The sequence below is a fragment of the Pezoporus wallicus genome, unplaced genomic scaffold, assembly GCF_028554395.1.
Source record: "Pezoporus wallicus isolate ANWC-B61680 ecotype Strahan unplaced genomic scaffold, APGP_CSIRO_Pwel_v1 scaffold_13239, whole genome shotgun sequence".
Lineage (NCBI taxonomy): Eukaryota > Metazoa > Chordata > Aves > Psittaciformes > Psittacidae > Pezoporus > Pezoporus wallicus.
The window spans coordinates 39768-314549 of NW_026642052.1; the positions used below are offsets into that span (position 1 = coordinate 39768).

General features: G+C 40.3%; 3 protein-coding genes and 1 long non-coding RNA gene across 13 annotated transcripts; 2 read left to right on the forward strand and 2 right to left on the reverse strand.

The window, feature by feature from the left end:
* Positions 1 to 1623: 1623 nt before the first annotated feature.
* LOC130608641 (uncharacterized) lies at positions 1624 to 4369 on the reverse strand. Its single transcript, XR_008974592.1, has 3 exons — positions 4272 to 4369; positions 2368 to 2467; positions 1624 to 1703 (listed from the first exon to the last, which is right to left on the reverse strand). It is a non-coding gene; the product is annotated as an uncharacterized LOC130608641 (long non-coding RNA).
* A 23212-nt stretch (positions 4370 to 27581) lies between these two features.
* On the reverse strand, positions 27582 to 175446 carry ZFYVE28 (zinc finger FYVE-type containing 28). 4 transcript variants are annotated; one of them, XM_057426829.1, is made up of 14 exons: positions 175399 to 175446; positions 102297 to 102437; positions 82077 to 82214; positions 80777 to 80979; positions 78979 to 79068; positions 77417 to 77506; positions 75146 to 75247; positions 68284 to 69645; positions 57816 to 57920; positions 42986 to 43137; positions 42298 to 42414; positions 41372 to 41476; positions 30849 to 30952; positions 27582 to 29900 (listed from the first exon to the last, which is right to left on the reverse strand). In XM_057426829.1, the coding sequence occupies exons 1-14, from the start codon at positions 175435 to 175437 to the stop codon at positions 29769 to 29771; spliced, it is 2880 nt and encodes a 959-aa protein (XP_057282812.1). In that variant the 5' UTR covers positions 175438 to 175446; the 3' UTR covers positions 27582 to 29768. The 4 variants fall into 4 exon arrangements, with proteins under 4 accessions (XP_057282812.1, XP_057282811.1, XP_057282814.1 ...); XM_057426828.1 differs by having other exon boundaries at positions 42986 to 43140; XM_057426831.1 differs by lacking the exon at positions 57816 to 57920.
* Positions 175447 to 175775: 329 nt separating this feature from the next.
* Positions 175776 to 229481, forward strand: CFAP99 (cilia and flagella associated protein 99). 6 transcript variants are annotated; one of them, XR_008974585.1, is made up of 17 exons: positions 175776 to 175916; positions 178637 to 178764; positions 187011 to 187155; positions 189998 to 190092; positions 195061 to 195173; positions 197311 to 197485; positions 201356 to 201436; positions 203533 to 203598; positions 204578 to 204637; positions 208580 to 208668; positions 210890 to 211094; positions 212789 to 212930; positions 214067 to 214218; positions 217737 to 217942; positions 225539 to 225701; positions 228096 to 228315; positions 229261 to 229481. XR_008974585.1 is itself a non-coding variant. In XM_057426681.1 (16 exons), the coding sequence occupies exons 2-16, from the start codon at positions 178645 to 178647 to the stop codon at positions 228261 to 228263; spliced, it is 1980 nt and encodes a 659-aa protein (XP_057282664.1). In that variant the 5' UTR covers positions 175776 to 175916; positions 178637 to 178644; the 3' UTR covers positions 228264 to 229223. The 6 variants fall into 6 exon arrangements, 5 of the variants coding, with proteins under 5 accessions (XP_057282664.1, XP_057282665.1, XP_057282668.1 ...); XM_057426681.1 differs by lacking the exon at positions 229261 to 229481 and having other exon boundaries at positions 228096 to 229223; XM_057426682.1 differs by lacking the exons at positions 175776 to 175916; positions 229261 to 229481 and adding an exon at positions 176007 to 176689 and having other exon boundaries at positions 228096 to 229223.
* A 3695-nt stretch (positions 229482 to 233176) lies between these two features.
* Positions 233177 to 244953, forward strand: RNF4 (ring finger protein 4). Of its 2 annotated transcripts, none has more exons than XM_057426688.1 (8): positions 233177 to 233552; positions 237745 to 237909; positions 238389 to 238509; positions 239594 to 239673; positions 240785 to 240794; positions 242237 to 242402; positions 244092 to 244140; positions 244481 to 244953. In XM_057426688.1, exons 2-8 carry the CDS (start codon positions 237901 to 237903, stop codon positions 244628 to 244630), a joined length of 585 nt encoding a protein of 194 aa, XP_057282671.1. In that variant the 5' UTR covers positions 233177 to 233552; positions 237745 to 237900; the 3' UTR covers positions 244631 to 244953. The 2 variants fall into 2 exon arrangements, with proteins under 2 accessions (XP_057282671.1, XP_057282672.1); XM_057426689.1 differs by lacking the exon at positions 233177 to 233552 and adding an exon at positions 236019 to 236380.
* Positions 244954 to 274782: the final 29829 nt, after the last annotated feature.

The window sequence follows — 274782 nt, forward strand, 5'->3', positions numbered from 1 at the left end:
TTTGGATGTGACACAAGAGTTATTTCCTAGGAAATGACAAGATTCGTGGAGCTGTCTGTGCTGAGGGGTTGTTTGCAGGAGCGCAGGTCTCTCTGTGGCCATGCCAGTGTTTGCAGTAATAAATCACTTGTTTGCTCGGATGCATTCCTTATTCCCCATGGTGCTAAGTCACACAATCATGTCACTGTGGAGCATCGATGATTTTCTGTAGTTTGTTGGGTGTTTTGGTCCCCAGCAGACCGTCTGGGTATGCAGGTTTCCTTAAGCCAATGTCTTAAATTTCCAGTTGGATGTTAGCTGGATTTTGATCATTGTCTCACCTGCAGCCTGGTTAGGCTGTGAAAACGTGCCAGCATATGGTTCTGCTGCTGGATTATAACATTGGTCACCTCCATCAGAGCTGTTTCCTCTCCTTTGTGGCACAGGAGGGAGGAGTGAGCTTTCTGCAGGGCTGCCATCCCTCCTGCATCTCCCAGCTCTTCACAGGTCTGAGGGCAGGAGGGCAAAGCCTCAGCCATAAGGGACAGTTCTGGAGAGATTTGCACAGAGCTCCAGGCAGCATGAGGGGGCTAAAAAGCAGGAAGAAATCTGCTGTCCTTTCTGTGCAAATAGTGCTAGGCCTGTGCTGAAATACTGTGCTAAATCAGAGATTTACCCCCCCTGCCAATTCTGCAAGAAGAGAACCAGGTCCTGGTTGCAGGTTGGCTTTAACATGCCAATCCTGTGCACAGGCAATTCAAAGATAAAATATGGCAGGTTTCAGTAGCACATTGGTTTCCAGCTATTCTGGATCAACATCATTCCAGTTCCTGATCAACATCGTGATGAATGGTAACAAAACAAGAATTAAACTTGGATTTAGCTTAGATTAACCAACAAGTCTCCTTCAGACCCTTAAGAAATCCATTAGAAAGCAATTTGCACAGTCTGCTTGCTTTCTGGTTTTCAGGACACAAGCTCTTGCCCTTATGGCCAATCTTGCTGTTTCTGTGATTACACTGTTTTAAACCCAGAGCCTAAAAAGCTCCACATGTATTTAAGTCTCTCCCTGTACATATAAAGGCTTTGTATTTTTGTTTCAATATTATTATTATTTAAATTCTGGTAGGGTATTTTCTTTGTAACTCCTGCTGCTACACACATTAAACCAGTTCTGAAGTTAAATAGCAATTAGAGCAAGCGTTAAGATCATCAGCTGCTCAGGTCTGTTAAAGCAGAAACTATTCTTGAAGCAATCCAAGAAACACATCCCAGCTGGCCAAAGACAACACACCTTCCTCGTGAAGGACAGGGTTTTGTGCAGTTACAAGCAGCTGCATCAGACCACTGAGCTCAAGGGGAGCCCCAGCGCCAGCTAATAACGCAGCTGCAATGTAGATGTGTTCTGGGAGCAAACTGCGCTCTGGTTTGCTTTCCCAAAACAGAGGAGTTGTGCGCAGTGTCCCGCTGTCCTGTGAGCATGTACACTCATCGGGGAGACTCAAGGCAAACCTGCTTACAAACAGCGCAATGATGCCAGACCCAAAACCGTGACAAGAGCTGGGATTCAGGAGTACATGGGCTTCTTTTGGAACCAGCCATCCTCACCCCCACCTGGCTTTGGCTGGGGTTTCCACGGAAAGGGAAGATCCTTTCTCTGTTGTGTACAGAAGACAGGGCACATCCCTCGCCAGGCTGCAGTACTTGCAGTGGAGAATGCATTCCTGATTAGAAATAACCACAAATTCCAAAGTAATTTACAGCTAAAAGGAAGTTTAAACCCTAAAAATGTCCTTTTCTTATCTTCCTTTAGTCCTCTGGAAATTTAATACAAGAAAATCTGAGTTGAAACTTCTCAGATGTTTTGATTCACCTTAATTCTTAAATTCATCTTAAGTCTAAGGGCAGTTGTGTGATGTTCATCCTATACCACCTTTCAGGCAGTACTGCAAACTGCAAGGACTGATTAAGGAGAAGCCTGCATGAACACCCCTTCCCCTGTACAGCTGCTCTCATGGACCTCCTTCAGCATGGTGGGAGCCTGTAGCCATGGTGAAAGGAAGGAGGGTTTCTGGTGTGAAAACCTAACTTTACAATTGCTGCTGGTATCATAGGCACTCACAAGATGCCTTTCTAGGAGGAAGGAGGGAGTAGGACGTGCACATGCATGCAGGGCACACCAGAAGGGATGAGTACTGAAGCTAATGTAAACACAGCCCTCCTGAACATACAGGTTTAACCATTTGTCTGCATTTCTTGAGCTTTTAAGCACCTGCATTTAAATAATTCACACCATATTCTTTCAACCCTATCTCTGTTTTAACATCTCTTAAATTAAGGAACACAAGGGTAACACAGCATGACATTTTAAGCTATTTAGCTATTTACCTGGGGCCCTGGGTTTGCCTCCTCCTGCCTTGGGCAGGTCCCTGCCACGCACCAGCTCCTCGGGGTTTAGTTCTGCGGTCTGCACCCATCTTCCCCTCTCCTGTTTAATTGACAATTCATAAAATGCTGATTCTGCAGTGATTTTGCCATTTTCCTCTGAAATGGAGCATAGAAAGAACTCATTGGCTATACTAATACATGAGATAAAATGGATGGAGACTGCAGAACAGTAAAATAATAAAAACCAAAGACACCAAAACCATCCTTAAAACAGAAGAGAGCAGTATTGGGTAGGGAAGAGATAAGCACCTTGCTCTATATACTTCTCAAGTGCATTTTCTTTGGGGAGAAAACTAAAAATAAGAGTTCTGTATCCTAATACTCTCACGGAGACATTAGAAGATCATTACACTTGTAGACTTTGTGTCTTCCCTAGTCCATTAACATCCCATTCCCACACCTCATGCAAGATTTCCCTGGAGACGCCACCTTCTTTCATCACATCTGATATCTAATAAAGACATAAGAGAATTTAATAACAGACTGCACAGGGGAGACTTCTGCTGGAACAGCCAAGGCTGCTGCTGATGTGTTGAGATGCTGAGGAAGGATAAGAGTGACCAGGAAGCTGTGGGGTGTTTAGTTTTGGAGGTCGTGATGGTGAAGCCACTGATATCACCCCAGCCAGCCTAGACTTTGCATGAAGTGAGTCACAAGACGTTTCTCCAGCTGTTTCAGCTTTGCCTGATCAGGTCTCATTCTCTGTCACTTGGCTCTACACATTTTGGAGGGGGGAATACCTGGTCTGAAGGACCTTGAGACAACACAGCAAGTGAAGGAGACCAAAGTGGTTAGAATGAATTTGCACCCAGTTTAAACACACTCGCTGTATTTAACAGAGTATTCCTGGGTTGCTTAAAGTATCTGCTGCCCTGCTAGAGAAAGCAGCCCCAAAAGGTAGTGTTCGGTCTCCTACTAGAACAAGTATTGCATGAAGAACACAGTGCTTTTATGGCCCTGCTCTCCCAGCCCTGCTATAGTTTCCACAGCCAGATATTTCAGGAATTACCATTGGTTTTATGTGCACAAAGTGAAGCACCTCATGTGCACGCTGACGTGGACAGTGGGATTCAGTGCACCCTCAGCAAGTTTGCCGATGACACCAAGCTGTGTGGTTCGGTTGATACCCTGGAGGGAAGGAATGCCATCCAGAGGGACCTTGACATGCTTGTGAGGTGGGCTGATGCCAGCCTCATGAAGTTTAATCATGCCAGGTGCAAGGTCCTACACCTGGGTCAGAGCAATCCCAGGCACAGCTACAGGTTGGGCAGAGGAGAGATTCAGAGCAGCCCTGCAGAGAAGGACTTGGGGTGGTGGTTGATGAGAAAATGAACATGAGCCGGCTTCAGTGTGTGCTTGCAGCCCAGAAAGCCAAGCTTATCCTGGGCTGCATCAAAAGGAGTGTGACCAGCAGGTCAAAGGAGGTGATCCTGCCCCTCTACTCTGCTCTTGTGAGACCTCACCTGGAGTATTGTGTGCAGTTCTGGTGTCCTCAACATAAAAAGGACATGGAACTGTTGGAACAAGTCCAGAGGAGGCCACGAGGATGATCAGGGGACTGGAGCACCTCCTGTGTGAAGACAGGCTGAGGAAGTTGGGGCTGTTCAGCCTGGAGAAGAGAAGGCTGCGTGGAGACCTCAGAGCAGCCTTCCAGTATCTGAAGGGGTCCTATAGGGATGCTGGAGAGGGAATCTTCTTTTTCTTCTCTTAATCTGGAGCTGAGCAAGCATTTTCAAAGCAGCCATCTTGAATAAAACCACCTCAAGTGTGAAAGTGAAAAACCAAGGCAGCAAAAATACCATGTCACTTGTGAAAACTGGCAAGCTACAACAAACCACACTGACCTGATGGCTGGGCCTTGAGGTTCTTGTGGGGCTTGTTCATGCAGTGTCTGCTAGGTCCTTTGTCAGTCAGTTCTAGTGCATCTTTTACAAATCCATGTTCACATATATTCGCCTTGCAGAGATGTGCTGGGACATCTTCTATAAAAGCTTTGATTGCTGGTGACAGGTGATTGGCTTCACTGCAGATTGTCCATGATTCCTCTCAGGTGCGTGTTTAAATAGAGAAGAGAATAAGTCAAGTACAGACAGATGCTTGGTTACAAATATATTAGATATATATATATACTATAAGGTAAATATAGATAAGAAATGGAAGATGTCTATTTGCTGAGAGCTGAACCAGGTACCCAAGGGTGATGTCAACTGTGCCCTTTAGAGCTCAGCTCTCAATTTTGGCACTATTTTGCTAAGAAGGAGAAACATTCAGGATACACTGGTAGCTGCATCAAGGTTATTGGTAAGTAAAGAACTTAGAACCCTTTCACTGCCTCTTTCTCACTAAAGCTGTGAGTTTGGGTTTTGCTACACTAAACGCATCTCAACTTCTTTTTAACTGTTCAACGTAAATTGCCAGATTTCTTACATGCTTAAGGAGATTCCCTCCAGGACGGAGTACAGTTGAGATTCATTTCCAAGCTGTTTTCTGTTTTCTTCCAGCAACATCACTATATTTTTCTTGTTCCTGCACAGGTTCGTTGCTTCCCTTGTTCTGGGCTCCCCACACTTGGTGTCCTCATTCTGCCTGTGCAGATGCATCCACATGGACCTGCTGCATCACCCACTTCTACAGCTCCCGATAGGCCCCACCACTTTGCTGTTGGAGCAGGGACCCACAAGGAAGAAGAGGTTTGCAAAGTCCAGAAATAATCTCAGGGAGAAACAAGGAAATGCTGAGTGTTGGTTACTTGGCAAAGGCTGCGCGTTTGCTGCCGCTGTGGAAAACGCCTGGGAGGCACCATTAACCCAAGTCTCATTGCTAGGGCTTGGCTTGTGTCCACACTGCTAAGGACCAGCACCCTCTGAAGGGCAATGGTTGCCCTCATGCTGTGAGCTCCCTGCAGAGCCTCACACACCCTGGGTCAATAATTATTGTATCAGGAACCTCTTTGCTTTAAAGTTTAAATTCCCCAAGTGATGGGAGGAGTGCAGCCTGCCAGCAGGATGCTTTTGCAGCAGGACGTGAAGGTGTTTGGGGTTTTGCAGCATGGCATGGAGGTTGGTGGAACATGATGCCTCCTGAGATGGTAGGAGGATTGTCCAGGGTAGAGTTTGATCCAGCTCATGACAAGCTCTTCTGTCTGTGCAGCCTTGGAAAAAACAATACTGACAGCCATGTCGAGGTTTCTCCTTGGGAGAAACCAGTTGGTTTGCTCCAGAACAGAGACAGGAGGGAGCTCATATGCATGCCATGGAGACAGCCGGTGAGCAGAGCCTGGGGGAACAGAGGCAGCCAAATTGGCTGTGTAGACAAAAGGTGCTTTCATACCCCTATCGTGGTCTCACCAAGCGAGATGCTAAATAGAGCAAGCAATGAAATTTATGCTCACCGTCAGCCGGGGCTGGTCCCTCACTGCTTGCTCACCACGGTCACAACTATCTGTCTGGAGGTGTTTATGGTCCATGGTTTTTCATCCGCTGGGAACTCCTAGAGCTTGGCCAGATGAGGACAAGCTTTGTGCACTGGCTCTGCAGCTTTTAAAAGTTAATGTGACTCAACAGCAGCTCTTCTTTGTCTCATTCAATTGCCCTAACCTTTGATTTTGGGCCTGTAGAGGGGTTTAGGCTGAGTTTTAACCTTAAGATATAAGATACATTAAGCACTCTCATAAAATCAAATTAAATAGCGCACAACTGACTGATTCCAACAGTTCCCCATCCCATTTATAGTCCACATTTTCACTAATGCAGCTGTGGCTGAAAAGCAGTATAAGACAACCTCATTCTCTATCATACATAGTCCATTCAGAGCAATACATGAAAATGTTTACTTTAAAATATAAATGTAATTATAAAGGTATAATTACAGATAAGACTGTGCCTCTTTGAGCCACCTCAAATTATAGCTTCAAATTATAACAATAAAATAGGGTCAAATAAATGACCTCAATTAATTTCATTACAGAGTGGAGCAAACACCACTCGGCACGGGATAAGCTTACACTGCCTGACCTCATTTCATCTGTCCTCATACCCTGCCACGGAAGAGTGCCTGACAGCACATCAGGTGAGCCCTCCTTCCCAAAGACGTTGCTAAGCAATCAGCTGCAGGGTTATAAATGTTGAGTGCTTAATATACGGTACATGGGAGTAGGGATTAACTTTAGGTTCTTTTCTTTCCAGGTACCGAGGGAACTAGGATGGCTCAACTGAACTGCCCTGAAACAGTTTGGAATCAGAAATCAACCAGATTTAAAGCTGTCATCAGTATCTGTGTACAGACTGAACTGATTTATCGTGCGTGCCATGTGCTGAGTTGCAAAACCTTACTGTATTAGTGATTTAACAGGAGGAACAATTTGATTTGTCATTACTAATAGGGATGTAACCAAATTAGTCTCCCACATACTTTATGCTGATGAGGTCATGCTTAGATTTCCCTTTGTAGATTTATATTCTCCCTAATCAAAGCTAAGAAACATATCGTCTGAGTAACACTGTTATGAAATACTGTAGAATTTTCAGAGGGGTTTAGAAAGCCAAGAAAATCATGGAAGTAAAAATCAAATATAAGCTTTAATATTCAGCCCTATGCTGTACATTTGATTAAATATTAATTCACAGCCATGTGTTGGGTACTTACAACCAAGCTCTCTTGACCCATTTGAAATGCACGGTCACGTTTGTAAACTTGGCATTTGAAAAAGGACAGGTCAATGCTGTAGATCCCGCTTAAATCTTTCCTGCAGTTCTTGCTTAATTAGTGGCCTAACTCTGCCCTTATAAATTGTTGACTTGATCGCATTTGTGGAGTTAGGAAAATATTGCCTTAAGACAGAGCCTTTGAAAAATGCATTCTGTCTGCAATACTTTGTTTGGTTGTTTCTTTTAGCAAAGCAACAAGGGATGAAAGGATGGCAGCTGAATTCTGGTTTATTCAAAGGATCTGACTATTACAGAACTGCCATCTGAATGAGAACATTGGGGTTGGGCTGCTTTGTAGTTGAAGAGAGGAAAAAAGAAATAGCCACTGGGTAGAGCAGCTTCCTGAACAACATAGTGGGATACGATGTGAGATAAGAAGCAAGAGGCTTGTAGTGTGAGCTGGGATTTGGGGAGAAAGATGGTTCAGAATGCTGCCTCTGCTTCTGCCCTGCAGCTTCCCAGATGGTACCTTGCATCCTTGACCATGGCCAATACCTCCATAAATATCAGTGAATGATTTGCTACCATCAGCCCCTGCTTTGATCATCAAATAAGGCCAGCTCCATCCCACGGAGCCAGATTTTCCCCATCCGCAGCCATTGGTTGGTTCCAGTATCTTGCACTGAAATGTCTTGAAGGTTTTTGCTTGTGCAAAACTCTTAGCATTTCATTCGGTACCAGGGCTTTGATCTCCCCACTTGAATACTGCATTAATTCAGAGCTCCCCTGGGTGCAGGAGTTCACAGCATTAGTTAACCTCTTCTGGAAGTCTCAAACATGATTTGGAGGTAATTCTGTGCATTGTGACAGAAACAAAACCTCATCTTTAATTAAAGATAGAATAAAAGGGACTTCTCTCCTTAGCCTAACCAGAATCCAGGCACCAACTATTTGCGCTGCTTTTTCACTGCATTGAAGAATAATTGCAAAGTCAGCCTGCAAGTCTCATTTGTGGTTGGAAAAGAGGACATGTTCCTGAATACCACCAAGCACCTGTGAGCAATGAGCTAGCTAGATCCTCTGCATTCAGATGCAGAGCTGGCTGAAGCCTGAGCTTTCCACTTCTCTTCCCAACAGCTATTAAGTGTGTCCCAACCACTAAGGGGGTAGATGGCGACTATCACCCAGTGCCAGAAGGCAGCTTTTTGCTGGTGGTGGTGGTCACTTCTGTGTAGGACTCCAGTCTATACTTGTTGGGGTTGGTTTGTTTGTTTGGTTTGTTGTTTTGGTTTTTAATCTAATTACTTTTTTGTGTTATGTTTCCAGGTTCTGATCTGTAACCATTCAATGGAACGCTGCAGTCACTAAGGTCTGTGCTTGGTTTCATGCTCATCCTTCCACCCCCATGATTCTTACCTGCCTGCTCCTGGGCAGAACTGAGGATTCTGTGGGGTCAGTCCTGCAACCCTCTGACCATGTCCATGGGTTGCCAGAGCCTAGAGCCCACATCATCTGGTCCGGGATGGGTCCTACCAGTGCTTTACCATTGTATGAAAGCAAGGCGCATCACCACTAGCACATACAGCTTTCTCCTACCACCGTGCTACTGAGGTGGCCTGAATCCTAAGTTAAAGCCACTACCAATGTCTCCTTATCATCTCAATGGAGAAACAAACCCCTCTTTTGAGTGGACAGGGCTGCCACCTGGAGGCACCCCAGTTTTCCTACATAGTCAGTGGAAACAAGGAAGTGCCAGTGCAAGACGGACTGCAGGCTCCAGAGATATCCGACTGGTCACATAGGACATCTGAGCATCCATTTATGCAGTCAGGAGATGGCAAATTTGGCACCTCAGTTAAGCAGATGTTCTGTGCTAGCGCCTCCCTGGGGTTAAGGATTTAATCGTGGAGCAGGGTGGTTATTTGCTCCCAAACCCTCAGGGGTTTTCTCCCCAAGGCCCAGGTTCAGGCAGGACCATCACTCCCACCTCCCCACTGATGTAACACTGTTAAATAAACCAAGACCTAATGCACTTCCATCTTCCCCTGTGACCACAGGCCCCTCACAAACCCCTTCATCATCAACTCTTCTCTGGTCAGTACCACACTCTGACTTGTTCTGCAGAAGTCTTGGTGTTACCCAACAGCACCAGCTTCCCACGGGGACCGGCAATACGTGCAGCAGGGTTGTGACAGGGCTTGTGGCACCACGGTGCTGCCAACGTCAGGAGCTTTGAGCAAGAGGAAACAGCCTCACAAACAGATTTCTTGAGAAGTCAGTGGTGAGGCAGAAACGAAAGACGAAACCAAGTACCCAGAAATTCACCCCATCAGCACACAGCTGCCTCCAACCCATCACCCCTCTCCTGCCTGGGCCAGGGGATGGTCAGCACAGCGCTGCTTGGGGCTTCTTCGTACAATGTTCTGGGCAGCAAAGTAGCAGAGCAAGGAGGTGGAGGGGAGTCGTGGTGGGGCATGTTGCCCCTAACACCTCACCTGGTGTGGTGGCCAGGGTGTTTCCTGCACCTCTGTGTCCTGGCCCTTTTGCAATACCTGGAGCAGTAAGTACCTGTTCAGCAGCAGTAAGGAGAGGGGTAAGGAGAGGAGGCAACCTCCCAGGAGAACACAGGAGATCTGTTATGGGAATTGGAAACCCTTCAAATGTTCACGTCCCATTAGAAAGCCACCACCAGCCTCCACCGTTCAGGGGCATCCCTGGGAGATGCAGCCAGTGCAGCCACTTCAGCAAAAGGCTGCTCCCACAGAAGTGTGGCTCTGAGGGTTGATTGCTTTTTTCCCTAAATAACTAATGTGGGGAAAAGGCAAATGCAACCACGGAATTTCCAGAATCCATGGAAACACCATCATTTTGGCACCCGTTTCTGTTTCATGTGCAACATGGGGCAAAGAGACCCTGATACCTTCACATGTTTTTAGGTTGTGTCTTACTCCACAGGCGACATTTCGTGCACTGTTAGGAGATGCTCCAAATGCAAGCCATCACCTGGCAAACAAATCAATGGCTGCTTCTTTGGTTGCCTAAAGAACAGATTTAGTTCCCCATTCCCAAAGTATTGGATGAGTAAAGGTTTTCCCTCAAACCTCACAGACTTGACAAGGACCTACGGGTCTGTTCCCAGGGGAGCGGCTGTTTTAACTCCTCCTAGCCTGGCAGTAGGAAGCCCTCCCAGCAGGAAGCCAGCCGTAGATCACCATGATGTTAACAAAAACAGAAGGGAAAAAAAAGAGCATTTTCCAAACCTGTCTCATTTTCAGTTTTCAGTAAAAATTATGAAGGGCATGAATTTTTAGGCAGCCATCAAGTAAATTCACTAAGCTGGTGACAGGATTCTGTTCTGACTGTTTTACTTGCATGACCTAGAGCAAATCTTACCTCTTGTCTTCCCTGCCCCTTGCCTTGCTCCTAAGTTTTTTGTCAGCACCAGTTTCACCATGGGAAATTTTCCCTCTTTCCCTGGGTGGGTTTCTTCAGTTTGCCAAGGATTCTGCTTCTTGTGCTAAAAAATCCACATGGAGATGGAGAGCTGAACTCAACCCAGCCAGCAGCGACGGGTGGTTGAGGACTCCAAACCCAAACCTTCATTTGAACATTCACCATCACATCTCTTCCTGCAGAAGCAAAAACCTTCTCAGCTAAAATTGCTTCTTGATGTCCCCACTTTGCCCCTTGTATGTGGAGGGTTGGAGCAGAGGTCAGTTTGACCCCCTCACTAAATGGGGGAACTTCAGCTGAAGCAGAGGATCTCAAATCATAACGTTAAACCAGATAACAGACTAACTCCATCTCAGTCTCAGCTCAAGGTGACAGCATTGTTGCATCCCTGGAAATGATAGGTAGCACCGTAGTGTACCACAGAACACCAAAGAGCACACTTTGCCCATCAAAACATCCTCTCTCCAGCTAGTATTTCACTACCCTCTTACAGTACTTTCCTACATGAATTGCTCTGCTGAGCAATAATCTTACATACAGCCATTAAGGCAAGGCTCTTCCTGTCTGCCCCAGGGTTTATGCAGCATTTCCACTGCTCGTGCTAATGCTGCAGCTCTCATTCAAACACCTCCCTCTTCTTCACTCACCTCAACGCCATCAAAGTCCTTCTCACACCAAACAGCTGCATCTCTGTACCCAACAGCAGAGTAAACCATTGCCAGCAGGATTTTACCCCATTACGTTCACACACTGCCAACGTGCAAACCCCGGCTTCTCCAGTTTGTTTGAAACCAGTCAGTGCCTTTTGAATTATTATTTCACATGGTTTGTGGATCACTCCTCTCAGCATCTTGCTGGGGCCGGTTCCTCTCTCTTCATTGGGAAGCATTGCCCTTGCAGCCAGGGTCTTGGTGCTAATGCTAAAGGAGAAGCAGTTTTAAATTCCCTTTCTATCTGTCCTGAAGACGGGATATTATGGAAACACGGAAACATAAAGGGAGTGTAATACAATCAGCATGCATGGATTTGGAGAGCAAGTATCGAAACAAACCTTATTCTGAGATACATTTACCGAGTCTTTCTTTTAAAAGGAGTGAAGATTTCCCACCCCATAAGAGTTTGCATTCTGGCAGCAGCCCTCCAGGGGAAAATCAGAACATAAGGAGCAAAATAAATAGCATTTTTCCACTCAAAACAGGCCAAAGATAAAAACTTTATCCTCTATTGCATCCATGCGATAAAGGCAGGTGCCCAGCCTTTACTTGCCTTACCTAGAACAAATCTTACCTTTTGTCTTCCCTGCCCCTTGCCTTGCTCCTAGTGTGTTCAAGGGACAGTTGTGCCATTTAACTTTGCTGGTCTGGAGGTTTAGTCATTCCTTAGCAAGAGCAGTGACTTCCATGAATTAAAATAAACCAGTAAAAGAAAAGGTGTCATTTTATTCCTGCCCCAGGTTGAGGGGTTGGCAATGTAATGCTGCCCATTGGCCCCATTGAGTTTTGTTGGGAGACAATGTCTTCATCCCTTCAGTGCACTGTGGGGTTCCCTGGGGCAACGTGGCCACATCAGGACAGTGCTATGAGATGAAAACCATAAGGCCATGCAGACATCCTGTCTGGGGATTTAACATTCAGTTTTCCATCATTTTTACCTTAGCCACATCCACAGGCGTTTGGAAAACCAGCATGGAACTGTCCTCCAAGGATGCTGGTGGACTTATTCCACAGAGAAATGAATCCAACCACATTCAGTGCCCTGGCTGTGGAGATGCCCCTCTTGCACTGTCCGAGGGTGGGCTCGCTGCTCCAGGCTTTGATGGGCAGGATGGAGAAGGGATGCTCTCCGGATGTGAGCTGATGTGCCTGAGCAACAGCAGCAGCACTGGCCTTAAAAGACTTTTCTCTTTTTTAAATAACACATCAAGATTACATTTTTTTCCCCAACTCTGTCCCATCCTAGAAAGAAGCCCCTGTGTAATTCCCATGCTAATCAGATGAAAGCTTGCAAAACACATCTCCTTCAAGATGTAGGGGCATGTATTCAGTTAACTCCGCGTGACCTGTGAATCTGACAGTGACACACGCCATTTAGATCCATGCAAATGAAAACCTTGCCCACGCCACAGGCACACTGTTAGCTTTTCCCATGCTGCTCACATGGAGCTGGAAATGTTCGATGAGTGAAATCTTAGCGATGCATTTCAGCAATAATTCATGTGCTATACATAATTTAGGACCTCGCTGCAGTCCCCCCCGTAACACACGTTGTACAGCGTGTACACAAAGGGCCAGACAGCAGCTCTAAGGAGGCTCTAGGCGTAATCCACAGTAAGAAGAGGTTTGATCCATCTCCAATTTGCACCTGCCAGATCATGAAGAGAGCTAATTGGATTAAAATATTGTAATTATCATTTCATTTATGTGCGCTAAAACCTTAGGGAAACGTTTTAAATGGCAGAAACTTTGAGGATGCAGTCTCTGAAGTCTGCTTCTTAAAAGCCTAATGCTCTCTCCCTCCTCCATTGCCTGAGACTGGAGTTTTATTCCTAGGAAGAAGTGAGCTTGATGGGTGATGTGTATGTAGCTGGTGTAGCACACAGACCACAAAACACTGCTTGATTTGACCACGGTCATATTTATCAAGGCTACTTGGATGCCTTTGATGGTATCAGTTCACAGTGATTGTGCCCAACTCTCCCTGCTGACCCTACCCAGGCAAAATCAGCTTTAGAACACTCATAAAGTGTGCTAAAGCTTTAGAACATGCATAAAGGACTTGGCTCTGGAGTCCAATGGATGCCAGTTGCAGGAGCAACTGTGAGTATGATATAGCATCACTCCCCGTGTCTCCACAGGGAGACAATCCAATGTTCTGGGGGCAAAAAGCTGCTCCTGGATGCCTCAACGAGGGTGAAACCAGGAGCAGCACCCAGCCCCACAGACCTATCTCATAAGTGGGACACACGTCTCCAGAAGGGGCTGGAAAACCACCTGCCTGGCACATCTTCCAGGAGGAATCCACCAGGTTCCCACAGCCCAGCACTGCCATGGCCTCTGAAACAGTGGGGAACAGGGACGATGTGTTGCCTCTGTGCTGATGGATGTCACCAAAGAGCAGGGAAACTACTCACACGTGGTGCTGTGCAATCAGTTTCAGGGAATAATGAAGCAGAATACAAGAAAGGCCAAAAATAACCCAAACCCGTGTCTCCTCACACCTCTTTTGAGGAGATAACTCTGTGTAGGGCAGCAGATTTGCTTGGCAGATTTACAAGCCAGACTTGGGCTTTCCCCACTCCTGCATCAGCCTGGATCACATCTGAAGTCACTCCTGTCAACTTGCTCAGTGGCAAGTTCTGTGTCATAAGATGTCTCATTAACTTCTGTATTTCTTCTGTGATGATGATTCAGGAATAAGCAGTCACAGCCATCATGAGAAATAACATGCAGTGTTGCAATGCTCATTTTCACAATAGCCTTAGGGTCTGCTCTGGTTTCCTGTGGAGCTGACACGGAGCTAATGATCAAGAGCAACTTTAAGCTTCACAGAATGGCCAGGCCTAAGTGTGCAGGAGTTTTATGTGTTCATCAACAGCAGAAAGGTGGCAAGAGAAGAACAAATAGCACCCTTATGAGGGGAAAACGACTGGAAGGAAACTCCATTTTAGAGAGTGTATTAGCCCTTTACATGAGGACACGAGGCTTTGACAAGTCTAGTTTGTACCCGAGGTCCGGCTCATGTCAATGGTGAAGCTGGGGAGCACATAAGGGCAGCTTTAGTAGCTGCGTCAGCACCTTGCATGACTATTGGCAGCCTGGAGCGTGCCGCTGACACATTTACCTGATCTCAAGGTTACGGTTTCGTTTCTGGGGCAGCCAACCCAATACACAATACAATGGATCTGATTTTCAAAGGGCAAGCACCCCACCCTGTCTGGAAACCGGAGACTTTGTAAGACAGATCCTATTAGACAGGCAGAAATCAATGCCTGCTCAGGCATTACTCATCTGGAAACTCTGTCCTGTGAGTCAGCCAAGGCGCCTGGTGTACCTGGCGAGCTGGAAGGGAATCCGGTTTTGGGATTGTTTTTCTTTCCATCACCCCAAAGTTTCCAACCGGAGCTGCACAGGCAGCAGTCAGCATCGCTGGGAAACTGCCCGGCCAGAAACACAGTATGAAACCCATTTCTGGTCTCACTGCACCACAGCTAATGTGTCTAAAGAACGTTTGGCTGAGGAGTTCCCTCTCCCCAGGAAAACAGCAAACAAGCAAACCTCACCAAAGCAAATTATTAATGATCTTCTGTTCAATCCATGAGCCCAAGGGAAAGGAGAAAAGCCCAAAAAGTAGAATTTGCCATTACCCATTTTTTGCTGGGATATCTCCAAGAAGGGCAGCACTCAGGATAGCTGTGTAGAGGCACCCCAAGCACAGTAGGTTCAGTCGCATCAGAATCAGCACTGCCATACAGTTCCTCCAAGCTTGAAGTCAGCAATGACAGGTCTAGACTGGATTTCTCTTCTCCAGCTGGCCATCCCAGAAAACCATCTGATCTGCCCATTTCCAACAGGCATAGCCCGCTGTGGACTGCAATGGAGAGCTGAGCAGCATAGTTCTTGTTAGTAGAACAATCACAACTGCCATAGACGCACGCAACTTGTAAAGGTATCTTACAACTATGAGTGCTTACTGCTGAATTTCCTTGCACTGGGTGGACACAGTGAAGGAATTTCACCCTTCACCAGGTTTAAGCCACCAGTACACCTCTGTACACAGTCAGTACAGCCTCGGGGGGCTGAAGCACACAGCAGCTCTTTCTCATCGCCGCTCAACAGGCGTTTGCCAGTTCTGTGTCCCACTTGTGCTATGAATATATGTTTGGTCTTTCAGGTCTCCACACTTGAACAGCCTTGATATAAAACTATCTTGGCTACAAAAGACAAAGCAGGTCAATGGAAATAAAACTTTCAATGTTTAGCTGTCAAATGCATGCTAATCATCATCTGTAACCCTTGTATTTCTATGAACCAAGGGATGTGACCTAGGTGCTTTGGAAAGGAAAGGATGGCAGCCCATCAGCACAACTGTTGTCTTAGTTTCCTTGAGACACAACAGCAAGTGTCCATTTCCAAAGCACAGAGGCTTCTGATGCCCAGCAGAGCTGCTTAGGTGAGCACCAAAGCATATGAGGAGGCTGACAAAACCCTGAAAGTCAGGGATCCAGCACAGCAGGACCCTCCCAGCTTGGTTCAGCATCACTGCCCTGGACCATCCAGTGGCAGAACTGTCAGGGAACCACAGTATGACTGACTCTCCCTGATAGTGGATGGCTGCAGAGCCAAAGGCTGTAAAACTTCAATGCTGTGCTATTCTAGAGATCCAGACCCAGTGGTGGTGATCTGAGTGCTGCACTCACAAGGATACAATTGCTATAAAGAATCATCTGAGATTTATGCCATGATAATGTTTCCATCACCGCTGGCTGCAGTGAGTTCCATCGCCTGGCCGCAGTCCCAGCCAGGATCAAGGGACCATTTATTCACAGATGCAATGATGCTGTGCAGGGCAGAGCTTCTGAGCACGTGCTGCTTTGCCTCACCAATGACACAGCTTGCCTGCTGTGCTGGCTGCTGAGGGATGCTTGAACAAATCTTTAAGCATCATTAAGTCTTTAGCACGGTTCGGAAGCAGCCCAATCTTTTCTTTGGGCTGTAATGTAGCTCTGTATTTTCTTACCATCCTTAGCATTTACTTAACAATGAGACTTCCCCACCTCCTGTCTTTCGAGGGTATCAGGCAGAGCCCCAGGAGATTGCTTCCCCAGCAGTGCGTTTATATACTCACCCATGAAATGTGGATTCTTCTTATGATGGGACAGGAAAAGGAGGCAGGATGCAACCAGGACCTGAAAATAATATTCTTTAGCATTGAAAGGAAAACATGACAGCTAGAACAAGACTTAGCCTCCATCTGGGGATATGGGATATGATAGGGCTATAATCCAGCTCCAAGCTGCATCAGACCACTCCTCCTTTTCGCAGGGAAAGGCCAAGCAGAAGGATGAAGAAGTCTGCTCAAAGAGACACAGACGGCCGACCCTGCTCCTCTGGGCTTCAGGAAGAGCACAGACACGATGAGGGAGCCATTTGTCTGCCACCCCACAGAAACATTTCTCTCATGGTGTGAACGAGCACCGCGGAGCGGATCGCTCAAGATTAAATTGGATCGAACTGTTACAGCTCCGCTTTCCCACGTGTGGTTTCAATTTAAACGCTATACATTTCATGGCAAGTTATTAAAACCATCTTGGCAAGGAGAACTCCTCTCTGGAAGGAAAAAACACTCACCAGGTTTGCAAGCCCACAGGGAAGCCTGAAGTGAAGTTATCGGTGAGGCTTCCGAGCAGAGGCGGGGGAAGAGCTGAGGTATTTAATCAGTGGATGTCAGAGCGGGAGCCCTGCGGAGCAGCCTGGCCCTGCTCTGCCGTATCAGCTGCTCACCAGGTTCACTGTGGTCAGTGCAGCGGTCCCACGTGTTGTGCCCAGCAGCACAGATGCTTCTGGAGCAGAAGCTGAGCGCTGCTCTGCATGGCGCATTTGGAGGCAGCAGGACCTTCTGGGCTGGATGCATGGAAACGTTTGTGAGTACTTGTCAGTGTAAATTAACAGATAAGCAGCATGAGAGGCCTGGAAATGTCACTGTTCTGTGAAGCCCCATCCTTCTTCTGTGAAGGCTCATCTGTCCAGTTTCTCCAGTAATCTTTGCATGAGGTAGATGTAGAATGTCACAAGGAGTTTTGGTATAGGTCACACAGAGATGATCACAACTCTCATGGACATGGATAGCCAGTTCGGTGTGGCTACTGCTCCCTGCTGGGAAAGGGAAGCCCTCCAAGAGGAACATCTTTCTCTATTGCTCGCTGAACCCACTAACCAAGAGCAAAGAACTGTAAGGAAAAAAGGCCTTGTCCAAGTGTTCGTGGCAGGGCAGCAGGGTAGCAGACCTTCCTCCTGCTCCCCAGTCCAGGAGGGAACACAAAATGCCAGCCGTGGCAAGGACAGCGCAGCAGACACTTGTTCTGTGCTCTCCAAGCTCTACATCAAGCCTCAGAGGACTGAGCTGCAAAATGTTCAAAGCTGGTTTCTGTTCCCAGCTGTCACAACCCAGCAGGAGCAGCACTGGCCCAGGCTGTCCTGCTCCATGCACTTCCCAAGCCTTGTGCATGCTGTTGGAGCAGATGTTCACAAGCCGCTTGGGTCTGCTCTGTGGCTGAGTGGTTTTCCAGCCTGAGGTCTGCATCAGCCCAGGTAGGCACAGGCATCATCTGTGAGAAAATGAAGCACAAAGCTCCTGCCCTCATCCTTATGCAGCCAGCATAAAACAGCCAGCACAGGGGACCGTGGGTCAAACAGTGCTGGAACCTCAGCTTACGGAGGGGCACTGCTAGTGGCTTTGTGGCTATATGGGATCAGAGACTGTTGGAAAGAGTGAGCTGAGGGCCAGGCTCTCAGATGCAGGCACTGGAGCCCTGTGCTCAGCCAGCAGTGATTAGCTGGGGAGCATCAATCCAGCCCCCGTGTCTGAATGCACCTATTATTATTATCATTATTATTATTAATAATAATAACCAACACGGCTGCAGGTTCCGGGGCTGCAAGGGCTGAACGCGGCGGTGTTTCGGACTCGTTAGCCTCTCTCGCAGCACTACACCGGGCGGCCGCACGGTGTCACACTGAGCCCGGCTCCCGGTATTTAGGGGGCCGAGCCATCCAGCTCCGGCCGCACGGTGATGCGGCTGGGCCGAGGGGTCAGACGAGAGCTGCGTTTTGTTCCAGAGGGGTTCGATGCTGCCTTCATCCTACCCGGGAGTGATGCTCCCAGCCCAAAAGGCTCGGTGGCTTCACGGCGCAGCTTGCGGTCTCCAATGGGTTCACGGAGCATTAGAGCTCACATGGAGTGTCTCACTTGAGCAGCAAGGCAGGAGCACGGGGGAGCCAGGGCTTCCTTCCGTGGCATCATCAGGGAGGAGAGGCTGCTGAGGTGCTGGTGCTTGTGCCAAACCCCACAGCCACAATGCTCCAGCACAAACAGCCCCACAACCGCACTAAGGACAAGGGCTGCCAGGAGCCTCGGGGGAGAAACGTTATCCCTGTTAATGTGCCAGGTGGGAAAGCTCTCAGGACTTGAACTGTCTGCGTTTGACTCGAATATTGTGCTTTATGTTCGAGTATGGAGGCTTTAGCACTCCCGTATGGAAGTTAAGCAGAGAGCGGAGGATGGGGTAAGGGGGTGGCTGGTCTGTTCTCCCAAGTAACAAGTGATAGGACAAGAGGTAACGGCCTCAAGCTGCACCAGGGGAGGTTTAGATTGGATATTAGGAACAATTCCTTCCCCAAAGGGTGCTCAGGCATTGGAACAGGCTGCCCAGGGCAGTGCTGGAATCACGGTCTTTGGAAGTGTTCAGAAATGCATAGATGAGGCACTTAGTGACACGGTTCAGTGGTGGACTGGCAGTGCTGGGGTAATGGTTGGCCTCAATAACATCAGGATCTTTTCCAGCCTGGTTGTTTCTATGATTCAGTGGCTCAGTACCCACTCCCCAATGCAAGCAGCTTCCACACAGCTCACACACTTGACCTAAAAGTACATCTGACTCAGTAGAGGCAAACCCTGGTGCTGTGAAGGCAGGTAAAGCAGGCTGGGTTATGGGAGCACTGCCTGCTCCCTGCCCTGAGCTGCTGGGCTGTTACAGGAGGAGAAGCTATGATTTGGCAGGAAGATTGGATAGGATAGCTTTGCTGCAACTTAAACATGAAACGTTTGCTTTGCTGGAAGATGCCAGACCCGGCTTTAAAAACCCTCAAAGGTCCCAAAGGAGAAATTACAAAAGAGAGAGAAATAAACCTGGTAGCTGTTGGATGCAATCAAGTCATGCCCCAGCAGAACAGGGGGTGATGGTGGAGGTGGGAAGAGGAGCAGTTTAGCACATGGCAGAGTTAAAAGGCTCACAGGGATCTGTAAGGGCAGTGCAAGGGAGCTCTGCACACCCAAAACACACTGGAACAGCGAGGAGCCGCGGTGGGAATGACACAGCGCAGCAGTAACGTGCTGACTCAGCAACACAACCTCCTGCTCCTGTGGGTATGGAGCCACAGGAGCGCGGAGCTGTGCTGGCAGCTCCAGTGCCCGGGCATCCCCCGGAGGAGCCCGTGCTGGCACAGGCACCTTCCACTCTGCAAACCGGTGCAGGCAACACTTAGCACAGAGGGCTAGTGAAACAAGGAGATAAAATACGTTTGGAAAGAACAAACCAAGCCAAGAAGGAAAACCGAGTGTCCTGGGAACCGAGGCAGCTTGGATGTGCTTACACAGCCTGCGATCCATGGGACAAGCAGCTCAGATGCTTCCCTGAGCAGCTGGGCAGAGCCAGCCACCACCACATGCAATTAACTGCTTCATTACCATCTGAGCAAAACAAGCCCATCAATCTCTGCTGCCTTTACCCAGAAAAGAGACTGACTTCGAGACAAACATCACCCTCCAGACTGCAGCCATGACCAGCAACCTCCAGCCTGGCTCTCTGCAGCAGTCCTGGGGAGCAGACTTCAGGTGTCCTCCCCTCTTTCACACCCCAGCAGTGAACCAGTGCTCAGCATCCCCATGAGCTGAGCCACCTTCAGTGTCAGCAAATATCTGCTGAGGTGGAGCTTAGACCCCGTGGGATGTGATGAAGATGAGAGCAGAAGTCGGCCTTCAGAGGTGCATCCTGACCACCAGTGCCTGTGCTTGCTGTATGCAGCAGGTCTGGGAAGCTTTAACCAGGCAAGTAAAGGTCAGAGAGTGCTTTTAGGATGAGAAAGCAGCCTGCCAAAGGGAAAGGGAGCCTACAGCACATCAGTTGCTTTCAGAGGACCAGGAGAAGCTGTGATTTTCAAGCTGCAGCTCAGAGGCACTACAGGCCTCAACTTACATGGCACAACACCCTTCTTTTACAGCTGCTTAGATGTTTCTCACAAGCTCTCTTCTTCCTCCCAGACACATCTCCAGATAAGGGTTCAGGTGGCAAGCAGAGAGCAAAAGCTCCCCTGGCATACAGGAGGAATGGGGAGGACTCCGACATCCAAGGTTAAGCTTCAAAGTGCCACTAAAAACAGACTCTGGAGACTTCAGCATCTAAGACTACTGAGAAGATTAAGTTCTGAGTACAGTGAAGAGAACTGCACTTACCTCTGTTATGAGGTACAAGTGAGTTATTAGAGGGATTATTCCTGGTTGTTTGAGATAACGAGATGGGACAATCCAGTCTTGCGTTTCCAAGTCTTTTAATAAACTCTTCTGTAGGACAGAGATAACATACCTACAGTGATGACTTCAACATTACCTGTGTGATGGCACGTTAGCCTGCTGGCATTGTGGTTAGCAGGGGAAGCTAAGGGGCACTGCATTGTGCGGGGTTGAGGGAGACATCGCTATACAATATCCTACAGACTCCACTACAGCACAGTATTGCAATGCCTGCTGTGGGGATGCCCAAACAAATGCTCACAACAGTGCCCTCAGCCTGAACATCTCTGGAGGAAAGAGAATTGCCCATAGGCTGAGACAGGGGCTTGGCAGAAGTGGTGCAGGTCCAGCAATCTGCTCCCTTGGGCAGGGGAAGGGCCCAGCTCCTCACTCCAGTCCCATTGGGCTGAGGTGCTCTGCTGGGTGAGAATATGAATAAATCCCTTTGGTGCAGGATGTTGACTTGCCTCTTCTGTTGTACCTCATGTAACGTCTGTGCAGGGTTGACTGCGGTGTTCTACGCCTGGTTCCTCAGGCAAAAGAGCTCCCTGCTCTGTGACAGGGGAAACTGAGGCACAGAAATGATTTTGGAGCCTGATGCAGTGCCCCTGGAAATGGCTGCAGAGGCTCTGCCTGAGTCCCAAAACTGACCTAATTCACATGGGGAACAGGGACATGACTCCCAGCTCCCCAAATCTCAGCTCGCTGCCTTCATCGCCCAGGGTGCAGCTCCAAGGGCTGTGAAGGCAATCAAAGCAGAAGGATCATTTCTTCTTTAGCTGCAGGCTGGGCTTGGGAAAGCAGTGCTTTTACAGCCCCAGTCCTGCTCAGCTCCCCATGTGGCACACTGATAGCACCCACAGACCTGCTCGGTTCTTTGCAGGAGTGATGCTTTCAGTGTGACACCAGTATTGCCAAGTGCTAAGGAAATCACAGCTAGCTCACAAGGATGGGAGAACTGCTGTTGGCAAGCTGGGAAGCAATTCCTTTAGCTGATTATTAATTGCACATAAGGAAATTTTTGCGATCAGGGAATCTTCCTTCCCCTTTAGACACTGGGCTCACAAGTCACAGCGTTACCTCCCCCTGCTTCCTTTCTCATAATGAGAATCAGAATGATTTAGTTGGAAAGGACCTTAAAGCTCATCCAGTTCCAACCCCCTGCCACAGGCAGAGGCACCTTCCACTAGACCAGATTGCTCAAAGCCCCGTCCAACCCGGCCTTGAACACTTCCATCTTCCTTGTGTTTGATCTGTTACCTTGTTGTAGATTCTAGTGATCTTAAGGAGAGAGTTCACACAACTGCGAGTTCAATCTTTCAGCAGCTGACCATCCACACAAGAATTAGCCTCTTCTTCCTCGTGTGTTCCAGTTGGCTCAGCTTTTAGCTGTTGGTTCCCATTAGACACTTGCCAGCCAGATGGAGGAGCCGTGCTTATCGGATTAGTGTACCCAGCACAGGCATTCACAGGGCAGTTGTGCTGTGTGTGCAATTAGTCTTCTCTGATACACTCATAGACTGCAAGCCTGAGGATTTCCAATCCCTTAGTCATTCCCGTGGCTTTCCCCTCACAGTGAAGCACTCCGGAAACGCTGTTTCTAGCAGCACGCCAGCTCAACACCTTCCCCTGTCCAGGCACATCTTCCTTTTTGGCAGGTGCTTAAACCAGTTTATAAATACCACAAATAAAGCGGCCCTGCAGAGGCTCTCAGAGCATCAGCGCTGAACCCCAGCAGCACACAGAGCACCAAAGGAGATATGATTTGGCAAGAAGCAATTTCCTCTGGCAGCTAAAGCCGTGACAACATCTGAGCCTTGGGAGGGCACTGGAAAGCCTCCAGGAGCAGCAGAGAGGGTTTCATCACACGGTGCTGGTGTGCTCCGTGGCTCCTGAGCTGTTTGTGTGCAGGGGAAGAGATTTGTAATGGCTTGGTTTAGAGTGAATGATTTTTCCGTTTAAAACCAAACTAATATGAATGATTGGTATTTATTTGCACTACGCAATTAGATCACATTATGAGAATTATTTGTTGCATGAATGGGAATTCGAGATTAAGAAATTAACACTGTTTTTTTTCTTTTCATTACTTACTGCAGCAAGCAAGGAGAAAAAGGATTAAAACTATGATCAAGCAGAAACCAGCAGCCTCTCTACATCCCCTGCTCCTGCCAGGGATGAGTGGATTTTCCCTGGAGCTGCTTGAAAATGCCCTCAATGCAATAGGTAAGACAACATCACTTTCCTCATGGGATTTGATTTTAGCAAAACAATGGGGAAAACAATCCCCTTGGGCTGTGTCCCTTGGGATGGCGGCTCCTTGCTTCTACTTCAGCCTGGCCAGGGTTCTGCTGCTGCTGCCCCACCAGCTCCCAAATCACAGCTCAGGGCTGCATCCCCTGCAGGCTTGTACCTCGGGGTGACTGGGTCCCGCTTTCTACTTGGGTGATTGTAGTAAGCACCACCAAGTCTCTGCCTAAGTAGCCCCTAAGCCTGCCTACTTTACACCAACTGATTTTTGGTTTCTTTACTGCAGTAACTACTATGCTCTTGTGCCAGCGTCAAAAGTTGTGTGGCGGCAGCATCTGAACGTAAATCTGCACCCAAAACTTCAGCTTTTCACAGTGGAAGTTTTTGAGACTGATGCTAGTCAGAAAAGGAGCCATGTTTCAAATGCTGTCTATGGGAAAGAAATAGGGAAGAATTTTCCCTGAGAGTTTAACTCCATTATTGTTCCTTTAATGAGAAAAAAAGTGAGAAAATAAAAGTAGGAAAAAGGCAGAAAGGAGAATGTGAGTAACAAACTGATGGAGAAAACACCTTCAGTACAGGTGGGCAAGGTTTTCCTACTTTGTTCTCCAGACAAAGCTGATGTCCTGTCCTGAAACAAACTCAAACCTGTGGCAATTAAGAGCTATAATATTGTCCCTGAATGAATCTGTGGCAGCTTTATGTTCTTTTTCAACACACCTGGGCCAAATTAGTTGAATTTCCATATTTGAAGAGAGCTTTACACAGGGAGCATAGCAATTTGTTTCATTAGTTTGTAAAATGAGGAAGACTCACTTGTAGGCAAAGATGAGCTACAAACACTGCCTTAAACTTTCAGTATTCGTTCCCTTCTAGAGAGGCCATTTCCCTCATTAGATCCACATTACCCTTTCCACTAACGACAAGAAGTCCTTCTAGACAAAAGCAGACATTTCAGAGACCGACATCTAGGACTTTTCCACCACTTGGGCTTCCATCTCCCAGCGTTTGAGAGTCAAGGGATCACAGGGTTGTTCCCTTCATAAATATAACTTGCAAAAGTGATTATTTTCCTGTTTATAGCAATTATTAATTTCCAGCTTTCTGCAGATAAGCCAAAGAAAGTGGAATGAATTTAAAGAAACAAGATCAAAATAACCCCCTACCAGCAGGCTTTACTGCTGCACAATAAACATTGTGTGCTAATGAAGCATCAGTCACAAATGGTCGTGGACAGAAAAAAACAGTTATCTGTCAAATGCCTCAAAACGTGATCTCAAATGCTCCCCAAACACCAAGGGAAACATTATGATACACATCCTTTGCTGATAAAGCCCAGACAGTCTTGCTGCTGTTCATGCTGTTGACAGGCAACTTCTCAGGACTGAGGATCTATGTCTGGGACAACCCATGGCGGAGCCACCATCCCAGCCCTGAGGGATGGCTTTCTCCAAACAGCTTTAAAAGGCTGAGGCACTTGAGCATCATTTTCAGACATCTTTTAAGACTGATGTTTTACAGGACATCAGAGAGAAGCCAGCACAAATGCTATTCAGGACTATTTCTTCTCAACATCTTCCCCCAGTACTGACCAGCCCATTGGTACTGCAGCCTAATTCCAGCTAAAAACCTGAAAGTTGGCCATTGCTCAGATATTCCCTAGAAAACACTTACCTCAGCACCCTCCCTGCTGCTGTTTTATTTCTTCTTCATTATTAACTCAGTGAATAAAAGTCATGGTGCTAATAATGTTTTACTGCTCTGTGAACAGCTACGTAGAAGTGCAAAAATAGATTAAGTCTTTCTAGAGTGAGACATGAGTTTAGTACCTGGCATAGGGCTGGTTGCAGAAAATAAATCTCTGCAATATCTAAGGTACTTAGAGCTAAATGCTGGCTGGTTCTGCCATTCCCAGGCACCATGATCCCTCACATCATGGGCTGTGTCAGGCATCTCATGTTCATGAGAAAGAGCAAATGGCAGCATCACTCAGCAACAGTCCCTTTGCAGCTACCCCATGCGTGGGATCATTGGAAGCAGCAGGCAGGAGGCCTGAAGGTCCCACTGTTGGCTGCATCAACTTTGGATGCATGAGAATTTCTCTTCTGCAGACAAGCTCAGTCACAGACTTAACAGGCTGGTGGTTCTTTGCAGAGAGAAACTGAGAAGACAAATCAACTTCATACCTTTGAGTGAAACATGTGGGAAGATCATACTTTACACTTCAGAGCCTTCATGTTTAGTGAAAACAAGAAATGAAATGAGTTCATGAAAGACTAATTGCCCAGTTTGTTTTATGCATGAGCCCCAGCATTCCTAACACATGCAGTTACAGCTTGTTTTCAAAGAGACCAATTACTTCATTAAAACATCAACTTCACACTCGCAGATTTGCTATAACAAGTCTTATCCTCATCATCCTTTTCGGCCTAATATTTTGCCATTTTTTTGGTTTAGGAGCAAAGAAAAGAGAGCCAAATAAACAAATGAGTCTTTGCAGTATCTGTAAGTTACTAACCGCTATTAAACCCCAGGATTTAGGATCCACCCTTTCTTCTCCATTAAGCAAAGGACTACTGCGGGACTTCTAACCCCTTGGTGCAAGACCCACGGCAGCTCAGGCAGCCAGGAAGGACCATTGTGGCAGGATGCTCTTGCAGGTACAAGGACACCAAATGAGGGTTTGAAAGGAACCTGTACCTGGGAATTCAAAGGGCAAGATCAGAAAGCAATAGGGATGAAAGCTCCTTGAACTGGCTAATATTTCACTATCTGGAAGATACCCAAGGAGGCCACGTAAAACATAAGGTTTATGCACAGCAGAAACTGAAAGCTGGGTAATGGGGTGGGGGTAAAGGGTGAAAGAGGAAATAGCTAAAGAACCCTCAAAAGGAAGCCTACAGAGATTTCTTCCAGACAAGCAATGTAATTAAAGCAGAATTCAGTAAAATTTTATCATCAGGAAACAGAGTTCACAGTAAGCACCTGACTGCGCAGCAAAAATCTTTGTGACAAAAAAGGACGTTTGAGTGATCACAATCCCTCTGACGAAGCAGAAAGCAGAACCCTGCACAGGGCTGGAGTACTGCAGTCTTGGCACTGGGGGAGTGATGCTGTCGGGGGTTGTCACGGAAACTGGAGGATGCAGACCCAGCAGCTCTGACTTTTCATGAACAACAGGAGTTCAGCGGGAGTCTGGTGGTTTCCCCTAGCGCCCAGGAGGATTGTGGTGGGGCTGTATCTGGAAGCTTTCCTACAGCCAGGCCTCCTGCTTCCACAGCCCACCCTTTCATATCCCCCCACCACTCACAGGCACAACCACACGCACCCACACAAAACCCTGTTTTGTAACCTCCTGGGTTAGGCAACACAAAGGTCATTTTCCTCACCCGTTGCTTCCTCCCAGGGTTCCTCCTCACAGAGCTGCTATGTGACAGCTTTTAAGTATTTTTGAGTTTTCTGGACAGGAATACAGCCTGGAAGCAGAGGGGATGTTTTTACTGGTGTTCCTTTCATTGCAGAGGGAGCCCATATATCCCATCTGCCTTTACCGACCTGGAGAGAGCAGGAAACGCTGTGTGACTTGTGCAGATCTAGAAGGCTCACTTCAGAGCTCACTGTGATTTTGTTTTTCCCTGAAGACAGCCTTGATTCAGAGGGGTCTCGCAGGAGCCTCCAATACCAGGTGAATTACTGCCACCTTTGGCAATGTTGATCTTACCTTATTATCCCATATTGCTCCTGTTGTCATATCCCAAACAGGACAACTGCTGCGGAAGGCACTGTTGTAGTTTGGAGAAAAGAAAACTCCTCCTTCCCCAACTCTGAAGTGATATAACTTTAATTTTAAAAGTCCCTTTAGGATAAATTTCTACTGTTCATTTATTTATGCACACCTATTTCCCTTAAACATTATGTATGTTACTTCAAATGCAACTTTAAACATGTGTGCAGGCTTCCCATACAATTTTCCTGTTGTTGCACCACCAAAGCTGAGACTCTAACCTCTCAGAGCTGTTAACGTGGTTTTTCTCCAGTGAAATGGCATCCCAAAGCCATGCATTAAGTCCTCTAGGAAATAAGGTTAATTGTAAAACCTGCAACAGTTGTATCTCACACAAGGAGCAGAAAAACTCAGCACTGGGCATCTATGCTTCATACAAATAACTGCGCAGCTATTTTAACTGCAGATTTGTATTCCCCACGGGAAAGATGATGCAGATGTGACAGGGGCAGATCAAATATGCCTCACATGTGAAGTGGCCACTGACACAAGTTATTTTGGGAAGGGAGATTTTCAGCCAGTGGCAACAGATAGCACGAGGCAGTAAATGACAGGCTAGTGCTCCAGCTCTGATTTACCACCCCCTCTCTATACAGGTGACTTCCGTTTTCAAATTCAAACTCATTGCTTTCATAGTACTTTGCAAAGTGAGAAGGACTTAAGGCCATCTTGTTTGACAGGATGGCAGCTGTCACTCCATGTAAACAGACCCCGAAATGAAAGAGCAATCCAGCACGTGGAAGTAGAAAGTCCTGACACTTTAATTATCTGAAGAGATTACAAGATGAAAGCCTTCCTTGAGGCAAATGTATATTAGTATCGATATAGTCGTTGTGCTTTTCAGTAAGAGAAATAGGAGTCTGTATTTACATAAGAAACTATAGTGTCTGAGATCTTTAAATATCATATTTATGGAAATGATTCTGAATTACAGCATTTACAAAATAAAAACAAGCTTGAATAAATATTTAGTCCATTAAATAAGATTTTCTTTTTTTCACAGAAGCAACTTTTTGTGCATATTTATTTCACAATTGAAGTTTGTTGTATTTTGTTTATCCTATAAAAGAAGCATTAAATTTGTTGTTTATTTTTTTCTTTATTTTTCTCTAAAAATAAACCTGCAATAATCATTGCAATGTGAAGCCTGAGATTTAAGCCTGAATAAGTATCATTGCTTGCACCACATGACCCACCTCCCACCAATCACCCAACTCCACACCTTTCCAAACTCTGGTGAATGCCGACACTCCCAATTCAAGGAACCCACGGGAAGGATTTCAGGGAAATAATAATAAAAATATAGCTAAGGTGAGGATAACACATCGTAGCTGACATTGTCTACAAACAGCATCATAAGGCTTGTGCATTACACATAAACTAAGTGAAGCTGTTTTATCTGGTTCAAAACAACAGTAGTGCCAAACTGTTGTACCCTTATATGGCTCATTAACACTGAATAATAAACCACTTAACAAAGGGAATATCCCCAGAAAAATAAATTAACAAAGAAAAATCAACACTGGCCAGTTTCGCTTTATCATTTTGAATGACAGCCCCACGGTTGGCGATACTGCCAACAATGTCCTCATCCTTTTTTGTGTTTATCACTTTGAAACACAGTGTGTACCACTGCGAGTCAGGAAAGGGGATACAGCAAAGAGCTCTTGATCTCATTTCCTCTGTAACCACAGCACACACTGTCTTGCTTTTCATGTGGCTAACTCAAAGCATGTCCAAACGCCTTTGAAACCTCAGTGCTCAGGGTGCTCTTACTGCAAATAGTTTGTGCAAGATCATAGCACGAATCCATGAGTCTTATTTCTTTCCCCTTCAAGTGGAGATGAAAACTAATGCCTGGTGTTTCAAATAAATACAAACATCTTCTGAGTTGTTAGCATGAGTGAAGTAACAGTATGCAATATTTTACACAGTTACTCTGCCAAATGTGGACAAGAAGTACCCTTCTCTGGCTGACTATTCTGTAAGACCTTTTGAATATATCACTACATATTTGTCTTTTAAGAACCATTTAAAAAAAAAACTGAATACAGGAGAAATAATTTGTCACATCTACTGAATTTTGCTGCTAAACTCTTTCAAAAATACGTATTTTAATATTTGGTAACCTGAATATTTGGTAACTGAAGTTTGTTAAGTTTTAAATACTGATATAGAAACCAAAGCTCTCTGTCAGGCTTTTATTCATGGGATTTAGTATAAATTATGCAGATTACAAATAACTTCCAAAAGCCCAAAATATGGAACTGGAAGTTGTAAAACTGAACTTCAGAAGACAACTTGGGAGTTATTGCTCTGCTCAGTACATGAAAGGCATCAGAAATATACTGCTTCAGGACCTTCAGTGCTTCCTATGTGATTCACAGAAGATTTTGCCTTTGTAAATATAGAATATGGACTTGAAATTGTTTTCTTTTAATTCTAGCATAGGTAGCAAAAATCTAGTAATGGGAAAGTTAAACCGCAGCAGGAGGGAGAGCGCTGACACCCACAGCCATGCTGGTATTCTGGTGAGCACAGAAGTGTCCGAGCTTTGGGACCGATTTGCTGGGATGGACTGGTTAACTGGCTACTTGTTCCTAGCGTGTAAGGTAAGCAGCAAGGCTTGTTCGATTCTTGGAGCCCTATTTCCTTCCACACAGTGCATTTGTTCTGCATATGGCATCGTAACATTAATGTTATAAATTCATGGAAGACTGTACTTTAGCCTTAGAGCTACAGTCGCTTCATACTTCCTTTTAGCAGCTTAGTAAAATGCAATAAAAACTGTCTGTACAAAATTTATAATAATGGATGTCAAAGCCTACATGCCCTCACGGGATCCCTCTTTCAAGTTAATTCTTGGCTTAGGTCAAATATATCAGTCCGTGTAAGACTCCATGACACACCAGTGGTTTAATACATCAGATACCAGCTTTGTCACTATAGAAAGGAGTGACATGGAACACATAACAGTGAGTGCAAACACGGACAGGCTTCATCTGACCATAACGAGGTAATGGAGCAGAGTGGGAGGAACAGCGGGAACAGAAGATCTGAAAAACAAAAGGGAGATTTCACTTTAGTTCCTTGTAAGGGCTGGATGGGACAAAACGGATTTCAAGAATGGGGAGAGAAGATGCTGCTGGACTTTTGTGTACTGGCAACACCACCCTCCTCAGCACAGCAGATGCAAGCCCTCTGCAGGCAATTCATAGCCCAATAACCAATTAATCTGACTGTGCTGAGCCTCTCTGACACAGGTACCCAAGCACTACCATTAGCCAAGGCAGGCTTGTCTGGCTCTGCAGGTCACAGGGGAAGGCAGCTCCACCAGAGATGAAAAGAAGCATCTCTCTCCCTTGGTTTTAAAGAAAGACTAGGAGAATCTTTGTGATGTGTGTGTAATCTCCAGAGTTCCCGCTCCTCCAAGCCAACTCCAAAGTTAACAAAAACAGCTTCTCCACCCTCTTCATTTTTAAGCTGTGCGGGAGCCAGCAAGCGGAACAGGACTGCAGATCTCTGGCTTCCTGAGGCACATGACTGCTGTTTAATTCCTCACTCCCTCTTCCTCCCCCACAAACTCACAAAGCAGCAGCTCTACACACCGCAGTCAGCCTGCAAAGGCTTAGGAAGAGAGCAAAGGGACACACCATCCCTGCAGCTGAGCTGTGTTCCACCCCTCGCAGTGGAGGCTGCTGCAGCTCATGAAAGCTTACAGCAGTAGCTCAGAGTGCCTTTGGATCTGGGGTGTTTGTTCCAGGGTCTCAACAGGGCGTTCTGATTTTTAGCAGACAAGTGCTTATTGCTGTATAGAAGTCAAAACCTCCTCCCCACTTTCTAAACATAACCTGAGCAGTTGACAGTCAAGACACATGAAACCACTTCTGACTGGAGGACCCTATGGAAGTGCACACATTTTGCTGTGCAGCCGAGTTTTGTTGTACACATGAATTTGCTGTTCTCTTTGGCAGACCTTCTCACTTGTTTGACTGAGTCATTACCTTGCCACAGCTCCGACAGTGGTGCTTCCTGCGAATGACTGTGAAAGGAGCCTTGCACGCAGTGCAGTAGCTGCAGACTTCATCTGGAACCCAGTCAGGAGGATCTGTCAAAAACACAGCAGCAAAAGGGAACATAAATCAAAAGGGAATAGAACCAAACACGCAATTACCAAATCCTCAAGGGACTAAGGAGAATAAAATGTAACAGCAGCTGCTTTCATTTGAGCTTCTCAACGTGCTTTGTGAACAGCTGGGCGAGATCAGGATACCCAGGAAGGCTCAACTCCCCCTTTTCTGCTAAGCTCTCACCTTTGGTCCAAGCACAGCAAGTACTGAAACAGAACACAGCAGCTTTGCAGTCAAAATGAAGTATATTCTATTCAAATGAAAGTGGCAGGGAAAAGGAGATAAGCAAAATGAAGTATGAAGACAAGAGACTATTAGAGCAGAGCTGGATCACAGGTGTTTTTGTCAATGCACCCAATGCATCAAAACAAGCTTAGAGCTGAGATCATTCCCAGCCTCTTCAGCCCTCCCTGCAGAAAGGCTGACTGCTTTTCTGCAATTATGCAAGCAACCCTACACATAATGAATCGAAGCCTGATTACTGTCTGCTAAACTATTAGGACTCTTACTGGAAGTCACCAGTAACTATAGCAAAACCACAAAATCAAGTGTACAAGACTTAGCAGAGAAAGAAGTCAACCATTATCCCAACCAGCATGTTTCAGTTGTTTATTTCTCCTGTGAGCTCTCTAACCTCTCATTAAAGCCAAGCAGGGAAATGATTTGGTTTTGGCAAAGCAGAAGGTATTAGGCTCGCTTCTGTTGAGATGCTTCTGCTAGCGACAGGCTGACCTGACCTCAGAGAGTCTAAAATTACAAGTGCAGAAATGACGTAGCCAATGGCCTAACGAAGTTGTTAAAAATCTAATGAAGGGCAAAGCAAGTTTTATCCAAGAGGAATCCAAGGACACAGCAAACACAACGGCTGGATGTTATTTACTCAAGTTCCCTATATGCATCTTCTCTCTGAGTGTTATTTACAGTATGCAACCCATGCAATTGCTGATTTATAAACCTGACAAGCAAAATCCCTGCCTCAGGGAGCATATTATCAAGCAACAAAATATATGGTGCAGTTAATGCAAAGGTCAACAGGGCTACAGCTACAGGCAGAGAGAAGATAATTAAATGAAAAACCCACTGCATTGTTCAAACACAACCACGACCAGTTTTCATGTGTTTGTCATATTGCAATGTTTGTCAAATTAAAAGTAAAAAGGAGCTAGCATTCAATGCAGAAAATGTTCAAAAAGCAGATTAATAAAAACAAAGAGAACCTGGAATCTTGACTCAGCTTTTACAGGCTCCTCTGAACTATTTTGGAAACTGAAGTATTTCAAAGAAGCAGTCTTTCATTTAATGAACAAACTGGTCTGATAAAGATCACAGCTGTAGGGACAGCAACCAAAACCAAAGTCTGTGTGCAAAGAGATAACCGATGTGGTGAAAAAAACCCAGAGATTGCATGAAGCAGCTTTTACCTCATCCCTGGGAGCAGTTCATGAGAAAAGGTTCTGTGGGGACACAAGGCTACAAATTCCTACTTCAAACGCAGGCTCCCTTCAGCAGCAGGGAGGAGCAGGACTGCCACATTAAGTCAAAGCATAAAGAGCAAAGAAACTAAGATGTTTTCCTTTCCAAGTCTTGCCCCTCTCTGTAAACTCACTAGCTAGTACATAGTAGGTGAAACTTATTCCTAATACTAGTTTAGGATGTTGATTTTGAAAGCTTTCCTGATTCACAGGAATCTGATCTGAAACCTTGGCAAATCTGATGGCCTTGAAGCATCTCCACCCAGGAAGTTCCTTGGGTTATCACATATAATCTAAACACAATAACTGAGCCAATAATGATATTCCTGTTTAAAACCTGCTGTTAGACTACTTAGTCATGATTAAGTTTTTCAGGAATTTAACTATCCCATTGATACTTACTAATTAAGACAGCAAAACCCAGGAAGTTATTCAAACTCTGTGCTCTCGGGTCTCCCTCCCAGATGAATGCAGAGCTGATGGAAGCAGGTTTGGTAAGATGCTTACTTTGCTACTGATGCTTTATCAACTGCATTATCATGTGGGCTACCATGTTCACCTTTACCTAGTTCCTGATTTTAATAGTCACAAAAAAAGACACAAAACACAGGCCCTGCAACACACCAATATGAACTGCAACTTCTGCAGCAGCCAGTACCTTAATCGCTCCTTCTCTTAGATTAGTCCAGACACATCATAAGCTAACACAACTCCATCACAAAGACACTGGAGCTCAGCAGAAAATATCTTTCTACTCAGGTATTTACCACTTGGGCTTTGGTTTATTTTTTCTTCTGTTATTGCCCTTGAAGTGCTATATCGAAAAAAATATTTGTTTAATTGACCTTGCACGGATTTATCTTCAGTGCTAAATAAAACTGCACCCCCCGTGAGAAACGGCAAATTTAGTTTGATAAATAATGACCTTATAAACTCATAATAATCCTACAGTATATAGTTCATAGTTCATGGTTACAGAATTACTTGACTGCCAGATGAATTAATCAGCAAACTGTATTTATAACTGCATTTAAAAAAATCACAACGTAGTGGTATTCAGTGTATAAAACCAGTATAACCCTCTCTACAGAATGCTCTCCCACATTAAAGGGACTCTTTCCACCTCCACGTTGCCGTCATGTCAGCTGATTCACTAAATGAATACATCAGTGGAGTGAGCTAAAGGGCACATGTCGCCCCAGACAGTGAGTCAACAACATAAGGCCCTTTGACAGGGCTACATGACCAGCCCCATACCCCGCTGGTTCTGGGGTTTAATGCCCTCCTAGCATTCCAATTGCTGTCACCAAGATCTGCTGCACTGCAGCACACCCCCAAATAGTAACACTTAGTTATATAACAGCTTTTAACATTCAAAACGCTGTACAAACGTTAATTGCTTTGCTCCTCATCACCCAGCTACAGTCACTAAGCGTGTCGGGAGAAATCGGGAGAGAAATGTGTTGCCCAAAAATCATTCAGCAGTGCAGCCTTGAAATAACATTCAAAATAAGGAACTTTGGGCCATTAGCCCTATGCCTTTGCTTCCAGTCATGACTGAAAATGTCCTTACACTGAATACAAACACAGAGACTTCAATTTGAGAGTATGCACTTGGAAATTAAACACAACCCTGGCTGAAGCCAGCGTGCTCGCATTGGCAAGAAGGATGAAGCCCTGAATGACTCAGTCTCTGAGCCAGTGCGAGCCTCAGTGGCAACAGAATCCCACCCTTTGGTCACCTTCATAAGCCTCATCTCACCCAATCTTGGGAGCAGCCCTTCTGACTTAACATATATTAATGATTGAGTCATCAGGCTTTTTATAGAGCAGGTTTTTGAAATACTCTCTGAAGAGCAGTCTCACGAGGGGATAAAGCTGCAACACAAGGAACAGAGTGAGTTAGCATGAGCCTGAAGACATGCTGGAGGCAGGGCAGCAGCATTGCACCCGTAGGCTTTTTATGTTATAGTCCTTCTCTGGGCTACGCTGCTCCATTAGCTCTGCATGCTGCAGCAAACGGAAAAACATTCAGTCTCTACAGCACTATCTGGCTGTGCTTCAGGGATTTGTACAAGGAATAGAGGGAAAACCTTGTTTGTGGGCTAACTGGCCCGCTGCTTTATCATGCAATGTGAGTTAAGAGAAGTCTGCTGGGAAAAGGATGAAGACCATTGCACAAACATCAAAGAGGAGGAGGGAGGGAGGGAAGGGATTAAGGAGACAGAAAGACTGCAGAAATAAATTTTAGGAAGAAACATTAAAAGCATGTACAGGAAAAAAAAAGTCAGGAAAAGAAACAAGTATTTAGAGAGACAAATTTAGAGGAAAGGAAAAGGCACAAGATAAAATTAAACAGGGCAAAGACTCAAAAACACATTTTAAAAGGAGAAACAGTATTCCCAACTCTTAACTATTAAAAAAGCCTGGCATTATGATCTCTCATAAAGCATGGATTTTTACGGTCTTTTTTATTCGTTTTACGCTGTATTTTTTACAATTCACCTTTACATGTCTATGCAACCTCATTAGCTGAAAAAGTTCTCTTTAAAAAGTTAAAAATCTCACATAAATCCAAGATGCTGGAGCCTTGAAACACCCATAATCATGATGAAAAACATCGCGAGACACTGTAAACTGTTAAAAAGCACATGTGAATTAATGTTGCTTAAGTATGTGCAACAGACCTACTGCTGTTTCACCTAATCCTACGAAAAACAAGGAGAACATCTCAGTGTCCCAGAACAAAAGAGGAAGAGAGACTGGACCCAGGTACATCAGTAGTGTTGACTGAAACAACATTAGACCAGAAAGCTTAAGTTTATTCAATGGTGCTGAGAAACAAACTCAGGTGAGGAGGAAACGATTTCCACAGCTGTTGGAGCTTGCAGAAAGTTTAATGTAGCAAATCTAGACTCTGGTACAAAACAAATCAGAAAGCATGCACACACCGATTGCTGACGAAGAGCAGCTATAAAGCCCTAAGCTTGCACATTGTCGCCAAACAACTGACAGAAAAGACCCTTTCTGCATCTTTTGTTTTGATCAAATATTCCTAATGCGGATAGTTCCTCCTGCATTGATGTGCATTAGATTTTAGTGCACTTCAATCATAACCCTGAGTATGTTTTTACCAAACTAACCTGAAGAGGGCTGTTCAGCAGCCTGTGGAACTTACACTGCTACAGCCGTCAAAGCGCATTACGCTCACAGCTGCAAAAAAGGTCAGATGGGCTTGCTGGAGCTCTTCTGGTGAAAGCAGGAATTCTCACAGTTTCAAGTATAGAAAGTAGAGAGCTCAGGTGGTGTGACTTTACCTCTCACTTCAGCTGCTACCGTAAGATGAACCTTTTTGTCCCTTATCACACAATTTTCCGCATGTCATTGTGGTTAATCTCTGACTTTCATATAAGATTTCTAGGAGGCAATTGCAGCAAAGTAATCTACCCCTCCTCAGTAGATTCACTGTTGAGTGCAGCTGGCTTCAAGTTTTTCAATAGAAATAAATTTTCTGCTTCAAAAATATTGTTTGATGAAAATTTCAAGGGTGAGGAAGAAAACAGGCACAGACTTAATAGCTTCAAGTATAGCTTTTACCAGGCAGCTTTCTTAGCATGGAGCTTCTGTGCAAATCTAGGCAGGTTTCACCGAAGTATGGAGCTCTGCAGACTCGAGCTCAAGTATCTGCTCTGATTCAATACAACCTTGAATGGCAACATCCTATGTCAGTTCTGTACAAATACATGATGAGCAGCTCATTCTTTGGCCAAAATAATTATTGATGTAAAATGGAACAACTGAGATAGAAAACACTGACTTCCACTGGGGTATGGTTGAAATCTTTACTTCAAATCAGACAGACTGGAGACTTGGATCTTCCACACAAACATTACTAGGGGTCTTTCTCTGTAAGAGCTACAAACCAGTATAAACTAGAAGCAAGTTGATAATGAAGGCCTACGTTCTATACACCAGAAGAACAGTCAATATATGTATTTTCAGGACAGACTAATTCAAATCTGATCAAAATCCCAGTTATGTCATTGTGGAGCTGAATAAATCTGTGCTTTACAGTAAAAGTACAGTACCCTGAGAAAGTTCTTAAAAAGTCAGATCAAATTAATGCAATACAACCTAAAACGTGATCAAAATTTGATAAGTTTACATGCACAATTCAGTACGTCCAGTTGATTGCAAAACATTGCCTCAATATGGAAAACTGAATGCTAGATTCTTCTCTTGCACAGAGTGAGCAGAGCTGCTGAATAAGGTAAGAGTAAAAACTTACGTGGACAGAATAGGTTTGGCCATTGAACTGCACAACAGTTTAACTTCTTTCATTGAGGAGGTTCTGCTGGTCATCATTATCAATAATAGATTAGCCACTGCATATAGAGGAGGAAAAAAACCCTGAAGTATTCAGCTAGAGTTGACAGCTAATTCTAGAGTCACCATGATTAGATTCTGCACATACAGTATCATGGGTGGGTTTTTTTGACCCTGTGACTTCTTACTGCAACAAGAGCTCAAGTCTTGTGAATATAAATTACTGAATTATGCTTGTGCTGCTGACTGGAGAGCAGAGAGGACTTGTGGCTAGACTAAAGTGGGTGGGCTGGAATATTATGAGATGGAAAGAGATCAAGGAGAAAGAGCATGCTGCTGTGCAGCAAACAGATCCTAACACCATTTGGCACAAACAGATATTTGTACTGGCAGCCACAGCAAATCCATTATGGCTGGAGTTATAACTCAGTGGTAGCAAGCAAGGCAGTTCTGTACGGATGCTAGAGGGATAAGGGGTGAAGATGAATGTATGGTTGCAGAGAGAGCCAAGTTGCTACAGCAAGTATTTTCATAGGGCACCAACAGCTTCATGATGCTTTCTGTTTTTCTTTCAAAAAATCTTCTGATGCTTATTCTTAGACAACAAACGTAAATCACTTTCTTAGCCCATCATGACATTGACCATTAAAAACATTCAGCTTCCCTTAATCGCAACAGATGAATCTTCCCGAGTAATAAATCACCCTAAACCACACGCATGGTCAAACCCCCAATTTGCCAAATTTCACTATTAAAAAATCATTGCACTCACAAAGATAAACATAATGTTCCCAAATATGGTGACAGGGACTTACGCTTGATCACATTTACAAATTGATAAAGAAACAAATACATAAAATCCCTTATCAAGACCAAAAAAAAAAAGCTACTCTGTGTGTGTGTGTGTGTGTGTGTGTATCTGTACACATATACAGGAACCTGTTGGCAAAGACAAAGCAAGTTTTGTGCTGGCGTTAGAGACATGATACCAGGCACATAAATGGCAGAAGTACAAATAATTATGCTTCCTCAAAAAAGTCCTAGAGCACTAGGACAGCACGGATGAACACACATCACAGGCTCATCTGTACTCTCAAAAATGCTTTTGTTTTGGAATGCCAATTAATCTGTAGTTTATTGTATTTCAACCTTCAGAAGGTCACGAGATTTAACTCTTACACCCTTGCCCATGTCAGCTGCCTCAAAGTAAACATTCATATTGGTTTTACAACCCAGACCAGCTGGTGGCTTTTATGTACAATATGAATGAGAAATCTGACAAAACCAAGTGATTCATCTTCATAATCTGAGTAGAGGCTGGAACCTTCTGTAGAATCTTAAAACCATTTATTTTTTCAGGTTGCTGGGCTTGCCTTTTTTAATTACCATTTATTGTACACACTCTAAACATTCAGCACTTTTGGTAAGAGATTTTTATTTGATAATTGGAAAATGCTTTCCTGGCAGGTTGCTTGTTGGACTTTCTCAGTTTGATACATGCTCCTGTGCTACCACAATGTCAGAGCAGAGGAGCTACTGATGCACTCATTTGCTTTAAATTGGTTTTCCTTACAGTTGAAATCATTGAGTGATGTGAAGTCTAGAAATGATGTACCAGAAATGATATAATTAATTTTGGTGCAACACTCAGACTTTGAGATGACTCCTTTAATGGTGATAACTCCCATTAGTGGCCTGTGCCCAGATTTGGTCTGAAGGACAAAGGTATCAGGCTTGCTGCAAGAAATAGGGCACAATGCTCATGCAGCAAATGTTGCCTTAACCACCAGACATCTTCCACCTGCATCCAAACATCACCCAATATCATGGGCTTTTGCTTCCACAGTTACTAGCAAAAATGAGGTAACTGGGGAGGTGATATAAGGGGGAAAAGATACATGGCTGCTGAGGTTAAAATACTGCTGTAAGTTTATGCCTCATACTGACTGCCTTAAGGACAGCAAAACCATGTATACCGTTAGCTTTCACTGCATACCTCAGTAGGAAAAGTCTGTACAGTGCTGCCAGCAATGACAACATGGGAACTAAAGGGACAGGGGCCTGGAACATGTGGGGCATGAGTGGACAGACTGGGTGTTTCTACAGATTCCACAAGTTCAAACTGACCCACTAGAGACACCCCTTTTTGTAGACCTTCCATGGTTTGTTTTGGTTTGGAGGGTGGAGCTCATCTCCACGGTCCCCAGCACCCTCTGCCTCTCTGTGATACAGAAAATTCCTACCCATCACCAAATTTTAGTGCCAAGTAAGAGTCTTACTAGTGTAGTAAGACTATACTAGTCAGTTTACATGGTCAGAGGAGCTGTACCGATTTGTCCAAGGAGGTAGTTACAGCATAACTACTTACACACAAGCCAAGTAAGACTCCTAGTGAAAGTCTGCAAGGAGATTGATTCAGACTTCCCAGTGATCAGGCACGGATATCAAAAGCAGAGGACCTGCAGGAGCACTGGCTAAATGGCTTTGTTTAGAGGCTGCGTTACAACATGGGAAAACATTGTGCCAAGGCAGGCAAGCTTGTTCTGGCACCCATGTCTACTTATTCAAAAGGGACTTGGTTGTGCCATAAGGCTCTGCTTTCCATCACGCAGGCGTACATGAAACACCTGCAGGCAGGGGGCTGGTTTTGCTGTAGTAACCTGCATATGCTATTAATACTGCAGGTTGGGTTTCACCATTTGCTTAGGGTCATAACTGATACAACACTGTCTGTGCACTGCAGGGACCCTTGTAAGTCTAAAGGATGCCCTTTACCACACTACTGTGTGGCCATAACACCATGTAACCACCCAGACTGTTGTACTCTATTTCAATAGACAACATCCTAAGCCATAGGCTACACTTCTCCAAACATAAAACCTTCCCCATGCCAATAGCAGATGACATGAAGAGCTGAATAAGATGTCAGGGAAGTGAAGACTGCCTTGACAAAATGCACATCCGCTGTGAGAAAGTTATTCAGCATCCTGCAGTTCAGAACACCTTGCTTTCAAGCTCTGCAAGTCAAATTCACTGACAGCATCAGGCATTGATCCAAACCAAAAGAATATGAACTGAAATGGTAGAGAATAATAATCTCTTGCATTCTTTTCCAATATAGTCTATACATGGTAAGGATTTTGCTTAAAGATTTGTTCTTTACCGTACCTTCTGTGACATTCTGAATTATGGCACAAGGGAAAAATCAATTAAAATGACTACTGAATAGCTCTTTATCTGCCACCAAATCATCTTCCTCCAGAAGAGAGGATATTTCTACACTGCATTATACATGAATTAGCCCTGCTGTTCAAAACAGATTAGAGAACCTTTGGCCTGCAGCTTCAGAAAAAGGGTGAGCAAGAAAACCATGGGGTTTATATAAGCACAAAATAAGTTATGTAGCATTACTCTAAAACCTAATCTTGAAGAGCTTCCCCTGCCCCATGATTTCTGATCTTTATTACAAATGACATGAACCAGCATTTCTGTGGGTCACACTCCCATCCTCTGCTTACAGGCAGAGACTGCTTACCACTTAGTTCTCAGTTATCATGCATTCAAAACCTCTTGCTGGAAGAACAATAGTGTTTGTGGACAAATAGACAACAGTAGATCAAAGTTTTAAAGCAGGAAAATTACTGCACACTTGAATTTCTGGGAAGCTCAGATACAGTTTCACAGTTGATGGTTTTCTTGTATTTCTCACTTGACCACAGAGATACCACAGCTCTGATAATTGGACTCCTGGTGTGCTGAAACCACCACTTAGCCCTGAAGATCCAAGCTGATTGCTTTTTTGTTTGCTCTATCTCATACATCTACTTCCTTGTTTCTTATTCTTTGGCTGCAAGTGATCCGATGCATTTTAATCCCGTTTTTTTTAATACATTTACCATACCAGGGCTATAGTCCATAACTGATTCCTAAGCACTCCTGCAACAGCTCAGATTAAAAACCAGAGAAACAAAACCTTTGAGCTCTCAGAATTGCTCGAATCTCAATCAAAACTTTGAGACTTACATATGGGCTTCACTTTTAACATGTATGCAGCGAGACTGGAGTAACCTCAGTTAACTTACCTAAAACTAACTTTTTCATTGAAGTAATACGGTGAAGAATATGAAAACAGTAGCCAAAATATTTTGATCAAACACAAAGTGAAGGAAAAACAAGAGGTACTTTTACCATGGGGGAAAAAAGAAATCCACATATAGCAAATGATACAAAGATCTCTTTAGATTTGGCTAAGAGGACCTTTCTTAAGGCTTTGCGTCTTACACAGACCTCAACCTTGTCAGATGTAATACCATACACTGCACTGAAACCTTTTCTACACAGAACTTTCCTCGACTGATATAAAGGAATTCATAGTGGATATGACAGTTTGTAGATCAGTTTCATGAGGCTGTTTGAAAAAACCTGAAACAAATATGCTCGAGTTTATCATTTGACTTTGTCTCTAAACCATACCATGACAACATTTTATAGTTACTTTCCAGAGCCAAACACTGAGAGTTTTCTTCTCATTTTAATGATTTTTTTTATATACGTATATACATCACTTGCCTCATTTTATTTGAGAAAAAAAAAACGTACCTTCAAAATCCCCATCTCTGGCTTTTGCTGCAAGTTCTGAGGATGAAATACTTTCTTGACATAAAGCACAATCTTCCAATGCGGCACTCCTTAAACCCTGATTAACTGTAAAACAAACCAAGAAGTACTTGAATTCTTCTTTTTCCAATTAGCACTCAAAGCATTCATGTTAGGACATCTGGATTAGATTATAGTAGCACCTATATGCACCTTCTCAGACATCTTGCCTTTTTTTTTCTTTACCCTGACAGAGAGTGATATAAAAGTCTCCGCTACTTTTCTTTGGAATGAAAACAGAAATGAAAGATGCTGTTATTACAGGACATGCAGTCCTCTTAATTCTAGCAGTTTAGCTGCATCCTGTATTTTATTTCCCAATTCTTAACTTGGATCCCTTATAAAGAATAGATTATGAGAACTAACTAGAGATTCTCTACGTGAATCACACACATGCGTATCCCAAAGAGAAACTTCATCCCCAGGTGAATGACAAGAGTCCCTGCCTTTTATTTATGCTGTCATTTTGTTTATGCTTACTTTTGTCAACACCTTTGATTTTAATGTAATAGTTCATCCATTAGAAATTAATCCAAGCAAGTACTATTGACTAACATATATCTCCTAGTGATAATTTTTTACAGCTCCAGGTTTTTTATTACTCTCATTTGAATGTTCAGGAGCTCTTTGATGCTCTCTTTAATAATTCTGTCTAACCCTATTTTTTTCCTGCCAATAAAAAACTCCAATCTCTTTTCACATTATGGCATCCTGCTACCATAAAAATGTGGAAGTTTCAACCACAAATAATAGAGGACTGTCATTCATGTTGTGTATTATTCGACTGCAGAGTTGGGTTGCATCAGAGGTTTGTCTGCTAACTTTAACCAAAAATTCACTACAGAAAACAAATGTTTATGTATCTTTACCTTTCTTTTGCTTTTCCTTGTCTTCTGTTTCAGGTTTGGTCGCCATAACTTCAAACAAGGTCTTTAAGATACTTCTCAGATCACTAGCATAGTTTGTCTGCAGCTGGTCAGCAACACCTTAGGAGTTTGAGAAAACAGATAAACCATTACTAGGCTATTACACCAGCCTTAAAAAAAGTATTTAAATTTGCCTGCTGCTATCAGTAATGGCCTTATATTTATTTTTGAGGGGATAATTTACTCATGTTATGAATAAAAATTAAGCATTTAAACTAATTTTTCCCAATGGCAAAGTCACATTCTGGCATTCATGCTAATTACAATTTGATACATATCTTCCTTGTATTTTGCTACGAAACCCTGAGAGATTCTTTTTGCATCAAAATACAACCGCTACATCAAATTTCTTCCCTTGAACACACAGGGCATCACCAAGAAAAAGAAAGCACTTCAAAGTCAACCCTGTTGCACACCCTAACTCTTCATCACTACAGGTTTAAGATGTCTGCATCTCGATTCTGCAAGTTCCCATCAGGCAACAGGTCCTTCTAGACCTGCAAGTAAGGGCCTAAAACAGTTTTCCTGCAAGGTAATGGATCTCTAGTGCATTCTATCATAACTTTACGTGCAGCAAAAAAAAAGAAAGATTAATAGTTTTCATATTCAGAACAAAAGGCAACTCTCATACCTGAGATACAGACAAAAAGGCGGTGAATAAGATCATTACTGCCATGAAATCTGGATCTGATCTTTTCTCGTGTGGCAATTTTAGCAGCCTGCAAAGCGAGCTGGATTTCTTCCTGATCGATGTCATCGGATGAACAAGAACTTGTCATTAAACTGCTGTCAGAGGGAAAAAAAAAAGGGAAGAAAAGTAATGTGAATCTTGGCGCAGTTGTTCAGGATGTTCAGCAAATCCTAAGAGGTTTATGACTCAGGAAAGGCTCTACAGCAAACTGGAACTAATTGCTGTAAATTCTTGTTGAAGTTAATCAACATGCAACTGATCACCATCAGGTTTGATTTTCACTCCGTGGCATAGCTGCAAAAAAAAACTTTCAAGCAGAAAATCACTTGTCTGTATTTTATTGCATTTTCCTCAGCTATCACAAAGTGCTGCACCATTCTTCACGTTAACTTCTAAAAGCTCAGCCCTGAAACCATAACTCCACCAAAAACCTGAAAGGGGAGAAATGACCTAAAAATGCGAAGGTCAGTTCTGAAGTCAACTTTGAAATTTATTAGCGTGGAAGCTAATTTGAAAAAAAACGGATTTCTGAATTACATTACCTTGAAAGAGTGAGAATAGAATCTAAATATAGCCTTACATAAAGAAAAATGGGAAGAACAGTGATAAAATATAATAGACACAGTAGAGAGGTAGATTAGTCTCCTTATATACCTAACCGTAGGAATTACTGAAATGTCAAACTATTGTAAAAGAGTGGCTCATCTGCTCCAAAGAGATGAAAATGTGTCGCCAACTGTCTCCTACAGATTTAAATTTTCTTTTAAAAACCAAATGCACAGTTAGCAGCAATTTCCACCCCTTGTTCCTCCTCCCCCTTGATGGAGAGAAAGCCTGAAAGAACCCAAGACCCCAGGGAAGCTTTGGTAGGAATCCAGTTGCTTCAAATATCAGGAATTACTTAAACCATTTGTAAATCAAGATTATTTTTATTTATTTAGTTTGTTATTTTTAGTTAACTTAGGAAAAAGTAGCACTTTGCTGATGGAAAAACCCTTAAGTGGGAGTAAAGCACAGGATGTAATTACACTGAAGCCCTAAGGATTCACTGCGTTGACCAAAGGAGATGTGCCTTTTTACTCTGCTACAGTCAGAAACTGAGGAACACTAAACCATTTTCCCCACATACTGGAAAAAATGAATCTCGCTAATAATTACAAAAAAAATTTAATTGCACTTTGGCTGGCCAAAACTCCAGGCTCCAGTCTACTATGCAGACAACTACTATGTTAAAAATAAGTTACTGACTGCATAAATAGCGTGCATAATGAAGGAAGTAGTTTCTAACACGTTCTGAGTTAAATCTGCTCTTATTAGGTGCCAAAACATTCAGTACCTTGCAGATCCCATCTCTACGGCAGCGTACATGAACAGTTACTGAAGGATAAAACACACAGGTAACACCTGTACTTATTTACGGGATACAGTTTTGGAGTTCAATGTGTAGTCTACACAGATAATCCTTTAGAATGTAAAAAGGAAATTATTAGACCACACAATCTGAAAAGCACTAGTAAAAACAGAACTGAAAAGAAATAAATACTGGAGATTAATAGAAATATCATGGAAGATGTGCAGCGTAAGTACATTAACTGGCTTCCAATTCTTTCAGAGACACAGTAAAGAGCAGGTCTGCAAGCAACTCATTTTGTTAATGTTACCTATTGCTAATAACAAAAGCAAAATCTTGTAAAAAGATGCTAGTTCTGTTTACAGTTCCTTCAGCACCATGACTGATGAGGTTTATTAAAGGTGCTGAGAAGCAAGTGAGAATTCTCTCTTTCAGCTTTTCCTTTGCTTTTCCGAAAGGGATATATAATATATATAATAGTAAGCCTGTCCGTGTAGAAAGGTCTGTGTTCAAGACAATGAAAAGGTCATGTAAGAACATGTCTTATGAAGGAGTAAAATGGAAGCCAGGAAGCAATTCCTGATTTGTGATGGTATGTAGTTAGATGATTGCCTATTCACCCAAACACTCACATATACAAATAAAAGTTTGCTTGCAACACAGCCAAATAAGGCTTACTTTTTTTCCCCCCTTGTATTTAAAATAACTGATCTTACAATGATATACACATTTGCACTACAAACTGCTCTCCAAAGCAAGCACGGACCTCACAGCAGAGACAAATTCAGTCTGTGTCTATAATTCTACATCCCCAACAGAACAGTCTCCTTCAAACTCCCAACAAGCACAAACCTTAGTTCAGGGGAAAGCTGGGGCACCGATTCAAAGATGACACTTCCCTCCAAATCACAGTTGAAGAAATATTTCAAAGTAAGGTGTTAAGTGGGCAGAGAGCTGTGAAAAGTGCTTCTTAAGTATCTAAACCACTTAGTCCTTTTCTGTTCTGCAGAAGAGGAGAAAGGCTCATTCCACAATTCTAAGCTCTGACCAGTTTTAATAATAGTGGTTGCCCTTCCAAGCCTCCTCCGAGTGGAAGGAATGCAGTTTTACCTACTTCCTACTGCCTCCAAAGAATGTGTTTCTATCTACTTCTGTTCCAGACTTTTCTGCATTAGATTTTGTGGTGTGTTGTTAGGACTGCTCATGTCACACAACACGACTAAATGGAACTTTTGGATGTAAAAATCCCTAGTATAGAGCACATACACAGTGCTTCAGCACTGTGGGATGGAAGGTCAGCAAGTAGGCACACTCACATTTACAACATACTTTCATATGCACAGTCATGTCCATATACAAGAGGTTCAAAAAGTGGATATTTTGTATTCAGGATTGCTTATGCCACTGCAGAGAAAAGTGAACGCTCCAGGATGATTTAAAACTGAACCTAAGAACCACTGCAGAGCTGGAATCAAGTACACTGCCTTTACCAACAGGACCAAGTCAGATTTAGACAAAAATTACTCTCAAAGAATGACTAATGACCATCTGTTCTTTACTTTAAAATACATCTTTAATGTTAAAGAATGTAGCCAGAAAATTATTGTAGAGGCAATTAGAAGCACTGTAAGAACAGAAGCTTTGCAATTGTTTCAAATAAGCAGCAAAAGAGACAGCTTTTCTTATACCAGGGCATCCCAAATGGCAGTGACTGCATCTATACAAATATTAAATATTCTTGTGATTTGAAATTGATATTATAGAAAATAAACCTGAGGTTTGATCTACAGAGTTCATCTGACCTTTTCTCCAAGTTACTCTTTCAAAGAAGTTCTTTTTTTAGTTCTACAAGGAATATCTTTCCTATTTTGCTTATCTAACATGCATAATTTGGTTCAAAATTCTCAGCTGATATGAGATGTATAGGGAGCACTTCATTAACATCAGATTACACTCATATCTGGAATGTTTCACTACCTGTATCGGCAGAATCAAGTATCACTGCAGAATACAAACAGCCTTAGTAACTAACTAGATGTAAGTCCTCAATTCTCTAAACTTCTGAGTTACCCAAGGAATTAGGTTAAGAGGAGATAAGACCAAAACAAGCACAAACATTGTCAAATGTTTATCACATAAAAAATGCTTACCGTGTATTTTTCTAAACATTGCAAGGTTAACACATCTGAAGGTGAATATCAAGAAACAAGTTACGTCAGATTCCAACAGTAAACCTGAAGGAACAGATACCCTTTGGCAGTTACAATGAATTAGCTTTTTACCTAACTCAGCCAGCATCTATCTAGCAATTTTAAAATTATTCTCTATTTGTCATATTAGAAGAATAGCAAGACTCTTTCAACACTTTAAAGATGTATCTCTAGATCCTTGCTTGGCTTGACTGTGAAATTTAGTCAAATATGTACAGGCAAACAAAAGCCAATAGGGTAATTGTACACAATACCATCTTTCACTTGTGAAACCCATCTGCTTTACAGCTTTTAAGTTCCAAAGGATAGTTGTGATCCAGGTCAAGCAGTAGTATCCATACCAATGGAAAACAGGACTGTGGAACAAGAAGGTTAAGGTTATCACTGACATTTTCAGAAGTGGCCAGTCACTTTAGGTGAAAATGCGTGATAACATAGGTTTGGTGCTGTATGCGTTGGTCATTGACACTCATGCAAAAATCAGTAAAAACAGCAAAGTCAAAACCAAACAACCAAGGTCAATTGATTCAAAGTTGGTCTCAATGTAAATATTTTGCACTTGTACCCAAAAATACTCGATAGCGACCACTCAAATATTTCTTTCCAAAGCATTTGGTTCATTAAACCTGAAATTTGCTCTGAACTGAATGCAGAATGCATGAGAGACTCTGAAAGAATTTCTCATTACTCACAAACAAATCCTCAGAGTATCGTAAGCATGCATTAAATATAAAGCAGTGGCAGATAAAAAGAATTTAAATGCTCACTGTATTGAATGAATACAAAGAAATAATGTTTCCAAAAGAGTTATAAACTTTTCAAAAAGTGGTTTGGTTTCGTTCCTTTGCCTTTAGAAATCTTAGATCAAAATCAACAGATAGTCACTACTTGCAAAGGAAAAAGCCCCAACATAACTATTCCAATGTATATGATGCAATCTTCTCACCAAATTTAAAAGGAAAGTAAAACCACTCTATAAGTCTCTGATTTCAGGAAAGGTCTTTGACTGCAACTAATTATCAGGTATAGATTTTAGAAGTGGTACTTTTAAACTGAGAGAGCTCAAGTTCCAGCAAGACGAAATCATCTCAACCAAGTCTAAGAGCCAACACTTAGAAGCTGTATGAATGATACTACAAATATATACTAGGAAAGTATTAACACATAATTCCGTGACTAACCTTACACCATTTGTTATACAAGTACCCGTGACATCAGTGATTGCTATTTACTTGCTCTGGAAATCCCCAGACTACACAAGTGTATGCATAAGTAAGACAACTATTTGCAACAAAACAGTTAACACCTTCCAGCTGTAGTGTGAATTCAAAGTTTGTGAATCCACTTCATAGTGAATTGAAATCCCATGTATTGAAAATGGTACTATTCTGATGCAGAGGTTTACCCATTTTGCAAAACTAGAAGGATACATTTTGAGACAGGAAAATTTCGTATATGCTATACGGTATCTGGTGAGAGCCCTTGGACAGTAGGGAAATGTGAAAACTTTGCAAAAGGTTTTCTAGGATTTCACACCTTCCTACTTACGTAGAACACCACTGGGATTATAAACCTGCTGAAAGTTCTTACAAATGGAGAGTTGGCCAAGTCTTAAATATCAACTATAGCTATTAGAAAGCTGATGAGAGACTGCCCACAAATTATAAACCAGTGCAGTTCCTTGGACTTCAGTGACATCAGCTCATTCACACTAGTTGGCTTTAATGTATTTGTCACATCCATTACTTAAAATGTCACACATTTTGAACAACAAAGATAAATACATGCATAGCCATATCACATACATGAACTTCCCTATACATATGTGTGTGCATTTGGAATATTCCAGTTCTTACAGTATTTCTCAAAAAACATAATCATGAGCTCCCTTGGCTTCCATCTCTGTTCATGAAGAATTTAGCACAATGGCCAACTTATGCTCAGTGTACAATAACATTTTTTATTCAATCTATGGTATTTCAGGTTTTCTCCCCCATTTGGATTTTTTTTCATACTTTAAAGTAAGTAACAAATAAGGCAAACCCAAAGCTTTTTCAAGCAAATCTACGTTATTGTCTGCCCAGAATTTCTAAAGCTGCTTTAGTAACTGATACATTCAACCCACTGTTGCTCATGCAGGCTGTAACTGGAAATCCCAGTGCTAACCTGTCAACCTGTCTTTCCTAAGCTATTAGTCTTATAGCTCACAAGGCTGTAGTCAATTCTGGGTTCCAATTTGCAAAAAAGAACAAAACTACTTCAAAGGTGATGTAAAGGATCAGCCATAATAGCTGGGGAAAGACAAAGACTGCATACATGAGCAATGGCAAGAGGAAAATTATAGGGGTTTGGGTAAGAGCAGTATAACTCCATGTCAATAAGAAAGAAAAAAAAGCCGAACAACAAACTACTTCCCATCCTGCTTTTTGCAGTACCTCTGGCGTTTTTTTTTGGATGCTCTACAAGAAACACGATGACAAACATGTTAACCCCCATTGGTTACTAACATGTACTAGTTCTGATATGGCTGGGAGGAAAACTATGAGAATAATGGCTTCTTACAATTATTTCAAGTGAAGGGGGTGGCTACACACTCAATTTTAGAGCAATTTAAACCAAATCCAGAACATGTCTTATTATATGGGTAATAGCACACAGTTATTTAGCTAAGGACTATATTTGAAGGAATGACCCCAGAAACTACATTTAAAGCAGACTAAAAAAAAAAAGCTTTAATTTAGAACTTTATTTCTTGTCTTTCTAACCCTAAAATTTTATTAAGTGGGTTTTAAACTACAATCCTTTAGATATTTTCTCCCTATTTTAAAAGAAAAGGCTAAAGAGGGAGAAAAATAACCAATAACCAATCAACCCTGAAAGCATTCCCAAGGCTTCAGAACTTTGTCTCAAGAAACAAATAATACAGCTCCATGGAAATCCCTCTACCAGGTACAATCTACCTAGGCACCACCAAAAGAAGTGGCCTTGATTGGACTACAGTAGTAGTAGTGCCCAGCTGGATACATGCCAAAACATGAGCTAGAAACCCTCATCTGCTGTCAACCTTTTGAATTCCTCAGTAGGGGGAGTTATCTTTCATATACCACATGGATTTGCAGAAGCCCCCTTCTTTTGTGCCAGAGGAGATGGGCAATCTGAGGCTGGCTGATTAACATAAGGAATTTGACTAGTAAGACTAGCCCTGTGTCCTAAATGATACCTTCAATCAGAAAAAAATCCTGAGCTTTGAAAACTACTGAATTTGAAATCAATGGCAACAACTTCCACTCTGCACCCTGGCAGCTTCTGCAGCTGTCCACTCCATTGGAAGACATCATCTTGAATCCTTCCTCAGCTTTTCAAAGCTCAAACTGCAGAGCAGTGCTGTGCTTTGCGCGTTGGACTTCTCAAAAAACCAGAATTTCTAAAGCTACTTCAATAACTGATACATTCATCCTACTGTTATTTGTGTAGGCTGTAACTGGAAATCCCAGTGCTGACCTGTCAACCTGTCTTTCCTAAGCTATTAGTCTTATAGTTCACAAGGCTGTAGTCAATTCTGGGTTCCAATTTGCAAAAAAGAACAAACAACTACTCCAAAGGCTATGTAAAGGATCAGATGCAATAGCTGGGGAAAGACAAAGACTGCATACATGAGCAATGGCAAGAGGAAAATTACAGGGCTTGGGTAAGAGAAATATAAAGATGCTGTTAAAGCAGCATCTTGCTAAAAAGATCCACTGTAAGAAACCCTACACAGAAAACTGGCTTATTCAAACTCATTACCACTTTGGCCTGGGTTTTCAGAAGAATGCAAAGATGCTGTACTTCAAACGGGAATTAAAATAAACAACACTGCCAGTGCAGGATTGATCATCTTTAACAGTGCTCTCTCCCAAACAGCTTTTTCAGCCATAGGTAAAACTTCTATAAGAGTGCTTATGAACAAATAACAAAAACATTAGTAATCAACAAGGCTCCTTTCAAACCATCAAATTTAAATGTCTGATACTTGCAAGCTACTACGTTTATTGTTTCTTTCAAAACCTAAACCAAAAAGGGATAAAAAGTGCAAGATAAAGCTACTGTAAAATTCAAGACAAAATAGAACAGAAAATATGTTAGAATATTTCTTAGGTTCTGCTAAGATTTTCTCAGCTCCACCATGACGTTTTTTCCCCTAATGCTTCCCTGTAATCAAACATTCATTTAAAGCTCTCAAATGTTCATTCCCACTGCAAAAGGGCAAATAATAAGATTAAAGCACAGAAATATTTGAACTTCAAAGAAAAAAAAAACCAACCAAAAAAACCCAACGCCTGAGCTGGAAAAACTGAAAGTGAAAAATTGAAAGAGCATAGCACTTCTGAAGGATGTAAGTAAGTAAGTAATATCAGCCCTGCTATCTGATACAGATAAAGAAATGCATCAGTCCCAGCTTTTACACCTTATCCAGAACTTGACACAGGAACAGACCTGGATACCTGATGCTGGATACAAATACTTCCAAGGGCAAAGAGTGATTTCATACAGCTCTTCAGCAATGTCCTCTGTGATATGCAAGCAAATATTCTGTATGGCATAGTAAAAAGTGAATTAATTGTGCATCCGATGCTCTTGAGTTACAACTCCAGTGTGTGGCAGAAATGAAGATGGAAAAGCAGCAGTGAAAAATGTTTTCCAGCAAAAGGAACTCTGAGGCATGGGGAAACTTATTAGCACAATGTTCACATATCGGATCCATCAATTCCCTCACAAAGGAATACAGAACAACCAACTGAAGAATTAAAGCATCCTAAGGTCTAGGAGGATCCCACAGGAATTTGGTATCCAGCCGTGGGAGTCAAAGCTGAGAAAAGCTAATTAAAGTATTAGGTGGAGCCTTCAAATTTTAATTAGAAAATAAAGCTTTTTCTATTTTTCACCTTCAATTGCTGCTTCAATGTATGAGGAAATCCTCTTTTTTTCCTCCAATATAATTGTGATTTTACAATACATATTCATTTTAGGCATTGACAAAAGCTCTGCAAAAAGTGCAGTTAGTATAGTGATTTTAGTTAATTATACATAATCTCAAAACTCCCAAACATGCTATTCTAAAGGTTTTTTTTGGCAAAAAAGAAATCTAAAATAAAATCTAATTTCTGAAAGCCAGTAATTTTTGTTCTATTTGGACCACAGGGAACACTAAGTGACATTCAGCAACAGATTTTTTCACATCATTGAAATGAACACTATTATAAATGTGGCCAAATTGCTAAAAATGAAAATTACAAGTGAGCTATGTAGAAGCAAGAACATAAACCCATTATGATCACTTTGTGTCAGTCTCCAGCCAGATGATACGCAAATTCGCGGATGTAACTACTGTTACTAGAACAGACTTATTACCTCTGCCACTGATGCTAATCAGCTTAAAATCCTGCCCTATCTCACTTGCTTTACACAACTGAATTTTCACCTTCCCACTGTAAGAAGCACTTGTTAACAAGTAGTTCACACAAACTGCCTGCGTTACTCCTTGAGAAAATAAAATCTGCATCAATTACTTGTTACAGAAGACAAAGATGTGCATATAATATAGCAAAAAGTTCCTTGTAGAACTTCCTAAAAGGGAACACTCTAGCTCAGAAAATGCTGCACCATTTGGAGCTTTGACTTTTTTTTTTTTTCTTACAGGAGAAAGAAAAAGATAGGCATGAAACACATCAAGAAGAGTCCTGGCGATGAAAAAACAGACATCTGCTTCAGTCAGATATGTCTCGCTAACTAAAGTCATAAGCAAAAGCTGACAGACCTCATCAATGCTGACTTTTTTGTTTTGCTGGTACTGCTCAGCTGGTTGCTGGGGCAAGGGGTTTAGCAGCAAAGCAAGAAGATTGTACATAGCAGCTTGTTTATGACTGTGTTAATAGTGCCCTCACACTGCTCGAGTGACAGTGCTGTACAAATCAGCACAGAGTCAGTGCCTAGAACATACACAGAGAGTCTGCAGTTCAAAATCATTAGGCAGGAATGGCATCTATAATGGAAATCATTCTGATATGCTCAAGGTATAAACCCCTTTTCCTCCAAACTGTTCTCACTGAGATCACAGTACTTGTAAAGGCATCACCATCAGCCTTCTGGTTCTGAGCAGTCTTTCTATAAAGAAAAGCTCTACAGAAGAGGGGAAAGAAAATCCACAGGAATTCACTGATCAAAACAAAAATGACAGTACCAAATATTAATGCAGAATTAATCTGTCATTTTGCATAGCTTAAACAACTATAATCTGACCAGGTTAACTGCAAAACAGAGATCTGGAGACACAGCTGATTAGGTAGACTCTGACACAGCAATTAAAGCACATTGTTATTGCATTTGTTGGCCTCCACACTATTCTCTACAAGATCCACAGAGTAGCTGTAACCTCTTTATTAAAACTTGTGGACATGTAATTTGTGCTTTAGCTTTGATCTTGGGACCATGGAAAGAACTGTATTCTAGTATAATTCACAGTCTTGGCAAATGAACAAGTTATTTTTCCTTCTTGCATCCCCTGTGAGGCACTGAGTTCTACTGATGAAAAAGCACAGTATAAAATCCGTGTTTTGTACAAGCACTTTGCTTGGCCTGTGAGAGGGGCAGGAAACCAGCTCACAGGTCACACTCAGGAGAGTGCTGATCAATGTCTTTTTTACTCAGGCTGGCAGCCTGTCGCAAGTCAGGGATCCCCACGATCATCAGCTGGACCCATCACACTGTTTGAAACCATCATAGATGGTCTGGATGATGGAGTTTAGACCACCATCACCAAGTTTAGTAATGACACCACACAGGGTGGCGAGGTGGATACATTAGAAAGGAAAGCCGTATTACAAATAGACCTGGACAGGCTGGCAGAGCGAGCTAACAACAACAGTATGGTTTAACAAAGACAAGTGCTAGGCCCTGTAGCTGGGATGACAACCAAAGACCTGGGACAAGCTGAGATCTGTGTGGAAGGGGCCCGTGGGTCCTGGTAGACAACAAGCTGAGCAGAAGTCAGCGCCACTGCAGCAATGAAGGCAAACTGAATCCTGGGCTGCATCTGCAGTCTACCAAGCACTACCACTCTACCATCTACCACTCTAGCAAGCCTTGCAGGCCACACCTGGAGCACTACTGTGTTCAGTTCTGGTCTCCAGAACTCAAGACAGACACAAACCGGACAGGGTCCAAAGGAGGGACCTAACCCTTCAAGAAAAAACTGAAGGAGTTAGTTCTTTCACCCCCTGGGGAGGAACCTCATCAGTGTTCTATTATGTAAAGAGTGGTTACCAAAAGGACAGAGGTTCTCTTGTTACAAGGAGAGGACAAGTTGCAGTGGGAGAGGTTTCATCTTAACATAAAAAAGGAATATTTTAAACTAAGAACAATCAATCACTAGAACAACCTCGCCAGGTATGTGGTAGAGACCTCATCACTGGTGGTCTTCAAAGTACGAGTGGACAAGATGCTAGAAAAATCTCATCTAGGCTCCCTTTCCCAGGACAGGTTGGCCCAGATGATCTTCTGAGGTCCCTTCCAACCTGGGCTATTCTATGGTTCTATGAACTGACTGGCAAGGTGGCTTCAGTCTCCTGCAAAACACACTATTTCTGAAGCAGGTATTAAAAATTTAATCTTACCTATATACTGAGATAACCTTCCCTGCCTTTTTTTCACGTGTGTGTTAACAGGGACATACTCAAAATATGTAACAAAATAATCTATATTCTCCAACTACATCCAGCAAGCCAAAGATCTTGGGCTCTGCCCACATGTACACAAATACAGATATCCTAACACAAATAGCCAGATAAATACTGCACTCTTATTACTGGCAGAGTCTTGTTTTGAGTCACAATATACTGCACATACCTCTTTTTACAGACTGTAAAAAACAGGCTAAAATTTCACCACCAATTTTTGTAAATGCCTAGAACTGTACAAAAAGATACCATAAACCCCCAATATTTAAGCCACAATGACATATCTAAGAAAAGAGTACCCACTGAACAGGGAAGGCATCTATTGTATCATTAAGGTTAGTTTTAAAAGTGTTTATATTTAGAGTTGTCATTTATTAGTTCATTATAACCTTACAATGAAGAAGTAGGCTTTTCTATGTACTCAAGCAGGCAAACCTGAACACAGATCCAACAGTATTTCTTCCTCCTTCTACTCTTACACCAAGAATTCCAGCAAGGCTACTGACTGTACTTCTTCCAACACTGAACTGGGTAAGATTCCAGCAGCCTGTATTACTAGCTGCCTACTTACAATTCAGTGAGTTCTATCAAAAATGGTTCTAAACATTATATTTATGAAAAGAAACCATTAAAAAAAGAAAATCTGGATGGACTGTTTCCTGAGACTAATCTAAACAATGGACCAACTGCCACTTCCCTGCTGTTACAAACATCACATTTTCACTGCAGTCAGCAGCATTACTGCAGTCACACTGATGTAACATAAGACTTCTGCATAGTACTGCAAGTCTGCATAAAACCAGCTTCTCTGAAACCTTCTGAAATACACGGAATCCATTTATCCTTGGCTGAGAAAGCTGACTACTGATCTGGGCATCTCAAGTGTGGATACTGCTTAATGAACATTTTGTAGAAAATCATCTTCTGAACTGGGCTGAGCTTCTTGATCATCAGACCTCTGAGACAAGAAGGTGGAACCTTCTACACAGATCAGGTACCGAGGAAATAATCAACCTTTCCTTCACAGAATTATTTGAGAAGTCCTCTGTACCTTGTTTTTCCCCGCAATTTGTGCTCTAAAAACCTTGAAAGTTTTAAAATGTGTTTCAAATTACTGTGTGAGCACAGTCAGTAATCAAAGTATGCAACCAAGGTTCTCATTTAACACTGAAAAATCTTTGGCCCAGACACATTTCAACAAATTACATGCTTAAGCAAGGCTGCTTCTGTTCTCCATTGACTAAACAGGGAACCTTCAGCAACATAACTCCTAAAATATACCTAAAGGTATATCCGTTTGGTGCCTAAAATCAGGTGGGATGATTATAGCTCTAAAAATTACACAGCAGTGGTTGGTGATGGAGAATGTCCAAGGCAGTAACTCACAGGCTGATGTGAAGCAGCCTCCTTTAATAGGTTCCAAATGTTTCCTACTGTCCGAACAGCTTTTTCCTCCCAGTTAAAACCAAAATGGCAAACCACGACCCATGGCTTGAATGGTGCTCTGGGATCCAAGGAGGGCAAATTTTCTCCCTGGTTCTGCATTAGGAAAACAGTAAGTGCATACATATACTGAATTCCATATGTACAATACCTTACTGCTTTAAATCCATTCTGTCTATGATATTTAATACATTCATTCAATGTTCCTTCAACACGCTGCTACTCTGGCTGAACTGTTTTGCTACCAGACCCCACCTGTTTGAAGACACTTGGGTATATGCAAAACATGCTGCAATCTGACAACACCACTGTCAGCCTCAGTATTGATTATTTAACAGCACAAAGGAATTACTTATGACTCAAGGGAGGTTGAAAGGCTACATAAATGTATTTCAGGAATTTTATGTTTAGCTAATTATTTTTCAGATAAAATTGCCAATGTCACATATAAATTTCTAATTGACTTAGTTATGTCACAAAAAAGCCCTTTAGAGAGATTGTCTTTGTAAGGAACGTGCCTGTTGTAGTAACCAAATGGACAGAATTGTAAAGTAGCTGTTTAATAGCCAAATAAAACTCTTTAGGTAATACACGATAAAAAACCACGGGAGCCACTTAAAAATAACATATTCCAAAATCGAATACAAACAGATGCACTGAATATTGTATTTCTATGCACATACATCTAGGAACATACTACTGTAAAGCAGTCAGACTTCTTAGCTTTTTTTAAACTAAGTATTTTGAAAAGGGAAATTCATCAGTGTAGTTAAGTGGGCACTTAGCTTTTTTTAAATTGGACTATAAAGTACAAGAGCTAGATATCAGATACAGAAAATACACAACAGACAGGAAATCTTGCATGGCACCCAGGGAAGATACAACTGCAATACTAACAAAAGCAGTATATGACGGCCTTGAAAAGAGGTGAACACCTAATGAAGACTTATTCTCCCTGCTCCAGTTACTCCTGAAGAATAACTGAGGTTACTTCTGTTGTCTGTTCAAACAGCCCTGTGTGAAACAGAATTTAATATACATAGTATTAGAAGAGGGCAACTTTTGCATGCAGGTGAATTACATTTTTTTTGAATAACAGTCAAAAAGAAATATTTCAAAATGAAAACCATGAAAAAATTGTAGTTGCATCTTGTTGCCCTGAAAAACATGAAACAAAAAATTGAACCTGAAGATGGGCACATCCTCCCCAAAATACGTATTATTGTATGTACTATTTTCTCTATCACTATTACAAAAAAACATTTTACCCCCTCTTTCTAGCCCTAAAACTAGACAACATTTGGAATTCCTGAAGTTCAAATGATGTGTTGGGTATAGGTAAACAGGTGAAAAAGGGAGGACAAGCAGCAGCGGAAGAAGATGTACATAGACTGAAACACTGGCATTTCAATCTGCCTGTACCAGAGTAAAAATGTTATTGCACACAATGCAATAATCACATACATGCATGTTATGCAAACACTATAAAACCCAAATAATTTGTAATTTTGCTTTATTGTGTTTTTCTGCCCTAAACATTATTCTTCTACTATTCACATTAAGTGCTCTGAACTCTCATGCAGTTTTGGAAGATACAAACATAAACTAATATTCTTACCAGTTTTGGCCAGCACCACTGTGGAAGTTAAAGGATTGTTAACTGGAAACTCCCCTCATTTTAACAGGCAAAACAAACCAGAAAAAAAACATGTTTCCTAAAAAGCCAGGACCTAATTAAGACAAGTATTTGGTACTTTTCAAGCTGAAACCTGAAGCCTCTCTTCAGAAACACCATACGGAGAAATAAATGGGAGTACATAGACACTGATAATTCATTGCTGTAAGCATTAGAACTTTTCTGTAAGTAATTGCCTCTCAATTGGCACAGCACTGAAGAAAACTGCTGGGGAAAAAAAGAAAAAAGCACCTGCTGTTCAAAAGGAAGAATTCTCAGAAGTGTTGCTGTCACTTCACTGTTAGTTCAATGTAAATTTTTAACCAAGCATAACCCAATACAATTTGTCAAATCTGACTGCAAGTGATGTTATTACCTCAGAGCATATATGCTGGAGAGACTACATGTAGTGACAGAAACACTCTCATAGTCACTGCTGGAGATGGAGCTGAGGGGGGAATCACGTAAGCCATCCTGAGAACTGAAAAAACACATGGAAACAAAATGAACTGCTGAAGCCAACAAAGGTAAAAACAGAGCATGGTGATAACGCATGGCTTGTCATGGCTTATACAGAAATAAGAGTAAAGCTGTATTTGTTTTTTGACTCTTCATAAAATGATACAAACCTATTCTGCCTTCTTCCCAAAAGGACAGACAATCTGGCAAAGTCAGCGGGGACACATCTTGTAAAAATCTTCACTTTAAATCATGTCATACAGTTAAAATATTCAGGAAAGAACCGAAGATCTTATATTTTCATGGGGTACAGCATGCTCATGCTGCTATGTGTGGTTTAACATTAGAGAAGACTTAACAAAACGGAAAGTTCACAAAGTTGCTGTGTGTTTCGGGCCAAAACACCTTAAACATTAAGCTTTAAGGACATCTGAAATATTGTGACAAGTCTGATCTACATTTTATTTCAATGGGAAGGAAAACACCTGAGAAAGCAGAAGGCTGATTCTTCAGTGAAGTAGATGAAGATAATACCCTAACCCTATATTTGCTCAGTCCCTATGACTGCCATATATGTAGCTCAGATTTGGGCTTTAAACCAATATATGATCAGGAAGAAGCAGTCCCATGGCAAACCACTGACAATTCACTAGAGGAAATCCACTAGCTGCTAAGTAAAAGGATATGAATAATTTACATGAACGGTACGCCAACTTGTCTCTGCCATCCCTGGTCTAATGAAAAGCCCTTAAATTACACATTATTTTAGATCTTGCATCATATTATCAACATAAACTGGGATTAGAAGATAAGAAGCAGTTTCATAAGCACTGCAGAACTAGATTGAAAAGACCATTTTTTTGTTTCAGTAACAATTTACTGTTCAGCTACTGGAAATTCCACAAGCTGAAAAATATTAAATTACACTAGATAAGAAAATATGTGACCTTGAGCAAAGGTATCAAAGCTGTATTGGCTCTAGGCAGTGTGGAAGAACTATATGAGCCTGCTGAACTCAAATGTTCAGTCAACAGAAATCTCTGGACAATGCAGAGAAATCTAAGAAATATCTTCAGTTACAAGAGAGGCAGTTATATAGGTCACGATTGTTTTACCTTACTTCACAATTACTGGTGGATCTTTTTATGCCCTTTTGATTTTTAGGCGTATGAGCGGTTCATATTCAAATCAGATATGTTCAAAATTCTTCTACCAAATTTACCATTGTAGCTATTTTTTGCAGCTAGGAGTCTGGAATAATGCTGAAGGGATATTCTTCAAAGCAGTGCACAGAAGGTATGTGCTCTAATCCCACTAAGAAATAATAGGATTTGTTTGCATACCTCCCACTAATTACTTGAGAAACATACCCCTTCATGTTCCTCATTTCTGATTGCCAATTTGAAAATAAATCCCACGTGTGCTGTGCTTTAGTTGAAAGGAGAGCCATCAGAACCGGAAAATAATTTTATCAGACTTGAACAAAAAACTATTTAACTTTCATTCGTTTTATGTAATTTCCCTTGCTAATTCTGCTCATTATAGAGAGATCTATGCATTTAAACAAAGCCTTACTCTTTTATAGCTCATCACCTTTACCCATCCAATCTTACAATATGGTCATGCTACTAAAATGTACTTTTACTATCTGTTTTATGGCAGCTAAATGATATTAAAAAACCCATTAGCATGTGATTTCACAGCATGATTGAGCAGGTGTGATGGTGTGCTTCCCCTCCTCCCCTTTTCTGCTTAAGCAATAGCCACCAGCAGCAGTTGCGACTGCTGCACCCGGATTAAGTTGTACTCTGGGGAGACAGACAACACAATAGCAAGGAACCATAAATCTTGCTCAGTGACTAAGGACTAGCTGAGCATGTGCCAACCAAAATACGGCTGCTCTGCAAATATGACTCTAAGTCAATCATCTTACTCCGTAAATACTGGCCAGCCCAGGGCCTGTTGAGCTCTTCTGCACAGCAGTGGGCTGCAAAACAGGATCTGCCCTTGAGTACGGATGGGTACTCCTCGGGGTTCAGAGATTTAGTAAGTGAATTGGGAATAAGTGTGTTAAAACACTGAAATCATAGCTAAGTGACATAAACGATTGATTGCACATACATAATCCTTAGACAAATTGTTGATCAAGCCACACCTAGACTCCTCTCTTGGAAGAGGTTTAGAATACAAGGGGGCCCCTTTCTGAACCCCATGACTCAATGGGAGGGTCTCCCTCACAGTTCTGACCTTGTTCTCAACGCAGTAAATACTCAAGTGCACCTTGCCATCAAACCCCATTAAACCACTGTTGCAATTACCATTGGGCTTTGACTGGTTTAAAATTCATTGTTGCTTCTCCCTGGAGGGTGAAGTGCATTATTCTTTCCATGACAGCAGAAGAAGATGTCTTGCAAAGATGGAATGTGTTGTTCAGAATAAAGTAATCTTTGAACAGCAGAACCAGGAAATAAGAGCAACTAGCAAACTCAGCATCTTCTCTTATTCTCACATCCCCACCATTTCCAGATTCTTGCAGTGTTACAATCCTGCCAGCTGATTTGGGCAGCGACACTTGTTCTGACACACGTCAGGTCTGCTGTCCTTCAGTGCTTTCTGTGAAGCTCTGTCTGATGTATTTGATATCAAGTCAAAATATCTGTTACCAATAAGACAAGAAAAATAATTATGAAACTATAACTCACCATTTTCTTAGGCTCTGGTTTTATAGATGTTTTGTTTTAAAGAGTTGGATGCTTTCAGCTCATGCATAATGTAAAGGAACTACATGAACTCAAAATTCTCATACATTTTTAGGGAGTTAAATGCTCCAAGTAAAAACAAAACCCAAACAAACCACCACCCTAAGTACTATCTCTCTATTAAGAGCAGATATTATTTATTGTCAACATTGTCCCAAGTCAGTCAGTCTCTCCTGAGCTAACTTTGTGAAGTGGACAGTCCAACACAAGAGAAACAATAAAGGCAGCACAAAGCACTGGACCTTGACGGCAAGTAAACCTGATAAGTAATCTCTGAACATGATGGCACACAAGCGGCTTACGTTATCAAGGATCTCAATGCTATCTTGATTTTCATCTTCACAGATGTTCTCTGACCAACTTACAAGCCTCACCTCATACCTTTTCTCCATATATCTTTTCCCCTCATTTGAATCCTGTCTGACCTCTAACCAGCCACTAGCTGTATAACTTCTCATCAGCTCCACTATCTTATCTTTTTTTTTTTTAAAGCCTTCTCTTAACACTGTTTGCCATTCTGAAGTGCTTCATAAGGCCTTAATTTTCCAGTACTCCATCTTTTACCTGGTGCACAAACCTGGCCATCCTGAGCCAACCACTGATTTCAGGATTAGATATCCATCTGGTCAGTCATCATTTGGCAATGTAAACTGCTTGGACACACTTGACAAAGCATGCTCACAGAGGTTAGTTTGTTGTTATAAGGGATGTCTAGTTTAGATAATTACAATGTGCAAATGCTTTTTTTCACTCCTGTGTACCAATACAGATGGAATTTTCGTACCAGAAATATTTATGATTTACAATGTTTATTTCTGGTTCCTATTCAGGCTGTAACTCTTCAGATAAGAAATTCTGTGTTTATTTAGTACCAATAAATAGGAATCCAATAATGGTAACTTAGGTTTATATCTTCTCAGTGCTATACTAAATAGCTTTAAAAACAAACAAACAAACCCTAGCCTCATCCCACCAAAAAAAAAACAACCAACCTCCAAAAAACCACTCCTTACTGCATTCCTTCTCCATACACACAGACTCAGGATTAGAATTTTCTTCTCCTTAGTGTCTGCCTGAAGATGGGCTGAGCTTTTCCGAAGATGCTGGTAGAGCCTGAGGTGAATCGACCTGCTTTTCGCAACTCATTGATTCCTGTTTTCAGCTGACGATTGCTCAAGCACGCACATTCACGAGCACAACAGCAAGAGAAGGTATGTGCATATGGACACATTCTGTAGCTGACAGCAGCTCACCCTTTCTTCCCATATCAGCCCATAGGTGACCTGACCTTCACATCTCATGCTCATTTGAAACTAATGCCACGTTGGATTGAGTGGGATTCATAGGAGTGTTTGAACTGTGTAAATTGGCAAAAGCTTGTTTCATTTGTGAGGTCTTCAAGGCCAACAGGACTATTTTAAAGATTATATTCTAGCACAGGATAAAGCCATCATCCATGTTCATCAAAACAGAATAAACAGAATAAAGACTTGAGGCGACAGATCAAAGTGACATGGGGTGATGTGGCTGCTTCTTAATGGAACACTGGCAGACTGAACTAATGAACCATTTAAATAAAGCTGTTAGCCATTTTTTGTAACTATTCTAAGTAAACCACCAATCTGTATGCCACCTTTATCCTGGTGTGTCTGCTCTTTTCTACCCTAATGTGTTTCCAGCCTCTTACATTTAATAAAACCTCGGGCTGTTTCAGGGGATAGTTTCTTCATGAATTCAACTACTTGAATTACGATTACATTCCACATTACATCAGTTAATTAGCACAGATCTCTGCTTATCTCACTACATGAGCTGACTTTAAAGCCTCATGTCACCTGCACCAAATCCACACAAGTAAGTGGCTTTTAAAGCTGTTTTACCTGCTACACTCATTTCTGGATTCTGTATGCTGAGAGTTAATGTACTTCACTGTTGCTCCATTTGATATGTAGACCTAGTGAAAGGGAAACTGGTATTATAAAACACTGACACCTTTTATTTGCATGCTAAGGCTTCATAACAGCAGTTACGAAACCGGATACAGCACAAAAATCACCGTTCAACAGGCAAGTTCAAACACTGCCACTTTTAATTTGAGACTTGTGTTGTTAAAAAGAAGGGGAGGAGGGATTGAATAAACTCATTTACACTGAATGTGAATTTTGCCAGTTGTACAAAGAAGAAACAGAATACCAGAAGGGGAACAGAGAAATTTCAGTCAACAGCAGATAAATGACTGCTTAAGGGAAGTTTTGCAGTTGAAAGGCTGATATTTTGTTCCCAATCAACTATTTCCTTCTTGCTGATGAGAAGTTTTTTTACTCCTGAATAGCTAGTTAAAAGACTAATCAGTACAAGACACTAAGCAGACATGGTTTTGTTAATGTGAACATGCACAGCTGTCCATTAATTTTTATAGAAAAGCCAACTTTGACAATTTTCCCAAGTCTTACTGTGATGGGAGTATTATAGGGAAAGCATGAATGTAAAACACTTAAGTTAATTTGCATTGTAATATCCATTAATCTAGTTTTGATAAAGAAGCACTTATAGTTTATAGCATTTGGTGCTAGCCATCCCCAAAATACAAATGCTTCTCTCATGCATTTTTAAAGGTGGAATGACTTAAAGTTACTGTACTGAAAATGTGCACACACATCACATGTTGCTAAGGAGCGAACAAAATAAAATACAGGCAGAAAAATCAAAATTAGAAGCCAACTGCATAAACCAGGGGTGTTCATCTTTTTACAAAGTCATCCTAAGATTCTGAGGAAATAAATTTTAAATGTAGTACAATATAAACTGTTCTAATATGTAAATATATTACAATACATACAAATTTTGACTACAGAATTGAAACACTAAGAAATGGGACAACTTGAATACCAAGCTGGAGAAGAATAAATTATTCATCTTATTCTAGAATTGCAATACCAATCAGCAAACAGCAAAACATGCTTTTCGAAGGGTGCTTCATTCCTCCTCCTTACACTGCAAAAGCACATGGCAAAAGATTCTATTTTTTAAGCCCCCACAAATAAATGCGAACAGTGCCAGCTTCTAACAGCTGATGGACGTAGCTAGAGCTTGCAGAAGTTCTCACTACCAATTTCAGCTCTGTTTGCCAATTCTCTTGTGCACTATAAAAGGCTTCATGTAGAGTACACTCACCAAACAGATCAAGGAAAATTACAAAAAACAAAGAAAAAGAGTGTAATTTAAGTTAGACATACTAGAACTGCAGTGGAAAGGAGAGCAACTACATTTAGCAATCCTTCTATCGGAACTGTTTTAAGGTCAGTATGTAGATAGACAAACACAATAGATCCAGGTATTTAAGACTAAACCCTGCAAAGAGTAGCATTACGTCACAATGTGGAATAAGCTGCTGAACTTCAAAAAACGTATGGAAGAGCTGGCAGTTTTACAAGGACTATTCGATTCTGGACAGAACAGAGAGCCAAGTATTTCCAACCAACCAGTACCCCACTACTCACTCTGCAATTTTCTTTGACCTGGCAGAAACTATGACAGAAGAAGCAATTTAAACATCTGTATAGCTTGCGTCCAGTTGAAAAAGAAGGAATACAGATACAGACCTAAAGATTGGTTTTGTTGTTGAACTTGCATCCTTTTCTACCCTAAACATACAAATACTGCTTTGTCATAGTTTTAACTTCTCTACTACTCTAATAATATTTCCCTGATTTAACAGTTTGTTTTGCTCCATGCAAAACTTATCTTTACTTATCCCATTGTCCCTTCAGTAAATCAGATACAGATTAGATCTTTGTTAATGCTTTTCTCATACTTCATCTCAGTAATGCTACTGCCGAAGACTCTGTGTGCCCTTAGTGTTTTATGCCTTGGATTCTTACAAGCAAGTAACAGAGAAAAACATAACATCAACTATGACTTAAAAACTAAAGTAAGGACACATCAATACCCAAATCTTAAGTGGAAGAGTATTTAAACTGTACTTTAGGCTCCAATGAATATTGAGGCTACATAGAGAAGCCTGAAATATTAGGTATTTCAGATTTAAGGATTAATTACGGTAAACCTGTCCAGATCATTGAAATTATACCTATAATGTCAAATTGCACAATGTAAGAACTGATTTACTAAAAGAAACCATTTGTGTCACAACATACACATTTGACAGCTGATTCAGACAAGGGATAGAAAATTTTCTTCTAGTCGGTGACTTAACAGTAACTAGAAAGTAAATACATTTATCAATTTGATGAATGAGCATACCCTGCAGCTATCCCACGTATATTAGATTGCTTATTGTTCTAGCTAATGGGTCCATCATACTGAAAATAATCTTCTGTCTCCAACATTTCCCCTATGGTTAAATTGGCATTCACAAGCATGTAACAAGGAGCAGTCGCAGAAGCCTAATGTGATCTTCCAATTTAAAAATATCACTGAAAGAAGCGATTAGTCACCGCCCAGGCAGCATGAGTAAGAAAAGGTCCACAAAGTTCTGTTTTGTAACTGAATTCTCTCTTTTACCGATAACATGACTAGTGATTCAGAGGCAAGAACTAAATCTATATATAGATATGAGAAAATAAGGATCTACACATACAACTTTTTAATGTAGCCCTCAGTAGATCCCCAGCATCTCCATCTTTCACAGAATATAGTAAAGGACTTAATATTAGAATGCTTCCAAATAAAGGAGCAACAATCTATTAACAAAATACCTCCATCCATATTTTTCCGCTTCTGCAAAGATGGACTATTTGCAATTAATAACAGGCATATTGCGGTCTCAATAACAAATAGAGAGAACGACATATAATCAACAAAGTAACTGGAACGGGCTATGATGGAAAAAGACAAAACCCACTAACTTGTTAACAAAACATTCAGAACTATTCACCCAGGAGTTTTAGGAGAACTCAAGAATGAATCAGATGAATTATTAACCTCTCATTTAAAACTTCCTTGATGCCTGGAGTTTCAAAGGTGGCAATCTCTAAAAATAAGGAGGACTCTAAGGGGATTCAAATACCTCTAGTTCTATGAGCCTGGTGTTCATACCAAGCAACTTAATGGAATATATCAAATGTTAAAATAGGTAGACAATAATGAGAAAGTCTGCCTGAAGTAACATGGCAAGGGAACCTCTTGGGAGCTCTCTGAAGGGGTCAAGAAGCTTGTGAAGAACGGTGATTCAACGGGTAGGCTCTGGAATTCCCACTAAGTTCTGTCAAAAGACTTCACTAAAGGCTTTTGAGAAAACCGAGGAGTTATATCATAAGAGGAAGGAACCCAAACGGAGAAATAATTCTTAACCATAAATAGGGAGGAGCCGCTAAACAACCACTTCTCAGAAGCTTGGGAGGTCACTGCTGAAGTTCTTTAGGACCTTATGGGTTTTGTTTTCACACTTAATCTGAAAAAATGGGAAGTGCAATGAAGTCTGAAAGGTTGCTACCGGTGCAAAATTATTCAGGGTAAAAATATCAAGAGCAGACTGAAGAACTGCACAGGATCCTAAAGTCTGAGTAACAGGTAATAAAATGGCAAGATGAGGATCAACTGGTAAAAACACGGAGAACAATATTAGCATCATGTAAAGAATGACAGCCCCTGAGCTCAAGTGGGGTCTTGGGGACCAAGCAGACAATTTCAATAAAACATAAGCTCACCACTTGACAGAAAATCCAAAGTCAAATATTGGGAGCTACTGAAAAAACAAGAGAAAATAATTACAGCACTATGCAAATCCATGGTTTCCTTAAATCTTTAGTAAGTGTAGTTCTGATCCATCTACCACCAAGAGGAAATAGCGCAACTGAAAAAGATTCAGAACAAAACAAGAATAATGACCAAAAGTACAGACAACTTCTGATCAAGCAGGCTGTGACTTTCCCAGCCTGAACAAGGACCCATGCAGGTGAACTGTGACTGAGTTCTACAAAATCACAGCTGGTGCGGAGAGGCCATGCTGCAACCAGTTTGATGAAGCTGTGAGAAGTCAGATCCAGAGCAAACAGAAAGACAGGGAGGAACACGAACCTACGGAACTCTGTAAAAGGACAATTCTCATGCACAATCTTTACACAATATTAACAGAGGATGGACAATTACATTGAGAGAAGAGGTTACTGCATCCACAAACCATTGCAGGCTGAAAAAGAAGCTTATGTATAGTTTTATTAATAATTTATAATTTACTTTGCAGACTTGTTCTCACAAATTTCACTTAAGACCCAACCAAGGCAAAAATCAGTAGACAGCCTGTCAGAGTCTTATAAATGCTATATGCGTTAGCAGGACACCAATTAAACATAAAGTAACTACTTCTAAGCAATATCCCACTTGAAGTGTTGCAGAAGCATGAAACATCAAAGGGATTTGAGAATGTAACTTTAAATGAAGTCCATTCAGAAACCCTGTTGTAAGGCCCTGAATATGATCATACTTGTAAACTTAAGTCTGCAAATACTTAGAATAAGAAGCTAAAGTTGCCTTCTCTAAAGCTGGGTTTTGTACATTCTAAGTTCTGTTTTACCTGTAAGAGGAATTGACTTCCATGCAGAGAACTCCTGATTCTATTTCCACTACCAGCAAATTGTTTCATAATACTACTGGCATGTTATTAAACAAATGTTTATTTCTGTAGCCTTTATATTGTGGCCATGCTTCATAGTTCAAGCTACCCCTACTGCATTATCCTGAACTCTACACACATGTAACAGACCGATCCTGCATCTCTCACACAAGCCCCACAATACCAACACAATAAGGCATGAAGGAAGAAAACTGACACAGAAATACAGCAAACAACAAAAACTTCTATTCAATTTCTTCCCTCTGCTCTATGATATTAATACTTCAGGGAAACTGAGGACATTACTCACTACAAAACAGGTTATTCTCTAAACAGTAAACGAAAATGAAGCCTGATTTCCTACTGATGTGTGTAGGATCCCTAATGTCTAATCAAAGTTGAGCTGAATCATGGCATTTTCTTTAACACAACTATTAGTAGTCTCTCCCTGCTATCCAGTTTCTTATTGTCATTAAATACACAGAACCTTAATCTATGACCTCTATTCTTCTAACAGCGTTGGCTGAAATGGTCCAATAGGTTTAAAAGTTCTTTCTGCACTCTATTAGACTCCTTCAGCACACAGACATTTACAAATACACTCATGCCCACAGGCAACATGATCGGATCAACCCCATGCTCTCAAAAGAAGATAAGGTAAGATGTGTTTAGATCCCAATTTAATTCTGTGCACTGATGCAGAAGTTAACTATTTAGTGTCTGCCAGACATACTTTTCCTGCAAAACAGCAGAGTACAACAGAAGTAATGACCCAGGTAATGTTTAGCAACTCTTTGTTACATTAAACTGGCAATGTAACATTGATTTCAATGACATAGTGGCATCATTCGATTAGAATTCAGGTATTCGCCAAATGTTTTCCCAAAAAGATGACGAAGTCCAATAAAAAGCTACTTGAATAAAAAAAAATTCAAAAATTCTTTAATCCTGCAACACATTTTCTTTAAAATCAATATTAATTATCCAGCAATCACTAAAGTACAAGGCTATAGGAATCTATTTATGTGCAAATTGCTACTAAAACAGCTCACCTTGAACTAGATCTTGACTTTACATCTTCTTTTGCCATTCGTTCACTGCTAGTATCTTCACTGTTGTCCGTTTTTTTCCCACACAATTGTTTTCTCTTCTCCCACTTCTTCTGCTGATTTGAGATGCTTTCTGCTTCTCCTTGTGAGTCACTTTCTGCTCCTACCTGTGAACCTGAGGAATGTGCCAGGCACTTAGAGGAGGTTGGCAGTTTTTGCTCTTCTCTGCCAAAGTCTCTTTCTGCTAACAAAGCAGAAGTTTCAGGACTTAATGTTTCCTGTGCAGGGACTGAGTTGTCCAAATTATCTACATGGTCCATTTCCTTAGACTTTACTAATGTGTATGAAGCATTTACAACACCTCCCGCAGAATGTTTAGTCTTTAAACCTTCAACACTGTCCTCCCTGCTGTCTTCACAGCTGCCACAACACACACAAGAATTAATTAGACAGTTTGTGGCAGCTATACTGAGTTTATGAGATTCATCCTCCTCATTTGCTAATAGATTAGCAGATCCAGGAACACAACTAATAGCTGCCTCTGGAGTTGTTACTGGGGATTCCGAGCTAGAAGGAGATTTAGGATTGAATATTACAGTAGCAGATATTTTCATTCCACCTGTCCTATGAGCTATCACTTCTGCCGTTTCCGCATCATCAGCATACGCATCCCAGCCATTGAGGTATAACTGTGAGTCTGGACCCTCTAGACAGCTGCATGAATTCTGAATTGAAATGCCAGACATCTGCTTGCTATCTTCAATATTGTTATTATTGCTTAAGTCACTTTCAGCATCTTTTAAAAGCAAAGTTTCCTCTGTCTGATGGCCGTTCTCATACAGCAAAGCATCTCTATATTGCAGGTTCTGCTTTGAATCATGGCAAGGGTTATTCACCCAGGCAAAAGTATCACTCACTGAATCCAACCCAGCAAGAGCTTCTCCTGCTCCATCGAGGTCATCCATAAAAAACACTCTATCCTCTTCATCAGTCAAATTGTCAAGATGGTGTCTTGTTGGTGAAGCTTCTGTGCTAGAACTATTTCTTAGGCTAGGTCTGTGAGCTGGAGACTGACAGATACTTGGAGGGGAAAGCAGAGAAGACATTTCATCTCCAACTCTGTGTACCATTCTATTCAGCTGTTCCAGCTCCTGTTCATCATACTGCATAGAACAAGCCAGTTCAGCCTCTGTGTTTTCAGCTTTTGCTGAAAGCTCCTTAGGAGGCAAAGTAGCAGCTATGACTGGTGCAATGACAGAGGGTACTTCAGGGTCTGCTCTGACAGGAAAATCCACATCTTGAGAGATGCAGAGGTTACGTTCCAGTGTATGCAGTTCATCCTCAGTTAATGTCTGAAGTAGATCCCTGAAAACACAAACACACACACATCACTTTGCATTTACAATCATAGGAAGCACTGATGTTACAGGTTTTGAAAAGCTTTTCCTGTTACTACAGAAATCCAGAATTTGAGGGCACAGAGGACTTTCAGCTGTGTAAGTCACAGTGTATTTGGCATTCGTATTCAGAACATGTGTGATTGCTGCTGCCTGAATTTGACATTACTTATGCAAATACGGGTACCAAACTATATACGCCCTTGTAATGAAGCCCAAAATGAATCAAAATACACCCAAATCGGACCTTTCCACCTCCCCATCTACTTACAGTGAGAATGCTATCTACAAATATATTTTATCATTTTAATATTTTAATTCAGAAATTGGACTTTGAATAGCAAACCAATTTGTCATCCTTCATACTAGATTCTGGAAATTACTGTACAAAAGAGTACCACAGAAGTTTCACACCGTTATATTGTCAGATAAAAAGAATTCATTAAAAATAGCAATATTGCTTGTGCAACACTGATGTTCTCAAGCCTGTTCACTGAAACAGGGATTGGAAATTAGCTCTCTCCTGCCTTAAACACAGCATTGTGCTGGTTTCGGCTGGGGAAGAGTTAATTTTCTTCACAGTAGCTAGTATGAGGCTATGCTTTGGATTTGTGTTCAAAACTGTTGATAATAGAGGGCTGGTTTCATTACTGCTGAACAGAAACAAAGTAATGGGGGATTTTAGAAACAGTTGTTTTTTTAACTAAAACAACCCCCAACAAACAACAGAGTAAGCACACAAATTCAACGGTCAAGGGTTTAAGCTTGTCCCTCTGTAAAGATATGAAAAGCATCAGATATTCCTGGGTCAGGCCAGAAAGCCTGACTACTCAGACCTATCCAATACTGGTTTCATACATTCACTGTAAAGAAGGCCTGGAAACACATACTTACTTAGGCTGCCTAGCTTCATTGACCTGAGCAATGAACTTTGTTTCTGCCAATAACAGCACCTCAAAACTTAAGAAACTTGAGAATAAGTAAATAAAGCTTTATTAAAGAAAATAAATCAATGAAATCAGCTGACAGTCCTCCTGTCTTTTTAGGCAAGTAGGATCCATGTTGCCTTGCAAGAGCTGCTATACACAGCCAGTGGACTACATGTGGTAGTCCACCAGCCCTATTATTTCAGCAGAGAAATAATCCTGCTTTAAAATCAAAGGAAATATGCTCATTTGCCCAATTTAAACACCAGAAATTTTGCTGTTAACAAATACAGATTGTGCTGAAAGAGGTTTGGACAATTATCTTTATTTCTCTGCATAAAGAACCTCACCGAACTGTTTCAAGCACAGGTTTCCTTGCAAGGTGACGAATGTTTGATCAACAATCATCTTTTTGATAGACTGTATATTACAGCCTACAGGATTCACTGCCAACATTAGGAACATGGCATGTTTTAAAATGCCTATGTATATATTGAGAATAAAATTAAAGTCAATGACTATACAGAGAGAAATGTTAAATCTCACTACTGAAAGTTTAAACATTAGGCATCATTATTAAACCATAAGGTTTAACTAAGCTGTAGCTACTTCCACAGCTCGTTTCCTTTCTGCTGAAACGTCTGTAACTCATCACTGGGTCCAAGCAAGTGCTGAGCTCGTACTGAAGAAAGCATTTCTCCCTCTCCTTTTATTATTCAGAAGCCACAGGTTAAGACAGCATCTGCAACCCACCCTGACAGCAGTGGTGAGCTTTGTTCCCACAGAGGCTTTATAAAACACTGAATTCAAAACCAGCACACACTGAAGTTTCACCTGCTTTTACTCTTTTTGGCACAGTATCACAGGAAGTTAATCTAGCCTTGAAAATACGAGGAACATTTTTCTTCCAGTGGCTACAGCCACTGGCAGAAAAACAAAGCAAGTTCTTAAGATATACCCTGCTTGTCATGAGCAGCAGCAGAAATTTACTCTGCCTACTGCAAAGCCAATAAACATATTTTACTCTACTGCCAATATCTGGGGTGCAGAAATTACTTCCTTAAAGATCTGAGGCCAGATGTCCATTTAAAGACAAACTTGGCTAAATGGAAGACAGGGCCACAAGCCCCAAGTGCACCGATCCTGCCCATTCCCCAAGCCTCCTCCATTAACTTTGCTCCTATTCTGACCAGAATTTTAAAGTGTTTTTAGAGAACAGCATTGCTGTTATTGCCAGCCTGTGCTTCAGTTCATGCTCTGAACAAAGCATAAACAGCTGATCTTATGGAGCTGCCACCAGAAGAACACTGTGCAGGTACAGAAATGCAACTCGTATCTTCCTGCTTCTGCAGTGCTGAGCTAAGTTCAGCACAAGCTCCACAGATCTGCTCTGACAGATCAACAATCAGAAACCCACAATGATATACAGCAAGTATCACTGGTATTCATTTACTGCAGAAGTTTTACATCAACTCAAAGTTTTAAACACAGTCATCTTGGAAAAACTAACCAGTCTTACCCCAGTCATTGTGTGCACTTTAAAAGCATATGAGTTTCATTAACTCCCCCCAAATTCTCTAACACATTGACACAGGTATCCTACATTTGGTTTCTAGTCAATGATACAGAAAGGTTTCAGTGTCTTTAGAATGCTATGATCCTCTGATTCTGCACTACTTGAACTGCAATCTGCTTGATTCTGCACCACCAAAATCCACAGGGACTCTGCCATGAATTGTAATGGTCCAGAAACAAGACCAGGCAAGCAGAGGGCTCCGAAAAAAGGGCAGAATTGAGGAGTAATGCAGAATCCCAAATTTGCTCACCTCTAAAGACCTGTGTAGCAGTCTCAAATGTATATATAGTACAGGTAATATTTTAATCACAAGAACATTCAGTGCCCCAGGTATCTAAATTAAATATCTATGCATATACCAGATGATATGCTTTGCATACTCACTAGGCAAATTACAGTAATTTAGCAGAAACGGCTTAAGGAGCCATGGTTAAAAGAAACAGAAATAACACTACTATGTAAGTATGCATTGATTCAATGGATAAAATACCAATGCTGATGTTTTCTATCTAAAATAAAAGTCAACGCAAGCACCTGGCTTAGGTAATAACTAAAACATTCAAAATCATCATTTGTTGTTTGACCTTATCAAAACCTAAACAAGACTCCTTATTTTGTTCAGAGAGTCTCCACAATATCTATTGCTTTCAAAGTTGCCAGCCACCAATGGGATACCAAATTTTTTCTCTGGTATTTCTGATAAGATTAAATGGACTCACACAATACATTATTCTGTAGAATTACAGGTCATTTTTAAACTGTATTGTCCTAAATAAATAACCAGCTCTGGCCTTTCTCCATGAGTTAAAATATTTAGGTGGCTAAACACTTACAGAACTTTAAAGAAAAGTTCACTAGGATGTGAACATATTCTGCCATAAGATGATGTTCTATATACTTACATCAGGCACAGAACTGGAATAGAGGATGCAACTATTTTAATAGAAGACTACTCAAATCTATTTTCCTGACTTAACTACTGGTGATGGGGACTGGAGAAACGCTCCTGGAAAAATGCTCCTTTTTTTGCTGTAGAAAAGAAATAGCAAATATCTCACTTCATCCTCCCTTATAAGGTTTCTGTGAACACGCTCACTAAGTAGCAATTGCAGCCTGATGAGCTAAAAAAGATCTGCGATACCAAGAAAACCCAACCTAGACAGCTTAAGTGTATTAAAAGTAATTACCTTACATGAAGTGTACAGCTATTTGTATGTTATTTTCATTCAATGTATTTTTCATTTAAGAATATTACTGAAGTATCTTTGAGCCCAGTTCTCTCAAGTATTTGAGTTCCTTGACATTCCTTCAATTCAGAAACTTCCAGAGAAAATTTCACATTATGTCTTAGCTTAAATTTTTCTCTGATAAATGATCCCAATAACACTTTGCAAACTTTGTCTCCCCGACAAGTGGCATCACATTTCTTAATGCTCTTTACAGAACAAACATGCCTTAAAGTCTATCAGAACTGTCTCCAAAAATTAATCTGAAAGAGTATTCTCATTTTTTACAGTTTATATTGAAATCTGTAGATACTGACCAAACAAGCATTTTACTAATGATGTTTTCAACCCAAGCATTAAGCTCAGAGGAACTGAAAATTAAATGGACTAATCAATAAACTGACTTCATTGATTTTCATTTTCTGTGTTGTGAAAAATAAGGAGTAAGCAGAAAGTACAGACTATGAGAAGTATATTAGCTTTTATACAGTATTTTGGCTTTAGCCAGCTGGTGAAAATTTCTGTCATAGTATTATATTGGGAATAAGGTATTTTAATGTGAACTTCATGGACTTTTTAAGCACCAGTACCATTAAAATTCCTCCCAGAACCCCCCAACTCCTCAAATAATGTAGTTTTTTACTCAGTGCTTTACAAAACCATATGACTCAAAAGACCCCATAAACACAAACATGTTGATTCGTAAATTTTAATTCTGAGATTTCAAAATGAACATCATTAATACTCCTAAAAATAAAACTGTATCACTTCTAGAGAGAAATACTACAAAGTCTTCAAGGGACACAAAAGATTTGGTGTGGTTATTTACACAAGCTAAGTTCAGAAATAGGCTCCTCTCCGAACCATCCCTGACAGAGCTTATATTATCTCCCAGAAGATGCCTCACCTCTAATGGGCGAGAGAAGATTAAACTGGATAAATGTATCCACATGAAAACTATTCTTACATCAAACTGTCATCATGGCATACCAGGAAAGTGATAAACAGGTGAAAATTCAACACAGGAAAGAAAAAAACTCTGCCAAATTATCTCTAGAGATTTCTAGGAACAAAATTTGCAGTTGGCATATAAATGTGAATTCTAAGAAAGAGAACATAAAGATCCTGCAAAGATACAGCTTAATTTCTCCAAAGTAACAGATCAGTCTTCTAAAGACATGAACTAAGAAAGAAATATTTTAATACCCTTTATAGCTGAGCCAAAGCCCACATCTTCAATAGTTATCAAGACTGAAGCAGCAGGAAGAGAGGTGTGTGCATATATATCCTGTAAAACCAGATCCACAATAGGAAGAACTGGTAGTCATTTCTATTAGATTTAAAATGATCTGAGTATTGCATCATAAACATAATGAGAAAAAGTAATAAGCCTACTTAAGCAGAAACAATGATCCTAATTAGAAACAGGATCTCCCAAAAATACTTTAGTATTTCAGGCATCATCCAACCATAATGAAAATCTGAAATGTACTAAAATGATATTCAGAAAAAAAAAAAAAACAACCCAAACCTATCAAAGAGATAAAAAGTTCTGAAAATTCCCATGAAATGAGAAACTACACTTGGTTACTTCGTGAGTATATCAGGCAGATGGGAGGGAAATGCAGTTTATGGTTAACACAGAAAATAAACACTTTTCTATGCATGTAAGAGTTCTTTTTTAGGCATCTGACTTTCACTTCAAAAGAGAAGCATCTGCAACCATCTTTGACTACTTGCCTTATTTTTCTTAGCAAAGTGTGGAAAGGTCTGAAGAGTTCAGACATATCTTCTGGTTTATGGTCCAAATTTAATGGTCCCTCAGAGTAGACAACAAGGCCACTGTAATACAAACACATGCATGAACACACACAAAAATGACAATTTCATTACCCAGAGCAACTACTGAATAAAGAGTCAGAAAAGCAGCTAGCATTAGAACTACACTCAAGTTACGTATTGTTATCTTATTTTTGTCTTGTTCACACATTGTTAGAATTAAATGCTATTTAAAACAATAGTAAAAAGATCCCATCCCCTCTGTCCATCCCCTTAATCATGAGAAAAAAAACAACGGAAGCATAAGGGGATGAACATACATTTATTTCATCACTGAAGCATAATGACCCATAAAAACAATAAAAACCTAAGAAACTGATTAAGTTGGGAAAGGCCGCTGACTTGAGCAACTGCAAATGGCTTTTTCTTTCCAGTCTAAATGAGTTCTAGGTAAGATAGTTTACTTTCTAACTCCTATTTTTCTACCTTTAGAATAAAGGCAACCTGATAGTAACATGTGGTAAAAAATGAAAACATTTGCTAAATCACATAAAACACATTTTGGTAATAGCATGCTTCTAAAACAATTCAACACTGGTAGATACTCCCCTGGAAAAAGGTTAGCTCAGGGTCCTGAAAGCGCCTCTGTCCTTCATTGTAGACATCTCAATAGCTCCTCCTGACCAAATCACTACTGCCCAAACCTCTCTGTGTCGGGGATTAAACAAAATTCACCTTCTTCACCATATCTGCTGCATCATATTGTAATGTGTCTGAGAGTGGATTCCACCCACACCAGGCACCATTGCTTAAAACTGTTTAATCCTCTGCCCACTGCAAAACCACTGTATTTTTATCAAAGGCAAACAGATCACACGCTCTCACTCTAGATTAGTTTACTACCCTCCCCCCCCATGCCATTTTCTCCTTGCTGCCCTTACAGTCAGTGCTCAGCTACTCAAGGTTCTTTTTCTTACACTCAAATCACATGTTGCTTCAGAGCGCTTCCTAGCTACTCTGCATCCAAATTATCCAGAGGAACGGGGACAACTTTGCATTGCATCTGTCTTGCACTTAAAAGCTTCTACTTTCACAGTCCTAGCAAAAGGCTGTCATTCCTTCCAGAAAACACTGTATCTGGATGGTGCGGTTTTTCTATGGAACTTCATATGGCGGTGATTTATTTTCAAATCACTGGATACTTAGGAGCAGTTAAACTTTTTCCTCTTCTCCCTCTCAGCCCTTCTTCGTAATTTGGAATTGACATGGTATATTTCCCAGACAGTACTCTGACTTCCAGTTAGTCATGATGTATTTGTCATCGTGTCTTCCAGCAGCTTCAAACTGAGTTCCCACATTCCTGTTGTCTTTTGATAATCAGATTATTACTGTTATTATTTTTAGAATGACAGTTACAGACAAGGTCCTATTTAACAGGAACAATGGGCCACAGGGATTTCCTGAGAAGAAGCGTATTGCGCTCGGGATTTGAGGTTTCTTATTTCCCTCAATTATACTGCATGCATTAGCTAACTTTAAAACATTCACCATGGTAAAATATTAAAAACACATGGGCTTTACTCCAGTTACTCCAGAGTAACTGCTACCTTATTAAGTCATGAAGGCTCATTAGGAAAACTACATCTGATTTGTTTGATATTGCAAGACCTGCATGAAGCAAACCCAGTGTTTTAATTTAGTTGTCTTGAGTGGTCAACAAACAAATCTACACATAAATTACACATGTCAATACTTAACCTTAAAAAAGCTTTAAGCCTAACTCTGGTCACAGTGCAGTTTGTCACAACAACTCCTTTTGAATGTAGAGTCGTTCAGAAAAATACATAATTCCTGTTGAAAATTTCTGGTTTTCAAGACTCCTATCCTTAGCTCATGCTCTTTTGAGTGACATAAAATGTGCTTTCAAAAAATACTTCTGCCCATATGACATTGCATAGACTGATGTTCTTAAATTCAAATTTCTTCCTAGAGGATGACTGATGATCCAGGTTCCTGCCTTCTATGTTTGAAATTCTACCTCCTTTTTCATCTCTTGATATTCTACATGAAACTGGTGAAGATTTAAAATAAAACATCACAATTTTGGGGTTTTTTTTTAAACAAAAGTACAAACTCAGGTAAAAAAAAATGCCAAAATTTGGAACAAAGTTTTTGAAACCTTCACTAAATCTTGAAATGAGGCAGAGTGGAAAATAGCTAAAAATTACTTACCATACAATGGCTAGTCTTGGAATTGTAAACATTAAAGCTGGTTCATAGTCATCTATCATATCTTGTGTGAGGTATCCAAGCCTTAAGGCTCTAAGCAGAAGAACAAAATTATTTAGTAAGAGATTAAACTTCTGAAGAATACATTTCAACAGGAAAAAATATTTAAAAAACCTGTTACAAGCCAAACAAAATTGACAGCATTTATGTCTTTGTCCTCTAAGGACTTTTCAAACACCTTAGATCCCTTTTAGATGAAACCCAACCTGTTTGGGCTTTTCATTTGGCTTTCCAGGTTTTCCAGATTTCTTCACAATTTCTCAATATTCTCATAAGTTTCATAAATCCTGATATTTCTTCTCCAATTTGTCTGTATCAGTGCATAAAGTAACACCCAGAACAGCACTCTAGTCTCACTGACGGGTCCATGAAAGTGCAAATAACTTCTGGTTATCCCTTCTCAGTACTTGTGTCGTCAATGCTGCTGGTGGTGGACAGCAAAGCAACCACAAAGCAAGCACTGCTTTGTACTAAAGGCAGACGGACTCATCAGTGTTTGGCCCACTCTCACTCCCTGTTCCTTCCTCCAGTCCGCTGTCAGATTATGCAAAGTGGCAAATGGGCTTTGAACAACCTGGTCTAGTGGAAAGTGTCCCTGACCATGGCAGCGGGGTTGGAAATAGATGATTTGTAAGGTCCCTTCCAACCCGAATTGTTCTACGGTTCTATTATTTTTCTTTTACTAGGCAAATACGTGTATATATAGTAGCTCTCTGATGGAAGGCAATTCCTCCAGCTTGCTGCAACCACTGAGCTGTAATCCTGTCTTTTAAAATGCCTGAAACACCTCTGGTCTTTGTGTCACCTACACATTGTGACAGTGTGCTCTGTACTCATTCATTCCTTAATGAAAGTACTGACCACACCAGTTCCAGGGTCCTACTTCAGAGGACATTAAAAACAACACTTACTTCAAGTGTGTTTGGAGCGTGTGGGTGTAAATAAAAATTATCCAGCACTGTCCATTCAAAACAAATTCACATTTTTCTTATCACCCTAAAGTCCCATAAGAACTTACAAACTGCTGGTTGGTTCTTTTTAACATTTTTTACTTCATACATAAAGAGTCAAGCACAAGTCCTCTTAAGATTTTTAAGAGGCTTTACAAGTTCTTTATGATCATCCCTAGAGGTTCAGAGATGATTTGAATCATCTCACCACATATTCTTGCATGAAATATCATTAAGTCTTGATGCCTTAAACAGATTTAGCTTATTTAAATGCTTTAAATTCACACACCTATAACTAGGCACACCAACAATATTGTTCTTACTGGATCAACAGCTTTTGAGTTTGGCTTTTTTTGTCTAAAACCCACAAAAGCATAGGCTTGCGCCTTGCATACATGCTTAATGCTTTTTAACACTATACTTGGATATTTACTAGAAAAGCAAAATACCTGGTGTTTTATGATGCTTGAAGACTACAGTTAAAGTATTTCTACAACAGTTCAGACTGAAGGTAAACACAGAAAAGAGAATCTAGCACATCAGTAAAACACTTACCTCTCTACAGTTTCACAGAAAAGAACAATCACCTCCTGCTGTACATAATATTCTTTTGGAGACTTCACAGGTACCATGGCCGACACATAACTATGAAGAGTATAAAAGAACATACTAGTGTTTTACATGCCTTAACAAACTGGATTATAAACAAAAAGCAAACCTGGGACAAATCATCTTGGAAACCTAACTTTTCCTGTGCCATTTTGTATTTATTTTGACAGCGCTCACTATGAAAACTGCAGTGTAAGAACATTTAAGAAATGAGCTGATTTACCTATTGCAAATTGAGGCAATGGAACTCCGTAGTAATTTTGAAATATAATCACAAAACACATTTAGCATTCAGAACTCCATACTGCGTGGCACAGAGAAGGAGGTCCTAGAAGGATCTTTATTACAACATCTTGAAGATTGTTTACTCTGCATCTCCTTAAGACAAAAAAACCCGCTAAAATGCACATTTTGTCTGGAAAAGTTTAACCTGAAATTATACTAATGAAATGCAATTATGCAGCAGAGACAATTCAGATTTAAAAGTTGGCCGCCTTTCTATGAGGAATTACATACAAAAGCACTAATTCACAAGGTAGAAAACATTGGCAAACGTGGTTTTGTGTTACTGTATTACTTAATCAGTCATTCACAGACTACAGGAAGCACAGGAAAGGAAAAAGTTGTTCACAAAACAATGGCAAAGAAAAATGCTGAACGTAGAGAGTTATTACAGACAGGCTAGAAACTGCACAGGCCCAGTGAAGAGCCAGTTACTGGCTGTCATCGGTGTCTGCATTCAAAGCCACATTTAAACCCCACATTTTTAGCCAATGTTTTTCAATTAAAATGTTTTTCAATGTAACAGTATAGTGATAGTTTTATGAATCAGAAAAAAAATGTTCACATGACTAAAATAATGCAGGAGAATATGAAAAACGAGGAAGGGCAAACAGTAATAGGAGACAAGTCAAGTCTATGAAAAACTCTAAACCACTACCCAATTCTAAGAAACCTGTTCTGCCGAGGGTAAGAAGGGCTGTATTATATTAGATCCATAGAGAATCTTGTTCTGCATCCTGTCTGTAACTATGTCCACACCACAAACATCTAACAGACATGCAGGAAGCTGGCTTGGATTCTGAACCACAATGCAGGACCTGGTCAATGTGACCTCTGATGCAATAAATAGTTAACTTCCTCACCCCCAAAGTAGTTATTTTTATTTGTGCTATAAACCTCCAAGCCATTTTTCAGTCACAATTTTTAAAATCCATGATTTCCTGTGGTTAATTATGGTTTGTGTAAAAGCACTTTCATCAGATTTCAATTTGCCTTCTTCAATTCACCGAGTGCATTTGCTTATACCTCTAAGCACAAGAGAACAAAACCTCACAATCTCTAGACTACGTTATCATATTTTTATTTAATGTCTTTTGTCGCCTTCTCTTCAACAAAGAAAACATTAGGGGAATCGATTTACGGCTTTCTTTTGTGTCCTGGAAAACCTCCCTCAAATGCCATATGCCGGTATACAAATGGCAGATTATAGTTCAGTTGAAGAGAGCAAGTGTTGATTGTTAAAAAGCTATTTAGTTTCCGTTTCATTATCGCTACACTGGAAGGAAAAAATCTAACAATACAAATTCCTGAAGAATTCAAATACAATGATAAAAAAATTATGTACTTTTTCCATACAAGAAAACAGGACAAAACAGCCAACTTCCAAGAAAACTGAACAAGCCCCAAAGCAGTAAAAGTAGCCAAGCCAAAGCTCACAACACATTTACTTTGGATCTTTTACCTTAATTCAAATTCAGCAAAAAGGACATCAAAATGCTTCAGTGAATCTTTCATTTTTTCTGTGTAGAAGTTCAAATCCCTTAAGGCCTGGTCACGAATGATATTTCTAACTTCCTCTAGGCTTCGGGTCAGATCCTTGGCCAATGGCTTCATAGCCATGCTCTCAATTTCACGATTCATAATAATTGAACCAGCAGCCAAACACTATGAAATACGCGGAGAGAAAATATTAATTTTTACAAAGTTACTTTTATGCTTTAAAAAAAAAAATCACAAAATGTGGTATTTCATATCTGAACAAGGGCAGTACTTAACCCCAATTTTCTGCAAATTATCAAAAAAGGGAAAGATTTAAGACTGACATGCCAAGAGTCATAAGCCTTCACACAAAAGGTTAGGGAGCAGCTCAGGCAGGGGGATATGAGAACAGAGAGAGGATCAAGTACAAGAACCACAGAGCTGACAACAGAACTTAAAAAAGCTCTTCTTCCATTAGTTAGACAGTAAGTATTGGTAGGAGATATACTCCATGTACACAAGCATTGCTTGCTTAAGAAGGATGTGAATCCAGCTAAAGTACGATCAATGGACTTTTGACTCGGGCTAGACTGTTACACTATTCTATTCTAAATAGAATATAGATTCTAAAAAAATCTATTCACAAAAAGAATAGAAATTCTGCAATGGTGATGCCTTTTTTCGGAAACACTGGTCACACTGGCCATCAGACCAGGAATCCAGCTAAATGAGTATCCTGCTTCACACAGAAGATGTGAGTCTATTTTCTAGGAAAGACCATAAGGAACTGGTCACAGATTCCCTTGCAGTTTCTGGAAAACAGCTATTTAAGACACTCCTTGCCCCAAGAGTAATATACTGACTCCCTCTGACCAGCTCACAAAGACATCCATTAAAAGTACATTTTTATTGTAACTCATGAATAAAACCTTTTAAAAATCACGCTATTAAACCCAACCTACTTAATAATCTCCACTGCTGGCTTTATTCCTTTATGACACATTGGAAGACAACAAGTATTGATAGAAATCATATTTATTGTATTAATGGAAATATTTTATTAACTGAAAATATATATAAAGGTTTTTCTAGTCTCAAAGTTCTCATATTTCTTCCCTAATTTTTTGAACTCCATCTACAGCTCTGTGTCCCCTCCCCTTTCCCCTGGACAGGAGGCATTTCTCAGCTCTGTGTGGGGGACCTGCAATCCCAGCCCTTTCTCAGCAGCCTGATGCCACAAAAAATTGCTCATTAACACCAAGTAACGCAAATAAGAGACTTACTTCTGCTCCAAACCAAAGCTGTCCTGCAAGGTTGTCATGGCGTATTTCCTCTGGAAACTTAACACAAAAGTCTCGGTTGGCCCGTTCGTGTGGAATGCACTCATCCATGATTTGATTTATGATGTTCAAAACATTATCCTAAAGCAAAATATAGGATAGCATATGTACTGTTCCCACAGAAATCCTACAATTACAGTATTTTTTCTTTTAATAGAATTTTAGTGCAAAAGACAGAAAATGCTGTATTTAACTCTTATGGTCATCACATACACAGAGAAAACAGAATACTCATAGAAAGAAGAGTGGTAAACTTGACTTTTCCTAGAGACTATTTCTCAGATTCACGGCACTTTGACTGCTTTGGTGAGACTTCAGATGAGGAGGTATAATTTAAAGAGCTCATTACCTCCAGCCATCTGTAAATTATCAGTAAATAAACTAGAAGTACAAGTAAATTGGACTCCTCTCATTTCCTCTCACCAACCCCAATGAGACTCACTTTATTCTTCCAAAAAGATCTCCTGAGAAAGTACCCTGGAGACTTCAGAAACTGAGTTATATTGGGAGTATTGGGGTTGAATAGAATTAATTTAGACTCATCCTGGGAGCCTAAAGCAGGTAGCTTCTACACTTGAGTCCCGAGGGGGCAGGGACTGGTACTACCTGCCATCTCACCCCTGGCCATCCAGGAGGATTAAGGGGCACCACAAAAGCTACAGAGAATTAATAACTGCTCTGATCTACGTCTGCACCAGAGTAAAGATCAAAGACCTATAACCAGTTTCTTGATCTGCAGAAAATAATCTGTATTCATTTATTTGAAAAGATAATTTTCACATACCCCTGCTGGGAACTGCATGGAATTTGATTAACATAATAAAGGTAGGTTCAGAGCATGAAAAAGGCTGAGTGCTTTCATTAAAGATGTTTAGTCTGTCTCGTGCTTCCTCCGCTATTTACGGAATTCATGTTTTATTTAAAATATCTTTGAAACAAATAAAAACAAACCTTTCTGTGCAGAGCTGTTTAACAGCCAGAACTGCTTTAAGCCTACACTTTACTGCTTTATTTTCCCCTACACTTAAAAAAATAATAGAAGACAGGTATTTTCAAGAAACCTGCCCCTTTAGCGTGTTCCACTGAGAAAGAACAGTGCCACACTTCTGGCACCAAGAAAGTTTCATGTTTTCTGTAACTTCAGTGCAAACTGCTGTAAATCCTGTTGCCACAAGATAACATTAACATTAATGCTGGAATCGCACTTGTCTTTACCCAAAACAAATTAACCTTGGACAATATTTGTATAAATAAAGTATAAAGTACTTTATGTGTTAACAGTTAAAACATTTTTACATAAATGTATTTTTTGCAAGTCTGTCATGAGGTAACACATTTCATTTCAATGAAGTCGTTAAAAACAAACAAGAAACCCCAAACAACATCCCATACATTTAAAGCACTCTGGCACACAATGTTCAACCACCTTCTCTAGAAAGAAATCTGGAAACCAAATGCTCTGTATTTCCTCCATGGCATTCCACGCACAGACCATGGCCAGCAGGTATGAGAGGAGACAGGACAAGAAAGCTAGGTTCACCCACAGAAAACAGAGACAATTTTAGAGATGCACCTCTCTCTCTCCTGGGTATAACACACTGCCAGGATCAGTGGGGCACTTGGATCCCTAGGAATCCACAGAGATGTCCGTTATAGAAAATGAGGGAAAAAACAACCTCACAATATTCTCTAGTGTAACTGCAAGGTGATCTTCAGTTCAAATCCTGGAAGAAGGCAGAGCAAAGATGCCCCTGTTTTGGCAGTGCCATTCTAGACCAGCGGCTGAAGAACATGGCAGCCAGCCACCACCTCTCCTCTCCAGCATAAAAAGGCAATAGTCAGGGAATCGTGCAAATTAGTATGATATTTTAGAGTTAGAAAAAGCAGGCTAATGGCAACTTTCCTATTTTCCTTCCTTCCATTGCTTAATTCCTGGTATTGAGCATATTTCTCTCATCATTATTTAGCTAGGGCTAGCTGGGGAGCAAAAGTATTTTGGAGTAGGTCCCATAAGATGATTAACTCCTGAATCACTTCTCACCCAAAGTTACAGAGCAAAGAGTAAAAGTGAGGATTAAAGCATTTAAATTGTAGAAGTGCACGAGTCACTCAATGTATTTTAAAGCTGTTATTAGTGGTCTATTTTGAGACAGGTGCTTTGCCTGTAGCTCCCACTTTATCACCAGAGCAATACAGGCTGGTACATCAGGTTGAAAAAGCCAGATTCCTGTTTTCAGGGAATTAATAGACGTTTGCAAAGATCTCTTAGTATTGGATAGAAACAGTGCTAACAAGTCATCCCACCAGTGAAATTTTACAAAAGCTGCAGGAAATACAAAGAAATATTAAAGCAGGGAACTCTGAGAAGAATTATACTTGAATCGGATTATATCAGATTCTAAATAATCCGATTCCATTTTATTTTAGGACATCTCCCAAATTATTTTACTTGCCACCAAACTCGAATATGGAAAAAAGCAATTTTCACTCTCTTGACTTTTTTTTGAACCCCACAGAATAGGATGAGATCCATATTGAAAAGCTTTCCTCTTTTTTATTTTTATGCACTATTTTCAAACACAAACTTATTCTACAGGAGCTACAAGAGGGATCAAATTCCCCTTTTACAATCACCCACATACCCAAAGTTCCTCATATATTGAAGAGTATTTTATGCAAATCAAGTAAAGCAACAGGATTCCAATTTTATGCAAATCAAGAAAGGAAATGCTCTGTATTTTTATTCTGTTTTTCTAACCATTATACCTTGTAAAAAAGTACTAAAATTCTGTCTAAATAATCTCAGGACATAATTATAAGAATCATGAAATTTTGTACCTCAATGCACTTAAATATTGCAACTGAAGGCAACAGGATATAATAAAGACAACTTGTCTTTTTACAAAGCAAATATAATACTATTTATTCAGTATAACATTTGTTTACCACCTAAATGACATTTAATATTCTTCCTCATTTCATCAATATTCCTATTATCTATAGATGTTTGTTTCAGAGCACTCAATAGCTACCAGCACATCTCCATGGCTGCCGAACTTCGAGTCAGTTTAAGAACAGTTATTTTTAAATTGTGCAGTCCTTAACCAGTATTTAAGTAAAACCAACAATTAACTTAAAACAATTGTCCAGTACTTAATTTAAACCATAGGAAATTAGAAGTTTAATATATATTTCCCAATGAAGATAAGTCACAATAGGTCAATCTCTGGACTAGTAGCAGCTATTTGTAAGGAGTTATCTGGCTTCGCACAGGCAGCTGGTCGTTCTGTCAAAAAGCTAATTAAAAAGATGAGTGTCTTTTCCTGCATACTCTAGTGGTGATACGGGAAGATTGAAGGAAGAATAGTTCTCACAACTTTGCCATTTAGTGTATAAATGCTGAAAGATTTCTACAGGGTGAATTCTTTGCTGCTTCAAGTTGTGCAGATCTTCTGATTTTCTACAAAGTTTATTTTATCCTACTACAGGAAAAACAACAACAAAAAAAATAATTCTCCCTCACTTTCCTTCCCTCTTCCATTCCTCTTCCTCGAGCCAGCCTGATCAGAGCAACCTAAACCGGAAATCTGGAATACTTGCTCCCATACTGATTTCAAATCTCAGCTGCTTTGAAACTGGAAGGATGCCAGACAATTTGGACAGACTATCCAATACACTGTAAGCAAATTAGTCTTTTCTTTAAAGGAGCTTCAAGAAGCATTCAATTTAGTTAATTACAGTATTCTGCTTCGTAAGCTGAGAAGGATTCGGTTTGGATACACGGTAGCATTGAGGTTTTGCTCTAATTTAAGCAACTGAAATCAATTAGTTGGAATTGAAGTACTAAATCTTTCACTTGATCAATTTTTCTACATAAAAGCCTTTTTTTTAGACATTAATGCATCCTTTGGTGGTTTTATCTGTTATCTTTTGGTTTATTTGCATAACGGAATGAGCACAGTTTTGTCTCAGCTGTTCTGTTTAGCCCTTCCAGCAGCACAACAGCCAGCCACTGCAGAGATTCTGCTTTGGGATTTACTCCAATTTCCTTGTTTCCTGGAAAACAGAGCTCAGGGTTTCACATAATGGAGAGCACTTACATTTTATCTTGGTAGGAAAGCTAATAGTGGTAGCAAGGCAATGAATGTAGTTAGCCACAGTAGAGGACAAAAAGTTGGTTTATTTTTGGTCGAGCAGTAATTGGCCATATACTCAATAATCAGAGCATAAAGCTAATAGCAACTGCTGCATTAGCTATTGCAATAGGTACAAAAAGAAAAGCAAGTAACTTCATTTTACTTATGCCCCTAAAACACGTGTTTAGACAAAAAAAGGCAGAAAATATCTACCCTTTTGTCCATGTCCTTGATAAAATCTATGCTGCTTTTTCACACTATTAAATACAACGTGACCTTCCTCAGGTCTTTTGCAAGATTACTTCAGAGGAAAGTAACTTCTCGTGTTGTTCAGTACCTCTTTAATATCCCTTTCTTGAATTACCAGTAAAATCTGGCCCAAGATAACACAATATGATAATATCACCGTGAGCTTAACTGATAGTATTTTAGCCTCTCCATTCAAACTTATCCTTCACATTTTTAATATCTTTCTAAGGCTTGACGTTAAGTTGCAAACCTCCTTCAACACCACACTTATGACAGAAACAACAGACGAACACAAATCAAGACCAAAGATAAAGCAAGATTTTGTTGCAATTAAAGCAATTAGCTAATATTCAGTTTTTTTATAAGTTACTTTCATGAACAGAAGAAACCAACAATAAGGTAACATATTCTTTCATTACTTTCATGTACGTAACAGGATTTCAAAGGACATCCAGAAGTCCTGGGTTCAGAAGCCAGTAGGGTCCCTACAGATGCCCCTTAAAGATCCAAAGTACCTCTTAAGACAGCAACAAGTTCCAATGCTCTCCCTCCAGCTCACCTTGTACAGAACCCAAAGGCTGTGCTTTCAGTTCCTTTTTTGCTTGAACAACTATTTTACTATTTCCCACTGCCAACACAGATTCACAAAATGGTTTAGGGGGGGAAAGACTTTAAGACCATCAAGTCCAATCATTAACCTAACACTGCCAAGTCCCTCACTAAACCATGTCCCTAAGTATGACATCTATATGCCCTTTAAAATAGCTCCAAGGGGTTTGGAACTACATGATCTTAAGGTCCTTTCCAATCCTAACTACTCTACGATTCTATGGCGACTCAACTACCTCCCTGGGCAGCCTGTTCCACACTTGATGACACTTTTAGCGAAGAAATTTTTCCTGATATCCAACCCAAGTCTCCCCTGGTGCAGCTTGAGGCCGTTTCTTCTCATCCTAGGTATTGCCACTAGTGCAAAGAGACCAACAACCACCTCACTACAGCCTCCTTTCAGGTAGCTGCAGACAGTAATACTGTCTTTTCTGACCCTCCTTTTCTCCAGGCTAAACAACCCGAGTTCCTTCAGCTGCTCCTCATAACATTTGTGTTCTAGACCCTTCACTGGCTTCACTGGACACACTCCATCACCTCAGTGTCTTTCTAGTAGTTGGAAGATCAAAACTGAACACCGTGTTCGAGGTGCAGCCTTACCAGATCCCTCTGCAGCCTGTTCCTACCCTCCAGCAGATCAACACTCCCACCCAGCTTGGTGTTGACTGCCAGCTTATTGAGGGCACACTTCTAAATGCTCCCTAATTCTAGTCCTTTCACTTCCTGAAAGAACTTAGGCTTTTATGTATGAACTTTTGGCAGTAGCTCCTAGTTTAACCTCACCAACTCCAGAGCAGTACCAAATTTCATCATGAATTAAACACAACATGCATCTCTAGCAATTCAAATGATGTATCACCCAATCCCATCAACAATAATGCAGTTTGTATTGAACTTCAAGTTCAAAGCTTCTTGTCCTGAACTGTCTTGCTAGTGTACCCTCATCAGGGTACTAAGCACTCCAAACAGCACAGGTTTATTAATGGAAATTTTGATCTAACCTCCTGTATATATTCAAAATTTATTATGCATACACTGAATAATCACATCTCCCCAAGTGGAGCAATTGCTACATCTTAAGTGGTGAGCGCTGGCACACCAATTTTCAAACAGAAGAGGTTATAAATATTTGAGCACAGCTTCCATTAAAAATGCTTTTTTAACAATGATGTACTATTTATTGGCTAAAACATTTTTCCGTAAGGCAGTATGCACTGTTTTGATAAATTACCTTTAAATTTAATATATATTTGTTCTGAGCATCTCTGTCTCTTGCACAAAGACCTAATCATAGAATTGATTTCCCTCTTTTCTTACTAACCAAACATAGTTATAAACAGACCTTCTGTAAATGGGGATTCCTTTTTTATTTGCTGAAAGCTAAGACCAACTTGAAAGACTACATTAAATACAGCATCATTAGAAGGCATCATCCTCTCTCTGCAGAAAAGAACATTTTCTGATCTCAAAAATCTACATGTTCCTGATGCTAAAAAATAATAAAAAAAAAAACCAAACTATTTTACTCCTCTGTGCCAAAAAGCCGATAACTAATATTAGATATGACTGTGTAATGAAATTAAGTATACCTAAACTTGTACTGCCTGTTCTCAGTACAGAGCTTTACAGCCAAATGTCCCTTTATCAGTAAGGGATATAACTTAAGAGCTTCGTTCACAGTGAATCAAAACATGACTGGATAAATATCCTGGATATAAGACATGTTCTTACAGCAGTGTATATGTACTGAGGCCTTTTCTCTAAAGATCCCCAAGATTTCCCAAGCACAAAAGAATTTCAGCCTGGCACAGAGCTGGCACCACCCTCACTGTACTGCTCCAAAGCTGCTCCACAGCTGAGGCCACGAGCAGAATGGAGGCAATGTAATCTCGACTTCCTGCCACCTTCGCTTTGCCTTCCCATACTGCTGAGTGAAAGCATCCTGCATCCTCAACACGTGCAGTGCTGAGCTGGTGTGGAGCCAGCTTTCCTCCCTATGGCTCTCTGCTGCAAATTAATTCCCTGACCTGCAGCACACAGCATTTTCAATCCACTCTGCCCACAGCCTTAGATAACAGGCGGTTTCTCAGAATGACCTATTTGATCCATATGAGCAAGCAGAAACACATGAAAAAGCTTGTTAACATGGGAAACTACAATTTAAGACTACAGCAGTCTTTTCAAAGAAAAAGGTATCTTACATTATTACCAAAGAAAAAAGTATCTTCCAATATTAACCTCTTCCTATGTAAGATCAAATATGAATCCAAAACACAGAAAGAAAATAAAATTCTTGTCGGTTGTAGTGTTGGTCCAGCTTATGGTCAAGCATTTTATATTTTCTAGCCATCATACTAATCATACTATAATGAAAAACAATAGAAGTGCCAAAAGTTTCCCAGCAACGATCAAAAGTTGCTAAACAGAAGAAGATTTAAAGAAATGTTATTAATTACTATTCTTATTTTAATTAGAAATGTTTATTGCTGCATATTTGTTTCAACCTAGCTGTATCATTCCACTGATCACTGAACACCTGTGGGGGGAAAAGTCATAAGATGGCCATTTTCAGCCCGAGTCCAACAGAAGAAAAATCAACTCTTCTAATACTTAAATGCTATTTAGTGTATTCAGCACAATTACACTCGAGTTCTTTTTCCTTCATTCGCAGTGGAGTACAGTAAAAGCACATGAAAGGGTTCACAAGCCTGTCTGTTCTCAGAAGACACATTACAAGCTTTCACTAGGTCGCACAACCCAATACCAAACAGATACCCGACACCGACTGCTTGAAGATGTCAGGCAGCACAGAAGACATCTGTTGGAGCAGTGCAGCTCAAACAAGTAATCATTACTAGGAGTAATGAGATGACAAATGTTGTAATCAATTATAAAACAGATGAACTGGAAACTCTATAGGCAAAACCTTACAAGCTTTATTATCACAGATAAACAGTACAACGGAAACGTGCACTGCCGGGAATCGAAGGTTAATCTTGACATCATCCCTTAAACAATGCTTTTCTTTCACTTCCTTTTCTAAACTGGCACTGTCCCTACTTAAATTACATTGGAAGAGATTATGTAAAAGAGAGCAATTTTCTTTGAACAAACCTTGGCTCACTCTCCCATCAGTCAACTGCCCAATCTTTCTGGCATGAATTTCTTGCTTTCCTACATCTGCATCAAGTCTCTTAAATACAGACCTTGTGACAATTCCTCTAGAGCCACTAGCTCTGTTATATTTTAGCACAGGCCTCACAAACAGGTACAACACAGAAAATGAGCATGATTCCCTCCTTACCACAGAGCAGTGAGCATTGCCCAGGTGTTCCTATACAACTGGATAGGCTGGACAGAATCTGCTTTTGGTTCCTATTTCTTCCCTCTACTATTCAAAAATACCTTTGTCACCTACAGTTTCTAAACTCTGGCAACAAAGATTTCTTTCACTCAACTTCTTTACTTGATCTCAATAATTACCCTGCTGTCTCCTTCACTGACTTCCACTAACATAACTAATACAGTGTCTCAAGGGTTGCAAATTAAACAGGCTAGAAAGACTTGACCATTACTTTAGCTAAAAGTACTCCTGGCTCAATCCACACCATTAAACCTTTATATCAATTAACAAGATAACATCAGGCATACATTCTTGCCAACTTCTAACCAATCACTAGGTTTCAGAATCCAGCAGGGAGTTTTTAACAGCTTTAGTCTAACTTGTCTCCTTTAATGAGATCTATTTCTGATTAATTCTATAAGAAAACATTCTTCGATGGACAGATGCAATCAAACATGAAAACCACGCACCTCTGAACTGCCTCATTGTTCACAGTGATTATGGTACATACTCCCAGTTTGCTCTTGTCAAGAATGTTAATGAACACAATATTTCTTAGATAACTCACTGCCAATCCACTATGGCACCAGCATTGTCCTATGAGTTATTTAACAGCTCTTCACAAATACCTTCTTCATCGAGGGATGCTCATTAATGCCGACTTTCTTTTTAAGAATTGCTTCTCTTCAGCATGGATACAATTCAGATAAAGCACAGAATAAAAGGACATTTCATCCCCCCTCCCCCAAGAGATTCCTTATTCTCATACCCCTTAAATTTATCTGATCACAGGAGACACCTTCAGATAAGCTGCACCTTCTTTTTCACCAGAAATAGAAAACCACTTTTCATCAGAGGCAGGCACCAAGCAGCATAAGGCCATTCTGCACTGTAAGCGTTAGGCAGCAAGGGCAACTTTCGAAGTCAGCACCTTATCTCAAATACTTTGCAGCTTTTGTTCTCACCTCCAGGCAGACACAGGCTGCCTCACTGAACTCTCAACTTATTTGCATAGAAGCACTGACTGCTTTCAGTGCACTGATCCACAGTAACCCAGGCAATTTCTCTGTGAAAGTTCACAGAATGACTCTGCAAATACAAGCACCATCAGACAGCTCAAGATGTGGTTTTCTAGAGTTCTAACACTAACCACAACTTATTTAAACTGGCTGTGGATAAGATCTATACACCCACTGCTCTCTTTCCCCCTCTGCAGACACTCCAACTTCATGTCAGCACTTTCATGCCAGGGTGCATCCCCACACATAGTGAATCAATATGATCATTTGGTTGATCAAAGCCTCCTCTACAACCAGGCTTCCAGGTGACCCCACCCGCTCCATGGCTGTTCACTCACTGCTGGAACACAAGCCAGGTTCCTGGAGCGCATGGACTGGTGCTGGAAGGAAGGACAGACAAGACTACCTACTTCTGAGGACAGCAGTTTCACATCAGTTTAAGCTGTGTTTTGATGGGGTACCAGGCTGAAGTGTGGGGATAGGAAAAAGAATCGAGTAAATTTGGAATAGAAAACCTTTCAACTGACACTGCCAATGGACCATGGAATTACACCTAAGGAACTAACACAGAAATACTTGTTTGTGAAGATTTTTTAAATAAAAATCAAAGTTTATTTACCTTGTTTGCCCATACTCAACCAAGCAATAAGGTAAGGGATTTACCGAAACTAAAATGTTTATAACATTTCTACTGAGTGCCCAAGGGCTGGCTTGAATCAAAGACTGGGCGATCCACATGCAAAGCTGCTGCAGTTATCACAGGACTCTAACCGAAACCACTGAAATTTATATAAAAATATTTTGTCCTGAAATCGCTCTATCCATTTCTGTTGATACAGTTATAAAACCTAGTAACGTTAGTCTATAGCACTGGTAGATTTAAAAGCCTTTACCTTCTAAGAAAGAACACACTTCAGATGAAAAAACAATGGAAAATCTGATTTCACCGAGTACAGAGTTAATTGAGAGAGTTATGCTGCAGTTCTGCAGCTGCAGATAACAGACAAAGGCCAATGTGGTATTATACCACTAACAGAGTTATAGAATCATAGAATAGTTAGGACTGGAAAGGACCTTAAGATCATCTAATTCCAACCTCCTGCAGGGGGGGACACAACACACTAAACCATGTCACCCAAGACTCCATCCAAACTGGCCTTAAACACTGCCAGGGATGGAGCACTCACTAGTTCGGTGGGCCCACAACAGTTCAATTCAAAACTGCAGAGCCCAGATCTTTAAATACCTCTATTCTAACACAGAATGTTCAGGCCTAGGATAATTTCCACTATCTGTATTTTTTAAATGAGTTGATAGAGGATCTCCTAAAAATTTACATAAAGATAATGCTGCCTTCTTTGTTAAGAGGGCCCTTAAAGTTTCCTTTTCTCAATTATAAAATATGATGTACTTTCAGACTTATCTGCATTGCAGAATAAGCCAAACAACCACAAATGTGTTAATTAGATCTACTGAGAGAACTCTTCACATTCCAGCTTCAGGGTTAAATTATTTTCCAGTCACATTTGCAAAACCCCTATGGAGGGCAAGAGTACAAATAATAAACAGGGCTGACACTGAGGCCAGAAGTTTGTAGCAATGTGTGAAAATGGATAATATTTTCTAATCCCAGTTACCACACAAGTCAAAAGTAGATATCGCTCTGCAAGCCCACTGGAATTCATCCTTATCTGTTTATGATGCCACATCGGACCTAGCCAGAGAAACAAAACAAAAAAAAATACAACAAAAAATAAGACCTTCTTACAATATGGGAACAATTCTAAAAGCAAAAATTACAACAGATTGTCATTGAAACTGTTTCTCTCCGTGCCTCAGTTGCACAAATCAATTCAACAAGCTTTCCAGCCTAAAGACCACTTACATTTCTATTTCTATTATTTCTACTAACTACTGATCCATTTTGAGTAAGTGGAACAGCAGCAAATTTAGCAGTAGTACAGATACCCTGGGGTAACTAAGAAATCAAAGAATACAAGTATCTGTTGCTTGTTATTTGCTCAAGTAATCTTCTTGCACAGAAACCTTGAGAACCAAAAATGTATTCTCAGGGTAAACCCAAGAAATTATATTGTGTACATCATATGGTAGTATCAAGAACACTACATTTTTCAATTAAATTTGAGGCTTTCTTCTGAACTGTGGAACAAGCAGTATCAGCATATAAGTTAGTTTTAATTGCTTTATAGTGGGAAGAACTGTGTACTTGGGGGTAATACTGCTGCTGTTCACTTCAACACTATTTTACACAGCATTGAAGGAATAGTACTATGCTTTAGAAACTGGAAATCCAGCAGGAGAGAGCAGATAGCATAAGGAAAAAGGTAAGCATGCTTAACCAACATAACACACTTCCTGCATAACTCATTTCACACAAGTCTTTATTTTCTGAAGCCTTCATACATGTGCTAAGTAATGGGAAGTTTTTGCATGCTCAGATAGGTCAAAAGCCTGTAGTAGCAAAGCTTACCATCCGATGCCTCCTCTCCAACATCAAAGACTTTCCTTTACCGCAAGCTGTTCTCATACCATTTCTCAAACCATTTCCAACTTTTTAAAGCAATATTAACTTCCTAATAGAGGTAATTCTTTCAAAAATCATTGGGTTTTTATATGACTGTCTTAAAGTCTGCATTTGTGACAGAAGACAGTCACAGTATTGTTACACCACAAATGGAACTTGGAGTTATGACTGAACGATTTAAACTTCTCCTCTCTGTCTAATCATAAAGTTACGATGACTGAACAAGCTACCTGCATGGGTAAGTTTATTTTCTTTCCAACACCTTGAACTCCAACCGCTCAGTTTAGCATTAAATTATATCCTAACAGTAACAGAGCAGTCTAAAATTCACCTATTCCCTCAAACTCCCAAGTATTTTGTAATCCCTCATTCCAATATGTAGAAGTCCTGGTTGAACTCAGTGCAGAATATATGTAGATGTAGCTATGTATCTACATGAACATCTAAATGCTTCATTTTATTTAAGGAAAACTTATCACAACCTGACACAAGAGAAAACAAGGTTGCACGACATTCCACAAAACACTTGTCATAATAATCCATTATTCATATTTTAAATATATACACAACAGTTATTATATTATTACAATGCTGTTATATCTCTTGAAAATAGATGAAATAGTTAATAATTCATGAATTATTTCATATAGAAAGAGCTAGCCTTTATTTTAACATTAAGGTCACAAGGAAAATTAAATTCCTCTCCTAAGAACTGTCTTAAAAAAAAAAATTATTTGCTACCTTGTCTGTCTTATCGTACTTCCCCAGCATTAAAGAAAAATGAAATGAAAAAGCTTCCAACAGAAAAAAACAGACTTAATCCCCAAGTACAGAAATATCACCAAATAAATAATTTGCAAGTATTGTTAAATTTGCTAATGTGGTGCTACCACGTGTATGTGGAGGAAAAGGCAATTTTTAGCAAATTTAAGTCATGAGACTACATAAACAATGCAGAGGCTGCTATTAGAATTTATCCTTCTTTGCAACAGTGAAAAGAAAATGTTAAAATGTAGCAAATTACAATACAAGAGAGCTGACATCAATCCTCTGACAGCCATGGTGAAGAACTATAAAGCCCCTAATAGTCAGGCATCGATTCCTATGGAACTGGATCTGGTAGAGGCTCATACTATACCAATGCTGAGAAAAGCCAGTTTTAAAATGACCTGGCTCCATTGTCCTCATTTAGCCTTTGAATGCTCTGGGAATTACACCACTGTGTCCCAGGTCTACTATGTCAATATTCAATCAAGATACCAACCTGTCAATTTTTTCTTAGTATAGTAAGTATGATCTAGGGCAGATAATCTTGCTCTAAGAAATGAAACCTCATCTTTTAAAATAGAATGTTACAGCAGTTCATAAACTCAGAAATTTAGAGCCTTTACAGCCGGGTTCTCTTTCAAAAGAAGAAAATACTGTACCTTTTTTTTTTAATTTGAATAAAACTTTTAACAATTAGACCAAAACCAAACAGCTAAAAAACCCCACTGTTTTTAATGAAGTATACATAAAATATTAATCTTGCTCTCCTGTTATTCCCTCATGTCCTAAATGGATGACTATCATCTTCCACCCAGGACAGTACTCTCTCATAGGAGTTTGCACACAATTAAATGCAGTCACTGGAACCAGATGATCTTGAAGGTCTCTTCCAACCCAAACCATTCTGTGATTCTATGATTTTAGCGTTCCACTCTGTGACAAAGGACATTTCCCAGGGGGCTCCCAGTAGCATTCTACCTTTTACTCATTGTTTCCCACAGCTCATTTTCACCCTATTTCCACACTCTACCATGAACTATTTCTGTCTGCAGGCTTGAACCACTCTTAACGCATATTCCTTTATAAGGGCAAAACTTTGGTTTTTTTTGACACTTGACTCTCAACTCATTTCATAGTGATGTTTTCAGTTGTTAAATTGAAGAAAAACTATGGAGATAAGTCTGGCTGAAACACAGCATTTTTGATAACATTCTCCACGTATTTTATATTGCTACAGAAATTGAGACAGACAAGTGATAACAACACAACACTGAAATATGCTTTAGCTTTCTCTAAGGGCTCCAATTCCTCAGCAACATTAAGTAACACTGTGATAGATAAGGAGGTTCAGATTCATAGGTGTCGGCTTCTCACCTACTATACGGAGGAGTGACCTATGCATGAAGCAACCCACTAAAAGCTACATTTGAAGCTTAATATTACAGCAAACAAACTGCTGACAGCTGACTTGAAAATGCAGGACTGCCAATTGCAGCAATTCAAGAGGTGCTTTCTGAGCAGGCAAATAGCAAGGAAAGAGTGAAGAGCCAGTATAATATACCATCAGTAACCACAGTGTCAATCACTGCTATCAGTGAGACAGAAACAGTCATGTTTCACAAATATCACAGATTCTCCATTTTACTGTGCTGTAGTACAGCGCCAGAGTAATACAGTCAGGCAAATCCATGGTTTACTTCAGGTCAGTCCCCTAACGGGGGAAAATTCCTTCCTAGTGCACATTTGCAGCTCAAATTACCCATTGCTAAGACAACAATCTGCAACTCAAGGAACAGTTTTGATAAAACCATGCTGGGAATTGACTTAGATGCTATTCTAAGACCTTGCTACTACACACAGAGAAGTAATTCTCAGTGTACTGAAACAGCAAGTACTACAATCCTGGTGCCACTTCCACAATGTCAAGTACTTATGCACAGGTTTGATATTCACCTGTCAAGTCCTAACCAAAACTTTGCTTTAGAGACAAACGTTTTTTTTTTCTCTTTCCTCTTAAAACCAATGAAGTTCTGTAATATGTAACAATAAACCTAGTTCCATTTAAGTAGCTTAAATAATGTTTTTAACCATTTTGTCAATTCAAGTATCTTGTAGACATTAATCTATGTGAAAATAGCAATTCATTTAAAGAAATATCACTAATTCATAGGTGATTAATTAAAAGGTGTACACAAACTACCATTACTTCAATACCCTGTGATGTTGGAAGCAACTTAGAAAATGACACCTCATTAACCACTAATATAAAAATACTTCAAACCAAAACTGAGCTGAACCAGCACTGCATATTTCTCAAGATTCCCTGATGCAAACATGCTTACGAAAAAATGTCCTTTCCCTCTACTACCATCAACCAATTTCAACAAACTGAAGTATGACATCCTACCTATCCTTTTTTTCATTTAAGATAAACTTACATAGCTTTTCACCTGCACACTTAAGTTACTGTTAATTTTAACTGAAACCAGTAGAGGAAGAAGTGTTTTATTCTGTGGTCTAGTATTAAATAGACAAATGCAAAATACTTTATTAGTAGTATGCTATGTTCTACCACTGGCATGCAAACACCAAGTCAAAAAAAGAGATGTCATTTTTATACTAGGCTATCATAACTGGGAAGAAGTGTTATATCACATTAACATGAAAATGAAAAAGCAAAGCATGTCATTACCTTGATTCTTACTCATAAATATATACTACACAGCATCATAATATACAGTTAACTCACAGGATTTGAAATCCAAATTGCAAGATCTCCGGAAGTTTTGAAAGGTTAATTTACTGTAAAAAGCTCAATTTTTATCATTGAGTAGTATTAAGGCAGAACAGCATAAGACAACATTCTGACTAGCAGTTCTTTACTAAAGAACTGTTAACAGTCTTCAAAACTGAAGTCCTCTGCGTATCACAGAATCACTTGTGTCGGAATGGACCTTAAAGATCATCTAGTTCTAACCCGCTGCCCCAGTGCACCATACCTTCAACTTGCCTTGAGTAATACTGCTGTATGTATGTATGTCTACTATAAAGCAGAATACTTTATTTAGGCACAGTCCTTTTGTTTTGTCTCAATCTGTTCATACACTACAGTAAACATGGAGCTCTAACAATAGTACCAAAAGTTGAAAGAATAGATAGAGACATAAAACTCAGCTCTTCAGATATGCTAAAGAGCCAATAGAATATAACCTCTCTCTAAAGAGAATCACAGTTTGTAAGAGTTGTTGGTCTCTCAGAAAAAAAAAAAAAATTACACCAATTTAAAGACATTAGTTAATAAAACTTTCAAATAAATGTTCTCTACTTCATAAAATTTTCCACAAAACAAAATGTCAAAACATCTGTCAATCAAACAAACTATCAGTAAATCTGAAATTAAGCAATTCAGGAACAATGAATTTCAAAATCAGACAAAAAGGCAGAAGGGACAGGGATTCCAGAAATCTTTGCCCATAGAAAACACTAAAATTTGATAGAAAGACTATGCCTATAAACTTCATGGAGGTAAAAACTGGCAATAATCTGGGAACTTTAGTAATACATAGAATCATACCACAGTATACCAGGTAGGAAGGGACCTCCAAGAACCATCTGGTCCATCTTTTCTAGCAAAAGCATGGTCTATACAACACGGCCCAGAACCTGAATCTTAGGTGTCCAACGCTGGAAAATCTACCACTTCCCTGGGGAGTTTATTCCAATGGCTGACTGTTCTCATTGTGAAAAGTTTCCTCTTGTGTTCAGTCAGAATCTCCCCAAGAGTAACTCGTGCCCATCACCCCTCATCTTTTCCATGTGACTCCTTGTAAAAGGCAAGTCTCCATCTTCTTTGTAGCCACACTTTAAATACTGCAACACAGCAGTAAGGCCTACCCTGAACCTTCTTTCCTGAAGGCTGAACCGACCCATTTCCCCCAGCCTTTCTTCACACAGCAGGCTTCCAGTGTTTTGATCATCTTTGTGGCCCTCCTTTGGACTCTCCCCAGCATGTCCACATCTTTTTTGTATAGTGGGGATCAAAACAGAATACAAAACAAGGACAAAAAAAAGAAAAAAGAAATCATGCAAAGACTAAGAGCCTGGTGAACTATGTCATGTGCTCACAAGTTTCTTTTTAAATGCATTGCCAGAAAAAAAAAAAATCAGAAAGAGCACATTTCTAACTAAAAAAAAGGTCTCAGAATTGTGTGACCGGGGTTGCAGGTGTCGCTAAAGTACTGCCCAAGTCAGCTGTTATTCCTAGCTTCAGAAGCATGACCTTCCATTAGAACCAGTTTAACCCTAGGACTAGCTGTTAGTTCTCAACCTACCTCAAACCTCACCGTACTTTGGTCTAAAACTGATTTTTCTGCCTTACTATGCAATATTAGTCAACACCTACATTCTGAATCCTTACTAAAATACTGCTGCTCCTCGTTTGGCATTTACATGACAAGTTCTTGAAAGGAAAAGCTAAAACCCATTGCTTTTACACAAAGTACTACAAAATAATTAAGTCCTAATTAGCAAAAAGCCATTTTTGACATGACATTTGACGATGATCTGACCTATTCTGCAGAAAATTAGGCATCTCAAAAATAGCTACATGAGAAAAATAAACCCATCTCCATCTTTTCTTTCAGTTCCAGCAGCAGATTGTTTTAGTAACAGCAATCTGCTTCACAAATGAAAAGAAGAAATTACTAGGCATCAGAAGATATTAAGTCACGGGGTGGTGAGTCACTATATAACAAGCCAAACAAACTGACCAAGGAGCTACTGAAGCCTGCATTTCTTGCATTCCTACAGGTGAAACATTCAGAGAAGCTATGTTTTAAAGAAAACAGCTCCTCAACTCTGCATATACTAAAAAAATAAACCAGAAAGGCTGTGCACCGGCAGAAATAAATTGCCATCCCTAAGGATAAGACAGCAAAGAAGGAGATTGTATCATGGTATTGTTCATCCACCACTATTGTTAAAAAAGCCTTTTCTAAGAAAACAGTTTGGAAAATATTTGCCTAGAAAATTTGTGGATGTGGAATGTCCATTACTGGAGGTTTATAAGAATAAGTCAGATAAGTCACTCTTCATAAATATTCGGGTAAAGCTGATCCATCACACTGAAGACTAAAGCCAATGACCTTTCAAGACGATTCTCACCTTTATTCCGCACCTCCCCCCCCCAAATCACTGAATATTGACTGATACTAAACTTGCAGTTTCTAGTGGTGAACCCTTAAACTCCATGTTTTTTTCTAGGGACAGTCTACAGAGATACTATAAGTAGGCAGAAGTATTAAAATTGTTTTTGACAAAAATGCATTGACTGTGAACTCTCTGCAAGTGCTCTTCAAAAAAACTGCACTTCTTAGTTTTCTTGCAAGCAAGCAATACCTGACTTTTTTTTTTCTTTCCAGACTCAGCTAACTTACTGTGAATACTTGCTATAGCGATGAAGGAACTGGCCTTCCAACTCATCTTAACTTGATTAGTGATGAAATTCTTCCCCGTAATGAAGTTGGGTACATTTGATTAATAGTAAGAAATTCTCGAAAGAGGCAAATCAAAATATATCCTTTACAGTTAACTGCCATTGTTTTACTTGGTGGAAATGTGAAAATGATTTCAATGAGAAAATGAACATGAGCCGGCAGTGTGTGTTCACAGCCCAGAAAGCCAACCCTATCCTGGGCTGCATCAAAAGGAGCATGACCATGAGACCTCACCTGGAGTATTGTGTGCAGTTCTGGTGTCCCCAACATAAAAAGGACATGGAACTGTTGGAACAAGTCCAGAGGAGGCCACGAGGATGATCAGGGGACTGGAGCACCTCCCATATGAAGACAGGCTGAGGAAGCTGGGGCTGTTCAGCCTGGAGAAGAGAAGGCTGCGTGGAGACCTCATAGCAGCCTTCCAGTATCTGAAGGGGGCCTATAGGGATGCTGGGGAGGGACTCTTCATTAGGGACTGTAGTGATAGCACAAGGGGTAATGGGTTAAAACTTAAACAGGGGAAGTTTAGATTGGATATAAGGAGGAAATTCTTTACTGTTAGGGTGGTGAGGCACTGGAATAGGTTGCCCAGGGAAGCTGTGAATGCTCCATCCCTGGCAGTGTTCAAGACCAGGTTGAACAGAGCCTTGGGTGACATGGTTTAGTGTGAGGTGTCCTTGACCATGGCAGGGGGTTGGAACTGTATGACCTCTCCTTTCCAACCCTAACTATTCCATCATTCTATGTAAGTGAATCTTTATTACTATGGTCTTTCCACTTCTAATTCTCCTGAGCTGAAAGCAAGAGTTTCGTTTTCACACAGAAATCCTCCTACCAGCTGAGCATATGGTGTATTCTGGACTTGAACCTACTTTGGTTTAAAGTGTTTTTCTTGGGTGTGCTGGAGAGGAAGTATCAAAGCATCTGTGCAAGTACCAAGCGTACCACAAAAATTTCTACCTCCAAAAATTTGGATTTTATTATTGAAAAACTTGGTGTCAAACAGCATACACTGTGAAGGGAAAGTTGTATTTTCCTCAAGGCTTTTGCAATTTCTGAATTGTTTTACTTATTAAATTATCCTGGTTTAATCCAGCAGGAAACCAAACACCACACAGCCATTCACTCACTCCCCTGTCCCTCAAATGGATGGGAGGGGGTAAAATTTGTGGGTTGACATAAAGACAGTTTAGTAAGAAAGAAGCTGAAGAGTCCTTGATCACTGCTTAGCAACAACTAAAAGAGTGTGTTATCAACATTATTCTTCCCCTAAATCCAAAATATAGCACTATACCTGCTACTGGGAAGAAAAGTATCTCTATCCCAGAGAAGACTAAGACATTAATGAAACTGCAAAACCATCCAAATTAGAGAGCTAGACTTGGCTGCATTGGTCTTTGCTCTAATTCTTCTCCCTTCAAGTCTCACTCAAAACATAGCCATGGTTTCAGCAAAGACTCTCAGCCATCTTTCTGGTTTAGGTGAACCGTACTACACAACAGGAACTTAAAGACAGATTCCTACTTTTCAAATAATCTACAGACAAAAGCCCTCTTTTGCTTGGTTCCTCAGTACTCCACTCATTTTCAAGACTATTCACAAGAAGCAGATAATACTCTTTTCCATAAGATCAGCACAGCTACCAGCTGTCTTCACATTGTTCATTTATTGAGGAAAAGCCATCAGATTCATGAAGTATGAAAGCTGAGCAGCTACAAAAGAAATGCCTACTTCATGCTGCCTGAAGTTTTGAAACAAGCAATTTGATGTTTGTTCTTATTTAAGGGAATGCATTAACACTCTTAAGTGAGATGTAGTAGATTTAATTTATGGATAGTGTTTTCAAAAACACATACTTTAAAATTAGGAAGGGCATATATCTACCAAAGATTCATTTTAAAGGGACTTGACAATAAAAACTAATACAATAAATGATTATGTAAGACATTTCATGTATGCAAAAATGTCAATGAAGTCAGAAAGGTGGCATTTTGATTACCTGACAAGAGCGAAACTGGTTGACTAGCAGCGTACATCTCTGTGGGTCTTTCCGTCCATCCAAACTGTCCAGCTCAGCTGCTACTTGATTTAATTCCTCATCAGCATAGTAGAACTGAGCAAGGAGCTGTGGGTCTGTTCTCTGTATTGAAGACAAAGAAATACACAATATTACATTATTTTTGCAAATAAAAGCACACTTCTTAGAATCACAGAATGGTTTGGGTTGGAAGGGATGTTATTGCTCATCCAGTTCCAAACCCAATGCCGCAGGCAGGGATACCTTCCAGTAAACCAGGTTGCTCCAAGCCTCATCCAACCTGGCCTCGAACACTGCCAGGGATGGGGCAGCCACAGCTTCTCTGGGCACCCTGTGCCAGCTAACTTTTTAATTGCTATTTTTTTTTTTACATATAAGTCAGAAAATTAGTGTGGCATCGTGGAAAAGAATTTCTTTATGCAGACTCTCACATAACAAAGTCAGGCATTACTCAGCTACCACATCTCCAAAACCATCCCGGCGTTCTCACTACTTCTGGCATAATTATCTGGTGGAACAAACAACTGAATCATGTTTTGTTTATTAAACAAAAGTATACTTCAGCTCTAGGCAAAACAAGAACAAAATGGCTTTCCAAGTTAAAAAACAACAAATGCAAACACCCAAATCTATTAAGCACTGTGGTAACCCCTACAATATGATGCACAGTTCTACCTGGACCACAAGAATCAACTCACAGAAAGGGAAGGTACTGAATCTACATTGCCAGGGATGAATAGATGTAAAGACTTCACAAAGCATATAACAGGATTACATAAGGGATTACAGAGAAAACTGTAATGCCTTCCAAAAACAAGTCTTCCAAATGGAAAGAACAGAATTATTACAATGGATTTGGAGCTACACTAAAGCAAAACAGAATAATAATAAGAGTAAAATAATAAAGAAAGCTGTCAATACTTTTGATGATGCATATCAATAATAGTTTACCCCATAAGATTTTTTTGTTATTAAATATTAATAAATGGAAGTTTTGAAGTCTATGAAAGCTTTCATCAAAATACAGGAAAAATAACCGATCAGTGTGCATGGAAGGAGGAAATATGAATTCTGACTGTTAAAGAGTGGAGGTACAAGTGGGAGGAGGGAGGGAGCAGATTTTGTAGGAGTCAGCAACCTGGTGAAAGATTCATGGGCTCAGATAAGCACAACATTATTCTTAAGTAGTAGTCAGTAAAACATACATGATATTTGTAGGAGATGTGTATAAAGTAAAACCAGTTTGTTTTAATCACAGTGTAAGAAACATTAACACTATACTAACTGTAGACTGGGAATTAGAACTGTCACTAGAAGACAACAAACCCACACTGATACTACAGAAAAGAGCTGCAAAGTATCTGAAATGTTTTTGTTCTTCAGTGCTTTAAGAATTAACAAAATACTTTTAGAAGGACGAGGTTATGTCTATAACCAGTAAAAATAAAGACCAAGTTGCATGGAAGCAAGTTAAGAGGCTTGGAAAAAAGAAAAATCCATTAACATAGGAAAAACCTTCCAGGTAAAGAAAGCTGTTAGATACAAAGAAACCATAGCTTTTGTAAACTAAAGAAGAAGTAGGAAATACCTAGAGATTATTATGATGCAACACATTTTAAATTACAACTAATGAAGATGTACAAGATAAGTACATCAGAGCAAAACATGTACCAACAGAAAAAAGTGTACTGCAGTGGAGAAATTAGTCAACAGCAAAACAGAAGATAACATCGCTTTAAAAAAACATCATCAAATGCAACACACAGCCAAAGACAGAAAACACTGAGTGTATAAGGAAGTATACATTGTGAACCTTAACATTTTCTATCTGAAACCCAAAATATTTCCACTACTGTAAAAGGATAAAAAAAACATTGCTTTTAAGGGATGGGGACACGGATACAGTGGGATCAGAAATGCTGCCATTAGCAAACTATGGGGCTTAAAGCACTAATAGAGGTGGCTAAAGGTATATTGGACAGCTGAATGTCACTCCTCACACACGCCCCATTCTGCAGCACCAGGCCAGAAGACACGAGCTGTCTGCGATCACACACAAAGATTAGTAGCAAACCTCTGCCAACAGCAACATGGGTTCAGAAGTGGTGAGAGCACAATAAATGCCAACAGGAATACTTAGGGGAAAAAAAAAAAAAACAAAACCAAACATTTATTTTTGCCTAAAAAAATTTTCAACAGAAGGCATCACAACATACTGTTAAACTCCCTATTTTAGTCTCCACGAGATACGTATCCTGCAGAAGAATCCTTCATAGTACAACAACATTAAAACCTGCACTAAACACTGTTTAGTCCCTGAAAAGGAACAAGAATATTAACACCTTTTGAGAACAGTATACATCCTCCACACTTGACAGAATCAAGGAGTTAACTACTGCAAATATTTTATTGCCGTAAGATTTAAGGAAAAAGATTCAGTCTTAGTAGTGATGCTAAATACGCCCTCAGTGTTATGTACTGAGGTTCTCAGTCAGCGATTTAATGAAACAACAATCCTCCCTGAGAACAGAGGCACTGACACCCGCTCATACATGCCCTGTTTGGGCAGGAACATAGTGAATTTAAGGCTACCTTTAACATTGCTGTGAGCCGTCACACTGCCCAGCAACTTCCCACATCATACTATTTCACACCACCCAAATTCTGAGGGAAGTCAGAAATAAAACATGTTTTCAGGCAGTTGAAATGTAGTAACGAAAGCGTTAGGGATTTCTTTTCTTCTTTAAACAGGCACTCGTTACAAAATAGAGAGCCTTTCTAACCATAAGCTTCCATCTCTTAATGCTTTTAATGTCATTTATTAAGCAAGCTCAGTAGCCTAAATACAAGCTGTCAAAAATTTAGTGTCTTGAATAATGTCTTCACTATAGCCTCGATAGTTCCAAGGGAGAAGGATAAAGCTTGTAATAGCTGACCAGGGAAACAAACAAAATTCAAATTGAATGATAATAAGAGGGACTTGAACTTTCAGCATTTCCCCTGCCCAGTTATTTTTATTACTTCTGATTTTTACATTTTCCTTCAGCATTTGCTCACATTCATTAAAACTTTCAAGACAAAGTTGTTAACCAAAAATGCAAGAGGTTATGTGTGGAATCATGGCAAAGCATGACTGCTGATTTATAAGCAGCTAAATTGCACTGCAGAAGCAAAACAAGGCAGCTGATTAAGGCTGGTCTCAAGCAAAACAAAAGTAACGCTGAGATACTTAGCTCCCATGTGGCTTATCTTTTAAATAGGAGGAAAAAAAGTTTTAGTGGAGTTCTCTACTGTATTATGCTTGGTGTGTATTAGTAGCATGATCTCTTGATTAACTGCATCGGTTGTATGTGGTCCCTGGCAAGCTGAAGCTGCATAAAACTCTAAATCTCTTAGCAGGGGACCATTTAAAGCAAATCACCACAACTTTCTAAATTCAATTTGTTATCAGATGAAAAGATGCTGTTCTCGCATCTTGTAAAAAAGCTGCTCTATGAAAACCAGAAGCTGTCACTAAAAAGTGTCAACTAACTGGGAAAAGAAGAAATTATAGCACAGACTTCTCAATGCAGGAGAGAAGTAAATAGCTAGACTGAAACTGAGGCTACCATGAGAAGCCAGGGTGCGCCAGATCAACCTCAAACCATACAGTAACTGGAGTTTAAGAATCACCATGAAAATCCCATTTCCAGAAAGAAGGGTGCTCCTTGGAAAGGATTTCCTCCTTTTGAAACAAAACTGCCATCATCTTTTCCATGAATTTTAACAGCAGCTTTCAAGTATCAGTACTGCTTTTCAAGTAACACAAACTATGCATCATCTTGTAAGGATAACTGAGAGCAGCCCATCATTTGAACACTAAAGGGAATGTTTCCCCCAGGTTTCCATGAGGGAAATATTTCAAAGAGAAGTACAGATATTGTTCAGGCTTTTTCTTCTACAGGAACAGAGCCCCTACCACCACAAAAAGAGAGAAAAAGACGTCGTCATCTCAAAGAAGCTAAAGAACAGACGGAAGCAAGGGAACCATGCAGATGAGCAAGATTCCAGCTACTGATACAACTGTCTTCTGATGCCTGTCAGTCACCCTCTGGAAAAATCATATTCATCATTTTTTAATTGCTGATGTACAGGCTTCAGAACAACAGTGAAACCCCAACCCTGCTTAAAATAAAATCCATGAACCTGAGATGGAAGGCTCCAGATCTTCCTTGTTCCCTGGCACGTTTCCAGCACTAAGCATTTATGTCTCTCCCACATGCTCAGAAAGCCTGTCTCGATCCCTATGGAAAGAAACTATACGGAAAAGCATTAATTATGTGCATTTTGCTGATGGTAAAGCCAGATTGCTTTTTGCCAATGGAACAAACCTACATCCATGGGGGTATCTTTTCATGTAGTACTTTGGTAATGGTGAAAGGTACATTTTAAATACATGTATTTTATTACACACTGCAGCAACTGCGTTCACAATCGCAGGACCATGTTGGGTGATTGTCCATGTTCAATACTTAACTGAAGGAGACATCATGCGACACTAACCTTCCTTAGCCAGGAAGGTTAACAACCAGCAACTGCCTGCTCAGCAATTTCTGTTCTGCTACAACTCTAACAGCTGAAGTGAAAAGTTGTAGAGAAAGGCCACGGCACTCACATCAGTGGAACTGTCTTTCATTTATGAAGCTTCCTTTATTCGCCCTTTGGGAAGGGAAAGGGTGGTATAAAAATCTCTATTACTGAGGGCCCAGTTGTTCTTAGTCTAAATCTGTTAGATTTTTGGGGAAAGGAGAGCACTGTCACATACTCAGATAAAGAGGGTCAACCACAAACTTTCTATTCCCTGAAATAAATGCTTGCCAGTAGACAGTGGCAAAAACAAACAGTTACTGCATAGCACAGAAATCAGAAAAGGGACTTCACATGTGAAAGCACACTCTGAGATGAGAATTCGGAAAGGCTATAGGTTAGGAACTTGACCCTACTCTGCAGAGTACAGAAACGCTGCCTAATGTTTTGTGAAACAATTCATTGTATGAACTGATGTGTTCTGTGCACAAGGCAGAATTAGATCCTGAGCATTTTAAATATGAGGCAACATAGCATTCTTAAACCTTACAATTGATATGCATGTAACTAGTTTTAAGCTAGTTAAACTTCAGTACGATTTACATTGCATTACCAGAAGGAAAAAGTGTTTTGTTTAAAAGTAATAGAATTTAGGCATGAAGTCCCAAGTTTATCCATTGCCAGTGGGAAAAACAACAGACAAACTGATAGACATCCAGCTGAAAACTAACTATACTAGTCACATTTACACTAATAGGTTTAACTGCCAGATGACAAGCTCAAACATTTAAGGCATTTCTTCAGAAAAGGATACCAGCAAGTTGTTCCATCAGTTCATTTTTCACCTCACATATAAACAAATGTACTCATACCCTTTCTTTGGACAGGGCCTTCGGATTTTTCACTGATTTCCAAATGCTAATAAGTAACAGTAAGAAACAATCGCTCTAACAGGCAGGTGATCCAAAATTTCTGATAGCTAAATTCTTATGTCAATATTTAGTAGCAAAACCATTTCTTCATATTAACTGAAAGAGGAACTCTGCTACTTCAAGTATGCCATTGTCTTGGGGGCTTTTTGATTTGGTTTGGTTTTTTTTTCCCCCTTTTAATCCACAGACTACCTGAAGTGCTGTCCATTCAGTTAAAAAGAAAAAAAAATCCCTCAACATTCATACTTTGTAGAATGTAATGAAGTCTTCACTGTGTTGCACATGCAAAAAAGGAGGACTCCGATGAATATGACAACTGGAAATTGGTCATGAGAATACACAAAAAACAAGCACTGGGAGAAAAGCTACAGCCCGGTTAAGGCTTTGCCAGCTGCTCTGTGTTTATCTACAGAGTATATCATTGCACAAGCAAGACAGACAGGCCAACAGCTTGCTAGCACAATAAAACCCTAGAAGGACCTTAAGGAAAAAAGTAGTGAGATCATGATTTATTGGGCAATAAAACTCAGGTGGAGGAATTTCTGCAATACTTGTACACTCTCCCCAAACACATTTCAGTTCTTCATTTTCCCTACAGAATAGTATAACACCACCCTTCCAAAAAGTAAAATCTGAGAGTGGTTAACACTAAACTGAGTAGCAAATATTTGAGACTGCCACACAGGCAGTTTTCACTTATGATGGATTAAGCCACTGTACAGAGTTTCTATTTTTGAGTGCTCATAATACTAATGATACTAATATATTTTCTAATATATAATACTAATTTATTATAATGATATAATACTAATGTTAATACTATAATACCAATGATATATACTAATACTATAATACCAAGTATATAATATAATACTAATGTTTTATAATATATAATACTAATAAATTTGGGTGACACGGTTTAGTGTGAGGTGTCCTTGCCCATGGCAGGGGGGTTGGAACTGGATGATCTTAAGGTCCTTTCCAACCGAAACCATTCAATGATTCTATGATTCCATTTTAATCTAGAAGAGCATAAACTCAAATTCACATTTTCTGGGGGTTGTACATAAGCATGTGCTGAACACATTACTTAAGGTTTTGGACACATACCCTGCTGAGTGCCCTGCACCTGAACCACAGCTTTGATTTCTAGGAAAGATGATAGACCTCAGGAATAGGAAGGGGTTTTGCTACAGGGAAGCCAGCATGCTAAGCAGGTGTGTGAAGTGACAGAGCAGCCACTTATTCCATGTGAAGAGTGGTTACCTTGCAATGCTACCTCCACACCCAGCCTATGGCAGGCTATTTTTGATTAGCAAGAAATTAATCTTCCCCAAATTCAGTCTGTTTTGCCCATGAAGGTAACTGGTGAGTGATCCTCCTGTCTTTATCTTGACCCATAAGTTTTCTCATCCTATTTGTCTTCACTGGCCTGTTGAGAAGGGGAGCGAGAGCAGCCAGCCAAGGTCAACCCACTCAAATGAACTTGTAAAACACTTTGCAAAAGCCCCCTCCTGCAGCTGTTATCTCAGAGTTTGACCTAAAGATAATCACATTTCATTCTCACCTGCTGCAAGAACATCAAGTTTAAAGAACAAACATTTACACAGAAACTTATTAGAATACATATTGACATGGAAAATCACTCTCAAAATGCTTTCCTGTAATTTATTTTACTTTGGATTTGTCTAGATTTTTGTATCTGAACTCAAGCATTACATAAAATATTTTTAGTGATTTGTTACATATCAAAAGGAAAACAGTCAATTTAGCTCCCTGAGCTTGTTGATCCACTACATTCAGCTCCAGATCTACAGCCCCCCACACACAGAGGAATGGTGTGGCATTTGGAAGAGGCACCCACTATTTTTCCTCCAATAAGGCAACCCCCCATGTTGCTACACTGCATGTCTTCATAACTTGTTAATTAGATGTCTTTTTAACCCTCTATAATTATGTTATAACATGCCTTATGGATGTATCTAAATATTTATCACAATATGACTAAATATTTATAACAATGTATCTAAATATTTATAGCAATTCTTAAACATTGAGGCAAACGATGACCTCTTCTTGGACATGTCCTCAATGTTAATGTCTTTCTACTTACTAGCTTGCTATACCCTTTCTTCCGTTCTGAATCAGGCTTCTATAAAAACCTAAACCCACAAACCCAACAAACGAACACAACAGGCAAAAACTCCCTCAAGACTCCCCCTTTTTGCAGCTGAGGGATTGCTTTGCAGCAGTCTTTTGCCTCTTTTCAGCTTCACCTTGTTTTACCCCAACAGGATTTTTCGTAGTTCCAGTATTATGCCCCTGCTTCGCACACCTGTTAGAACGCAAGTTCTGCTTCGCTCATCAGTACCAACCTGTTTTGAACTAACATATACAGCATTTTGCTTCTGGATCAGGAAATAAATGTTTTAGTTGATCAGAGCATACACAAAACTCTAGCAGAGGGAAACCTGACTCAATAACTAGTCCAAACTTGCTAACTGTAAGAGTTACTCCCTAGTTTTTCTCAGGTAATGACAGGCATAGCACATTCCTCAGGCTTCTTCATACTGAAAGAGCATCTTTATTTTTCTGTGCCTCAGCAAACTTGCTTATGATGAGTCTGAGGTGTTCTGTGTTGTAATAAAAGCACAGTCATCTGTGCAAAGTCGCTCATACATAATCTCATTTGCCTTGTAGGAGGCTTTCAATAAGCTTGGGTTGAACACCTTCCCAGATGTTCAGGATTTAACTACCCTGGCATCATCTCACTAGCACAATCAATCACTGCAACAAAAAGATTTCATCAGAACTTTGCTCCGAAATTCATCTGTTCAAGCCCAGGGATGAAAGAAACAGGCCTCAGCACAGAAACTTTTCCCAGCTTTTGCCTTCTGACAGTAACTTCAAATGAACATCTGTGTAAGTAAATCTTTTGATCTTCTTTCCACTATTCCAGCTAAGTCATCTAAACCAATTGTTTTCCGAGTGCCATCATCAGGCAAAGTGGGTTTCCTGTTCTGTTTTCCAGGTAACAGCAAGCTTAAATTCATGTTTGGCCTGTGGAGATCCATCCTTGTCTGATAATGAATACACTCAAGACAGTTCTCCAGTCAGAGCATTTAACATCATCCCTCTTCCAGAAAGTCTGCACCTCATTTTAGGCAGAGACCTACCTAAAATTTTAGGAACTTTTAGGAACTTTATTACTTTTAAAGACTTTATCCTGAGATAAGTATCCTTTCTCCAAGCATGCCTGAAAGTGAGTAGTAGCTTTGAAAATTACCAGAAGATGCAAAGAAGAGAGAGGAGAAAAGACCAGACAAACCAACAGCAGGACCACAGGGGACTTGAAACCATGCTGAAAACGTTGGAAACAGTCCAATAACAATAAAAAAATACATTCAAATACACAAAAAGCACATATTTGCTGGAAGATGGTAAACTACCCGGGTAACAGTGCACAGGAGAAGGCCCCCCTGTGTCCCTGCTCCCACTCCTACTGAACTCAATCTTTTTGCTCAATTAGGCATTCCAGGGTCTTTTCAGACAACACTCAAGGTCTGTCCTTGGTCTCCTGGTCACGCACAGAGAAAATCTCTCCTGGGAAACAAATGGGTTTGTAGAGCTATTCCTATTTTCTGCGCTAGCTCAGCATACAGGTTTAGTTTGACCATTTCTCCTCATCAGCATTCACATTGGATAAGCTGCACCAGTCTTCAGCTATCCCCCACCTCCACTGCCCACACCAGTTCCTTTTAAATCAAGACACAGAATGCACAAAAATGAAGCAGAATTTAAATATAAACATGACTGCTTTTCTGTTATATGCTTAAGATGGAGAGTTCTACATTCCTTAATTGAGAGGGAAAAATGGAACAAAATGAAAACACACCCACCATTATCCACTAGTCACTGCATATTAGTCATTCACAGGAGGATTTAGAAATCAGGTACTGTCTCTTCTGGCAAGATCAAGTTTGTCAGACCTGTTTGCTGCCTGGTTAGGGAAATTTGAAAAAACCTATAGGTACTACCTATTTAATGAAGAGGCCTTTCCTTCCCCACATTCCCAAAAAGAGCTTTCAGAAAATCTATAATATATGCAGCCTATTGCCTATTACTCTTTATTGATCCACAATATCACTTTCATATTGTAGCTATACATGCTTGGCTTCTCCCCAAATGCATCCTGCAAACTTCTGATTGTCAATTATTTTCTCTAGTATGCTAAATGATAAGAGGCAAATTAATTGCAGAACTGTTGTTAAAAGAGAAGAACTGCATTACCAGTAATGCTTACTGTAATATTTACAATGCTTTGGCAGGAATATGATTCAAAAGTTTTCCTTTGTTACATTTAATAATGGCACCAAACCCCAGCCCTACATTAGAGACACCAAAAAAGGGGAGAAATTGGATCTTTGAAAAATGAAGGACGCTGAAGTAATGCAAAATATATTAAGTTGTAAATGTACAATTCATTTCAATTTCATTGTAGACACATACTGCAGGCCTTCATCAGCAGATAGCTGTAACTATCTTCCACCACTGCTGAACTTCATGCTCTATCAGAAGTGCTCTACACCACAGCCAGACTCCAGAAATGAATACTAACTGGGGACCACACCAAAAACAGAGGTACACCCATGAATTGCCTCACATGTAATGGAGCAAAGAATTTCAGTGTTTCCAAAGCCTCAAGGAAGAACACTTTGGAGTAGCTGTAACTCACATTTCAATGGTATAATAGATTAAGAAGGTCAATTTGTTTTATGATGAATACTGCATTTGACGGAAGGTCAAAAATACATGCAGTCTTGGATCAGTTATTCATTGCTGAGGAGCAGTGAATATTTTCCTCTGAAGAAAATAATTCATAGCCATCCACTGCAGCACTCCAGCTGTGCAAGCCATCTCTCCATGCTTCTGGGATAAGTATGTCATGGCTTTCCTGCTGCACAATGGCTTCCAGCTCCTTCCAGCTCAGGCTTTAGTGTAGATGCACCTTATGATGGGCTACTGAGTGGTGATTCCACCACCTTTTTGGGGGGGAGAGGAAGGGGAAATGCCCTAATTCTTCCGTGACCATTCTCAAATGCCTCTGTGGTTTCTAACACATCAACAACCCTCGTGTCTTTGCTGCAGCAGGGATCTCCATTCCCTGCCTCCACTGAGATGGCAGACTGAAGGACCTTGCTAGCACGCTGTCCCTCAAACGCTGTTGTGCTGCCCCGGGCTTCTCTCCAGTGAGCCTGTTTTTACCACTTCAGACCTAGTTTAAAGCTCTTTCTGTGAGCCCTGCCAACTCCTGTGCAAGGATCCTTTTCCCCATTTGAGGCATGCGTACCCTGTCTGTACCAGCAAGCCTGGTGTTGTGTAAACCAACCCATGATCAAAAACCCCAAATTCAAAGGTTCAAAGATGAGAGCTGCAGGGAGACCCCTCTAGATCTGCCACGAGCATGGCAATACAATTTCTTTCTGAAGGAAAGGCATCTGAACTAAGAATCTGGTTTTTTACCCTTACTTGTTCCCTCAGAGACAAGCTGCCTTGCATCCGAATTTAGCTCCAGAGCTTCTAGCCTTTTCAGTTTTGCTCCAGCCAGCAGTGGTTACAGCTACAGCAGCCCTGAGCCACAGCTCTGCTTTAATCCTTAAAACCTACTATGTATGACATGGGCAAGACTGTGGGCTGCAAATGCCTGCAGAACTCCAGGGCCTACCAGTGATCTAAAAGAATCTCAAGGCATTATTAAACATAAACCCTCCACTTTTATATGACCAAGTGATTGCAAACACACTCAAAGCAATTAATCAACAAGTCTTACAGTAAAAGGCCTCAGGTTATTCCTCCAAGAAGCCAGCTTACTCAGTGAGGCAACAGTTTCCTCATGAACTGAGCATTTTACAACTTGAAAAGCTACATTGCTTTCCCCTGTTAAAATATATATGTGAAATAGAGCAGATTTAAAACTGAAAATATACACATCAATATAATGGAACTCAGATTTTTTTTATACCTATTTGTTTTCCTTGTTATAATTTTTATATTATTTGTAATTATCAATTATATACAAAGAAAATCATTACGAATTAGGTAAAAACCAGAATATATACAACTAAAAGCTCCATTCAGGAAGACACATAAACTTCAGTGGATGATGTTATCACATCCCCAAATTGCACTGGGAACACAAACACCATTCAAAATCATGACTAACATCTATAATTATAGTATGTGTTGAGAGATATTTTTTATTCATTTACTTTTTTTGTTTATTTATTTGTGAGAAAAAGGAAGTCCAGAATTTATCGACTGGAGATGACAGGCAGAAGAATATAGCCTGGAACGGATTAAATTTGGGGATATGCATTTATTTTGGAGGGGCATCAAAGATTATTTATATTCAGCAAAACACAATTATGTTTTTGAAATGGACTGAAAACACTGCAATGTAAATCAAGCTGGCATTACACTTCTCTCCAAGCAGCTACTGCAATTGCTCATGTTACTACACACAACAGTCTAAGGACAAGTCAGGTCCCAAACCAACCTACCATAAAGGAAAGGGTACTAATTACAGGGGAGGGGATGCACGTGTAATTACAATAAGGTGTTAAAAGTCCCAACTGATTACAACATGACACCGCATTTGGGGGATATGAATCTATATATTTATTCCACATATAGCAAAATAATCAGTCAAAGTTAGGGCAAAAATTAATTTCCAGGAGGTATGTGAACACAGATCGCTTCAGAAAGGCCAGTTTGAGAAAGGCAGTTTCTGCATTTAAATTACTCAAGATCCAGATGTGAAATATAGTAGTTTTTGTTTAATATGTCACTGATTGCATAAGTACTGTGATGAGGAAGGCAATAAAAATCTGAATAGAGGATACAAAAGAAAAAAAAGCACAAACAAAAGCACCCAGGCTAAGACAGAAGCTAAACCCAGTACTAGTGTTGAGAACAGGACAAATATAGGAAAGATAAATTAAACTGAAAAGATGGATTTAAGCCCAACGCAAACCTCATGTCTGAAAAGCATCCTCAAGTTCCGGGGTGGACCCAGCCCCTCTCCCCACTGGTAACTTGTGAGCACTAAATCCCAAAGCTAACTTCTAAAGCTGTGAGGAATGCAGGCCTCTTAAGATAAATCCAAGAGTAAATGAGGCAACTTAAATTATGAAAATTCTATTAACAGCTCTTGTATATATGCAATTGTCTTTGTAAAAAACAATTTCAAGGAAGCTAAGCAAGCTATTTTAGGAAAAACTACACTACCTGTTAAGTAAGACTTGCTAAATTACTAGAAGAGCCATTGCAAATACCTTCATTTCCCAGGATATAATTTCATGAAAGAGACAGGAGGCTGCTAGACTTCCTAATGATTGCATATGTGTGTGTATATGTATGTACCACGAAGATCTTGGCACTTGTGAAGAGCAGATGCTTACATAAAAAGCCTGACTTACTGAGAAAGAAGTCAGATTTTAGAGGGAAAAGTTCTTTTTCTTCATTCTGCCGAGGCCAACACCGATTCAACATTCCTCCTCATGTATCACCCTCGGCAGCAGATGGGAAAACTCTCTAGCAGAGCACCATTACACTGTAGAAATAAATTGTAGAAGACAACATGACTCTGGTACATTTCATTTCACATGCTGAGGAATTTATTTTGGCTTGCAATGGATGATGCTACAATAAAGCTTTGCCTCAGTGTACCTCACCACAGGCATCGCTCAACACAGGAGACTACAATTTGGAAAGAGACACTGCCCATACCAAACACACTCAATCATGTGAGCTTCAGGGCCAGTAACAGTTAACAGTAGGCTATAGCAATACAACTGAAACTATATAAAGCAAGTTTCTCACCCCTTCTCTGGAACACCCCAAAGTCTCTCTCAGGCTGTTGGAAGCCAGATGCAACTAGACTATATGCAGCCACAGCACACAAGAATTTGTTTTGGCAGACTGGTCTTCCTTGCTCACTGAGCCATCTCTCTCCATGTGCAAGAAGCACATCTGCCTGTATTGTACCTCCAAGCCTTTCCACAGCACTTGTCAATGTTCCAGCCGTCTTCCCACTTCCAATACAAAGCACATTGCTCTTCACCAAAGAACCACGGCATTCATGCTGTAAAGCACTTGACAAAGTAAAATAGGGAGGGATATTCCAGGGACTAGTTTTACTTGGAGGTAAGTTATTTTAAAACCACTTCTTAAACACAGTACTTACACTGAGAGCAACAGTGCATGAAAAGCAATATGAACATGCCAACTGAGGATGGGACCCAGAATGTCAGGTTTCTTTCAGAGGGAATAAGGCACCCAGACACTTACAGCACTTAACACAAGAATTCGTGTCAAACATGAAGTTTTGCCTGCGTCTGCTTTTAAAATCAGGCCAAACCCCAGAACTGTACTCAAGGCTGATGTTCTGTATTCTCAATTGTCTAGCCAAGTTTAGCATACTCACCCCAAAACCTGCTATTTTTCCTAATACTGTTTTGTTGCTAGCATGTCTAGAGAGAAATAAGTTACATTAATCTGAAGCAAAAGGAATAAAACCGTAATAAAACTCTACCTGATGAGATATGTGTAAACACATAAGATATTTACAAATTAAAGATCACTCCCTCTTTTTATCTGGAAATCCTACAGCAAACACACAAAGTTCAGCTCTCTTGTCATAATACAGGATCCTCTTCAGTAAAGACATCCAAGAGTGGTATCATGGTAAGACCTCAGCTACAAGAGCTTTTCTAAGGCCCTGGCAGCATTTTAGCTGGATGAAGCACAGTAATTTGCAGTTTTTAAAACAGACTAACAAAACAAAACCCAGTAAAGCACAGTTCTTTTCATTTTGCATCATGTCTCACTACATATGGTTTTATCACGCTTTGTACTATTCGCCCTATTTATCTCAAGATTACTTGAACTTGAAAATTACTCAAAACAAACAAGCCAGCAATGAATTGACTTAAGGAAGACACAACCCTAAACCAAGAGAGCAGCTTGCACAAGTCCATAAAATAAAGTCTAATCAGAAAGTTTCCTACTTAAAAATGTGGCCTTCCACTAAACACACCTTGTACAAGAACTGATAATTAAGATGTTTCTTTGGAAGATACCAATTCAAAGTGTCAGAGCATCACTGGAATACAGAGAATAGTTGACTTAAAATTTTAGTATCTATACTTCAGCTGTATAAAGAACATGGAGTGCCAAAAGAAAGGACTGAGCACTCTACAAACCTCTTATTTCTCTATCACAGATCGTCACAAGTTTACCATCCCAGTCACTAGTATTCTTTTGTATACTTTGAAGACATATGAATATACATGCTTGGTAGGAAGAAATTAAATCTGTCTGGGTTGCCCGACTAAGCTGTTAGTTTACTGCTTCATGTTTCCACCTGACATACTGAGTCCATATGGAGGTTTCTAGACCCTTATCCAGACAAGCCAGAAACACCACCTAGACTGGGATAACAGGCTTTGAGGATTTTTTCCCCCATTCATAAAACTAGCGCAGTTCCTAGCTGGGAAAAGAGTCAGAAGTAGCAGACTTTTCAGACTATTTCTTAGGTTTGTCTGTCAGCTTGTGCCAAGAAAAATCTCACTTCGGCATAACCAGCCACAGTACCCCAGGAAAAGAGAGGAAAGAGTGTAATGTATAGCAGTCCATAGGAAGAACAAAGTTTGGTACAGCCAAATCACACCACATTCCCCTAAGAACTAAGCATTAAGAATCTGGGTTTGCTTTCAAGTGTCATATCCAGAGACACTATTCTTCTTCAAGAGAAAGGCTGCTCAGCCCCATGCGAAACCATGAATGCAATGTAGAAAGATTCTGCAAGGGCAAAGTATAGCCAGGCACCAAATACGCAGACATCGCCTTCAGGACCTTTCAGTTCTGTACAGCAAATGTCTTAACTATGCCAAGATGTGTTCATTCAAGGAAGCTCTTACTACTTGATTCCCCCATTTGTCCCCTAGGATGAGGCTGCTGAGGCAGCTCTCTGCTGATGTGTCATTTCTCCTCAGAAAAAAATATTGATCAGACTGAAGTGGAAAAGTACACACTATACATTATAGTCCCAAACTCCACATGGATTAGCAGCCTTGGATTATCCCCCAAAATCTTACAGGAAAACAGGTAAGATGTAAAGAATGAAGGTTAATTTCAAGAAAAATTAGTTATCACTTCCTAGAGAGATGGATGTGCTGCTTTTGCTGGCCAAGACCATAAACTTGTTTGGATAGCTTTGCACCAAGTGTAAGATGTCTATGAATCAAGACAGTATCAATGAAGATTAAAACACTGGCAGGACAGTGATACAGAGAAAAGTGGCAGAACTAAAGAGAGAGAAGGATCTCCTGCAAACCGCATCTACAGCTGGGGTAAGGTAAGAATTCTCTTTTCCCTCCAACTCCATGACCGATTGAAAAGTTTGGGATTAAAACTCCATTCTGCCTGTAAGTATAGCTCCACTGAATATGCTAAATGCATTCTAAAAAACCTAATCCTTAATTATATGTCAGCAGCTCCTCATTCAAGACAATACTAATGTTCTTGCATCAAGAACAAACAAAACCAACTGGAACAAAACCACAACACTACAACAAAAACCCCTAGCAGGTCATGATTATTGCTATGGATTCATCAAGAAGCTGGCAAGAACAACAGACGTTGCTCTGATTATCAGAAAGTCAGAAGAGAGGAGTGAAAAGGACACTGTGAACATTAGAACGTACATGGCTATAAAACTCAGAAATATTTTAACATATAAACTTCAATTACGATTACTGCAAAATAAATTTAGAGAACACGATGACCCTCTAATCCCACACAGCAGAAGTTCAAATACCACTACTAGGGCTTCCAGAGACTTCCAAGAATCTTGACATCTGGTTTCTTTACCCACAAAGAGCTGTTCTGGTTATTTTTGGCTCCCTTTAAAAATCAACTACTGAACCACTGCAGCACACTGGGGGAAAAAAAATGTTTAAAGTTAGTTTATGTGTAAGATGATATTATAATGTTGAATTACAATAAGGCTCCCCAGTGACTGTTTGCCTTACAGGAAAGGTTAAATTGCTCAGAGGAACTGTCTTGTAAGCTGCTAGAAAATGAACCCCATCCCATTTTGTATCGTTAGCCATTGCCATTCAGACACCATACTACCTACTACAATAAATATGAACTCCTTTGCATATACCCAGGTGAAATGTTACACTAAGTAATGATAAACTACGAAGAAGCTTCCAAAAAATGCTAATTATCTTCTACATCCAACATTCCAGAGCATAGTAAAACATTTCAGCTTAAAAAATTGCTGCATTCCCGTTCTTTCAGCATTCTGCAGCATACGGATGAACAGCCAGGCTGAAGGCAGATTTTGACAGATTTAAAGATTTATTGGGGGGAGGGGGGGGGGGGAGATAATTTTTGCTGGTTGCCACTGGAAAAGTTCATGTAAAGCACTGAACTGACAGATTGAACTGGTTGCTGATACTGAACTGAAGAAACAGAATGCCTCTCCTTACAAAGCTGAAATACAGCTTTTTAACTCTGCTTGTTCATCTCACATACACAATACAATTATTTTGCAACACCTACCTTTTCGGTGGCATCTTGAGAGAGTGACAAAGTCACTGACATAGAAACAGCTCTCTCAACATGTTTAAGGTGGACCTGCCACGTTTAAAGTGGACATGCCAACAATTTCTTAATAGCAAGAGAGTGGACATTCACTGGTTTTATGCCACTCCTTATACTTCCCATCTTTCATCTTCTGGTTATTAGTAAAAGAAGATCTTGATTTCATTCTAGCTGGGCAATATGTTAAGTAATTGTACTTTTCAAAAAGCCTGTACTTTCAAAAAGCCCTTCTACAGTTTCATAATCAAACTTAATATAAATATTACCATAGCTCTAAGCAGGCTTCAGCATGATCTGGTTATGTTGCAGTGTTCCCAAATCATCCCGAGAAGCCATCTTTAGCCTCCAGGCTTCAACTTCTCAGCAAGCTTTAACAAAGCAAACAACAGAAGGAAGAAGCCCAACAAACAGCAAGTAAATAACAGATTGCCTGGACAGACCTCCACGTGGCATCAGCTCCATGCTGCTTTTCCTCCCTTGCCTTTCTATAATACTGGTTAAAGTCCTTGTCTACTTGCTCCCTCCTCAGTTTTGCGCTTACCTCCTTTTAAGAAATAGCTTTCTTTACCTTTATGACAAATAAAGGTAAGGTGTAAGAGCATATTTTGAGACCTAATAAGAGATTTGTTATCAGAAACTGGCTTCTGCTTGCATGAGTAATCTTCACAACAATTTGTTGCAGAGTAACAAGTAATTATTTGGATTTTTCTTTGAGGTTATGTGGCTACAGGCATGTTCTTTTAACATTTAATAGCAAAGCAGGAAAAGTCCCAAAAGACACCTCTGTTTTCAGCTTCTCCAGAAAACAAACAAAAGCAAAAAACCATTACCTTCCTGTTGCATTGAGCACATGCTTGATGTCACATTCCTAAGCTCAATGACAATAAGCAAGTCACAAGAAGCCAGCGTAAGTTGCTCCCTATTTTCTTTTAAATTAGAAAACATCTAGCATTTCACAAATTTAAGTAGTGCTAGGACTATTAGCACTACTATAACACTCACACATAAGTGCTGTAATATCAAATCTGAAGGTTATTCTTTAAATTCAAAGAAACTGATGTTTAGCTATAACTGCCAGCAAACCAGCCATACTTTTCCAGAGGCACCATACACACAGCATCTGAGCACAGGCATTAAACATGGCATTCAGCTCACACAACAAGGGGAGCTAACTGCTCTCTCTGCACTGTGGCTATCTACTCATCATGTGTAGCACCAATTGCAACTAACAGCTGAGAACTATAATAGTAAGAACTCTGCAAACAGACTGAGCATCTTCTCACAGGTTCTCTTAAACGTCTAAGTTGATAGACTGTTTTGGTTTTGGGTTTTTCTAAGCATTGTAAAGAAGAACCCAACTGTGTTTTCATTCCAAATGTTGTGGACAAGCCTTGATCCCATAAGGAACAGTGACGGAAGGCTGGAACAAGTGTCTGCCTAGCCCAGGGTCCCAATTTCAGCTGTGGATCACAGATACCCAAAGGCTACACGGATAGCTGGAGTTTAGTAAGTACTGCCTAAAGCTGAGTGGCGTCCATTTGTCCAGTTGCTTCCTGAAAATACTGCAAACAGTAGGCATCTGCAGCATCCCAGGGCAAGGTGCTGCACAGGTCAGTCATGCTGAATTAAAATGGTTCACCATTTGTTTGTTCTGACCCTGCTTCATACAATGTGTCTTACTTTTTGTACCATGAGAAGAAACATGAATCTCTTCACTACTTATCACAGTACTCTACATAAGCATTTATCATGTCTCTTCTTTCCGTGTTTTGTCTCGAATCTAGAGCTAATAATGAGCTAAACAGATGAACCTCATGTAGGTGTTCAAGTTGAGTTTGCCTGTTAACACACATGCCTACACAAAGGGACTCTTCAAACTGGAAGAGAGAGAACAAGCACTAGAGGGGACTGTAAGTAGGTACAGAAGCAGGGCTTCCTGAGGAAGGTGCATTGTCCTGTGGCTAATGATAACCAATAAGGCTGTCTATCATGCCTAGGATATCAGTGAGGATCCTTGAGCCTCAAGGTTTCCTCCAGAAGTTTATCACAAATATTCTGTAAACATGTCATATTGAAATACTCAAACAGTGGTTGGCTTTCTCCAGCAGATACTGAATAAGAAAACTAAGAGTGTTTGTTTTAGCAGCCAGTCTTTACCTATATCCTCTAAGAACACACTGAAAGGATGCTGTTGCACATTGTTTACATCAGAGGCAGATGTAAACAGAAATATCATTAAATACACACTGAGCCTTAGGTTGTTACCTGCAGACTGAAAAGCTGATAAAAACCCAAACAAACTAAAAAAAAACACAAAACCCCACAAGAAATCAAGACAGACTGTAAGACTTCAGAAGGAACAGGTCTAATGAGCACCTTAGCAGGGAAACAATACCCACCCAGCTTAAGTTCACTGGAGCCTTCAGAGCAGACACAACTGGACTGTCACCCCACAGAAAGACCTGGGCAAGGCCAGCATGAACCAGCAGAAAGCACCACTGTGACCCTAACACCTTGGACATTTTATCCCTGGAGCTCAGTAGCACTTACACAGTTTATTAATAATCAGACTGAGGGTTTTGCAGCAGCATTTGTTACATGCTTCAAAGCACAAAATAAAAACCATGACTCAGGAAAATGAAGTAAGAAGCAGACTTTCACAGCTAATGTGTGGTAATTTAATGCACCATAATCTTGGTTCATGATCACATATTTGAATTGAAATGAACCTTCAAGACAACTAATATTCTAAGAAATTTACATTTTTAGCACAGAAGCCAATAGAACTGAGAATCACCACCAACTGCAGAATTGGAAAATCCTATTTTCCTCACTGTAGGCTAAAACAGAAAAAACCTTGAACTTCTTTCTGAGTAGTATGACTATAAAGGAGGAATTAGAAGAAGAAAATACCCTGGGCAAAAAGGGTAAGAGAAATCTACATACACATTTGAAAAATAGGGTTTCAAGGCAGAAGAGGAGCCAAACCCCAGATCTGGAAGAAGAAAGTTATAATCCAAACTGGGTTTTGCTTATTTTCTTATTAAGTTGCTTTCTGGCATAGAATGGTTTGGGTTGGAAAGGACCTTAAGATCATCTAGTTCCAACATCTCCCCCATGGGCAGGGACACCTCACACTAAACCATATTACCCAAGGCTCTGTCCAACCTGGCCTTGAACACTGCCAGGGATGGAGCATTCACAGCTTCCCTGGGCAACCCATTCCAGTGCCTCACCACCCTTACGTAAAGAACTTCCTCCTTATATCCAATCTAAACTTCCCCTGTTTAAGTTTTAACCCATTACCCCTTGTGCTATCACTACAGTCCCTAATGAAGAGTCCCTCTCCAGCATCCCTATAGGCCCACTTCAGATACTGGAAGGCTGCTATGAGGTCTCCACGCAGCCTTCTCTTCTCCAGGCTGAACAGCCCCAACTTTCTCAGCCTGTCTTCATACAGGAGGTGCTCCAGTCCCCTGATCATCCTCATGGCCCTTCTCTGGACTTACTCCAACAGTTCCATGTCCTTTTTATGTTGAGGACACCAGAACTCCACACAATATTGCAAGTGAGGTCTCATGAGAGCAGAGTAGAGGGGCAGGATCACCTTCTTCAACCTGCTGGTCACACTGGTTTTGATGCAGCCCAGGAATGTTATAAAACTTTTCATATTCATTTAGAAGTGTCACTATCCAGCCAAAGTCAAAGTGTAGAAATAATCAAACTGACAATTCATCTTTACATGCTACATAAGTGTCCTCAATTATTTATTCATAAAAGCAAATAAAAAAATGGTATGCCAACTCTGTAAGTTATCTGGGTAAATTCAAGTTTCACAAGTAACTTTTTCTTCTTTGTAAAGTGAAAACAACCCAGGCTACCCAAGACTGCACCAGATCTCCATCAGAAAAAGATTTCTCATGTTTTGCAGCATTCTTGAATTCTTCACTATAGAGTCAGCTTTACAGGTGTTCACAAATACACAGTGTTGATGCAGCATGAAGACTAGAGAAAACACCACCAATACAACAAGATATCCAAACAAGAAGCCCTCATATTTTAGTGGTTTTCCCTATTTGTACAGAAGTGTTCATGTGCATCTAAGGAAAAACAGAACCTTTCAATCAAGAACATTTGATAGGAAGCTTTCTTATTCTTTCCCTTGTTCATAAAAGCTTGCTTATAAATTGCTGCATTTCAGTTTTCAGCTTTACTACACATGAGCTCCCCTTTTGTTGAAACCATGTCTCCAAGGAGCTTGCTCCAATGATTTGTCATTTAAATAAAATTGCCCTGGTTGGAGGAAAAAAAAAAAACCTCATTAAAATATAATAAATGTTTCCTTACCAAATTCTCTGCTTTTACAAATCCATCACTAAATGGCCATGTTGGGGAGGGACGAGCAAAACCCAAATAACTCCAGCTGCAGTTTTAGGCTGCTAATGTGATACAGATTGTAACCTGAAACATCACTAGGCCGGTGACATGACATAAAGCAGAAGTAAGTTGAAAGCTATATTGATTAAATAGGATGAGGGGGTGTGAAAATAGGGAGGTCCCCAAGGAAACAGCAGAACTTGTATTATCTTAACTCTTGTAGCTGAGATTTGTAGCCTCATTTAGCGTGTTTTCTCTTATGGTTTTTCTTCCAGTTGTCTAATTTCTATTCAAGTGATTAAACACTAGAGCTCTTAAAAAGCCATTTTATAACTTTTTCATTACTCAGAAGCTGTGTTATCAAAATAATAATAGAACAATCCAGATAAGATTGTTCTAATCTTATCAGAAAAAAACAATAAATGGATTAAATAAGGAATGGACCTCCCTGATCTTAATTCTATTTTAACATTCCTGCCTTGTAAATGATGAGAAAACTATCTGCTTTGGGGCTGGCAATGCTGCTGACTGTTTTGTGAATATCTGTTACCAGCATCAGCACTGGATCCCTCTCTGACCATGGAACAGCAGTAGGCCTACCTTCAACAAGTACGGTTACAGTCTTTAATTTCAGCCTGCAAGTGTATGACTAAGTTGAATAAAATTGTGGTCTACCCTGTGATTCAAACAAGTCATCATGAGCATTTGCTGCACTAGACCCATAACATGTCCTTCTCACATAGAAAATGAAGGTAATATTTCATACTCCCAGCATTTATTTACCACAATGCATTGCACTATGGAAGAACATTGTGAAAATGAAGCTATGAGTGTTTATAAAGCACTTGGAGATTCTTGGATAAGCAATATTACAATTAAAAATTACTCTAAACTAGTGGGAGGCATTTTCCATCCTTCCCTAAGAGAGCTTATACCCCCATGCACAGCACCACTGCTACAACACTCCATACTTCCAAGGAGCCTATGGGACAGAACCCAAATTAATTCCAAAGTTCAACCCTGCCTGACATTACAAATCCAAACCTACCACAGCTGAGGAAATTCAGCTTTATTGAACTACAGCTGAGACACACTAAATCTGATGCTCTCAGCCTCATTTAGCTCCGGAACCATATGTAACCCTTCAGTGAGCTTAAGAAGTATTGCTACCTTAACTTCTTACAATTTTAAACAACCAATACTTGAAAAATATCATGACTAGGCAGTAAGAAAGGTTACCAACACATACAAATAAACAATTGTGAACACCTGTTCACAGGATTTTTATTATCATCTGGCTTTTTTATTACTTGTGAGACAAGCTAAAAAAAGCCCAGCAAGCTTTGCTGAAACAATTCATGTATAAAGCAATCTTTTCATGCAACAGAAGGGCTATATTTCACATTTTAAAGCCCTCTACATCTGAAACTCTACAAACACATTGTAATGGTCTCCATACTGAAAGAAAAATGGCTATAAGAAGGTACTGACATCAAGAATTTACTCTCCAACTACCCAGATGTATAGTATCTTTTACCCTAAAAAGACTAAAACTCTGTTTAAAATAAGACTCTTCATATCAAATATGGGAGGACAGCGATAACCATAAAATTAACAGTCAAGCTCATCAGCTACTGCATAATTTGGTAGCATCAAAAGTTATCCCTAACTTGCCTTTATCATCAAACAAGGTGTCAGAAAAACAGTACCTTCAGTGATCATCTTGGTGAAGACATTACCAGCAACTGTGGAAATGAATGGGGACCTAAATTCATTTTCCACACTTTTACTAGAAGCCTGAAGCCAGAGCAGTAAGTTGGCAAAATTATAATACCTAGGAAGTGATGGTTACATATGCCAAACCACATTTATTCAACTGCATTGGATATCTCATATCATGAAGCATCCTTCAACAGCCATCTAAATAGAAAAGCCAAATAGCAAAAGTATAGCAATTGTTTTAGAATAAGTAAAAGCTTGAAGCTAGTGGATTTACAAATAACATGTTCCTTCTTTTCCATCTAAATAGAAAATGCAAGTTGCAAAGGTATAGCAATTGTTTTTAATAGGTAAAGCTTGAACATATTGTTTATATTAATAGTACACAGAATCACAGAACAGGTTGTGCTGGGAGAGACCTTTTGAGGACATCTTGTGCACCCCCCTTGCTGTGGGCAGAGGCATCTTTCACTAGATCAGATTGCTCAATAGATTTCCCTACTTAAAGCATTAAATTCTGTCCTAGCCTTGACTGGACCTCTCATGTTTTCAGAGCATATTATTGCTGCCAGTGGTTGCATAAGAGAATTACTGAGATTTTCAGAAATGCCACCAGAAGCAAAACACATCATCCTGGGAATAAAATCGAAATTCGATTATCTGCAACTTTTCCCAAATATATTATTTTTCACAATCTGGAATTATGCTTAATTTTAAGATGCTCCCTCTAAAGGGAAAATCCATATTAAAAAATCATTATGTGTTTGTACAATTTCAATTATCTACAAATACACAACTCACTTTCTACAATGTCTGGCAGATAAAAACCAGACACTATATAAGGGGCCTGATGCATTTGGGAAGTTCTTCCATCTTCAGCTAAAACGGAAAAGCTCAGTTAGGCTGCAAACACAGAGTTCTGCTGCGAATCGAATGCAGGCCCTCTAGCAGCGAGATTATGTGATTATTTCTGGATGCCGCAGTCATGTGGTTGCACAGCAAAGCTTTTGTCGGAAGCATGACACAATCCCATTGCACTCAAGCTGCTGGCAGCAACTTGCAGCTTTGCATTTTCCCAAAACACACCCACAGTGACGGTAAAGAAACACCAGCTTTTCAGTGCTCTGGTCTCAACCAGTCAGAGTTCATATTCCTTGTTGCAGTAAATCTAAAGGCTTGTTTCTCTCCTTTTTTTAAACCGTGTTTCACTGGGTCCCGTGAAATCACAGAGCATTGATATCCACCCCTCCAAGCCAGCCCTGCTTGAGGAAGCCTCCCTAAAGACTGCAGAGTAAGTAATTGTAAGTTTTGGTGGGTATTTACCCTTACAATATGTTTCCCTCAGGTACAAACAATTCACAACAGCCAAACTACATAACACTGTAGCAAAAAATACCCCGTACATGATTACCTACCTGTAAGGCATCTGTTTGGATACTGTACAAACTCAATGTTAACCCTTCAAAGACAGGTATGTTTCTCAAACATGACCATACATCCTTCACTGTAGCTCTCAGAAAAACACCAGACCTGCTAAAAATATTTCACTGTGTTACATCTTGAAGAACAATTTATTTGTTTAGTTTTATTTAACTACTTCTGCCTCTCAAACTGCCTTAAACCCAGAATATTTACACATTCAAGTCCTATGTGTACTTAGAAACAAGGAAACAAAGCACCTACAGAATCCTAAACACCAGGTCTGCAATTGACAACTTCTATACAAAGTGACTACAAAATTAAGCATGTGAGACTCTAAACGAAACAACGTATTTATAATAGAACTGCTGTGGAAATGCACATGACTCATCACTTGTTTTGTTTTACCTATAAATACTACATACTCACTGCTGGGCACATGGAGTACTAGGAAATACATGATTCCATTACCTGACTTTAGGATGTTTGGCATTTGGCCATGAAAACCAAACTGTGTATAATTCAGTACTCACATGATATATTTTTGCAGCACTTCATTTTCTTTCTGAAAGCTTATAGAAGAAATGCTTCACAAGTAAAACCAATTCTCATCTAGTAAAGTTTAGCAAAACGTTACCAAATACAAAAGCCTTCTTTAAAAGTCACAGAAACCTACAGCCACTGTAGAACTACTCCAGAATACCTGGAAAAAGATTCTATAATAAAGAAACTCCTATTCTCAGATTCAAATCAACTCATTTAATAACCTCAGGAGGAGCCAGTAAGGCTTTTTGCTGGAAGTCAGAAATAATTTACAAACAGCAATTCTAATATGGTCCGTATTTCAGCCTTTGCTAATTCCTGTAATAAAAATGCAAGTTATATTGGCTAAAAAAAAAGTTCTTTGCCCTGTTTCTGTAAGCAGTCTGAAGGCCATATGCCACACCAACACAACTTCCCCCAAAATCCACCCCACACTCCCTAGAAGATTTTTCTGATGCCTGTTTAAACAGCAAGGAGTGCCACTCTATCCCACCACAGCCAACATCCCCAGGACATTAAGGCTCTGCTGGTATACCTGGCTGAACTTGGCACATGCCTGCATGAAGCAGCTCAGAATAGCATACAGGGGGTGAGGCAGAGTTTAATGCACACTCATCTACAGCTGAATGCATGAGCAGCAATTTGTTTTTTTTTCCTTGGGAGCACGCTAAATGAGCCAGGCTGTAATGAGCTCTGATCTAACTGGTTATTGATTTTAAAAACCACTGAACTCCAAATGAAGAGCATCTGCATAATGAAAGCTTGAAAAAAAGTACTCTTGCACTTTAGGTATCTCCAGGTCTCAGTTGCAAGAAAAACTGGAGCTATCCAATGCACACAAATAACAGCACACAACCATTAAGCATCTTGCCTGTGGTCAGACAACACCATTACTAGCTACAACAGGGAACACAGAGAGCTCACAGCTTAGCTGAAGCTTCTAGGAGTTGTGTTAAAAATGAGTAGGTGGATAGATAAAACACAGCTCTAAGTCTCAAGCTGGACAGCCAGGACTAGTGCCTTCTTGTATCTTTGTACAGCATCTACAAAGCCTTCTGTAATTAGAAATTATTAGAAATTCAGCTGTATGGCACAGACACAGCCCACCGTTTAAAACATTTAAAGTTACAAATATGGTAAAAGAAGCATCTTATTTATAGAATCATAGAATAGCCAGGGTTGGAAAGGACCTTAAGATCATCCAGTTCTAACCCCCCCTGCCATGGGCAGGGACACCTCACACTAAACCAGGCACCCAAGGCTCTGCCCAACCTGGCCTTGAACACTGCCAGGGATGGAGCATTCACAACCTCCCTGGGCAACCCATTCCAGTGCCTCACCACCCTAACAGGAAAGAATTTCTTCCTTATATCCAATCTAAACTTCCCCTGTTCAAGTTTGAACCTGTTACCCCTTGTGCTATCACTACAGTCCCTAATGAAGGGTCCCTCCCCAGCATCCCTATAGGCCCCCTTCAGATACTGGAAGGCTGCTATGAGGTCTCCACGCAGCCTTCTCTTCTCCAGGCTGAACAGCTCCAACTTCCTCAGCCTGTTTTCATACAGGAGGTCCTCCAGTCCCCTGATCAGGCTCGTGGCCCTCCTCTGGACTTGTTTCAACAGTTCCATGTCCTTTTTAAGTTGAGGATTATGTAACATTTAACCTGTTTACAAAGAACCACAGAAACAAATAAGAATATTTTTAAGGCAAAAGCATGAAGTATAGAGAAATACTGTTATTCCAATAAGCTGAAACAATACTTCCGAGAAGAGGAACAGAAACTGGTAGAAGAAAAAAAAAAAGCAGCTACTGCTGCATTTCAAGAAACGTGACCATGTGTATCAATACATCATTAAATGCAAAGGTTCCCTTCCCATTTTCAGGAAGGATTGTTTTCTTAAGTCTAAAAAGGTTCAGATGCCTTGCAACTGATTCACACATTATCTTAATTCTTACACCTTTTGAGATTTTTCTCCCACAAGAATTCTATGAACTAAAGCTTCTTTACATCAGCTCCTGACTGTTGCTCTCTGTAAAAAACCTTTCTTGAGGTACCAAATAGAGTTTCAGTGTTTACTGCACATTACAAAGATTTTCAATTTAGAGTAAAACATCCAAACCTGTTGAAGTATTTTGCAACTAGTTCTGAACTGAAATACAAATCTGAAGGTACAGTCTCTCAAGCAGGTCACCATTCAGACTCAGGCAGAACCCTTTGAGATATGCAGAACTAATGCGACCGATGCCATAAATACCATTTTGAATGACCTAGAGAAGGTGGGACAATCTTCCTAATTCACAGTAAACATTTAAATTGTGTGCCCTATTAGGATCAGCAAAACAGTCCAAGTCTGAATGCAAGTGTCACAAGACTCATTTGGGACTATGCTGAAGTATTACCTGTGACTGAGGCACCTAATATGAATGTGGGGTTTCTGCTCCAAGAGTATTTGCCACTAAAAAAAAAATCCAATTCAGGATCAATGTCCATAAAACAAGCAGGATTTTGAATACTGCACTTCATGGTGGCTATTTTGTCAGGGCTGGCTATTAACATTATACCCACCATCCTAAGAAGCTCTCATTACACACATCCTTCATAAAAAAATAATTACAGCATTAATAAACTTGCCAGAAATTACAGATTGCAAAGTGACTTTTTCATCAATATGTAGAAGGTATTGACAGTAAACAGTAGAAACACAAGAAAAATGTTTATGGTATTGTTTAGCTATTATGGACTCATTCAATGAGCAGATTTGTTCACTGGAACTCTCACAGTTATTCAGAGCCTTTGAAACTGCCCTGTGTGCCAGTCAGTACCACCCTGCAGAGAACTAAAGCAATAAGGAAGGTGCACTTCAGACTTCCTTTTCTCACTTTCAATAATTTCTCTTGACTCTGCTTCTGCCCGATTCAGTTTTTTAATTCCTGGACTTTATGACTATAGAACCTGAGTTTACATCTTGTAAAGATGCAATTTTAACTTCAGTGTACATCTCTAATTATGCTGATATGGAGCAATATGGTACCATAACTCCCTCAAGTAAAAACTGATGAAGCTGCATCTGGTTCATTTTTAAGGGAACTTGAAGAGAGTACTAAAATGCATTGAGTATCCTATTTATCTCAGGAGGTGTTAAAATATGAGTGATGAAGATGATCTCCATTAAACATTTATCTGATGGTCTGGTAATATTATTAATGTAGAGTCTGCTCATCAACTTTAACTTTTAATTTTTCCCCATATTAAAGTAGAAGCTCTCATACATCTCTATTTATAGTTTAATGCATCTGCTTAGCCATGCAGAAAGACAGTTCCATAGTCAGATTATATCAACGTGCACACAAGAGATAGTCTGTAATTAATAATATCCTCCACTGACAAACTAACACTGAATTCTCCCATTCTGTAACTCTCACTCTGTAAATCTGGGTTACACAGACACGATATTCCAAAGATACAAATTTCCAAATCCTCAAACACAGTCTCTCCATTGGTTTATCCATTCAGCTGAGCACAAGAACAGTCTGACAGCCACAGTGGCATAGGCTCGTTACATAAACCCTTTCCAAAAAACAGCAGCAGATACCACTAGCATCAAGCAGCCCATTTTCATAGCTGCTCTAAAGAAACCACAGAGCTCCACTTTGTTTCTTTTCCAGAGAGGTTTGAACTTAGTTTAAAAGCCCTTCTTGCACCTCCAACACCACCAGCCTGATCAGGACTGAGGCTGGAGAGCACACAAGCTATCACATACTGGTTTCTATGATGTGCATCCTAACCAGCCACACCAACCCCTTAAAGATGCTTAAGCTTCCTTTACCTTAAAGTCTCTTGCCCATTTAAAACAGGCATTTTTAGACACTTAACACATTAATTGTGCATAACTTCCTTAGCTAAAAAGTCAGTAACAGCTTCTTAAAGTCATTTCACATCCTGCCTACCATGGACTAGAGAACCACAAATGGCAAGGGGAGGCTTGAGAGAAAAAGCAGACTCCCATACGATTTGCAATGTGCATGTTTTGTTTTGTTGGAGAAGTTGTTGTTTGGTTAGTTAAAACCAAAACAAACCAGAGAAAGAACCCCGAACCACAAACCCATAAAACAAATTCATCAGAAGACACATAGGCACTGCTAGGCAGAAAGCAAGAGCAATGCAACATACTCCTTAGTAAAGTTTTCATTATTCATTCCTTCCAGTCCCACTACTTTTGTGCAAGTCACTTGAGACAACTTTGGGGTTGTATTTTGGGTTTTAAACTATTTTCCTCTTGCTTCTAAAGTTATAAAGCTGAAGACACTTTATGTTAATCCTCATCCTCTGAGCAGCAAGGGTACCTCAGGTGTGTATTAATCTGGCTGCAGATTCAGGTACTTATTGGTGCTGTACTTAAAATGGCTCAAAGAGGCTCATAGTCAACAGTCTGATCCACACATTTGGTCTTCCTTGGTTAAGCAGAGGTTGCTCTCAAAACATCAGATTCAATTTCCCTACATGCAGTTACTGTCTTGAAGGACTTGTTCAGGAGAAGATACTCTAAACTTGCATTCAGCATAGAAGCCATGCATTAATGCTCGCTTCACAATAGGAGGAATGCGGAGACTCAACCATCTGTAACACTCAGATTCAGAGTTCTGTATGTATTTTAGACTCACCTTATTGTGACTACTTTTGTAAGTTAATGCAAGACAAACAAAACCTGGAAGACTTTATGCACCATCTGAGAACACATTACTATGAATCTGGGACAGATTCAATTTTGGAGTGAACCACACTGTATATTGCCAATATTGAAGTAAAAGCACAACAATTACATTAACAATTTTGCAATCAGTTGGCATATAGTTAATTCCCAGGATTTGTAATTAAAGTGGATTTGGAAGAGAAGTCTTTAATCAAATCAGTTTGCTGGACAAACTAAGCAATTTCAGGAAGGCTTCCTTATAATGGACGTTAAAGATTAAGTACAAGCTTTTACTTTTTTTAAATGCATCTTTGCACCTTTTTTTTCTTCCACAGAACTGTAAAACCCTAAAGATGACAAACTATAAGATGACAGGACATCTTTCTAAATAAACTTTGTCAGGATGCTTTTTCATTGTTAAATTCTGCTTAGCTAATGACAACCTATTCACTCCCATTTCTTCCTTGAGCTGTTACCATAATAAAACTTAGTGACGTTTGGAGCCAAGGAAACCTATCTGCTAGCACATGGACAGCTAGTATCTCTGACAGCCTAATTTTCATCAAGGACAGGAGAAGAAATGATCTCTTGCTAACACCACATATATCACAAATGAGATCAGCCTGTGTTATTCATCATTCTACATGGATTGCATTTGGAAAGGAAAACCTACTGCTGCATTAATACAGCTCATTCTGCATCAACATCATTCATAGTTGTATGAGTCTGAAAGCAGAAAGAAGCACATAAGGGAAAAGGATTTCTTAGGGGAAATCACAAAATGAGTGGAGGATAAGCCAAACTGATGAACTCAGATTTGTAACTTCTTCTCTTGCATGGGCAAGAGAAGCAATAAAAGCCTGCTAAAGCTGCTATGAGGATAAATGCATTTTTAAAAGCCCAAACACCTTTAAATCCCCCTAAGGAACCACAGAAAACAGAAAATCATATTGCTCAGTTTAGTTCAACATGAGGATCATCCTTCACACCTATTGTTGTGATTTAGACCCAGGACACCTATTCACATGCACAAAGCTAAATAAAGCACATTTGGGATCACTTCTATCATCTTTCCCTGAAGCGGACACTGAAGAACACACTGCACAAACACAAATTCCTTATGCCTCCTATCTGGGGAGGAAAGAGGGGCAATTGTAAGAGAAAAAGGGACAACTATAGAATATAAGATGTATTCAAGTAGCATACCAAGGGAAGAAAACCAACAACAAGCTGTAACTTCGAATAAACGTGTTTCCTGTTCTCTCAGAACCCCTGCATTTACATTAGCTTAAGTGGTCTGGTCTTTTCAATCTACAGCTTGACAAGAGCCTTGCTTTAGAGGCTGACATACAGCTAAATGCCACCCCCAGAAAAAAAACAAATGTACCAGGACGGTAAATGCCATTAAAGTAAAATAGAAGGATGAGACAGATGGAACAGGAAATGTTTCTAAACAATTTGGTACCAAAACTGGCTAAGTGAAATTTTCCGTTCTTTAAGCCACCGTTTTGAATTCTTCCTTATGCATCTCATCCCTTCTCTCACAACACAGCAGTTCTTCTAGAGGAGCAGAATACAACAGGTTAAGAAAAAAACTGAGTATCCAGCACACCTGTGCTCTACTTGGTATCCTGAGAAAGTTCTTGATACAAAGTTAATATACATATATATAAATACATACATTTGGTCCTATTTGGAATTTCTATTAGGCCAGTCGTAAGTTCATACTACTGGTCTGAAATTATCCTTATGCCAGTATGGCATGAGACTCAGTCAATTTCTTAAACAAATGCACTATAGCATTTCCAAAATTATAATTGCATGAAACACTGACAGCTTTTATGACAGACATGGCAGTCAGGTTTCATCTATAATCCCAATTTCTCCTAGGAGTTATGGACATGGAAATTGTTTTACTCTTTCAATTACGTACATGAACCTGGAATTACGTGAACTAGGCATAGTGAATCTGTGACAGCCACTTGCACATTCAAAATGTGAATATTCAAAGTTATATCTTACAGACACACTGCAAAGGAGAGCAACGTTCTCCTCTCACCGAGTTCTATGTTCTGCTGTTTAATAATCTTACATAATTACCAGACTTTTAGAATTTGTATTTTTTCCTAAAGTGTGTTTTTCAACTAGGAAAGGCTCACACTGATTTTTTTCCTGTGTGTGCTCCCACTGAATAGCATGTCAAATATGCCATTTGAGACTTTAAATTTTTAGCCTTACAGTTTAAATTATTAGCCTTCAAAAGCCTGCATGTGGATTTATAAGTGCTGTCTGAAGAATTCACTTGAGCAGCTTTAAAATACTCAGAAGGAGACAGCACAACATCTGTCCATGACAAGCTACTGAAAACCAGGCAGCAAGCCAAGCACTCCCTCAAGTTCCAGCCCAGTAAAATCAGACAATCTTAAACAGCTGTAAACAGTAAGGCAAGAACAGCTTTTAACATTAAATCAAAGAAATAAAAGCCTGCAATAAGCATACAGCAACTCTTTGAAGTTTACCAAAGAAATGAGGCACAACTTGTCTAGTCTATAACAACTTATATCAGCTTATTACTATTTTACTGATGAAGATATGTGTCTTTTAAAGCTGCATGAGACTTAAAATGTGGGCAGGGCTTCATTGCTTTGCAAAACAAAATTGATCGTCCTCTTGGGTGTTCACTAAGCAAATTCACAGGAGAACAAAACAGGCAGAGCAAACCTGTAGAATTAAAAAATGAACAACCCATATTAGACTTTAGGATGGGTTTGTCCATTAGGTTCATACCTTGAGCCTTTCCAGAAATTTCAACTGCCTTTTGGGGGTTTGTTTTACTCTTAAGTAAAAAAGAATAAAAATTATATTACAACAATGAAAGCTACAGAGCAAACAGAGTCAAAAAGCTTGGAGGGTCAGAGATAAGCAGAAGGGGACATGAAAAAGAAAGGCAAAGGAAATTCTGAAAGGGGTTTTCTAAATAGAAATTTTAAAAGATGTTTAACTCCTGGTGAGAGAGTATAAGGAAAGAAAAAAATATTAAAAAAAAGCTTGGTTTTATTACGTAAAATAAAGCCAGAGTGCTTCAAGAGGAGAATGAAAGCATCATTTCTTTCAATACCAAAATGACTCAAAAGGCTTTTTCTAACAATAGCAAGCAAATATTTTTAACATGTTGCATTAAAAATATCAAAACATGAATTGTTGCGCTTCAAAATATATCTTGAGAAAATTTTGCCTAAACATACGCAGTCCCTCAAAACAGCGTTCACTGATCAAACTTTTTTTTTATATAATAGATTTTAACTGCGTTTTAATGCCTTCTGCTAGAACACTGCCAATTCAAACAATATCAAACTCAAGGAAAAAAAACGAATTCACACAATCTTCAACTGCTTTCTTTAATGTGTGGTATCATATGTTAGGCTGCACAACAGTTGAAAGATGATACATGGGGAAAAAAATAAAATCAGAGTAAGCCTTTAGGCTACCTTGGGGGTGCCAAAGGGCAATTGACTCCCCCCTGCACTGCAGACCTGCACGTCAGATGCACTGGCTGGAGTCATGCAAGGTTTGAGAGGAACAGATATTGTAGCTCAGCCAAATGCAGAAGCCATCTGTGTGAGCCTGATATTCAAAGCTCCTGACACAGGAAGTCTGCAAAATATGCAAACCTGACTCTGTGTAAGAAGCTCAGTGCCATGAGATCTGGGAAGAAGTGATGATGGATCTGAAGGAGACCCCTGCAAGGCTGGGCTGTTGACAAGTGCAGCTGAACAGGTCTGGCAACATTAATTACAACCACTATGTAAAATAAAGCATTTCTCAGATACACATCTTGACTTCCTGTTTATTTCCTGGTGCTTTCAAAGCACTGACAGAGCCCTGTACCATTACTGCAGGAGGCTGCTACTGCTCTTGCACCATGCTGCAATAACAGGGTGAAGTGAGGTGGTTAAACCAGAGCTTCCAAAACACAAATGCCTGGTGACAGGCAACATGCTCAGGATGATCATACAGTGACTACCTTCTCTGTCATTCTAAAACAAGTCAAGCATAATCTTCCAAAAATTGTACAAGCCCACCAACTTTATTTGTTCTTTATGTTGTTGTTGTTACATTTATTTTTTAAGATTGGGTGGTATTTAAAAGGCTGCTCCATAGTTGTTCTGAATATCCTTCCTTGGCTTTATTTTGGCCATAAAGGGACAGTTTGTTATTGAAAACTTTATAATTTAACTAGTTTCCATTAAAAATACAACAGGAAAGGCTTATCCAAGCTGACTGACAACTTTGTAGGAAAGTGGAACTGCTAGTATCAGAGGGACATGGGAGTGTTGGGAGGAAGGAAACAGTGATTTCACCTTAAAAATAAGGATCATCTAATTTAACTCATGACTGCCATGGAGTGAAGTACTGGAGAATACTCTTCTGAACATCATTCACCTTCAAGACAAATTATTTTAGTTGGAGTGCCATGGGAAACAACAGTCCTGAAGTGCTACAGTAAAAATAAAACCAGCAGCCACAGCTTTCCTCCTAAGAGAGCAGATATTGACAAACTAATTGTTTTCTATTGATCTTCACAGGTTTGCACTACATCTATTGTGTATCTTCTATTGACCTGAGAACCAGGCCTATACCGATTCTAAGAATCATCATTTAAGTCACAATAGGCTGTGTTCAATCCTGCTCAGAGAAAACACACATCACAATCTTAAATCTTAAAGACTCAATGAAAATAAATCAGATTTCATACTACAAACTTCTTTGGCAAAATAATATTTAGGTGGCACATCTTCCCCTAATGGCAACTACAGAAAATGCGATATTTGAACTGTATTTATAATGTACAAGTGATGGTTTTCTTTTATAGAAGCACAGGATTGTTTAGATTGGAAAAAGACCTTTAAGATCATTGTGTCCAACTGTAGATAACTCAGACCTTGGACTGCATCTTCCAGTGGCTGATAGCAGGTTTAGATGAGAACACATCAAAGCATTTGTAGACTCAACATTCATGATGTAAATGCCTATTTACTTTCTGCCAGCCATCCCTATGTACACAGCATCAGCTGACAGCCATCATCATCACATGCAGTCACTTTCAACACGGCACAGCCGAACAGCTCAGTGGTTTTCTTTAAGCCAAGCACCTCTGCTAGCAAAAGACAATTCACAGTACTCTTACTTGATCCACTGCCTACTTGTCTTTTTACCCAGCTGAGACTCAGATGACACAGCTGATGCACTCAGATTAATTATCATACAACAGATCATTTATATTTCCATAAACTCAAGACATCTGGACTGCTACTCCTCATTCCCGTAACCTCAGGCTCCCCTGGGTCTCTGCCTGAGCTGCAGCACTTGTATACCTCTGCCTGCTCTTACACTTCCCTTTAGTGAAATGAGATAAAGGCTATTGTTTTCCAGCAGTAGTGAACAGACTCCTGAAGTTAAGAAACAGGAGACTTAAAGCTGCACCTAAGGCCACAAAACCAGCCTGGAGACAGCAGGATAGCAGCCTTGTGAGGTTTTGTGTGCTACTGTGATGCTCAACTGCTCAAGCATGTGTGAGGAGCACAGGAGAAGATGTATGCCCCACAAAAAAAAAAAAAAAGTCTTTTAATCAAAAAATGTAAAATCTGAAAATATCTAATATTCTTTACACATCTAAAATTACATTAAAGATGTTTTTATAGGATTAAATAATTTAATATCATCCCAAAGCAATAATTGAAAAACTCCACAAAACCAGTAATTATCACAAATACTAACTCATCCAAGATTAGAAAAGAAGACATTTCCTACAAACCATCGTGCAGCTGGTTTTAGTATTTATGTATTACATTGCAGGGACAGGTGTCAGGAGTGGCCAAAATATATCTGGAAGACAAATTTCTCAATTAAATGCATACAGGTGTGATACAGAATAAGTAGGGATAAGGATACTCAGAATAAGCAGTCTTCAAAGACCTTACCTTGCTATCCTTCTATGTGTTTAGCCATTATAAACAAAATACTGATGGTAACTTATGACTTGTATATTTATCAATTACAAGACTGAAATTCTTGTCTTGATCTGAAACATGATGATGAACAACTATCACCATCTACCATCATCTCCCAGCCTGCAAAACTTGGTACAAACCAACATATATTGGTAATGCTGCAAAGCAGTTAGTTTGTTTTAAATGGCATTGAACAATATCATTTGGACAATTGTGGCTTCTAGTTACTACCGTAATCGTTATATCTTAATGCTGGTATTACTAGTGTGATACAAGATGCTACGTAATCTTACTTTTTCAAAGAAAAAACAAAACCAAAACCAAACAAAAAAAAAAAACTCAACAGAACAAAACTTCTTAAATATTTGTAGCTACATCAGGGGCTACAGAAGGAGGGCTAAGATGACATTCCTACTCAGTCAGACATCTGAGTTTCACAAGGGATTTTGTGTTTATTTAAGGAAAAGGAAATATACAAAACAAGCACCGTCTCTTTTACTCAAAGGATCAGTCAGCAGCATCCACTTTGCCCTGGACATCACTCAGGTGATGTTTCATAACTCACAGTATGAAAACAGGGAATAAATCCCCTCTCCCAACTAACAGTACTTGTCTCACCTTTGCGCTTTTGCTCATCTCTCACCTCTCCAGGGTGTCCTTTTCTCTTCCAACCTACTGTCCACCTTGGGGCAGTTGTGTATTGCTCTGAACTCCCTGAATATTTGGAGAGAGAATGAGCTTTAGGATTTTCACTTGTAAATAAGAGACCAAGATGTGCCTGGCATGCTCATTAATCCCATAGGCAGGTTAGCTACAGCAAAGGTTTTGTATGACTACATAGCAGAAGAGAAAAACCCCACCAGGAGTTCCCATCAGGTAGCAGCAGGGAGGAAAGCAAATGGCACAGCCTGGGTATGACTGTCCAACTGCAAGCTTTGACCTTTCAATATTAAACAAAACCTCCTACATATGCTGGAATTAGGTATGGTGTGTGGCTCAGGAGGAAAACAAAGAAAAAGAAAATAGCTATGTCCACTACAATAGGGAAGAGGGAAGCAATGGAAAACAGTACCATATAAGTAGACATGCTCACAGTAACCAATTAGCGTATTGCTTTGAGCAACCATATGAATCTAAATGAAAAGGTTAAAGTCTTTTTGTATAGTCAATGGAAGTTCTGGATAAAGAGAAAAATATGACAGCAGTCTGAGCAAAGTGTTTTCTATCTGTAGATGTACAGGAAGGCCGTACCATACTGATGCTATGCCAAAAGCGTTCGCAAAAGAAGAGACAGATCACAGGTGAAGTCTACCCAGTCTGAAATGGCACAGTAGAGAGAACTAAGGGGAAAAATCAGGATGGTAGGACTATCCAAGGAAAAAAAATCAAGAAACACAGTAAGCAAGAGCTAAGGCAGAAAAACACTGCAAGGTACTAAACACATGTTGAAATTGAAATGCTCAAGAAACATTTGTCACTATAGTGAGTTTGTTTACTCATGCTCTTCCCAGGACAGAAAAAGCTACAGGCAACAGACAAATAAAGCAAGGACATCCTCTTCCTTTCTAGGTCATCTCCAGCATTGACATTCAGCACAGTATCCCCTTGTAGCTGCACAACACTTCCAGACTCATCTCAATCTGAGCTCCAGATCTTTCTCAAAGTGGCACACCTGCTTACATCACCTCTTTGTTCATGGTACTCACACCTGCAGAAAACCCACCAGCAGACAGCAGAGCTGGACCTTGCATTAACCTCCCTGGGCCAGCCAAACCCTGGATGGGAAGGGGCTGGCTGCCACCTCTGCTGCTTCTCCCAGCCGCTCAGAGCCTGGGGCAGGCACCATGCTCCCCTGCAGAGCAGGTTCTCTACAGTATTAAGAGGGTTTGGGGGGGGCAGGGGGGGGTGGTTTCTTGTTCTTGGGGTTTTTTTAGTATAGCGAAATTTCCTCCTTACAGGTGGGTGCAGTGTGCCAAGTTTATTTTTAAAATGCCTTTAGGGCTAAACCTCAGAAAATAGAGATTTGCAGATAAGAATACCACTAGTTCCTTTAAAGGTGCATATGAGAATTATAGAATCATAGAATAGTTAGGGTTGGAAAGGATCTTAAGATCATCTAGTTCCAACCCCCCTGCCATGGGCAGGGGCACCACACACTAAACTATGTCACCCAAGGCTCTGTCCAACCTGGTCTTGAACACTGCCAGGGATGGAGCATTCACAACCTCCCTGGGCAACCCATTCCAGTGCCTCACCACCCTAACAGGAAAGAATTTCCTTCTTACATCCAATCTAAACTTCCCCTGTTTAAGTTTTGACCCGTTACCCGTTGTCCTGTCACTGCGGTCCCTAATGAAGAGTCCCTCTCCAGCATCCCTACAGCCCCCCTTCAGATACTGGAAGGCTGCTATGAGGTCTCCACGCAGCCTTCTCTTCTCCAGCCTGAACAGCCCCAACTTTCTCAGCCTCTCTTCATACGAGAGGTGCTCCAGTCCCCTGATCATCCTCATGGTCCTTCTCTGGACTTGTTCCAACAGTTCCATGTCCTTTTTATGTTGAGGACACCAGAACTGCACACAATACTCCAGGTGAGGTCTCATGAGAGCAGAGTAGACGGGCAGGATCACCTCCTTCGACCTGCTGGTCACGCTCCTTTTGATGCAGCCCAGGATATGGTTGGCTTTCTGGGCTGCGAGCGCACACTGAAGCCGGCTCATGCTCATTTTCTCATTGACCAGCACCCTCAAGTCCTTCTCCGCAGGGCTGCTCTGAATCTCTCCTCTGCCCAACCTGTAGCTGTGCCTGGGATTGCTCCGACCCAGCTGTAGGACCTTGCACTTGGCATGGTTAAACTTCATGAGGCTGGCATCAGCCCACCTCACAAGCGTGTCAAGGTCCCTCTGGATGGCATTCCTTCCCTCCAGGGTATCAACCGAACCACACAGCTTGGTGTCATCGGCAAACTTGCTGAGGGCACACTCAATCCCGCTGTCCATGTCAACGACAAAGATGTTGAACAAGACCGGTCCCAACACCAATCCCTGAGGGACACCACTGGTTACTGGTCTCCAGCCGGACACTGAGCCATTGACCACAACTCTTTGTGTGCGGCCATCCAGCCAGTTCTTTATCCACCGAGTGGTCCATCCATCAAATTGATGTCTCTCCAATTTAGAGACAAGGATGTCACGTGGGACAGTGTCGAACGCTTTACACAAGTCCAGGTAGATGACATCAACTGCTCTACCCCTGTCCGTTGGTTCTGTAGCCCCATCATAGAAGGCCACCAAATTGGTCAGGCAGGATTTCCCCTTAGTGAAGCCATGCTGGCTGTCACCAAGCACCTTGTTGATTTTCATGTGCCTTAGCATGCCTTCCAGGAGAATCTGCTCCAAGATTTAGCCAGGCACAGAGGTGAGACTGACTGCTCTGTAATTCCCCGGGTCATCCATTTTCCCCTTCTTGAAAATGGGGGTTATATTTCCCTTTTTCCAGTCATCGGGAACTTCACCTGACTGCCATGATTTCTCAAATATGATGGACAGCGGCTTCGCAACTCCATTCACCAGCTCCTTCAGGACCCACGGATGGATCTCATCAGGACCCATGGACTTGTGCACATTCAGATTTTTAAGATGGTCTCGAACCAGCTCCTCTCCTACAGCGGGCGCAAGGTCTTCATTCTCACAGTCCCTGCATCTGCCTTCCAAGACTTGGGTGGTTTGGTCAGAGCCTTTGCCAGTGAAGACCGAGGCAAAGAAGTCATTCAGAACCTCAGCCTTCTCCAAATCCTGTGTAGCCAGTTCTCCCGAGAGCTTCCTGAGGGGGCCTACATTCTCCCTTGTCTGTTTTTTATTTGCTATGTACCTGTAGAATCCCTTCCTGTTATCTTTAATACCTCTAGCTAAGTTTAATTCTAACTGGGCCTTAGCTTTCCTAACCTGGTCCCTAGCTTCCCGGACAACATCCCTGTATTCTTCCCATGCCACCTGTCCTTGCTTCCACATTTTATAAGCCTCTTTTTTCCTTCGAATTTTCCTCAGCAGCTCCTTATCCATCCAAGGAGGTCTCCTGGCCCTCCTGCTGCACTTCCTTCTAGTTGGGATGCAACACTCCTGAGCTTGTAGCAGGTGATCCTTGAATATCAACCATCTTGGGCCCCTCTGCCCTCTAGGGCTGTATCCCATGGAACCTTCCTAAGCAGGTTGTGAAGAGGCCAAAGTCTGCTCTTTTGAAGTCCAGGGCAGTGAGCCACATAGCATTGGGATGCACAAACAGAAAATCACAGAAGATAACATTATCTTGGTAGAATAATTGGACTGCTCAAGAAGACTAACACTACAGAGCACCTACGACACTATCTGCTGGCATTAAGGGAGTTTCAGGAATATCTCCATTATGATACTTATGTATTCAATTTATCACAACACTCCAGAGCAGCTTGCAAATCAATACTTTGCAGGCAACATCTCTCAGGGTAAGCAATCTTACCCACTCCCCCAAAATAAAAGGTTTAAACAGAAGGAGTTCAGTTATGTTAAAGCAAGTGAAAGAAAAAAAAACAAACTTATTCTCACAAAGAAAACTAACTCTCAAAATGTAAAACAATTCCAAGCAGTTCTAGCAGTAATAACTCTGAACTCTGAGAGATGAAGTCTGGCACGTTAATATCCACATGCAGAAAGGCCAAGAGACAAGCAAATTGCTCCACAAACGTGTCTAGCTTATTGCTCACTATGATTTTATGACAGCTTATTGTAACTGTATGCTTTTAAAAAGCACAGAGCAGAAGCTACTGTGAAGCTGAGCTTTATTTTACAGAATAATCACATTATTTTGCAACTTTCACAGTCACATTGCACCTACAAGGGAAAACCTGCCTGGCATTTGGACTTCACCAAACCACATTTCAAGGTTCGCCTTTAGGGTACTGTTTCTGTTAAACATTCAAACATTCCAGTTTCCTTGCAGATATATTTCTATGAAATACAAGCTCTTTAAACAATAACACAGGCTTTGCCCCAATAAAGAAAAAAATCTACATGTATCAGAATGAGAATGAACTCCTGAATACTTTAGAGAACTACCTCTGATAAAGGAAAGAAGAGCAGAAGACTCAACACACTGAACAAAGGTTTTCAGAAGAGATGACTTGGGAAACTGCTAATTTCAGATGGACTGCTTCTGATGTCTTTAAAAGGACTTGATTTGAAATAAAGATGAACACTTACATCTACAAAATAGGATCTTTGAGAGAAAGTCAGGAGGGTAATATAATAATATACTGAATTTTCAGTCATTTGTTATCTCCTTGCTTATTCAATGGACCAAATGTTTCCTTTCCAGACCCTCTCACAGCTAGTTATAAGCAGCATAAAAGCAAGCATTCAGAAATCTTGTCATGTCCTGATAAAAGTGACCATTGCCAGGTTTCAGAAAGACAAGGACAAGGAAGAAAGACTTGCAAGCCATTCACTATATTGTCTTAGAATGATTCTAAACATTATTTTATTAAATACTTACAATGGAACCATAATTATATTTTTCTTTTTCCTTAGGTCATAATAATATCAGGGACTTTAAAAAGTGTGTTGAGTGCCAACTTTTACCAGCTGCTTCCTAAAATGAGGGTCAGGTTTTTTGTACATGCTTCTTATTCAATATGCAAAACACTGCACACATTAAAGGTAACTATAGAGCTCTCAGATATAATGGAAAAGATCATATGGTGCATCATTATTTCAATGAGATTTCGAGGAACAGTGAAATTAGTTATAGCAAAGCTTCATGTTGTTCACAGAATTCATAGTGAAATATGAAAAAGAAATTCCAAGGCAAAAAGCTTTTCTTATCAAAGACCTTTTCTTATCAAGTAACACACAAGACCTTAGAGAGAATTCTTCCATCAGTCAACCCACAGAGGAGGGTATTAGAGCAACTACTGAGCAAGACTGGTTAAGGGAAGCAGGTTACAGTTTCAGCTCAGCTTTGAGCAAGTCCTTTCTCCTCCATTTCAATTTTCCACTGCAGATTAGGTGTACCTTCACCTGTAGATATGAAAGCTCCTGAGAGAAGACATACTGCATAAGCTTTAATCAATAAGATGCAATTGAAAACTTAATTCCCCCAAAGTACATTAATAAAGCACAGAAAGGGGATTCAGTTCTTCAAATCTAATTGCTTGCATTTATACTCTAAACTCAAGTCTCAAGATACAAAAAAGAATTTTATAGGAAGACTGCTGACTTCTGTTTTACCTAACAAGCAAAGTCTACTAAATCAGACCACTAAGGAAAGAGAAGAATAAAGAACTACTTCATTCTTCCTTGAAGCACACACAAAACCAATTAAGCCAGCAGGCTAACATCAATCCTGAGAAAGGCCATTCAACTTCAGGTAGTTTGTGAACCTCCTTATTTCTACTGCAGACTCCCCTTTAGAAATGAGGTGGGTTATACAGTCATTTCTCTTGAAAGAGAAATTTTCCTTTAACAAAAAGATGATCAGTGAACATGGAAGGCAAAACCAGAATGAGATGCAGAGGAAGACATAACTGAACCGCACCTGACTTGCCCAAGACCTAAAGTGCAAATAAAAGCATGAGGTAACACCTTGCATGATCTTCTCCCAAGCATCTGAATTTAAATGCTTGTAAGAGTAATGGTGGAAGAGTAGAAAAATACTCAAACAAGCCAGAGTAAATACAGTATGTGATTTCTGATCAATCAGATCAAAGTTTAAATACCATTACAACTATAATGTGATCCATTTTTACTTCAGATGTTGCTCCTTGGAGTCTTTATTAATAATTACATTAACTGCAGATGAATGAAAGACAAGAAGAATACAGGTAAAAACATTATACCCCAGCATAAGAAATCCCTTTCAGGACATACAACTCCTGTGTCTGCTTGAGACTGGACAAGAGCTTCTTTATTAACTTTCTGAGCACATCCAACAGCTTCAAGATTCTAAAAGTGTTTTTTATTCTATCTGTTGTGTTGTACTTTTTCTGCAGCATTAAAATATTAGAAGTATTAGCCAACTTGGCAAATTTTTCCAGGGTGTTTTCTTCGTAGACTCTTTGGTTGGTTGTTTTGTGTGGTGTGTTTTGGGGTTTTGGGATTGTTTGGAGTTTGGGTTTTTATTTGGATGGGGGAGAAGGAAGGTGTTTGGGCTTGATTACTTCAGGTTTTTTTGGTCACAGATATGTTGTTTCTTAATATTAAAAAAATCCAAAGCATATGAAGAGCTGAAGCCAGAACAAGAGAAAAAAAACTTTCTGCTGATGCAGTTATGATATCCAAATCTGCAATATACATGGGACTATGTTAGTGCTTCACTAGAGGCAACACCACAATTAAAATATTTGTCTTCTGTGCATCAGTCTTACAGAGCACATTTTTCCCAGAACAGCTCCAGCCAGTGAAGCTTCATGCTATTCATGCTATACAGAAAGCCAAGAAAAAGGTGCTCACTGTAAGTCATGATAACTCCAATACAGAATCTGACATCATAAATCATCTCACAGACCATTGTTTTGTACTGAAACCATTCCAAAATTATAATAATCATGAAAGTACAAAGTGCTTATAATAGTCAAAGCTGGAATAAATGTATGTCATTCCCTTTCCTCTTGCTGCAAAGCTGTTTATTCAGTTACTTGTAACGTGCATCATTCAAACTTCCAACTTGGTGTTTCTTCAAACACCAAGTTCACTGTTTCTAAATGTAGTCTGCTTGTCTGAAATTTTTAACCAAGATACAAAAATCAATGTTACATAAAGCACTTCTTCCTGATACTGATGATGCATAATATGAGTCACCACTTCAAAGCCTCCAACACACCACACAAGCCACATTCTTTTAAGTCACGAATAAAGCCTAAAGTGGTTTCTCCTGTCTTGTTTCTAACGAAGCATCCTCAGTTCCCAAAAGTGAATTGTAACATTGTCAGTCAGGAGCAAATAAGCTCTACAAGCAGAAATGAAAGCCTATAAACAATACATACATCTCCTTTAACTCAAAATGCAAGTATTTCCCAGGCCTGTTATTTTTAAGTGTTTAAAAAAGGCTTAAAAAAAAGCCCCCCAAAACCAACAAAATCTCAAGTCACCAGTGAAATGCTAATATTGTATCTATGTAAATTCCCTTTTCAGGATTTTTACAGTGAATTTGTCGTGTGGTTCCATGAGCTGTAAGAGGGGAAAGAGAAAAAAATAAAGGGTTAGAGCATCTGAAAGGTTAGGCAAACAAACAAGTTAGTGCCTGTTGTCTGGTTTATGGTGACTGATGTGCACACCCATACCCAGGGGCAAATGCCAGGTAATCAGAAGTAAGAATTCACTTAGAATTAAAGACAGTTAAGCTAAATAGAATAACTTCACTGTTGCCAGAATTACTAGACATCTGATGATATGCAATAAGTTGTTGGTATTACTTAAGCCCCCCCCCCCAAAAAAAAATAAAATCAAAGAGTAGAAACCATCTTATGTGAACAGAACAAGAATTGCTCAGGAAATGATCATTCCTTCTGGGCTGGTGATGGGAGATACTCTCTGACCGAATTTCAAGCACTTATACACCCTACCCACATGAGCCACACTTGCACATGATGTTTACTAATGTCCAGTCAGACACATTCTGCATCCGAGGAAACAAACACTGCAGATGTGGGCAATGAAGAGGCCAGCCCTAAGAGGCCACTGTTGCAACAGTCCCAGGCACTCACCCAGGTTCGTATGACTTCCTGACTTTTCAAGTGATAAAATCTTTTTTTAAAAAATCAGGTGTTTCTTGGAAGCCATACTGCCCATCTCAAAAAAATTACCACTGAACAGTTTATATACCAAGGCCTTTAATTATCTTAGTAACTTCCCGACTTAGGCTTCCCCAAAAATACGGACTCAGGAAACATACACTGGAAGAGTGCAAGTACTTGTGGCATGGTGACATCTGACATTAAAGCACTTACAGCCCTACTTCTGAAGAAGTCAGAAGTTCCACAACTACATTTTATTACAGTACAGCTGTAAATTAAATAGCTTATTAGCTAACAACAAGTTTTGGGAAAATCTCCCAAGTAAACAGCCCACCTCAAGCAAACCTCAATTTCTAAGCGCTACTCTGTTACTACAGAACTGTAACGATGTAGCCAATATATGGGTATAGATAAACCTGTACACCTACACAGACGTTCATTAAGTCTATAAACAAACACACCCAAGGATGTCACAAGAGAAAGGCAACATGTTGAATGGTATTTGCAAACAACAAGAAAGTGAAAGGATGCCCAGAGCAACGGAAACAGCCATGCCAGTGGGAAAGCAGAAAGACACCACAGATCATCCCCAACTCACAACTAAGTGATTGAGGCCAAATGAGAGACAATGCTCCACTGGAAGAAGTAAATCTCAACAGAAAACAATGGAATTTCCTTTCCTAGGAAATCGTTTCCGTCATCTTTTGCCATGACAAGGACCAGCGTTCACAAAGCACATCTCTACATGTAAGGACCTAGAACAGAGAAGCAGCACTAGTGAGGTGCTTACAACTGTCTTAATTTATTTTTCCTCAGGAATCATTTTAGAAGAAAAAGCATGCAGTAAGAGTACAAACATTCAATCAAAAAGATGTTCTAACACATTTTCATCTTTTTCCTTCTTTAAGAGGAAGGAAATTGGAGCAAGATCACTATTCCTCTTTTGATTTCCAGTGTCACAGTCTACAAAGGTCTTGCCTTTTATCACTGAAGCAAAAGCTAAAAATATCATCTGTGTATATTGGAATATCTCTGACAACACTGATGGTGCTATATGCTGTAGAAGTAGTTTTATTCTTCTTTCTATTTAGTCCATTGTGAAAATTTAGCAATTACATTTCTCAGCTGTGTTCACATGATCTCTGGTAAGGCCATCCTGAAAGCCTTGTGAAATTCCAGGCTATGAAAAAAGAAGTACTGGTTTGTGATGAAATTAAATTAACAACACTTGTTAATTTAATTCACATTTTTCAAGTATAAAATTGAAGGGTGGCTTTTTGGTCAAATACTATAATCTCTCGTATCCAAGTTTCTATTGCAATTGAGCCAAACCAGTGAAAAATGAACAATGAGTTATGACCACAGTATTAGCACGTTGTGAATAAAGCTTCCATCCCCACCAAAAATAAGTTACAAATATACATAAATCTGCTGTGAATGGTAGTAATGGCAGTACCAAAGTACTTATCTTCAATATGTTGACTGAGATGAGTTTGATGAGATCCCCACATTTCTAGCCACAAAATGGGGGGGGGTGGGGGGGTGGTGTGTTTCTTCCCCCCTTTATTTTTCAAACTAAGAATTAAGCAGACATAATCTTTTAGTGCAACCAGAGCACAGGTGGAAAGCTACCTGAGGTGCCTAACTTGCCTTTTTGCATTATTTTAATGGAAATTTGTAATTTCACAATTAGTAACAGGTTAAGGAACAAGTCCTGCTCACTGTTTTCTTCCTTGATTTCTTCCTCAACCCCCACTCCCTTTTTGCTCTGCAACCTAATTTCCCATTCAATTGCAACATCATTAGAGATGCAAGGTGCATGGAAAATAAAAATACAAGCAGGCTAAACACTCCTTATTAATATGAGACCCTGATACTGCCTTAGGAACAGAAATTCTGATTATGTCTGAAAATATTACTATATTGGAACAAAAGACAAAACCAAATAGCCCAACCCGCAGAGTTTTTAACTCCCCACATAACAGAAAGACCAACTGAATTCCCCTATCCTAAACAGCTGGATGAGCATTAGCCAATGTAACATCCTAAACTCTAACTGGCAGATGCAAGAGTTCAGCTTCCTTCCACTAGGAAGCACTGTTAAACCAACGAATAAATGCTTGGGATAAAGTGACCTAGCTCTGGCCTACATTCACTGAACCAGGCAGTACTGGTTTCAGTACAGCCATCCAGAAAAAGTCATGCCACTTCTCACTGTATAAAATGATGTGCTATGCATAGCACTGAACTCAAGTTCCTTGGTATACAAGAAGAAATCTTAAAGACTGGTAACTAAAGGACCTGTATTAGTATTCACAAGCTCTACCCAGACAAGCTCTAGAAGGGGCAGATCTCACTCCATCAGCACATAGGATTTGGTGCCTCAGATCAAACTGAGAAAGCCAGCTGTAGATTTAAATCAACTACATGTAGCTGGCATATTATGGACATAAAATGCCAAATTACAGAATTTACCACTACTACACCTTTTAAAAAGTTAGACTGTATCAGAAAACCTACTCCAGAATTACACAACACTACTCATTTAACTTAGGTTAAAGAAAGGGAACAAGGCAATTGATTCCTATGAACATTACCTACTAGGTTTACTATCACAGTTCCTGGATGGATTACTTTCTAGGATAACTGACTAGTTGAGCAGAAAGTGCTGCCAGATTACATAGTTTAGGGGCACAGATACTCTGCCACTTCCAATCCCACTGAATACAAGAAATCTGCTGAGCAGGATACAGTGCCTGAAGTCAACAATCATTTTCCTAGTACAGTCACTCACCCACTGAGGAAGCCTCAATCAGCTCTGAATGACGTTCTCTTTTTTAACCAGAAATTATTAACATGGTATTGGCTAAATTAAAAATATTTCATCTTTAACTAAGCACATCAACAAATTCTGCTACACAACACACCTCATCCAAGTTATCTCACTGCAGAATGCACATCAGGTGAGAGTTACAGAGACAAAGTAGGTTAGAGTACACAAGCAATCAGAGGTTTCGACTAGCTGGTGAGATGACACCTCCTCCTCCTTCAGGAACAGGCCAGAATGCAAGCACATCTGTCTTGGTTTAAGCCCAGCCATAAATCCGAACCATGCAGTCACTCTCTCACTCCCCACCTTCTGCCCTGCCCCCCCCCCCCCCCCCAACTCCCAGAGGGATGGGGAGGAGAAACAAAATAATGTAACTCCCACAGGTTGAGATAAGAACAGTTTAGCAACTAAGGTGTAACACAAATCACTGCTGCTACCACCAATAATAATAATGATACGGGAAATAGCAAGGGAAGGAAATAAAACCGCTCACCACCAGCCGACCGATACCCAGCCTGACCCCAGCAGTGAACTCGCCCTTCCAGGTAACTGCCCTCAGTTTTACATCCTGGGCATGACGTGCTGTGGTATGGAATACCTCTTTGGCTAGTTTGGGTCAGATGTCCTGTCACTGCTTCCTCCCAGCTTCCCCTCCTTCCTGGCAGAGCATGAGCCTCACAAAGTCCTTGGTCAGACCAAACATTGCTAAGCAGCAACTAAAAACATTAGTGTTATCAGCGCTGTTCCCAGGTCAAAAGTCAAAAACACAGCACTGCACCAGCTACTAAGAAGGAGAAAAAAAATGACTGCTACTGCTAAACCCAGGACAACATCTCAAGCATTCCTGTCAGCACAAGCAGAGTTTCCCAAAGGCAGGGTCCCTCCCCAGAAAGCACAGCCTTCAGGAGGAGGAACTCATACCCCAGCTGCAATGGAGGTGGCTCTGAGGAAGAAGTTGCGTATCATCCTGGGCTCATGAGGTTTTGCAGAATGCAGCTAGTGGTCGGAATTGCAGAGTTGCATCTGCAAAGAGCTTCCTCCATCAAATGACAGCCTTGGCTGCAGATTCCTGGTTCAGGGAATAGTTTTTTACCACATTCACTTCTAATGAAAACCCACTTGTACAAATGTGAGGAAAAAAACCCCACAGATATTATAGTATAAATAACCAACATAAGGAAATATAACATCTTTCCCCACACTCCCTTCATGTTGAACAAAGCTGGAAGTGAGCAGAATAATGCAGAAACCTGTAAGAGCAGATGAAGAGGTCTCAAAAATAGTGCAACTTAAATAAAAGAAACATCTGATAACCAAGCAGTTCCATTCCTAAGTTTGGCCTTCAGAGGGCACGTCTAATGGGTCAAATAAACAGTGAGAGTCCAGAGAAAGACAACAATAGCCAAACGCATTACATCAGCACACAAATTAAAGCACATTAAATTCCTTTAAGGACATTCCCTCCAGGAAGATCAACCTGGTAAAAATAAAATAAAGGCCATCTCCTCTGCAAATCAGCATAATGCATTTTAACTTGCAGGCATTAATTTCTCGTCTCTAGTTAACTGTATCAACTCTCCTGCATAAGACTGGATAAGCAATCCCTTAGACATACTAAATGCATGAAAGAGCAAGCACAAACACCTCAACAAATCCCAACTTAATTGGTAACACTGTAGAAGACAAAAATACAAGATTTAAGTAGAAGCTTCAGCACTTTCACCTTCCAGGAAGAACAGTATTAAAACTCTCTGTAAGGGACTACACAGCAGCATCCTCCAGCATCTGCAAGCAGGGCACTGCCTGCTGGCAGCTACATGCAGGCTCTTCCCCTACTGGCTTTTGTTATACATTGTTCAAGAACTATAACTTCCCTTTGCCCCAGAAGTGCCCACCCCAGGCCCGTTTCAGTGGTACAAAGACACAAGTTTTCAGTGCACCACAAGGTGCAATTTCTAACAAAAACAATTTTACAAACAACTTTAACCACAGTCTCTTGGAATATTCATAAGATTTATAAAACTTCACTGAGCTCATTTATTTCCCTTTGGGCAGCAAAATTATGATTATATATTTTTAACTAGATAGAAGGCTTACCATCTCCTAGACTACTTGATTCAGTATTAATACAACAAAACTACCACTTGCCTAAGGATAACATGTCCTTGGTGTGCTCAGCCTTAATAAGCCAACTCACTTTGCTTTCAGAATCAGTTTATCGCTGACAGTTCTACACCGTCTTTAAGTAAAGACATTATAATTTCACTGAAATGTCATGCCCTTCCCTTCATACATTTGAAACATATCACACATTTTTATGTGGTTAAATTGTTATACAGCTGACCAAAACCAATCAAATGAAGGCCACAGAGGTGCTATTACCCTGACATTTGAAGTAGAGCTGAATAAACTAATGCACTTATAGCTTCAAATAACAGATTTCACTAAGTTGCAGGTATCACTAAAGCTGTTTTGTTTTATGCTTCAGTGTAGCTCAGAAATCACACCAAATTTTTTACATAAGCTCAGCTGGTGCTTTATCCACATGGTTTAATAAACAAGTTGACCAAAGTTAACGCAGTGACATTTTTAAGGATAAAAACTAGAATTCAAGTATTTATTAGTTACCTAGTCTACCTGTAATGAAGAAGTACACCCATCTCATGCTATTCTTTGCTCCATGTGATCGCTGTAGACAAAACTCAGAATGACAGGATTCCTTTGGGCACGATTCTTGAAAGGAAACACACATTTTATGTAAAACAGTACCTTAGACATTTCCCAAATAAAGATCTTATAAAGCCTTAAAGGTACCTGAAACTATTCTAGAAGTTGGTTGGTCACACATGATGCAGTTCTAAGCAAAGGCTCAAACAAGAGCTCCATCAGGTACTTTGAAATACAAATTCCCATAAGCTGTTTCATGCTGCATACACGGCTCCTATAAACTGTGTAAAAAATACAGCCCATTACTAAACTGCAGCGAATTACCAGGTTCTGAATGTGCTCCACAAAAAGACCACAGAAAGATCATCTGACTTTTAAACCAGAAGGAAATGGAACCATGAGTGAGAAAAAAGTAATAATTTTCTTTGCTGTCAAATACTCATGCCTTTGAGTAGGTTCCATGTGGGTTTGACCCCCCCCCAAAGCAAACGCCTAAGCTGAAATTCAACCAGTTCAAAGAATAACGGCTTTGATAATGCTGTGAAAGTTCTCAGTGGTTCTAATTTAAGAATATCAACTTTTTTGTGCAACATCAACAGCCAGAAACTTTAATTACTAATTACAGAGAGTACCAAAAAGCACAAAGTCAGAAAGCATCAGGTGAAACAAATTTGTGCCTGCATGGCTCAATTTTCTTTTCTCCTGTTGAAACTTACTCTGTAAAAATGTTTTGTATCAGTTTTACTCAGTGGTAGGATTCCTCCCCATTCATTAGTACGTATTTAAGAAAGGGAGATCTTGTTTCTGGGATTATGTTTCTCAAAAGAAACTTTTAGAATAAGGAGAGAAGTCCAAACAACTCTTCTGGATTGGGTTTTTAGTAAGCTATTTTCCCTAAAGCGCTTTATCATCATCCCCATAAAGGTGTTGGGAGATTTTGTGTGACTCGCCTAGAAATAGTGAAATCTGTTACAAAACCCAAGACCAGGGTTCAAGAATTTCTGGTTTCTACTCCATGTACAAATTCAGTAAACCACAGCACAGCAGTAGCTTTAGCTCTTTCCTAGAGAAAGCAAAAGAGCGTAAAAGACCCCACGTTGAAGAACACACTCTACCTTTAAAAAGAAGCTACAAATCCTTTCAAGCCCTCTAGTATTTACATAGTAATTGACTCTTAGTAAAGCATTTTTTCCTAATGTCTGATCTGACAGAAGGTATATTTCAATTAGACATGAGGAAAGACTTTACTAGGAGGGTGATGAGGCACAGGTTGCTCCAAGAAGCTGTGGCTGCCCCATCCCTGGGAGTGCTCAAGGCCAGGCTGGACGGGGCTTGGAGCAACCTCGTCTAGTGAAATGCATCCCTCACATTGCTGGGTTGGAACTGGATGAGCTTTGAGGTCCCTTCCAAAGCAAACTATTCTATGATTCTGTATTATACAGAAAAGCTGTTGATGCCAGAATCAATGTATGTAGCATTTCCAGCTAGATTTCAGAGGGATTGCCCACCTGTAGGTACCAACAGCAATACGAACCCATTCAGTAATTAACACAAACCAGTGCATATTTCAACAGTAGATGCAAACTGTCTAAATAGAAGATGAAATGTTTCTTCCAGCAAAAAAAACACTGGCATTCAGTGAACAGAACCATGTATTAGCAGCTTTTGCTTAATGCATGTATTTCACATGACAGACCTCACTGTGATCAAGTCACTTTTAAGTGGCAAGATGGATGCATCAACGGTCTATCACCACATTTGCTACAAATTACACAATGTCTGTATAGATCAAAATTCCAGGCATACTGAAGTCCCTCAAATATTGGAGGATAAAGTCCAATTTTAGTCATTTGTGATCACACATCTGTAGGAGCAACAAGTTTTTGGGCTTGGGGACCCAGTCATGTCTATAATGAAGCTTTGTAGAGCTTGGTTGGAAGACTCAGGAGCTAGCATCAAACTTAAATTTTATTTCTCCAAAGGAAAACAATGAGGGAGAAAAGACACTGCAATTGAAGGATTTGGGGCAGTGGAATGTTGATGCTTGGATTTCTTTACTTTGATTATACAAACCCAATCATGCAGGATAAGAAGGTAACATACAAAAATACATCCACATGGCCTGACCTTGTCAACAATTGGCCTTTAGCTCTGTACATGTATCAGAAGAGAGATTCTAACCGGCTATAAAAATGTACTGCTTATTTAAATAGACATGGGAAAAAAAACAGAAAAAAAGAAAAGACAATTTATGAGTACTCTTTATCTCCATCTGCTGCTCATCTAAACATTTCAGAGAAGAATAATAATTCTAGGAGATATTAGTAGAAATCAGTTTCATCCCAAGTTCATATATCTACAAACCTTAATTTACCCAATTCTTCTACACACTGTTTAAGCAATGCAGTATATATCGATTATAATTTGCTAGGTTATTCTGCTTATTCAGTTCTCACCCACAACCATCTCTATACCTGTGAATACATAGTATTAAAACAGGTAATACACACACCAAACCTGGTAAAGCCTCATAGGCAACAGAAGAATCTATACCCAGTTCCCTGCAGTCTTTGCTACCTTTACGAACTCCAGGCAAAACCAGCTTCGTGCAGATATCCAAGCTGCTGGAAACACTTCAAAGAACTCAAAACTGAGACACTCCCCCCCCCCCACGCGCACTTAAACTGATTCTCAGCAACGTTGTTCTAAAACTCTATGTTGGTTTACAGTGCCTAGTAACAGACTTCTGCTGCTACAATGCAAAAGTGACATTCAAGTTTCTACCCGTTGTATTATATCTGTATTAAAACAGTTAAAACACATTCCTAAAGCCTACTAAAATCTGTACTTAAAATGCTAAATAGTGAGACTGGGAAAAGTGGTTTAAGAGTTATATTTTCAGCTGTGTTTCCAAAAGTTACCCGGTTCCTTGGTGCATGTTTGGATGTATATAATTTCTTCCAGTATTTCTAGTAAGTGAAAATCTGTATGAAAATTGACATGTTGCAATTAGAAACTATTTTTTGTGGGTTTTTTATATGTTAAGAAACAGAACATGCTAATTATTAACTGTTGTTAGACATCCAAATGTTCCTGTTTTATAAATTATCACAGAATGGTTAGATTGGATAGGACCTTAAGACCATCTAGTTATGAAAGTTTCTTTGTGGAAAAAATTGTTCAGACAACTAGTGACAGGCAACAGTGCTTTTCAGCTAGCAATGACATACTACAGATAGTAAGGGAACAGTGAGAATATTTGATTTGAAGTATCATTCCCTGCTGAACTAGTTCAGAAGTATTTCATGTCTGGTTGTCAACACATACATGCAGAGTCACCTCCACTGAAAATGTGCATCCAGTTTGTGTACTAAGCACTTTTTTAAATTAATTACTATATTGGAGACTAATTACTTAAGGAGATTTACATGGGTAACTATTAGAAAATGCCTTTGAGAACACCTAAAGCTGTTCGACCTCACTGCTGGAGTTTAGAGAATCTGTTTCTGCACATCACAGCAACTCCAGCTGATGCTGCAGAATTGAAAATACTTCAATTAGCTGTACCAAAGCTAGGAGCTGCGTGAGGGATGCCATGTAAGGGATAGAAAAGCTACTGACAGCTCAGTCCCTGGGCAGGTCGAGCATACAATTGTATTATTTCTTTTAAAAGAAAGAAAACAATAACTAGGCATGCCTGTGGCCAAATAAAGGAAAAGATAAATAACTACAGTTCCAGGCATTGTGTCCCGTTACTGATCTTTTTCTAGTCATATTGGAGAAAGTTTGGTCAGAGGAAAAAACAGACATATATAGAATCATAGAATAGTTTGGGTTGCAAAGAACTTTAAGATTACCTGTTTCCAACCCACCTGCCATGGGCAGGGACACCTCACACTAAACCATGGCACCCAAAGTTCTGTCCAACCTGGCCTTGAACACCACCAGGGATGGAGCATTCACAACTGCCCTGGGCAACCCATTCCAGTGCCTCACCAGCCTTACAGTAAAGAACTTCTTCCTCATATCTAACCTGAACTTCCCCTGTTTAAGTTTTAACCAGTCACCCCTTGTCCTGTCACTGCAGTCCCTATATCTATCCCAAAGTCTTAGCGACCTCATATCCTCCAAAAGCTGGCCATGACGTTTTTTTTTTTACCACCAGTGAAGTAAAATACAGAGTTCCGGTTGACTTGGGAGAGGACTAAGATAACACTCTGACTGAATATGTATTTCTTCATTTGTTTAGAACAATTTAGTGCTGAATTATGGCACATCTAGTCTTGTTGGAAGAAAGGAATAAGCCATGATTCCTAAGAAATTTGATTTCTTGAAAAGGCTGATCTGATCATTTTAACATAGTTCAGAAGAAAACTAAACTTATGAAAAAAGTAGATAAAAAGGCATTCCTAAATTATAAACAAAACAAAAAAACAAACAAAAAAACCCCACCCAAATGGGAACTACATTTTACCCTAAATTGATTGAAGGGAAAAGTATAAGTGAAGTGGAACCCACAGGTATTCAAATTTGGGATTAGTACTCTGTAATCAGACCAGTTCAGATCTGAGAGACAAACCAGCATTTTTCATATGACAAACTGAGGTCTCTGCCATACCATGCTGTCAATTCAAGTTGTAACTTGAGTCGTGTCCCATTCTCAGAAGACTTTTTGCCTGAGTTCACCAATTCTTTAGAAAAAGCTGCTAGAAATATCAGTTAAAACTCAGATACTGCTGATGTTTTAGAAGAGTGAGGCAATGGAGATACAACAGGGGCTAATCCAGCCACCTTGCATAATGTGATTTACTCCCCACAGTGGTTACTTTACCTTCAATGTTTACAAGTTTATACATGAATGTAAAGTACTGTAAAACACTGAAATCAAAACAACTTCAGTACACTTTGTTTTTAGGAAAAGGCCTAAATCATACAGGAGTCTTGAGCTGGCCATGTATAAAAGGAACTTTTATGTGACATTCAACTACAGAGATGATGATCATAAAGATAAGTGCCGCAGATTGGTGGACCCTTGCTAGCTTTAGCCAAACTGACACAGGTAATGGAAATTAAGATATTGAGGAACAGAAACCCCAAGAGAAGCCAAACAAAACCCTGGAAACCATTTCCAGGCATATGAACACCAAGAAAAATCACCAGGAGTAATCAGCATGGATCCAACCAAGGGGAAGTAATCCTTGACCCTCTTAATGAACTCCTGCAGTTAAAGTGACCAGCCTGATTGTCAAGGGGACAGCAGTGGATGTTGTCTGCCTGGACTCCAGTAAGGCCTTTAACACTGTCCCCTAAGAGCCTCATAAGCTGTTGTTGAATGGCTTGGATGAGCAGACAGAGAGGTGGGTGGAAAGTTGACAGCAGCTGGGCCCAAAAGATGACGGTCAGTGGTGCATTCTAGTTGGAAGCCAGTGTTGTACCCCAGGGGTCAATAGCTGGTGCAGTCCTGTTTAACACAGGATGGTTTCTGTTGGAAGGGACTTCAAAGATGATCTAGTTCCACCTCTCCCTGCCATAAGCACCTTCTTATCAGGCACCAACAAAAACTCTATTTATAAAAGCTGTATGAAAGCACTCAAACATAAACCAAATCATGGCAAAATTTACTAAAAAATCTCTTCTAGCAAATCTTTTTATTGTTGAAAGCCAAAACACCTTTAAAACAAAGGTTAATGAGATAAAAGGACTAAGTCAGAAGAGAAAAACAGACTAAGATAACGAGATTAACAGTGAGACACTGGCACAGGGTGCCCAGAGTAGCTGTGGCTACCCCACCCCTGGCAGTGTTCAAGGCCAGGTTGGACGGGGCTTTGGAGCAACCTGGTCTAGTGGAAGGTGTCCGCAGGGGGTTGGAACTGGATGAGCTTTGAGGTCCCTTCCAATGCAAACCATTCTGTGATTTTACGATCAGCATTATGAATATTCTCTACTGTCAGGCGTATTGGAGTTTTCTTCTTACAGAACAACATGACTTTAGGAAAGGTCAGAAATTGGAAGAATCCCACATCACAAACACAAACTCTTAAAATTATTGCTATGATGCATATCCATTCTCTGTTGTCTCTACAACTTTAAATAAAACAATTATTTTATGTGCAAAACCCAAAAGTACCTCTTATGGAGAAAATAATACTACTTCAAATGCTGAGAGCCAGTTCCTCATCTCACTTCAGGAACTCCAAGAGGAGTATTCACAGAAACTAGACTTGCAGGAATGTGACTTGCCCTGCTTAGGAGTCAGCAGAGAATAGGAGACAAGAGCTCTTCTAGGTGGCAAGTCACACAAAAAAAACTAACTACAGATGCTACAGACTGTCTCCCACGGAAGTGTCTTTCACTTCCTTGATGTGGGAAGCAGACTAGCTTCACTAGGCTAAAGTTAGCTTTTGAGTAGCTTTGCAATACCTCTTCCCTTAGGAAAAGGAGGCAATGTTTCTCCTTCTCTGCAACTCTTGTAAAGCCTACATAAGTGCAAATACTCTCAGACTGTTTGCAAATGGAAAAGATAGAAAATGTCAATATAGTTTTGTTCTATAGCTTTATGGTTTTAGAAAATAAGGTGTGCTTTCTGACAGCAGCACACATTAAACAGGAGCCTGGCAGAGGCTGTAGCAACCCGGCCCCAGGCTCTTCTCACATGCAAATATCTCCAAACGAACTACCTACAAAAAAGGTAGAACACTTGAATTCCTTCTTCATTAACTTATGGGTACCTTCTGGAAACTTCTACTACCATACTACATATGAATAAATAGCTCCACTCTGGGCTTCAGCTACTTTCATTATAGAAAGCAAACCATAACCTTCTCTTCAGGGAAAACTTCCTCTTTAGAGACTCTTCTAAGAATAGCCTAAAGCCTGTCCAACTTCTCTTGAAAAGGAAACCTTTCAGTATGCCACAATAGGTATTTTAGAAGCCAAAGCAGACCACAAACTAGATCAGCAAACGTAACTATATTCAAAGTATCCAGAGTCACAGGTTCTGTGTAAAAAAGCCTAACCATTTTCCCAGAGGAATTTTCCTCACCAAAACTGACGATTCCTCATTTAAAAACCCTACACCATGTATGCACACAGAAATCTAGCAAGACTTAGAATGAAACAGAATTAAAGCTTTTGCAAGGTGTATGATCTAGTAATCAAGTATCAGCCACTGAAGATGAAACATTACCTGTCAAAACCTGTCCTTCCTCAAAGGATAAAAAAGAAAAATAAAAAAAAATGCTTCACCTTTTTATTTTGACATTTTTAAAAAGAAAAAATAAAAAACATTAATTTTATCAGCTCATTCAATAGCTTTGGTTACTTCATGTGTATTTAGGGTCTCTCTCAGGTCTCCATTCATCTGCTTTTGGCCTGAGGCAATCTCATTCAATATGGAAGAATGCAAGGGTTTTAGCTGTGCTTTATAAGAAGTTAATGAATCTATAAGCTTGGAAGCGTTCATTTAAAATGGACTCCATTTCACTGACAAGCTTTAATGATTTGCTGTTGCCAGAAGAGTAATCCTGTTTCTGAACCCTTGTCCTGCACCCTTGAATACCTAGCTGCAGTAGGTAGCATGTTTCCAGCAGGTCAAGGGAGGTGATCCTTTATTTCCAGTCAGCACTAGTGAGACATCTGGAGCGCTGGGTCCAGTTCTGGACTTCCTAGTAAAAGACAGGCGTGAACATACTGGCAAGAGTCCAGCAAAGGGCCACAGAGATGATTCAGGTCTCGGAATATTTGTCATATTGAGACAGAGAGAACCAGAACAGCTCAGCATGGAGAAGAGAAAACTCAGAGTAGATGTTATCAATGTGAATAAATAACTGAAGGGAGAATGCAAAGGAGACTGAGACAGGCTTGTCTTAGTGATACCCAGTCAGAGCAAAAGAGGTAATGTATACAAATTGAAATACAGGAAGTTTCATCTGAACATCAAGAAACACTTCTCTAATGTAAGCATGACTGAGCACTGGCAGAGGTTGCCCAGAGAGCCTGGGAGAGTCTCCATCCTTGGAGGCATTCAAAACGTGACTAGACATGGTCCTAAAAAGCTGAGGGGGATGGACTGGACAGTCTCCACAGGTCCCTTCCAACCTCCCATTCCTTCTACAATTCTGTGATTTTTGCACAGCTGCAAATCCATCTATGGTGTACATAAAGCTATAATATAATCAACAGCATCACCCAAAGCTACACACTTCTACAAGGACACAGCAGAGGAAACTCCCATGTGCTTTATTAGTGTCACTAGTTATCATTACAGTGTTTTGAACACACTGAAGAAACACAAAGAAGGCTTGACATATTAAAAAGAATTATCATTGTACATCAAGAATAAAAACAAATCACAAGTTGTTTATGGCTCGGTTGTGCAGTCTTGAGTGCCTGCAACACACTATTCCGCAACCTGCTGTGGCTCATAAATTAAGGAAGGTCAGACTTTATCAGCAGATGAGAAGTAACCCAAACGCTCCCAAACAGCCCACAGCATTGGAAATAAAACTGGCCACACGGTTTTCCAGCCTGACCTGAACCAATGTCCCAGCATGGCACCAGTAATTAGTCTGTGGCTGAAGATGAAGCCCCCAGATGACTCCTAAGTAACCAAATCCTGGAAACTTGTGATCATAAGGCAATGAACCGGCAGTTCCAAAGGGGAACAGGTCTTCAGCTTTTCTCCCCAGTTTATTAAATAGCATTATTATTTGCCTATCATACAGAACTAATTCTCACACAATTCCTAGTGGACGTGCTAGTCTTTACTTTTCAGCCTGAACTTCAGTGAAGTTACAGCAACTGCTGAGAGTTTCCTTTTCAGGAGAGGTACAATAGGATAATAGATAAAAAAGGTCTGACTGCTTTCCCTAAGGATCTACCATTCTATTTTGACGGGCCTGTAGAGCAGTATAAAGCACCTGGATACTTAAATTTTCCTTTTTGGATATTCATACCATTAATCTATCACCAGAAACATACAAAGCTCATTTAAATATTATTATGAGGCTGCAGAGGGTGCTCCAACACTGCTTATAGACAGTTTCTATTCAATCCCCACATTCCTCAACAAATCCATCACTGATTTTCCTGAAGTAATTAAAATTTGGAAATAACTTTGAAGGCAGGTTGGAGTTCACCCAACACCTTGTTTTATCCAGAAAGGTGACATGAATTGCACAAAAGTCTTTTCACCCCACCAACAGAAAGTGTTCTGAGTGGGAATAACATTTAGGAAGGCAGCATTTAGGAACACTGCCTTTTCCTGCACCCAAGACGTGAAATACCCAATTGCTTCACATGGATCCAGCGGGCTGGAAATGGGGAAGTAGGCACATACATATGGAAACATACTTAAGTATCATCATCCATGTTACTCCTAAGATGCTAAAGCAAATAGCCTCCCTAGAAGAAACTATAGTGCTTTAAGAGCAGCAATGCTTTTAGCTCTTTTTGTGACCACTCAACACCATGCTAAAGCTCTCCCAGCACAGAATGCAGTGACTTACAGAGACTTTTGCTGATGGTGCTTTACTCTGGATAGTGTGGGAAGAGGAATACACAAAATAAAAGTGCCTCTACTTGTGTATCCCAGATCTTACTTTTCTATTGAGCAGTGCAGAAGTTTTGTTTGCTGGCTTTCAAGTAATCAAAGTGTACATAAAAAAAAAAATAAAATGTAACTTCAGCTAAAACTAAATACCAGAATGTGTACTTCTCTCCTTACTTACAGTTCTTCAGTCGCATTCCAACAAGCACACAGTGAAAAATGTTATGCTATCTGACAATGTGCTGAGCTTGCATGGCAAGGTTTTGGTAGTGGGGGGCTATGGGGTGGGTTTTGTGAGAGCTGCCAAAGCTTCCTCTGTGTCCCATAGAGCCAGTGCCAGCCGGCTGCAAGACTCACCCACTGCTGGCCAAGGCTGAGCCCATCAGCAATGGGGGTAGCACCTCTGTGATAACATAGTTAAGAAGGGGGAAAATAAGTTGCTGCATGACAGCAATTGCAGCCAGAGAGAAGAGTGAGAATATGCAAGAGAAACAGCCCTGCAGACACCCAAGTCAGTGCAGGAGGGCAGGAGGTGCTTTCAGGCACCACATTCCCCTGGGAAGGCCTCATGCTGGAGCAGTGTGTGAAGGACGGTCTCCTGTGGGAGGGACCCCAGCTGGAGCAGGGGAAGAGTGCGAGGAGTCCTCCCCTGAGGAGGAAGGAGCAGCAGAAACAACATGGGATGAACTGACCACAACCCTCATTCCCAGTTCCCTGTGCTTCTAGGAAGGAGGTAATAAAGTTAAGCCTGGGAAGAGGGGGGGGTTAAGGCAGTAAGTGAACTCTCCCTGTCCTTATCTCAACTCACCAGGCTTTCACTGCATTTTCTTTCCCCTGTCCAGCTGAGGAGGGGGAGTGATAGAACAGCTTTGGTGGGCACCTGGCTTCTAGCCAGGGTCAACCCACCACAACTGCCATTTAAATATATTAATTCTGAGCCAGCTGATGAAAATTAAATAGAAAGAAGGCTTTAAAGGCTTTGAAATTAATACGTTCCAATAGCGTAATTAGCTGATCCTTCACTTTACTGGCTCCAAGCCCCAAGTTAGTAAGTTCTAGGTTTGACAATTTATATATATTGAACTTGAAACAGAGCACACAATAGTGCATTAACAAAATGCCTGCACAGTTCCTTCTGGAAAGAACAGCTAGCTCAAAGCATCAGGTAGTTCAAGAGTGAAACCCCTGCCCTTTACATAGCTCACTGCCTTGTCTCACTACTTCTGCAGAATTTTGCTTCCAGCAAATATTATCTGTGCCTTTGTCACTGCAAGATTACTTGCGTTAACATTTTATACAAGGTCTGCACCTTAACGTTACCTAAAAATACCTTTGGGTGAGCCTGTTTTATGGTAAAGAATTGAATCAAAAGTACAACTCTCAGTCCCACATGACTTCCCCTGGGTTTTCAACTGCTCTTTGCATTACAGGAACGAATATGTTTCATACAAAAGAAAGAGCAACAGAATAGGTGCAATTTGGATTAGGTTTTCATTTTACCAGTGTTGATATTATGAATACAACACAAAACAGAAGCTCTAGAAACACTGAAGATGCAACTCCATCATTGGTACAAGGCAATATACAGACCATACTGACACCAAAACAGGAGTACATGCAGCCCCTCTCCCCATTTAAGCTGAAAACTGCAAAATTACATGAACAAAGTAAGCAGGTTTCCACCTGTGTTTGAAAGCTGATGCAATGCAAAACATGGCCACACAACATCCAGTACTAACAGTGGTGATTTAAGACAGGAGCACATGGCTGTAAGTTGAGCATTTCTGCACTTTCTGTACTGTCTTGGTTGAGCTAAAATTCACAAGGAGAATGCACAAATATTCTTGGTAGGAGTCATGTGCTGTGACCAGAGGAGAAAAGTGAATACATCTCTCTCTGCTCTGAAGGTCTGAAGGGATCATTACTGCACTAATATATTTCACCATATCTTACTTTATAGAAGATTTAGATTTTTACAATTGTAAAGTTACCTAATAAGCGGCAAAAGACAGGAGCCATAAACAATATATGGTAACAGCTAGTTACCACAGTTGTGATATGGAGTAACTAAAACATATTCTATCAGAAGAGCTTGCAGCAAACAGGTTCAAAGGTTAAGTGTAGTAATTACTGATAAAACTTTTATCCACCACTGTAAACATTACATACATCATAGATGCCACTGTGATTTAAGAGACGCATTTAAAAGAAACTTCTAATTCCTCTTTTTATTATGTGGCATTTATCACATCATCAATTTCAATTTACGCAAACCGAATATGCTGCAAGCAAAATACTCCACCTCAATAAAATGGATTTTCTGTACTTTGCACTTGGGACTCGTGGACAGCTATTGACCTGGAGGACATTCCCCACCCTCCCAATCACAACAGCCTTTCAGTAGGGGAAAACCTTCCCCCCCCCCCCCCCCCCCCGGAAGCTTTGCGCATCAGTATAAACCAGTGAAGGCACCACAAGGGGGAGATGAGACAGACAGACCTGACTGGAGGCATGGTTAGTGCGGCATTGGTTAAACATGACTAATAGTTGAAAAATCACCATTACCTATCTCCCATATGTTCTCATTTGTAAGCAAGAGCTGGACAGTGAATCTTAACATATGGCAACAGTAAGTTTCACTCCAATATTCGAATAGCAAAGTACATACAATCTGGTTCACTGCTTCATCTGAAAATGTTATTGCACAATAACCTAAACTGAAAAATAATATCATATAAAATAGGGGACAGGGAGAAGCTGTGAATAAGAAATAAAATGGTTAATAAACTCCCAAATTAACCTCTTCCAGCTAGTTTAGCTATTGCCTTACATTTAAGGGCACTGAATAATCTCATCTCATCTTCATGCCTCAGTCCCCCGTTTGAAAGCTAGGAAGAATAAGTATTTGAAAGATGCACAGATGATACACACATTTTGGACCACACACAACACACAGGCATACAGATACATATATATATATATATATATACACACAATAAGAGAGAAAGGAAGAGAAATAACTATAAAAAGAGCTAGAACCACGCTCACAGCATTTCATTGCTTGACCTGACTGATAACAAATGACTCCAGGCTTAAGCAAAAATGACGCTTAGCTTTCTTATGTCACAACTAATGTTTCCAGTAAAAAGGCTGCCACCTATTAACTCTTCAGGAGCACTCATGAAGTATTATTTATGACAGTCTTACACAGTTCATATTTTTTCAAAAAGCATTAGCCTCTATCAGATACATATTTTTTCTAAACTAATCAAAAAGCTTATAAAGCACAGATGGAGTCAGGTCAATTTAAACAACGGACTATGTCTGTTACATGTAGGAAACAAAAGCAACTAGGAACCTTCAATTCACCTATATTTATTTCTTCATACATAGCATATAATTTGTTAATACACTATGTACTACATCGGAACCGTAGGTTATATATGTGGGTGTATATCTGTACATATAGATTGCTATACACATAAGTACATTAGAAGTTAACAGAACACTTGTAATGTAAAATAATAATTCTTTTGAGTGTTTTATGCTCAGAAGTATGTCAAGACTTTTTAAAGATGCATTTATTTTTCCAAAAGATGCATCTTGATTCCATATCTAAAACCAGAGGTATGGTTATTTTAATATTAACTTACAGGTTTCTTGTTATCAACTATACCCATCACTGTCTACTATGAAAGTGCCCTAACAGTAATTCTCAAAGTTCAGTGGCAAAAGAAAAAATCAACTGAAAAAAAAAAAAAAAAGACACAGCTGAAGACTAAGGCTTTTTTAAAAACTGTCAAAGGAAACACTGTGGCTGATTAATCGAGAAAATAGACCTTTAAAAATAACCAGACAAAAAGCGTCAAGGAATATATGCTCCGAAATAAAGACAAATGCCCAATAACAAGCCTTGCCTCCTTGCCTCTTCTAGTGAGAGAATTGGAGACAAAAAAAAGCCTACTGCCTTTCTATTTCAGTACCTGTCTTCCTACTGTCACCACTACTGTCAGGTATAATATTTGTCAAGTATTCTGACTGAAATCAAGATGGCAAAAAAAAAAATAAATTGTAGCAAGTCTGCAATGATGTACAAAACACCCCCCCAAAAAAAAAATCCAGGGGGAAGTAATGTTTTTCTTGGGGAAACAAACTACTGCAAACAACGAACAAAACTGTTGCACACAGAGAGGCATAATATAGCCTAATTTTAAAAAAAAGTAAAAATCAATCATTAAAAATCCCAACAATACAAAATCCACAAATGAAACCCCACAAAAATCAAAAGCCAGTCTTATTGAAACCTATTTGCTCTGGATAGAATTTATCATCTTCAAATACACTCAGTTCACTGCTTAGACAAAGCGATTAGCAAAAAAAAAGATCAAAATACAGTTAAACTCCAAAAATGCCCTTCCATAAAATGCCTCCAACACCCCCCATCTGAAATCCAAAACCAGATTCTCCAACAAACACATCGGTTTTGAAGAAAATGCTCAATAATTACTTCAATATCAAGAAAATATTAACCAATCAACAGTTGCACCAGTGAACACCTGCCAGTAAACAGTACACACTTTTTAACATAAGGTACATCAAATAAGCTGCTCTCTTCCAATGACTTGCTGCTGATAATGACATAACATGCTTATGCTCACTTTTATACAAAAATTTTAAGACAGCTATGAAATGAAAGAACCCTCTGCTACTTATTGTCTTCAAAAGAGACTTCCAGAACTGGCCACACTCACCAGCAGAAGCATACATGTCAAATAGAAACACACACTAAAAAACCCAAACAACACAACACTTTTCAATCCTCTTTACAATCACTCAATGGAACCTATGTACACACTTGCAAAGATGCAATGCATTTCACTCATGGCACTACATATCCTTACAGGTTCTACTCATGTAAACATGCAACCAACCATTTTTAAGGTTGAACATCCACCAGTCATTACCAAGGGACACTGGAAAACCTAGTTTCCATTTCCACTTCATCTCACACTCCTCAGTGAGGACATGCAAGATTATTAAAAATACAAAGCAAAATAAATCATGGGTTCAAGATGAGATTTGTTTGGTGACCCTTTGCATTTTTTTTTCCTGCTCCTTGCGTATCAACCTTTCTTTATTCTACAAGATTCTTCCATCCATTTTGCACCATAAAATGATATCATGTTAACTGCATCAAGGTATTTTCGTATGGCTGTCAACTAGATTGGGTGTACTTGTCCAGCTTTACAAAAGAATACTTTAAAAAGACATTAAATACTATGTTCAGTAGTGCAGGCACTCTATATATATGACTCTTGAAGATAAAGTAAAAGCAAATAGTGCTTTGAGAGGATTTGGAGGGTTTTACGGGAAGCATGCTGATACATTATCATTCATATGGTAAGAGCACACAAAGTCCAGTAACTGGACTAAGACAGTGAGGTGAAATTTCCATCAGGAAATTGGTGCTTACAGAAGTAGAGAAAGAGGCACTGATATGAGAGCCCACACCATTCCTAGGAAACATTCCTAGCTGACAAACATCCAGAAGCCTCTTAGAGTCAAACATACAAGACTCCTCATGCTCAGTTCCTTTCACGGAAGGAAACAGTAACATGGATAAAGTGGGGGTTTGAACAACTGATGAACTTCAGAATGTCAGGAAATATTTCCTACGTTGAAAGGTTTACAAGGAAGGTGAGAATTAGAAGAATGCAATGCAGAAATGCAGAATGCCCTGAGCATCCGGTTAGTTCAGCTTCAACCACCCATAATTCTCAGAGATCAAAGTGCCAGTCAATGGCAGGAATTAACACATTCCAGCATAAATACCACCAAATTTAAACTGACCTGTGTCCCATTTGAAAATAAAGAGCACATGTTTTTAAATAGTAAGAGAGTAATACCCTCAAACTATTTTTTTCTTGCATTTTTATGTAAGGCATTTCCTTCCATCTCGCCCCTTCAGTGTTCTCTTGCCCCATTTGCTTTCCTTTCACTCATTCACCCAGGGAGGACAGGGTGGTGAATGCAGAAGAATCACAATAAGAACTGCCACTGATGCGATCAAAAAGATCAAGATTTGCCAGGCTAGAGGCTGGAGGAAGTAAGACAAAAAAGTCACTGACTACTAGAGAGAAGGCAAGCCCTACAGCCTGCAGGGCAGAACAGAAACAGACAGGATGTAGTAAGTGAGCCTGACCCTCATCACCAAATAAGTAAATAAGAGCAAAACCTTTCAGTTATGGCAGCAAGGCATACTGAGACAGAAAGGCTGTACCTTTATGTTGTTTATGTCCCCAAAACTCTTTCCCATATCCTAAACCTAGACTTCTATGAAATGCATTACATCTTATATATCACTCACCTGTTTTCAAATAGCAGGCAGCTGATACTGCGTTAAACCATATCCTATTACACTGAGCTATCCACAGCCCTCGGTTAAGTGCTTCGCTTTAGCTGACTTAGGGATAGCTAAGTTTATAGGAGTCAACAGCTTCAGCTAGCATGGAACACAGCAATTCACTTCCTGAGTGCAAGCAGGGAACATCATGGCCGTTATACCAAGATGACCAGCTTGGAATTTTAGATACAATGAAGAGTTGTGATACTTTGTACTTTCATGATGAAAACAGTCTGAGCTCGAAAAAGGTAAAAGAGATTCCAATTTAGCAGCATCCTCCAGTAAAACAACCAAGCTAGAGAAACTTGCTCTTTCTTCCCGCACTATGAAGGTTGGTCAGTCTTCAAATTTGAGACAAACATACTCAGCCTGCAATTAACTTATTTCTAACATCATTACTTAAAAATAGCTTTACTGAATTCATTTAAATGAATGTTGCTGGCGCAACCACCAGGAAAGCAGATCATGATAACTATTAAAGCAGTTAAATGAAGCACACCAAGATTATTTGCACTGTTTATTTTTCAGTTAGTTCAGTAAGGAAATACCGTCTGTGGTCCAATGCTGAGGGTATTTTTAGTGGGTTTTTTGTTTTGTCACTCTTCTAAAACAACCTAGGAAGAATTAATTGTGATCTTTAAAAGTATCGTTTTCTAAATTCTATTAAGTACCACCACATGGGGAAGAGAAGAACAGAATTTAATGTTCAAATCAAGTTTCCAAGAGAAAGAATGGAAAATAGTCTAGAGGACAAGATGTATTAGGTCACACCAAGGGCTGCTTGAAAAAGTTTATAAAGAAAACACCTCACTAGAATGAGCCTCAGCTTTAAGCACTATGAAGCCATCATTATGGAGACCAGAAGTATAAGTGAATTGAAAACTGATTAGACATTTTGAGAAAGAATGTTCACAAGCTATTGAATTATAAGAGTACAATCTGCAGCTCAGCAAACTCCTATGTTGCAGACTACCGTAAGCTTAAAACAAAGCCCAGGGGAAATATCAGTTTCTATTCATCTCATCATTTTTCCCTAGGCATGCGTTATAGGACACAGAAAAAGCTAACCACCAGACATCACACCAGGCTAGATGGACCTGTGATCTGATATATGATGACTCTGCTCACAGTAATCAACATCAAAAATAAGTTCATAAAGGTGTATGTATTTCTGTCACATCAGAATAATTAAGAACAGCTGAGCAATTCTCTTATAGATAACTGCAATAGTTTCTCACTTTCCTTCCTCAGATACTGGTAAAATCAAGGCCAAGAAACAACATGGCTGCAGGTAATGGTCTTCAGCTAGCTGCAGAGCCAGAATAAAACAGTGAATTATTAGTTTCCACACTTGTGTTCAATCCACTAGATGGTGCTTCTAAAACGAAGCAGTTCAGCGTGCAAAACTCTAACTGAATAATGTATGGACTTAGAATTATAGACTTACAAGTTGTCTTCCTCAGGATTGTTATCAATAATGCTGATTACGGTGTTCAATCACTGCAGCCTCTGACCAGACACCAGCAAAAAGAATTATTAAGCCAATAACTGAGATCAAAGAGCTGATCATAAAAATAGTGAAAATCTCCAAAATCTTCAGTCACTGCTGTTTCCCCAAGTAAGAAAACCCCCTCATTCTTCTGTCTGAAAATCATTAGATATTAATATAAATATTGCATTAAATAACAACTTTTGTTCACAAACTGCTGTGCCCAAAGGCTTTGATCTCTGTACGGCACCAATAAAAAGAAGCTTTATGCTACAAATAGCATTTAACTCTTCTTTCACTCCTTATTCGAATAGTTTTCTCCAAGACATTTTTTCCAACATTGAACTCATCTTCTTTGAAGGAGAAATCCTTCACTTTCAAGATTTGGAGATCATAGCTAAAATAAGATGTCAGCTGCTTTCTACATATCATTGTAAAGTCATCCTTTTTCATTCACTCCCCCAAAACTAGTCTCAATAGTTGCTTGGTTATGTCACTAGCTTTGTCCCTTTTCATTTCTGAACATCTCCATCCATCAATCAAAACACTGCTTAAAATAATTCCCCCTCTTCCTGCATCTCATCCTACTGACCCAACTTTGAAAATGCTCTTTACAGTATGTTAAGCCAATAGTTGACTGTAATCTTTTTACTACCTTCCATTCTTCTAATGTTCAAAATTATACTAATCATTAAAGATCCCTTCCTTTTCTACTTGCAATCAATTTTTCTTACAAATATTCCTGCAGACATGTTTTTTCTCTTCCTTGAAATAAAAAAAAAAAAAATGTACTATTTCCTATAGTATTTCCCATCTTTGAGTCAGCTCTGCCACTAAGCAATGCCAACAATACTGCTGAGAAAGATGATTTTATGTGCAGCTTTTCCCATTCACTCACCTCACCTAGGACTTGGTGTTGTTTTTTTTTAAACACTTCTTGTGCAAAGTAATGCAGAAGCGCCAGGACGTCATTTATTTATTTGTTGCCACTGGCTCTCATTTTCCTACTTTACAGGGTTGCTCTTGATCCCCTAGGAATGCTCCCTCTTACTTGCATGGGATCTTCTTCCAAGATACCCATTTACTGTTTCTTGGTTTAAGCCTCTCTTTAAATTAGCATACTTGTCCCTTTGTTCAAAGGCTACCATTGGTAACAATTATTACCAGCTATGGCTTGTTTTTGTAAAATGCAAGACAACCCTCCAAAAAATTAGAGGAAGGCACTGTGCACAAACACAGTGCCTCTCCAGCATCTGCCACTCCACTTATCCCTAAATGTTATTTCTGATTAGACAGCACCATTGCAGAACCATGTTAACAGACAGCAAGAACCTCTTGGCTTGAGGTATCTCCTAATCCACCTGTAGAAAGTAATGACTGAATTTAAAAAAGAAACCAATGAAAACTACTTCAAAACAAATACCCAGGAAGGTGGCAACTGCAATTCCGAGCATGTCCAAGCACTCCAGGGGGAGAAGACGCATACCTTCTGAAGCACGTGAAAGAGGTCTGCTGAGTACCTACTTCTCATAATCACTCACTCCTAGGCAGTAGTTGGGGCCATTTCCATAACCTGTCTTCACATCTCCATGCAAGTTAGAACAGACACTTAGGGCTCAGCTCCACTTTGGTCAGTCTTGGAGCAGAGGGCTATTAAAGAAAAAACCTACACAAAACCTCCAGGTTTATGCAAGCCTTGCGAGCATCATTTAACTGGGACAAAGCATTCACAAAGCAATAAATTAATTACCAATGACTACGAATTTTGTGTGGATTACAGAACAAATTCTTCAACATTCACTGCAAGAAGTTTGCATTTTTTTTATTATGAAAAAAAAATAGGAGCAAAAGACCAGGTTAGTGAATGCACAACTGAAATAATTACCTAAAAAAATGTTAGGTTCCATGTTAATAAAAAACAACACAAGAAAAGCCAAATCAAAACATATTCCTCAGCTTTTATTCTCCAGGTAAAGATTTATTCAGCTTCACAAATGAAAACACAAAACAAGCAGTGTTTTTAAACCACTAAAAATGTTAAAAATGAACATACACTGAAGAGGTTTCAGTCTGTTCTGCTAAACAGATTGAAAACATCTCAAAGTTGTGGTTAGAGGCCTGTCAAACACTAAACAGTTGTTTCAAACTATCAATAAACTCAAGCTCAATTTGGAAGAGCTGAGCTAGTTATCCAGCTTTTTTCAAGCTGGTCTCTAGATTTAAGCAGCAACATTCACAGGAATTGTTCTGAATACTTGGATATCAAATGTATTTCAAACCTCCACAAAAACAGTCCAGTTCCATATTTTTACTGGATGCTCAGATCTGCCTGCAAGCAGGTCCTGACCTGACACCTGTGGAATGTTCCAGCAGCAGAAGGTACAAGATAAATTCCCTGAAGTGACAGCAGAGATTTCTATTATATCTTTGCAGACAGACAAACATTTTGATTTAGAAGGGATCATCCTTTGTCTCAGCCTCCAGTGTCCTGAGGAGGTCACACAGAGTAACTATTGTTCCAGTATGCTGGAATTCAACAACACTATTGCATCAAGTCACTCCTCTGCATTTTCTTCTGATTCAAAAGCAAACATCAGTCTCCCTCAGAAAACTTAATGAATTGAATCTGCAGTCCCCAAAAGGAAAACACATCTTACAGACAACACTTTCAAAACTAAGTAATAATCTATGCGACACAGGAGGCTGGAAACAATCTTGTCCTTGCTCCATCTCCAATACATCAGTTCAAAGTCTGCCTCCTAGCAGCTACACGGAGCGCATCACTGCTACTCATTTCATCCTCTGGTTACCTCTACCATCAGCACTTGATCCCGTTTATTAAAATCCAGTGCATCAGCATACCTGAAGAATAGGGCTGGACAGGAAGAGCACTGACTGCACAGGGATCTAGGGAAGTCCTGCTGCTCTTGTGACATGCTCACAACATTAGTCAAGACTTCCACTTCCTACGCCCACATTCTCTCTCCCCTCCTTGGTATGTTTAGAGATACAGCAGTTACCAAGTAAATATCTCTGCCTAGATGCAGATGCCTGCATCTTACAGTAACTTTATGATTATTCTGATGGTTCAATTTCATTTCCTCATCTCCCCCATTTACAAAGATTAAGCTGAATTAATTTACATATTTTGGGATTGGGTTTTTTTCTTAGGAGGAATCGTGAAATAGTTCCCCTGGGATTAAGCTAAAACATTACACTGTACTCCGAATTTGCTGCATTCTGATGTCATCCCCCCCCTGCCTTCAGAAGGACCTCTGGCAGTCATAGCCATAGGCCAAATGCCCAGTACCATCAAAATCTGCTGCCATGCAGAAATTCTATTTTATGGCAGTAGGATTTGGAATACTTCAGAAGAAGCCTTCCCCGTTATTGGTAGTAGCAAAATCTGATTGATAAAATGCACCTAGCATCCAGAATACCCAATGGAGGATTATAACAAAGCACCATAAGTCACTAGTTATGTATAGCCCCCACCAGAATAAATACCACAAATATACAGAAAAGTCATCTTCAAAACACATTATATACAAACCCATTTCAAAATAGACTGTGAAACCACTAATCCTACAGATTCCCTGAGACAGGGAAGAAGGTGGTATACAACCAGGAAAGGTACAGTCTCTAAATGTGAGCTCCTCCATCTTACTTTCTTAAGAAAAAGTGCTAGTCAAATTTCTACGTATTTAATCACATTATCCATACCAAACCAATAGGCACGTCAGGAAAAACACTTGTTTCTGAAGGAACATACTCTATTACAATTCACCAGTAGCCCATTCTGAATACAAGCACAAAAATGATATAGTAAGCTACTGAAACTAGCAAAAAAAACTATTTGCAAAGTACAAATATACAATAAGAAGGACACAGTGCTGACTTTAACTGCATTAGATGCTACTGATTTGCGAGGCCCATAGCCATGTGACAGGCTTAGAAAGTTCCTTTATCACAGAAAAGTCCCAGAGAAATAGATGCATGCACTGTTTGATTCAGAGCCTGGATGCTGAACAGGCAGCAGAAAAAAGGAACAGTATATCAATAACTGAATTCTACCATGAAAAGATGAATTTTCCATTTGAAAGTACATTAAAATGAAATCTATTCAATTTTGATAAAAACAGTGACAAAGCTGTATTGGCAATGATTTCTTCTGTGTTTAAGATTACCAGTATTTCTTTTTGTTTATTAACAGTTTATTAGTTGTTCCTCGGCATAGAACACAAACAAGTAACAAAGTTCACTGAAAACTACTGTAATTTGTTACTGTATTTTCAGTTTCTTAGTATCTACATTATTTTCCTATCGGTTAACTAGCAACAGTATCAGACAAGTGTGCTTTCTTCAACAGCACTCACCAGGGTTACGGCTACAGGCAAAACCCATAAAGCCGGCATAATCTGAACTTTTATTTTGCAGTATCACTGCACCTCTTCAGAGAAAACACACCAAAAAACACCAGCAATACTGGCTGTGATGCAGGAGAATGCACTGTGTGCAGTAGAGGCTTACAAAAGTAAGACTTAACGCTATTACTTAAAAAACAAGGTGTAATACGTATTAGTAACAGACAGGGACAAAATTGAAATCAAATACTTCATAAAGTGAATAACTGGCTGCTGTAATGCCTGGGCAAAAAAAAAGGGATGCTGTAGATGTTCAAAACGAGCGATGCCCTTGATATACGAGCCGAACGTCACATGTGAGACAAAATCACTCTCCAGACAGTTGTTATTTAACTCGTGCCACAGAATGATAATTTCATTACAAAGCAAGCTATGACTCCTGGGCTCCTTCCAAGAAATTTCAAAGCGAGAAGAAAAGGGCGGAAAACACGCACCCACCGAGCACCATTCAACTACGTATTTAAGTTACGAAGTTCTCAGGTGCAGGCGGGCAGCATTAACAGCAGACCGGGGACACCCGAACCGCCTGTCTCCGGATGCAGACCGCCGGGACAGCCGCCCGCAGTACGGCTGCCGAGACTCGGCCGAGGGAGAAGCTGCCCCGGTGCCCGCCGGCAGCTCCACAGCCGCTCCGGAGGCTCCCGGGTGCCGCCGTGCCCCCCGGGCCGTGCTCTCGCCAGGTCCAGCCCGCACCACGGCAACACGCTCTGCTTTGTCATCTCTCCCGCCGCAGCGGGCGAGCGCTCCGCGCACACCGGTACGAGATGCGCTCCCGCCCCGCTGCCTCGCACACCCCCGCGGAGCCGCCACCGGCCGCGGTCAGCACGACCCTGCCAAAGGGAACCGCACCGAGCCCCGCTCCGCGGCTCCCGGCTAAGTGAAGCACCGGCGCCAAACGACCCGCGGCTGCGCGCCGGGTCCGCGCTTCGGCATCCCGACCAAACGGGGCGAGGGTGATCCCGGCTGAGGCAGCGCCGGGCAGCGATCGCCCGGCGACTCCTCACAACTTACCTTGGGTTTGTAGAGCCACTTTCGGAACCTGTTCATCATCCCCGCCGCCGCTGCGCAGCTGGAGGCGTCGCGCAGCGCGTCTTGCCGTGGGGCATGCCGGGATTCGTAGTCTTCTCCCCCAGCTGCTCTGAGCGAGGTCGCTTCGGGACAGGAAGCCTCTGCTGCTGACAGCCGGCCCAGCCGAGCTCCTAACCACGGGCTGAGCGCTCCACAGCTGCTCCTGAGCGCAAAACGCGAGGAGGCGCGTAACGAATTGCCTGGCAACGGCGGCAAACAACCGCAGCCATCTTTCTTCCCGGCCGCGTAGTTCTTTGGCCCCGGTCGTGCCGTCCTGCGATACTGAAGTGGGCGCGCGGGAAAACTACAGCTCCCAGAAGCCCTGGTGTTCCTTCGCAACAGCGCCGGGCCGGTCCGCGCCGCGCCGCCCGCCGCCGCAGCGGGGTCTCTGCGGCTGGACGGTCCGCGCCGCCGCTGAGAGAGGGGCGACGGGGCCCGGTGGGGCTGGCGGGGGCAGCCAGGTACGGGGTCGCGAAGCGCCGGGCTGAAGGGCAGCGGCTCGCTCGAGGGTTACCTCAGGCGGCTGTAGCAGGCTGTGGGACCTCGAAACAAGGATGGGTGAAACGGGTGATGTGTGAAAGTGTCAGAAGCCCCGGGCAGGCTTTTCACTCGTTTATTGTGTGTTTATAAATACAACAGAAAAGGTCAACCGGGCCTGTGTCGGTCTTTGCTCCCAGAGCTCTCATTAACTGCTGTGATTTCGGGCAGGCAGCCAGCCTTGGTGTCCTTTGGCTTACCGATCTCATAAATATAATACACTATTTGCAGAGCGTTTTGCACAATTAATATTTAATTGTAAAGTTCCACGAGATACCAGCTAAATACTGTGTCGAGTAAAATATTTGCAGTAGGTATGCAAAACCTACTTTGACATGCATGCAAATTAAAAATAAACTTAAGATCCAGGCTGTAGCTCCTCAGGGTGAATGTTTTCCATCTGATGCTTTACTGCCCTACGGGAGGAATCTGCTGAAAAGAGGACCTGTGCCCGGAACTGCTCCTTGCTACGCTCAGGTGACAGTCAGCGATGCAGCAGAGTAGACCAGAATGACAGGAGGCAGCCACTGGGACAGTTGTACCTGTGCTCAGTGGCTCTTTTTCTGGCACATAGCTGGGTGAAATCCCCGTTCCATTTTGAGCAGTAGCGTCTTGATCTGACTGAATTTTGCAGGGAGGCTTAGTTCTTTTTAAGCACAGCTTTCATGAGAGGAAAGGCAATCACAGTGTTTGTAGGGTAGGAGCACAGGAGCCAGTGTAAAATCTGAAAGCATCAGGTCATTGAAACCAATCCCTGCAATTATGGGCAAGCTCATCCTACGCAATTGCTTGCAAAATATCTCCAAGCTCCATTGTAAGATAAGCCTAAGTTGAGGTCTTACCTCCTGTCAGTGAAATCCTACATCTGATAATAGAAGAAAGTTTCTACCTTTTTGGATAGTATAAATGATAATGTATAGTATAAATATCATTTTTATACATAGAAATTAGAATATTCCTCTAAATGTCTGTGTGGAAATAAGGGTGCATGTCATAACACACAGCATTTTATTCCCAATATGTATGTTTTAAAACACTGATTATAATAATAGCAGTTTGTTTAAATACAATCACAAGTGAGGTTCTTTTTATTGAGAACCCCATATGTTCTCAGAGTTCTCAAGGTATTACCATATGACTTAGTTTTCATATTGCAGTTTTATGGATGGGTTTAATGATTAATGAGGGGAGGGGTGAATATCAGCATTTACAGAGCATGAGAGCTCAAACTTATTTCTACTATGCCTTAAGAAGAAATGTTTGTCAGTGGCAGAGCTGCTGGAGCTTGAATTATGATTCAGCCTGAATGAGTACAGAGGTATATCTCTCTCCCTTACCCAAAATCCCTAGTGCATGTAAGAATTTTGACAGGTACAGAGAAACAGATCATGATTCTCAGAGGAGTGGAAGGATGGTGATTCCCCCTGTGACAGAGATGTGGTAGCACTTCTGTTTTTTATTTCCATCCCTTGGCATGATCCAGCCCTGTTTTGCTGGACTTTTTATTTTAATTAGACATTTTGTCTTGATCATACCGGGTAACTAAATGTCTGTATCAAACATAATCAGACAAACTTTTTTTTCAGCACATTGAGGTTAATAACTAAAACTGCTATTAAGACAGTTGTTATTGAGTATGATAGTGCTGGAAGGCAGAGTACAAAAACACTGTATCTGGAAATGTTATATCCTTTTAAAACAAGAAATGGATTCTCTTTACCACAGTGGGAATGAATCATCTTGATCAAGCATTCTTTTCTAACATCAAAATATGATGATATATAAAATGGGAGAACGATTTTCAAAAATATATTTTTATTTTCATCATGGAAAACTACTTCTGTGCTCATTTTTTCCCATTGCTAAACCAGTTTAATGAGTTTCAGCCCTGGTTGTTATTGTCATTGGTCTTTCATACACATGTGCATGTATATGAACAAATGCATTGTAGTTCTTGTCATAGGAACATTAAAATCAAGGTAGCCAGTTCTGCAAACTCTCATGCATACAAGTAAGACATCATTTGATATAGATGTAATCCAGTCATTTCACAAACAAAGCACCAAGCAGGAAAGGTACCCAACTGCTGGGCCTTCAACAACCTTGACAGTGGCCTAGACTACTGATGTGTTGTGATTGCTGCCCAGCTGGCTGACCAACACTGTTTGCTTCTTTATAATCCCTCTTATTCCTATTCCTTTGCTGTTCTGGAAAATCAGGCTGCTAATAACAACATGTGATAAGATTTAAGACTAAACTTTTGCTTTCAGTTGCATCTCATTTGGAAGAGTAAGGTATTGAGTAAGACCTTTATAGCACACATGAGAAAAATCATGCTTTTCTTATTAACTTTAATTATATTTCATCAATAACCTGATTCAGAAACCATTTTTGGTACCCTCCTAAAGATCATTTCGAGACACTTGCAGAATAAGAAACACGTAATTATGTCTACTATTTTATTGATGTTTGCACTGTATTCTCATTTCTCCAGTTAGCTGCTCCACATAACCGTGATTTTGAAAGCTTGACCTAAATGTTCTCTTCTACATTACTGCAGTATATCTTCTCTATGAGCCTATCAACATACATTATGCTACAACTGAAGGAAGCATGAAAAATTAATGATTTGCTATATTTATAGGATTCTCCATGGTGAAGATGGTCAGCCATGGAAAACATATTGCAATAATAATCCAACAGCTTGACAAATTTAACCCTGAAATTCAGAGCATGGAGGATTTCTTGAATGAATCAGCTAAACTGTTGAAGGTATATTAAGTTTCACTTCATCTTACATAACATACTTTAGTTTACTATGTGATTTTAAATATAAAGGTATCTGTTTCCTAACATGTTGTGGTAACTTCCATTGATTTCTCTTACAAATCTCTTATGGTTATCACCAGAAAACAAGGAAGTAAAGATCAAAGGGGTCGAAAAACTGCTTGGGTAGCAATAAAAAGAAGGGAAAGCAACAGCAGTCTCAAATGGATCTGACAGTGATTGGTACAGAAAGTTTCTCATCCACTTTGGACTAAGGACTAAGCTGTTTTATAGTTTCTTATCTCAGGTTTCTATCAGCACTACCCATTTTTATGTATGAATGCAGTTCAGAAGCTGTCTCAACAGATCAGGTATTCTTGCTTTGAGGACATGAGTGACCATCAGAAGAGTGGATAGAACACAAGTGACAGTAAATCAACCAGCTGATTTTAATCTAATACTGCATGTAACCAAACCAAGATTTGCCAATATGCAGCTATACTGGCTGAAGCAGTTCCCGTCTTTACCTAACTGTAGCCTCTTCCTGTCTCTGTGTCCTCAGTGCCGCCCTGACTTGGGCTGGTACTGCTACTGCATTGAATTTGCTTTAGAAAATCATTAAGGGAAGACAGTAATATTACTTAGATTGCTATTGCCTGTGCATGCCATGTATTATCAAACTACATTGGTGGAACTCTGATTCTACTCTGCCACGTAGCTCCAGTGCTCACTTCCACTTCTGGCAATAAGGTCTAAAATTCTGCTGTTCCAGTTAGATAGTCTTTTACATTTATTTTGCATATATATAAATGACTACAAGAATACAAAAGTATGGAGGTGTGATGTGAAAATCAGAGGCTGAGCCACATTTCTTGGGTCCTTACTTTCTTAAACAGTTTCCACTCAGGCCTCTAGTGGCAGCTGCCCTCTTGTCTTGTAGTACTGCATAACTGTGCATTCATAAGCCGAATTACATCAAGAAACTGACCCAGGTTCAAAGTAATATTTTTTCACTAGGCAGAGAGCAAGTAAATTCATCTACCTCTGCTGCCAAAATAAATATTTATAAAAAATTAGTATTCATAACATTGTTCTTCTCAGCCCAGGAAAGGTGATACAAAGACAAAAGAAGCAGTAACTCTATTAGAGAAACATGAATGATAAGTTTCATAATAAACCCTTCCAAAAGGGGGAGGGCAGGAAAGATAGCTGATAACCAAAGGTAATGCAGAAATCTTTCTCTGGGATATCTTCGGCTCATTTAGTACGTAATATTTTTGCTGTGAATTTATCCAAGAATGTAAAAAATAAGTTCTATGTTTATCTAAAATTCAGCTTTGTTTCAGTACCAAATGGGTGATTATAATTCATCATGGAAAATTCACTTAATTTCTTTCTTTTCTGTTTCATAATAGGCATATGATCCTAGAAATATTGTAGCACAATTTCCAGGCTTGGCCACTGAACAACGTGCCATTATTAACAGACCCATGAAAAAGCTTCCTCCAGTTTGCATCCTGATTAATGCTATCATTTTAAATCACAGACAAGATTCAAGCCTGTGTGTCTCGTGCTAGCAGCATGACGAATATCAAACCTGGTGTTGTGTGCTACTGACCAGACAAAAATCAGGAGGGTGAGATTCCATGAGCATAAATCTAAATAACTGCAAGACACATCTCTCTTAATATTTATTTACCTACTCAGGTATTCAGTATATCGGACTTGTCTTTTCTACAAGTTACCATCCTGTCTTCTACCAGACTTTTCTAATTAATTACTTAATTAGTTTTACATCTCCCAAAAGTATAATCAGATCCCAGTCGTTATCAACACTGTACGTTTCATTCATATTATATATCTTCATTTTATTTGGATGTTTTAAAGTCTTTATAACCTTCTAATACGATATTTTACATCATGAAAAGAATTTCTATTGGTTGTTCTCAGTGAACAATCAGACTTGTTCTTCTTCCAGAAAGAAAATACACTTTGACTTGTAATTCAGTTATTTACAATCTTCATGTTTATTGTATTGTAAATTATTATGTTTCCAACATAATATTGGACTTGGTTTCAGTGCAAATATTTTCAATAAGAACATAGGTTCGTTAGTAATATGATACATTACTCCCACTTGCAACAAACCTTCACCTTAAATCATGAAGAATCATCTTATGTTCTTGAAGCCTCCTAAAAACAAACAATAAGTGCAAATAAATGCTTTTGCTTCTGTGTTGTGGCCTTATTGCTATTAAAACAGAATTCAGTGTGAATTATCCTGAACAACACATTAACTTAAAATAATTATTTTAGTCTCTCAGTTCTTTAAATTATTAGTATTCCCATTCAAATTCACATCTCTATTTCTGTTCTTCATTTAAATATCCAGACAGCTTCTCCTTGTTTATCTTCCTAAATGTATTTTCCGACTCCTTTCATCAGACTAATGCCCTACAGATAATATCCTCATTCTTGTGCACTAAATGTCATTCTTTCTATTAAATATTCTTCAATTAAATGAATCAAAAATTATTCATATCCAGAGTGATCCTCCATCCAGCATATACTGTACATCAGGATATGTTTCATCTGACCATTTATAGAAATGGACTGCATCCATTGTACCTAACTGAGGCATCCCAGGCATTTTTTCTTCCTTGTGACTGTTAGAACCAAGCTTTTGCTATGATGAGGCAGACTTTAACACTGAATTTACCAAGCAATGTTTGTGCCTTTCTCTATGCAAATAACTCACTTTATTTTCAGTGGAATCATTTGTTTCAATTAGAGTTGCAGGATCAGACCCATCACATTGACCTTTATATATCCCATCTACTGAAAAGCTTCCTTCTGTAAAATCAGAACTGCCACCCCAAATTCACTGCTTTCCTCCTTTATCCTTCTCATGTTGATAGCAAGATGGACCTATTTATGAGTTTTCCATTTTGCAAGAACATGGTGTAATTTGGCATAGTTCTCTCTAGCTTTCATTTGTGTTGGTTCAGCTGTGTGCCTCACACATGCCCACTCAACTGTGAATAAAATCCCCAAATGTCGAAAGTCAGAGATTTAGTTTTAAATCTGAAAATACTCCAATGCAAGATTATTTTGATACATGTGTTGAAAAAATCCTATGAAATTATACAAGTCTAATTTGTATTATTAGTTACTGACATAAATGCAGATCAGAATCTTTCTAAGGAAAAGATGGAGTCTGATTTTTCTGCAGTGTCCCACTCATGATTTCATATTAAGTACAAGGGAAAATAACATTAACTGCACCTCTTCAAGATGGTCCACATTATCACATGAAGATGAAAATACTAGTTTGTGACTACAACATGGACCATGAATAGCAGAAGCAGGACATTTTCCTACACATACCCTAAGATCCCAGGCTTTTTTCCTCTATGGAAATTACTGGAAACATTTTCACTGACTTCAGAGGGAAGGAGGACATGGTTCTGGCAACTGATTCAAAAGTCAGTGAAGTCAATAGCAGTATTTTCTTTCATTTCCACAGCATTTTGATTAGGCCCTTGGAGAGGACTAACACTGATATCTAAATTACTATAAATTAATCAGACTGTATCTGCAAATGTACATATTCTGCCCAGCAGTAGACAAGCTAAGTACATACTATTACTCAGTTCTCTTGGGAAGTGGAAGCTATTTTATCTTTTCATTAATATTATCTTCTTTCTAAAATGTTTGTTTCACTTAAAACTACATCCTTATCCTGAGAAGTCTCAAAGAAGGCATGGCTGATGTTCCTTTCCTTCTCTCCAGACACAAGAGCTTTTCCTTCTCTGCTTACCCATCCTTTTCTGATCTCTGACCCTTAAATAGGTCCTGTTGTAACCATTCTTATTACCACACACCCATGATGGCAAAGTCTGCTTTTTGCAGATACTTCCCCGTTTAATTCATGCTACACACTGAAAATTGTTTGTGTACAATGTCCTATGCTTAAGCTTTCTTACACAGTCTTTTCTCTCCTTGAAGAAACCTGACTGGTTCCCAGTTACAGCTGTGTTGGGGAGCAAGGAAAATATGTCCATGGAAGTGGGCTAAGGGCATTAGGGATTTCAAAAAAGGCGAGATAATGCCAATCAGCACATATTCAGGCAAGAGTCACTTTTTTTTTTTACAGGATCATTAAGGATAATTTCAGGCAAGATCATTTTTTTACACCTTGGAAATCGAAAAAAAAAGCTGAAATTTAATGCTATTGAGAGAACACTGTCAGATATTTGTATGGGAATAACATTGTGATTGCATATAACTAATTATATCCAATGCAGTCATTGGTCAACAGAATAATATATAGGCTTCTAAGCACTAAAAATATAGAACCATCCAGTATTCATGCACAATAAACTTACAATGCTTTATGCTTACTATGCTTTAAACAACAAAACAATAAGCTGTAGTATTAGAGATAAAAAAAGTTGTTTCCTGAGCACAGCATAGGCATATTTTTCAAGATCTATTTTGCCTTCTGATAAATTTCAGTATTTGATGCAACAGGAGGTGATGTTTGCTGCACGCATTACTTTCACCTCCGAATTGTCTGGTCTTCCCCATGCCGAAGGACTCACACAACATACTTATAAACATAACTAACTGCTAGTTGTTTCAGAGAAATACATGAGGTAAAGTATACTTTAAAAGGGAAGAAGATGGTCTGATGGGCAGAACAAAGGCTCACAAATTAGCATTTATTAATTGTTGTTGACACTATTGACTTTGTGTGTCACCTGGGGCAAATCTCTTATCTGCCCACATTCAATGTTCCTGCATTTACAAAATAATATTAGCCAAGGGGAATCTCATTAAACACAATTAATGCTAGTTTTGACAGCCTCATACAAAAGGTGCTATAAATCTGTCATAATACTGTCCTGTTTCAGGATCATTTGACCCACTGACATAAAATGCAACATAAGGCCACACAGAAAGAATGCACTTAGGAACTGGTGCTAGAAATTATACCTACTCAGTGTATTACTTTCCCAAAGCAATATGATTTCAGATGATACACAGATAAATTGTAAATATCTTTGAGGAAATTTGTTCAGGACATATGCACTTCCCATGCAGAGAGTATCCTAAATGTTTTAAAGCACTGTTTATTGAGCCACTAGATTATAAAAAGGTCTTAACCAACAACTGGTTCACCTTTGAGATTTCTTATCCAAGTTTCACCGTGCCCAGTCTTGTTTAGTTTATGATGAGTTCTGATGAGATCACTTCTTTAGATGACACAGCAGCAGGCTGCTTAACTATTCTCAATTTATATATAGAGAGCAACTTAACGCTTAGTACCATTTGTAGTTGAAAGCAGACCTAATTGGTAATATTTAGTGACTAGACTTTTTGGCTTGAGGTCCACAAAATTATCAATCAGTACTGATGCTGGGGGCACAGTTGTGCCCAGGCTGCACCTTCTGTCACCTTGTTGCTTAGCTCAAGCCCATGTAGTGGATGGATATGTACTTTCTTACTTGAGGAGTAGGCAAGAGTAAGCACTTATTTCTGCGTTTGTCCTAACAACTAACTTCTGACTTGTTAACTCAGAATGCTAAAAGTACTCTACTAGTGTAGAGTAAATGAAAATATGCAATTGAATTTTTATAACATAGTCTCTACTGTGTAGGAGATATGATTTGGGCACTGTTGTCATCTTGTTACCTGTTCGTCTACTTCCTATTATCTCTCAAAAGTACATTTGAAAAGCACTCATTTGTTGTCACACTTTCCACATGTACAATATATCAAAGTAATCAGAAGGTGAATTCAAAGATTATAGTCAAATAAAGAAAAAAATTTATATTCTAGCTTTCTAGTGGAGGTAGTTGTGAGAGTTGTTCTGCTTGTTTCCAGCTGTCTTGTCCAGTTTTACTATGGGCTTTCTGTTTATTATCAGAGCTACTGTTGTCTGCAGATGGATCTATTAATGAACAATGGCATTTGTTCAAGGGGACCCATCATTTTAGACTCAAAATGTCACAATCCTACTTCTACTGGAACTACTTCATCCTCTCTCACTTTGCTGTTCAGGTATTTAGGTTTTCTTTTGCCTTTTGTGGTGAATTTTCAGATATCTCAGATATCAAATTCAGGATATATATTTGAACATTTAGTGGGGGGGTAGATTTCTGGATTTTCTCTGCCAGTTTTATGGAAGAACTTTCATGAATCTTCATCCAGAAGAGATATATTTGGGATGGACTGTGTGCCTCACAAGAATCCTCAGTGCTTAGCAAGATGGACGCCATGCTTCCCATCAAATTCATTTTCTTGTGTATTTTCAGATACATTCAGTCTCTTTCCTCTCCCCTTCCATTTGTGTCCATCCTACATCTAAGTCCTTCTGTATCTCCTCTTTTCCCCTGCTTTCCTTTTTCTCTGTGCTCCTTCTTTGCCACCTCACTAAAGTTGGCTATATTTCCCAAATGCATTACCGTTTATCATGTCAGCCACAACCTGTTGGTTCTTCTCTCTCAAGTCCTGATTAAGAATGTAGGTGATTCTCAGCATAAGAGACTGAGTGCTTATTCACACTCAGTCTTTAATGCTGCTCAGCAGACTTTGTGATGCTTCCGTGTCTCCATGTAATGATTAGTTTGGTTACACGCTTGTTTCTTCTTACCCAACATAGCTGGGCTACAGAATATATTGAAAGTCATATCTGATTGCTTCAGTTACAGAAATAGAACTTTTCTGTCATTTTAACTATCATGAGCCACAAACTGAGCTTGATTCTGTATATGTGTCATTAGTAATATTGTCTATTACTGTTCTGCTCTAGAGAAAGTCAGATGTATTAGTGTAACCCCAATGGCAACAAAGGAATTATAAGGATATATGTAGGTCTAATTTTACCTGCCTACATGTGTGTGCATATATAAATATTTTTGGATATGGTGACAATTATATGAAGGCACTATTTTTTTTCCTAGTGATGATGTACAAATTGGACGGAATGAAGCCTGGCTTTTGAGCAGGAGTAGTGAAAAAGAATTATGCTTGCTCTGAATGACAACCCACAAAAATGCACTTGGAATGCTTCTGCATCATTTTTTTCATTTGAAAATTACAACTGTCATTTTAAAGTATTGCCTTGTTTTGTCTGAGTCTCAAAGCCCTTTGTAGTGTCACATACCAGAAAGCTCATATAGTTCCTTCCAGCAGCCTCTAATACTACCTTTAAACTAGAAATGAATCACATTAGCAAAATAAAGCAATCAGGATGCTAGCAGATAGCCCACTAGGCAAGGAGAACCTCTCGTCTGGTATATTATGGCAGTTCGGTTGTTCCCACATCTAAGAGCTGTGGGAGAGATCATGCATCAAATGTGCACTACGTGTTTTTCTTGTTGGCTTCTTGACTAATGTTCTTATGTCAAAGATTCATTATTGTTTGTCATTTTGTCCTAGTGTGGCTGCCCTTTTCAATTCATGTAATAACAAACTGTTCTGGGCCTCAGATTTTATTGCAGTCTTTAAAGGTGGTTCATACTGGAAGTTTATCTCATGTAGTAACAGATATCCCATAGATTATTTATCATGACTGAAACTCTGTGAAGTTCAGAGCATTCCAGCTTTTTAAAGGGGTTATGAGGTAGGTTCCAATGGTGTGCCATGAATCTGACCCTCCATTTTTCTGTTCTCTTGTGGTATTGCATGATCATGAGTGATGGATCAGAAACAGCCGGCATTAACAAGAATCCTGGCACTCACAGGTTTAGTTTATATCAGTTGTGTTCTCCAATATTAGGTTACAGTAGCAGTTAAGAGTCTTTTCCATAATTCCCGTCCAGCTTCTCCCTTCAATTTAATCTCCCCAAGGAGCACAGATTTCACCGAGAAAGAACAGGTTTCCCACTGGAAAAGCAGACTCTTAAGTGAACCTTCTCATACTGTTAACTAAGTTAATAATTTCTCATAGCTCAGAGACTGCAGATTTTCTTTGCATTAACTGTTGACATTCACACATCAAGACCTTTTAACTAAATGCATGTGTCAGCAGAGAAACTGAAAGTTTAACATTGGAGAAGGTTACATTTTACTTGACAAGGGCTATTAATTTCTTAGGACTGCCCATATTTGATAGTATTCAAAGTACATCAGCCCTACCAAAGGCACTGCTCTTCATTATTCAGGTTTTCCAATTACTTCAAAATGGTTGTACTTCTTTTTCTTTCCAGAATACATTAATCATTATTAATTTTGTATCTCTATAGACTCTTAACGTGACAGAACAAGAATTTGTGTTGGATACACTAGCTGGATGCATAAAATATAAATCCTTATTGGATGTAGTAGTCAATGCCTTTTTTGTTCGGGATGGGAGATACTGCCTGATTGCTGAGCGTAACCTCTATATAGGTAAGTGGTGTTTTACAATACTGAATGTATTTACCACAAAACTTTAGAAAACATTGTTTTACTAGTGTATTTCTTAATATTGTATTACATTGGAAGCACTGTCATTGTGCCCTGGGCAGTATGCAGTACAGGGCTTTTTCCAGTGGTCTTATGATATAAAGCCTAAATCCTTAAATTCTTATATAGCCTGGAGTCTCACAGGTCTTAAGTGGAATTTCACCTACAAAAATTCTGCAGAATATGCCCGCAGACCAGGTAACATGCAAATGGAAAATAACATCAAAGGCTGGAAGAAGTATTTTGGAAGCTTAACCATCACTTTAAAAAATGTTCTTTAGTGATTTCCCTTTATTCTCTTCTATGCAACCTGCTACCTCTGCCATTCAGAGATGAAGCTTTATAGTAAAGCCTGACTGCTGAGGAACACAGCATGTCTCCTAATATGAAGATTCAACTATCCCCATACATACATGGGTTTCTTCATTACTGACCATCACAATGACTTAAGTAGACTTGGGTCTGTCTCAATGAGTGAGGTCAATTATTTTCCTTTTATTAGTTATTTGGTTAGAATCAGTTACAATACAACTATATCTGATAGTGTGAGCTAGCTAATCAAAGTGGTTACTACTCCTAAAGTTATTTCAGGCATTGGGAAGTACATTAAAAAGTAATTTAAGAAATATTTTTATTTATGCATTTAGTACAGATATAATGAAGTCGATTTATTAAGTCCCTAAATAAGTTGGAATCACAAATTGCACTAGGTTCTCTAAGTCAGAAGTGTTCTGAAGCTTTGTGGGTACTTTGAAAAACCCAGTCAATTTAATACAAAGTGGTTGAAAAATACAGAAAAAACACCCGTATCTAATACATCAACTTCTTTATCTTTGAAAAGCTACTAACTTTTTATGCCAATTCTGGTTGCTTCTGTCACAATATGGAATGTTATAGAAATCTAAATCAAATAACAAATTAAAGGAAACATAAACTGTCAAGGCTTAAATTAATAGTATATTGAGTTTATTCTAAATGGTAGTGATTCATTGTCTCCATTTCTCCAGAGCCATGTTTTTCAGTGTCTGGGGCACATAAATTATATCTTTAAGCTGAGTGTTGCTATAATTGGATTGTCAGGACTGGTCCACTCAAAAGCCTCCATTAATCATAGGCAGAGGGTAGGCCCCCAGAAAATTTTCCTTTATCAACAAGTTGAGAGTCTAAGGTCATTGGCTTACATTTTTTTAAGCTGCTTGTGATTCCCTTTGCCAAGCTGCATTGACACTTAACCGATCAAAGCTGCTTATAAAGGCTGTTGCTATGTGTTAGCAGATTTGGATTTAATAAAGCTTGTAGTAGATAAATGTATATTCTGCTAAGACTGCTTAAATACGTTGCTATGCTAAAGGACAAGATTGAAGCCTAATGATACACAGACCTGGCTGCAGCACATTGGTCAGAATTTACTGCTTTTATCATTACTGGTTAGTGGCAGCTAAAACGCTGCAGTACAATTGAAGCCTCATTGATCAAAGTGAATATGGTCAAATGAAAGCTGATAGAGGAGCTCATGAGCTTTACAAGTATGCAAAAATCCCCCAGCACTGACTGTGCTTCTTCCTTTCTTCCCCTCTGCATACTTGCCAGTGGGGTTGCAAGAATCAGTTTAAACCCAGTTTAAAACTTGGGTTTGTTCTAATTCAGAATGAAAACAAAGATTACACCACTTTCTGCAAAATGGTCACTTGCAAATAAATACTAGGACATTTTATGTTTAACATTTTTGATATGTGTAATTTTGGCATGTCTAATAAAGTATGATTTTAGAACAGAAGAATAAGAGCTGTATGAAAGCATTAAAAACACAGTATGCTGAAAAATTCACTATCAAAACCTTCTTTCATGTCTCTTGTTCACATTAAATTAATTTTCTAAGAATAAGCTTGCTTGCACCACAAGTTTTGGTTACACTAAGAGCTGTTTCCAACAAAATACTGTCAGAAACTTTTCAGCTACATCTTTCAGGAGCCATTTGACTCCTTTTCGCCTTGCCTTGTTGCCAGAGTAACTCAGAACTTCCCATATGGAATATACAGATACATGCAAGCTAGTACTACTACCCAAAGAAACAAGCTGCCCTCGTTCTCATCCCTATGTCCTATCTTCTCTTGAGTTTGTGTTTAGCAGCCATCCAGTGAACTGATCACGGAAGTGCTTCAGGTTAAATTAGCAATCTGTTCTAACTTGGCTGTGTGGGTGACTGTACTTGCCCAAGAGAAGAAACACCAGGGTGTAAAAGGAGGGAATGGGAACAAGCAATTAGGGCTTGACAGAGCTGCTTGATTTAGGTGAGATGTTGGCATAATAAATGACTCTGAAATCATGACCAGATCTTACCTCCAGCCTAACAGAATTCCAAATGCTGCTATGGTAGATTTGCAAACAGGTATTTTCAGGCATCAAAATCTATGAATGACTTCAGATAACTACAATTGCTTTACATTTTTGTGTAAGTAAGTGGATAGATCCTCAGCCTATAGAATTCCATAGAACTGTGTAGATTTGCACTCACTTGGATCTGAATCACAAAAAAAAGACAACTGATTTTTATATATATATATACATATATATGTTTATATATGCTAATAATGAGCATAGGGTTAACATTATAACTTCATATTACAGTTTCTTACTGACAAACATTATATTGCCCAGTTAGATAAACAGTATTGAAGACTGTTTAAAATTAAGGTAACAGCCTAAATCCCAGTGTATGCTGAGGACAGGGTACAGGTTTATTAGATTTTCCTGCTGCATTTTAAATGTCTGTATCTTTTGATAGTTATTTGTTACCTGGCTACTTTTCAACTAGAAGAGCTCGGTCTCCAGCACTTCAGCAGAACTGTGAAATCTCTGGACACTGCAAAAATGCAAAAGGTAATGAAAGTACAAAACATTTTTTAAATATGGATGAATGATTTCTTCATTAACTTTGATTAATCAGATCACTTTTGTCACGTTTCAGAATAATTTGAGAAGTGAGTTATTTCCTGCTTAAATTTGGCAATTAAATTAGTATTTTATCACAGAAACCTTCAGTTTCTATACTTATGCAGGAACTATCTCATATTCCATCAAGGATCAATTTAAAAAAATATTTTATACAATCTGAGAAGGTAGAATAATCACATTATTTACAGTTCATGTGATTTACAGCTGTCCCTCTCATGTGTATACTTGCTCTTGGCTCTGCTCGCATTCTTTCTTTCACTTCAGGAAGGAGAAGCAGCTTTTTCCATATGCAGTGAATCACAGTTCCTGCTGATTAGTGTTCTTTTTCCCTGAACAACCCACTACCACTTCCATTATCAAGCCTATTGTCCTTCCACCACTTTTTCTCCTTCCCAAAAACACAAGTGCTCATTTGGAGTACCCCCCTTACAACAAATGTGCAGTTGACCAAACCATTGCTGCCAAACAGAAAGCAAGGCAACAAAGGTCTGCCTGCTTTTCCCTCTCTGCAGTCACAAATTTGGGCTTTGTTCCATGACTTTTTTGGTAACTTTCATGAAATTTATAGAAATATAAGTATCTCCAGCTTCTCTTTCTCTTTCCTATCTTAAAAGCTATGCTGTAAAAAGGGGCAGAGGGATAAACCGAGCAGCAATGCTTTCTTATAAGACCTGTTTTCTTAGGAAAATGGGCTAAAAATTAAATTACTGGTGACACAGCATATGTAAACTTTGATCATCCAGATGTTTCAAAGAATAGTCAAAACATGGCATTTGAATAACTCATATGGAATTCAAGGGACAGGCAAATTTTAGTAATTAATACTGAAAAGGCTGAGGTTATCCTTACACTGATTACTCTGAATGTTCATGTGGATGCCGGTGTCTCTTTGATGAGTACGCTTTCTTTATAATATGTGGGGATAGAGTAGGTTAGGTTGTCTGCATAACATTTTTAAAAACACTCTATTCACTTTGTTTTGATGGGTTTACTATGGAATGGTTTTTATTAATTCCATTCAGAGACAAAAATGATACATTTCATTAACTGTTAGAAAGAACAGAGAGGTGGCTGGAAGAATTATCATAATCTGGTAGACAGACAAATCACTCTGTCTAAAATGCTCTCTCAGACCTTTCTTTGGTAAACATCTTAGATACAAGCCACTCGATTGGATGCATCTTGAGCTCATTCAGCTAGCAACATAATTTTCCCAGTTCATGCCAGTTATCTCTTGCTGATGCTGTTCACCTAGCTTTACACGGCTTAAGTGTCAGTGCCCTGACATTCTGTTTTAGATCATTTCTCCTTCCTTGTCTGGAATAACTCTTCTGATAGGGAAGTGCTGCATTGTGCAAGGGTCTGCACCTGCTACCTTTTTTCCTGTAGATGTAACTTTGTTTGCCTAAGTATCTTATCAGATCCTTATCACCATGGTACCTCGCTCTTCTCTTGCATTAGAAGAGGTTCTTTGTCTCCAAAGTGATGCTAGATTATATTAATGCACCTGCAGCAGAAGATTTAGAAGCAGCATTTGGTCCCCCCCAGCAACAGAGACAAAAACAGCAGAAGGCAGATCTGCAGCCTTAGCAACAGAAATTATCAGAAATTTGGGATTCTCCTTCAGGATGCTGACCTGTAGATTTTGCCGGATGACTATTATGTCCCAGTTCAGTTGAGATGCAAAAAAATTATTCACATATATTTACTCAGAATAGATTTACTTTATTTAAAAAATATTTTTTTCTGCACATCACAGGCTGAATGGAATTTTCTTACTCATGCAGATATATCTTACTCAAGTGAGTAGCCTTTAGTTAAATGAAATTGACTTATGTGAGTAGATCTTTTGAAGGCCTGCGTGATGGAATCCATTCAAGTCAAAGTCACAGTGTTTCCCTATGACTGATGCATACATTTTCATTTAGGCAGAATACCCAGGCAGAATAATAATGCTACCTCACTCACACATGTACATCTGCTTGAACAGAAATTCATAAGCTCTCATTCTGCAATATTATGAATACATGCAAAAATCTTTATGGCTGTATAATTACAGAACCATAAGATAAAACCCAATTTTGTAACTTTAGTGTGATTGTTCTTCTAAGAACTTAGCTATGTATTGCTAACTGAAGCCTATATTTCTGTTCTAGTATTCATACGTTAGTCTTTTATCTTTGTTGTAAAACTTAAGGGTTTGTTAAAGAAAATGCACTGTTAAAAAATAAATGCTGAAGTAAAAAGCTTTATGATTTCATAATTGCCTTGTAAAAAATGCAAAATAACCAGTGTTTCCTTTCTAGCATTCAAGAACCTGTTTTGTTCCATTCCATGTTCTGATTGTTTCTAACAGCAGTAAAGTCCTCTCTAAAGAACTTCTGAGATCTGTTAAGGAAAATCACTACATAAGATCTGGGTATTGTAATTGCTATTATGATGAGGTAGGAATAGCAGGACAAGATTAATAAGAAGTAGGGCAAGATCAGCCACATGGTGGACATAGGTCAAACAGTAGCAGAAGGACCTGAGACTATGCTAGGACACTTTTCTCTACACATTTACCTCAGGATCCTTAAAATAGTGTTGTCTGTTACAATTTCTTCACAGAAAACCCTTCTTAAGAGCTTCTTGCCTTCCTCTGCATTTCTCTGTTGCAGTTGAACGGTACAATCTCACAGGTGGTTGAGCCTGCATAGCTGAAGTTCTAAACTACAATAAGAGGGAAAGAATCAGGAGGTGAAAAGAGAAGTGGACAGAAGCCTCCTTGATTGCATTTGCTACTACAGCAAATAGCTGTGGGTGTATTCTCCAGTGGCTGACCTTCATGGAGAAACAGAACCAGCTGTTTCTTGAAGTTACTTCCTTAACTCCAGAGTCAAAAGCTTGTGTTGTGAATATAAGGACTTCAGCTCTGCAAATTACTGCAGGGATGTAAAGATAATACCAGATGAGGAAACGTCCCATTTTCTGTGTTTATTTGGAAATTTGTACAATCCCACTGTGTGAAAATATGTTAAAAATATTAGCAGGGCAGGCTCAAATTCTTAAAAGCAAGGTATTCATTCAGCCCATCTGTGAAAATGCTTTACAAAGCTGTCTTTAGTTATACACACTTGTCTTACTACAGCCAGAGTACGTTAAAATAGTAAGAATGGGTACAGTTAATTTCTGGTGTAATTCCGCCCCTTCTAGAAGAGAAATTAATCTTAGTTACTATGCTCTGTGAGTTGTGAAACTCTTGAAACATTCAGGACAGAGGAGTAAGCAGAATAATGCTGTTACCAAAATGACTGTCCAGTGCCCTCTCCAAGGAGGCAGATGCTGGTAACATCCAAACAGAAATCTGTGAGTACTTCAAGTTTCATTTTGCTCCTATAAATAAAGCAGTGGCTGCTGATGTTGGGGTTGTCACTTGTGTCACATGTCACCGAAGACAAACCAGAAATACAAGGAATTTTTCCTAGCAACTAGGTTCCCAAAACACAGAAGTTTCTATTGTTAAGCAATGAGATGTGCTGTGGCTTCATGGATCTTATTCTGCCGACATTTGCCATCTGTGATACACATTATCAAAACCAAAATTGTGGACTTCAGCTCAGGCAGACTCTGGTCAGAAGCACAACAGATGAAAATAAGACTAAATTTAAAGGTTAATTCCTTAGAAATGGTCACATCGGGACTACAGGTTTCAAGTAGAAGGCTTCCTACACCTGTTGAACATCTGCAGCAAACACCTTGGGTCAAATCTGAATTGTTTGTAGGTGAATTATTCACAAAGCTCTGAGCCACCTTGGGCCTAGCACCACCTGTGATGTAGGAAGCAACGTGGTGGTACTCCAGAACTAAAAACTCAATATAACAACTTATATGATAAATGGTTTCTGTGGCAACCAACCCAAGGCAGAGCTGAACTAACAAGCTCCACAGTCTCCATTTGTAGCTTCTCAAGTGACTGCACACTGCTTTCCAGCATGTCTCATCATGTCAATATTATTTAGTGTGCTTTTTTTTTCTATTACTGGAGTTCTTTCAACACGATCCTTGCTTGTACTTTCATTTCCAAGAATTTTAATGAAAAAGTTCAAGTTTGGCATTTATACTTCTGCAAATGACACATGCTGAATCTGAGTGCCGTTTTCTAAGAGTTTGTTTCAAAAGGCCATTTGAACTGTTCAAGTTTTAAAGCAAGGCTCTTGACCTTCTGGTGAACTCCAGTGGGAAATGAAAGTTCAAATGTTAATTGCTATTTTTCCAGCATGTAGAGCCCTATAATATGTAAGTTTGCCAAATTTTAGTCTTCTAGTTTAATGGGAATATGCCAGTTCATTATATTTCAATAAAAGAAGAAACCATATCGTACAGCAGTTACAGTGTTCTCAGCAGTTCTCCTTGCCCAGTTCTCAGGGAGCTGAAGGGAATTTAAGTAATACAGGTGCAGTGCCAGGCCTGACATGTTTCTGGGCACCAGGGATCATCTAGCTGTAGATAATCAGGAGTTGATTGTAGGTGTAGTAGACTCTGGAACTCTATTGTATAATTACACTAAAATCTGTATTTCAGTAGAAATTAATTTTGAATAAAGCCTTTTGTTTCACAATGTTTGAAGCAAATGAAAGGCATCAACACAACCCCATGTTTTAGCCCCTAGATTTTTTTTAGGCTACTAATAATAGTATCTATTTGTGTTTGACAAAACAGGGCTGAAAGACATGGGGCTATCCTAACAGAACTAAGGAGAACCTACAAATGCTGTGCAGCTGTGATTTAATTACAGGGTAAAATACAGGCAAGCTTTTCAGCAGTGTTTGTAGTAAAAGCAACTATCTTTTTGTAGCCTTACATACACCATACCTTCAGTATCCATGTTTAAAAGAAGCCACTTCTTCTTAGTTTCTTAGATTCTTCTTCAATCCCCTGTATCTGAACACGTGGATAAAAGATGAATGGAGCCGATTCTACAATTCACTGTATGTAAAGGAGAACTGGATTGATCCACTGCTGAGGTAAGCAGCACTTAAGTAGCTTTTGGCCACCTCAGCTGGGAAAGCTGCCTTTGAAAGCTCAATTTGCTGTTAGTTTCTCCTACTGAAGTCACTCAGAACCCTCCTTGTCTTCCACAGACTATAGTAATCCCTTTTACTTACCCAAAGGCAAGGTTCTGCTATAGAAAAGCCCTTTCAGAGCTGTTGTGCATTTGCTCCTCAGTGCCCCTGGACAGATCAAACATCATACTCTGATTAAAAAAATAAAATAGAAGGTTCAGATTATCATAGAGTTGGACTCATGCCTCATAAATCACTTCAACATCTGTATGATATTAAGCATTTAAAAAATGATGTTTGACTTCCCTGAGTTTGGCTTTGTGCACAGACTTGTTTATGGCAATGGTCATGTAATCCCTTCTGAAAAAATCAGATAAGCAAGTAAACAAGTATTTTAAAATTATTACTTATTTACACAATTGCAGCATCATTTAACAGGTAAATGCTCTGAGGTGCCAGGTGTGTCCCCACATTGGTTAGGTGGTGAGACAGGAGCTGAAATACCTTTGCCAAACTAGAACACTTTCATGTAGAGAAAGTAGCTCTGCAGTAGCTGCAGTAGCTCTGCAGCCTATTGGGTCACTTTTTCACTCTCATTTTTGCCCATGACAAATGAATTAGGGCTGGCATCGGTACACCAATGTGGCTGCAGTCACTCATCCTCCTCACTGCACTGTAGATTAATCCAGATGATGACAAACACTGTCAGTCAAAAATACACTACAAACAATGTCAGCTGAAAAAGAGTTTGCACCTAGTTCTGTCATATCCAAGTCAGTAGAAAGAATCCTTTCATCCTATGTAGAATATGCCAGATTAGCAAATGTATAGTATGGATTTGGATTTTGATACTCCATCTTCCACTGAATTCTGCAGGCACTGCAGGGATAAATCTAAAGTCAGAATATTACTCAGTATATTACATCACAGTGATCTAATTATAATCTATGCTTACGGTAGTATAAAGATACAAAGAGAGATTTGTAGGTAGACATATACCCACATATCCACACAGGTTTTATATCTACATATGCAGGCAGGCAGGGGCTTAATCTCTTGCTTGTTTCATCAACACCAAGTTTTCTGGAGCTGTCCTTCACTGCCAGTTGCCTTCAAAATAATGAACACGTGTTTTGCCTAAACTAATAAATATAAATTATACAAGAATGTTAAACGCCATATTTGGTTACCGGATTTGAAACTTCCTTCAGGGGTTGAGGATGCATTGATCAGTTTAATCAGTTTGGTAGCTTAAATTCTTTTAAGTATGTCTTTGTATTCCTCTTTTGAATGTCAATAAGGTTAATATAATTATTTTAGTGGGCTGCATTATTTGCAGAAGTTACTTGCAAGCCTCATCCCATAATGACAGTACGATCGCAGGTAACAGCCACATAATTGAGTTACTGTAGATTTGCATTGTCAGATGCTCTTTAAGTTCTGGTAAAGCTCTGTTGCATATCTAATACTTAAGGACGGAACACATACAAAGGAGGAAAAACTGCCATGAAGCTGTCACCATATGTAGCCCTCTGATAACTTGTGTCTTTGAATTCTGCCCCTTCCTGCCATTCACTGGAAAAAGTCTGAACCTTCATGCAAGCCAAAATCCAACCACACAGAAATCAAAACCATCTTGACTGTCCCACAGGGTTCACTGAAAGTTCATTTGCTAATTCACCAAACTCCTTACATCTTGCTACTTTTTTATTAGAACTGCCTATGTTTTGAGACTGATTTATGTGTGCTCTGTCAGTTGGTAGAAGTGGCAATACTCAGACCACAGTTCATATTCTCTTCTAAGTATGTTAAGTGTGTACTTGGCTTATGGCAGCTGCTTTTCTGATTCAGTCTGGTCCTGCTGCAAAATGATAGTTGCTTATTGAGTAGAAACTGGCTATTTCACGTTACTTGGCTATCAAGAGATGAGGTAACACAGTCCAACTAAATAATGAGTGCACGTTCACAGGTCAATTCTACTTAAATTCAGTGTCTGAAAGAATTACAGGATTCGCACCAGTGCCAACCTCATCTACTGCATGTAAGTTTTTATGAAAGAAAAAATAAACTAAACTGAAAAATCTGTTTTTATTTGAAGATGGCAGCCAAAAGTACAGCAACTGATTGAGCAGCTCACAGATAAGTTAAGTAACCGCACCACCACTGTCAAGACTTCAACGGTCACTCAGCCGAAGGAATTCAATTTGACAGTACCCAAACCACGTGCCATTCCCATACCTCTGCCGATACCAGTACTGGAAAAAGGGCTGCCTGTGAGTTTTTTATGCATGAAGAGATACTAAGTTTTATGTATGCTTGTGCACAAATGATGATAGGGGAGTTAATAGTCTCTTTAAAGTAATTATACAAAATCTGCAATCTTTGACAGATCAATAAGGATTTTTGTAATGTTCTGTGGTCAGGTTTTTAAAACCAACCAAACTAATTTATTTCAGTGAGTGTTTTGTAAGAAAGGAAAGGGAAAAGGTTGGTTCCCATAGTTGTTTTGTGACTTTTGGAGGTAGAAGTATACAATGGGTACGAACTGATGACAGCATTGATACAAGTGTTTCTGGTAGTCCTTGGATTTGTAAGATGTTTGCTTTGAATAATGAACTGAAGCAAGTAAGAAAAGAACATTCAAGTGATACTTTTTTACAAACTTATATGTTTTGTAGATGAACTCTCATTAAAATAATGGCAAAGCAATTTCACTGGAGGTGAGATGGACTTGAGGTTTGCAGCTCCTCCTTAAGGGTGGAATTTTATTCCTATTTGTATTAATGATGAATCTCTAAAATTAAAGTTTTCCAGTTTAAATGTATTGCTCACATACAAATGAGACTAGATTTATCTTTGAAATGCTAAGCTTTTATTTTACTCATTGTCTAAGACTGCGATTCAGTTACAGTGATACAGATCAGAGACACACGATTGGCTTTAAGTTAGCTCACTGCAATAAACAGGATTTGGGATCAAGCTGCTATGACTAACTTAATAAAGACTCCAAAATCATCTATATTTAAATGAAGTGGGAAGTGAGTTTGGAAGTCATACTTTTGGACATTATCTGCCACCTTGTATTAGCACTTCAGGTTTTAAATAATACATGTGTTGAATGCTCTCAGAAACCATTTACATCCTAGGATGGCAGAGCAATTTAATGATACTGTGTTATACAGTTAATGGGATTTTATATTGAAACAGCTTAATACCAGGCTCTGAAAAACTGCATTTAATAACCACTTAATCAGTATAGGAATGAGTCACATTGCTGTCATTTTAGTACCTTTATGCTGTGCAGCCCCTCTAAGAATAAATTTGCTTTAATGCAGATGCATTTACAGAAGTTCATTTGTGTTGTTAGGATTATACTAAATTTGGTTTACATTCTGACCAAGCCTGGAAATTTAAAAGCTTGTGTGAATCTAAAACTATTAGTACAGTAGTGACATACGCTGTGCTTATCTCTGTACCCATCTCAGCAAATTAAGCTTCACTTTAATTTTCCATACTGTTGCCAGTATCACCATTTTAGATGCTGAAATGAATGGAGACTGAAAAGAGAGCCCAGATGGCAAGAACGAGTTAGTAAAATGAGAGCAGGCCATAGTTCTGGCTAATGTATGGTGGAGAGTTGTATGTAACTGAAATGAACACACAGAAATAAACCTGCTTCAGAATACATCCCATAATCTGCAGAAATGTTCTCGACCATTTTCTGACAAAGTTGTTTGTTTTATGAGATACCCATTTTTTCTCACAGTTCTCATGCATCTGTCAAAGAACTTGTCATGTGGTATATTAGCAGGGACTATTGTAGTCACAATAACTACAGGCATAGTTACTGCTCAACTTTGAAAGAGCTGTATGAATTCCTGCGGAGGCGTCTGGATTTTGAGCAATGCCTACTGATAAGTTATTGCATCCCTATGGTGGAACGAGTTCATTCTGATTAACGGGATTATTATTTAAGGTATTTCTTTCTGCTAGGTTGCATTATATTTTCTAGTAGAGATAAAATGAGATGCAAGATGAGATGTACAACATACTTTGAGTTCAGGAGGTGGGGTAGTACTTCTGCCCTGTTCCTCTGGTGAAGGAACACAGGTTCCTTCACCAGGGAGGATGAGAGATGTGAGATACTGCGGAAGGCAGGGTAGTTGTCTTAGTGATCTGTATTGAGATGTGACTGTCCGCTGACTTTGGGAAGTTTCCTTGGAGTAACATAGACCTAGAAGGATGATCATTCATCATCATAAAAGTTCCTTAGCAATGGGGCACACTAAGTGATATGGAAATATACTTTAATTTTTTTCATTTAATAAGGAATCATTTCACTCCAAATATTTGGTCTAAACCTTATAAATCCTTCTCTCCACTGTCCTTTGCACACAAAGACATGGATACACACACATGCACATATATATATACACACCTTCATAAATACACTTCTACAAATTAACATAAGTGCTTCAGCTTGAAGTTTGCAAAGGAAACAAATGGAGACAGATGCTCAAACCTGATTACATGCAAAATGATTTGGACACATTTAACTTCCTTGGATCTTGGCCTTGGGTTACAAATAAAATCCATTCTTTTAATGTCACCACTGTATTAGAATAATAAGATTCTGCAATTCTTTTATTTTTAGATATTCTGTAAACCAATCATCTAGTTTAAAAAAAAAAAAAAAAGCTGCACTGAGATGTTATTGCAACACCCTTCAGCCAAATTTAGTGTATTTTTTTGATATATTCATTATTAGTTCAGCTGTGCTTCATAAGCAGAGTTGCTGGTTTTTCAAAGTAATTAAATGGGTGAATTCATTTGGACAATACAGAAGATTTTGTTTGCAGATACACAGACCCAACAAGCTATTTATGATATTGTTATGGATAAAAATAAAAGCTCTTAATACAATAGCATTGCATTAGTTTGCTCTTGTTTATCTTATGACAGCAACTTTAAACAAAGCAAAAGAGCAAAGACTACCAAAGTTCAGAGTGATTATTTATTTAGGTCTTCCTTAAACTTCTTGTGGTACCTACTCCCTAAATAAACCTCTAGTAAAGGACATCCAGAAAGCAAAGGGAGCCTGACCACTGGCTGGAGAAGAAAAGCAAGGTTGGTGCCTCTTACTGCCAGCCTCCCTTTTTTCACATTAGGATGAAATAGGAACAGTTTGGGCTTTTTTATATCTCTATTGCTGGCATTTTCAATTTACTTACAGTGACTGATCCTCTTCCAGCAAGTGGGTAATTGCTGTATTGTCTATCTGCCTGCCTGATTGGTACTCATCACTGCGGTACCTGAGGGCTAAACTACAAGGCTAAGATCATTTTTGAAACTGATTGGAAAGTCTCCCTAAATTACCTGGAATAAGCAGAGCAGTTTCTGAGGAGGGATCTTCAGTTTACACTGGCAGATGAGCACAGTTTTGCAGGTAAAGCACATGACTAGGAAGAAGGGTGAAATAAACCAATACTCACTGCCTGTGCAACCCTTTTCAAATCCTCTGGGCTTTAATTTCTCCATCCATAAAAGCATAATAAAAATTCTTTGATACTGCTGGGAAATGCTTTCGGTTCTACCTCACTTAAAAAGCTCACAAAAATACATGAGCAGTCTCACCAGTGCATTTAATTGCTAGCTTCTTCTGTTTGCGCATTTATTTTGTCTCTAGATAATGATGTCAAATAGCAAAGGCAATGGAAAGTACATCACATTCATGAGAATTTCAAAGCATAGTTCTTTATATAGTGCAGTAAATCTAGATGGGATCCCCATGTTCCTCCAGTACAGTACAGATTATAGATTTTTCCCATTAATTCTCGAATTAATTCTGTAATTTCTAATTGAGATATGACATTTTTAGCAAGATAAATATTTAAGCAGATGTCCAGTAAAGTGGCAGACTATCCCACCTACATGGGTGGGTGAGGTATTAACATTGGACAGGACTGGAAAGCCTGGGTAGTCCCATGTCTTCCACACTGGTGCTGATAGAAAAAAAATCAATAATTAAAAAATAACTGCAGCCCTTCTATAGTAAAAGTGAATGTGGTTTTTTTTCCTGTAAGAATGTGTCACTTGGAATATTTTATACCCCATATTGTAGACATTATTGCCTTTTAATATAGGTTCCTCCAAGCACCTACAAATCTCCAAAGGAAAAAAAGCAACTAGAGCAAATCAGAACCCAAAATCGCCGAAAAGCAGAAGTAAGTGTATTATTTTCTTGTTCTGTTTTTTTCTTTCTTCTGAACTGTTTCTTCTGCAATGTTCCATCTTCATAAGTCTTAGAACTTTAACTGAAACATATTTGCTTTTGCACCTAATAGCTCCTGGCTCTTTCTCTAGAGACATGGATTTTGTATCCTGTATTCTGTTCTATCAGAACAGAATCTATCTATCTGCTTTTCCATCTTCTTTATTTTATTAATAATTGTTCTTTTATTCACAAGTACTATTTGAGAAATTATGCAAGTAGCCATGTAAGGTAGCAGAAACACAATTACTCTCTTCACAAGCTTGAGATAGTTTAATGGCTCTTTTACTCCCACAGGATGTGGATATTTAAGGTATTCACTTAATAATTAAGGCTTCAAAAACAATGTTCAATATTTTTGTTTGTTTTCTATAGTAACTGGTAAATGCCCACGTCATCACCTACTGTTTTAAAATACCAGCAGATTCTAACTTCTTTTTCATGCAGATTCCATATTCTTTCTATCAGCAGTCTGAGTGAGTGGGAAGTGTGCATGATTTGTAAAGAAGCAGAATACATTGTCTGTGTGTTAAGAGGGCAGGAGAAGGGAGGCCTAGAAAAAACAAAGAAACAGATCTAGTTATTTGATCCAAACTTTGATATGAATCCTGTCCAATGAGTTAGCTCCTACCATAGTTAAAGCAGATTGTTGTCCTCTTCTCCTTGAAGGGAACTAATTAAACGTCAATTTCCACCTTCTTCCTTCCTCCCTACATTGCAGTCACCATATCCAATCGAAGAGCAGTATAAGCTTGATAAAGGCATGCTACTTGACTCCTTTTTATCTGCACTTGCCCACCCCCATTCTGAAAATTACTTACTCCAGCTTTCACTAGCCAGTACAAGTTCATTTATCACTGTTCTGGGCTCTCCTCATGTCCTTGTGAAAGGAGCATTGGATTCTGCCATTAAACAATAGTAAATGCCTTGATATGGGATAGATCCGAGGGGATACACTTTGCATTCCTTTTGCTGGCCCATCACATTACTTATGCTTGTTATTTTGTTATAAAACAATACAACTTTATTTTTTATCCTTTTATGATTTCCATATTGTGGATAAAGCATACACCTATTTGTCTATGTGCTTATTTGTATATACAAACTTCCTAGAAAAACTGGGGAGGAAAAGCAAGATATCACAGTGCTTATATTGTCAAAAATCTATGACAACTATAAAATCACTTAAACCACCAGCCATGTTCTTCAGTAGAGAAAGTGCATGAATACAAGGAACAAAGGAAAACCACCATAGAAATTATAGCTGCAATAACAACAGTTTTTGTTGCCTCTGGAATGTTACAAAAGGCATCCAAAGCATTCACAAAGGTCAGTTCCCTAGACTGTTTGCTAAACAGCTGAAATGTAGGGTCCTAAAAGAAATATGCATTTAAAAATGCCCCTTGTTTCACAGTATTTTTGCAGAAGCTATAGCTGTCACTGTATCATCTCTGAGCATCTATAAGGAGTGAGAACACTGGAAACTGTACTCCAGACACTTATAGAAGAACTGATGTTATGGGCAACTTCTGTCCAGAAAGCCACTAGAAAATCTACGTGTTTCATAGCTATGATTAGAGATTTGGATTACAACCAAAAGGAATATCCCAAAACTAGAAATGTGGCTGCCCATACTCCCCACTTTAAACTGACTGGTAAGATTACTGCTAGGGGTGTGCCTACTGGAGCAACCCTCAGTGTTCAGATCCCCCAGTCATGATCTTCATTGTTTGTTAGCTATGTGGAAATAATTACTACCTATGGTACTAATGTGCCACAGATAATTATGAGGTTGAATTCTAGATGAGCAACGTTTCATATATGCAGACCTATCAAAGGCATGATGCAAAGATACAACCAGGCAGAACTATGTAGAAAATCAAGACTTGCCCACTTCCAAGTCTTTAATCAGGAATGAAAATACTAGATCAAGCTTTCATTCCTTGCAAACAAGTTAATATACTGAGTTGCAAGGCTTTCTGAAACAGAAAATTCTTACTACATAATTTACATGTACCACATTCTTTAAGCTAATTGCTTTCATTTTAGGATCTGCTCCTGAAAGCAAATGCTGACCGGTTCAAGTGTGCAATCATGAAGGTTGAAAAGGCAGAGGTATGCTACAAAATACTTTATTGCCTAAAAATTTACCAGCATGAAGATGAAAAATGACTGGAATATTCAAAGATATCTCAAAGTATTCAAAAATTTTTGTTTACTTGGGGTTAGGAATTATGTGCTTATCATTTATAGTTGTACTGTCATTTCACATCCATATACTAACATTTGCCTCTTTGGGTGCATAATGCACAACCCCTTTTCTTATACTTCTTGTCTTCTAATTTGAGAAAAGCAGCCTTCCTGTGATACCCCTCCCAACAAGTCCCCAAACTGGCCATTTTTCTCTAAACCCACATATTATTTTTCCATTAACTTTTATGCCACAAAGCAGACAAACTGTGGGAATAACGGTCCCATTCATACAGAGTTCTTGCTTTGGTTGATTCCCAGTTCACAAGTATGTCACCAAACTGTGCGTGTAATATATCCATGTATATTCATTTCAGCATCACATCTGCATATTCTATTCACTGTGTTCATCCCCATGGTCCCAGACACTTCCACATCAGTATCTATAGCCAACATCACAAAATTAAATTAATAACCATCAGTAGAATTCTACCACTATTTAATATTTTCACAAAGTGTGCTTTGACACTCTACTTTGTCTTCCCAATACCTATTTCAGTTGAGCTGAATATTTTAATATAGATAGGTAATATTTTGTAGTCAAATAAAGCATTGCTGTTACTTTTTTAGCATTATTTTAGACAATAAATTTTAGTCAACTTTTGGATTTACCATTGTATGGTCATTTGGTACAAAATATTCCCTCTAAGTTGGAAATACATAGTAAATTTTTGTGGATATAGCAATTCCAAAATAAGTCCCTTATGATAATATTTGTTACTCCAGATTAATATTCTAGGTGAATATTCAAGAATGATTTTTTGGTAAATATCTAATATTTTTTGCTGTGTACTTGAAAATCTGCCTCTGAAATGAATTAATGTATTTTTGGTTTGAACTGCAGAACATGCAGTATGAAGACAGTATGAAGAGTAAATTTCAGGCTCGAAAGGTCCAAAGGAAGGTGAGTAACCTCTAAGGTACTGTTGTCAGATGTACTTGAAAACTTCCGAGTGAAAACCATGCAAATTCTGTGGTGCTGCAAACTCTACTGGAATCCATGTTTTTACACTGTAGCCAGGACCATGGAAATCATGGAGTCTGTGGCTCAAAAAATTTGGCTTCTGCACTATTAACAATCCAAAAGATATGGTCAGGGAGCAACAAGTGTGTGGCAACTCCAAGAGGGAAGAGAAACAAGGAGCAAAGGTGATGAAAACACAGGCAGTGTTCTCACCAACCAGGCCACAGCATCTGAACATGACAAGGTTGGTGGTAAAGCCAGGTTCTGCTGAGAGCAAGACATCATTAGACAAGCACGTTAAAAAGTCAGGTCTGGGGGCACCCAGGAAGTCCAGTCAGGAGGCAAGGCTTCAACAGCAACCCAAGTCCATGACAGCAGGAGACAGAGCTGGAGAGTATTACTTCCAGCATAAGGGAAAAGACTGAAGCCCATAACTGAGCTTAAGTGGGCCTCCCAGACAAGTGAGCAGAAGGTGTGAAGGGAGGTTCTAAGTGAGGCTGGTCAGGGCAACAAAGACATATCTGTTCCCTGAGGGGCCTGACAGGTGAGTCATGTGCAGTTGCACACGACTTCACGTGTAACCGTATTGCCTTAACAGTGTTCTCAACTGCAAAGGGAGAAGATTTAATGTAAAATGGTAAGGACTGAGAATAGTCCACAGGAAAAAAAACAAAGCAAAGCAAGACAAAACAACCAACCCCTCAAAAAAACACAAGAACTGTAAACCCCTGGTTTAAGAGCTCAGCATAGGGACAGAAGAATGTTGTGTCCATAAATCACTGTTTCAGAATGATATCCCAGAGGATGCTGAGTAGACATTCCAGGTAATGACTGCCTGATACACAATATACAATCAGTCTGGATGTTTGTCTTGTTTCCTTTAGACACACACTGAGGTCATAAAATCCACTATAGTGATTGCTGCTTTGCTAGAATTTCCAAGAGTCAGAGAATTGTAAGCATGGAAAATGGGCTGTTCAGCCTTACTGCTACAACGCATGAAAAGTGAAGTTGGTATTTCTGCAATAACTACTAGAATCTTCAGTCTTACATCATTCACCTTTCCTTTGTTCATATGTAGAATAATTTAATGTGGAAGTTGCCCTTGTATTGTGACCTCAAATATCTTCTGAGCAGGTCTAGCTACTCTTTAGAACTATGTATTTAGGTAGGGCTCACACACACTTCAGTAAGACTGATTCCCTGTTTGGGGAACTGGACATCTGGCAACTGTTTCTAAAGCATATCTGGCATTAATCATATACTGAAGTTATCTTTAATAAGAGTATCACTGACTCAGTCTCCTTGCCTGAATCCAACAGCACTAAAATGACAGGAAAGCAGTAAGATCCCAGTGCCTTCTGCACTTGAAAGAAGGGGGTGAGGGGGGAGGAACAAACCAGGAAACACATAGTTAACCCAAATACACATGACCTATAGTTATGTGGGCTTAGTTCAAGGCTATGTATATCCCACTTCCTTTTCTGATAGTGTAAAGTACTGAAACCTAATGAGAGTCAAGCCACCTCCTAACTGCATAAAGTATGGGTTTGGCATCTTATGGCATTGATCAGGGCCAGTTCTAACAGCTGTTAGTATCTCCTCTAGGAGCATAGCCAGTTTTATCTCATCTGAACACATTTGCCTTAAAGGTTGGTTAGGTGATATCAAAGATGCTGCTGTAACTTCGAAGCTGAGACAGGCATACTGTTACTGACTTTTAAAATACTTCTTATTCCTGTTACCTTCCTGCCTATGCAACAATCTGAGTAGACAAATCCTAAGAGGAAGGTTTGTTCAAGATGTATAAATAGTATTATAATGTGTCCTCAAATTAATGGAATTATATAATGTTTTCATCAAGTAGCATTTTCCATTCCTCTTTTTAGAACATCCACAGTGTATTAAATATATTTTTTCATTTCAGCCACATCTATTATGTGCAGCAGCAATTAGTTCTCATTGCTGTTACAAAACATCTATTCATCCTTTTCACTGGAAGAATGAGACAGTACAAATGCATCATCACTGTCTCAATCTGCCTTTTGCTCACATCAGCCCTTGCTCTTTATATATTTATTACTGTTGGTGAGCTATTGTGTGTTCATTATGTGGCAATGGTGAATACAATTTTTTTCCACAAGAATTCCAGAGTTCTGCCATTTTCCTAATTATTTCCATATGCTTGTTTTGAAAAAAAAAAAAAAAGAAGATAACTCACTACAGGAAAAGATGCAAATCTTCTTTGATACAACATGACGTAAAAGAATCTATTCGGTTCTTTTACTTATACCTGTCTTCGTATGTCTTGGGAGTCCGAGTTATTTTGACTATCTGGGTTGTCATATTTCATTCATTGCCATACAGTCGTATTTCTGTTTAACAAACTGGGAAACTGAAGTTAAAGGTATTTCCATAATCATTCTTTGTTCCGTTCTCTATCCAAATTATGGTTAGTAAATAAACAATATGAAATCTGTTTACACAGGTAATTGCCAAAAATATAAACATTTCTATGTGTGTCAGAGAAAATGTCTACTGTAAGTAGGTATTTTATACACAGGATGGTGGATAGAATACAGGCTGGGAAGAGATTATTTATGTAATTCAGGAGGCTTTGTGAAGAATTGAGTAGACCAAAAAGAAGAACATCATTAGGCATTAAGAAGAGCAAGTATAGCAAGTCAAACACAAGAAATAAAATACACTTGTCTGGGTTCTTTTCCTAAATTCTTCCAGTTATCATATTTTGTTTAAAACAGGTAATTAATTCTCATCCATTAAAATGTGCCATCTCTCTGGAAAACACAGTAATTCTACTTAGTGAATTTCTATGTGATAGCATATGCTTGTTATCTTCAACCTACCTAAGTAATATCAATTATAAAACATCCTTTTTCCAGTTAGCTTGTGTATTTCAGGTGAGTATAGTCCATATTTATGCATACAATATTTGCAGTATATAGCTTGAGTGATTCTGTGCTCTGTTTCTTAACCACTCATTAAGCTGTTAATTTGGGATTTAAATACATGTTTGGATTCTGAACACATAATTTCTCTGGATTTAGGTCAAATGTGTCATGACTGTGCTTTGTTTTCTGCAGAAATTATCCCAGTTCTTATCCCACCAGCACTGCTTTGCCTCCATTCAAATCAGGTCTCTTACAAAGTCTGCCTGCAAAGGTGATGTATTTTTTCTGAACAGCTGAGCTGTACAGGGAACATTTTTAACTGTTAGACCAGTTGTTCCCTTCCTCCCTTAGTATTTAGAGGTTGTCTTGGAGTTAGTCCTAAGGCAACTCTGAGAAACTGAAAAGCAGCCACAGCATCTAGTCCAACTTACACCATGAAGCCTGAAAGTCACTGAGAACTGTACTTCACCTCTACTAGCTAGAAAATGGATACAGTAATTGGCGATGCCAGTTGTCTTAGAAATAGTATTTTGAAGTCCTAATAGTGACTAGAGACCTTGCTATGAAAAGTACTGCTTATGTCTAACTTTAATGGTTTTGGTTAACCTACCCTCTTTCAAAGAAGCAGTTTATTTTCTTTGTCCAAAAGCAGATGGAATCCCTGCTCACTATGTATATGAGCACTGAAAAAACTGAAAGGAAGTGAACACATTCTATGGGATTTGACATGGTCCAAGAGTGATTACAAATTTATAATCCACTTGGGGGACTTCGCTGATTTCTTAAGCAGCTTGAGTGGTTTATGAACAGCATGCAATTTCATTGTGAATGTCAGACTGATGCTAGATGGATGCTTTAAGCAAAATTTATGCTATCTTAGGTCAATTTATTTAACCCATTGAAATGTTTTTATACTCTGTTTTATGGTTTACATTACTAACTATAGTATATACATTCCCTTTCCTGACAGATTGACAATATACCTATTAAATTAAATGCTGCAGCTATTTTAAGAGAAGGTGCCCTCTATCAGCGGAAAATGGAACAGGAGCTCAAGAGGTATAATCACACTTCTCAGATTACTTTTCAAATCCCTGGATAGAAAATAATTAACCACATTAAAAATAATTTAGTAAATTCCAGGTAAACTAAAATAATGGATCTGTTGTTAGGATCAGGAAGCTATTCTAGATAAAGAAAGAAGTGGAATGAAATGAAAGGCTACATTAAAGTCACTGTTCTACTGTAGATGCTGTGCAGTGGGGCTGTGTTCTCATTTAGCACTCTGGCTAGTGTCCACCTGCAAATTCCAATAAGCATCACTTGTTGTATTTATTCCCATTCTCCAGAATAAATGATGACCAAAATACGCATCTATTTCTCTGTCCATTATGAAATGCATATATATATTAAGCTATACAATTTAATATATCTCAATTTTCTTCAATGGTTTCAGGTCAACTACATAACAAATTTGATACTTGAATTTGTTTATATGTGTATAAGAATACCTGTCAAATTGTGTCGCAGTTAGATTGGAGGTTTAAGAGTGTGATGCTGCACAAGATAAGCTAGGTGCTGAGGGTGGCAGCAAAGCAGGTAATGACAATGTCCTCACTGAGAGTAGCTCAGTTCCATAGTTCCCTGTCAAGACAGCAGAGCAGATTCAGTGACAGACGGAAGGGTTAGCCAATGGTCCAGTGATTGCTGTATGAGTCCATAGTGATGAGTCAGGGCTGAGGTCAAGCCAGGAAGCCAAGTCAACAAGGCAGGGTCAGCAAGGTGCTAGGCTGGGTGCAGACATACCTACAGTGTAGCTTAGGCAAGGACAAAGGCTATTAACAGCTTAAATGCGGCTCCCAAGGAAATACTCTGTGAGCTTACTTACACACACTCTACCTAAACTAGCAGGACTTTTCATAGCTCTTCCTCACACAGTAATCTCCACTCCAGCCTGATCCAATGTTATATGGTTGTATTGCATCTGAGCTGTCTTAAAACACAAGCAACTAAATCCTAGGCAAGGGTGGGGAAGGACAGGTTGCAGGTCCTTTTGGTGCACTTAGGGCTCTAAGGAATGCTGATATAAAGATTTCTCTGACATAAGGAATCCTTATTCAGCAGCACAGGTTTTCAGCAGACATTAACTAGGAAGAGGACAACTCCTGAATGGCTACTGTATTCTGTAACTCGAATTACAGAACATTTTCACTAATAATTTTTACAAAGATAAAGCCTGTATTGTGTCATGATTTAGTATTAGTTCTAATTCACCTAATTTAGCAGGCTAAGCACTAAATACTGTTAAAAATTTCAAGTCCCAGAATGACTGCCTAAGGCTGGATTTGGTCTTTGGACCTGGAAAATTTTGGTATATAGATCAGGATTTTAGCAGTAAGATACAAAGCATCGCTCAGGTTCTGTATCAGCTGTATATGTATAGTAAGGGTATTTTGTAGTATATGATACTGTTCACTCTATCTGGCAGAATTTTATTCCACTCAGCAAAGGAACAGATTTTCCCTGTAACTAAACACTATTTTATATTAATGAGTTTTAATCTTCTGCTGCATTTAACATACAACAGATACATATATATATATGCATTGGGAAGCAGCCATAAGATGCAGTTCACTGCTTTTTTGTGTCTCTGCCCTAGTTCTTGGCTCATTCGCTCCTGTGCTGCAGGACTTTGATGGGCCAGCCCCAGGGCTTTACTATGCTCTTCTCTCCCAGCTGAGCACAGAAGAATAAGAATGTGGCTTTGCTTAACAGCTGAATACTTCTTTGCTTCATTATAGCAATATTATCTAATTGACAAAATACAAAACAGAAATAGAACTAAGCAGAAAAGTTTTTAGTTCTCTGTGTTAAAGTGGCCAAGAAGATTGTCAAAGAGAAAAGTTATTTGTTCTCTCTACCTCTAAGTAAAGTAATCCCTTGAGAAAATGTACATACCTGCAGCCTGATTCTTTCCGTTCCTTATGTGAATCCGTATGTAGCTAAAGTTTGCCCTCTCTTGGGGCTTTGTTTTACTAAAAACTCAGATCCATGCCCTCGTGCACTTTCTTCCAGTCTGGCTTTCCCAGGCTTTCCACACAGTAGGAACACCTCTTAGAGTGGAATTAAAATCTGTCAAATGACTTTGCAATGATTGCTTTTTTTCTCTCAGAGATCAAACACCTTATATCACGGCAAACTGCTAGAAATGTTTTATGAACCGAGGCAAGGCTGCAGAGCCAGATCCCCACAACAGGATTTGTTTTCCTCTCTCTTGCAGAATTGAAAATTTGCTGCAAGGGGCTGGAGACCCATCTGAATTCTTGGAATGGCAAAAACAGATGCGTGACAAAGATCTGGAAGAACAGCTGGCTGAAATAGAGTATAGGAGGCTTCAAGGAAAACTGAGTTATGAAGAGGCAGTTCTAGCCCATCAGAATGTAATTCAAGAAAATAAGAAGAAAGCTGATCTAATGAGAGAAGAGGTAATAGAGCAGTGGTGTTCAAATTTCCCTTACATTCAATCAGTGCACAATACACCACATATATAAGAAGGTGTAAAAGTTCTATACAGTGTCTTTACTCACTGGAATTTACAAACAATGGAAAAATAGTGCTATAACTTCCAGGTATACCAATGCTTATGCATTAAAGTACTTTTTACAAGTGTTTGATTTGATCAAAAACACTTACAAAGTAAATTGACTAAACCAGAAGGTTAAAGCCTCCTCATGTCATTGTGCATATCATTTTTGAACAGATACTGAGATACTAAACACCATTTGCAATGAAATCAGCAATATATGGCTAATTTAATTATCTTGTTAAAATGAGGGCCACAAATCTGAGAGGATTTGTTTTCTTAAACTGATACAATTCTTCATATTATCTGACATGCACAGATCTTTCTTAGGGGAAAGTTCAGGCAGAAAACCCTCTCTGGATCTCTATATATGGAAAACTGAATACTTATGCCAAGAAGTACTTTCACACAGCTTCTGATCTGGCAAATCACAGTTTCTCAAAACCATTGTTAGATCTTTTCATTATATTCCCAACCCACATTTTTTCCAGTTCTTTTCCTATCAACTAAATAACTGATTGATAAATAACTAATGCTATAGATTTAAATTTTTTCTTAGTCACTAATACAGGCCATTCTTTTCTATTGCCCCAGTTTGCTGCTACACCCTGTAGGCCACCCACTACATTTCTCTTGGCACCTCTCACAGATGTCTCTTCAGTGTCTCAGCAGCTTAAGATGGGACCACAAATGTACAAGATTTTCATAAAGACACACTGCAAAAAGGAAACTTGCTTAATCAGTTCATTTTATACTCTATAAAATCTTTCAATTTTTTTGGCATTGAATCTTCATGTCTGTTTAGACAGGCTGTAACAAGAACTTAAAATGAACCCTGCTATGTACAATTTGGCATAGCATGATTGTTGACACTCGTTCCAAAATTATTGTAATTATTATATTCACCTCAATTTCAGAAACATATGTGTTTTATTTGTTAACAGAAATGCCCCATATGTATAGATTTAGGAATTTGCAAACCAGACTTCCTCTAATCTGATCAATTCCAGGCAGTTCCCTTCGCTTGCCAACAGATACCAGCAGGGCACTTCATCCATGTGAAGATCTCCAGAAGTACTGAGCACCAATTCCCCATTCATTAACAGTTGTCATGCTGACCCTTCTCCTTTCAACTCTTGTCTTCCATCTAAAACAGAAAAGACAATAAGAAATACAGTTTTCCGTTTCCTGTTCATTTCCTGTGACAAAGAAAGGAACATGATAGCCAAAAGTGGACTTCTGTATGTTACAGAGATATGACTTAAGCCCAAGACTATCCTGTAGGCAAACAACCTGCTGTGTATTAGATTAGCACTCTTCCTGTTATGTCACAACCAGATCCAGAGACGGGGTTGCCTGTTTTTAGAAACATGGGAGGGAATCCTGGAAAATAGCAGTGCAAATGTTATTGGTAAATAAAACATAGGGAGGGGAGCTTAAAGATGGCTCTCTGTGTTGTCCCCAGCCAATGTCCTTGCTACTTTTGTGAACGATATAGTACTTCAAATCCAATTTTCCTTACACTATTTCAGTGATTTGAGGCAATCAGATCACCAGTTACCACGAGTTTTATTCACCTGTTTGTTTGGGATTTAGAAAGCAGATCTGATGCACCAGTATGAAGAGAAACGTCTGCAGGAACAGCAAGAAGTGAGAGATCTGGTGGAGCAGGTCACAGAAGGACACAAGAATGCAAAGGAGGCAAAAATAAAGCTGCAGAAGTACAAACAGGAGATAGGTACTTACATATTGCCAGAAAAATGAGAGATGATGACAAATGTCCCCAGATTACTTCATCTTTCTTTTAGTGGACCTTTTCCTTTTGAGGGAAAGATCCAGGATGTACATTCCCATGAATGCATGATTATGAATTCCAGGAATAAGTTGGTAATGGGTAGATCAGAAATTCTAAGCTACTGGTTGTTTAAAAGGAAGAAATACAGCACTAATGTTCTGCAGTTACTTTTCCTTCCATGTGAAAATAGCATATGTGAATGGCTACTTTTTGTCAAATCAAGTTACAAAGCTCAGATTCTTGTGATTCATATCAGTAAGAGAGGATTTGTTTAGCAAATGTGAAAGAATCGTGGCATAAAGTTATTGTCTTCACCAGACAATACAGACCAGGGAGGAAGACTGTAGCTAAGAAAAAAAAAACATCTCCCAGAAAAATAGTATCACAAGGGAGGATGTAGCACCTCCAAGACAGACCAGTCATTAAGATGAAGGGAAATGTTACTGTTCCTCCATTATTCTTAAAGAAAAGTATTCAGTTAATACATTAGCTCATGAAAGTGCAGGGAGAAAGCTGTTCTGGCTAGCATGGCTGTACATATTCCAATGCAATGCCATGTTAATACATACTGCATGAACAAGCTGCCTCTAGTTGTGTGTATTTTGGTGAGCAGACTTTTCTCTGCTTGTGTATACCCATATCAGTAAGGGTTGAGGTGGGGAGAGGGTATTAGCCACTCTGAAGTGGGCTATCAAAGCCTACCAGCCCTTGCAAGTCAGTGAGTTCTAGGATATATATATAGAGCTTGGGAAAAATATTAGTATTAGCTATGTTTAATATCCTTTTATTAAATAATGAAACTATGCACAAATTAGAACAGATATTACAAAGCAGTAATTCAAAGTGTCTACTTTATGTATGTATACATGTTTATGTGCTGAATAGACTGATAGATAGTGTAGGTGTGAAGTACTCATTTGTTTCTCTAATCATTCCTCCCACCAATGCCAGACTGTTCCCTCTAGTACGTTTAGATGAATATTATTATCGTTATTCATAAATGCATAAGAATTTTCCTCCAGATGGATTTCTTGTTAAAATATGCAATCAGCTAACAGAGATTAGTTCTTATCTTCCAGTTCAGAAAGTTTGTGAAGAAAAGGAAGAACTTCGTCGGCAAGCCTTAGAAGAAGATGAGGAGAAGCTCAGGAAAAGATCTGAACTGATTCAACAAATACGACTTATTGGGTCCTTACCAAGCATTAGACACAAGTTTGTTGATTTAACAGAGGTAAGCTCAAAGCCTACTGGTTTTACATAAACGTATACTTCATGTGTTTCATACAAATGCATACTTTATGTGTTTCACACGTTCAGAGGAATTGTGTACTGTATGCAGATACATGGCAGTCTAGATGCACAGCATTAAGTACAGAGTGACCCCATGAAATAAAGGTTAAATCTGAACTGGAACTTCAGAGTATATAAAATGAAAAGTTTACCAGATGGAATATTCTGGTGGTAAGTGAAATCTTGGTCCCCTTGAACTTTCTTTGAATTTCACCAATAGGCTCTGTGTTTCCTGTTATCTTTCAAAAAGAGACTGGCAAGTTACTACAAAATGTTCTATCCACCTTTACACATTTACAGATTTGTCAGTCCTGGATAGGGACTGAATGAACACAAAGTTTGGACAGATCTACAGTTGTTCATATTGCAGTGGTGACTGCCATGGTAATTAGCAAAATAAATTTCCTTTGCTTTCAAGATTGTCAACACTCAGATACATGAAAGAGACTGTCAAAAGAACCCAAAACCTGCTGAGCTGTTACAAATGTGTTTTGCATATGACGTGTTTGTGGTTAAGTCTACAGTAAATGTATCACAGACTTCTTGGACTTACTGATGATGCACAAAAACTGATATGCCTGAGAGTGGCCTTTGCAATGCCCACTTTTGCAGAACTTCCAGCACCCAGAAATCTCTTACTTTACCAGCAAATTGGAAGTAGATTAGCTGAAAATACTCTTCCATTTTTCTTATCCACACTGAAAGAAGAAGGGAATCATATGAAATGACAGAATAACAATTTTAATAGAATCCTTCTGGTTGGGTTTTTTTTCTTCCTTTCTTTCTCGAGTATTCAAATGTCGATCACAAATTAAAAACTATCCATGGTTTGTCTGTGAAAACCATGCAGAAGGAACAGGTCTTTTCCTCTGTGGTGCTATTGGAACAGTCAGTATGATGCTTTGGTTTTATTTCCAGTTCCATTGAATAGAACTGAGCCATCCATTGGTTCCAAAGCTACGTACTAGCTTTGCAGCCACCAGTTAAATCCCCCATTTCATTTATCAGATTCTGGAATACATTTAAAGTATGAAGTAAGTGAACAAGAATAAATCAGCTCAAGTGAAATTAAGTCCATAAAATTCTCATTCTCATAATTTTAAAGTACCAGTTCTTACCTTGATGGCACTGAAGTTGCTTGAACACCAGTATTATCTATTGCACAAATATAGGACATTTCAGATTTTAGGAACCACTTCACTGTCTTCACTAAGCATTTCTGAAATGCAGAAAGTCAAAATATTTAGCCTCTTTCTATGCTTCTAGGAGAACCTCTTTCCTAGACCTTTTTGGTGTCTGCTTGCCATGCTCAAACACCGCTGTTAGTATATATGCCAGACTGCAAAACATTTTCCTGTCACTTCCTGTGAATATAACTTGACGGCCATTGACCAGTTTAAATTAGAGGCAAGGTATTACAGCACTTTCTATTTGCAAATTCATTCTAAAATGAAATCTGAGTAGGAGATAAATGCTCACTTACTGTTTCAGTAATCTATGGTAGTATGTATTTTTCAAAGACATGCAAAAATAAACACTGATTAATATTGAACTCTTTTATCAGTCTTCTACTGATGCTCCTGGTAACCACTGTTTAGGTCATGTACACATGAGGAGCATGGAAGCAGCCAAAATGGAAGAATCAGATCTCAGGTGAAAAAAACAGTGATGATCTGTTCTTACTGACTCAGTTTTGGAGCTTTAGAAAGGGAAGTGATGGGGACCAAAACTTCAGGAGAGACTCTTGCAAATCTTGGAGGAATCTCCAGGCATGGCCACCCAAGACACATTCCCCTTCACTGACAAGTTTGTATCATTAGATTCCACAGACTAATTCAGTAATAATACCTCATAAGCACCAGTGTTGTAACAGCTGAGCCTGGTTATTTGTTGTATTCTGTTTTTTTGTGTATTTATTGTCGCTGTCCCCCTGCATTACTGTGTTCTTCATCTCTCTTGACTTTGCCTCTGTTTCATGGACCCACTGTTCTGAACAGACAGAATGGTCACTGGAGGATGAATACCTGACTACATTGCTTAGATGGCATCCCAGGCCAGAGAAGAGGGACTGGACCCAGGTTAATACTTGCAGCCAATCTGAGCATCTATGACACAGCATCCTTCTGTTTTCCTGGATTTTCATTCCTATCCCTTCATGTTCTATCTTGTGAAGACCTCAAAAGCAGAAAGGCGACTACTATTCTGTCAACAACCCACTCAGTGTTCAATACAAGGGCTTTTTTTTCCCTGTTAAAAAGGGTTTCTTGAAAAAATGAAGGCTCTCTCACTGAAAAATTTCTCTCCATTAAAAGGACTGTAATGAGTTTTACATACATATGTTTATCATTAGCACTTAATTTCATTCTGAGAAATACATTTTGGAGGAGTGATTGTTCTTTTGTGTGTTGTCCCTCTCCCGCCCCCCCCCCCTTTTTAAACATTGTCATTAATTTTCTGCAAGTAGTTCTATGGGACTAAGTAGACCAAAACCTAACCAGTGTTCCACTCTTAATGTTATACAACTGTATAGCAAGTCACATTAGCATCTTGACTTCCTGTACCCATATATTCCATTATAGCATCACATGGTACAAGAGGTAAACTGCAGATGTGTACCAAAACTATGCTAAGAGAGAGAAAAATTATATTAGTTGGGATGAGAAGGATTAAATTTTATAAAGAAAGATACACAGAATCTCAACATTTGTGTGGGTTTATGCAAGTTTTCCATCTATGCAGATGTATATGTGTGTAGACAAGAGAAAGGGAGAGTGTATGTAAGAAGGGCCAAAAAATTCAACTGATCACAAATTTGTTTAGAATTTATCTGTCTTCATGTGCAAATGAAGGTGCAGAAGTGTCTCAGGCTTATTATCACCGTAATTGTGATGTGGATATTTAAAAGCCTTCCTGAAACTTTCAGGTTTGGATATTTTAACTTTGTGCATCAAAATCTGAATTTCTTGGGTACAAAGCATCGGTAGCGCTAGTCTTTTAAGATAAAAAAAATAGATGCCATCATAGATCAGATCCATACTTTGGAAATATATAAATACAAAAATTGCATAGTTTTTAGTGTAAAGTCTGTTCTGGTTTTACTAAGTAAAAAAAAACAAGCAAACACAGTTTTACACATTTTAAAACTTCAAAGTTCTAATTAAAAGATAAGCCTGCTAGAAGTTTTTTGGATAGCAAATATGTTGCATTTATGATTAACCTACTGTATATTTCAATGCTTTTTCATGAAATGTTTTAGTAACTTTGTGGTTTTACATACCAAAGAGATGCTCTACAAATTAAAACCAGCTTGTAAGTAACAGGTTAGGGCCATTCCTGTATTTCATGAAGTCAAATATATTTAGCATGATTTGGAACACACTCAAAATACTCTGATTTTACACATTTACTCTCCCCTTGGTATTTGCAGTGCTATTCAAACCTATATTTCTCATTCTCCAGACTGGTGGCCACGGTTTAACTTGTGAAATGTCAATAGTGGAACTACGTGAACGCCTCGCTCTGCTCAGAGAAAAACAGAAGGCGGCAGAGGAAGAGAAGAGAGACCGGATAATTTATGAAAAACAAGCTAAGGAACAACTTCTTCTAGACAAACTGGACCAGATTTTGGTATTCAGAGCAGAACTCAGCCGAGCAGCTGCTTTAAAGTCAGTATAAAACAGCATGTGACATTTAAGACATTGCAACTTTGTTAATATTTTGCTACCCCCTCGAGGAGAAAACAAGTAGAGAGCAAAATACTGCCCTTCTAGAAATCACTGTGACTTTTGTCATGGATTACATTGGGGCAAGCCTTCCCTTTTTAGTCTGGAAAATAATTTGCATTAGATTTAACAAAGCTTTTTCATTATTTATGGTTGAAGAGGCTCTCTATGTTGGTGTTGACAATATTGCCCCAGGATTCAGAGCCAGTATTACATACTGAGAATTTCTGCCGTTCTTCTGTTCCTTTTCAACTAATCAGAACTAATTTGATGTTATTAGAATCGTTCTAGCTTGCCACTTACAGTGCTTTCTCATTCTCATCTAAATCAATACGTTAGAACTATAGTTTTCTTCCTTCAATTTCATTTGTTATGTGAAAAGGCAGGCATTATTCTAGACGTTAAAGATATTTTAGGAAGGAGATTTTCTGATTAAAATAATAAGTTATAAATTAAATATAGCAGTAGATCAAAGAGAAAATTCTTTGCTAACAGGCTCTCTGATAAAATTCTATATTCATTATTCATATTTATAATTCATTATCATATTTATTATTCATTGTCATAAAGGATCCATAGCCATCATAGATGCTTCACATATGCAGAAGATAGGTCCCTTCCACAAGAGTTTTTAATCTAAGTTAAAGCTATTTACAAATAAAGCTGAGCAGGAAGAAAGCCTGCGTAGAAGTATAAAATACAGCACACCTCTTGATCTTCTGCCATTTTTACTGTATCTTGACTATTTGCCATTGTTTTCTTGCACATTGCCTTTCACCTTTTCCCTTTTGGGTGTTTGAGAGATTAGTCCTTGTCTTGCCATATTTATTTTACAAAGAGCTGTTCAAACTCTGAAGACATATTCTATCAGGCTAAAAACACTCGTCTTTAGACATGTCTCAGATTCACGTTCATAGCTGAGATACAGAAGGTGGCTTCTCAGAGTTCAGTTCATGTTGTTGACATCATCCAGTTCTAAATCTCAGTTACAGAGGGCAGTATTGACGTATTCATTTAACTAGTTTTCACTAGTCCTAGCTCTAATTTGGTTTGTTGCTAATAGTTAATCTCTGAAGACTGGCCTTTACTGTCTTAGTACTTAAGAAGATAGTTTAATGAATTTAATGAATTGATCACTGCCGCTGCAGTGGATTGACTGCATAGATCACTGACCCTCTCTTCTATAGCATGTATCGAGAAAAGATTTTAAGACTAAAGAACCTGAAATGAAGTTGGGGCTGGAAATACACTCACATCACTAAACATTCAGTGTTGTGGAAGCCTGTGGGAGCAACTCAAGCCACTGCTTTCCACAAGAGATGCAAACTAGCCATTAAGAACTTGTGTTCTACATAAAACCTGTGTCACTAGTGGCCATTTAAAGAATCATTTGTTATGCCAGATGTGCCGCCTGTGAGTTTTGTATAGTACTACGTTCCTTTAAAATAGATTCTTTGGCTTAATTCAGATCTAAAACTGTTCTGATTCTGAAATAAGCTATGCTTGAATGAGAAGCTAATTTTGATTCACTTTTTGGTCCTGGCACTTGAAATGTTTATTTAGGCCAGACCACCATGTCAAAGACAGCAGAATCCAACTTCAATTAAACACTTCATTTGCAAACTTCTACTCAGACTCATGATAAGTAATACAGTAATTTTAACGGAGCACTGTTTGCTCTTCAAATAAAGGAAATATAAATTTTCATTATAGATGTTGTAAGACATTTCCTTTCATGGCACCCAGGCAATCTATGTACATAACTCAGAAGCATCTACTACAAAGAGGCATCAGCAAAATATAACTGAATTGTTGTTCTTTGGGAGCGTATTTCATGCATTTTCACCTAGAATCCAAATCTGTGGTGTTATTTCTGTTACTACAGGAATATGGCATGTTTTGGCCTATTTACAAATGCCAGATACTTTGTTGCAGATTTTATTTCTCTCTAAACAAACTATAGGCTTTATGTGTTAAACCTGATTGACAGATCTTGAATCCTGAAATACCTGTCAAGCCAGTGTGAGTGATTAATTGCTGGGGTTGTATTATTGACACACTGCACAAGAGATGTAAAAAGCAAATCTTTATGTTTACAGAATCAATTCATAATTACAGGGATAGAATAGCAAATCTTACCAGTGGTCTTCATGATAGCCTTATGCATCAATATAAAATTACACGTTATTTCTTAAGCTGTGTTATGTTGAAGGCCACTACTAATCAGCTGAAATACGGTGGCAAAGCTTTGCTGAACAAATGTGCTTTCACAGTGTCAGCTGGAGTTTAATTGGGTCCCTACCAAGCAGGTTCCTTTCAATATCATTTACTAACTGACATACATCAACACAAAAGCAGCACATTGAGCAAAGATATAATGAGCTGTATTAAACAAAATAGGAAATGGAACATGAAAAATGACAGACATCAGCCTTTAATAGACTGCAAGCCATGACATCCATCACAGCAGCAGCTTTGTGAGTGCTTGCAGAACACTCAAGAATCAATTCAGTATGTATGCAGGATGTCCCATTAATTGCTAGAATTTCTCAGTTTGAAAATCAGCACTGGCATATGAAGTGGACAAACATTTGAGTTCTCAGCTTTCGCACATAAGCACCAAAAGATATATGTGTTTGAATACATGCTAATGAACTAAAGTTATGTGCCTGTATACTTCAGGTGTGATTCCCTTTCATTCCAGTGAGGCTACAGCTATTACTGCAAGTAATTTAATACACTAAGAACCAAGTAACAGATCGAACCATTTGGTGCTGAGGCTCCCTCCATCCACATTATCTGTGGTTTGGGGGTTTTACTTTGATTTCGGTTTAGTATGGTGTTAGGACTGCATGCGCTCACCATTCATGTGGTTTAAAGTTGTGCCAAGAGGAAAGTAATCTCAAAAAACTTCACATACTTCTGGTTCCTCTCTAAGCCCGTCTAGTGAAAACCACACTATCCTTTTTCTTGTCTCCCATAGATGACAGCAGTACATCCGTGCCCCTACCTATGTACGGCACACGGAAGCTAGCCTTATTTCTGTTCTTTCTCATGTTCCTGCCTTGTTTGTTTTGCTGCTCATTTTCAAGTGACGTGACAGCACCTGCTGCCTGAGCCTGATCCCCTCTCCAAGTCATGCCAACATCCAGATGAAGGTAGCAGCTGCAGTTCTTGACTGCAGGATGACAGTCTGAACTGACACTAATACTCCTTGACTTGCTTGTATATGAGGAAGATACACAGACTCTCACCAACACAGATGTTTACCATATTCCCATCTCACGCTGTGGTAATGGTGTAGAATGCTGGGGTCTCAGCACTGGCTTACAAACAATGGTGTGTTTGCCAAGGTGGCAAAGCATTAGCTTCTCTCCCTGCCACTGCCAGTGCTCAAAGCCCTCCTGACAAGGGGCACTGACCATACACCTTGCACTTGGCCTGAACTAGGGAGGGGTGAAAATAGTGTGAGGGAAGCCATGGCAGGAGGACAAGGCAGAAGGCTGGCTATGAAGAGGAGAACGAGCAGAAGGGAGGGTTAAGGATGAATGGTCGTGACGGTCCTTTCCAAGTAGAACAAGCTCCCTAAAGCAGGTGTTCCCTGGAGTATCCAGCTCTGACTTAGGGGGTCAAAGGCCTTCTGGGTGAAGAGGGGAGAATGGAGGCACAAAGTCCAAAACCCATAAGGCGCCCTGGCAGCACACCCCTGTGATGCAGCACACAACTGAGGGAAGGAGGGGGCAGACAGCACATGGAGGTGGGAAGATATAACAGGGGAACGTGTGCCATGCTATCCCTATGTTTGGCTGTTGCTTCAGATATTGGAGAACATAGCCTAGAATAATGAACATCCCTCTGAACATCAGGAAGCACTTCTTTTACTGTGAGGGTAACTGAGCACTGGCATAGGCTGCCCAGAGAGGCTGTGGAGCCTCCACCCCTGGAGATACTCAACGGCCACCTGGACATGGTCATGGGCAACCAGCTCTAGGTGGCCCTGCTTGAGCAGGGGGGAGTGAACAAGATGAGCTCCAGAAGTCTGTTCCAGCCTCAACCATCCTGTAATTCTGTGAATGAACTCTGATTATACAGCTTCATAATCTTTATTTCAAATGAGGCAAACACTATTATGAATAACAATCACTTCCCCACCTAAAATTAAATGCTTAATAACTTAATTGTTTTGGAAGGGAGTCAGATTTTGGGTGCTTAAATCCCTCACATTAGTACAAAATAGTAATCAATCTAATAGTGTAGTGTGTTTAAATGTCAAAATAATGACTCCCTTAACAGTGAACTGTTAACAGTTAGATACATTAATTTTCCTCACTGCAATACCTAAGAATTACACAGTGCGGGGCAGAAAAAAGGCAAAGTACTGTGAAGTACAAACAGCCTCAGTCACTGGGACTGAGAGTATGAGGAAGTTAAAAACCCCAAAGTTTATTGCACTATAAGGCAATCTTACTTGTGCTTTTAAAAATATATTTGTATTTATTGCACAAGACTCCATTTTGTAAGGTGATCTTATAAATACAGTCCTAGCTGCTTAAGTTGATACTGTAATGCCTAGAATGATGAAGTAGCCATTTTCACTCCATCTCCTACAAGTACTGAGTCAGTTAAGAGCTGTCTCCTTACAATTCTGATGTACAGCTGGAGTTTGAAAATATAAATGAAGGGCAAAATGTAGTTTTCAGGAGGAATCCTCTGTGCAAATCTTCATATTCTCCATTTTGTAAACACAGCTGTGAAGACCTAATCCAAGTGTTCCGAGTGTTTTCACTTGGAAAGGAAAACCTTTCATGCTGAATTGCTGCTGTTTCAGTTGTAAGTCAGGTGGCCTACTGGACCTACAGTTCATTTGGCCGCATCCTAAAACTGCATGGCAGATAGTTAAATAATTACAAGGGATATGTAGGTAAAAAGATGCTGGACTGCCCAAAACTTATTTATTTTTAAAGTTCATTATATTTACTAAGGAAATTGTTGAGACAACAAATATGGGATGTGAATTGCAGTTTACGATGCCTGGAATATTATTTCAACCAGGAAGGCACTTCCATTTTACCCATCACTGATGGAATTATTCTGTACTTCATCTCGGTATACCCAAATCTTTGTTCTGTTGACTGTATGCACAGAAAGTGAATAGAGAACGAAAACAGTGGTAGATAAATTTTCATTGCTTGCTTTCATGTCCATATTCTGTTAAATCTTCCACTAATCCCTTACTTTTCGTCCTCTAAGTAGTTTATACACACACCTCACACTACTACAAACTTCCATCAGCACATTCAAGAATCTCATCCTTAACACTAAAAAGTAGTTTCTGACAAGGGCACTAAGAAAACACTAGAGTTTGTTAAACCATTTCAAATACATATGGACTTCAAAACTATTAACTGTTTTTTTAGTGTCTTTGGTAGAGAAATATTTTTTAATTATGGCAAACTTGCAGAGGGACAGGCGACTCTTACCTGAGACCAAACTAAAAGGAAATTAACAAATTCTGTTTTAGACCAAAGATGCGACATTACATCTTAGGAACTAGGAACTAGTACGATTCTTAAAGACTATTGGTTTTCATTCAAAGTACTCTTTCAATACCGGTAGCTGGTAAATGAACTTAAAAGTAAAATTAAAATGGTTTCTGCACATTTTTTTATAAGTTAGCACATAATTTTCTGTTGAATCTGGAGAAGATTTTTCTAACTCCATTCTGACTGGCTGTTACCTGACTTCCTTAGCCAATACATGATATGGGGTGCTTCTATCTTGAGTCCTTAAAATTCTCAACTGACCATCACAGAAAAAAAGAATTTTGAAGTTTTTTTTTTCATTCCTTCCCCTCTTTGAGTTTCTGTTATGATGTGGCAGCTGCAAATCTATGGGATTGACAGCTTTGGGGAATAGTGTAGATGACTGGCACATGACTTCATGTAGAAGAGGACTGAATATTACTCTGAGGATAAGTGACTATTTATCATGTTAATTCAGAAGCAGCTGTTGCTGCTTTATGATGTTAAACCCCTTGCTTTATTTCTTGTAATTGTATTTACAAGAATCTGGATTTGCATGTAAGGAAAGGTTTTATTGCTTATTCCCACTGAAAATATCTAATCATCATTTATTTACATAAAACCTGATGGTAACATTCTCCTATATCCCTTGGAATACAATGCCTTGTTACAATGCAAACAGAAATAAACCATGTTCTCAATTAGGTTAAGTGATAGTGCATAATTTTTACATTTACAGAATAGTGTTAAAAATTGAGCTCAGTGTAGCAGAATATATCAGAGTATTAAGGAAGATAAGGAAGTGTTATGCTAACGAGACAGCATGACACAAGCAGCAGAGAGGTTCATAAAATGTCTCACGAAAGCAACTGGAAATGACAAGCTGAGCTAAACTATGCCCTTACTTAGATTTCACAGTCACATCACATTTCAGAATGTAACTAACATGGAACAAATCTCCACTTCATCCAGCTCCTGAGGATCTCCCAAGGTGAAAGAAGTGTGTGGATCCCTGGAATCTAGATACAGTAACTTTTTAAGGCAAATTGGTGGGTTTAGCACCAGAAGGAACTTCCTTCTTCCCCTTCTTCCAGCTCCTTCAGAAAAGTGTGCCTTTTACTGAAAACAGTGTGATGTAAGACCCAAGAGATAAGGGAATAGTTCTGTTACAAACTATTAAGGTGTTACCTACTTTCTTTGGTAAATCTAACACTTCCTTTAGCTCTGAATTTGGCCAAAGAATCACATCTGCTCATGATGTAATATTAATACTACAGCTTGATCATACTAAGCCAAATTCAAGAGCAGCGTTGAGTAAAAGAGGAAGTTGGATGTTAAGTGAATCACTATGTAATGTGGTGTAACCTGTATGAAGAAACTGGGAGTAAATTGTGCCAGTTGAGTGAAAGTAATCAAGAACAGATAAAATGTAAACTCAAGGACAGAAAAGTAGCTACAATAAAAGAAAAAAAAAAAAAGGAAGACTATCCAATAACCTCTTTCTTATGCCTTAATTTTATGCTGCACATGGTGCTGTCAATTTATGATCACCTAGACCAACTAACCTGAATGAATACATCACTGTCCCATTGATTCTGAATCTGGGCATTGAGATTACACAGGAAAGAGTATCTTTCATTTGCCAAGGAATATAGCAATTGAGATGAATACTAATGATCATATAAGGAAAACTACATAGTTCTCACAAGCAAAAAGCTGAAGTATTATCACAGGTTTTGCACATGTTTTTTGTGAAGAATGTCATGTCAGGCTTGAAGTACTTCAGATATTGTCATCATGGCATCCCGTGGGAAGAAATTACTCTATACTGTTTAGTAATGCTGTTCTGTAAACAAGAAGCAAGTTGTGAGTACCACATTCAAGTTACATGATTTAAACCTGTTCTGAGTCCCAGAAGCAAGAGCAAATTCATTATTATCAAGGTATATGCTCAGATGGTTTTATTTTGTAGTTTGATATTACTTTACCTTCTCATTGCTTCTTTTTGTTTTTGCAGGAAAGAAGAAGAGAAAAGAAAGCCCCAGGCTGGTGAAAGGCCTGTGAAAGATGAGCGCATTTTAAACCTGCAGAAGAGGATTGTAGAAAAAAAAATGGAGCGTAAAAAGCAAGAAGGACTCTCAAAGATTACCACCCAGAAAAGCAGCATCGCATCAAGGAAGGTCTGGAGTTACATAAGGAGAAAAGCTCTGCAATAGACCTGCTGTTCACAGACCTTTGCTCAACTGCCAGCACTGGCAAGGGGGCCAGAGGCAGATGGTGCCATAGATGATTGGCAACAGCAACACCCTGTGTCCTGCACAGGCACCATTTCTCCAAACCATGGCCTTGACCTCACCTTCTTGTCACACAATCTGCTACCACAGAGCAGGGCTCATCTGTGCGACATATAGCTTCCCACTCTTATTTCCATACACTCTCATTCCATCAAAGGAGTATCTTACCCCCTGTTTTAACTCCTGTCTTTCTCAGCTTCCTACCACACATACCCTGTTACACGAAACTGGGATGCTCTCCTGTGTCTCGCCCAAGGCATATTAAGAGTTGGTCATTCCCATGCATTTCACCTCAGCCTGGTCCCACGTTGTCATATGGAAGCACCAATAGGCTGTAGGCTTCATGTTGTTTCACAGTGGTTGTGTTTCCTCGGCAAGTGTCTAAAGTGGTGAGGAACTAGTGCTTCTGCTGCCACCTCAGCCACCACCTCAGGTCATGCCTAACATCGAGAAGTGGTTCATATACCAGTAGTGTAACACAGCATGTGGAATGCTGCAGGGAACAGTCATCTAGATGATCTTAAGGTCCTTTCCAACCCTAACTATTTTATGATTCTATAATAGGATCACTTTTTAAAAGCTGTACTAGCTCAATCTAAAAATACAAATAAATCTCCCAATCTGCTAGTAATAGATCTCTACCTATTTTGTGAGAAATTTACATGAAGCTGAATTCAATGAAGAGAAAAACTGTATTTTTCAAGTGTATATAGTTCTAAAAACCAAAATAGAGCAATCTTTCAGAGTATCAATGTTTGCTGCCTTCAGAATGCCCGTTTCAGGCAAGTAAAACATGTAGGTGCTTCTAGAGACAACTAGGTCTATTCCTTTCAGCAAAGCAAACAATGACCTACCTGAAGAAAGCATGTCCTAAATTGGGATGGTTTTCTGAACTGAGGTTTTGAACACATGCTTAAACAGTTTGCTGAATGGAGTCCACAGTAAAGTGGAAGCAAAAATGCAGACTTCAAAGGAAAGCAGACATATAATTACAATTGTGAGACATTTTTTCTTAATAAACAAAAAGAAATCATAAATTCACAACTAGAACTTTTAACTACCTGATGTGGGTCTGTATGTGTGCTGTGGTCTCATATGATTGAGCAAAAAAGCCAGGGTTTGAAAGTTGTTTCTTGAGCTAGATTTACACAGTAAGTCTCTTAAGCTGTCACAGTGGTTTTGTTTATGTTCTGCTCAAATGTTAAGACATATGGAAAAGAAGAAAAGAAAAAAAAACAGGGTTATTATGAATTATGTAACTGTTTTGGTTTATCTTAGATCACTGCTGTTCCACTCTACATGACTCTATCCAAATGTTACTACAGGAAAGTATCTCAGTTCTGGTCAGATATGTTACTACATAAAAGTAGTATCAAATATTACTACAGGAATATAGCTTAATTCTTGTCAGATATGTTACTACGTAAAAGTAGTATCCAAATGTTACTACAGGAAAGTAGCTCAATTCTGATCAGATATGTTCAGCAGCATCTTTATTGTGCTTGAACTGCATTTTGCTGAAAAAGGTGTTAGTGTGACTATAGGAAAAAATTCCTCCCTTAGTTATAATGCAGTAGTTATCTGGCATTCAGTTTGTACTGCTACTATGTAGGTTCCTCAGTTAGTTGAGAAAAAAGAAGTTACACAAACCCCTTGTAATAAAGTTCCAGATTGTGGCTTTCGTAACATTTGTGGGGGCCCTTTGGGTCCAATTAGTCAAGGCAAAGTTTATTTACAAATCACTATTCTATTCTTAATAAAACAGAATTTCTATTGCAATTTGGAAAACTAAACATAAGAAAAACTACCATTAATGAAAAAAAATTAATTTTTCTACCATTTTAAACGGAGAATCAGATGAAAAAAGTAGCAGTTTTCTGTTTGTTCTGAGCTTTTGGGGAATGCTCCCTTGCGAGCCCAGTTTTTGGATCAGCAAACCACTAGATTTTGGTAGGATTTGTGCAACTGTTCATTTATGGCTTCAAGAATAAACTGCTGGCAAAGAAGGAATGCAAGGTAGCAGCACTGAAGCAAACCATCCAGGTGTAGTTTTATCTTGACTTAATATTTTGTGGGGAGTTGCAGCTGTGTTTAATTCATCTTGATCTGGGCAACCCACCCGAGTTACCTTTCTATTCATCATGCGCAGTTTGATGTTGACAAGTCTCCCAATCGTGTTAGCAAATAAACTCTGAAGAGTTTATTTAGTCTAATATGGTATCCTCTAAAAAGAACTACTGTATTATCTGCAGTCTGATCATCTGTGTCTCTTTTCTGCAGGATACTTTCCAATGGAACCATTGGAATGAACTGGAAGACAGTCGGGAAAGACAGTTCAAGATCTTTCAGCATGGCTTCATGGCCAGAGAAACAGCTCAGAAAATGTCTGCCTATGAGGAAGCAAGAAGTGGAGCCAAAGTCTGTATATTGCACACTGAAGCAAAATAAACTACAAATTCAGGCCTCCTGGAAATCTACCAGTGTGCCTGTTTACTACAAGGTTGGATTTTACTCTTTATTTCAACCTTTTAGTGTGATGAGAAAAATTTGGGTCATACAGGCACAACAGAATAAAAATGCATTCATTTTTTTGTAATAGAATTTTATTTTTATGCTATAATGATACTTTTTTTATTGTTAGAATCAAAAGCTTCAAGAAACCAAAACCTTACCATTACAGCTTGTACAGCAGAATGGCAAAATCATGGCTAAGAATGCTGAGATCTGTATTTCTGTTATCATTGTATCCTGTGCCATGGAGTTTACTATGCTCATTTTTTGAAAGAATAAAAATGAGGGCAAAACCCAAGCAACATTTGCTTACATATGCTTCTTTCAGAAGGTATGGTCAGCTGAAGTTCCTCACAAGTCTTCTAACAGGACAGTAACTGTGTAAGAGGATGATAAGTTTCAACACTGATTTTAGAGGATGAGGAAAGAACTGTTTAGAAGGTTTAGATGATGTAACAGCCTCCAGGAGCCAGGGGCTAGATTCAGTCACCCAGAAAGAGTACTATCACGGATATGAATCTCTGCAGACTTTAAAAGCAGAAAGAGAACATAACATTGTTTGATCTCTTTAGGGAGCTGCTTCCAGAAAAAGTCAAAATTCTGTTACTCACCTAAAAGATAATTTGTCCTCTACACAATTTCAAAATTGTGTAAAACAGCCTTTAAATCACAAGACTTACTCTAGGCACCAAGGCAAGAAGGACATAAATCCAAATGAATATCTGCACAGCAGTATGGCTATATGATATATTTCTGTTTTATCTCAATGCCAGTTACTATGTGTTTAACTATGGCTATTGCAAATATTTAAATTGAAGGAAAGTGTCGCTGACATTAGTCGGGCAGCTGCTTTTAATGCTCTCACAATAGTGAGAAATGTAATTCTCACTTTTTACTAAAGGAAGTCTAATGGAATTCTTTTGTTGCCATCTAGCTGTGAAGATCACTTCCACAATCTGCAAACTGATAACATGCTGTATATTTTAATCAAAGTAAATGCGATGTAGGGCTTATGTTCCATAGGAAGAGTTAAAGAACACAGGAGAGAGAAAAGAAAGAAGCACAGCAAGGGAACTACAGAGAAGAGGGAACTACAACCCAGTGTCTAGTAGGGGATTGTAATAGCTTAAATCACTAAACTCTTGGTGGCAGGGAGTTTATCTTCCTTTGTGGTTGCTCAGCATTGTATTCCAGAACAACAAAGCCAAGTGGTGGTTGTAACACCTATTTTCTAGAAGCTAGCAATTAACAGGGATGACAGTCATGACCTGAGATGCTGCATCGCCAAATAGTTCCTCTTAAACTTTATTCTGTGTCTGTCATTTAGAGATTTTAGAAAAACCCCAATCATTAAGAAAATAGATAGGCAGGTATATTTAGGTAGGTAACATGGAAATGTTGCAACCCCATCATACTGCATGTCTCTTCCCCTCTGATGATGTAACCAGTTTTCAAAATTCTTACTGAATTGCAATCAAGCTGATTCATAACGATTTCCTTCTCCGTATTTTCCCTGCTCTCAAAAGAAAGGACTGAGGAATAAAGGAATCTCAATAATCCAGCTGTAGCCTATTGCTACTTTAGGATCTAACGCATAAAGTCATCTTCAGAATCAATGTTCTCAGGAATGTAAAAGAATGTGAGTCTTTTAGGAAAAAAACAATATATCCCTATATTGATATTTCTGTGTCAATACAGCCTATTGATTTTTCAGTGATGGCAGGTCTTGCAACAGAATACACACAGTAACATTAAAAAGACCACATTCCTCCTGACAAATGTGGATAACACGATGCTGGAGGCAGCAGATCCTACCCACAACCACTCCACCCCTGGTCACTAGAGCATCTTCTCTAGTATTTCTGTTCCAGCAATGTGTTACACAGAAACCTGAGGTGATCCAATGCAGAGCTAGCAAAGGTCTGGTAGGACTTGTTAGCGTAACATTACAAAGGCAGCTGTAATGCCATTGGAGCCAAGAGAACTGCATTCACAGTGCTGCCTCAGCTGGTGTCTGTGGCACAGACCATCCACAGCCTGGTTATTGCATGATAATTGAGGCAGCAATGCCTCTACACTCATCACGCTTTTGCAGAAGCACAGGTAAATAATACATGATTCATTCATTTACACATTTGTCACACTATTCGCAGCCAAGAAGACGAACAGAAGTGAACAAGGCTGACTCTTAAATCACCTGACAAAACAGACTTACAAAATCAGAGGGTTTAACCTGTCTGATCTTAGTAACCTATTAGAAAACCCTTCTAGTGCAAAAACCTGCACATTCCAGAGGTCTCCTATTTCAGTGTAAATATCCAGACCACAAAAGCTTTCACATGCAACTACGATGTAAGGAGATATAAGGAGGTGCAAGGAGGCCCAGATTACCTGAGGAGGATGGGGGGGTTACAGCCCTGTGATGAGCACCAGACACAGGGTGCTCACACCTTGTGTAACACAAGTTGCTGCTGGGTAGCACTTGGCTCCTTCTTCCAAATCAGCCCTTGTTCTGGGGTAAAGCCCATATTCAGTGACTTCCTGATGATCCGATCTGCCCTAGAGAGCACAGGTATTTTGTTATATACATGAAAACAAAGACACAGAGGTAAGTTATGTTGGAATGGCGAGCAAAAACCCCAACAAACCTAGTACAGCTCTCAAGTGCTGTTCACCCACAAGAGAAGGCAAGAAAAATCCCCAGGAAAAGCTACGAGTTTACCTACAGTCAAGCAGCCGGGCACAGGGCAGGAACATCCAGAAAGGCCAAGATGATCCTTGCGCTAAGGCAGCTGGGGAAAAAGCCCTTCTCGATGGTGAGGTGAGGGTGTCAAAACACCTCTTAAGTGTTTATAACGAGTTACATGGAGGAGCTGGACTAATTAATACACAGGCAACATGTCACGATCTTCCAAGCCGATGGCTCTGATGAATTTTGCTCAGTGCTTTGGAAACACTTCTAAGAGATGGAGAGGACTCTGTGAGAGATGGAAGAGAATGGACCCAAAAGCTTGCTCTCCCACACCCCACCCCCCGGAACAACAGCACTGTAGCACACAGAAAAGCCCTGTCCTGCCTCGGCCGCCCCTTTCAGGGTCCGTCAGGCCCGAACTAACCCCGGGGCCGAGCAGGACCTCCCAATGGCGGCCGGCCCGCCTCAGGCCAGGCGCCCCTCCCACCCCGCCCCCACCCAGCCAGAAACTACAACTCCCAGCAAGCTCCGGGGCCGGATAAAGGGCGGGGCCGCGCGCCTCTCCCCTTCCTGATTGACGTGCATGCAGCCACTCAGCGAGCCGCGGCATCCCGCTCCGCCCAATGGCGGGGGAGCGGGGGCGGGCGTTGCCGTACACCACTGCCGGGCCGAGCGCTGAGGGTGAGTGGTGCAGGCCGAGGGGTTCTGTGCTGGCGGTGGCACCGGAGCGCTGCAGCGGCACTGGCGCTCCCGGGACCGCCTTGTCCTTCTGGGGTACCCGGGGCGGCAGGTAAGGGGTAGGGAGTGGAGCAGAGGAAGGGAGCCGCGCCCGGACGCCATGGGGGAGGGGTTGGCCGGCGCTGAGGGGAGCAGGGGCGACATCGAGCCGCTTCCGCCAGTGCGCGGAGCTGGGCCCTGCGTGGTGGGGCTGGGATGGCGCTGCCCCCTTCTCCGGGGCGGAGACCGTGACCTGAGCCTCTTTCCCTGGGCACGGCCGTGCCCGCGGCGCTGGCGGCCATGAGGGGCGCCCCCCACGCTGCTCCCGGCCTGCCCTCGCTCCGTCTGGGGCTCCGCAGCCCGGAGTCTGGTTCCTCCCCCCCCAGCCCCCAACCCCCGGCAGTGTGTTACTTGTATTTTTCCATCTCTGGGAGGCTCCGGGGCCTGCGAATGCCACTGCCCGGCTCTAAGCAGCTCTGAGGTCGGGGGACGGCGGGGCCGGCGGCCGCTTCCTGCTCCGTGTTGCGTTGCAGACTGGCCCGTCCCTGTGGACTGGGACAGGCTGCTCCAGCCTCTTGTGCTCGCTGGGTCGTAAACTGCATGTATTGCGAGGGCAGTTCAGAGTGTGTCCTGCAGTGGCTGAAAGAGACAAGTGCCGCTGGCGTTCCTCTGGAGAAACAGGAGTGGCCCAGCGGGTGCATCTGCGGGGGGTTGGTCTGTCCTTCCATTCTGTGTGACAGCAGGAGTGAAGGGAATGCAGCTCTCCTACCTCAACGTCCCTCTACACTTCCATTACAGGGTGTTTAAACACTCAACTTGTTTTTCCTTTCTTCTGATTTTGGGACTATTGAAGGTAAGCTGTAGGATCTCTCGGAGAAATTAATGCACATGGAGTAGCAAGGAGCCTTTCTTCTGGCCAGTCTCCATCTGATTTTGTTGTTTCTGAAACAAGACATTGCCCAACAAAAAGTTTTGGTGTGTTTCATTCTGTGGGTGTTTTGTTAGCTTCTTTGTTTAAACTTGGGCTTCTCGTCTGTAGATGCAGCTGACTGCTTAGAGCAGGCAGGGTGGTATATCTTTGTTTTGATATCTTACCTCTTTTTATAGTGCTTCTCACCAAGCTTTTGTAGTACGGGACTGTTTGACCTAATTTGGATAAAATGTAATAGACTCAGGTTCTGTTTTCAGTAAAGTCACTGTTTTAGGTAAAGTTACTGTAGTGCACCTGAAAGCAAGGAGAATGCCTTTAAAGTTAGTGGAAATACAAGTGATAGGAAAGTTTTAAAGAGTGAAATGGGAGATATTGCTCCCTGTGATGATAAAAAATTTAAGACTAGCACTTTGATTGGTACACACGTGTTCTGACCACAGATTTTTTTTTTATCTGCTGCATCTTTAATATTGTCTTTCCTGTTTTTAAGAGTGCAGAGAGAGGTCTAAAAAATAGTAGAAATGAGAAGCAAAGTCTTAAAGCTGTAGCCTATAATGCTTTGACAAATGCAGTTTCTACTGTTCTTTGTCACCTGTGCCTTGCACACACCAAACATTTAGGCTGACTGCTTTCTTCAAGTAGTTACTTTAGTGTATTTGTAATGTTTAGGATGAATATGGCATAAAGTCTCATTTGTGTTAGTGAGACATGAGTAGCCTGGAGGAGAGGCACGGGGGTGTTGGTTGACCACAAGGTCAATGTGACCCAGCAATATACACTTGTATCCTGGAGATGAGAAGGCTCTGAAAAGACCTTGAAGCAGCTTCTGGTGCCTAAAGGGTCCTACAGGAAAGCCAGAGAGGGACTTTTGACAAGGACATGAGTGGTGAGACAGGGGGGAATGGCTTTCAACTGACAGGTATATTTAGATTAAATATTAAGAAGAAATTCTTCACTCTTGAGAAAGGTGAGGCACTGGCACAGGTTGCCCAGAGAAGGTGAGGCTGCCCCATCCCTGGCAGTGTTCAAGACCAGGTTGGATGGGACCTAGAACAACCTGATCTAGTGGAAGATCTCCCTGCCCATGGCAGGGGACTGGATCTGTGTGATAGAGTTCTCTTCCAATCCAAATCATTATATGGTAAAAAAGTCTACTTCTTGCCTTAGCTAGTTTTTCTGAATTCATGCTGGGCATGTGGGAGGCCAAGACTTTTTCAGAGTGGTGTAAGGAAAGTTCTCAGGTAATGTTGTCTAGTGAATCCATTATTTTCTATTATAGTTCAAACATGTTAAATTAAGTCAACCTGAACTCAGTGAAATATAGAGGAAAAAAAATAACAGGAGACTTAAATTGGTAAATATGGACCTAAATGTTCTTTTACTCCTAGTGTAAACATTCTTAGTTTAAATGACTTTATTTTTCTCAAATATCTACCTATACAGAGGAAGATTGGTGAATACAGTCTTTAAAATGCTTGTGAGTTAGCTAGTATAAATCTTGGAATGTTGTGAAGACTATACTACTTAAGCCCTTGGGAGAGCTCAGTGTCAGGGACAGTAACTGCCTGTGCAGAGCTTTGCATATGAGACGAAGGAGGAAGTGTTTTTCCTAGTTATCTATCATCCTGCAGTGATGCAACAGAAGGTCCCTAAAAGTTTAGAGTATTTATTGGCTTGCCGACTTGATCTGCTAAGTTTTCACATTAAAAAGGAAGTCTTTTAAAACTTTTAATTCTAGAATTTTGAATTGATGTCTGAATGCATCTTGCTACAGTGGAATAGATGAACTCGGAGCTTCAGCTGGAGTTATTTGATGCTTATGGGTTGAGGAAGGGGAGGTTGATGCAGTAAATCTATATACATTGTTCAGTCTTGAGAGTCTTGTGACTGCTGGAGGAGGAGCATGTACACCTTATTTAATCTGGGCTATCGAGTCCTGTATAACAAATCCTATTATTGGATAGAGTGGTCCTGAGGTTTTGAAAATCTTGAATTCTTCTTGATGAGTACACCTCTAAATGTTCAAAACTCTGAACTTGTCTGTTTACCTTCATTCTTAACACTACCAACTTAATCTCTGTAGTGCTCAAGAAATTCAGCTTTGCTTTATTATTACTGCCTGTTCTAACACTTTGGGTCATTAGCTTGTAGTTAAGCCAGTAGCATGTGGAAATCTATAGCCCCACAGGAAAGTTTTGTTCTTACAAGACAGAAATGTTGCTGGTTCATGGAACTCTTAAATTCCAGCAGTCTGATTTTCTCTGTAAATGTGTCTCTCCTGAGTTGAGTCGTCTTGACACTAATGAGCCTGCCTATGATTTATTTTGAGGTGGTTTTACAGTGGTGAGCTTTCCTATGATTATCTATTCTCAGCTTTCTTCTTTTACAGAAGCTTCTGAAGAGGGTAAGGTTTGAGCCATTAGCAGTTAAAATATTTGTATCTTACGTATAATCTCAGTGTTGAGTATAAAGAATGCCTACTGCCAGCTTTGTAAGATTCTGAAAATTAAGCCGTCTAAATAGCAGTGGTGCTCTCTGTCACTTAGTTAAAGAAATGTTTCTGTTCTGTGTTGCCTTTAAGGTCTGATAAATGATCCTCTGAGACATGTCATAGATAAATAATCTGTTGGTTTTTTCTTCTGTGATGGCTCTTCTTTGGCACTTAAGCAACTTGAGGACAAAGAGAAACTGTGCAACATTTAATGTTTGGAGTCATCCCAAGTGTTTTCTCCTGCCATATTTTTAACCCTTTCTAAATATAGTTTGTTAGCGTACCATTGCACTAGGTTGTATGCAGTGGGAAATCTGAAAAGCACCAGGTCTCATGAAACCTGGGTGCTTTGCATCCAAACCTGTGCTGTCTGTGAATGAGTATTCAGCAGTGCAGATACATCAGTATTTCAGATTGCTCTCAGAGGTTCTATTTAGTAACATGTCTGTCAACTGATATAAAGTTTATTTCTTTATCCTCCTCAGATGTGTGCACCAACCAACATTTCCCAGCTTTTTAGTCTCCAAGTGTTATTTTTTTCCCCCAGATCCATTATTTGAGGAGAATCGAGGAAAATGTCTCCTGACTTTCTTAATGAAATAAACTTAGAAAGACCAATGGCACAACTTCTTGATATACCTCAGATATTTCTCAGTCTTGTTCACTCTCCTGCTGTATGGAAAACTGCTTTGCAGAACTTGGTTTTGATTTCAGTTTTCTAGCTGTTAGAAGATGATGTTAGCTTGGTTTTGAACAACTAGCTTGAAAGAGCCAATGTGCTAGGTTTAGGCAAGATTCTCTCACTTGCTGTGTGTCCTCCTTGCTTCATATTCTTTGCCTTGTCTCCAAAATGTTCCAAACATACGAATAACAATTGTAGGGAGTGAGGAACTTCTAGAGCACCTAGAAGGTATACTTACAGAACAGTGCCTCTGGTTGGATTTGTACAAGTAGAAAATTAGATATGGTCTTGGCTTAAAAGTTCTTGTTCCCTATTCCAAAAATTCAGTGGAGTAAAATAGGATCTTCCCAAGAATGGCGAAATGAAATCTAGACCTTAAGAACAGTGGGGTGAAGTGTGCAAGAAAACTTGCATTACCTGAACACAGAATGTTAAGAAAATGGTTGTGTAGGTGAGTCTTGAATTGAGGAAGCAGAGTCTGAAAGTCATTTCACAGCTTTCTCTGATAGCAAATTTGGAGCCTTAGTCTTCAGCATCACAGGTGAGAACATAAAGTTGTTACTTAGATCTGCAAGAAAAACTCTGTAGAAAAGCTATACATGGAAGTTTAGATTTAAAAAAAAAAAACGCAACATCTTAAAACTATCAAAATAGATTAGGCTCATATTGGGAGAGACTGTTAACAGTTCTCAAAATTTCATGCACTGTGACCAGAATCTGGCTGTGGGCTCACTGGGTGTTACATCTAGCATATAGCAAATGGTCCAAGCCTAAAAAGCAGGCTCACCTGCTTACAGCTTTTTCAATCCAGTGATAGTTTTGAAATGAAAAAATGGGAGGAAAAAGAACTTGAGTGGCATATTGTATTGCTTAAAACTGTGCCTAAGTGTATCTTTGAGCTTAGTAAAAGTACCAAATTTAGTGTAAGGATTTTTCTTAGGCATATTTTGTTTTGATAATGTCACAGTTCAGTGATAATGGGTCTTTTAAGTAAGGAAGAAGCACAGAGAGAAAGTTTGGGGGGTGGAGGAATCAGGCTTCCTTTAACTCAAGGTAGTGACTGAGTGCCAGTTCCATTCTATCCCACTGCATGGTCTCAGTGTTTCTTAATCTAAGAATAGTTCAACAGTGTATGTGCTGGTCTTTTCAGCATAATGACAGTCAGTATTGTGAAGACGGTTCTGCAGTGCTTGTTTAACATAATTGTTTTTTTTTTACCTGATCCCTGCACTGTGTCTATTCTGCACCTCCTCATTGTGTGTTGTTCACATAATAATTGTACCATGAGCAAAGATGTGAATTTCATTACCACATCAGCTACTCCTAACTGCTTTTATACTCTTCACCTCTTCCTGCCTAGCAGTTCACTGTGTGATGGAGAGGGGCACACGCACCTACAGTTAACCAGTGTAGTGTAATCTTGTGTTCTCCTGCAGATCAATGAGTACTTCTAAACTGAAATTTCTTTGCTCCACTTGCTTTCCGCACCTCTCCAAGTGTTCAGCTGTCACCTGTAGGAGTATGATGATGGGCGGTAGAACAGAACTGCTTATCAGAAATTTTTTGTTTTCTGAAGATGGATACGTATTGATGCAATTCCCAGTGATTCCTGCCCACACACAAACATTGCTTTAATCAGTTGCTTTCAAAGTAAATTGGGATTCCTCAGTATTTTCTAGTTTGCTAATAAACTAGCTTATTCTACTGTTTAGTTTAGGAAATGACTAAAAATGCCAGAGAATTCAGTCCCGGCTGCAGGTGTCTGAGGCTCAGTTACCAAATCTGATGCATTCCCTCTAGCTTTGGCCAGATAGTGGTGAGTCAGGAATGAGAACCTTGGAGAGATGCTGTATTGATGAGGACAAGCATTACAGATAGGTAATCTTCTCTCTTCTTTTCTTATAGGTTTGGAAGAACATTGTTCTCGGGCAGTGAACATTCTGCACTTTTGAACAGAGTGCTACTTGAAGGAGTAAAAGGAATTGATAGTTGTTGCTTCCTTCCATTTTTTTTTTGTACTTGAACTTCTTCCTTTCTCTGGGTTTTCAATTGAAAAAGGCCATGAGCTCAGTAAGTATTTTAGTACTCTATGCAAACCTGGTTCTTGAAATGAGTTGTTGCTGGTAACCTCCAGAAATGCTTTGAAAGAGTTCGTAGTAAAAGCACAGAAACACAAGCCTACGAAAACCTCATGTAACTGAAATTTCTGTTATACTTCAGTATTTAAATCTCTCTAGAAGCTAGCAGTAGGTCAGAAATGCTTAGAGTGTGAGCAGAAACGTGGCACAACTGTGAACTAGTCTTTCTCTTTTACAAACCTTCATGAGATGTTTTGGTTTTGTGACCTAAGTGGTAAGAGGTCTGGGGTGATGTCTTTCCCTTGCTGCAGTGTGTTCAGGTAGGAGTGACCCATCCTGGCAGTGGATGCATATGGCAGCCTTTCTAGGGAGGGTTTTGTGTGTCCTTGTGCACTTTCATTGGTGCTGCAGAGATGAGGGTCACGTGGGAATGACTCTTAAAGAAGATGCTCTGGCTCTGTTCTCTCTTAGGGTCAACGCAAGCGCCGTGGAGGAGCAGTTAATTCCAGGCAAGTTCGGAAGCGAAACAGGCTAATGGCTTCTACAGCAGAAATGGCTTCAGAAGCAGAGCCAATAGAGCTTGAAGAAAGCGGTAAGCTTTCTTTTGCACTTGATGAGATGCTAAACAGCTTCTGGAGGCTTGGGGTCCCACTTGACCTGTGGTTTTGCCAGTTGCTAGGCCCCTTCTTGGGGGCAAAGGGAAACCTTGGGTTCTGTCAAGTGTCTAGTGCCCATGGCAGGAGGGGTGGAACTAGATGATTTTAAGGTCCTTGCAACCCTAACTGTTCTGTAATTCTATGGCATCTACAACCAACCAGCATACTGACAACTGTCTGAGTTTGATACTGAGACGCAGTACATTCTCCACTCTTGATGAGTTAACGTAAGAAATGTGCTCAATTGCTGTTCAAACTCAGTTGGGGAACTCCCAGCTTTTAAGGAGGTAATCAAGTCTTTGTCATCAGTGGTGCCCCATTCCTCAAGCGAAGATTTGTGGCATTGTACTATAGAATGATTAGATTCTATGGAATTCCTGTTTTGTTTTTTTTTCTGTGTGATCCACATTGTCCTACATTAGATGAATAATCTGCTGCTGTGTACCTGTCAATCTCTGTTGTCATTAGTTGCACCTTGTCCCTCGAGGGAGATTCTGGTCAAAAAGCCTAGAAAAAGTATCGGAAACTAAAAAGTCTTGACTCTTAAATGGAATTTTACACTGTGTTCTGAAATCCTAGGAAAGATTAAAATTAACTGTTGGTCTCGTGGTTATTACATGGAGCTCTGCTGTGCATTTGACTGAAAGTTTGGAAGAGACATGAGAGAGGAACTTGTACAGCATGGTGCTGTAGTTATTCTATATTATTCATGTTTTCTACTGTGTGATAAACATTCTCCTCTGTGAGACATTAGATAATCTGCCTTCTGCAAGCTGTTACTGCACAATAGAATTGTACGAGTTGTTCAGATACTGTTCCTCTTGCACTGCAACTTGCAGAAGACTGGTGGTAACACTCTCTGAGGGCTCATGAGGGCAAAGCTTGACTGAAATCTTGGTCACATTTAGGAAGAGAAGAGGAACAGGGCAAGGTTGAATTATACCTCAGACTGTTATGAAGCAGCAGGCAATCTTATTCCTCTGCAATCTCTGATCTTGCTTCTAATGTTCTGTTTTTAAGCTGGTGAAGAAGTAGTAGACCTCACATGTGAATCTTCTGATCCTGTAGTTGTTGATCTCACTCACAATGATTCTGTTGTGGTAAGTAGTGAATGATGCTTATCTAAATCTTGTAGGCAGACTGGGTTTGTATTGTACTTCCTGGCAGAATCAGAATTTAAGGACAAATTTTAAGGTCAAAGCTGACTTGTCAGTGCATGAAAGCCATGTATTATAGGTTAACACAGAAGCTGCTCTGGAGGTGCACTTGGAAATACTGGGAGGGTAATCAAAAACGGGTTTTTGCTTCAGAACCTGGGCAGAACATACCAGTGATGGGTAATTTAACATAAGGAAATGCAATTTAAAGTTGAAGCTCTGATAAACAATCAAAGATATGGGCCAATGATTTAAATAAAAAGTGAAGGAGATAAGTCTGTGGCTTTACAAATATGAAGTGCTTAGCTGCAGCATTAAAGTTTCTCTTTGTCACACATATGCCAACTGCAAATGTAGGTTATTGTGCTACAAACCAGTTTATTACTCCAAGAAGCCTTAAAGAAAATCCACTTGCTTTTCTTATTTCTGTGTTTAAAGCTAGAATACATTTGATCCAGTCCACAGTGCAGTTTATAACTTCAGGTTGGGGATTCCACTACTGCTTTGCAAACCAGAGGCAAGCAGCAGGAATCACATGGAGGGGTATCTGCTGCTGGAATTGTTCCTGAGACTTTGCAAAGGAAAGGCCTCAAACTTTACAACATAATTCTCATCAAAATCGACAATGGGTTTGGGTTATTTTCTTCAGCAGCTGTTAATCTAATATGAAGTATTTGTGGGTAGCATGCCTGGATTGGCCTGTTGGGGGGGGGTGTGGGCAGGGGCAGAAGAGGGAAAGAGTCTTCTCCAGTCTAAATCCAATTAGGGGATACTGAAACTGGGGAGCAGGGAGGAGGGCTCTGGTGCTTCATAAAGTGCCCCCATTTTTGTCTCTTTATGGCAGTGTGTGCAGAAGCACCCTCATGTTTTCAGAGCAGTAGCTAATCTACTACTACCATTAATATTCTTCAGCAAAATGAGTGAGTGATATCCTATCATTCTTAGCTTTTGTTGTCATTGCTTAGCTTAGCAGGTGTTTGTATATAGTAGTAGGACTGCACACCAAAATCTAATTGTGTTCTTTTCTCTTCCTTCCCATATCTTCTGATGCAAGATTGTTGAAGGTGAGTTGACATTTTACAGTTGATAATGGCATTGTTCTAAAGTTAATTTTTGTGTGTTTTCCAATGAACTTGAGCAGCATGGATTGAAACTGCCTTTTCTAAAAGGCAAAAGACAGTGCTAAAGCATCATGTGAATGGATCCAGTCTGTGCTTAATAGTCACTGACAGAGCTTGTAGAGAGTATCTGAAATAAAATCCATCAAGGCTGCTGAAAATGTTTTGTTGTTTTCCAAGTACAGAAGTTCTTTAAGGCCAGGGCTGATAATATTCTGAATCATCTCTGGCATATCTGCTTTGAATAAGAAAATGTTGAAAGTTTTTCTTAGCTTTTATTGTGGAGAAGGAAGTTGAGAAGGAAGTTACTGATGGTGGTAATACTTAATTTCATTATCTGGTGTAACATGCCTCAAATTTATCAAGAAGTGTAGTTTTTTTGGGGTTTTTTGGTTTGGTTCTTTTTTTGGCTAATTTAGGTGTTAACAATAGTTACAGGTGTAAAGAAGTATCCTTTACACCTGAATACTTGTGCAGGAAGGAACTTTAATTTTATGGCAATTTATGTAATTTTGATTGATTAGTTAGTGCTTAATTATTTTTACATGTAAGTGGAGTCACAGAGATAATTATTACATGTGGTTTCTGACTGTTAAAAAGTAAACAGCAGTTCTTTAACCTTTGGATGTTCCAGACCAGAGAATAAAAAAAACACCTTACCTTCTTTTATCTTGGGCAGTATAATTCCATTATCAAGTTTTCTTGACACAGGAGGAAGATGATGAAAAGACACTGCTTAATACATTATTCTAATTTCCAAGTACTGATCTAAAAAGGATTAATTTTATAGAAGCTGCCTTTATGTATGGAGCTTTGACAAAGAGAGGAACAGTTTAGAATCATACCTGGATAGAGCAGTGAGGAGCCACAGCAGCTCTATAACTTAAATATTTAGATGCAGGCATCTCTTCCATATCTTCTGAAGGTTTTGGAACCAGGCACGCTTGTGTTTCACCAGGCCTTTTTGTTGTGTATGTGCTCCTGTGCCATGCAACTTGGAAACTTAACTTCAGTCCTCTCTGAATTTCTCAACATAATATAGTAGCGGTCTCTGATAGTAAGAAAGAAGAGAGGGTGCTTCCCTTTATGGGGGAGATCTCTTCACAGGTAGTGTAACTGTATGAAACTTATGATACCAAGTATCATTATGGTCATGATTCAGCAGTTTGTGAATAGAGTAAATTTTTTATGTTGATATGCAGCAGAATATTTACAGTGTTTGGAGGTGTTCCACCTTAATATTTAGGAAACTAGATTGTTTTTAAGCCAGCTGAGTATGGTCAATTTAAAATGTGAACCGTACAGACTGGTTTTAATCATGCATTTCATGTATAGCTCCAGGGCTATATATTTTGTTCTGTGTCTAACTTAATAAAATTAAATTACAGAAAATCAAGGACAAAGGAGAAATCTGAGACTCAGAAGCCAGCGACAGTCAGACAGCTGTGTATTAAGTAGTGATGATGAAGATGAAACAAGAGACAATGATGTGTATGTGACACATAAACTGTCTCGAGAATTGAGACCACTGGAAGATGAAACTGCAAGTTCAAAGTATGTATGTTTTATGACCTACCCAAACATAGAATTTTGCCTTTTTTATGCATACAGGACTAAGCTACATTGCTATTGCCTGGCTTATGTTGGAAGTCTTGTCTTATTCCAGTTAATTCCTTCTGTCAGTGAGGGAACTTTTTTTTTTCTCATCACATATCACATGGTGACCAAATGATACCATTTGCACTTAAGGCTAAAAAGCCAGCCTGAGATAGATGGCAACTTTGCGTACAACCTTAAAGATGAATGTGGGGATATAAGAGGGAAGGGGGTTGGTCATAAGCCATGGCTCATTAATGTATTGCATTTACTTTTCATGCAAAGCCCTAGTAGTGATGTTAGATATAGAAATATTTTCATGGGTGTTGATGAGGCTTGTTATCATGAGACCATCAGGAAGCAGCATAGCAAATTTCAGTAAAAACTGTTACAGTTTTTTTTACACACTCTGACAGTTAACTGCCTTTTTCTCTCAGGGCAGTAGCCATTCTTCCAAGGTATAATTGCAAGGCAGTTGTGGACATAATACTGTTATAGGGATGTTTTGTTCTGTCTCAGGTATTTCATGATGCTCTGATACGCTTGCATGTAAGGTGGAGATCTCGCTGTTAAGGATAGCAGCCATAACAAGAAGAACACTATTCAACAAATTGCTATAGGAGCACTGCCTTATGTTGAGAAGGATGCATGTATTGGGCTAACTAAATGAAATCAGGTGACCATTTGACTAGGGAATATGAAGAACATGAAAGTTGTGGTACAGACATTGCCTTTATTTTTTCAGCTGTTAGGGGAGGGAATAAAGATTTTAATAAACTAGCGTACTTTGAGCTTTTACTAACAGGCAATGAAGGAGAGAAATTGGGTATGAAAATTTTTGATGTCAGGCATTTCATGTATGTAAGAATTTACGAATTAATGAACAACAGAACAAATTTACAAATGTCATAAAACAGTGCATTGTACGAGTGAATTTATAAATTTTTAAGTCACAGATTATTAAAACAGTGATGTGTATGTGACTGGTAGCTTAGTTTTCTAAAGCATAAATAGGGATGTACCATAGAAGCAGGTATTTTTCCAAGCTATTGGGTTCTGCTTTATGTGAAAAATTCAAACCTAAAATGTAATTACATTACTTGCAATAGAATAAAACCCAAAACCCAACACAAGGTTTTGTTCTGTTGTTTGTTAATTCATGTTCATTACATACATGAAATGCTTGTAAAACCTGAAACACACACTTAAAATATCTGGAAATATGCTTCTTGCCATGAGAGATTTGATAAGGAAGCAGTTCTTGGAATGAGTGTTCTCCAAAGGACAGGTAGATGCTTTTGTCAGAAAACTCTTATTTCTGAGCCGTTGAAGATCAGCGCTGCCACCCGTGTGCTGCACTGTACTACAGACCGCTGTTCCTTGTAAGAGTAGAGCAGGGAGACTGTCTGCATTGTCCCCCTCAGCAGAAGCAAGACCCAGTTTCCTTTAGGGAGGGGGCACCCTAACTGCTTATTCCATGCAACAAATGGAGAGAGTGAAAGACACGCAGGGACCTTCAGATGAAATGCACCATGGCCGGTCTGTGCGGTCGGGTGATGACAAGGCATTTTAAGTAGCAGTGACCCTTAATGCACGGTGACATTAATGGACGCGTGTTCTTTCTGTTTTTGTTCTCTTTACCACAAGGCCGTCTGGTACCGTTAGCTGTCCAATCTGCATGGATTTCTACTCTGAGGTAAGGATCTGCATCTTCTCATGGCTTCTTTTGTGCTGGAAGGAGAACGGGATGTGGGGTGAGCTGAGCATGTGTGCTGGGTGCTGTGGGATGCTGCAGACAGCTGGTTTGAGGTACAGACCTCACTGGGAAGGTCAGAGTGGCCTGGAAGTCAAAGTTCTTTCTTGGTGGTGCACGTAATGCCAGAAACACTTCCCAAGGTGGCACTAAAAGACCTTTGGGTTCCTTTAATCAGCCATGTACTGATTCCAGGCACCCAAGTCCTCTCTGCCTGGTACCACTAGAGCAGCAAAGCAGAATTCTTCACACCAGGTTCCTCTTGTGGTTTCTTTTCTTCCAGATTGTGCAAAGCGGACGGCTGATTGTGTCAACTAAATGTGGCCATGTCTTCTGCAGTCAGTGTCTCCGTGATTCCCTAAGGAATGCCAACTCTTGCCCAACCTGCAGGAAGAAACTCACTCACAGACAATATCATCCCATTTATATATGAGTACTTATTTTTCTCAGGACAGACTCCACTGGGATGTTGAGGAATATGTCATGGGTTCAGAGTTCTGAAGAATTAAAGAGCGGCAGGTTCTGCAAATCCAAACTGTTTTTCTTCGAGAATAAATTGTACATGTATAGACAGGTTTTTTTATTGTCCAGGCTACATCTTGTAATGTCCCTGGTTATAATGTTAAATTTAGTACTGGCTCTAAATTAGACCAGTGGCCTAAATTGGAAAGGAAGCAACTAATGCATTTCCTTCCACTTTTTGCGTAAGTAAGAGAGGTCTGATTATTTTGTTGTTTGTTCCTCTTAAAATTATTCCCATCCTTGCATACAGGTATGGAAGAGTTAATGTTCAAAATACAGCCCAGCAATTTGCTAGTTCCTTACGCTTTTGCTTTTATCCTACCAGAAGCTCATCACTGTATTGCCTTCTGCTATTCCATCCTTACCCGAGTAGAGGTCTCTGTTAAACAGACAACAAGGGTAATGCAATAAAATCGCCTGTTAACCCACAGTCAGGTGTTTTAAGCAGAAAGCTTGAATGTGTGGATTTCCTTAAAAAGTCCATGAGATCTAATGTGCGTAGACAAATTGCAGCATGGGCAATGTGAAAATACTACTTGGGATGTTTTAACTTGAAACAGTTCCCATAGTGGAATCACAACGCTGAATTTCTCTACTAACGTGATGAGGTGGTCCCTTGGGTTTATTGCTGTTCTATAGCACTCTCTCCTGGTAACTGAGGAGAACGTAGATGTCTCTTGGCTTGCTAGTGACGCATAAGAAGCAAATATATGTCTGCTGCCCTCTTGTCAGCTAAATCCCAAAGTACCCACAGATCTTGTACCATATGAAGTGTCCCCAGCGCAATGCTTCAAGTCCAGTGTGATTGCTTGGCTGTTCTCTTTAGTTCTTACAGTGACACCTGATGGTTTTAGCCTTTAGAAGAGGACTCAGAGACATGTTCCTGGAGAGAGCATTCTTCTCTTGAAGCAAGGCAGGAACACACAGGTTTATGCGCTGTCATCCAGACAGCTGGTTTGGCTTTTTTCCCCACAGGCCTGAGTTAGAAATGTCTTCTTTAAACCTGTTACAGGTAAAAGCTGCAGGCTGCAATGTGGAATCCCAGAAGGGCTGATATAAACAGGAGCTGATACAAAGGAGTCATTCTGTGTAGGTGAGATGACTAGAATCAGTATACTGTGATCCACATGTGCATCTATGAGAGGCTCCAAAGTTAAGCCCAGGCATCTTTTGGCAGGTGGGTTGCGCCAGACAGCCAGCATTAGCACCATTCTGCGCTCTGGGACAGCATAGTTGTAGGATGTGTTTTGGTAATGCTGGTATCTGAAGTGTCTTAGCTTGCCTGTCTGAGGGATCTGTGGGAAGCCTTCAACAAAAGCAGCTGTTCTAATGAGCTGTCTCAAGTTGTGTTTTAAGATTGCAACTCACAAGTAGAGTGTTTTGGGGTTTTATGAGGATGTTTAGAGAAGTTTCCTGATGTAGTCATGCAGACAGAGCTTTGTTCCATGATGGCTTGCTTAAGAACTGGAATACCTTCCCCACCCTGGTTTGGAATCTCTTTGGTTCAACATTGTTATCTGGAATATGCAGTTTCTGCATTGTGGCAGTCTGGGAATTGCTCAAATTACACACCTTTAGTTACTGTGTGCTCCCCAAGCAAGGACTGCTGGAGTCCCGCAATAGTGCGATAGCTCCAGGGTGCTGGTGCTTAAGTCCCTAGAAGCAGAGAATCAATGGAGCAACTCCAGAGATTGCTTCCAGTGATAGCTGCCTGAAGAGATGCAGCCCAGCGTTACAGCTGTCAAGGTGCTGTAGGGGCCACAGCAACCGCTTGCTCCTGGTAGCTTACAGAGAAAAAGAGGAAGAAAAGGGAAAGACGAGCTTTCCTTGGGTGCTCCTGCATGAGAGGGATGAGAAGCAGAGGGTTTAGTGGTTTAGCTGTGGGGATAAAGGGTGGTCATGTACCTGTGCTTCTTTCAAAGTGCACTAGCTGTTGCCTAAACTGACTTTGCACAGCTGCCTCCATGGAAATACCCCTTTGCAGGTAGTGTTGCCACAAATGGATCTAACTGAAAATCTCACACCACAAACTAGAGGCTATTTGGCAGAAAAGGTTTTAGCTTTTGTGTAGCCTGTGAAGTGCCACAAACTTTGGGCAATGCAAAATGGAATTTTAAGTCTCAGCCCATGGAAAAAGACTAAATTGCATTACAGGCTTTCTTTTGGAGGGATTGGAAGGGTGAGAAGAATCCTCACCAGATTGGAGTTCCAGTCAAGTTTCACACTGTCAAGAAATTACAGGGAATATAAAGATTTTTTTCATTATGTAAATGTATCTCTTCTTGTTGTATATAGTTTGTTTTTCCTGTATTTAATGGTATTCATGTCTGTCTGTCCCACGTCCATTGGACTACTGGTAGGCAAAGAGTTCTTTCACCAGGTGGAAATAAAACTATTGATTTGATGAACTGGAAGCTTTGGTTCTTTTAATCCCAATGTGTTGTTGATTAAGGGCGGGTGGAAATCCTACTTTCCCAAACTTTGAGTTACTTTTTCTGGCGTATCTTGTATGGGGAAGGGGAGGGAGGTGCTGCCTGAGCACGTGCGTGATGATCGTTTCCATATGAAATCCTCAAGGAGCTCTGCTGGAAATGTGACTTCTGTGAGTAGTCCTAGAAAGAGTGGTTTGTGGTGGACCTGAGCAGCTGCTGTGTGAGTAAATGTACTCTTCTGACTGAGGGCAGTGCTACTTGAGCTCCTTGAGAGTCTATTGTTTTCTAGTGATCCCTGGTCAGAGCAGACCGAAACCTTTCTGCAGCTTCTGGTTGCACTGTTGTTGTTCCCTGCCTTTGTGCCCTCGCTGGGGCTCTTCTGGGAAGAAGCTTTACTTTATAAAGCCAAGAGGCTACCTGTTCTGCAGTTTTTCAACAGGCGTGTGCAAAGAGAACTCGAGAGAACCCGCGTCATTGGACATGGAATGTTATGGGATGTTACGGTTGCTAGGGCACAGCGTCCTGTGATGCTGCGGATGCAGGAGGCTGAGGATCAGTTCCCAGCTTTCTCTGCTAGGGGGCAGACTCTGAGCCTTGGCGGCGTACGGTGCAGGTAGGAACATGAAGCAATTGGCTCAAGTTGGCCAGAAAGACTCTGGAATAATGAGGGATGGAAGTGTAGATGATTTGCTTCCACCATTTCCACTCACAGGGAGCAGGAATCTGAAAACTATGAGAAACTAATAAGAGGGGAAGGGGGTAGTAGGTGTTGGGTCTGGCTCATCCTTCCCAAGCTGTGGGGCATGGAGCCAAAGGGGAGGCTTTACCAGCACTGAAGGCAGCGGGATAATCCCCTCTCTTGGGCGGCTGGTCATGCTGTGCTGGATGCAGCCCAGGGCGTGGGTTGCCCCCTTGGCTGCCAGGGCAAGGCACTGACTCCTGTTGAGCCTGCTGTCAACCAGCACCCCCAGATCCCTTCCTGCAAGGTTCCTCTCCAGCCGCTCCTCTCCCCATTTATGCTTCTAGATGATGCGTTTCTGTGTCCATTGGTGTCCTTGCCAGGTCTTGCCTGAAGCGCCTGCCTCTCTTCCTTGGAGAATTACAGGCAGGTGGCAACTCCAGAAATCTGGCATTTAACCTGGGACATCCCCTGTAGTTTTGGACAGGAAGTGGTGGGTCAGGCATGGGAACCTTGGAGAAAATCTGTTTTGACAAGGACAAGCATTACAGAGAGGTAATGTTCTCTTCTCCTCTTGTAGGCTTGGAAGCACATTGTTCTTGGGCAGTGAGCCACCTGCACTTTTGAACAGGGAGCTACCTGAAGGAGGCAAAGGAGTTGAAAGTTGTGGCTTGGTTTTTAACCAAGAAAGACCATGAGCTCCGTGAGTATTCTACTGCTCAATGCAACCCTGGTTCTTAAAACGAGTTGCTTCGGGTAACCTCCAGAAATGCTTTGAGAGAGTTTGTAGGAAAGACACAGGAGAATAAGCATATGAAAATGACTCCTAAAGAAAATGCTCTGGCTCTGTTCTATCTCAGGGTCAGCGCAAGCGCCGTGGAGGACCACTTGATTCCAGGCGGCCTTGGAAACTAATGAGGCCAACGGCTAGCACCTTAGCAAGGGCTACAGGAGCAGAGCTGATAGCACTTGGAGAAAATGGTAAGCTTTCTTTTACACTTGGTCAGAAGCTAAACTGCTTCTGGGGGCTTGGGGTCCCACTTGAGCTGTGGTTTTGCCAGTTGCCAGGCTCCTTCTGGGGGGCGAGGATAACCTCAGATTTTACCAAGTGTCTAGCGTGGGATCTACAGACAAGCAGCGTACAGATAACTGATTGAGCTGGGTCCTGGGGCGCGATGGGTTCTCCACTCCTGCCAGATGAGTTGTATAGGAAAGGTGCTCAAGTGCTGCTCAGATGCCTGAAGGTTGGCTCTGAAGAGCTGGGAGTCACTGCAGCAGCCCCTACAGAGGGTGGCAAAGTAAGCTGGGGCAGTGCCAAGCTTTAGAGATGCAATCAAGACCTTGTCATTAGTGGTACCCCATCAATCAAGGGAAAATTTAAGGCAAGCTACTGTGAATCCTGTCGGACTCCTGGTTTATTCTGTGTGATCCGCATTGTCCTACATTAGAAAAATAACCTGTTGCTGTGTGCCTACTGCTAAGTGTTCTCATACAGCAGAAGTGAATGAGAAACTCAGCCACACTTGCCCTGGCATTGCAACTTGCAGAAGACCGTTCTAGAGTGGCAGGCAATTTTATTCCTCTGCGATCTCTGACCTTGATTCTCACACTCTCTTTTGAAGCTCCTGAAGAAGCATTGCATCTTCCAGGCCCATCTTCCAATCCTGCAGACATCCATGTCATTCTGGATGATTCTGATGACGTAAGTAGTGAATAGCACACTTCCCTAAACCTTATAGTCAAAAGGTTTTCTCTCTTGCTTCCTGAGAGAATCCATTCTTAAGGAAAGATTTGAAGTTCAAAATTGTGTTGTAAGTGCTCCTGTTTCCCCACTCTAGAGGTGATCAGCTGCCTTTCTGTAGAGTAGATGTAATGAGAAATGCATTTGCTGTGCCACATTCTCTCAGGAGTAGACTCCTCGTTCACTGAGTGTTAGCCCAAGGCTCAGAGAAAGTCATGGTACCGTCATGAATGAACTCTACTGATAAGTACTCAGCTTGAGGGATCTGGAAGCCTGAATGCTGGGGCACTGAAGATTTCTATGTAATGTGTATAGGACCTGTCTTTGAAGTTCTGTACGATAAAAGTAACTGGAGGTCATGAATGCAGATGTGAAACGTAGGGTTGATTCTGAATCAAAACAGGGAGTACTGAAAATGAGCAGGACAGAAGAGCATGTTCTGGTGGTTCAAAAGCTGCCTCCATTTCTGTACCTTTGCAGCATTATGACCAAAATCAGAAGGAATCATTTGTTTACAGAGCAGCAGCTGATTTCCTATTACTTCTAGCAGGATTCAGGAGAATGAGAGCAGGATATCCCACCATTTTTAACCTTTCTTGTGGATGTTAAAATTGCTTAGCTGATGTGTTGTTTGTATGTGACACCATGGTTACGCACCAAAGTCTAATTGTATTTTCTTTTCTCTCCCTTCCCATATGTATCGATACAAGTCGGATGATGAAGGTGAGTTGATGTTTTACAACTGATAAAGGGATTGTCCTAAATCTAATCTTTTGGGGGTGTTTTTTTCTAATGAACTTGAGCAGCAACATGGATTGAAACTGCCTTTTCCAAAAGGCAAGGGACAGTGTTCAGTGATCTGGCGACTGGATCCGATCTGTGCCTGATAGCCACTCTCAGAGCTTGTAGAGAGTATCTGAAATCAAAGCTACTCAAGATATGTTTCTATTTGCAAATACAGAAGTTCTGTGACACTGAAGTTGTTGATAATTTGATCATCACTTTTACCACTGGAATATCTGCTCTGAATATGAAATACTCCTCAAGATTATTTTTGATCTTTTGTGAGAGAAATAAAGAAGTTAGACTCTTAATAATCCCACATTCCAAGGATGGTTCCAGGGCTATATCTTTTATACCATATCTAACCTACGGAAAGTCTTTCTGGCATTGCAACATGCAGAAGACAATTAGTCATTGGTAGGATATTTTATTCCTGATTTTGATCCTCGCATTCTCTTTTTAAGCTCCTGCAGAAGTACGAAGTCTCTTAAGTCACTCGGGTGTTCCTGAAGTCATTGATCTCACTCAGGATGACTCTGATGAGGTAAGGAGCAAACGGCAAGCTTCCCTAAACCTTGCATTCAAATTAGTTTTCTGTTGCGCTTCCTGAGGGAATTGGTTGTTAAGGACAGCTTGTATGTTCAAAGTTGAGTTGTCAGTGCACCGCTTTAAGCAGTCCAGAGGTGATCATTTGCCTTTACGCAGAGCAGACGTGATGATAAATGGATTTCAAGTGCAACATTCCTAAGGATGTAGACCCCCTTTTTCATCCTGTGGTTCATATAGGGTCAGATGACAACTCGTGGAAGCCCCTAAAAAATCCTATTATTGTTTTTTAATGCTCTTTTTGAAGCTAGAGCAGTATTTTATCTGCTTGATACTGCAGTTGATCACATCAACTTTATGATGGCACTGCTAGCTTGTAAAGCAGAAGCAAGCAGCAGAAATCGCATGTGGAGGTGCCACCTCCAGGGCTTCTTCCTGAGCCTTTGAAAAGGAAAGGCCTCGAACTTGACACAATAATCTGCTTTTTAATGTGGTTTAGTGCCACTAGCCACTAGAGAGGGCTTGGGGTTGTGGGTATTTTCTTCTTTAGCAGCTGTTAGTCTGATAGGGAGTGTTTCTGGAAATCATGCCTGAATTGGCCTGTTTGTGGCAGAGATGGACAAAGAATCTCTTCCAGCCTAAATCCAATTAGTTGGTAGTGAGGCTGGAGAGGCAGGAGGATGCCGTTCTTGTAGGTCAAAAGATGCCTACATTTCGATCCCTTTGCAGCAGCGTGAGCAAATGCAGAAGCAACCACATGTTTCCAGAGCAGCAGCTAATCTACTGCTACTTTTCATGTTCCCCGTCAAAATGGGAGAGGGGTCTCCTACCATCTTAGCTTTTTTGTTGACATTGCTTAGCTGATGTGTTGTTTGTATGTGACACCATGGTTACGCACCAAAGTCTAATTGTATTTTCTTTTCTCTCCCTCCCCGTATGTATCGATACAAGTCGGTTGATGAAGGTGAGTTGATGTTTTACAACTGATAAAGGGATTGTCCTAAATCTAATCTTTTGGGGGTGTTTTTTTCTAATGAACTTGAGCAGCAACATGGATTGAAACTCCCTTTTCCAAAAGGCAAGGGACAGTGTTCAGTGTTCTGGCGACTGGATCCGATCTGTGCCTGATAGCCACTCTCAGAGCTTGTAGAGAGTATCTGAAATCAAAGCTACTCAAGATATGTTTCTATTTGCAAATACAGAAGTTCTGTGACACTGAAGTTGTTGATAATTTGATCATCACTTTTACCACTGGAATATCTGCTCTGAATATGAAATACTCCTCAGGATTATTTTTGATCTTATGTGAGAGAAATAAAGAAGAAGTTAGACTCTTAATAATCCCACATTCCAAGGATGGTTCCAGGGCTATATCTTTTATACCATATCTAACCTACGGAAAGTCTTTCTGGCATTGCAACATGCAGAAGACAATTAGTCATTGGTAGGATATTTTATTCTTCTGTAATCTCTGATTTTGATCCTTGCATTCTCTTTTTAAGCTCCTGCAGAAGTACGAAGTCTCTTAAGTCACTCGGGTGTTCCTGAAGTCATTGATCTCACTCAAGATGACTCTGAGGTAAGGAGCAAAAGGCAAGCTTCCCTAAACCTTGCATTCAAATTAGTTTTCTGTTGCGCTTCCTGAGGGAATTGGTTGTTAAGGACAGCTTGTATGTTCAAAGTTGAGTTGTCAGTGCACCGCTTTAAGCAGTCCAGAGGTGATCATTTGCCTTTACGCAGAGCAGACGTGATGATAAATGGATTTCAAGTGCAACATTCCTAAGGATGTAGACCCCCTTTTTCATCCTGTGGTTCATATAGGGTCAGATGACAACTCGTGGAAGCCCCTAAAAAATCCTATTATTGTTTTTTAATGCTCTTTTTGGAGCTAGAGCAGTATTTTATCTGCTTGATACTGCAGTTGATCACATCAACTTTATGATGGCACTGCTAGCTTGTAAAGCAGAAGCAAGCAGCAGAAATCGCATGTGGAGGTGCCACCTCCAGGGCTTCTTCCTGAGCCTTTGAAAAGGAAAGGCCTCGAACTTGACACAATAATCTGCTTTTTAATGTGGTTTAGTGCCACTAGCCACTAGAGAGGGCTTGGGGTTGTGGGTATTTTCTTCTTTAGCAGCTGTTAGTCTGATAGGGAGTGTTTCTGGAAATCATGCCTGAATTGGCCTGTTTGTGGCAGAGATGGACAAAGAATCTCTTCCAGCCTAAATCCAATTAGTTGGTAGTGAGGCTGGAGAGGCAGGAGGATGCCGTTCTTGTAGGTCAAAAGATGCCTACATTTCGATCCCTTTGCAGCAGCGTGAGCAAATGCAGAAGCAACCACATGTTTCCAGAGCAGCAGCTAATCTACTGCTACTTTTCATGTTCCCCGTCAAAATGGGAGAGGGGTCTCCTACCATCTTAGCTTTTTTGTTGACATTGCTTAGCTGATGTGTTGTTTGTATGTGACACCATGGTTACGCACCAAAGTCTAATTGTATTTTCTTTTCTCTCCCTCCCATATGTATCGATACAAGTCGGATGATGAAGGTGAGTTGATGTTTTACAACTGATAAAGGGATTGTCCTAAATCTAATCTTTTGGGGGTGTTTTTTTCTAATGAACTTGAGCAGCAACATGGATTGAAACTGCCTTTTCCAAAAGGCAAGGGACAGTGTTCAGTGATCTGGCGACTGGATCCGATCTGTGCCTGATAGCCACTCTCAGAGCTTGTAGAGAGTATCTGAAATCAAAGCTACTCAAGATATGTTTCTATTTGCAAATACAGAAGTTCTGTGACACTGAAGTTGTTGATAATTTGATCATCACTTTTACCACTGGAATATCTGCTCTGAATATGAAATACTCCTCAAGATTATTTTTGATCTTTTGTGAGAGAAATAAAGAAGTTAGACTCTTAATAATCCCACATTCCAAGGATGGTTCCAGGGCTATATCTTTTATACCATATCTAACCTACGGAAAGTCTTTCTGGCATTGCAACATGCAGAAGACAATTAGTCATTGGTAGGATATTTTATTCTTCTGTAATCTCTGATTTTGATCCTTGCATTCTCTTTTTAAGCTCCTGCAGAAGTACGAAGTCTCTTAAATCACTCGGGTGTTCCTGAAGTCATTGATCTCACTCAAGATGACTCTGAGGTAAGGAGCAAACGGCAAGCTTCCCTAAACCTTGCATTCAAATTAGTTTTCTGTTGCGCTTCCTGAGGGAATTGGTTGTTAAGGACAGCTTGTGTGTTCAAAGTTGAGTTGTCAGTGCACCGCTTTAAGCAGTCCAGAGGTGATCATTTGCCTTTACGCAGAGCAGACGTGATGATAAATGGATTTCAAGTGCAACATTCCTAAGGATGTAGACCCCCTTTTTCATCCTGTGGTTCATATAGGGTCAGATGACAACTCGTGGAAGCCCCTAAAAAATCCTATTATTGTTTTTTAATGCTCTTTTTGAAGCTAGAGTAGTATTTGTTCTATTCAATACTGTAGTTTTTAACAAGAGCTTTATGATGGCACTGCTAGCTTGTAAAGCAGAAGCAAGCAGCAGAAATTGCATGTGGAGGTGCCACCTCCAGAGCTTCTTCCTGAGCCTTTGAAAAGGAAAGGCCTCCAACTTGACACAATAATCTGCTTTTTAATGTGGCTTAGTGCCACTAGCCACTAGAGAGGGCTTGGGGTTGTGGGTATTTTCTTCTTTAGCAGCTGTTAGTCTGATAGGGAGTGTTTCTGGAAATCATGCCTGAATTGGCCTGTGTGTGGCAGAGATGGACAAAGAATCTCTTCCAGCCTAAATCCAATTAGTTGGTAGTGAGGCTGGAGAGGCAGGAGGATGCCGTTCTTGTAGGTCAAAAGATGCCTACATTTCGAACCCTTTGCGGCAGCGTGAGCAAATGCAGAAGCAACCACATGTTTCCAGAGCAGCAGCTAATCTACTGCTACTTTTCATGTTCCCCGTCAAAATGGGAGAGGGGTCTCCTACCATCTTAGCTTTTTTGTTGACATTGCTTAGCTGATGTGTTGTTTGTATGTGACACCATGGTTATGCACCAAAGTCTAATTGTATTTTCTTTTCTCTCCCTCCCCGTATGTATCGATACAAGTCGGTTGATGAAGGTGAGTTGATGTTTTACAACTGATAAAGGGATTGTCCTAAATCTAATCTTTTGGGGGTGTTTTTTTCTAATGAACTTGAGCAGCAACATGGATTGAAACTCCCTTTTCCAAAAGGCAAGGGACAGTGTTCAGTGATCTGGCGACTGGATCCGATCTGTGCCTGATAGCCACTCTCAGAGCTTGTAGAGAGTATCTGAAATCAAAGCTACTCAAGATATGTTTCTATTTGCAAATACAGAAGTTCTGTGACACTGAAGTTGTTGATAATTTGATCATCACTTTTACCACTGGAATATCTGCTCTGAATATGAAATACTCCTCAAGATTATTTTTGATCTTATGTGAGAGAAATAAAGAAGAAGTTAGACTCTTAATAATCCCACATTCCAAGGATGGTTCCAGGGCTATATCTTTTATACCATATCTAACCTACGGAAAGTCTTTCTGGCATTGCAACATGCAGAAGACAATTAGTCATTGGTAGGATATTTTATTCCTGATTTTGATCCTCGCATTCTCTTTTTAAGCTCCTGCAGAAGTACGAAGTCTCTTAAGTCACTCGGGTGTTCCTGAAGTCATTGATCTCACTCAGGATGACTCTGATGAGGTAAGGAGCAAACGGCAAGCTTCCCTAAACCTTGCATTCAAATTAGTTTTCTGTTGCGCTTCCTGAGGGAATTGGTTGTTAAGGACAGCTTGTATGTTCAAAGTTGAGTTGTCAGTGCACCGCTTTAAGCAGTCCAGAGGTGATCATTTGCCTTTACGCAGAGCAGACGTGATGATAAATGGATTTCAAATGCAACATTCCTAAGGATGTAGACCCCTTTTTCATCCTGTGGTTCATATAGGGTCAGATGACTACTCATGGAAGCCCCTAAAAAATCCTATTATTGTTTTTTAATGCTCTTTTTGAAGCTAGAGCAGTATTTTATCTGCTTGATACTGCAGTTGATCACATCAACTCTATGATGGCACTGCTAGCTTGTAAAGCAGAAGCAAGCAGCAGAAATCGCATGTGGAGGTGCCACCTCCAGAGCTTCTTCCTGAGCCTTTGAAAAGGAAAGGCCTCGAACTTGACACAATAATCTGCTTTTTAATGTGGTTTAGTGCCACTAGCCACTAGAGAGGGCTTGGGGTTGTGGGTATTTTCTTCTTTAGCAGCTGTTAGTCTGATAGGGAGTGTTTCTGGAAATCATGCCTGAATTGGCCTGTTTGTGGCAGAGATGGACAAAGAATCTCTTCCAGCCTAAATCCAATTGGTTGGTAGTGAGGCTGGAGAGGCAGGAGGATGCCGTTCTTGTAGGTCAAAAGATGCCTACATTTCGATCCCTTTGCAGCAGCGTGAGCAAATGCAGAAGCAACCACATGTTTCCAGAGCAGCAGCTAATCTACTGCTACTTTTCATGTTCCCCGTCAAAATGGGAGAGGGGTCTCCTACCATCTTAGCTTTTTTGTTGACATTGCTTAGCTGATGTGTTGTTTGTATGTGACACCATGGTTACGCACCAAAGCCTAATTGTATTTTCTTTTCTCTCCCTCCCCATATATTTTGATGCAAGACTGATGAAGATGGTGAGTTGATGTTTTACAGTTGATATTGGGATTGTCCCAAACTTATGTCTTGGGGGCTGTGTTTTCCAATGAACTTGAGACTTGAGCAGCATGGATTGAAACTGTCTTTTCCAAAATTCCAAGGACAGTGCTAAAGCAACATGCAAATGGATCCAATCTCTGCTTAAAAGTCACTCTCAGAGATTGTAGAGAATATAGAATCATAGAGTAGTTAGGGTTGGAAAGCATGTTAAGATCATCTAGTTCCGTCCCCCCTGCCATAGGCAGGGAAACCTTGCACTAAACCATGTCACCCAAGGCCTCATCCAACCTGGTCGTGAACACTGCCAGGGATGGAGCATTCACAACCTCCCTGGGCAACCCATTCCAGTGCCTCACCACCCTAACAGGAAAGAATTTCGTCCGTATATCCAATCTAAACTTCCCCTGTTTAAGTTTTAACCCGTTTGCCCTTATCCTATCACTACAGTCCCTAATGAAGAGTCCCTCCCCAGCATCCCTATAGGCCCCCTTCAGATACTGGAAGGCTGCTCTGAAGTCTCCACGCAGCCTTCTCTTCTCCAGGCTGAACAGCCCCAACTTCCTCAGCCTGTCTTCATATGGGGGGTGCTCCAGTCCCCTGATCATCCTCGTGGCCCTCCTCTGGACTTGTTCCAACAGTTCCATGTCCTTTATACGTTGAGGACACCAGAACTGTATACAATACTCCAGGTGAGGTCTCACAAGAGCAGAGTAGAGGGGCAGGATCACCTCCTTCGACCTGCTGGTCACGCTCCTTTTGATGCAGCCCAGGATACGGTTGGCTTTCTGGGCTGCAAGCACACACTGAAGCCGGCTCATGTTCATTTTCTCATACTTGTAATCGTGCCTTTGAGCACTGGAATTCACCTGCTTTGAATGAGAGAATGTTTTTTGAAAGGGGGTTTTAGCCCATATTGCAGTGGCGTTCCCGCAGCCTAGTAAACGTTAAAGACTATTCGTAATCACACATTTCAGGTTAGTTGCAGGGCTATAGATTTTTATACTGCATCAGACTTACTGTCATGAAATTACAGGGAACCAAGGCGAAAGGAGAAGTTCCAGACCAAGAGGCCAGCAGAAGTCGGGTATCTCTCGTCCAAGTAGATGTGATCCAGATGGGGCAAGGTCTTATAATGTGTATGTAGCAGCTAAAGTGTCTTTCTAAACTCTGATTTGTTGCGAGCTTTTGGGTTATGTTTGGTTACCATGTGAATTTCACTCATAAAATCGGTTTGCATTGCTTGCATAGAACTTACTTTAAAAAAAATAGCCAAAGACCAGCACAAACTTTTCTCCTGCTCTTCATGAACTCATGATCTAATATGCTTTACAGTATGGCTAGACGTAAGTTGAAATGCTTGTAGAACTGAAAGACACACTTAAAATATCTGTAAATATGCTTCTTGCCATGAGAGATTTGATAAGGAAGCAGTTCTTGGAATGAGTGTTCTCCAAAGGACAGGTAGATGCTTTTGTCAGAAAACTCTTATTTCTGAGCCGTTGAAGATCAGCGCTGCCACCCGTGTGCTGCACTGTACTACAGACCGCTGTTCCTTGTAAGAGTAGAGCAGGGAGACTGTCTGCATTGTCCCCCTCAGCAGAAGCAAGACCCAGTTTCCTTTAGGGAGGGGGCACCCTAACTGCTTATTCCATGCAACAAATGGAGAGAGTGAAAGACACGCAGGGACCTTCAGATGAAATGCACCATGGCCGGTCTGTGCGGTCGGGTGATGACAAGGCATTTTAGGTAGCAGTGACCCTTAATGCACGGTGACATTAATGGACGCGTGTTCTTTCTGGTTTTGTTCTCTTTACCACAAGGCCGTCTGGTACCGTTAGCTGTCCAATCTGCATGGATTTCTACTCTGAGGTAAGGATCTGCATCTTCTCATGGCTTCTTTTGTGCTGGAAGGAGAACGGGATGTGGGGTGAGCTGAGCATGTGTGCTGGGTGCTGTGGGATGCTGCAGACAGCTGGTTTGAGGTACAGACCTCACTGGGAAGGTCAGAGTGGCCTGGAAGTCAAAGTTCTTTCTTGGTGGTGCACGTAATGCCAGAAACACTTCCCAAGGTGGCACTAAAAGACCTTTGGGTTCCTTTAATCAGCCATGTACTGATTCCAGGCACCCAAGTCCTCTCTGCCTGGTACCACTAGAGCAGCAAAGCAGAATTCTTCACACCAGGTTCCTCTTGTGGTTTCTTTTCTTCCAGATTGTGCAAAGCGGACGAGTGATTGTGTCAACTAAATGTGGCCACGTCTTCTGCAACTACTGTCTCTCTAATAGCCTGAAGAATGCCAGTCTTTGCCCAACATGCAGGGAGCACACTGCTGGACAATATTATCGTCTCTATATATGAGGACTGAAGATTTAAAGAGCAGCAGCGTGTTCAGTTTTTATTTGTTTACGGTTTAGTTTTGGTATATTGTTCCAAATAAAAATTTTTTTTTTTTTTTTTGCAAATAAGTGGGATGTGTCTGGAGAGCTTTTTTATGGTCCAGGTGGTTTCTCATAGTGTCCCTGGTTCGAATGCTAAAGTTAGGACCGTCTCCAAATTAGACCTGCAGCCTATATCAGAAAAGAAAGAGCTAATGCATTTCCTTCCACTTTTTTTATGCTTAAATAAGAGGGGTCTGAATTTTTTCTTATTTCTTACTCTTAGAATTATTCCCACCCCCACATACAGCTATGGAAGTGTTGCCATTCAAAATCCAGATGCTCAATTTGCCAACTCCTTACACTTCTGCTTTTATCCTACCAGAAGCTCCTGACTATATTGCTTACTGCTATTACATCTTTTCCTGAGTAGAGATAAGTTCTGTAACAATCGATCACAGTTTTTATATATATATATATATATAAATAAAAATGTTAAATTGACAACTAGGACAATTCAATCAAACGTCCTGCTGTGAAGGTACAGTCAGGTGTTTCAAGCAGAAGGCTGTGCAGACACTTAGGGTGTTTTGATGGGCGAGTCCTGCTTCTTCCCACTAGTGCCTATACTACTCACACATTGTAGATTTAGAGTTGGTATATTTTCATTTTCCATGTTTGATGTTACCTTATGGTTATAGGCATGGCAGTTAGCAGCAGACATTAATGAAATTGTGGATGGGGAGCTGCTTATTTCTAGATCTTTTTCCTTTCTTTTACTGCATGAAGAAAACATTAACGTTAAAATCCTTACTCAGAAAAATCACGGGTTATTATATTGACGCAGTATAGAGACAACGGAGGCAGAGGGATTCATGGTCTTGGAGGACTGTCTACACAAGCAATTGCAGACATCTATTTTAAACACATTTCAATTATTTATATGGAAAGTCGTTTCCCAGGGAGTGCATAAAAAGCTTCCGCATCTAGTGAGGGATTCTGTTGCCATCCTGGTGAAGGTGAAGGATCTCTGCTTTGTCCAGCAGTAGTTTATCCCTTTTCCTTTAGCAATCATTCATCCCTTCAATATCTGCTCTGATACCCTGGCCTTTCCCAGTCGCTGGTGGCACATGTGGTGGCACCAACCCCTGGTTCAATGCCCTGCACTCCTGCAGAGCATCTCAAGGCACCAGGTTAAATTTTCTCCCTGTCACAAAGTCCTCAACTGAGGCAAGGCCTTGCTGTGCTCCCTGGGATCACACTACTCCTCATGACAGAGACATATAGCATAGGTGCCTTGCGGTTCAGTGGGATGGGGTAGATTGAGCAGCATTATTTGTTCATGCAAACCTCTGTGTAGCTTCTTTTGCATATCTTGATTTGCAGCATTGTTACAAGTGGGCACTTTATAATTAACATGATTAAAAGTGCACACATTGCAGGGGAAGGCAGCTTGTAAATTAGGCATTAAAACTCTGCTACAAGGAGGTGATGTGCTACCTTCCTTTCTTTTGCTATAGATTCCTCCATAAATCTCACTCCAGTTCTGCTCCACAGAGGAAAAGGTATGAAGCTGTGGCTATTTCAGTGACCGATGTTCCGACACCAGCTCCCCAGATCATTTATTAATAGCCACAAAGATCGTAGCTTACTTCTAACAAATTCAGCCATCAAAATTCTGTACCTTGATCGTGCATATATTTGTGCCTTCCTCCTCACTGGAGTGCAGACAAGTGGATTTTAAAACTAGCCTCAGGTGAAGGTTTAAGCCATTCATTTTACAAGGCTCTTTAAAAGCTTCTTTTCTAACCTGCCACATTATAGAATGGTTATCATTTGTTGAAGTCTTTCAACATTTAAGAAACTACCTGACATATGTTGAAGCATTCAGTACCCCATAGCTGAGCAAATTGAGCGTGGGGCTGTGGGAGCAACTAGGGGTCCACTGGGAAGAGAGCTGATTCCTCAGCAGGAGGCTCCATGAATTGCAACGAGCTAATTAGAAAAAACGCTTGCAAAAGACTGATTTTCTGGCTAGAACCTATTTGAAGTGCTTTGGTCTCTGTCAGTAGAGACAGCATGTTAGGTTTGCCATCCAGCGTTCCTTTTGCTTTCACGTTCTCCAACCTCTTGCATTTAAAGGCAAGGGGCACTGCAGGGATAACAGTGCTGCTCGGCCACGTGACTTTCACCATCACTCAGAAAGAAAGGGGATTTCCAGCTGGAGGTGCTTGGATCCTAAAACCAATTCTTACTGTGGTTTTTATTTGACCAGCAAAAATCAGACAGCTCCATAAACTTCTGCAGCCATCAGCAGGAGCTGCAAATTATCCCCCAGGGTTCCAAGGGCAGCAGTAAGGAGGAATTTGAGCAGCGTTGCAGGTTTGTCGACTTGAGAAATGCCTCCTGGCTCCTAGGCGTGAAGTCAGGCAGAGCCTTCGTTTCAGAGCCCCTTTCCCTGCCAAAGCAGGGCTGTTGTTTGTCACGTGCATGGGGATGCCGAGGGAAAAAGCTGGGACCCTCTTTGCGGATCTGCTGCAAGCCCACCACTCCCTCTGGCAGCTACGGGGTTTCACGGTGCCAGAGCTGGACAACACCTTGTCATCTGAAGAGATGAATGAAATCATTGTGTGGGGTGTGCAGCAGCTCCTTGGAAATGAAAAGCAAATAGGATGGGGTTGATATTTAACAAATGGAAAGTAAAGTTCTTGTTATACCTCAGCATTGCTACATAGACACCGTGTAGGATTTTAGTGGTTTTATTATTGTTTCATATATGTTAGGATGTCTAAAAAAAGCTTTTTTTTTTTTTTAAATTCTTTTGAAAACAAATGTTTACGCATTTATGTATCTGCACTACCACACACACTGATTTTACAGCTGAACTTGCAAGGGTTGGATAGTGCGGACAGGAGTGAGACTATCAGCCCTAAGGGTACCTGTGAGGATGCTGGGGAGGGACTCTTCATTAGGAACCGTAGTGATGGGACAAGGGGTAACGGGTTAAAACTTAAACAGGGGAAGTTCAGGTTAGATATAAGGAAGAAGTTCTTTACTGTAAGGGTGGTGAAGCACTGGAATGGGTTGCCCAAGGAAGCTGTGAATGCTCCATCCCTGACAGTGTTCAAGGCCAGGTTGGACAGAGCCTTGGGTGACATGGTTTAGTGTGAGGTGTCCCTGCCCATGGCAGGGGGCTTGGAACTGGATGATCTTAAGGTCCTTTCCAACCCTAACTATTCTATGATTCTGTGATTCTAACCTCCTCAATAATCCTCCCGGGCTTCCCCATCTGAAGTAGCAAATATGCACCCGTAATATCTGATAGATCCTGGGTAAGCTGTTGTGTTTATAGGCTGAAAAACACCTGTGGTCCTGGGTATGTGTCCCACATCCCCCATTCAGTGCCATACTGATGCCCAGTACTGTGTTTTGCCAGACCAGGATGCCATGCAGTTCACTGGGATAGAAAACTCACTGTTGTAGCTTAAATCCAACACTTAGCAATTTGGGCCTGTTGCTTGGGTAAGCCTGGTGTTTTATAGAGCAGCTTTGGCAGGGGTCCCAGGGCTAGAGCTCACCTCCCAAAACTGAATTACGTTGCTCCTATCCCATGTGCCACATCCTGTACCTCGCAGGTGAGACCATCCAGAGCTGACCTGCCCCACATGGCTTGGGGAGCTGTGCCCTGTTGCCGAATTTCTTCTGGAAAAGGGTCTTGTCCCAGGTGGGAACACCCGGAAAACATCCCTCAGAGGCACTCATCTCATGGACTGGAGGAGGTGACAGCATGAGGGGACCTTGGTTTTGTGCTAATCCTTTGTGCCCTGCTTCCCTGTTTTCTGGTTCTGGGAATTACCAAAACGTATAAACAGGAGAAAACCCAAGTTGGAGAAATACACTGTTGGCTGTTGCCAGAGTGTTTTGGAGTGGACAGAGGGCTGGGGTTAGTGTTTCTTAGCAAAATCCGAAGCGTATGTGCATGTAAGCCACCATTAGCTTTACTTTTCTTATCACAGAGTCATAGAATCCCAGGTTGGAAGGGATCAGTTCCAGTTTCATCTGGTCCAACCTTTCCAAGCAAAGCATGACCTAGCCTAGATGTCCCAGCGCCCTGACCCGCCGAATCTTAAAAGTATCCAAGACTGGAGAATCCACCACAAGTCTATAGTCTTCCAGTGACTATATACGCAAAACATTGCTGAACTGATGCTTGTACCCTAATTCAGGCGCCTGTTGTGCCCTCTGGATGTACCACAGTGCTGCCTGGAATTCAGCACAGCAAGTAAGTACACTTGGTCTTATTGTAGGCAGCAGAGCTGCTGTAAGCCTAGGATTTGCACAGCAGTATGGCCCGTGTGGTTTTGATTTTGCACATTTCCATTGTTTTCCATAGAAAACAAACCCCCACTATTTCCCTACCACATGCCACCTCAATTTCTCCTGGTGCAAACAACAAATGCGTGACCTAATGCAGAGCTGTGCCACTGGACGTGGAGGCAGAGGTTTCGTAGTACCTCATGCTGATGCTCAGGCATTCTGCTGCAGCTACCAACAGCTCTTGCGTGGTTGCCATCCTGCTGTGGGGAGAGAGAGGATGGGGCCAGCCCTGAGCTGGAGCGAGGCAGTCAAACCCTGTCACACCATCTCTGCCCTGTGCCAGGCTAAGCAGTGCTAAAAGAGGTAATTGTGAGCTGCTAAATCTGCCTCGGGGTCTCTCCCTTGCAATATAGGTCATGCTCTGCATCTTGCCTGCAAAGCAGGACAGTCGCCTCTGCTCTTCTCTCTGCAAACCAAATCCTGCCTTGGGAATGGCAGGGCTTCTGTGCCTGAGAAGGCACTTCTCGTGCCTGAGAAGGCATAAACCACCCAGCTTACAGACACAAAGACATTTGTTGTCTATCACGTTTTAACATCGAAACAAAATGCTCTTGCGGTGGATGGCTTACTCTTTTTGCTGCCCAAAGAACCACAGACACCAGTCCAGACTGCAAGTCTCCGCTGCATCAGAGCCCGTGGTTGAGAAGACCTCCAGCTCAATGAGGGCTCACTTGAATGACCACAACTGTGTTACACTCCTGGTGAGGACTGGAGGGAGGATGAGAGTTGACCAGAGCTCCCTTCATCTCCATTCATCCTTCTGCTTCCAAGTTTTCTGGACTTCAGGACTTGACAGTGACTCAAACATCCACGCTCTATTGCTGGTTACCATCTCCCAGCCTTTAGTTTCATCTTGAACTCCACGGGACTGGGCAAAACTGCCCTGAGAAAAGCTGACATTCAAACAACCGTGTTCAAAGCCCAGGGCTGATCTTGTCAATTTTCCTTTAACACACCTGGCATTGATTGCTCAGAGGCAGATGGCAGCCCGGATGAAGTGACGGTCTAACCTAGGTGGGTAGCAACGCTACCCTGCAAGAATAGATTATAATGTTTTAGAGAAATGCCCGTCACATCCATGCGTGCACAGGATGTGCTTACACTTCCACCATGGAATTACCAGAAGGAAAACCAAAAAGGAGATGAGCATCTTCTGGGGTCAGCTTCTGTTTGTTTCCTTAGGGCACTGACTGAAATGTGGCTATTAAACCAAACCTCCACTGCTTGCAAAACCAAAGAGTGCTATGAAATTCTGAGCTCAAGGAGGTCAGCAAAAGACTCCAGTGAGGGTAAACCAAGCCTAAAGTGTGGCAAAACTCTGGGAAAGAAATTCCAGAATGATATTCTCAAGTTTAGAAAAGGTTCCACAAGATTTCAGGAAGTCCCAAAGGTAGCAAAGGGCCAAGTGCTGCATCCACAGCAAGTCCCTCTTTTAAGGAGCCCACAGAAAGGAACATACACTTTTTGATTCCTAAAGCTCGAAACCTTAAAACCAGAGTCCTCCTCAGGTAACTCAAGACAATATTAGGCACAAACAACAAATGTAACTGTCGCCTTAGAAGACAGACATAAAGAAGGATCAAATGATTTTGTGGTTTCCAATGTAGGTACAATGCTCACTCCAGGTGCAAGGACTTAAAGTGCATTAGAAAACACCATCTCATACAAGAAATGCCCTCATTTATATTTTTCTTATCGATATTTAAAAAACGATTACAAATAGAACTTTTTTTCCCAGTCTTTTTCCTACCTCCATTCAAACACTGGCCCGTCCAAGGTCATCTCTCAGCTACAGCTGCTGCTACCGGCAAGAAAATACATGACAGGCTTCACCTCTAGGCATCACCTTGGAAACAGCAGAGCGGCTTTATGCAGTGTCCAGAGGAGAGCAGGATGCTTTGCAGGGAATGAAAAAGGCATTGCCCTTCTCCAAAGCGCTCTCAATCTATTGTCTGTGGTAGGTAACAGTACCCAGATGGATGCACATCGACATGGGCTGATGCTCGTGGCTGTCAGCTTTGACTCCACGGCCCTGAGCGCATGTGGGGTCAGTGGGGTGAGCGCGGTTGGGTGAGCACAGCTCTCTGTTCCCGGTCCTGGAACGTTGTGTCCACAGCTCGTGTTAATGTAGGAAACGGAGGTCTGTCGAGCGTGTCTCCCACTGTCTCCTTTGTTATCGCAAGGAGGAGCCTTTGCACTGCGTCAGAACGCTCTGCACGGTGGAGGGAGCCTGTGGCTGTTGCAGCAGCTTAACTCTAAATTACTCGTGCTAAATTACATCACATCCTCCACGGGCTGATGTCACTGTGGAAAGGAATGGCCTCATAGCCTGCAAAGCTAAGGCTGTTAATGGACAAAATAGTAAAACAAAGTGCATGCAGCTTCTCGCAGGAAGGATTTATTCATTAAAGGCAAAGCAGAAAAGCAGTAGCAATCCCTGTAGGAAAAAACCCAGGTGAGTGAAACAGACGCTTACAAATCTGCAGAACGAAATCAGGCTGTTGTTTCTATCTTCCTTTAATCGCACCTTATCCAAACAGCCTGGGATCGTCATCCACCCTCACTCTGTGCACATGAAATAGCTCTGCTGACTGCCACAGGGTCTGCTGCAATGGCTCCGTGATGTTTTGGTCACCCCAGAGATTCCTTGTAATGCACTGTCATAAACAGGGCAAAGTGAAGACCTGGGAAGGCACCTGTGGTGTGGGTCAGTCTCGCAGCATTTGTCCTGCTGCTAAGCAAAGGGATCCTGCTTGTTTTATCTAATTACTGGGTAATTTTGCAGAGCCATCCTGTGCAAAATTGCTGGGGAAGATGCCACCGTGCTGGGGGACTGCTGCAGGCTACAGTGGTGTGACAGCTACACGTGCCCCTGGCTGCGCTGTGTTTCTCATCGGCTGAGCCGTAGTTTGTATCATTTTCACAGCAAAGCACAGCACTGGCGATGCTGGTGAGAGGAAAGCCAGAAAAACTGCAGGTGGTCAGCAGAGATTGTGTGACTGGGGGTCAGAGACAGCAAGCACTATTTTTCTTCAGCTTGTCAGCTGCCTGTGATGTTTGTATGTACCTTTATTCCTAGAGGTGACACGGGGATGCTGTGAGAATCAGGACCACTCCAGCCTGCAGGCAAAAGGATGCTTTTGCTAAAGGTGACTCGTATTGAGAACATGCCTGACACTGAAAAGATATTTTCCTCCACGCTCAGCCTTGATGGGACAGAAAAGCCGCCTGTGTCAAAGGTGGAGATGCTGCATCTGGAGTGGAAACCAAGCTTGTCCCTACTTAACTGCTTCCACTGGAGGTGAATGACTCACTGCCCGCTCCAGGAGCTCAGGCATGCAGCCTTCAGCACTCACTGCTGCAGGAAGCGCCTCCTGGTGCCAGCAGCCACGCGTGGCATCAGCAAGGACAGCAAAACCCGATGCTCCATTTCCCATCATGGATGGAGGCAAACAGGACTTAAGGACTTAAAATCTCATGTAGATAAAGGCAGGAGAAGCTGTCGCCAGCTGATGTACCTGGGCTGTGTGCATGTTGGTGGTCCCTCCATGTCTCCATGAGCCTCAGAGGAAAGCTGTGGCACACAGAGCAGCTCAGCAGCCATGCAGGATGGCTACAAACCATAAAGCAGGCGGGTCAGTTTACTACCTTGACTCCCGCAGCACTCCCTGCTCCCTGGTGCTGCGGCAAAGCCAGGACTGGCTTCCCTGACAGTGGCTACAAGTGGGGGAGAAAACCACAAAATGGGTGCTTGGTGTTGCCATGGTTACTCTGAGGCTGGACTTGCTGAGCAAGAACAGGAGGTTACAATAATTTTGATGTACCCTAAGCATTAATTTTTAAGAAAATTCTTCTTTTTTAGTGTTATTCTTAAGAGAAAGGTTTCATCCTCTGTGTGCAGAGGGGACAAGAAGGAGCTCACATCTCGCAGTGGGGCACTTTGAGATTACCACTACACTTACCGGTAGTGCACAGACCCACAAAGGTGCTCTGCCATGGGCTGATTTTTCACGTGGGCCTAATAAAGTGAAAGAAGAGGTGGCTCAAAACGTCAACATTTTTCCTTGTCCCCCTTTGTCCTTCGTTCTTCTGCTTTCCCTGAGCTGCCTTCACCACCTTCTCCCTCTTCTTCTTCTCTCGGATTAGGCTTTCTCGAATGAGGCACCAAGCAAATCCAAACCCAGTCCTGCCTTGGCCCACAGCTGAACCCAAATATGCTCAGGTTTCTCTATCAAAGCACAAAAGCCCTTCTGGTCTCCGTAACAGGCAGCTATTTGACACTGCCTCCTAAAGGTCACAGGCAAACTGCAACGTGCCCTAAGGGATGCCCTTCTCATCTCTCCTCCGCTTTTCCCCTTCTTTCTGTTCTTACCAATAATTATAGCTGGGGTGAGACAAGGGCTGCATTGTACCAGACCTCCAAGGATAACAGGGGGAAAATGCTGCAAAAACTCACCCAAGTTAACTAGGCAAAACAGATGAGACTTTTTGTTGAGGCTTAACAGCAACAGCAAGAGCTTTTGACAGTTTAATGCAGACCTGAAGAAAACGGTCAGTGAAATTCTCTGGAAAATAGGGTCACGTTCTAAAACCTTGGAGGGGAAAAAGACTTCACTTTGACAGCTCAGAACATGCTCATTATGAGCTCAGACAGATCTATATCCCTGAGTTACAGGCAGACCAGTGTGTTACAGAGTGGACAATGCTGCAGCTCCTTTGGCTTCACATGGCAGCAATCAGACTCCAGCATCTCACCGTGGGTAGGAAACTGGGACTGTGGCCTTTTTGTATTCCTTTAGCAGCGAAAGCACTAAGGAAATACCGTGTGTGACTGGTGGAACTAGAACAGTCACTAAATTGCTATGAGATAGGGATTTAGTGTTTTATTCCTTTTTTTTTAAAAAAAAAGAAGTTTTTAAGCTGCTTTGATAAATTCTTTTATAAATGAGGGATGCTGCTTTAACCAACTATTATAAACACTGTGAGCAGGCAGTGTTTGTATTTGTATCTTACCATTCTGGAAATTATAAGGTACCATGCTGGAGAGGCTCAGAAGGAAGACATCCACAGTGGTTTTTATTTCTACTTTATACAAGGGAAACTTAGCCCAAGGACGTTAAATAAATGATCAGAATCACACAGGGCACTGGGAAGAAAAAGAAACTCAATCCAGACCCTGCGCATCTGAGACCAGAGCACAAGCAGCAAGTACCATCCAAGGGGTAACCTAGGTTAGCTCAGATACTAAAGGCTATCCTCAGTAGAAAGTATTTTCCCCAAAACACATTCCTGGCAGCCCTTCTCCTTCCAGCTTTCTGAGCATTCAAGCTGTCAAAAAGGAATTGCTCTTTTTGAGAAAGCTTTTGAATTCACTCAGACTGAATCTGCTGCCCCTTCTGGATTCCAGTTATTAACCATTATTTTTATCTATGATGCATCTGGCTACCAGACACTCTCAAATAAAGACATTTTCCACTTTTTTTGTTTTGCACTTTGAAGACAATGAAATTGCTTGAGACGTAACAAAGTGACCCTTCCTTGAGAACCGCGGGACTTTCCATTTTGAGTGAGAGAACCACAAGTGCTTCCTTAGCCAAAGAAAGGGAACTGCTGGATGGCTGTGGGAGTTGAAATGTGATAGAAATGAGTATAAATAAAGTTATCGTAACCATGCCCAACTATAACCTGTTTCCCTTGACTTCAGTTGGCATGAATCGCCTTCAATAATGTAGACATTCTAAAAGTGGGAAGAGAAAATTTACTCAGGTACCAATTAGGCAGCATTCGGAAAATCTACCCTTGAAAAATCAAACTTCTGACTATTTCAACCTGCAGCCTTCTCCTGCTGTTGTTCCAAATCATTTGGGTGCCATCCTGGAGGGAACTGGAAGAAGCAGAAGGAAAACTTACACAGAAGAAGAAAGAAAGATGTTGCTCTTGTGTCCAAGCTTGCCAGTATATGCCGGGGGGAACAAACAGGCAGAAATCAATGGAGTGATCCACAGTGCCTTTGAAGCTGCGTTTACAAGCTCTGTCTTCATATTCTCTGTAACTGGTAGGATTGCAGGTGGTAAAATGTTTGCGATGTCCAGTCTTTTCTTGTTCCACCCTTTTCCCCCCCAAATGGCATGTGGTTGATGGCATGATGCACTCTCTGAAGGTGGGTGTTTAAAAAACAAATCGCAGAGTACAACTGTGCCCTGATTTCTCTCTGGAATGAAAGATAAAGGTATGCTTAAATGTGTATGCTAAATGTGACCACAGGGGTTAAGTGCCTTTTTACTTGTATACTTGAACAAGTCCATGCACATGTCATTTTTACTTCTTCGAAATAAATAGGTAAAGGGATAGATAGATAGATAGATTATAGATAAACTAGATTAGCAAATCCTTGAAACCCAGCAACCGTAGCCCAGAAACAGTGGTTTGTGCCCAGAACCAGTTTACATTAACAAGCTCATCTCCGCTGAAGCTTTTGATGTTGCTGTTGCACTTGACAACCCTGATACTGAAGTGGCTCAGAAACTGTCTCTGCTGGCCTTCCTAATACACAAAATGCCTCCTTGCACTTAGAGAAATTCCTCTTGCAAGCACATACTGTGCAAACATGTCAGTGTTTATTAAATCTGGGGATGAGATATGGAGTGGCCTCAGTCTCCTCTGACACCCAGGCAGACAATGTTCCACTCCCTGCAGGATCAGCTCTTAGCTGGTAAATAATGCTATTTTCTCATTCTTAGTCAAATAAATTCCCTTTCTCCGGCAATCACAGAATCACCAAATAGGATCACACACTCTTGGAACAATGCCAGCCTTATCCAAATGTGACCGGGCCCTTTGGGGACCTTCCTTGAATATTTTAAGAGGGATAAGAGAAACTCAGAATTATGACACCCTCTATTCATATAAATACCACGGAATGGTTGTTTACAGTGAACTGCTCATTAATCCAGCAAAAAGCCCCACTGTGCAAATGATGTGAATTGGTTAGAATAACAGGTAGCTCTTAAAGGACCTGCAGCTAAAACCCAAACATATTAATACTTCCTGCTATGAGATGTCTGGTGCTCAGCATCTTCTTGGATTACATCATTATACTAGCTACTCAAGTTTTCTAAGGATTAAAAGACCTAGTTTGGATTTTAGAAGACAACATGGGAATGATTCAACAGTCCAGGGGCAAGCCCAGTCAGTTCCAATAATCTCTTCAAGCAAGCCAAATATTTAAGTTGGAAGTACAGACGTTTATTGTGGTAAGGAATTTGGTCTGGACTGGGATTTCACAGCTGGTTTTGGTCTCTTTCATCTTGGACCAAATGCTAGCCCCCAGCGCCCCAGGCTTGGAGGCAACTCAGCGAGGCCACCTCTGAATCTTAGTCTTCACTGAAATATGCTGCTGTCTGAGAAGTGGAAATGAAGCTTCCCATGGGGCTGGACTCTGCATACCCACATTCCTGCCTTTCCCCTCCCAGCTTTCCCATTTCCTCTCTGCATGGCCAGGCAAGGGGCAGCATCCTTTATGCTGTGCCTGAAGTTACTCATGGGCTGACTGGCCAGTGGGTTCTTGCCTCTCATTACAGATAAGAAACTGAAAGTGTTTTCCCTTTGTGGGGCTACCCTGGGGATGTGAAAGTTAATGTCCACATAAAACTTGTAGGATGCCATACCTGGGGACCTCTGCCTCAATCAAACAGGACTAAAAGTGATCAATGTATTAAAAAAACAACCTTAAGCAGGTCACTGAGACAAGGTGGCAGCATTTGGTTTGGTTTTCTCTGCATACTACTGCTAGAAACAGCTTACAGAAATCAGCTTTTCTAGCTTACTGACATGCTTCTTTTTTAGTGCTTAAACTGATATGTTTTTCTTCAGCCAAAAAGCTCACATGAGACGTTCAAACGTGGGATGTGCCTACTGCATGGCATCAGGTGATTCAGAGTAACCTTGTGTCAGAAGCAAAAGCAGGAAAACTTCGATTTGGTGGCTTGTCCCCTACTGTGTACTGTAGCTAATGCATCATGGTTTAGTGGTAGGCGTCTGCACCACAGCCTAGGGTGCAAAGATGACAGGCTCATGGAGGTTTGAATCCATTACCGTTAAGGGGCTGGAGGCTTTCAAGGGACCTCTTCTCTCTCAGATTCCGCTCGGGATGGTGACTGAAACAGGGACTGGCTCACTGCAGAAGACCTGGGGAAGCAAGACAGAGATCAAGAACCTGAAACACAGGATTATTGGTTTCATCAGTGTTCCTGCTAGTCTGTTTGAGCAAGGCACCATAAAAACCAGTGCCATAAAACACAATGCCCTGCCGTGGCTTCAGAACTTCCTCAAAGTGCCTTGTGTTTGCTTCCCTCAGCCTGCCTACATGCAGAAAATGACTCCCGCCCCTTCTGTCCCACAGTGAGACCTAGAGGTTCTGCTCCTTGCCAAGCTGAACTATAGTTATTGCGAGCACTGACTCTTTATTGCTTGGATTTGATCCATGTGTTGCTTTTCCAGCTTACTCTCCACACACTCCATAATAAAGGATGAGCAGCACACTCACTTTGCTGTTATCCCTTCCCTTCTCCAGGGCAGTCATGCCCAGGGAAGCACCCACATGCTTCTCATTCAATAAGCAGGGAAGCTGTCAAAATGTGTAGTGAGGAAGTAACATGTTCCAGATGCATGAAATGACACTGGGCTTCCTTCCTAAAGACAGCAGTGGACAACATTCCAGCCCACCTGGCCTTTGCACCACTAACACTGCCATTTTGTACTGCCAGGCAAGGCTCTATCTAGCAAAGTCTGGGATGCAGAAGTTACTGGCATTTTAAAAAGGAGGGTCATTTGCCTTCTCAGCTCATCTTTTTCTGTGACGTGTTCTCTGTTACTCAGTATTTCTTAGGTTAAGACCAGAGATCTTTAGGAAAACAATGCCATCCAGCCCAGCTGACTTGGGGGCAACCCAATAATAAGTGAAATGTTAAGAATGATGTTGAAGGTGTTAGGGTGAATTGGGCTTTTCTAGGCTTAAAGGCTACCCCTGTAGCATCCTAAAGCCCCAGTTCTTCCCGTTCAGACAGGATGGGCAAAAGATGCTGTCTGTAATTGTTGCTAATTCCCCAGTATCATGCTGGTGAGGAGATTTTCCCATACAGGACTCCCTCTCTTCTGCCACCAGAGAAAGGTGGCACGAGCCCATAAAACTCCTCACTGTTACTCTGGATCCCATTGCTCTATAAATGGCAATTAAAATTCATGAACTTGACTGTTCAGAGGCAAGGAGAACAAAAACTGGTGATTTCTATCCCTGTTCTCTGCCAGGTTTCTCAGACATAGGGTAGAAACCTGGGTGATCCGTGAGCTCTGTTGACTATCCTCATGTTATGACAAGATCTGCTATTACCACCACAACTCAGTGATAGTAAAAAACAAATTAGTTTGGATATCTTGAGGAAACAGCAGACAGACAAGTGATGAGATACTCTTTTTTCTCCTGTGGTAATAAATTTACAAGCCAAAGAAGCGGAAAGATAAACAGTAAGATTCACAAGCTGCATTGTTCACCTTGATAATGTTAAAAACCTCCAGATCAATAAGTGCAAAAGTAGAGTATGCATCTATTGGCACAACTTGCAAGGAAATTGGATGTGTGCTTGTAGGTACTAATGGCTGCCAGGAGGCAGGTTGAGCTCTTTCAGCTGTCATACTCAGGATTAAAGCTGATGGATAAAGCTAGCATCTGTTAGAAGGTGAAATGAATGGGTAAAAAGAAGTCCAAGCTTTGTTATACAGAGGTAGCTGGAAACAGGAGAAATGCTACTAGAATAAATCTGACCCCACTGGCAGAACCAACCCAAAACCCTGGAAGATCTCTCAGCAAATGGCTGACAGTGCTTAATTTTAAGGGTTATTTGCAGTAATGATAGAACAAAAAGGCAGGGAAGGTGAAAATCCACAGTGATCATGGCCTTCAGAGGGAGCAGAGAGAATGGGCTCCTTGAGGCACTGGGCTGGCTGGGCAGGCAGGACTGGAAACTGAGCAAGGAAACTGCTGCTGTATTTTCCTGCTGTGAATAGAGAAGATCAGACTACAGAAATACCCTCTTCACTCCCCCCGCACACCAGCAAAGCTCAGAACATGTAGGTTAACACCTATGCTGAAAAGTGGAAATTGGATTTTCTTCCAAAACTGTAGCTGAGAGACTAAACTTCATTCCTCATACACTTTCTTTCATAGGTTTGAAAGCATCGAAGGGCAGTTGTCTCCAGGCTGCTCTGCTTCATTTTGAACTGCTGCTGGTAGTGCTGTTAGGACATCCTCTAGCTGTATGCCAGCAACCTGCAGCTATACCATATATATAGCAGTATATCTCATGCTTTTTGTTAGGAAAAATGGGAACCAATACAGAGTCTTATCTGTGGTCTTAGTGTTGATGTGCAAAGAGTTTCTTTGTAGCTGTTTCAATAGGCAACAATAGGACAGCAATGTGGCTTTTCAATGCAAAGAGGCACCTATTTCATTATGTAAAATGTCAGCTCACAGAGAGCAACATTACATGACATAACCATAGCTCAGTGTTCAGAATCAAGCAATGCTTTATAAAATGCAGGTTATGGTCCAAAAGACATTCTTCAGAATAGGCTGAGTTTACCCTGAGGGGGAAGATGTTGAGAATCAAAAGAATATTGGGGAAAATAGCTGCTGAATTAAGATCAGTTCACCAGACATACAAGTTCTAGCATTCCCATTGTAAGAAACAGACCTTTGTTCAGTTTACTGAGGTATTTGGGAAGAAATAATTTTCTTGCTTCTCTGCCTCTGTACTTATTAAGTTCAGCACAACACAGGAGTCTTCCAGCACTGGCACTGAGAACAACAACCCGGGACTCGCACATCTCAGCTACATCAAGTACCAAGTCAAGGTTTCCCTGGGATATTGTTCTCCATGGTAGGTGCTCTGGAGCAAGTCTGACCTTCTGCAGGACCTCTGAGCTGTGAAACAAATTCCAGAAGTGATTAGGTGAAAGTGAATTTGGCCTTCTAAAGGCAAACCTGCAGTCCTTTACTTTACGGAAAGCCTTGCTAGAGGAATGATCTCGTTTGCATCATCCTTCAGTTCGTTTCAGCAACAAAAAACTCACTTGACCTTATCTTGAGAACATTTTCTTTGTTTGAGCAGGACGCTGTAACCAGGACTCCATGAAGGCCATCCAGGAACCTGTTACCAATACCCATTGTATGTAGAAGGAGCTCAGATTTTCTGCAATTGGGTATGAGAACTGAAAGCAAGCTGATTAAAAGGTACGCTGTGTAGATATCTGCTGTGATGCTGCTTTAGTGATCTGTGTGCCAGTTTTAATCATGATTCTATTGCTGTGTAACCACAGACAGTGCTCTTCTGTGAGATCTTGGTCAACTCCAGGTGCTTTC

Excerpts from the sequence above, each read along its gene's own strand:
- RNF4 (XM_057426688.1), top strand. Across the intron at positions 242,403-244,091 it reads GATGAAACTGCAAGTTCAAA|GCCGTCTGGTACCGTTAGCT; the intron begins GTATGTATGTTT and ends CTTTACCACAAG. Across the intron at positions 244,141-244,480 it reads GCATGGATTTCTACTCTGAG|ATTGTGCAAAGCGGACGGCT; the intron begins GTAAGGATCTGC and ends CTTTTCTTCCAG.
- ZFYVE28 (XM_057426828.1), bottom strand. The coding sequence starts at position 175,437 with ATGATGAACAGGTTCCGAAAGTGGCTCTACAAACCCAAG. Across the intron at positions 41,477-42,297 it reads CAAGGAAAAGCAAAAGAAAG|TTAATCAGGGTTTAAGGAGT; the intron begins GTAAAGATACAT and ends TTTGTTTTACAG. Across the intron at positions 30,953-41,371 it reads CAGAGATGGGGATTTTGAAG|ATCCTCCTGACTGGGTTCCA; the intron begins GTACGTTTTTTT and ends TGTTTTTGACAG.
- CFAP99 (XM_057426681.1), top strand. The coding sequence starts at position 178,645 with ATGGTGAAGATGGTCAGCCATGGAAAACATATTGCAATAATAATCCAA. Across the intron at positions 190,093-195,060 it reads ACACTGCAAAAATGCAAAAG|TTTCTTAGATTCTTCTTCAA; the intron begins GTAATGAAAGTA and ends ACTTCTTCTTAG. Across the intron at positions 212,931-214,066 it reads GAAGTACAAACAGGAGATAG|TTCAGAAAGTTTGTGAAGAA; the intron begins GTACTTACATAT and ends CTTATCTTCCAG.